Below are 288,358 nucleotides of genomic sequence, written 5' to 3'. Positions count from 1 at the left end.
TGCTACCCTGAGCGTCATCGTGGACATCAACATCAAGATGTCAGTCGTAATCTCAGCGCTCATTGCGATCTTCTACACCTTGGTTGGAGGACTGTATTCGGTGGCCTACACCGACGTTGTGCAGCTCTTCTGTATCTTTATTGGCCTGGTAGGTTCATGTTGAGCAGAAGTAAAAACCAGATAGCAGCAGCAAATATAATCACTTACCCCTCCTGAGTAGATTTATTGTATTTGGCACACCAGATGTACCTTGACCGTGACTTAAAATATGCCAAATCACTCTAAAAGTTCCGCTCTAAGTGGCTCTCCAAGATCACACAGTGACATGAAATGACATTGCAAAAGACTAATTGTCTAGAAATGATGAAAAAAATACACTGAGGTGGGATAAATGAAGAGTTAAAAGTTCAAATTACCTTTACGTCTGTACTTTTAGGCAACCAAAAGTAGTAATAACTGTGTCCTGCTGTACTTGTTTCTGGCTGTCTGCAGTGGATCAGTGTCCCCTTTGCTTTGACCAACTCTGCGGTGTCGGACATTACCGTTACCGCAGTGAAGCACGTGTACCAGTCGCCCTGGAGAGGCAGCATCCAAAAGAGCGAGACCTGGGTCTGGATCGACAACTTCTGCCTCCTGGTACAGAAACACATTCATCCCCGCACTTTACCACAGACGCACTTTACTTTAGTGAAAATGCTGAACCTTGCTGCCTTTCAGATGTGACAGATGTTGGCTCTGGGAATCTGTGATGAACATTTGTCTTTATTTTTTTTCATAGACAAATGAATATTCATGAATATTCTATAGATTAATCCTCCATGATGAGAATTTTCTGCAGCCATAATAACATGTTATAGTGTCCGTTGATGGCACGAAAGTCATCTACTCACTGACAGCTGCTTTTTGGAACCATACGGCAATAAGGAGATTTCATGCATTCTGTCATTTATGGATTTCATTGTTCTGCAAAAACTAAAAGTATGTCTGTCTGTGCTAAAGAGAATGATCCATCTAGTGCCCTTTCTGGAGTTTCTTCATCATTTTCCCAGTTAAATGGTTTTTCAGGGGGGGGTGTCATATCAGATTCAAAGTTCTAAGGACCTGTCCCGTACTCTCTACACTGCAGATGCTCGGAGGAATACCTTGGCAGGTGTATTTCCAGAGAGTCCTGTCTGCATCCTCGGCCACCTACGCCCAGGTCCTCTCCTTCCTGGCTGCTTTCGGGTGCCTTGTCATGGCCGTGCCCTCTGTTCTCATCGGGGCCATCGGGGCCTCCACAGGTTAGAGAGCTCGCACGTGAGCTTGCATATGCACAGTCTGTCTGTGTGTGTGTGTGTGTGTGTGTGTGTGTGTGTGTGTGTGTGTTTGGGGAGGGGGTGGCACTGTTGGGTCCATGTTGCCCTTAGATCTGAGAGAGCCTGGTAAATAGCAGCTGGTTCACCTCATCCATAATGAAGCAGCGATGCGTTTAATAACCACACTGGTTGTGTAAATATTACATTAGATGGAGGCAAGGGACCAAATTAGAGGTTTGATCTCCAGATTTTTAGGTGGGAAATTCCTCATTGATCACCTGAATACATAACTTTGTTTTGTCTTGTTTTAACATAGAAGTAATAAACATGACTCACAAAATTAAAAAAAGTAACTGCAAAACTGGTTTAATGAGCCTAAAACTGTAAAAAGAAAGAAACTAAATGGAGAAAAGAAACATTGCACTGTTGTCATATTTCATTTTCTTAATGATTGTACATGTTTGATGCAGTTTTGAAATTGTCGGCCTAATGCTTGACCTCTGTGCTGTATATTGAATAAGCTATGGCTTAAATTTTCATTATATTTGAGGAAAATGACATCATATCTGAGAGCTCTGGAAAAGCTGGGTATCTCTGGAGGTCATGTGGTTATTTGTCCATATATCTATGTTACAGTACGCTAATACTGGGCCTAATGGATGCGTCATTTCAAATGTTGCTTGAATCTTTCCCTCGCTCAGACTGGAACCAGACAAGTTATGGCTCCATTCCTCCTAAAGACAAGGAACAAGCGGACATGATTCTACCCATCGTGCTGCAACACCTTTGCCCGCCATTCGTCTCTTTTTTCGGCCTGGGCGCGGTGTCGGCAGCTGTCATGTCATCTGCAGACTCCTCCATCCTGTCGGCAAGCTCCATGTTTGCGAGGAACATCTACCAGCTCGCCTTCAGACAGTCGGTAAGTACACGTGCTTCTGTTCAGTCACCTGACAGAGTCATCTGACAGTTTAAACAAAATCCTTGTTTTTTTTTCTAGGTTTATTTGCTTGTTTTTGGTTGTTCTGAATACATTGCAATCTACTCTTCTCTGTCTCCTCAGGCGTCTGACCGTGAGATCGTGTGGGTGATGCGCATCACTATCTTTGTATTCGGAGGCCTTGCCACCTTGATGGCGCTGGTAACCGGGACAGTTTACGGCCTGTGGTACCTGAGCTCAGACCTGGTTTACGTCATCATCTTCCCCCAGCTGCTCAGTGTGCTCTTTGTCAAAGGCACCAACACGTATGGCTCGGTGGCCGCCTACCTGTTCGGCATGGTGCTGCGTATAGGTGGAGGTGAACCCTACCTGCAGCTGCCTCCTTTCATTTATTACCCTGGCTGGACCACTGAGCAGCGGATGAACCACATGACCGGAGAAATGGAGGAAGTCATCATCCAGAAGTTCCCCTTCAAGACTATCTCAATGCTGGCCTCCTTTCTGGGTAACGTTGCCATCTCCTACCTGGCGAAATACTTGTTTGAGAGTGGCAAGATTTCACACAAATACGACTTTCTCGACGCCGTGGTGTCCATGCACAGTGGGGAGATTATGGATAAGACGACGCTCGTAACCCGCGGCAACAACATCGGGCTGTCGGAGATGGCGCCCGTCAAACCGCGGCTGAGCGTGACCTTGGCGGCCGCCTTCACGCGCCGCGACACCCTGCCGACGGAAACGGTGGAGGAGGAGGAGGAGGAGTCCAGCCCTGATTCCTGTCACCATGATGAAGAATGACAAACTCAGGATGGGTTTAAAAAAACAAAAAAACAAAAGGCCGAACACGTGACTGAGATCCAGAGAAGTGGTTACTCTGTCAGATACTCCGAAAAGAAGCAACGACTCAGAGACAACAAGCAATGGCCGTCTCTTGGGAAAGTACCACGTCCCGCTTGTGGTGATTGGGTGACGGCCACATGTCAGGATATATAGTGTAGATTGTCTGGACATGAGGTTGTCTTTCTGTGAAGAACATCAAACACACACACACACACACGCACTCATATACCACTTATAGATAGTTAGCTGTACAGTACATTCACTGGTTTGGCGATATGCTTAAAGAAAACTGTGTTCAGAGACTCTTAATTGTATTCATTTTATTTTATTTTTCTATTTATTTACATCAGCGGTGAAATATTCGATCAGAAACACGACTTAAAACACATGACAGGTACTTTATGAGAAGGGAGTGACAGCACAACCATAGTCTGTAAGGAGGGTATTTACCAATGTATGAACTGATTAGACAAAAAAAAAGAAAAAGCAATAACACATGTACAGACGTCAGAGAGATTATTATAAAAATCTGACTGCAAGAGAATGGAAGTAAAATAGACACATCAAAGCTATTTTAAAGCTTTGAAATGTCATATCAAGCCAATAAACCGATGGTATGTGGAACCTAATTCACACATGTGAAATAACTGATTTACAGACTGTAACGTGACAAAGATCATCAGATGTTATGTAATAATACATCAGATATATTAGCCAACATCGAAAACTCATTTAGTTCGATACACTTTTAACAGGCGATCATGTCTCTCGTGTATATTATTAATTATTACCGACGAACACATTATGACTCATGAATCAAGAAAGAAGCAATCCATGTATCACGCTGAGTAGAAAATATACAAGCAGTAGCGATGGTAGTCGACTTGAAGCATTAGCTAATACTCTCTTCAATGTCAGGTGTAGAAGCAGTTTTAATCTTACGAATCAGTGTAAATTAGTGTTTTGAATTAACTTGTATTTTAACTGCCTTAATGAAGCTCATGAAAAGACTTTTATTTCCACAGTTCTGGCTGGAGTCTGGTCAGACTGCAGCGAACAAAGACTTGAATATGAATGTAACCTCTACAAAAGATCTAGTTATATCAAATAGTGTACTTCCGCTGCTGTTTGTGTACATTTTCGTTTGTGGTTTTTGCAAAGTCCAACAGTAACTGTGGCGGCAGGTTCTGAATTACAAAATCTGTTCTTTATTCGTCGTTAACAGCAGTGTACAGATTATTTTCTCTGTGATGTGTATGTTTGCATAAATATGGAGAAAAAGAAGATATATATATATATAGATGACAAATAACGCCGGTTTAAAATTTACTCATGGAAGATGGAAAGGATGCTATCTAAATGTTTATTTATTTTTGATGTCATAAAAGGTGAAACAATAAAAAAGAGGAAATTATTTCAGGAAAACATCCAAATTGTACTTTTGTAAGAAGATAAAATTGGTCTTGCTCGCCGACTCGACAAATCCACTTTGAAGATTTCAATAATGTGGTTTTACTTCATTTACTTTTCATTCTTCTGGATTAGATTTTAGTATGCATACTGTTTATTTAATTGGTCGTGATGCTAAAATATGAAGGGACAAGGTCCTGTCGCAGAGGTTTTATAGTCCTTGACCCTATGTCATGTGATTTCCTAAAACAAAGTTGACTTGGGACTCCCTGTCATGTTGGATGGGTTCAACCAAATAGTGATTCTTCACTGTTGGATTGTTTAATGTCGATCATTTTAAGGCCTGACGGGATAAAAGAAAGAGCAAACGTTAGGGGAAAAAAATGTTTTTGTATCGTGGCGATTTTTGTTTTCTGCTTTCTTATTCTTGTTCCTCAGAACTTGTTCCTCCGATTTAGCTTAAGACCTGTTTGGAGGATTTCTGTTATATATCAGAGCCCATTGGGATGATTTTGACGTTTTTTTTGTGTGTGTGTAATTTTAAGCTTAAAGAAAGTATCTCAGGCTCACTTTTCAAGACCTTCAGCATATATATATATATATTTTTTTTTAAAAAACATTTTTTTTCTTTAGAAAAGGGCTTACATTGAATTTGCAGCCGACCCGAGCTCTTTCTTGTCTGCAGGCCTTTCAGCTAGCTGGATGGCAGACAGAGAAAGAGAACATGTCCGAAAACGTGACTGAAATTACAATCGCTTGGCTTGCATCTTTGTCCCCCTCCATGGCCACAGTGAAAGACAGCATCTTAAAATAGCTCTCCCTCTCTGGTTATTTACATTACCTTAAGTGCTGCACGCTCTCTCGTCTGGGACTCGGGGAGGAGCCACCCGGGGGTGGGTGGGGTTGCTGGTGGTCGGGCAGGCAAGATGGACTCGGATGGGGGTTAGAGAGGGTGTAGCTTACTGGCGCAGGGAATGACGCAGGTGCCCCACCCACCCGCTGCACCTCCTCCCTCCGTCGCTGGCGTCCTTTGGGATGCCCTTGAGAACTAAGACCAATCCCATAAAAAGAGCAGGGTGGGGAAAAAGAGAGAGAGCGTCCCATCTTCATTCATAGAAAGTACCTCAGAGAGCACTCATGATAATTAACAATTATGAAGGAAAACTGTCGCTTGTCCAAAAGTCAATCCATTTATTTATGGCTTTACGTATGCGGAGGAGATTGTTGGGGGATGGTTTTTGCGTAGGACTAGAGAGCATTTGGATGTAAACCAAAACACATTCATTCATTCATAACTATGGGATATATTTAGAATGTCCTATGATGTCTTTCCAGAAGTCACTGATATTTGGCCAGTACAGATTTCTGTCTTGCATTAGTAATAGTCTGAATAGTGACACATTTTTGGCATTTGTTTTGGTAAAGGATTCTTCTTCTCTTCTCTTCTCTGAAAGCTCGTATTAACTTTATTTTTACCCGTAACTGCTCTGAATCATGATTCTTTTGCTTCGCCATTTATTAGGACTCGACGAACTGACCAACAAGCCTCCAAAACTATCTCCTACAGCTGCATTATTAATTTCCTTCCTGGTTCTGGAGGAAGATTGTTGAAGGCTCTTATTAGAGCCCAAAAGGAGAAGGAGCAGACTTTACGCTCAGGCTCTTGGACAAACACAAATACACAACTTTGTGAAAGTACATGTGAAATTGAAACATTTTTCCTTCTCTACGTTTTATCTGCTGCAGCTGTCCCAAACCAACCTTAAGAGATAAAAGGGAATTCTGGGAATCGAGGTCCCGCTAGTGCACTTCCCCTCAATGTGGACAAGAGGAGATGAGATTACAGAGAGCAGACGGTGCATTCAGATAGACATCTTGTGTGCGGGAGTCAGGCATAGCATTGGAGAGAGGACACAAAAGCAAGGTGACTGTCCAGGTATCACACAGCTCGATGGAAATATCATTTGTGATAAAGATGGTTGTTTTTTGTTGGATTTTTAAAAGCTTGGAATCAGACCCAGTCCACAATTACAAAAGTCTACAACTTTCTGTTGTAGTGTGTAATATTTAGGACTACACAATACAACTGGACACATTTTCAACCATATCATGGTAATGAAGGAGGGTAAATTGGAGCCAGTGTTGCATGTTTAGTTTAAAGGCATGAAGATCAAGCTTTTATATTAGCAAATAAAAATCTAGATCTCTCAATCGCTGCTGCTGCTTCAATTTTGACTATTCATTTTTAAATCTGTCTCTCTCAGGTCGCCCAACTTTTTTTTTTTGCCCCTTTAGCGGGAGCTGTATAAGTGATGGCGACTGTGAAGGTAATCTCAAAAACTCCCCGTGTAGATTTCACTTTAGCAACGATGTTCAGACTCGACAGGGGCAGTGGCTTCAACTCCGGAGCGCTTTCATCTGACTGAAGCTCCAAACACCCTCTGCCCCCTTACACCACCCTGTCAGCACTGTTTCAGTGTGAAAACCAGAGACATCCTGACAAGAGAGCGGCGTTAATATTTCTTTGCTCTGCTTTGAATAATAGTTTGTGGGGTTTGTTTTTGTTTTTTTTTTACTTCTCCTTCACCCTTGAAAAAAAATCCAGAATCTGTTACTTTCCAAATATTTTGAAGTTTAATAATTTCAAGTTGGACAAGTGCTGGACACAAATGTCTCCTGCTTCACAGTCCGCTCTCTGTGTCTTACACGCACTGGAGGCTTCAGGTCCACATCTCATATGTGCCATGTTGCCAGTGCGGGTAAAATAAACAAAATCTGCACTCATGTAAAAGCATTGTTGTTTTATAATTATGTTGACGAAAGTAAAAATAAAAGTACTCAAAATAAAATAAGAGTAAGAATAAAAAAGTAAAAGTAAAAAAGATGTTATTAAAGTTTCCAGAACCAGAGCACAATACATGTTTAATAGTAGTTTAAGTAGTTGTGTGACGCTTGGACACAGTCTGCATTGTGTGTGTGTGTGTGTGTGTGTGTGTGTGTACTGACAGTGTGGGGCCCACAGTGTCTTGTGGAGCCTCGCTAGGAGAACAACATTTGTTAGGTGATGGTTAAAGTAAGGGTCAGGTATAGGTTAATATTCTTTAGCTACAGTATATGTTGTGTCAGTGGGATAGAGACACATGGTGTGTGTGTGTGTGTGTGTGTGTGTGTGTGTGTGTGTGTGTGTGTGTGTGTGTGTGCGCATTCATTCAGCACAGGGGAGATGCTTGTTTTTCTCCAGAGCTGAAGTCGACTTCTACTTCAGGGCTAAAAAAAAAATAACACACTGTAGCTCTATGTTGTTGTTCTGGGAAGCTGCAGCCTTTATTCTTACCAAACTGTATATTTACTGTTAAACTTTTCCACAACTCTCTCTGACTTGCTCCACACTCTGCCATGCACACTTTTGCCTTAAACGCATCAGTAAAAGTGGCCCAAAGTGTCGGAGTAGAAGTAAATACGCTTTAACATAAATATATTCAAGTATGAGTAAAAAGGATTCTGCAAAACAATATCTCTTAGAAGCATAATTGATCCAAAAAATACTTAAGCAATGGTGTAAATGAAGCTTGAAGTTACATACTGAACCTCTAAAAGATTTGTGACGTCACAGAATCCTGTTAATATGTACACACCTTTCTTTAAAGTTAAAGATTTAAAGTGAGACGCCGCAGTAGATCTAAACGGCCGTCATTCTGCACAGCGAAGGTCAGACATCCAAAGAAAAGTAACACTTGGCAAAACAGATCTTTAAGTTGCAGGGTTCTTTAATATTTCTCATTTGAAGCCCAGTCAAAGTTAAATGCGTGATTTGAACACGATGCAGAGACATTTTCCCAAATCGGAACCGACTCTCTCTCCAGACTGCGTGACACAAAGCGGCTCATATCTCATCTTAGGCTGAGGCACCGCCATCACATCAGCAGGCCACTATTTATGTCCTCCTTAAGTAATGTCCCCCTGTAATTCAATTGCGAGGCAGCTAATTGAAACATTGGAAGAGGGCGAGGGACGGAGCAGGGAAGAAGGAAAAGAAGTGTGTTTAGGAGGCGTGCGAGAGTGTGTGTTGCCTGTGTTACATCAATGCTGATTTAAAATCATGTTTTGACTTATTGCACAAACATACAGCCTTGTTCATGCACAAACACGCACACACACCATGAGATAATGTCATGTCTAATCGTTTCCCATATATCTCTCCATCTCCTCCATTAGTCCCTCCGAGCAGCTGAGGAGCATCTTTAGCAAAATGAATGCAGCAGCTGCTCTAATCAAATCAGCCACAAGAACCCAATTATAGAACCAGCTTTGTTCCACTCGGGCTGGCTGCAGGTAGACCGTCTGGGGCTCACCACAGGAATGAGGCGACCGCTCTGCAATCAGAGCAAACCACCCCCCCCCACCCTGCTCTTAATGAGTCAGAGCCATGAATCAGCTTCACTCATATGAAATTAGAACTGTGAGTCAAAGAGCTACTCGGATCCTCCGGGACTCGATTTTACGAGCGGTGGAGGGACATCAGCTCCCGTGGATCAATGAGAATCAGATTGTTCTGCTGGACCTGCACGTGTGGACAATCAGTGATGCGGAGGGTGAAATTAAGAAAACAAATAAAACAACCTTTAGATATCAATCTAGCACAACTTTATTTCTCCGTATCTCAGCAACATTACCCTGGAGAGAAGCGTTGCATAATTGATAATAGCTCTACAGACACCTCAGATGCATGGCAGTACTGAAAAACAAAAGACATACAACTTCCGTTTGATTCCACTCAAATTACTGCTGTGGTGTAAAATTGTGGATCAATGTTACAGTATACAGAATGTGTTCCAGTCTGTGCTGTCGCTTACTGTTAGTTAGATGACTAAACTTATTTAAACTTAAACTCACTAAAACCGATGCAGTTAAAATAATCACAATCATCAAATATATATATTTATCATTATCATAAATTCAGACTCCAGACTGCTTTATCTGTATTTAAAATAATACAGCATATTCAATGAGTAATAATCAGTGTTTCTTTCTAATTGCTATTTTCTATCATCTGAAACTCAGCTTTGATGTGAACTGGCTGCTTATCGATAGAATTATTTGATAATGACCATTTTATGGCTAAAATCCAGTGATGCACATAAACAATACTGTGATCATTTGATAAATTTACAATATGACGTGTTTAAGTTTTTGCTTTATGTGAGATTTTAAGTTTTGAAATGTGAAATGCTAACGCAACAGTGGAGTCGTTCTATCTCTATATTCTGACTTGGGCGTCTTTATTCACATAAGGGCTGCCCTGCTATATAACATGTTCCCCTCAGTCCATCTCTTTTCTAAGAGCTGGATGGACAGACAGCTTTTTTTTTTTTTCCCATCCCATAGAAAGTCACTGGGGAGAATAATGTAGCGGCCGCACACATACACACACATACACACACATACAAAAGCACACGTTAGCCCCAGGGGACCCGTTCACTCTCCGAATGAAGATGCTGAGTGAGGGAGGGTGGATGATACCCATGTGAACCCTTCACATGCACAAACAAGGGCCCCGGTGGTGCTGGAGATGGGTGGGGGGTGGGTGGCATAAAGACACCAGTAGGAAAGACGTGACGTTTCTGATGAAAATTCTCTTTCTGTGTCATATAGTTTGATTTTTATAGCCATAATTTGTTATTTTTTAAAATTCAAGGCCACGACGCATTGGAGACTTTGTTGTATTTTGCATAATTTCACTCTAGATTTGGTTTGTTGCTACAGCGTCGCATTAAGTTCACTGCAGGAGGTGCAGCATGGAGGGACAGTCATGATGAAGCACAAGAGAAGAAACAAAGGACAAAGACAGGAGGAAAATGTTAGGAGGGTCGTCGTGCCTCTTAGCTCATCACGACGCGCATCATCCTCCAGCCCCACCCTGTCTTGTGCTTGTGTGTGTGTGTGTGTGTGTGAGTGTGTGTTTTACTATCACAATCAGTGCAAGGACTGAGTCCGAGCCAGAGGATCCATTAGAGCTGATTGAGGAGTACAAGGGTGCAGACGTAACCCTGAGAGAAGGTGACGAGAACACGCGCACGCCGCACACACACACACACACACACCAGTCACACAAAGCAGGAGTAAAACTAGAACCCCAAGCGGCTACTTCACAGCCATTTAAAGTCACACATGAGCACTGAGATGCCCACAGTAGCGACTATATCCATCATGAACACATACGCGCTTAAACGTGCACAAAGACACACACACACACACACACAGTCACGGTCACAAGTCAAGCCCCCCCCCCCCCCCCCCCCCCAGAGGGAGAGATGACGCTGCAGCTGAACCACAATAAGGACGTAAAATGTCTGAGCCTTAGTGGTCTGAGTTCATGTGTGTGTGTGTAATAAGAGGTAACAAAATGAAATGAAGCCTAATTAATAGTATCATTTTGGATGTTCAATCCAAAAATAACTCGGCTAACTAATAGCTGTTTTTCACAGCAGACATTTAGACTTACTCATAGTAGGAAAAACATAGGCGTTACTACCAACATTACGATGCACAGCACCAGCAACGTGAAACTGAAGCAGCTAAATGGAATTCAGCCATCACAGATTTTATCATTACATCTCCACTTTTCCCACTGTGACATGTCAACATGTGTTCAGTGAAGAAAGTCTGTTGGATCTTCTAGTATTTTTCTGTACACTTTGCTTGCCTGTATATTATTATTATTATTATTATTATTATTATTATTATTATTATTATTATAGGTGTTATTAACAATTTGGCAGCACTAACACTTATCTACACTTTAGTGAATTCAGTCTCCTTTATATAATGTATGAATTCATTTTTATAATACCTCTGGTTTTACTCTTCTTTATGGAATCTCATCTTTTTTTTAAATTTCTAATCGCCATCGCTGAATTGGTTGTCCAATATTGTTTTCACAGGCACTTTTACTAAAGAAAACTCAAAGGAAAAATGCTGTCTTCCACTTTTATTAGGTGTGTTTTGCTCCCAGCACAGCTGTAAAACTACATGCACAGCGAGGCAACAGTGTGAGCTGTTTTCTTTAACTTGGGCTGCGGTTGGTAGCAGGAAGTAGCACACCGATGGGAGGAAGTTGAATTAATTTTGTATGACTTGCTTTAGGTTCTTCACTAAAATACAGTAAAAACAGCGCTAAGATCTGGTAAATGTTACATTACCTGCTCAGCACCAAACTGCAGACACAATTAGTTAATAGCTGGTAAACATAGTGGAGCATTTAGCAGCTAAAGAGTCAGATATTTCCCTCAGGAGTTGCTGGAGACCAAAAATAGCGGTAAAAGAGAATGAGTATTGGACTTACATTCATTACGTTGTTTGCCAACAAGTCTGTCATATGAACTTTAGGCTGAACTTTATACAGTAGGGTGATAATGTCAGTGTTATGTGACCAAAAACAGGTTTTGAAGGTTCAAATAGCAACTTAACACCCTCTGAAATTTTTGTTTTTACTCACCTTCTTTTAACGGGTGCACTTCAGGATCCTGTGACATCACTTTTGGGTGAGTTTACGGGTACATCTGAGCACCTCTGGGCTCATCCAGCAAGGGTAGAAAATTTTAAACTTTGTATTTGACAGATTATATTGTATTGTTCTATAGTCTGGTTTGCAGATTTAAACAGTGGGAGGTAAACAGGCGCTTCAGCAGGTGGTCCTTCATATGATGATGGAGTGCAGTTTAAATAGTTCCTTGCAAACAAATGTATGGAGCCTGGTGAAAATTCAGGCACAGTAGTTATTTTATTGTTACATATTACTTTCTCTAATTGCATCTGTCTATGACCTTTCTGCACAGTAGGCAGTCCATTAGTTGTGCAAGAAATGTTTATTTTAATATGTTCATTGCTTGCTGTGTACCTCAGGGTCTGCCGTCTGAGGGTGCATAAAGTGTGTTTCGAAGTAAAAGAGAAAGAGTGAGGATGAGCGTTTCTGTGCTGACAGAGAGGAAGAAGAGGAGGTTTCTGCCTCTGGTCTCTGGTCTCTGTCAGACGGGAGCAGGGAGAGGATCACTGGAGAGGAGCTGAGTGAGGGTGAGAGGAGGGGGGAGACAACACGTGGATGATGGGCTTGTGGGGGTGTGGAGAACGCAGAGACAGTGCTGAGGGGGTCACACTCCAGTACGCTGCAGAGTGACAGTGTTTGGATGGGTGTCACATCAGATGGCCACCTTATGTCACAAGCAGAAGGTCACATGATTGACATGATGACGTAATACGGCACACACATACGCCCCCCCCCCTATGAAAACATGCACAAACATATAGAGTAAAACTACTGAAAAGCACAATCACAACAATCTATCTATCTATCTATCTATCTATCTATCTATCTATCTATCTATCTATCTATCTATCTATCTATCTATCTATCTATCTATCTATCTATCTAGCTACTATCTATTTTTGACCACTAGGTGGAGCTAGATGGACTGAGTAGTAGATTATTCTTCTGCTACTTAACATTTGAAGCGCCTCTCTGTTTACTCCACTTTATTTATTCTAGAGCTGTACTTACTAGTGACTTTGCAGATGAATATGTAACATAAAACACATATGATGAGCTCATTCATAGACATCTATGAGTTGCTGGTTGTCTAAGATGGTTTTAATCTAAATAATGAGTCCAATTATATAGTAATTTGAGTCCAAATTTTCAATATCTCACAAAAACATTTTATTCCTCTCCTATTTATCATCTATCTGGCCTGACTAACATAACATATAATAATATTACAGTCAAATCTGTAGAACCAGTACTTAAATATATACATTTTTCAGTACTTTTACTTAAGTAGAAATTTAAATGAGGGACTTATACTTGTAACAGTGTAATTTTATATTGTTATGTGAGGAAAATTACTTAAATAAACAGTCTGAATACTTCCACCACTGCAGAGGACACAGACTAAAACATATTTGCTGGTAAACTAAATCATTTCAGTACTCTGTAAGTGAAATCATAGCATAGTTCTCGTTCTTCTCTCTCTTCTCTATCTAAGCTCCTCTGATGTCTTCTTCTTCTGTGCGGCCCCACAAATAATCAAAAAACACAAGAGCTGATGGCTCTCACGGGGAAACTCATATGATGAATAAATGAGCTGCCACATCTCTTAACCTTCATTTTTCTCCAGGAAACTTTACAACTTCCTTCGTCCAATTATCAGACTGTGAGTAAAAATTGTAACCTTTGCGGCAATAACACAGACGGGAGGACAGAGGCTGACAATTTAAGTGTGGTGTGCAGGAAGAGAGCGAGATTTAATCATATGTTTTCCCTGTTTTCAATTGTTCTAAATATGGAAATAAATGACACATCTCCCTCTCCAGTACACTGCTTCTGTTTTATATGGTAGGCTAAAAAAAAATACTTTAAATATAAAAGATAAAGAAAACGCTGAGAGCCAAAGCACTGTCACATTTAAGAGCTGAACAATTCCCATTTGTTCAGCTGCTTTTCTATGAATAATCGTTTCATTCATAACTTAAGCAGTTGTCTAGAATGTGGCTCAGGGTTAGGGTTAGAGTTACAGTCTACATCTCCATGTAAGTGGCACAATAACAACCTGCGTGTTCATACACTGTCCACTTGATGTCACTCCAATCCAAAGCTTGAAATGTCTCCAGTAGGAAAGACTGGGGTGACACTTTTACGTTTGTGCGCTCTAACAAGAACTTCAAGTGTCAAGAAAGCAACAGGTTTATGTGCTTTCAGTTGCAAAAGATGGATGTGATGTGATAACTATCAAGAATCATTAGAACGTCCAATATGGCTGAGATGGTGGAGTGCTGGAGAAGGAAAACTCACATTGAGAGCAGCGTTCATGACTTTGACAGACAGATCAGAATTTGTCGACTATCTACCTCCACCTGCACGTGTTTGGTTTGGTGCAGCTTCTGCACCTGGATAGAAAAATTATGCCCCAAAAAAAAGTTTTTCTCAAAAAAGTTAATTCAAAAAGTCTGTTTTGTACCTTAAGTTTATTTAGACTCAGTATTCTGAGTGTTTATGCCAAATATCCAGATGTTTTAAATGCTTTTATTCTTTGCTTCTTAAAAATCTTAATCATAATTTTCATTGTTGCCCAGTGTCGTTTCACTCGCCTTAGTTTCGTATCAGTTTGGCAAAATCTCTGCAAGATGTAATTCATAATCATAATTACTGTATAACTGTTTCATAGGATTTGTCTTATTGTGGCACCGCTCTGATTAATCTGTACTTATCATCTGTGCAGGCTGCAGCTGTATCTCTAAATGTTTCAGATCTCTCAAAGTGACAAGTGTTGTTTTCCATAATACATACGGATCTTAATCAGCATCCTGATGCCTTTTAATGCGTCAGACGCAGCTCGACGTGTGAGATAAGCTCTCGCTCGGATAATGAGTGATAACGTCAGCGGTCCTCCTCAGCAGAAATACTAGAGAGTGGACTGAAAGATGAATACAGATGAACGCTGCACTTCAAGACTATGATCAAAGAGCTCTTTGGTGTTAAACTGAAATCGATTCTGGGTTAAGACTTATGTGGTTGAGGAAAAAGTGTGGCCTCTTTTCGAGGGATTTTGCAGACACCATTACAGATAAGCTGCACCAGCATTTTCCTACCTATAAAGTAGAGGTTTTTGGTGCATCTTGAGCACTGAGCTTTGCTTTTTCAGTGCAGTACACTACCTCCAAAAATAACCCTTCAAAACTGGGGGGTAAATTGGTGGGATTCCAGTTTCATCATGGATTCAAGGGATTGACTCCTTGCCGAAGGGATGCTTTCACCCTCCATTACATGAAAACAGAATTTGACCGTTCCACTCTGCAGTGTAGTTTTGGCTTCATGGGCAGTGGGAGGAGAAATCTGATCCCCGGGGGGCCCAGAGGAAAAAAAAGCTCCAAGGCAAAATATGTCAAATAATGTAACGCCCCCTCACCCCACTAGTGTTTGGCATGCAGCGTAACTACGTAGTCAATTCCACATTTTAGCAACACTTTGCAGCCCATAATGTACGAAAGAACAAGAATAATGCACAAAAAAAAAATGACATCACACATTTATAATGCATAACAGACAAAACAACCTCACCTCAAGGTCCATTTAGTAGTTGTACAGGAGATTTCAATCATACCACACAGTCTTCCTGCAGATGGAGTTTGCCCAGTTTTCATTAAATTGTAGATGTTTCGATTCTCATTCACCTTTAAGCCAACGGACCTTGACGGGCCGAGACAAAAAAGTAAAATTCAAACATCTATGATTCCGCAAAATCTACAACTTGGTAGAAACCTCCTGATGAAGGTCATGCAAAATGATGAAAAGCTCCAGAAAACTCACAGCACTAAATGGGCATCGGCGGTCCCACCGATCATAAGTATCACAACTGTGTATGATCACAGCTGTTTCCAGTTATACAATGTGTTATTAACATCATGCTGCTGTATGTAAACATCATGAATGGTGGGTTGTTATGTTCCATAGCTTCTCCATAATAACACCATGTCTGCTTCTAGCTTTTTAAGGGCCCATTAATGTAATCTTAACATATCACACTGTATCAAAGTAAATAACTGAATGCATATACTTGAAAAATATGTTGCACCTTGTCTTTTTTTACTGTACCGTGCTGCAGAAAGATGCAAACATCCTGCCACAATTATCAACACATCCTGACTTCAGTCTGCGAGCTCTCATAAAGGCACTACAGCAGGCAACAAATACATTCACCAACCATCATGGTTACAAAAAGCTGCACCATGATCCCTAATCTTCACTACTTGACCTGATTGAGGAGTAAAGTAACTATAAGTAATTGCAGTAGTTGATCTAAGCTGATCTGTTTATAACAAAGGCTTTTAGCCAGTTCATTAGAAAAGTAGGTTTCCTAGAAAGTGTCACCTCTACTTTTATTAAGCTCCTGCATTTATTATTTTACTTAAGTAGGAGTCGAAGCAGAAAAAAATACTTTCCGAGCAGTAGAATGGACACTAGAGGAGAGCTACATTTCAATAAAGAGCTATACTTTAATAGCCTGTCTGTAGTACTTAAGGTGGAGTTTAACTGCTTACTGCTGCACAGTAATAAAACATCATATTCTATACGCTGTGTTTATACATGTGTTCTTTATGTCAAATCTGTAAGGAGTCAAAAGACTTTGTGAGTGAAAAGTGCATCATTTCCCACTATAATGTATATAATAAAGAGCAAGAGCATCGTATTTGTGTCTGAAAGTGTAAAAATGACAAGATGTGATTAATTGGTGAGCATTAGATAGACTTTTAGGCAGGTTTTTGTTACTTTTGGACAAGTCTTTTACGCTAAACTAAGCTCATTATGTGGCTTTTATAGTACTTATGTGAGGTTTGCATCTATTAATCCAACTCTTGGCAAGAGGATGCTGTGTTTCCTGCTGTGGTGACTACAGGACCACACTTGTGTGTAAAAGTTGCCGTTTAAGGGTTTGATGGCGTGTGGAGATGTTCACATTAGAGAAGTTGGGGCTTACATGGGGCCACTGAAGGCATCATTATGTTTTTTCAGAGCTTTCCAGTGAACAGTTAATGTCTCTGGTGGCCGTCCGTCCTTTTTCCTTCTCCTTCTCCACCCACACAGCCAAAACCAACACTAACACTTCTGCGCTGCGAGGATTCTCTCTCCAACTATCCGTCCCTGTCAGGGCTTCTCACCGGGGTTAAACGGAAGGACGGCGATGGCTCAAATCGACAGCCAAACTTTCCCTGACATAGTGGAGCTGAACGTGGGCGGACAGGTGTACGTGACCCGGCTTGAAACTCTCACGGCGGCGCCCAACTCCCTCCTGTGGGCCAAGTTCAGCCAGGGCTCCCCGGGAGAGCTGCCAAAAGACGGCAAGGGCCGCTTCTTCTTCGACCGGGACGGCTTTCTGTTCCGCTACATTTTGGACTACCTGCGGGACTCGGAGCTTTTCCTGCCGGAGTTCTTCAAGGAGAGGAGGAGGCTGCAGAGAGAGGCGGACTTCTTCCAGCTGCCGGAGCTGTCGAGGCGCCTCGCCGCGGCCAGCAAGGACAGCTCGTACGCGGAGGACAGCGGCGGCGACCCGGAGGAGGCTGAGCTGCCCAGCCCGGTCACCTCCTCCTCGGACCGGACGCTGCGCTCTCCGGGGGCCGACGCCGGCTTCATCACCATCGGGTACAGGGGCAGCTACACCATCGGGAGAGACATCCAGGCGGACGCTAAATTCCGCAGGGTTGCCAGAATAACCGTCTGCAGCAAAATCTCTCTGGCTAAAGAGGTCTTTGGGGAAACCCTGAATGAGAGCCGAGACCCGGACCGCCCTCCGGACAGGTACACCGCCCGGTACTACCTCAAGTATAACTTTCTGGAGCAGGCGTTTGACCGGCTGGCCGATGCTGGCTTCCACATGGTGGCCTGCAACTCCACCGGGACCTGCTCGTACGCCAGTAACGACCCGGGGGAAGACAAACTGTGGACCAGTTACACCGAGTATGTTTTCTGCCGATGAAGACTGAGCTCACCCATCAGTCACAGTAGTTATTGTCACTATCAGCCCAAACCTGCAGTGTCAGCCTAGTGTCAGCTTCTTGTGCTTTTGAGTTTTATCTTTCCTGCCATTCTGCTCAACTACAAACTCAAATATAAAAAAAAAAAATAATAATAAAAAATTATCATTGGTTAGTGAGGAAAATAGACTAAATGACTTTATTGATATGTCACTTGGCTCCTGGCTGGGTTGGTTTTGTAATAACATGCATTTCTTGCACAAAAGACTGTGCTGTTGTGAAGTCAATGATAGCTCATGGTGGCAGAAATGATGGGAGTTGGTGTCTTTTTATCCTTACTGAGCCGTTCTCATTGCATCGGTCCTGTTAATGTAAGAGAGGCTGAGATGATCCGAACACATCAGCAAGGACGAATGTGCTCTAAATGACTGATGGTTTGGTCTGTTACTCCTTCTCTGACGGATAAGGACGACTTCTTTGGTGTTATAGTTTCATTTGTGTTGTTTTTTTTTTGTTCAGTTCAGTTTTATCGCCCACGCGCACACAGCATCACAGCTTTCAGAGTTCATTTTTCACAATTTTATGTTGTTGCGTGCCGTCCATGAGCTGTTGTCATTGCTTTTTTCTCTCTTTCTTTCTTTCTCTTTAGATATAAAGCTAAGGCAAATAAAGTGTGACACTGTAACACTAACCACCTCAGCGTCCCCTTGAGTTCACTGTGAAAATGAATCAGGATTTATTGTTGTTTTCGAGTACATCAGAGCCTCTTTTCACGCAATGAAGCGCAAACTAAGTTACTTGCCGATTTCTCTGTGAATCTGCCAAAAAGAGAGAAGGCGTTTGGAAAATGTACGTGGCCATCTTAACTGAGCTCTGTCAGAGAAATTTCAATTCAGACTTTTTCATTGAAATATTCATCTAGCTGGGGATTTCCTTTGTGCCATCAGCCACACTGACCTCACTCATGGATACTTCTACTAGCACCGCATGAACACATTAGAGATCAGATCCACCCACTCTGCTGAATGACCTCAGTGGACTACAAATAAGGTTTGATGAGAATTCGACCTGAATTAAGTCACATCATATTCTTTTTAACATTAAATGTGACATTTAACCAATCACGAGTTCAGAGGTCACTGGATCAAGCAGAGAGAGAGAGAGAGAGAGAGAGAGACTGTGTTACAAATAAGTTTATAACATTATGTCAGAAACAATCAGCCCTCAAGTCATGTGTTTTCTAGTAAAGGCAAACATTAGTCATGGTACGAAAGGCACTGCAATTGGTTATTTCTGCATATTAAACATAAATTGAACCAAATTAAGGAAGGACTTTTCATTCTCATCCTCTCTCTTTAAAGGGATTTATCATATCCAAGTAAGTTATGTAAATTACACCGACTTTTTTTACATTTTCACAACCGTCTCATCTGAAATACTTCTCCTTTTTATGAGATTTTATGTCCAGTTCAAGCTAAAAATAAAGCACACGCCAACAAATTGTAGGCAAAAACAGAATTTGGTTGCCGATCTGACAGAGTGTCCTTCTCTGCAGCTCAGAAGAGTTCTGCTATCTCCCCTTGGCAGGATGGGAGGGAGGGAGGAGGATGAGGAGGGGGTTTTTTCTCTTTGGCTGACAAGTACGGTAATCAAATGTCTGTTCCCCTGTTGGATCCTGGGGCACGAATCCAAGACATCCCAGGATCAAGTCTGATATTTAAAAAAAAAAAAGGCTTTGTTTGGGCGGTGTTTGAGTGTGCAAAAGGGTAAAAGAAAATCTGCAAAATGATTCATTTATTTGTCAGATGTCCAGAATCACTGCAGCTGTTCCTGTACAATGTATCAGAGGGGATTTGTTCCCTAACTCTATATGCAAACAAAGTCTTATGGCGACATATACACAAACAAAGATGCACACACACACACATGCACAAACCCCTCCAACAGCACAACCTCCCACACACACTTCTGCTACCAAGGAGCTTCGTGAGAGCTTCAAAAGATAGACATGTCTGCACAAGAGACCTCGTATCTGCTGTCAGCTGATTCTGCCATCTGGACAGGAAAAAGGAAGGATCGACCGCAACTCTTCCTCTCGTGTGATCTCCAGAAACAGGACGTAGTGCTCGCCATCCTCTACAAAACAAAAACACAGCAACTGGGGCTCAGCAAAATCTGTCCTCGTCGTGTTTCCTACTTTGCATGTATTATTATGATCAAACTAAATTGGCGAATGCTTTAAATTGCTCCGAGAGGCAGGGATACCTTCTGCCAGGACACCTCACGTCTTCCTCATTAGACTAAAGCCGCATGACAGGACAAATGTTGGTGAAAAGACTCATAAAACACTTCATTAAATTTAAATTCCCTTTTTTTTCCCTTCTTCCAAGGCGATGATGAGTGTCTCTGCCAGGCAGCTATTTCTAATACAGACTTTGGTGTGTGTGTGTGTGTGTGTGTGTGTGTTTGGTGTGTGTCCTTGGTGATAAAACACCTCCAAAACACATTTCACTTGATGTAGGCTATTTTTTTTTCTGGTGCAAACTCTACGCTGAAAATATACACACACACACACACGCACACACACACACACACACACACACACTAAATGAACACACAGAGCGCAGGAGGGAGATAAAGAGAGCCAAATTAGCCAATTTGCAGAGAAGGAGATAACACAGGCGTGCTGCTTTCTTCATATCATCCTCTATGTGTTAAATCATTCAGCCTCTAGCTCACTGTGACCTGCACATCTTTAATACCATTTAATTTTTTTAAGACTATCTCCAGCTCTCTCTGATGAAGACACATCGCACTGTTTACAGAGAGAGCGGCACATTAACAATTAATTCAAGCTGTGTGTCTCTTTGTTTAGATCTGGTGTGAGAGCAGAAATGCGATGGCCTTTAATTAAAAGCGAGAATGCTCTCCTTTCACTTCCATATTATCTGAAATGTCCCAGTTACAGAAGAGCTCCCTCACAGCCGATGACAGCAGTGGCTGTTCTGTTACATTGGCATCTATCAATACTCGGTTCTGCAGGATTTCACAAGCACTTTAGCTTAGATGTGAAGAATGAGCATGAAACATGAAGGAATCTCTTGTAGGACGTTTAGGTGGTTGAAAACCTTTTCCCTCTTCTGAGAAATAACTCATCGTTCTGAAACTATTTGGCTCGGCTCTCTCGTAATCATCTTATGGACATTAGCACCATGGCCGCCATGAGGCTTATACTGTAATAGAGGGCCAGCAATCCAATTGCGAAACATTTCACAATTCTTAAGTCACCTTCAATCTACTTAAAACCACAAGTTGTTGTTTTTTGACTCCAGTATTTGTACAGATTAAACAAATGAGATCTAAAGTGTTATTTAATCAATTAGCTAAGCTAACAAGCTGCTCTCTGTAGCTTCACGTTTAGCGTACAGACACAGGAGTGGTATTGATCTACTCATCTAGCTCTGGGCAAGTAGGCAAATAAGTGTATTTCTCAAAAAGATATTCCTTTAAAAGCACAATGAGTGATCCAAATGTGATTTAAAAGAATCTCAATACAAGACTGCAACCTATCACACCCACTGATAAATTCATTGGTATTTAATCTTTTATTAAAGTATTTTAGGTCAAAAATGACAGCTTGTCCCTTTAAATGTCTAAGGCTTCTGATGAAGTAGCAGAACAAGCTCTTTATTTGAGCCTTACAGTTTACACTTAACCTGGGAAACACATTTGACAAAACAATCCCCACTCAAGGTCCACTTACTCCCTTGTTCTGGATTTTATATCGCATGACCCTCATTAGCCCGCTGAGTTTGCTCACTTGCCGTAGAAATATGGAGACTTTCCACCAGTCTGAGCACCTTTAGGGCTTCTCATCCACGTTAATTTAGAAGTTGAACTTTATATTTTCATTTCATTCTTCACCTCAGAAAGAAGCGGCTGACATTTCAGCTCAAAGTCCACTTACTCACTTATTCTTCAGCGTTTTCATTAAGCTCTTTAAAGCTCCTCCGTTATCTTGGTATTATTAGAGCAAACACTTCACTGTTGAAATAAAACCTGAGAGGTTTTGCAGCCATTGAGTGCCAATGTAAAGTACACACATTGTAACAGACCATTCCCGGTTCACGTCACTGCAAGCCCAGACTGTGAGTGTTTGTTCACCATCTGAGCACATAATCAGCCCAGTAAACTAGCTGTGTTACCAAGCAGTGAAACCATCACGGTTGAATCATTAACAGCTCTCTGAATTATGTTCAACCAAGAAACTGAAATGTCCTCGCATGCATTTGTGATCTTTTGGCGAACTTTTTCTGGTTCTCGGAACTCCACAAGCACTTTCACAAAGAAACAAAAATCGCCTTTCACAAATCCCCCCCCCCCGCTCCCCCGAGCGGCAGTCTGGCAGAGTCACTAAAACACTGTGTAAGGCCACAATCCATCATTTGAAAGCCCAGCAATGCTCTTGAATCGTGACACTGTAATTCATAGTAACTTGATGTTGATATCTTTCATACATCATTCAGTTTCACAGTCTGACAGCTTTGTTATTGTTGATAGCAGCTTTATTTTACTTTATTTTCTCCTCAGTTACATGAAGTGACACATTAGCAGGGCACTATATTTTGGAGTTGATTTTTTTATTATTTTGTGTGTGCTTGTGTGTCTTCAAGTACAGCGTGTAATTCAATCGCTGCACTGGAGAGAAGGTAAGATGCAGGAAATGAAAGCAATAATACATTCTAGTCAGTACCTTGCCTCCCCTGCAAGACTCTGCTGGACTCAGGCTAAGCCTGCTTCATCTTATGACGTGAAATCCCAGCAATAAGACGAGACGTACAAACGTTCCTCCACTGTACAGCCTAGTTTTAGCTAAATAAACAGCCTCATATGAGACTACATGTGGAAGCATTACAGCCGCCTTCAACTGTCCCTTGAATGCGGGGTTACATATTCAAATTGCACTGGAACAAGAAAAAAGTGATGGAAGAATCAAGCTGTAGTCCTGAGCTGCTTTTTTTCTCTCTTTATTTGGAAAGTGCAACTGGCTGCTGTCAAGTAAAGCTTTCACAACCAGTTAAAAAAACAAAGGTCCTTCATAATGCGGAATAAATACACAATGCATGAAATTACAGTGAAGAATTAAGTTAGTTTTGGTGCTCAAAATCATGTAAAATTCTCTCTTTATTGATTTTTTTTCATTGTTTTTGGCTTTTGTATGCAGTTTTTTTGTTTTGCTTTTGAAACACTTCATCGCTGGATGCCATCAGCCTTAGCTGCTGGCAGAGAGATTAAAGTCTGCGATCCTCTAGCTGCCATGTCACTCGTTCCCTTCGAGGACTCAAGTTCAGCGTCTCTGACCATGAAGCTGTCTCTCCCTGTCTGCTGTGCATAGTTTTGCTGAGTAGCGGGAGGGTGTAAATGTCGCCAGTCTCAGCTGAGCTGCTCTCAGCTCCCAGCAGCAGACCGGAGATTGGTGCAGCTCCCAGTGACAAAGCTGAGCCTTGCACTGTGCCGGTAAACTAAAAGGCTGCCAGCATCAATCAGCTGCAGGGAACAGAGAGGAAGAGAGGGAGCATCCTCCTCCCCTGCTGGGACTGCAGAGGGCTTCCTTTCACAAGAAGTGCAGCTCCCTCCCTCTCAGCGCTGTCTGAAAGGGCAAGATGTAGAGGAAGCTGATTCAAAGTCTATCACTGAACCATCCGATCATCCCCTGCGTCTCTGAGACTCACTGCTATAGTTCTGTTTAGTCAATCGTAAGATGCATTATTTTTGTCCTTATTTTTTTAAGTCAAACTAGCAGCAACAGTCAGTCCACCACTTTCACACAGGACAGAAATATCTGAACAACTATCTGATGGTTGTTAAATTTTGTACACAGATTCAGGGTCCCCAGAGGATGAATCCTCAGCTGCTATTTGATGGATTCCCGCATTCCAAGTGTCCACATTCACGTAGGCTACCCCCTCAGGATGAAATGTGACAACGCTGATGATCCCCTGACTGTTCATCTAGTGCCATCAGTTTAGGATTTATTTTTGTCTACTGTTTGGTTCAAGACCAAAAAAAAAAAACTACAGACATTCCCATCAGCCTCAGCTGTAAATGTTAGCATGCTAACACGCTAAACCAAGATGGTTACATTATAAGAGTGCTATCAGCCTCCTGTATGAACAACTGCTTCAGGTGGCGCTTCTAAGCTTTAGTTCCTCTCATGTGTTCACCTTGTTTAGCTTCTGCATGAGAGTTATGGCCCCCAAACACCATATTTAGTCATGATTAGAGGGAGGACTGTAAAATCAGATTCCAGCTCGCTCTGTTGACCTGGACATCTCTGTCACTCTGCCTGGCTCTTTAGGCTCTGGACAATGTTACAGCGGTGATGTTACAGCGAGAGGACACTCACCAGATATCTGCGAGGCGCAGACAGACACAGGCCCTCAGTAGTTATGAAACACTCACGAAATCCCAAAAACAGCAGATTCTGTGCTGTAACTCAAAAATGCCGCCAGGCAAGATCTCCTATTTATACGAGCAATCAACAGAGGGGAAGTTACTTTCTGTAAAACCTTGGGTGGAACTAATAGTTGAAAAGTTAAATGAGATTGATGTCTTTAATAGAGGATGGATCAGGACAAAGCCAGCAGTCAGAGAACTTCTAACTAATGTATTTTGCATGAAAAACAGTTTTCTCTAAAGTTGAAAGTAGGGTTAGGGCTAGTTTTAAAATGACTCTATGATTCATAGCATTTGTCTCGTATGGTAGCCGGGTCATTTCGTGTTGAATTTAGAACCATACAGATCTCCAAACCATGGACAGGTGGAGATGGGTGGGAGGAATGGAGCGATGGCTGTTAAAGAAAAGAAAAATGGAAGGAAAAATGTTGCTTCATGTGTACACTGTAAGACTTGTATCTGTCCACTAAAATACAATTATTAAAAAAAAAAAAAAAAAATCACTGACCAAGACCAGGGTCATAATTTTCCACTTACTCTGCAATTATGTCTTGGGGGAAAAAAAAGAAAGAAGAAGAAGAGAAAAAAAAAAAAGATTTCCCATCATGTATCTCATAGTTCTTACTTATCCCCACTTACACTTGTCAGTTAGACAGATCTACAAAAGTACATCCGCCCGGCAGCCTCTTTGTAGATACGCAAACATATTAATCAGCGTTATTCAACAGCTGTCCACTTGTTTGTGGTCCAGATGTTTTTTCGTAGCACTTATTAAGATGACATTAATATCTGAGGGCAACCTTCCATTAAACTTCGCAGATTAGGTTCGGCTCATTCCAAAGACTGATGAAGTTTTCGGTGCACAAATAAAATACAAACAGAGTAAATCTCACTCTCACCACGAGAGGAGTGTTATCATCTCTGTTCTGTGAACATTGACCAGTCCACAGAGTCAGTCTGGTTAATCTTTCAGCCATCAAGCTAAATTAGAAGCAACTAATGTCTCTGCATGTGTAGCCGGCCTGTTCTGGTTGACCTTCTGCTGTTTCCGCCTTACAGTAGTTGTGGTATTTAAATGGGTCAGGCTGGAGTCACAAGAGTCATCCTAAACAGATGGAGTGTGTCACAAACTGATAAATGTCTCTACTTGTGCCTTCAGGGAGCTGAGCTCTCCCATCCAGGGAGAGCAGGTCACAACAAACCGTAAAAACATTTCCATCCATCAGGCCAAGGCCGCTGGATGACCGATGTTTAACATCTCAGTTTGACTCTCGGTCCACAGAGAACTCCGAGAAGCAATAAAATGATTTCTCTAAAGTAAAAACCACCATCTAGGCACAGCCACAATGACTTATCTAACATCTTTGAAACGCTTCTTGCAGCTTCCTTTTCTCACCTCAGATCTTTGTAACTCATCTGAGCTGAAAGGTGGCAGAAAGACAAAAGTGACTGTTCATAACTGTCAGACGGAAGAGCGACAGTGAGCTGTTGAAAATGTGACTTGCGTTGCTACACAACTTCCTCATATGGATGAAATACTGCTGCCTTTGTGCTGCTCCACCAGTGTGTTTACCCACAAACAGGCTACATTATTATTCAGCGTAGCGTAGGTCACCTATAACTCACAACCAGTCTGTCTACATTTCACTTTTTTTTTATCTCCTTTTCTCACCACAGTGAACAGACAGACTATTCTTTAATTTGGGACATCGCAGCCTGAAATCTACAATTTTTAGAACATGGCACTTCCCCGTTTAAAGGCCCGAGGACTGAACACTGAGGACTTTCTCTTCCTTTTTGCTGGCTTGACCTTATTTAACTAACTTCCCATGAAAAGGTCAGTTTTCTCTCAACCCAACACAGTGGAGGAGAATGGAGGTTTATTTTTGCTCCACAAAACATTTAAATAAAAATGTAAGTTTGAAAAACTCCAACAGATTTCAGTGGAATCGGATGTCTGTAAATGGAGAGTTTTCTGCAGTGGTAATTTGTTTTTAAGTGATTTTAATGGATATTTTGAAAAGCAGAAAGAGTTCCTTAATACTAATGTGGAAAAAAATCACTGGCTTGGAGCGCACTACTTTATACAGTTTATAAAAATAGATCACAAGAAACGCCATTCAAGAATTACGAGACACATATATGGAAGATGGGAGTATGTCATGATAAAATGCTCTTTGTTTAACTAAACACTATCACTACTGTGGAGTTAGATAAAAAAAAAGGGGGAAGGAGAATCCTCTTAAATAAATATTTATCAGAAGAGCTCCACTATTTGAACAAAGAAATGCATTGGTGCTGTGGTTCACTGGCACAGTTAGGAGTCTAATTGAAATATAGTGGCACTTTCATTAAACCAACCAGATTAATACAAGAAAATGTATGTACTGATTAACTTTAAAAGCTCTGTTTGCAGCTCGTTGCTCATGTACTGTGTATGAACAGATTGAGAGATTAACTAAAGGTCACGATTCAGACACTATTGATTTGATGAACAAAACGCCTCATGTATAGTTTACTGCATCTTTGTAGCGGCCGTTAATTTTTGTTTCGTAAATGGACCCCTATTACTAGATGCCACTGTTGTCAGCTAAAGTTAGATAGATTAGTGCACACTGGAAAGTACTTAATTTTCTGTGTGTAGTGTAGAATAGAACTTCTATTTTTAGATATTATGACACTGAAACTAAAGTTAAGAATGGTCACTGCTCAAATAGTGCAACCCACAGTAATTTGGCTATATTCAAACATTGGCATTTCTTCCTTCAGTATGACGCTGGCCTTTGTTTTATAATGAGAACAATGATGCCACCATGTGGTACACAAATGAACAAAATTCATAGATTATGTTCAGTGCACTTTATTTACAAAAACATTTCAGTTAAGATACCAATTTTCAGGTGAAAAATACTTGCTTTAATGTATACACCACTGATTTAAACCCAAAGTGCACTTAGTGAGATTACAACAGAACAGAAAGTGCTTCGGTACAAGTTAAAATGTGCCACCATACATGGGTTAAATTAACAAGACATAATGCACTATTGGAAAAATATCAAATGGATCATGAAGATATGACAAAATAGCAACGCTAACATCACAATAAAAACAAATCAAAAGCTAATAACGCCATCATTACTTTATTTCATATATTAAATCTACATTTTCTCGGACACAAATTAGCAGAAAAGAGGCTGGACAAACTATTTATACCATATTTGATTTAAAAAAACAAAAAAAACACAGCCGTTAAGAGATTACTTTGCTACTAAAACTGTAAAGTCTCTGATCTCCAGACAATCACTGTCGGACACAGAGGTCACAGCTTGGCTGTGTTGATGATGTTTCCATGTTTATCCAACAGGACTTCCCTGTAACTCAGCTGCTTACTCTGTAATCTGGAGTGTGGCATGTTGGTCACATGGAGGGGCCACTAGCGGCTGAAACAATAAAACATTAATCAGTTTGATTTTTTACTTTACAAGCAAATAAACAGTTTCAGACAGTGATTATAGCCAGTGCAAGTACATTTGGTTTTATTGTTTTTCACTGCAGGGAAATTGGCCACAAAAGAGCAATTGTACTGATTCAGAAAGAGTCTGAGCAGAAAACAAACTGGGTAATGTACAGAATCTGTGAGGTGTGATGTATTTTTGAGATGATCAGCTGAGGTCATTGTCTCGCAAAAGGCCGACACTCACACTTGAGTTGGAAATAGCAGGGCTCACAGTGTGGCTTCCCGTTTCGGATTCGAACCTGGACTCCAGCCTCAGTTCCTCTGAGATGTCGGTAGCAGCCCACGCACTGAAAGGAGGGGGGAGGGGAGTGAGAAGAGAATTAAAAAAAAGGGACGTTTAAGAGAAAACAAAACAAACAGCCGACCTGTAATGTGGGCTGTTTGCGTCCAAATCATTTCACCAGTTTTGTCTGCCACCCAAGCTTCGTTTTTGCAAAAAAAACACAACATATATATAAATATTCTAGTGCTATGTGCGTCTGTAACTCATATTAGGCAGAGAGTTTTAGAAGTGAATCGCCTTTTACATTTACATGCTGATGAACCTGGGTCAACTAAATATGGGGGTCTTCTGCCAGTGAGATTTTCACAATAAGCATCTAAAAAGCGCAGCAGGACAGCAGGCTGGCGTCTTCCACTCTACTAATCATCAGCAGAAAACTAGAGGCAGAGAGAGAAATAGCACACGGGAGCACCAGGCCACGCACCCTTTACAGACGAGGACACAGACTGCTCAGGCGAGATGGAAGCATAGAAAGGTGGCAGAAACGCTCCTGCTAGCAGGTGCCTACGAAGCCAATGTGATTGAAAGACAGAATACATGATATGACCTTATCAAAAAGGTACGGTCACATTAGTCTGCAGTCTAATCAAATCCTCCCACAGCGAGACATTACTGGGCGGAATGATTGTAGGCGTCTGTGGTCGAGTTTCCAAACGTAGTGCAAATTTGAAAGGAAATTTTGTGAGAGAGGTGCAACCTCGTGCGCATTTCCTTTCAATACTATATCAGGAGGAATATCAGGACGACGTGTCGCTGGCGGCGCCAGTTCTCCAGTTGAAAGCCAATAATGTGGCCAATTTGTTTTATATATTTATCAATTTTAGTGCATTTGCATTTTTTCTGATAAACACTTTGGTCTGCGCTAGTCATTTTCATTTTATGACTAAATTTGAGTTACTTAACTATTTGTCCAGTCTCCCAACACAATATAAAAAAGAAAACAAAATGAACAAATGCACTGTATGAGAGAGATGCTGTGACAGCACACTACAAGACGACGCATCAGTGTTTCTATCTGAACGCGTGCATCAAAGTTGAACACCGGTGACCTCTGACCCGCCAGACTGACGGAGTAGCGCATGGAAACACGAACCACTTCGAGTGACTGACAGATGGTGTAATTGCTTGCAGCTCACGGAGCTACTGTGACCGCACCTTAACCCGGTCATGACCTCTCACCTGGAAACAGGCGAGGTGGAAGCAGAGACTAAGGGCCTCTATGACCATGGCTGCCCCACTACCCAGGACACGCTCACACACACAGCAAGTCCTCCTGCCACTGACCATCCTGAGGCAGCACATGGTGACAGTGTGAGGCCAAAATGTACAATAAGGGGGAAAAAAAAAATAGAAAGAAAAATACACCACAACATGCACAAGAGACACAGACTCGCTATTTGCACAAATGACTGACCTGCCATGATGAGCGGAATCCATGGATGCATTTCTCTGGGATAATATTGATCCGGTGCTGTAGCGGGAGGAGGAGTTCCTGCTCGGAGCACAGAAACCTGCAGCCGAGTGTGGCCGAGGGTAATTGAATGTAGCCGTCGAGAGCGAGGACTGACGCAGAGCATCCAGGTTGTCCAGAGACTCATACCTGCAGAGAAGTTCAGAGGACAGTAAGAGGGCGAAATGAAAGACGGGGAGGGGCCGCCATAATCGAAGGTTGTGAAACAAAGCGGCCAGAGGTGCAGCGTTAGTCCTACTTGGTAAAAATGCGCCCACCTCTTCAGAGGAACCCCAATATAGATTGGCTCCTTGTAAAAGCTGCTGCTGCGCTGACGTATCCAGCTGTTGTCGGTCAGAAGCTGAGTCCTTTTCTTCATCTCCTCCAAAATCTGCTGCCTTTCGTGCTCAACTTTAGACTGTCCTGTTTTTTTTCTCGGATCACCTGGACCAATCAAAGTTTGGGGAGTTAGGACAGAATCACCAGAACAGTGGGGAATAATACGACAGAGAGTGTAAAACTAACCTTTTGTCTGTTTGTGGGGGCCAGCTAATGCTGGGGTAGATAAGGACTTTGCCCTGTAGGGGGAGAGAACAGAGTCCACATTATTATACAAAAAAATGTGTTTGTCTTTAGGGTCTTCCCCATACTGACTGCAAGATGATGTTGGCTTCAAGGTCGACTGTTCTTCTACAAAAAGTTAATACTCGAACAAAAACAGACAGACAATCATCGTGCTTTATATTACTTATTTTACAGCAAACAATACTTGGCTACTTTTGCAGACAGGCATACTGCACCAAAACCTTTATGCCCAAAGCTGAAAATTCTGAACCATCATACCGAAGTGCAGTATAACTAGGCCCAAGACGTACGGGAGTGCGTGTGTGAAAATAAGGGGGGGGACGGAGCTAGTTCTGACCTGTGTGCAGGAGACAGCTGTGCAAAGCTGCAGGAGTCCTCAGCCCTGAGGTAGAGCATCAGTAACATGAAGGCCAAACAAAAGCAGCAGGAAGCAGAGCAGATTCAGCAACAGTGTAAAAGATCATGACAAATTAAAAAATAAATAAAATATGTTTAAAAAAAGCCAAATAAAATTTCTCAAGCCTTTCTTTCAAAAGTAAGCACAGTGACTGCACTACACACAACATGGCTTCACTCTGCAAAGATGGAAAAGAGTTGGTGCTATAAAACAAGGGGAGGAAAAAAAAAAATAAAATAAAAAATTACCAGGCTTGATCGGTAATCTTGTCACTTTGCGCTCCTTGAGCTTTACTCTGAATTCTCGATCCCGCTTCCATCGGCTCATCTCTGTCAGGGCTCTGCTCTTCTTCTATGCTTTCTTTCGTCAGTCCGTTCACATGGAGCTGGCCGCTGGCAGGGCTCTCGCCACCGTTTGTCATCTCAGAGGTGGACTGCTTCGAATACACGGACAAAAGGGGAAAAAAAAAAAAAAGACATTCTATAGAAACAATGTAAAGCACTTAAATTCCTGTCAGCTCGGTAATGACAGACGTGTGAGAGCTGCTGATTAAAAATACCAACCCGTACTTTAACAGCCTTATGTTACATTCTGTGGGTTAGGAAAATGTTACGTACGTTAATGAAATACGACAAAGAACTGTCAATCAGGGGCCTTAATGCGCATATTTGGGGTAAATCTTTGAATAGCTCTTTCTCTATGGTGACTTTATCAACATTTGGTTTAATCTTTTTTTTTTTATATATATATGATTAAAACTGCTTAGAAAAGGCTCCAAGGATCACACAGTACCCCCAACTTCCTGTCCCCAACTGCATCTTGCTGTGCCCTTCGCCACTCCGCCTCCAGCCTCTCCTGATCCCGCTGGTACTGCTCCTGAATGAAAGACACAAACATTAAGGATGTTTTCAACTTGAACTATATGAAGATTGAGACGGTCAAGGAGTGTCGACCTCCTTGGTGCTGTGTGGTCCCTGTGTTGTGTCTTCACCTGTAGGAGGCGCTCCTGCTCTTCCTGCCACTTCTCCTGACGCCTGCGATCCTCCTCGTGGTCCCACGACCAGCTGGATGAGGAGGGACTGAGGGATGGCACCTGGAGCTGGTGATGCCCACAGACAAGACTCAAACACAATCACAGTGCAGTGCAAACCTTTTCCACACACACACACACAAAATGTATGTTTGAAGATGCAGACAAATATCCTTTGATCAAGCGATGTGGCAACTTACATCAGATATTGCAGATTCTGAACCCCCTGTTTGGGAAAAAAAGACAAAACAAAGACAGGTTGGCAAAGAGAACACCAGTATGTAGCTCCTAAAGATGATATGGGTGTGTGTGATAATATATAGGTCAGAATACACCACACAAAACCTGGGCACACATTAGAAGAATTTAGAGCATTTTCCCCACACAATGGAGGAGCTTTTTATACATGCATGTTGTCTTTTTGTGCATCTTTGCCTGGTTTCTAACTAGATAAGACAAAATAGTCAACATTTTACTTAGTTCATTCCCTCGACCTCTGACAAGTCTTATGCAGCCTTATGCATCCCACTATGCGACTAAAATACAAAACATGTTGGAGAAAACAAATGCGGTGATAATGATTTGCTATTGGAGTGGTTAATATTCAATCTGTGGCCCTCTCACGCCACAAGACCTGACCGAGGATCAGGATCTGGAGCATGGAGTATGTAAATAGATTAATGTGTTAATGTATCCCCAGGCTAAAGTCACTGCACACAAATACTGAAGAAAACAGAGGAAAAAAAAAAAAGCAAAGAGTTAAACAAGCCAGAGGGAATGAAAAAGGCGTATTCGCATGCAGTTTAATATGACAAATCTGCTTCCCTCTTGCTTGATTTTAGATGCTAGCATGTTGCTCAGAGTACAGTTAAAAACCAAAACACACACACACACACACACAGACGGTGCCAACATTTACCACACAAGTAAACCCATGAGCTGTATCCTGTAGAGCCTGAACAGAGAAGCCATTGTAGTGGGACACACATCAGATTAATTAACAACAACAAAAGATGGTTTTTCCAGTCATTGTGCAAGAGAATGAGAAATTTAACAATTAAAAATTACACTAATTAACATTGAGAACATGGACTAATGCAGTGAAGGACACATCTGTTGCACACACCTAAACACTCCATATAACAGACATGATCAGTGCTGTCAGCTCTGTGGTAAAGTTGTGCCACGACGAGCACCGTTTGGTTTGCCCCAGTTTATGAAAAATGAAATGAGAAATATGGTTAACTAAAACAGCATGTAGCATTTCTTTAAATTACTGTTCATTTGTGGTTAGACTAACTTTGATTGCAATATTGTTAAAGTGCCCAACAAATGTTATTGCGGCGGTAAAAGTTCTCATATCATCACTGCACATCCGCAGATTCATTTTAGCCCCATCTTAAAAAAAGGCAGCCTCGTCTTAAAACCCAGAAAAACTGATTTAAAAAAAGGAATTGCCAAACAACAAAAGCAAGCACCGGCCACCAAAGCTGCTACAAAAAAAAAAGGAGCCGACATCCAAATTGGATTTTTACCTCTCCTGAAAAATTCTGCCCTCCTCGTCTGATTTTTTCTAATAATATTATAATCTACATGAGGAGGAAGTACAAGGTGAGACATCAGATACTGTAGCAGATGCATTCTGTATCTGAGGAGGAAGATGTTTGTCACTTAGTATTATCGCTATTAGACTTCATGTCTGTTATTACCTTTATTTCTGGCTGTCCTGTGGATGTCAGCAAGCTCTCCATGCATGACTTTACCTTGTAAAACCTGGGCAGGTGAGAGAACACCGAGATTCACCTGATGAGCACCACTAATGCGGCTGCACTATCAGAAGAAAAGCTTGTGCATCTACTTTTGGATTGTTTTTAAGTGACATCTGTCTGTAATGCTGCTCACATTGTCTGTCTGCCCACTGAATTTGGACACTTTCGTGACCGAGCTTTCTGTAGAGGCGCCACTGTTGGCATGGTGGTCGGGGCAACCTATCAGAACGGGCGCTGCTGCAGTCAGATTGAGGGTCATCCTGCTCTGGCCTGGCGGGTTGGGATGACTCCCCTCACACGTGCTCCAATCTAATGAAAACAACCAGCCATCAACACTGAGGCCACACTGTGAACCAACGTTTGTGACCACTGGTTGGAGGTTAGATAATCACAAATCTTCTCAGGAGGTGGCCAAAGACCCTTTTTCAGATCATTATCTTACCCTTATTGCCATAGCGCCGAATGCCCATTGTCAGGCTGCCGGTTTGCAGGGAAGATGTCATTTTATCCTTCCACTGGGTGTAGTTTATGCTTGCCACAGGAACTCCATTAACGGCCATAATCTCATCGTCCACGCACAGCTGGCAAAGCTCCGCTGGACTGCCTGAGGAGGGAGGGACAGGTGTCAGGAAAATTATGAAAGATGAGAAGGAGGACAGCAGAACATTAGCAAAAAAACAAAAACGCACACAAACTAAGAAACGAGCCGCAGTATTGAGGACAAGGTTGCTGTTCCAAGTTAAAAAAAAAGTAGGCCAGTAAGACAAAACGACAGCAGTGCGTAAGTGACACCTTCTCTCACATCTAATCAAATATTCATGGTTGAGTTTTAAATCACTGGCTACATTTTGTAGGTTGCCTTGTAGTTTTATGAGCGTACAGTAAGTGTGCACAAAGGAAACCGTGAAAAAGAATACACCACCGATCGTGTAACTGTTCATGTACAGTATACGGTTATCTGTACAATTCATCTGGCATAAAAGTAACTTTTATTTTCTTATTTCCAGCCACATGAGAAGTTTTGTTATAGCTCTAAATAAAATTCCAGTAACATTCTTTTGTGTTTCGGTAGTGACAATTTGTCTACGCTCCGTATGTGCTGTGACCCATCAGTGACTTCAATTGCTGCAGTTTCTAAGTGCAGGATGTTGGAACAAATTTCCTCTTGAAGCAAAAATGAATAAATAAATAAAAAAAAAGAAAAAAAATTTAGCACTGCTGTTTCATCACTAAAATGTTTCACAATGCAAGCTTCAAAGTGAGGACTTAATTCTCAATACTATGTCAGTCGAACCATTACTGTGATGCCAGTGAGCCAAAATTACAGCAATCCAGAGTTAAATATAGCTGAAATCTTACCAGGTTGGATGAATTTGATTCTCGCCCCTGTGGAGTCCCAGTGCGTCTGGAAACCAAAGTCTGGTCTGCTGTTGGGTTTAAGAGTAAGGCTCACTCTCATGTCACTGTGATCCACCTGAAACACACACACACACACACGTAAAAGGTGACACCCTGTGATCCAATGTCCTGTGCTTCCTGGTGGAAACTAGACACTTCAGGGGCGTGCTACACAAATATAGTGAGGGACAGGTTTATTAAGCACAATGTAGTGCGATCATCACAGCAGCCCTGCAACAAAGGCCACCATTGTGAAGTTTATAGTGTTCTGTTGTCAGAGGCGATTTAATGCTACATTCATGTTGGTAGTGGGGCAGAATTATATTGAAAGGCGTTTCTGCAACCCCTTAAATTACGAGGGCAGAATATTAAGAACCACCTCATGAATGGCATCAAAAACTGAACATTAGCCCAGTGCTAATACACATATTGGGCATTTTGGGGCTAATAGTGTTTTGAAGGCACTAAGCACCCACAGGTCTTTCCATTTACTCTGCTGATGAGATTGATTAGGTTGGTGCAATGCTGGAAGTTACGCAAGGTCGCCAAAGTACATGCACCAAAAAAATAATACCATAAATAGGAGCAGAGTCATCTCACCCGAGCAGGTGCTACTAAACAGAACAGTATGGGGAATGTCGATAGACCTTTGTGACAGCAGACACTTTGACTGGTAATACTTGGAAAGCAAAAGTAAAATGTGATAGTGAAACAGCGCGCCCAGTAACAGCACCATTGAATTGGCTCACCTGAATGGAGCACAATTTGGTATAATTGACACCATTAAAAACTTCCAGTGTTTTTACTGCTATGAAAAGCCAACATGGCTGCTGTGAGAAAGGCTGATCAAACTGTCCTGAGAGATGAACCTATTAGTCAAAATACGAAAAAACACCCTGCAAGTATATAAAGTTCTGCTTTATGTCTGTTACACCACATTATTTTCCAAGTTTGACTTGCTGTTCCAACATATTAAGGATTTTGTATACACATGAATTGTAATTACCACTTATGTTGCCACGAGTGGCGTTCATTTGTTTGCTCAAACTTATTTTGATCAGTCACAATAACTATCAACTGATCAGTCCCTGATCACTGCTCCAAGTACAATCATTTATAACTAAATAGAAGAGGGATTTTTCCATCCATTTGCCTGTGTTCTTCTAAGCTACCTTTGACTCATTTAGCTCTTCTATTGATGAACAGGCACTGACCTATAAATTACATTGATTTGATAATCCCTGATTAAATACAGTTTGATCCAGGATTCAAATATTATATGTTTGAAAGATGTTTTTACGGTTTTAAAAAGTGCGTCAATGTATAAACATTGCGGTGCACTGAAAACTAATACAGCATACCCCTGGGCGCTCAGTGCTTTGATTAGACGGGAGAGTAGAGCTTTTGCTGTGGGCCTGCAGGCTTGAATAAGGTTGCGGCAGCAGCTGAGTTGGGGCGTAGAGCTGGTGGTGATAGCCATTGATCTGGAAGGAGGTCTGGCTGGGAAGAGTGGCACCTTTCACCTCCTCCCTCTGCTCTGTACCACTCCGCTCTGCCACATCTCCCTCTTCCGTCTCTCTGATTGAAGCCTGGTGTTGACCCTTCAGATGGACGGTCGCAGTCTGTCTTTTGAGCGAAGATTCTCTGGGCGGACAGAGAGATTCTTCTTTCTCACTTTTCAACAGCAGACCCTGGTTGTTGTCTACCTGGAGATGAAAAAGAAAAAAAACAGGATGTGCCTGAGAGGACAGCACAGATTCATTTGACTGCACCATTTTATTCTGCAGCATTGAAATGTGACTGTGCTGACATTTGGTGCTGAATGTCTCCGACCCACAGAAAGTAAAAAATGTGTAATCTTGTAGTCAGGTGACAGTGTTCACAATGGTGCAGCAGCATTTCTATAATTAATGAGGAGGGCGATCTGTGAGAGAGGAAAGGTAACACAAGCTCGCTCACAGAAAGTTCTCATTACATTAACTAGTTTGAGCCCATTTGGCAGACTAAACAAGTCCCTATGCATCCCCCTGAGCACTAAACTTCCATTAAGCCAGAATTACAACCATCCAGGCTGAGTAAAATAAAATTGGCAGGTTCAGGTCAGCTCTTATGCTTTTGGAACACTGCAGAATATTTTCAATTTTCGCTGTGGAGACAGACTGTTTATCTCTGTCCTACCACCATATCCATCACTGTAATTACCAGCATTTTTAGAGTGTCTTGATTTCAAAATTGAACACATTTCAAGTTGAAACAGGATGTAAAGCCTGAATGAACCACAGGGAAGGGCTGTTGAAAAGTGACAGTGGTGGTAATATAAAATCCATCAGACTATCAGTCTAGTGTTATCTGAGGGGGTCTGGGGAGGGAGGATGGTAAAAAAAAACACCACCACCACAATACTGGTTAAATGTTTTCTGTATGCCAAGATGTGAACACTAAAATATTTTACAAATCAGAAAGGTAATGTTGACATTTTATATTTTTCATCTTAGAAAAGACCAATATAGACCACCGTTGCCGTCCAAAAACTATTAAAAACACATCAGTTAGCTGCACCACTCAGTGGGTGATGTGTTCCTTGTTATGACAACCATGGGCACTTTAGTTTATTTTGAGTAGATCGTGCTTACACTGCACACCTAAATCCTTGTTAGCGTATCAATGTGCATGTACAAATCCACAGCTGAAAAAGGCACTACTTACTCCCATTTGAATAAAGCCGAATAAAACTAAAGTGGGTGGTTAATATATGAAAAACATTGACTTCTTAAGTCAGTACCATGACAGGAAACAACATGGAGGTAAAACAAAAAAGGTTTTCCACTTAATGGTGGCTTACTGTGTGATGACAATTTGGTTAAACTGATGCATTCAAAGACAAACAGTGCTACAGGTGCGATAACCAGTGAACTCACGGTGCAGAGTCTCGGCAGTGACGACACCCTGGCCTGCTTTGTCCCAAAGGGTCTGGCTGTGATTGCAGAGGAGAGACGGGATGAGCTCTCGGACCGCCGGTAACCTCGAGGAAGGCTGGCAGAGCCGGACCACGACCCGGTCCTGGGCAAGTACTTGTAGATGCCTGAAGCCTGCTGGCCTCTGCCTTGCTCAACTTCTGGTTCCCAACTGGTCCTCTGGCTCTCTACCTGGGACTTGTGGTTCAGGTGGGACAAACCATCCAGAGCATCACCTCTTGCATCAGGGCAAGAAGCTGGAACTTTTGGATCGACACAGAACGGTAGTTCCTTGTTGTGACTCGACATCGATGCAGCAGGATCCCTGGTGCTGCTCGACTTTGTGGTCTCGTTTGGCTGTATAGTTGTGCTCAGGGTGGAGATTTGGTTTGTGAAAGTGTTCTCTGGCTTGGCCAGTTCAGATGCGGGCTTGAAAGGAGCTGGGCTGCCCTGCGCTTTGACTTGGGTCTGGGAGCTGAAGGGGAAGTCCAGAGAAGGTGTGGTAACTCCCGCTCCATCTGAGGCCAGGGAGGCAAAGTGGGTCCCGTCTCCTAAGATGTTCACATCAGAGGCAGGCATGGCTCCAACTGATGATCCCTGAGAAGAAATAAGTCAACACTGGCTAGAGATTTGCCATGCAACACTGTGAAATAAAACAAAAATGTTATACATGTTATACTCTGCCTTGTGCAAATGCACCTGTATTTGAGTAATCTTTTCTGTCATCATCCATGTAGACAGTTTCACCACAAGTGCACTGAAGTAAATGCAGCCAAGGGGTGTTCATTAAGGTCAGGGTGGTGAAACAGACCATAACTGTAAACTTACCTGAGTGTGGGCTGACTTATGGGGGCTAATTGGAGCCGTGGGGCTGAAAGGTGCCTCGATGGCGTAGCTGCGGGCCAGCAGAGCTCGAGTGCGTGGCCGGAGATCAGAGCTCAACGATTTTGATGGCGGGGAGGTAGAGTAAGGACGGGGGGCAGGGTTCTGCCTGCGTGGTAACGGCTTGTCTCTGGGAACAGCCATGTAAGGGAAGAGGAGCCAATGTAATAAAAGGAAGCAGAAGAGATGTGAGGAGGATGTGTGTCATATTACGTGAGGTCACTGTGGCATACCGAACAGGTCAGCAGCTTTTCATGCACCATTTTAAATAAACTCTTGGTAGCAACACGGTGTGGAAGCTTAAGCTTCTCCTTTACAGTTGTTGTACCTCTTTAACAGTCCGCCTTGTGCCTCATTCGTCTCAGAGTCAGCCGCAGCCCCATTGGTCATCTGGTTGATGACATGCTCTCTGTCTTGTGACTTCCTGCGGTGATCAGACTTGGTGCTCCTGCGACGATTCTTCCACTTTGTTAAGTCCTGAAGCAAATGCATGCACACAAGCAACTGTGTTATTGGGTTACGCAAGTACAACGTAATATCATTACCAGTATTTTAAGCCTCAAAAGACAGATTGTATTCTAGAAAACTGCTTTTTGTTCAAGTAGAAAGTTAATTCTTACAAAGTGAAATCTCAAAACAACGCCCATTCAATCACCATTTTGGAGCTGTCAAAAACATATCGCACAATCTGCAGTACATGGAGTTTGTCCAGTTTGTCAAATTTACTTTAAAAATTTGAGGCCTTAAACTTCTTTGAGAATTTGAACACATACAATTTGGCACAAGCTGAGCAAACTTCATCTGCTGAAGCACGTATGGAGCTTTTGAACTATCACATAACAGCTGAATGGACTTTGTAGTGAGACTGTTTTGTGAACATGTTTTTGTTGTAGGAATTTCCTAGACTTACATCATGCCACTGAGCTTCACTATCCTTGGCAGCAATGCTACACTTGCGCTTGTTTTCTTGTTTCCATCCGCCTTCAGTGGCAGTGTCCTGGCTCACATCATAAATTGTGTTCCCATCGGGTACTTTACGCATGGGGTATACCATTGGGATGTCACTGAGTGATTTGCTCCTGGTTCAGACAGACAGAGACAGGACGTGGAAGGTTATACAAAGCAAAAAAAAAAAAATGTGGCATTAAAAACACTGCAGCTTTAAGTTGCATGAACGCAGAACAAACATGATAAATGATGTTTTGAAATGCAGAGCAAACATACATGCTATTTTACACTTTTCTCGATGCCAGATCTCTCACACACACACACACACACAGAGAACATGACAGGCCAGTATGCTGCAATACGACACATTCTGCATCCAAACAAAAAAAGAATCCTTAGCCTGGTGCAAGCAGGAGTGTAGCATGCAAGTCAAGTAGCAGCAGTACAAATGGCAACAGATGTTGCTGTCTGGATAACAACAGCCATGACTTGTAACAAGTAATAGCACTGCTGTGGGCAACAGAGGATGTCAAATGTGACATTCAAATAACTTACAGCAGCATTTAGCAGGTGGTGCATCAAAACTGACATAATTTGATGGGAGGAACCAAGACTGTGATTACAAACAATCCTGTAGTTTGTCATAAATCCAACTGTCAAGTCTCTGCCCAGACAATTAATGGCAGGAGTTAGAACAAGCGCTCCATTTTATGAGAATTCAAATGATGTTTGCTGCACAGTTTCCATTGCGGGTAAGCTGAATGCAAACAGAAAGCACAACCTGATGAAGCAGCAACGAAGCAATTACGGACAGAGCGGCTTCAGACACGTTTGCTCCAGTTTTAAGCCCAAAACTTTAGGACTTACCAAATCCAGCCAGGGTTGACCTGAACTGGTCTCTCAGGTCTGACCTGGATTTGATATACTCTACAGAACCAAAGAAACAGACATGAAGACAGATGAAGTCCATTATGCAACTAAATATATCAACAACAAAAAAAGAAAAAAAAAGGGGGCATTCTGACAAAACAGTGACAAATGATGAAGTAAAAGAAACATTACTTGTTGTACAATGTTATTGGACAGATACAACACATACCCAATATGGCTTCAGTGCCAGAGCTGTAACACAAACCTAACACACAGACACAGGAGATTTTGGCAGAGTGTGTTTAATGCACAAAATCACATGCGGCACAATATTGTAGTCAGTTTATTGACCCACTATGACATTGTATTTTTCCACATGGCAGCCATACTCAAACAGAGAGTAAACTGGAAAACGTTAGATGCTGGCACCAATGGTGTTATAAATAACATGATTCTGTTATGCCTATCAAGGCGTGACACAACACATGAGTCATCCGTTTGAACATTATGAGCTAATGAGTCACTCAGCATGGTGCTGCTGAGTCCTCACATCACCAGCACTATTAAAAACAGGTGCCTGAGTAAATGCCAGATAATGTGACATATAGCAGTTAGGAAAACATTAGTAACGGTACAAAGCACATTCAATTTTCCTCACAACTCCATAAAACATCGATTTGGTAAACTGAGCAAAATTTGCATATTTTACCAAAAGTCGTGTCCTGTACTGATGGATTAGAGATTTGCAAATGAACAAGATAATGAGTTGGATACCTTATTAGTGTTTGTGTCAACAATCCGTACAGAGTGCGTGGGTGTGTGTGTGTGTGTGTGTGTGTGTGTGTGCACGCGTTAGCTATGGATCTTCCAGACGGGAGTAAGTGTTCCAGGTTGGCGAGTGTTTCTTAGAGATGCTTTTGAGGCTCTCCAGATGTGGCAGAGATGCTTTGTACAGTGGAGGATGTCACAAGCCAGGAAATTAAGTCAAAGTCAAAGTCTTCCTCAGGAGAACGCAACGCTCTATGGCTACAGCCAAAGAAAAGGAACAGAAGATGCGTCAAATGAGTACAATAAGATTCACAGTAAACACTCTTAAGAAGAAATAGGATACGCATTTGTAAGGGGTTTAGTTCAGCAGTTTTAGCTTGTCATCTTTCTTGCAAACTAGCACTAGCTATTTCACTGTGCCGAGCAAGCTAGGATTAAGTTTGCTGGCGTAGTTAAAATGGATTTATGAACTACTATATAACACTGTAGCCAAACAGTAAATCAACAGAAACCATTTAGCAGCATGCCGCTATGTCACAGCAGGTTATTTGACACACACAAAAGGTCTCGCATTAGATTATGCCAAAAGCTGTGCGGTAAGTCATACTCCAGCCTGCAAATCCAGCCCTTTAATATTTTGCTTCTTTAAAGTTAGCAAGATTACTTGCTGTTCAAGCAATGCATCAACAACTTTGCACATTAAGCATACAGCAAAGTACAAAACTGCAGCTTCAGCTATGCTTTCATTTTAGTTTTGGGTAAGTCTTAAGGCTTTCACCGCCTTGCATCATAGAGCAGTAAAAAACAGCCAACAGACCTCAAGCCTTGCATTTTACGATACCAGGGTCTTCTCTGGGAGCCGAGGTAGATCGTGCGCACACGGATCTCCTCTTCGGGTGTCCAATATTGGGGTAAGAAGCGGTCAAAGTTGGGGTTGGCAGACGTCTGATGAAGGGTCTGTTGGACTCGCCGTGAATACAAGTCATCTAAGACAGGGTCCGCCTCAGTGAACTCGTCATCCGAGTCTTCCTCGCACAGAGCTCGCGCGAAAAGCTCCTCGTCAATGGCAATCTCGGGAGAAGACGGCGTGAGGTGGGGTTGAGGAGAGAAAGGGGCATCTTCAATGCTGCAGCAAAGAGTGGTAGACCCACGTCTAGGTTTATTCACAGCTGTGATCACCACACAGACACACTCGGTGTAGCCATTTCATCCAAAGTGATCTCAGAAATGACCTGAGAGCACAAAGCTGCTCTTGGCGTTAAAAGGCCGAAGTGTGACTGATGATTAATGCATGGAGACACCGATTGTGATAGTGCTTCGGTTAAGGTTGTGGTTAAGCTTTTCATTTCCCAAGCAGTAGAGCAGTAGGTGGTATGGTTGAGAAGTAACAGAGCCAAGCAGGAGCAAAGACATCCACAGATCTTCACACAACAGCTCCAAGCTGAACAGACTAGTGGGATGAGAACAGACCTTACCGTCTGGCCTGCCAAGTCAAATACTGTATATCATCATCATCATCATCAACTTCTCAGTGCTGCTGCCATGTGGTTGCAGGAGGCTGCTGGCCAAACGGACCCCCATGCTAGTGCTCACCTGGGCAGCCGTGTTACCGTGGTGACCACAGGCTAATTGCATATGAAAGGAATCTGCTCTGAAGAAACTAGTCGGTTCAATCCGCTGGATCATCGAAGACAAACGGCTTACGTTTGTAAACACTAATCTGAAAAAAAGGGTTTTTTTTTGCATAACTACTGACACCGACTCATTTCATAATAACTTCCTTTCCCAACTCTTCACTACAAAAAAAAAAGAATAAAAGAAAAGACTGACATCAACTCTACAAAATAAATGAATAAATAAAACATACAACCCTGAAAATACTAAAAATATGAAACCAATTATCACCTTGTGTGTGTTGTGTGAAAGTAACCGTCCATGCATGCCTATCCAATCTTGTCATCACAGCATTTTTTGCCACATACAATATTGGCAAGACAGAAGTTTCCCTAATACTGTATGCTGCTGTTACTGTTGTCAGTAGGACACTGAATGGTCATTCTCATAGATGTGCAAATACAAGTAAAATCTGAAAGGAAGATGTTACAAAAAAATAAAATAAATAAAATCAACCGCAGTCGTCTAACATCTATGGATAAGTGAGTGAGTTAGCAGCAGTGAGTTAACTCTGTGTGTGTATAGTAGCCGACGCATTCACAGTACCTGGCGAGCGGGCTGGGGCAGCCATTCTCCTCCCGTCCTTGTTTTCTCCGCAGGAGAGGCGGAGGGATGTAACCTTTGCTTTGCTGGGTGGAGGGCTGCGTGGTCTCCATCTTGAACACCTGCTCAGCTTCCGCGTCACTTCCACAACCTTAAGACCGCACAAATGTAGAAAATGAGCAACAGAGGAAAAAAAAAAAAAAAAAAGTTTGGAGAACAAGGAGGGGAAACATAAGCTGAAACATCAACTAAAGAGAAAAATGACTCAGCCGAGAAGCCTTCATGGTTTAAACAAACGAGAAGAGTCTAAATAACAGCAGATCACTGAGAAGAACCTTTAGTCTGTCGAGTCTTCACAGAGCCAAGCCTCTAGTGAGCACTGGGCCAAGTATGTGACCCTCTCCCATCACATACACTTTTTCATCACCACAGTGTGGAACTTGTCACAATCCATCACTGACGTGCACTGAGACCAAGCACGGCAGAGTGCAGACACATGACTAATTGAGGATCAGCAGGTTACACAATGAGGTTCACTCAACAAAATTAGGCTGATGGCGTAATTCATGATGAATATGAAATAAATATTTGGTAAGTTTCTGTTCTGGCATGCCATTTTGCAGATTTAAAGCAGGAGCTAGATCTTTTAGAGGAAAAAAAAGATTTTTGTGGATAGCAGGTTATGTCCTCCACTCTGGGAAGTATTACAACAACAGTTTTTTTGAGATCGATGTGAAATGTTAGCTTGCATAAAGAAAATAACCTTGACAACAGAAACTCACATAGAGTGTAAAAAAAAAAGAGTGTTAGTATTGGCCACAGTGTTGGAAACACTACCAAGTAATTCAAGCAAACTGCAAGATTGCAGGGCACAAACTTTACAGTCAGTGTTGTTTCCCCCCCCCCCAATAGAAAGGGATTCACCCTGTAGGTTCTGTGGTTGGCACAGAGGACTGTAAGCGTACCTTCACTGTTTGGGCGGACGGCTCTGGAGTCCACAGAGTCTATGCTGTATCCAATGTTCTCCATCTTATAGCTCGATCTCATGCGCCGACATTCCTCCTTCTCTGGGTACCAGCACTCTTTGTACCCGCAGTCTTTCACGAACGCATTACTGCCCTCGTCTAGAGCCTGGATTTAGAGGAGAGGGTCAATGTAGATAAATCAGAAAAGGACTGCAACTGTGTTAAAGCCCAGAAGAGAAGCTTACCTTGGACAAGGCCAACCCTAACAGCCCCTCAAAGGCCTTGAAGTTGAGCTGAGGACCGCTGTAGAATGGGTCCAACTGAGCCTTGCGACCCAACCAGTAGATTGTAATCAGAACCTGGGTAAGAGTGGACAAAGACATGCAAGTAGTACACAGATCCAACCACGCACAACTTCCTCTTCCTTCTCTAGCAGACTCATCTGCTCCAAATCAAAAGTTCAAACCACAGAAAGTGATTTCTAAATGTTCAACAACTTACTTGAATGTTTACAGTGTTGCACATTAGGATCTAGGATCGGTACCAGGGTGGACACAAAGGCCAACATAAACAACTAATGCGGTAAAAAGAAGCTTAACAGATCAACGAACAGTTGCAATGACTTCTGCAACTAAAAATACACAGGAGAAAACGAGGCTAAACCCAACAGCCAGTCCCTACGACCCCAACAACAATGGCCATCAGCATTGTGGAAAACACTATGACTTTGTTTGGCAGAATTTTACCCCGACTTGCCAACAGTCAAAAGTGAAATGCTGCTTAGTGTTGCGCCGTCATTCTGCAGCCCCTCTCCTTTCATAGCAGGTTTGACAGAAGCACGTGTCAATCTGTGCCTGGCAATGCTATATTTTCAGCTGAATCAGAGGGGAGGATAAACTCTGGGGGAAAAAAAAAAAAAAGTGCTGAGGGGTACTGCATTCAGAAAACCTTTAGAAACTTGTTCCCAGGAAAACACAAATGTAGTTAAAAAGGATAGTGTGCATACTGTAATAGATTCCAGCCTCAACATGGCTCTGCGAGGCTTTACTTGGTCACAGCAGTGCTAAAAACCAAAGGCATCCACATGCTAACAAAGACACAGCTAACACAATGATGTTAAGCAGGTATATAATGGCCACCTTCTTAGTTAAGCATGTTGACACAAAGTATGGCTGAGGGTGATGGGAATGTTTTACAGGTGTTGGATCATTTGGGATTGGACAAATTACAATTTTTACCCGCTGATGGTGCTAGATGAAAAGCCAAGATATTGCAATTCATCCTGAATCTGCGTCCAAATTTGCATTGAGAAATATCACTCAAAGCCCCAAATATCAACCTCGTAGTGTAGGGAAGAGGAGGAAGAGTGACGGAATCACAGACCATGAATATCTGCGCCAAATTTCATGGCAATCCATCCAACACTTTCTGAGATGATCAGTCTGGACCAAAAGTGGAACTACTTACAGACATTGTACTCTACTATCCTTAAAGCCTGGCTTGAAAACAAACACACACATACACGCGCCACTAGGGAATTTGCTTCTTTTTTTACCACAGCATCAGGCAGAAGAAATACTGAAGGTGAAGTATACGGCCTTCACAAGACCGCTTTAAGAAAAAAAAAAACATCCATCGTACCGAAAATTGTTGACAGACACACACACAAACCCGACAACCATTAGTAACAATGCCGAGTAAAGGCCTGTGAAATATGACACTCTTCCTAGCATTTAGCTTTTTATCATTTCAGCAAGTGAAGCGTTTTGGATTTGTAGAGGAATATCCACAACACTACGTGTCAGAATTTCTCCATCTGCATCGTAACAGAGCCATCTCAGAGCAGTCAGCTGGTGGAAAGAAATCCATGTAGGGCCTTAAGAGATGATTGAATAGACTCAATATTTAACAGCATTATGCTATTTAGATGTAAAAGATGAGAACTGTCAGTGGTCATAAATGAGTCTGAATTCCCCATTATGCTCCATCGGTGTCTGAAGCGGTAACTCACCGGTCAATAGAAAGCGTTCACTGAATACAGAGTTCTAGCCATCAGTGTCATCGTAGAGTAGAAATATAACCGGACTAAAGGTTACCTTTTGATTCTTTACAAATGATGTATAGATTCAATGTTTTCTTAAAATGGGCAGTTCTGTGGGCTATTTAAGCCATTAAAGCTCAAACTGGTTTCTCTTTTCCCCTCATTTGTACAATCAGAGAGTGAACAGGGTCTTACATCAGGCTTAAGCACAGGGACACGATGTGTTCATTATTCTTTAATAGCCTGCCACCTACTTCATGCCAAGGAGATCTTTACACTGCACGCAACAGGTCGTCATAGGTTAATCCCATTTAATGGGATCATTTACCAGGTATGATTTTATTTATAGTCAACTATTTAGGAACCTACTAGTAGCTGTCAGTGATAATCCACATCTGTGTAGTGCAAAGAGGCTTATGCTTTATGTTTTAGGAATTACGTTACATTTGCTTGGTGATACTTAAAATCACTGAAAGAACTGTGATCAACTGCCTTATTATTTTCCTCAAATCAACGCAGCTGGGTTTAAAGTAATAATTGTATTTATAGTAGACTTTTTTTCATGGTTGGAATCATTCTCCATCCAACTGGTTGTGTTGAATCAAACAAAATTAACATTTTAAGATATGGAAAACACACTGCAAAATTTCTTGGTGTACTTAAAAGGAGATTTTTAGAGCCAGACATTAAAAAGGCAACACAGTATTCTTAACACGTGATATCGTGACCATCTTGTGAGACAGATTACACGTACACAACATGTGCGTGAATTTCTAGAGTTAGAAATTTCTTTAGATCCAATCTAGACAACACCATTTAATCAATTTCCTCCTTTTCATATTAGTAAGATCAAATACCAATTCAGATTACATTGTGGCATTAGACACTTCTATAGGCCGTGACATAACTTGATTACCTTAATTGTTGCAGTTAGAGTTCTCTTCATTTTTCAGTTAAGCTAAACATGCTTATAAAACCTCCAAATAATCATTTAGTCTCAATGTAATCCTCTTTTGTTTGGGGCGCAACAGTACATGTCAACATTATTTCACATTGTGTCACTCCTGTATGTAAAAAAAACAATGTTCTGTAACTTTAAGAGTTTACTGTATGAATAGCTTGTCTTCCAATATTTGCATATCGGTTTTGAGACCTGCATTTCAATGGACACAAATTGACCCTAATTGGTTAATTCAAAGAAAAACGCTACACCCATTTTTGAAGAAAGAGCGCTCTGACGAACGGCCTCATTACTGGGTCCAAGTTGTCGGCTATTGTGTGATTCAAATGAGGCTTCCCAGATAACCAAAACAACCTCATGAGCTTTGAAACATGTAAAATACCAGCAGTGCACACAAGCGTGTACACATACAGTAATCACATGTTCCACACACACACTAAAGCTGGGAGAGACAACATACAGATACAGTTTAGGGCATAACCATAAAACATACGACTCAGTTGGGGTTTATTCCAGATCATGGGAATGAGCCTCAAACTCAAAACAGCAAAAAACAGCAACCCTCCTTGACCATCACTGATTCTTGATGCTGGTGACATGTTGGCATCAGCAGCTGGAATCTGTGCACTACAGATACTGAGGTGATAGATGGGTAGTTCAGGTGAAGTGGAGCAGAACAGAGTTGCCTTTAAGGTTTTTAAACTTACTGACCAACAGAGGGAACCCGGAAAATATATGAATGATAGGAAAAAAAACAAAAACATTTAGGGCAGTTTAGGAGGAGAATAACTGAATAAATGGACGAGGCATCCTGGTCAAACTTACATTTTTGAGTCTTCTGTTGCTTTCATCTCGCCTAAATTAAAAAAAAAAGGAAAGAGAGATAAATATCTATATAGAAGACTGATGCTCTATGCTGCAATTTACATTATGACTGCACACGCTCACACACTAAAATACAATTTGCACTGTAAACAAGACAGAGCCATTAGGAGAAAAGAAAAAAGAAAGACATCAAGTCATCACACATTTGCAACACTCTACTAATCAGCCACTTATCTGAATTTATGGGCAACAGGCCATCAACCTGTATAAAGCTGCAACTTCTCAGGAAAAGCGCATACCTTTATAAATGCAAAGCAGCAGTGACACTCATGCAAACTATCCGACTATCAGTACAGTTATTCCAGTAAAAAAAAAAAAAAAGACATGTTGTACATATGCACTTGACATGCCTATTAAAGTACCTGAGTGTTGCGCGAGTGGACAGGTCCTGTAGGTCTCCTGGATGAAACAGCTGTGACACATTCAGTCCCAGTTTCCCACAGGCTTTCAGGAACACACTCACATTATCCTGGAGATTAAAAAGCGTCAGAGAAGGCGAAATGAGACCATTAGAAAAATAAAACAAAGAATCTTTTTCAGGATCAACTGATGTCAGATGAGCTCGCAAAACCTTACGGCAAGCGTCAAGTGATCTTTTCATTGAATCTTAACTTTCATCAGCATTTTGTTCAAATGATTTTAAACACAACACTCTTTTTTTAACTGCATTTAAATACGACCCAAAAAAAAAAGTAATGAGTTGCCTCATTTTTAGGCGGTGACCCTTAGGTGAAATAACATGTTGGCAGCAGATTTTATCAGCTGTGGCCAATAAACATTAATTGTGGGAGTTAATTAAACTGTTGGCTGGAACCATTAAACATTACGACCACTTTAAGACAGACAGTTTCCTAAAAAAAAAAAAAAAAAAGAGTTGCCCCATTTGAGACACATCCGTTGCATCGGATCCCAAACGACAACACTACTAATGCACTAGTGCTATAAATCTTAGCTAATCTAAGCATTTTAGCACTGAAAACTGAGGCAAAAACAGGACAATTTATCTTAAAATATCTACTTATTGTTTATCATAAATGTACAGCTGTACTTGGAGGGTGGGGACAGGGAGGGCAGGGAGGAGCCTCTAGTGGCAAGTGAACAAACTGCAGGATGTGAGTCTGAGCTGATACAGAATGTTTAGTGAGAATGTTTAGTTTTATAATATCAATAAAGATCAATTATTTATTTTCCTGACATGTATTTTTTATTACATATGACCAGATTTCTATTACCATGCAAAGATAACAAATTTACCAAAAATAAAAATTAGACCATGTGTTCAGTTCAGGATGTTTTTTCTGAATTTAAATGACTGAAGAGTAGAAAATGACTATAGACACCTATGTAATGCTCTGTAGGAATATAAAAAGTATAACCAATTTCTTCATAATGGGTTAAAACATGCCAAAACCTCCAGTATGGCCCCCAAGGCTGCCATAGTAAGTGCTGATTCTCTACTGCATCTGCATCTCATGCCATCGCTCCAGCGCCCACAATTGGGCTCTGTCTATTTACTGGCCCCCGATGGGAGGTTACAATTGATCTTTCCCTGCTCTTGCTTTGGGCAGTTTCGGCAATTATACTTGTATGAAGCCATCAAAACACAGCCTGAAGCCAAAATATAAATCTGCATTTGCATTTATGGCCAACTGAAAAAAATTTACATATTCAGCAACTGGGCTGTTGCACTGAGAAGCAGTTTCAAGATCATTCGAATTGTGGTAACGGTGTCTCTCGGTGCCTTAGACAGGAAACCACACGTGTCAAAACTTCCTGGCGAGAAGTAAGTACTTGTGATATACTCAATCAAAAAAAAAAAAACTCCACACATTTTAAGTGCTTTATTTGAGTTCATTCATTTAAAATGTCTATAGAACTCAAATATTTATAAGAGTCTTCTATATTGTTTCACACTCAAGGGTGAAAGAAAACACAGATGCTACACAGCCAGACTACCCATCTCCACACACACACACACAGTAAAATGTACCACTCACCAGGCCAGCAATAGGAGTAGAAAGCCTGTTTACTCTCTTAATGATGCCAGGTTTCAACTGGTTGATCAAGCTGCAAGTGAAAAGAAGGGGAAAATATTCTATGTTAAACCCCTGACTTTAACATCTAATAAGAAAGTGACATTGAAAAAAAAAAAAAGGAATAAATGTACTTGCTTATAAACCTGTTTGGAGCTTGAGTCTAGTTATAGTCAGCTTAAAGCTCTTGATTCTTTCACTAAAGATTCAGCTTTAAGCTCCATAACTAGACTTCTGAGCCAATAGCTTATATTTGTTGGCCTCATTGTTCTTTTGTAGCCACAAGCTGATGTTTAGAGTCCTCATTCCACTGAAACAGGAAGTTGATGTAGACAGAAAATAATATCTGATGGTCTGCATTAGGTGTAATTGAATTCTTGGGATATTCCTTTAGTTTGTTCACCCTAAGTTACGATACAAGCACGTTTAAAGACACTGAGAAACCTCCAGAGAGCAGCTTTGGATATTTCTATTGTTCCAAGTTGGGTCACGGCTGCAGCTGACGCTAAGCTGGCAAATTAACCTGACTGCGCTCTATAGCCTCGGGCATGTTGCATGGTAATTTAGCTTGGATCCAATTCTCTGAAATTAAAGTGAGACTTCGTAAAAAAGTCACAAAGCACGTTTGTTACAAGATTGAGCATTATTACTCACTCGCAAAGCAGGACTCCATTTTCCAAGGCAGCACGGAAGTCTTTGCAGCCAAACGATTTCCCAGTCACTTCCTGACAAAACAAAATAAAACAAACTTGTAATTCAATTTGTAATTCATCCATTGACTGGTGCATTTTATTTGGCCACCGTTAACATAGGTGTGTTTTTTTTGCCTCATGTATTTGACTGTTTTTGCAGTTTTCCCCCATCTGGTGAAAAATGAGCTGGCCCTCCATTCACTCCCACTAAAAGAGACATAAAACTGTTCAGCGAAAATGAAAAGGAAAACAAGTTCCTGGTTGAAGATAATAAAAACAGTTCTGTGGTCCACAATGCAGACGTTTCCCTTTTTTTTAAAGTTGTAAACAAAGTGAAATGAATTTAGTGAGCTGGGTACCATTAAGATTTAGCCTGAACAGCTGAAAAGTCCAACTACTGCACAAAAGCAAGGCTTAAATCACCCCCCATACAAATTAATACAATATATCTACAAAGCTAAACAATGAGCCTTTTTTAAAAAAAGTGGGAAAGCATAGCCACCAAAAAAATGTTTCAAATCAAACAATACAACATAACCCAAATAATTTTGCATGGCGGAAGCAAGCACAAGGCGAGGGGGGCTTTGTAATGAGGACATAAAAATGCCGCTATTAGGTTTCGGCTCCATAACTAACAGTGGGCCCCAAAAGGCTATTCTTCTCACTAATTAGTCCCCCCAGGAATCCACAGTTAGCGCGTTTTTTGGTGGAACTGGGCGCCGGCCATCGAGCGGATGCTTCTCAGTGGAATCAGACAAAACAATGCAGCACCAGGTTGACAATAAAATCACAATCACACGTTCAAGGTGCGGTCTGTTCGACAGCAGGGCCAATGGATTTCAACCACATGCTCTTAAAGTACGACTTGAATATTTCTCTAGACAGCTTGGCTTGTTAAAAAGTGAGTTCCCCCCCCCCCAATACAAGGTGATCAAACAAGGAATTTCACTCGCCGGGATGAAAATATGGGCATCATCAATGAATCTATGGGATCCAGTTTGAGCCTGTGGCCTTATAAAATGATGTCAAATATAGAGCTCAAGTAATTAGTCGATTAAGCAAGTTAGAAGAAAATCGGATAAAACAAGACATGAACACATCACTTAAGTTTCACTAGCATATGATATTATGTATACAAAATGATTATTTGAGGAAATTGACAAATTAAAATCAATAATGCAAATAATAGTTAGCTGCAGTCCGAGTTAAATCAAAAAAGGGAAATTGCACTTCATTTAAGAGATCATTACCTCTTGTTAGGGAGATGGACACTGCTCTAAAAAAAAACAGCAAAACCCCAGCTTATAAATTGGACTGTGGTGCTCCTGTTTCACCAGAAACTAAATGGCCTGTTTACATAATATAGAGGAGGCCAATCTATTCTTATTTCTTCATCACTTCAGCAGGCGAGCAAACACATACGTGTAATTGCTGCTGGTGCTGTGCTAATGATAAACAAGCAACCATTTCTGGACACTTGCGTGGAAACTTATTATTATGCAACGTTGAAAATTAGTGCACATTCCCAGTGCTGTCTGGCGCGAGGAGGAGTTTATGACACCATTTAGCATTTCCTTAAAAAAAAAAAAAGCAGCATGCCTTGCATTGCCTCCCCTCTCCTGTCCTGTCAGCGCACTCAAACACACAGACCTCATCACTGTTCATCCATCCTTTCATTTGTCAGTGCAGGAAAATGGACGGGCAAAATTGGCACGGGCTCACTGCCAAGAGAGCTCTGGACTGAATTCTCATAATGATCCACTCAGCCACAATTAACATTAATGGTCCTATTTACAGTTGGTCAACAGTCAGCACCCACAGTCTACAAGTTGTATTCATTGGTTATGATTTAAGGGATTAGGCTCCTACAGTGCCTGGACAGGAGCAGCCAGCGACAACCTCAGAAACGCACTGCGATAAAACCACATTATACCACCTGCCTACACCGTGTGCCCAACACATTAAGCACACAAAATGTGGTTAAAAATGAGGGTTTGTACCGACTTATCAAAGCCAGCCACATGTGCAAATCTAACCCATCTAGCACATCACAACTCAGTGGATGGACTAAAAAAAAAAAAACAACAACAACAAACAAACAAACCTTGCAGCGTAAGGCACGCTGCTGCTGCTGCTGCATATTTTCCTTTTAAACTTTACCTAATTATCTGCCTTCCCTCCACGTGAATTTTCATCAGAAGCTGTCGAGGCAAGTCTGCCAGTCAAATCAATTTTTATCTGGAGATGCTCACAGAGGGTTTCACTGTGTCAGGAGCCGAGACTCTTATCAAGGGGAGTTTTGCATTTGAACTCAAAGATAAGTCTACAAAAAGGTGCTTCAGTTTAGGTTTAAGAGTGCCCTGAGTGTCACCTGGTTTTAGTGAGTCCTAATGATAGTGATAGCCATTAACTAGTATGAAACGTTCTCTGCCTCCACATGGGGTTAGATGACTGACTGGCCAAATTATAGCAGTTTGTGAGGGGAAAAAAAAAAAAAAAAGAGCACTGATAGCTGCGCGTCTCTGGAGCAAACGAGGAGGAGAGAATAAAGAGATGAAAGTGAAGCACCTCGATCCAGCGTTGAGCCTCGTCGAAAGCGTCTGCACAGCTGACGCTGCTCTGCTGGCGCCACTCCATCTTTTATCTTCTCAGCTGTAATTGGAGGCAAAACAGGTAACACTTGGTTCAGCTGATTCATTGTGGGTGCAGGAGGCCGCCGCCGCCATGCACCCCCCCCCCCAACTAAGCTTATCAAAGAGGTTAATAAGTTCAATGAATGGCAGCAAACATGAGGAAAAATCTGATCTGATTTAACAAAACCAAAAAAAAGAAAGACACTTTGAGTCACCTTGTGCTGTGCGTCGCTGCTCACCGGTGAGTGCTCTCTGCTGATTGACGTCCAGTTTATCTCCGGACGCTGCTCACCTCAGGCTCTCCATCCCGGAGCAGTTCCGCTTTTTGGGTAAAGTAGAGAGGAAGGTCTCCGCCCACTTCAAAACTACCAGCAAACTTTTTTTTTTTTTTTCTGTGAAATGAAAGTGAATGGACCTGAGGGCTGATATGCAGAGAGTCACCGACCCTCTGGTGGCCTGCTGTAGTATCACATGGCCGGAAGTGAACCGGTGCACAGGGCCCCAGAGGCTTCCAAAAACACCAATATTTTAATATTTTTAACTAAATTATCTGTATTGATTTAATTAATCTTTATTATTATTGTTAGAATAATAAGTAGAATGATTATTCTTATCACCAACAACAACTATAATAATATTTTGTATTTGTTTTATAGTTATTTAGTTAATTCATTAACATTTCTACAGAGGTCATTTCCCAGTGTGGTCTGGGTGGTGTTTCAAAGACTTCCATCAATATAATTCTGGTAGAGAGATGCTGAATCCTTATTTAGTTAATTTGGTTACTTACAAATTCTTCTTAAAGTAGTAACTTAAAGTAAATAAAAGTGCATTTCAAGCGTGCACTACTGAAGTCATCCCATGAAATTGACACGTTGCCTCCCTCCCATAAAAAGGGAGGGCACGGCCCTTGGTCCTGAGTTCGAGGCTGCGGCCCTTGTCTGTGCATGACAACTTAAAGCCTAAGTAGCCTACTTGAGTTTATGGGACTTCTAGAAATGACAAACTTGGCTGAGCTCGGCTCCTCTGCTCTGTTTGATTCAGGCGTCTGCTCTGATCTCACAGCTACCAGAATGGCATGTGAAATGCAAAAAAATGCCTCATGTAAACCATTAACTTCAGAGGACGACAAGCGTTTACGTGGCAGCGTAAAGTATAATGTTCGTACGGGGCCACGGACACAGATATGTAAAACACGTCTTTTATTCTCACACTCTGTGTCCGTCCATGTAAAGATGGCAAACAGTGTGCCAGCCTGATACAGTATGCAAAATACGACTTCTATTCACTCTCTTGCCTTTTATATTGAAGTGATGAAGGATGCCGTGTGACAATTTCATTTTCACACATGAACTGAGTGTGTCTATGAATAGAAAATTGTTTTTTTTTTCTTTTTCCTTACACATTTGAAAGGAAAGCATAATAGGAATCTGGTGGGTAGGTCTCAGCTTGTATTACAGCACATGCTTACTCCAATCCAATTTCCTGCCGAATGCCCAAGGAGGTGCACTATATGGGGAACAAGGGCGGTGATGGAATCGCAGAATTTTAAAGTAAAATGAGGTGCAGAGGTGTAGGACACAGTAGCAAATTTAATGAGATGCCCATTAAGATCACCAAGAACATTACACGAATCAATAATCTTCACAGACTTTCCATTTATTAGCTTAACTAGGGATATTAAAAGATAATTTCCTGCACCATCTGGTAGTATTATTTCTCCTACAGAACAATAGGGATTATCTATTTTTGCTTCAACCCCAATCCCCTGGCTCACTTTTGTAAGTATTAAATAAGAGTGAGTGTTGTCAGTAATGATTTTTTTTTTTTTTTTTTGAAGCACTTCACCACATTGTGTACAAAACATCTTTAAAAATGACCAAGGACACTTTCACAGGCAGTCTTTATACTTTTCCCATTCAGTCCTGCAAACGACAGGAAGGCATGCAGGCTGTGACAGGAGGAACATTTATAGAATATTTCTTCTGTTTTTGCGTGCTTATGTGCTGCTTGATATTTGCTTGAATTATCTCAGCTTGTTAGATCCCTGTCACGTTCATGTCAGCGCCTGTACGTGAGATTGTTGCCGCGGTCTCCTTAGTCAGAAACATGCTGTTTCCAAACTGAGGGAAGTAGTGCTCTGCCACGCCTGCACATGTGATGCTAATTGATCTTGAAAGTGAAGAGTGGTGCACTTGAGAAAACAGATTGATGCTCGGCGTCTTTATTACAGGAATGAGGGTTTGTTGCACATGCTGATCTGCTGCTGATTAGATGAGGAATACGATTCGTCGGTATCAGCCTGAGAATAAACAGCTCATAAACTGCAATGATGCAAACGGTATCACCGGTCCTGTGAGGATTCATCCAAATTCTGTACATAATATAATCTGACAAGTGTTTATTATGTTTGTTCACCCAAGAGGACCAGATAGATAGAAAATACAGAGGATTATGGATAAAATAAAAACTAAGAATAGAGTCTGAAAAGTTGGATGTAGTCTTTAACTCTAACATGTACTTTAAACACTGTACAAGACAGTTTTATATGATGTACAGTAGGGTGCAGGATTGTCCTTTGATGTTGATTTATATGAATTAATATTAAACTGTGAACTGTTGACTAGAGTTCAGATATCAGATACATATGTAGCCTGCATACACAGCTGGTTTTGAACTGTTATTTGGCATAAAAACAAGATTTATCAATTGTCTTTTGTGTAACACCCCACCCTCCCAGTGTCAGCTGGGATCGCCTCCAGTTCACTCCCCCCCATCCCACATGACCCTTAAGGATAAGCAGATGATGAATGAATGAACGCATTTCCAATGCAATGCCTCTACCAACCCACCAACTGCACACCGTGTCTGTCATTCTTGTTCTTGCAGCCGTCAAAGCATTTTCATCATCTTATCTCAGAGATGAAACAAGTCTAACAATGAGCAGGAACAGCTGAAAAAAAAAGGGGAATATAACAGAAAAAAATAACACAGCACAGAGATTAAATGCATTTCATTTTATTTGTGGCAAGTTTTCCCATGAATACATCACCTTATCAAAGCTGAGGAAATTATCTATTGCATTTATTTATGACCACCAGTAGGTGTTGCTGTAACTCTGCATGTGCGTGCGTCATTTGGTGGGGTGGGTGAGGGAGGAGGGGCGCCTGATGGCTTGGTATTGGGCTAGGACACTGAGGATGGTAGACTGAGTGAAATGGACAGTGACGACAATCTGATTTGCCTCCACATGAAGCAGTTGTTTCCCATATTTCCCATTTGTCTGTCCCCCCGGGTCTAGTCCAGCGCGAGAAGAGTGATGTGATGCTGCTCAGAATACTCAGTTTTCAATTACATCCACTATCATTACTGTTATCAACAGCAGCAACATCGGCAGCTAATCTCCTTTCCATTATTTTCCAGATAGAATTTGAATTGAAAGCCAAGAGCTTCTGACTTAAACTCTTAACACTATACAAGATAAATTTCAAATATTCTCCACACGGAGAGGTCTATTTACATATCTGAACTGTAATGACAGCCAAACTCTTTCTGTGACCACTTGGGCCTAAATGTGACTGTGCTGTTAATGTAAAGGTACAAAAGCGGCCCTGCAGTGTCAGATTTACTGAAGCTATTACTGTTCCTGACGTGGCTGCTGCATAATGCGTTCATACATACAGTCTCTGTGATCAAAAATGATGAGGTGAAATCAAGCAATAATCTAAGTTATCTCTTATGGGGCTACTTTGATGCTGTATTTTCATAAATGAAAATATTAAAATATAGTGCACTTTTTCAACATTCACCCAGTGTATAAATTATGCTGTTAAAAAGGAATAATCATTGTTTAAATGTTCAAAACTGTATGTGTGCTCCTGAAATTTTGGAAAGTACACTATGCAAGACGAATAAGAGCTCCAGTAGTCCTCTCTCTTTGCTGCTTGAATGCGTTTCAGCTGCTTCTTATTCAAACATGTGTGTGTTAAATACTACTATACTGTATATCGCACCATTAGCTTGAGTCTCACTCCAGCCCACTTCACTGTGGCATCAACCTGATATGTCTGTCTGCATAGCCAAAGCACTCTCTGTACAGTATTGTATGAGCTATTTTACACAATGAGTGAGAGCTGCTGTAGTAATGCTATACTTAGTGCAGACTGCATTAGTGAATCATTGGGGTCATGGTACTCAAACCTGAGATCATTAGCTGGAGGGTCTACCTACGGCGCTCCTATGTGAACTGCATAAATGGCGGACGGAGAGGCAACTCCCCTTACTCTATAGAAAAAGCTTTGTTAGTTACATATCTTATCCAGATAATTGTGCATACTAAAACTAAAATTAGCATATTCATCCATCCATCCATCCATCCGGCGTCTATCCTTAAGGGGAGCTGGAGCCAATGAAGTGGGGTACACCCTGGAGTGGTCGCCGGTCAATCTCTTTCTTTTCTATAAAGAAAAAAAAAACCATTGGAAAATAAAATGACTATTTATACAACATGATTATCATTGTGCCATGCACAGACGAGTGAGTCCAAGGCTAGAATTTCTCTGATTGAAGGATGGAGCTCCAAATAGCTGGACTACTTTCATCTTGCCATTAGGATAGCGTGTGAATATGACAATAGTAATTAGTAAATATCTACATGTATGGCATGAAGTGGACTAAAGACGGTGAAAATGAAGTCATACACCGTAGGAAAAGTGTAGCGTATTAATAGAAATTGACATCCTGCTGTTAGTCTGTCACACATAATAATTCCACATCAACACAACAGCTTTAAGGCTGCAAATTTCACCTCTCAGGGTGTTTGAGCCGGCATGCCACCAGAACATTTCTGCTGTTCTCAATAATGCGATCTACACCATGAACGAGGTGTACAGAATAAAGCAAAGGATGCAGTGTGTCGCAGACGGATCATCAACCGCTCATTTTCCTTGTTTATCTAATAGTTCCTTCAGCCTTAAAGCTCAGGCTCATCGTTTAGCTTTTTCACCTCCGCTGCCCTCTCCTCCCCAGTGCCTGGTGTGTGTTGTCCCTGCCAAGGTCTGAAACATTATCACAACAGGATGTGGGCTGGGATAACACCGAGAGTGCTTCCTCTGCAGTGCCAGTCACCTGGGACATTCTTCAATTATCATTGCATTTTAATGTAACTTCTGAGTCTGAGCTGTGCTGCAACTCAAAGGATCCAAAGAGAGGGGGCAACATGGGCATTCCACTTGTGGAATAAAAAAAAAGCTGAATTGATCTTGTTTTGCCTTTTGGACTGCCTTTAAAGTGGGTTTGTAGTAGTTTCTTTTGATATGTAAGGGAAAAAAAATACTCTCAGCCAATGCACGAAAACTGCATTTTGCTGTCCAAGAGCCAGCTAGAGTTTCTGATTACAATTCATGGCATCACGGTTATTACAGAGTAGTTTGAATACATCGCTTTTCAGGCAGGTTTAACAGTTAACAAAATAGAAACCAGAAGCTGACCACAGCCGGCATCGACTCAAATTACACATTTTAAGTTGTCAGCTGGCCGTGTGGGAACGTACACTATTAGCCTCAAAATTGTCCCGTCTGAAGCCGAACCGAACGTACGACTCTATTTGTGGATGTCCAGATCATTTATTTTCATAGTTTTATAGCAAATTAAACTTTATATTGCTTTTAAGTCTGCCCAGAACAAGGAAATGTAGGTCTACTGCTGTCTCTAGAACAGCCAAACCTCTGATGCCTGACTAATATTATGAATATGAATTTGTTTAGGGAGGTGTTAACCATGAGAGACCCCAAGAAAAGAAATGCATGACGGTACTTTGAGGAAGCCAAATGCTGTGATCTATCTATCTATCTATCTATCTATCTATCTATCTATCTATCTATCTATCTATCTATCTTTACCTTTAGTCACTTTTTGTGCTGTCATATAGATCTATGTGCCAACAAGGCTAAACTAAAGCTAGCATTGCATTTCAGACTTTTACCAAGACACGTTCACTGTATGCAAAAAATACTCACATAAACACTGGCCTGTGTAGGAAATAGTGAATATGCTCAAATGTGGCAGAGATTAAAATATGCTGGGTGCCAATTTAAAGTTTGGAAATCTGAATACAGCCCATAACAACAGGCTGGTGTAGGAGCGCGTCTTGTTGCAGTGTGGCTTCCGGCCATTAGTGGAATCAACGAGCAGCAGCGACGTCTATGAATCCGCGCCATATTGGATTTACCTGTTTGTTGACATCCAGCTACGTGAATCCTCCATCTGTGCGCATACAGCAGGTAACTTTCTGTCCCATTCAAAGCTTGAAATGGTGAGTTTGAAGTTAAAAGGGTCTCAGTTTGAGAAGTTTAGCGCTCAGTTTCCGGAAACTGAGACGCAACTTAAAGTAGTAATCAAGGCAACAGTGGCAGCGACTCCTGCTGGTGACGTCGTTAGCCTGCTGCTAGCACAGAAAGCTAAGCTAATAAAACCAGTGCTAAAGGCTAAAAACACAACAAGGAAGAAAAAGGGAACGGATCTGTCGGTGATGCCGAGTAAAAGGAGGATTATCTTCACTCTGGCTGGCTGAAGACATAAAGTGGGAAAGTGCTCCCGAGGGATTTATCGTAGTTCTATCACACGGATTTCTGCTGTCAGATGAAAGGTGTGTTTTTACAGTCAGACGAAGCAGAAGTTGTGGGATAATCCTGGATCCCCTCTGACCTCCTGTGCTCCTGACAGGAAGTGACAGCAAACAGTGAGTGACACGTTAATGTGACTTCATGCGTTGTTGAGCTGATTGTTGACCAGCGTTTTAGTTGTGATCATTGATTTCTGCACATGGCCACAGCTGTGGTTGGTTTGTGTGGTTAGAGAGGGTTGGTTAGAGTTGTTCATAGTGTATGTTTTTATAGTTTGCTTACAGTGCTGGTAATTGATCTGCTTTCTCTGTTGAGGATTGATCATACTTTTTTTATTTCTTGGTGTATTTGTACTGTGCTTCAGGTGGGTGAACCTACCTGCACTTGATTTGAAATGAATCAGGCTCCATGGCTGTGATTTTGGCATTTGGATCTTTTTTTTGTTTTGTGAATTTCTGCTGTTCTTTCTTAAAGCTGGTGTAAAAGCAGGGACTGGTTATTTATAAACAGCTGATGCATTACAAATAAGCTTTCTTGGTTTATTCCAAGCTATTTAAATACCAGCATTTTTAAAGCCCCCATCAAACCATCTGAATGGACGGGTGCAAACATCCTGCTCCACAACGCTACAATCGTTTGGTTATACCCCTATCAGTTCCTCTGTAGACTTATCTATGATGTTTTCCTGCTGTGTGTTAGATCAAGTGTTTGTTGCACAGAACTCACATTTTTATTCTGTGGTAGATACATTATAGTTTCCAATGTTGGAATAGTTAGTTTGTAATCTTCATGATCATATGGCACATGGCTGGACTTGGTAGAGACTGAAAAAAAGCTTTAGAGACTATTCTCCTGTTTCTTCATTTTTAATAAGAACTACAGTGAACTAATTTACCACCCAAACTATATTATACCAGTATGTAATACAGTTTGTTGTTTTAGAGATGTATATGAGATATTGACTAATCCGTAGCTGTCAGCACTTAAAATTTATTGAAATCCAGGATTGACTAAACTATGTTGAAATCCCTCAGTTAAATTGAAATGTCATGTCTTATTTTTGGATAAATAACACAAGACATTTAGACTAAAATTCAATAATCAATATAATTTTTCATTTCCTTGCACACTAATGCACCATTAGTCAAAATCAAAATGAAAATGCTTTTGATACATAAATTAAAATGCGCTTTTTGTTTGCATTTTCAAACTGTCAGATGTGAAAATTATGTCATCATCTCAAAGGCCATGTGATGCATCTTGTGATGCATGCTGGTGTGGCTGCAGTGCTGTATAATTTTTTGCTGTCAGCCTTCATCACTGGCAAGCAACTGAAAATGACATAAAGGAATCAAATGATCTTTGCCAGAACACAACCTCAAGTCCCGTGTAGTGCCTCTATGAGGCGACACATTGTGAAAAGTTGTAATTTAGGCACCAGGCGTGAGGTGGAGGGACCATGAGTGCAGCTCACTATCATCAGATCTTGAAAAGTGATGGCCATACTGGACACCAAATACTGTATTTTCCTCCAGAACCACTACGCTGGACATACTGATGGACTGATGGATTACACACTACTTAAGATAAACCTTTGACAATTTTAACAAGCCCTCAACTTTGGTTCCTATTGTGACAAATACACAGTATGCACAGTTACAAAATAGACTTCATTATTAAAGGTGAATGTAATATTACAGTAAAATTGACAACCACTTTTGAACGGTAAAGTCATTATAAATCATAATGATTACATCATTATGAGGCTAGTTGTCAAAACTACATTACAATGCAGCCATTGAAACTTTTGGGCACTGCATTAACAAACTGTCTGTCTGCCCACATACTGCACATGCCAGTTCCAGTGTATTTGTGATGACCCAGTATTGGTCTGCCAGTACATCAGTCTGCAAACAAGATAGGTGGGATATACGGTGAACAAGACATGCACTGAAAGAGAGCAGTTAAACAAGTGTTAAACAAAGCAGTAAACATTGACTAGATTACTCTGGATGTAAATCTAGGCAATGCAAAGACAGGGGAGGATGGTACAAGTGATGGGAGATTATGGTCAAGGTAAGGGGCTTTGATAGACTGATGCTGTAGTCCCTGCTCAGACAAAATTGAGACTACTGCAGCTCCAACTTGAGCCCTGTTTTCTTTTTTTCAGCCTCTTAAAATTGTACCTTTACAAGTGTGCCGAATTGGCTATTAGCCGTCCCTGTTTGTATTGCACCCATGGATGCACAGACCTCTACCACTGTATTACGTTGGCATTAAAGAAGACTTAAAAGCATGATAATTCTCAGGGAAATTTTGGATTTAAGAGGAGGGCCTTTTTTTCCCTATGGTTTATAAGCGGATTTATTCTCGATAGACATTGGAGGTAATGATATCCTCAGGAAGTGTACGTTACGCTGAATCAAAAAAAATTTTTGGTTGTGTCCCAATTGCATATATATATACTGCATACTGTAGTAATTGTTTTTCAAATAGCTATTATTACAGATAAAAAGCGAAACACATTCATTTTAGGATTGTAATTCCTTAATTCTATCATCAATGTTATAAATGTCATCATTCATGAATGCTGTTTTACATGTACAGTAAAGATTCACGGGGACGGAATGACTTCCACCTACAAAGGCAGAGAGGAACGGCATCTCTGAGTTAGTGGGCAGAGATTAATGCAAGGATTTACTTGTGAGAGAACATGCGGTGAATGGTAAGAAAGGTGCTGCTCCTGCTCTGGGACAGTGAGGATTTGATGCAAATTCGATATGATAATGACTGACCTGAAAAGAAGAGCAGAGGAGGCATTAAGATGCGTCAGCACCTTTGTGTCTATCCTACAGATGGAGGGGAAGGCAGAGTTTCGTTATGGTACATCTTTAAGGTTTTTTTCTTTTTCGCTCCACTACATGATTTAGTTCAAAAAACATTTAAAAAAACGACAGCTGCATCTCAGTTTAGAAGACAAACAATATAGAAAGTACAATTTATCTGCAGTTCATAAATCGTCATCTGCATTGTTGTGCATTATACTGTATATTACAGTGTTGCGTTCACTTGACATCTGAGGCTCAGACATCTAAAATAATCACAAAATCTTGATGTGACTGGGTACAGCTCAGAATAGAATAATGACTTATAGTAAGTCTATGTGTTTCATAGTCTGCAGAGCTCTTTCCAACTGACGGTCCAATAGCTGTCCACAAATATCTTTCAAATGTGTTTTAAACTATTTTTCACATCATACAGCCCTGATATTTGACTGTAGCTCGTATAGACCATCTATAAAGGTGGGCGACATGTCTTCCTCCCACTGTCAAAATAAGGTGCTGCCATGTTGCGCTGGCAATGTCATTTGGAGCCAGAATCAGCACAGTAGTGATTAGGAGCCGTGGTATGGAGGTCCCGCCCATACACCCACCCAACTCAGTCGTGGGTTATGATTAGCTGTCAATCATGACATCACGTGCCCCTTTTTGTAGTATCGAAAAGCTAATTAAAACCAAACTCATCAAAAAATGGACACTTGAACATACTTCCGAGTGAGAAGTAACTACCAGAACTACCTGAAATGACAGAAAAACAGTTTGATGTGTACACCAGGGGGGCGATAGAGGCGTTTTGGCTTCATTTGTGGGGCGCCGTCACATCGTCCATCTTTATATACAGTCTATGGTAGCTGGTAGTGTAGCAGTGCACTTTCACACTGAAATATCTATTTATCTTCTATTGTGTAAAAGTACAATGATGATATTTAAGGGGCGTTCACGCAGACAACGGCACTGTGTGAAGAAACGCAGCCTCCTGCCCTTCACTTCAACGGGACCGCTATGTTGCAGAGGTTGTCGAAAAAAGTCCAGCAAGGTGCTACATTGATCACCTGACTGCTGTTTGTTGCGCTCAAAGATAAAATGATTGCCGCCAGGATAACTTTCCGTTAAAATTATGTCTCTTGGTATTAAACTGGATCTATTACTCCAGCTGGCCTTTCAGGATTGCGTTTCATCTTCTAAACGGGACCTGAAACAACACATCTTCAAAACCACACGTCCTTGCTTTTTATGATGGGGGGGCTGTTTCTCGGTGCGACCGGACCAGTATCGCTGCACAACAGGTGTGTTGCCCATAGGCCAACTAGAGCAGACTACACATACAGAATAACAACAAACAGCTAACAGACATGTTACAGTCACTCTGTACACTTTGTTTCTGCAAAATAATGAATCATAATTGTGCCTTTGTTGAACTGCACACGACTCACACGCACCAGTTTCTTTCAGTCGTGTTTGTTGTCAGTATCGGTCAATCTTGTGATGAGCTGCTCTCTATTACACAAAGCCTTATCATGGGAATGGATTTTACATGCTTGCATGGTTGCTTAGATATGGTAGGTTTGGGCACCGTTGCTCATTAGTCTGTTAATTAACCAACAAATTACACTTATTGCTGTCTGTGAGATAGATGAGAACCTGTCCTTCTTTCCTCTGTATGACTGTGACCTACAGATCTACACGTCGGGCGTTACATCTCGTCCTAAAAGAGGATTTATGAATTAGCCGCATTCTGGCGAAATACATTTGATGTCATAAGTGTGAGCGAGGATATTTTCATTTGCTGGTCATATACTGAATGTCAGGGCTCAAGTAGTATTGGTAAAAACTCATTTGTTGTTGTTGTTCTAGGGGATTTAATTACCACTAAGCCTAAGTCCAATTGCCATAGCAGCTACTAACAGGCCATATGTACTAAATGGCTTCGGCCGGCAATCAAAAATGACAAACTGTAAAAACGACACAGAAACAGAAATTAAGATGATTTGCTATTTGCAAAGGAAACAAAAAATATTTTTATGACTAAATTAAAATGCATCAGCCGCTTTTGATACAAAAAAGGTTTTGTCTGAAATCAGCACAGAACTTAATATGTGTAAATGAAATAGTTTACATGGCCTGTTGCTGGCTTCAACGCAGAGAAGGTTTTGTTTTTATCTCCACCTAACATGAGTGGGCGGCTGCTCTGTGTCCACAGAGAATACCGTGATCCAGTGGAAAAAAAATAAAAACAACCAATCCGACAGTTTATACAAGAAAGGGTGCAAGAGACGTTACTAACCTTTGTAAAATATGCATAACTGCTCTAGGGGTTGATGTGTGTAAGTAAGTGCTGTTTGAGAGGTGGGTAAACAGTGTTCACTAGCATTTACCCTCAAGTAAAGCCTCGGCTGTAGTGGTTTCTTTACAGTTATCTTCTGCTGTCATTTCTCTCTCTTTGTACTTTCCTGCCTCACTATATTGTAAGGAAATATGCATCAGTGTGGAATCATTATAAATTGGAAAATTTCTTTCACTGCCTACAAGAGGAACTCAAGCCCATATTTCATTAAAGCCAATGATGCCTATGAGCTTGCACAGCAAATCCAAAAATGAGGCAGAAATAAATCCGTGCGCGTCATCAAGTAACAGAAATTCTACAGTGCGACCAGAATATTGAATGTGTGCTTAAAAATAGTAAAAAAAAAAAAAAAAAAAATAGAGCATTCAAAAACTTGCCAAATACATTATGAAAAAAGGGACGAGGCCGCTGCTTCACAAGCAATACATCCTGGAATTAGGAATGGGTTGTTTAGTGCATATGTCCAGAGATGTGATATTTGTACAAGTAAAACATAAAGCACAAAATAATAGTAATAAGTTGAGTTAAGCTAATGCCAATGAATAACAATATGTTTTAATATCATCTTGGGACATAAAACTAACATCAGCATGCAGACAAGCTTGCAATCACAATGCTAGCAGATATAATGTTCACCATCTTAGTTTAGTGAGTCAGCATGCTAACATTTGCTAATTAGCACTAAATACAAAGTACAGCTGAGGCTGATGTGAATGTCATCAGCAGAGGTGGAAGTGTGGCACACATGCATGAGTCACCATCAAGTCTCAAGTCTAAACCTTCAATACTAAAGCAAGCAATACCTTCAATACCTATAAGAGTCCCTGCTGCAGGTCACCCAAGACAAGTCAAGTCATTGCTCAGGTCAAGCACGTCACACGTAAAGTGATACTCACAAACTCATGAAGAGAAAACGGCACAAGCTGCGCCCCAGTGGTGTAATGTAACTAGATACATTTGCTCAAGCACTGTGCATAAAAAAAGAAATCTTAGCTTCTTGTGCTTCATTTAAAACTTTTCTTCTTGTGCCGCTTTGTACTCCACTGCAATTATTTAACAGCTTTAGTTAGTACTTACTTTACAAATTTTGATTTATGAAACGTACAAAATTAATTAGCAAGCTTGATAATTTAAGTCATTTTTCATGCCTCCAGGTTCACAAATATGAGGATTTTGCTGCCTTTGCTTTTGATTATTTTAATCCTTTTAACGTATTTTTAATAAATCTCTGATGTGGACTGAAGGTTGGATAAAACAAACATTGTGTAGGTATCACTTTGGGCTTGTGACAGTATTATTTACTATTTTCTGAATTTTTACAAGCCAAATAGTCCATTGATTAATGGAAAAAATAATTAAGATTAAGATAAGATTAATCAATCAGTTAAATTCAAAATAGATCAAAATAAACTCCACATCAACCACATAGGATATAACAGTAAAATCCTGTTTTTGTATGTAAATATGAGTAACAATATTTTGATATAATACAATATATTATATAATTATGATATAATACATAATGATAATATTACTAGTCACAGGGACTATTTTTTTGACTACTTACTTTCAATACTTAAAGGTATGTAGGTGTGTAACCTAAATAAGAGTTTCATACCTTGCTTTGAAAAAAGGCAAGTTATCTACTTTTCCAGTGTTGTTAACAACTCAGATCTTTCATCTTTCATAAACCAGCAAACTCATGGTTTAAGAGAGAAAAGGAAGGTCTTGATTTCCCCCAACAACATTATTCAAAAAGCCATATGTCTGAAATCAATGAGCTACAAAACCCTATAATTCAGTTTAGACACATGCCAGTAATGTCTGTTTACCTGATAGTGTCTATTGATTGTCTGGGAAAGAGAGAAAACAGCAGTAGAATAAATCAAGGCCTTTCAAATGGCTTTGGGATATAAAACACCATGATCCGACTTCATTACAGTAAGTGAAGTTGAAACTAAAGCATAATGGTTGATATTGGCTTCAGCTGAGGCTATATTTGAAAATTTCTTCTACTGTATTTGTTTTAGTCCAGACTGCATTGAGACATCCAGGGACGCAGTAAAAAGCAAAAGTGAAAAACACCTGTGGCCGTGCTGGCTGTCGGCGTTATGGATATCAATCAAGGTAAATATTCACTGAAAGTTCATCATGCAGTAAAAATTCAGAAAAGTTAACAATAGTAATAACCATCAATACGGTGAATAGAAGGGCACTCAGACAGCGCAAACCTCCTCCAAGGCCGGTAGTCCAGTCTTTTATGATGTGCAGATCTACAAATCTGCTCAGCAGGATTATATAGCATTTTAGCATTTTATACTTCCCATAGATTTTGAAACACCACAGTCACGACTTTGTCTCATCTTTGAAATGTTTTTTTATTTATATATATATGTATATATGTGTGTATATATGTATGTATGTGTGTGTGTGTATATATGTGTGTGTGTGTGTGTGTGTGTGTGTGTATATATGTATGTGTGTGTGTGTGTGTGTGTGTGTGTGTGTGTGTATATATATGTATGTATATATGTGTGTGTGTATATATGTGTGTGTGTATATATGTATGTGTATGTATGTATGTATGTATGTATATGTATGTATGTGTGTATATATATGTGTGTGTGTGTGTGTGTGTGTGTACATATATATATATATATATGACACAGTTTGGCCCTCAAAGTGTGGATGGTTTTGTGGCATAAAAAGAAATCATCAATTATCTTTCAGGGATAAATAAAGTAATACAGTAGTTTAGCTGTTGAACTGCAATTGAGAAACAATGAGAAAAAGCATCACTCCTTCAGTTTTGAGCAAACATAAATTAAAGGCCCGCTTGAGAATGCATTAAGCACTATTCAATCACCTCTGAATGATAACAAGTAAATCAGGAATTCATCCTGCAGCACCATCCCATTGCTTACTGTACTTCAAAGTCTTCAAAACTTTGAAAACAGCTTACTGTGGTTTGGAAGTTAGGCTGAGCTCTTGCCGGTCGTAGATTCACATACTTTTTTTTTTTTTTTTTTTTTTATCCCGTTCAGTGGGGTCATGTTTTGCTTTCTCATGTTCTAGTTTTACATGTTATGTGCTCAATTAGCCTTGTGGCCAACAATGGCACATTTACAGTGATTTTTATCAATATGCATCGTCCCTGAAAATCAGTTCATTAAATAGCAATTCATAGGGAGCATAGCAAGGATGACATTTATGAAAGTCTTTCTTTAAAGAGCAATAAATTATAGGTGATTTAAGTGAGTCATCTTTTTTTATGCTCACATCCCTTTTAGTTGCAAATTTGCATCACGCATAACACAAATAGCTATTTTTTTCATCCGCCACATTAACCTGTGTGTAATTTACTTTTGTGTTGCAGCATAGTGTCGCAGCTTTTAGAGCTCTGTGATGATTCGCAACAAAAAATAATGTTCAAATGGACAAGTTAGATGACTTAAAGGACAAAATAAATACTGTAATACTTTCAGTCATAGTTGTTGATGTCATGTTCATTATCATCGTAGGGCTGCATTCCTGTATACTGTTCCAAATATTGTACGGCCTTTGTTGTATGTGAGCGTTTCAAGTGCTCAAGATCCATCATTTTGAACTGTTCATGAGCACTAAGTGTATCATTTATACAGTGGGTACAGAAAGTATTCAGACCCCTTCACTTTTTCCACATTTTGTTATGTTACAGCCTTATTCCAAAATGGATTAAATTCTTTTTTTTCCCTCATCAATCTACACACAATATCCCATAATGACAAAGTGAAAAAAGATTTTTAGAAATTTTTGCAAATGTATTAAAAATAAAAAACTGAAACATCACATGTACATAAGTATTCACACCCTTTGCTATGACACTCAAAACTGAGCTCCTGTTTCCACTGATCGTCCTTGACATGTTTCTACAACTTGACTGGAGTCCACCTGTGGTAAATTCAATTGATTGGACTTGATTTGGAAAGGCACACACCTGTCTATATAAGGTCCCACAGCTGACATGCATGTCAGAAACCAAGCCATGAAGTCAAAGGAATTGTCTGTAGACCTCCGAGACAGGATTGTATCGAGGCACAGATCTGGGGAAGGGTACAGAAAAATTTCTGCAGCATTGAAGGTCCCGAAGAGCACAGTGGCCTCCATCATTTGTAAATGGAAGAAGTTCAGAACCACCAGGACTCTTCCTAGAGCTGGCCGGCCTGTCAAAACTGAGCAATCGGGGGAGAAGGGCCTTGGTCAGGGAGGTGACCAAGAACCCGATGGTCACTCTGACAGAGCTCCAGCGTTACTCTGAGGAAATGGGAGAACCTTCCAGAAGGACAACCATCTCTGCAGCACTCCACCAATCGGGCCTTTATGGTAGAGTGGCCAGACGGTAGCCTCTCCTCAGTAAAAGGCACATGACACCCCGCTTGGAGTTTGCCAAAAGGCACCTAAACGACTCTCAGACCATGAGAAACAAGAGTCTCAGGTCTGATGAAACCAAGATAGAACTATTTGGCCTGAATGCCAAGCGTCACGTCTGGAGGACACCAGGCACCGCTCATCACCTGGCAAATACCATCCCTACGGTGAAGCATGGTCGTGGCAGCATCATGCTGTGGGGATGTTTTTCAGCGGCAGGAACTGGGAGACCAGTCAGGATAGAGGGAAAGATGAATGCAGCAAAGTACAGAGACATCCTGGATGAAAACCTGCTCTAGAGCACTCAGGATCTCAGACTGGGGCGACGGTTCACCTTCCAATAGGACAATGACCCGAAGCACACAGCCAAGTGAATGTCCTTGAGTGGCCCAGCCAGAGCCCAGACTTGAACCCCATTGAACATCTCTGGAAAGACCTGAAAATAGCTGTGCAGCGACACTCCCCATCTAACCTGACAGAGCTTGAGAGGATCTGCAGAGAAGAATGGGAAAAACACCCCAAATGCAGGTGTGCCAAGCTTGTAGCATCATACCCAAGAAGACTTGAGGCTGTAATCGCTGCCAAAGGTGCCTCAACAAAGTACTGAATAAAGGGTGTGAATACTTATGTACATATGATATTTCAGTTTTTTTTTTTTTAATACATTTGCAAAAATTTCTAAAAAACTTTTTTCACTTTGTCATTATGGGGTATTGTGTGCAGATTGATGAGGGGAAAAAAGAATTTAATCCATTTTGGAATAAGGCTGTAACATAACAAAATGTGGAAAAAGTGAAGGGGTCTGAATACTTTCCGTACCCACTGTATGTACCTTATATATTTCATGGAACACAGCAATAATCACTTGACTGAACATAGATTATTTACGTCAGATAAGGTGATCTGGGGGTCAGTGGCTCACCAGTGTGGGCTGATGAGGGGATAAGGGAGGTTGGAGGTAGACCTCTGCAGTCACATTAATACATGGGTGGGTGTGTAAAATGAAAAGAGTCAAAGATAAAATTAATATCAATTAATCTCTAAATGTAAGCTCACTCTCTGCGAGGTTACTTTTGCAGAATGAAAACTGGAGACTAGAGATTGTAATACTATTGCAACCAATGACTCTATGAATATTCAGACAGGTCTTGCCAGCCTTGCATAGAGTACTGGTTCTTTTTTTTTAATGGGGCTACAAAAGGTTTAATGTTAGTAGAAAAGGTTCATTGTTATTGATAGGCTAACAGTAGTTTTGAGTCACGTGGTCCTCTGCGCCATGAAGCATTCAGAGAAATGGGCAGGGAGATCACAGCAGAGGCAAAGAGCCATTATAAAGCCATTTACCTGACAGGTCCCTGCACAGTAACAGGGTAATGAACAGGGCTCAGCTGAAGCACTCACTCTCGGAGGAGTGCTACATTTACTATTTCCATTGAGACAGAACTGGATTACCTAAGATTCTCCTGGGACAGGCTTCATCTTATTATTTGACAAAAAGTGGAGCTACATCACCTTCTATGACAGCAAGTCATCCTACATATAACACAAAATAGATTGTTGTCAGTGTTTGTTAAAACAACCCATGTAGCCCCCATGGTGAAAGTATGCTGCAGATAGTTTAGATATGTATGTAAAGATTTAAATGAAGGTAGGATACGACTGTCATGATAAACTACCTTTTTTGGACGATATATTATTCCAGAAATAATTGCAATAAACAATATTATTGCTACTTTAAGACCATAATAGTATAATAATGCTAGCAGAGTACACCCTTTCAAAAACATGATGAACTTTTAATTAGCAATAATATTTAGATATTGCAATTGTAATGTGAAAAAAATATTAAAATATCTTCAATCAATAAAACACACGCAAAAAAAAAAAAACAGAACCAAAACAAAATTAAAGTGGACTCTTGTTCACTGTTAACAAAAACTGCATTTACAACAATGTAAATGTGAAACATTTGGCACAGGGGCATAAAGACTCATTCATTCCTTAACAGACAATACACTGCCAATCTAGTTTTTCAGTGGTTAGGACTGTTGTTAATAGAAATTGCAAAGTCTCAACACATTTACCATAATTACATGTAAATAACAACAGCAGCCAGGAAAGCCCCTCCCAGTTTGGAAAGCTGTATGGGATGGTAATCTTTTAGATGAGCTTTTAGGTAAGTTGTGTTGTCACTTTTAGTTTCCGAGGCAACATATCAGCTCGTTTGCGTTAATGGGCTCTCGTCTCTCATTCGGCTAAAACCTTACCCACACCAGAGCTGCGGCGTGCAGCTTTGAAACTGAATCCATTTGGACCTGTTCTGACTGGAATTGTGCAGTTGTCAGGAAAAACACCTATTAGCCTGCAGTAACACGTTATCTTCACTATACCTGGTTCACCATCGCTGAGTGTGGACAGCACATGAGAGGACAGAAGCAGCATAGTTTTTTGGTTTTTTTTCATGATCATTCAGCTGAGGAGTCTATGAAAAAATGGTTTAGGCACTTTACCCAAGTCTTAAAATGGTAGCAAAAGCCTGCCGTGTTATTGTGGTATCAAATTGCCTAAAATGTTGAAATTCTTTTGCAAACACAACAGGCAATATCGAGATCAGCAAAAATGACTGAGGTCATTGTCTGTGTAGCGCACCGTAAGGTGATGACGTGATTATTTTGACGGGCCAAAAGCAAGAGATGGGATGTGAGCCTTTGTCGAATTCTTCATGTGGTCGTCCTTCCAGCCAGACCTCCTTTCTGTAACTTTAATTTTGTGCTTTAGGAAGATCACAATATTACTTACTTTGGTGATTAATATCAGAATTGGTGATTTTAAGCTGTTTTTTCAAATAACCTATGCTGTAGTGTTTCTACAGAGGATAGTATGTCTACTACACCATGGGGTTAAACTGGTTTGTCCTTGATCTCTAGTAACCAGGCTATGAGCCTTGGGGTGATTGTAGATGCAGAACTGAGCTTCCAAGCTTATTTTTAACAAAATCAACAAACAGCCCTTACTGTCGAGGGACTGTATGTTAAATGTCAAACCTTTTTTCTCAGACTTACAAACTCTAAATGTACACAGTAGAAAGTTATTCCTTTTCCTGAGTATTAGTGCCCATGCAACACTTCCATTGTTAGCACATTGCTCACAGGTATATCAGAACTGATTCCAGTGTTTAATGCCACAATTTCACCCTGACTAAGGTGAGATCTTTCGAATATGAGACTGCAGACTGAATTATAAACAATACTTTGCATTCTGGTCGGATAAGGTTCAAGCCAGGTTCAATTTCAGTTGCATTCTGTTCCCAAAGAGTATACTGTATATTATACAGGCATGAAATTTGAGTTAATTTAGATTAGAGACTGAGACTGAAGGCAGGAACCAGACAACACTATTTGATGTGGCACAATATTTGTTTGTTGAAGGATGTCTGAAGCATCTTAGACCTTTTACATTGTCTGTATGCTGGTCTCACTGGGCACTCAAGACTCCCGCACTCCACAGACTTGACAGTGATGTTTTGGGTCATTTTACAAAGTAGCTATGCACTGTTTCCGTCCTCTTACCGTCCTCTTTAAAAAAAAAAAAAAAAAAGTATGATATTCTTGCAAGCACAATCCACGTAATACTCTTGCCTACCTCCTGGCAGGGGGAGTGCATCTGTCTTAGTAATAAAGCCATACATTTATAAACACATCAATTTTCTCATCCGTATTTGACTTTTACCTGTTTCCATATATTCCCCCAGCTCTGCTGGAGGAGATGTCATCTGTGAAAGATCTGGGGTTGTCTCCCTTCTCATCCCACTGCCAGATGTTTCAAGGCCTACAGCAACCATAAAAGTTAATTTCCCTCATTTACATTTCGATCTCTCACCCATCCTTAGTTTTACTTTTGTCTAATGTAGCATGTAGACATGGCAGCTCGATGCTCACTCCAGGGTGTTTCCTGGCTTAAAATGAGACAAAGGCGGTGTATCAACTACGACCTACTGAACTGTGATTTATTATTTGTTATTATAGAAAAAATAAAGTCAAGCATGTGCCAGGTCTTGCGCATGAATCCTGATTAGCCAATCAAGCGCCAACTATCGCTGTGGATGACCTTATAACTCAAGTGCCTTGGCATGACGTCAATAATAAAGAGAGTTTGGTCGTCAGACGATATCTAAGTAGAAGAATTAAAATGCCACCTCATGTCCTACACAAAGCAGATTTGTTTTCCCAGCGTGTTGCTTAAAAGGTTCATTGAAATAGCACAAAAATAAGAACACCTGTGTTCATTCAACACCTTGGAGGCTTTACTTTGTGGTGTTAGACGGATGATTCAACTGTTGCAATTAAATGTGTTCCTTAAGTCTGACACTCTTAAACTAAGGCTACCTTCTAACCTTGGCATTATATGACAAAAGGCAGCTCTCCTGTTCATTTCATCTGAACAAATGAACTGCCTGATGGCTTGTTTTTTTCCCAGGTGAATATTAAGAATGTTATGCTGACCTCCAGAATCATAAGGCTTGCAAACTCGAACCACAAGTGTCAAAGTTATATGCTTTGATTGCTCACATCCATCATCCTGACCTCCAAATCCTTTACATTTTGTTGCATAATCAACAACTTTCATTGGCTCTAAATGGTAATAGTTTGCATATATGCAGGAGAGATTTGTGTTATCATTTGACAAAAATGAGCATGAACAACACTAGAAGCATTAAGTCTCTGGTTCAGCTGGGAATGCACTGTTGGATCTGTAGCATTGATCGTAGGGTGGTTCATATTACATTTGTGGGTGCAGGGCAGGGTATGGATAGGCTGCTTTGTGTTTGTGTCTGCGTGTATGTGGGCTTTTATTCACACACACACGTAAGAAAAAGTAACCTGTTAAGGCCTAAATGCATTTTATCATGTTTAAAACCATCTCAGTGTATATGAAAAAAACAATGTTAAAGCCCTATGAACTGGGTGATTGTGGGGAGGTCCACTTACACTGGGACACAATCCATGCAATTAAAAAGAAATGAGAAAATAAAATCAATGCAGATCACTTACACTGTGGTGACAAAAGACTCAACAGGGGACAACACAGACCTAAATCTTAATTAGCGAGAATATTGATGCTGCAGCACAAAGGGCAATCCAATGTAAGTCCAAATGAAAGTACTAAATGTGTATCAAAAGTTTAAATTCTGAATTAATGAGGAAAAAAACAACACAAACTTAACAGTTTATAGCATAATGTTCTTTCTACTAAGTTATAATTGAAGATAAAATGATTACTGAAGCCGAGCAGCTCCTCTCAGAGCTCATTTTTTTTCATATACCCCCGAGTGCTTGACTTCTCAGAGAGAAATCCAGAGTTAGGACCTGTCTGAGCTATCTGGACTGCCGTGATCCATCACAGCATGGATTAATTTGCTGGTTGAGACATGAATCCTTGGTGGCAGTTTAGGTTTAAAGTGTTAGCTCGGTATTGTGTTATGTCTTGTCAGCAGGGAAGGTACGAGGAGGATAGTGAGCCTGATTGGGGTGAATCTCTCAAACTGGGTTTCTTTCAGGTTCTATCTAATGCAGCATGTTTACAGTGAGAGAACCTGTGAAATAAAACCTTTCTGATAAGCGAAGAGCTGAATTAATCAGTGTTTTTTTTAAATTTCCAGAAATTTGTAATTACCGTATTTACCAGACTATAAACCGCTACTTTTTTCCCAAGCTTTGAACCCTGCGGCTTATACAACGATGCGGCTAATCTATAGATTTTTCTTCGCTAACCGTTTGGAAACAATTAAGGTATGTAAATAAACATTTACAAAATCTTTCTGTGTAAATATCTCATTTCACAACGTATATACACTCCTGTAGACTGAAAGATGAATATGAGACAAGAGATCAACATTTCATCTTTTATTTCCAGGTATTTACATCTGGATCTGATACACAACTTAGAAGTTTGCACCTTTTGTTTGAACCCACCCATTTTTCATGTGAGCAAAAGTATTGGAACATGTGACTAACAGGTGTGTTTTGTTGCCCTGATGTGTCCTGTTACACTGATTATTCAAACAATAAATCGCGCTGAATGTCTACGTTCAGTTTCACATTTAGGTTTTTCCTGTGCAGACTGCATTTATAGTTAGAGGTGTAACCAACAAGAAAACCAGAGAGCTGTCCATGGGTGAAAAACAAGCAATTGTGAAGCTGAGAGAAGATGGAAAATCAATCAGAGTCATTGCACAAACATTGGCCATAGCCAGTACAACCATTTGGAATGTCCTGAAGAAGAAAGAAACCACTGGTGTACTAAGTAACAGACGTTGAACGGGTAGACCAAGGAAAACAGCAGCAGTTGATGACAGAAACATTGTGAGAGCTGTAAAGAAAGACCCTAAAACAACTGTTGACATCAGCATCAACCTCCAGAGAGCAGGAGAGTAGGTGTCACAGTCTACTGATCGCAGAAGACTTCATGAACAGAAGTACAGAGGCCACACCAGAAGATGCAAACCACTCATTAGCAAGAAGAATAGGAAGGCCAGGCTGGAATTTTCCAAAAAGTCCAGAGACAAGCCTAAAAATTCTGGGACAAAGTTTTATGGACTGATGAGACAAAGATGAACCTTTACCAAAGTGATGGAAAGGCTAAAGTTTGGAGAAAGAGAGGATCTGCTCATGATCCCAAACATACAAGCTCATCTGTGTACCACAGTGGAGGTAATGTCATGGCTTGGGCTTGCATGGCTTCTTCTGGGATGGGCCCATTCATCTTCATTGATGATGTAACACATGATGGCAGCAGCAAAATGAACTCAGAAGTCTGCAGAGACAGTTTGTCTGCCAATTTAAAGAAAGATGCAACCAAACTGATTGGGAGATCCTTCATGGTGCAGCAAGATAATGATTCAAAACACACTGCCAAAACAACACAGGAGTTCATCAGGGGCAAGAAGTGGGAGGTTTTTAGACTGGCCAAGTCAATCTCCAGACTTCAACCCTATAGAGCTGCATTTTACCTGCTAAAGAGCAGACTGAAGGGAGAAACCCCCCAAAACAAGCCACAACTGAAAGAGGCTGCGGTGAAAGCCTGTAAAAGCATCACAAAAGCAGAATGCAAAAGTTTGGTGATGTCAATGGGTCACAGGCTTGATGCAGTTATTGCAAGCAAAGGATTTGCACCTAAATATTAAGTCTTTTCACGTTAATCTATTTTAAGTCTATCTGTTCCAATACTTTTGCTCGCCTAAAAATGTGGTGTTCCGTTACAAATAATGCTATCTTTTGATGTCAAACCCAAATGTTTTCAGTCTACAGCAAAAATAAAGGAACTGGCCTCACTGCTCCAATACTTTTGGAGGGAAGTGTATCTGCGGCTTATAGTCTGGTGCAGCTAATATATGTAAAAATATTTTTTTCTTTTAAAATTTAGTGGGTGAATCTTATATTCCGATGCGCTCTATAGTCCGGTAAATACGGTAGATAAATCTACTCTGTGCCTAAAACCAGTTTTGAAACAGGTTGCAGCAAATTGCAATAATGGGGTTTATAAAAGAATCAATCCATCCATCAATTTTTCTTTTTTGTAGCACATTCTATGCATAACAGCAATGAAAGGACTTTTTAAGTGCATCAATTTTTCAAGGGGAAAATGCTCCCTACTGAGTATCCATAGGAGATCCCCAGGCACTCCCAGACTCACAAAGAGGTTTGTCCTATAGGGGTGATTTAGCCACTCTTGACTCCAGAGGATCGCTCAGGTGTCTGAATCACCAGCTGGTTGCTCTCAAAGAGGAGCAGAAGCAGCAGCAGCAGCTTCACTTAAAGGACTTTCTGGACTATTGAGATTATGTGTTGAGGAGACCACCCTCTGTGCAGAAATTCTGACTGCTGAATAGCAGCGGAAACCCCCCCCGCCCATGTAGGAATTGGTCGAGCCTTGATTAGATAGTTTTGTGGAGGTGAGAAAGGACCTGGGGTTTGAACTTCTCTCTGTAGCCCTCTTTTTTTTCCATTACACACTATCAATGCCTTCCAGGAGAGACTGTCTTGAAAAATGTGCACCGTCATGCCCATATTTAAAAGATATTGTGTCTCCCCCCTCCCTATGACGGCTAGATCCTCACTTCGCCTTCCAGTGTGACTGTTCAGAACAGGTATGGAAACTTTTGGTTTCCAGATTCATACTATAAAGTAACCTACTGCTGATTGAGCATAAAGCACATCGAGTCTTGATAGTTTCTTCACCGCACACAAAGACGAAGGTGCCCATTAAGTAGTCGTGTGTGCAATGGTATCATTATAAAGTCCCTTTATAACGTGGTTTCAAAATTATAGACCAGAACGAAATTCTAAATTATGAAGCACTGTGACATAAAGTACTCGAACGGACTTGTTACACAAATTAATTTTCCATGGAAGGCAACCTTTTAAATATATGAAAAGTTACAAGGTAACGAAGTGCGGACAGACAGAATATTATTATCCTCAACATCCACAAAGTATTAACACGCTGTGGTTGGATTTAATTTTTCAACACCAACACCTCTGCTCGTAATACTTCCATTCATCTCCTTTCCAATTCTTCTTGCTAAGAGAACATCTAAATTACTCTATATATTAGCATGACACTTCATGTTTCTATTTTTAAGCATCTGCTCTGTTACTAAATGGATAAATTCTACTGTTTGATGACAACACGGTGAACAGAAAAGAGAAAAAAAAAAACGAGTGAGAACAGGCTAAAGTGAAGAGGGCTTAAGATGGTTTAAAAGGGGCTTCCTTTGATGTGAAAGGTGCATACTGTGATGCAGGTTACTCTCAGAATAAATACTGCCTTGATACCGCATGCTTAACACAAACAACAGTAGAATTCCCTTAAATCCTTGTCTGCGAGCATAATAGGGCTGTAGCAAATGGATTTAGCCAGTAGGATTAGACCACCCAGACTGCCCTATCCGTAGCTCTTGTTGGTTGGAAGAAGCCTGTGTGCCCCAAAACATCACATTTGTTTGATAGAAAATGCAGCACTATGTATAAATTTGTTTTCTATATATGAATAACTATCAGTAAAGATGGCGCACCAACTGATTGACAGTGATTCGATACAGAAATGATAGAAATAGTTGCTGTTGCACTCTTGGCTGTTGCTTGTACAAGGATTAGGGACAGGGCACCGATAATCTGTGGTGCTTTTTGTGACATCAAAGAGAACACACACTAGCATGAGACGGTTGAGAAGAAGAAGATACTTACTCTGAACTTCTGTTTGGATTTAGACAAGGTGAAGGTAAACAAAGGCTCAAGATTCAGGAATAGACGATCAATAGATTAATAATAATAATAATAATCAATAGATTTCTCTACCCTCCATTACATATTGAATCTTTATTTGGAGTGATCCCGCCGTGTCTGCATGACATGTGATAATAACTTGGCATTTTTATGGCCTGAGACCATAAAATTGGATTATCTTTCAAGTTCTCTTGAAGCATTGACATCCTAGTGGGAATGATTTATTATTTCATATAATTCCGCATTTGCCGACCATGAAATAATTTTAAATCTTCCCTTGGGAGGAAGGGTGAATGAAGCCATTATTGTCGAAAAACGTGAGGACATTTGGTATTTCAGAAAATATGCATATGTCTTTGACGTGCGTTCTATTGTACAGGAAATTCAAAGGAAGAATGTAACAGGCAGAGGTTCGTAGCTGTAGCAACCTAGTTTTACTGCCACCATCCATTGATGTATTGACATGGCAGCGAATGGTGTAAGAACCAAGAGTGAATTTAACTGAAGAGAGCTTTGTTTTCTTCTCCATTCCTGGGGGCATATTCAGCTCAGCCTGCCACTGTATCTCAGTTAATAACCACATTTTGGTCAGTGCCCATGCAGAGTACGTCATGCTTTGCAGCTCAAGAGATAAAACACACTTTTATGTGCACAATGCTGAGGAAATACTGCAAGTAGAAGCAGAGGTTTAGGTTGCCGCTGATTGTGGTGCTGCCCAGCTAATGATCAACCAGTCTGAGTAAAAAGCAGCTTAACTAGTGACCAGCCCATCCGGCCGGCAACTAGCCCAACTGGCCAGCCAAAAAGTGGCTTACATCAGTGGAAGGACTGCTAGTCTGTATTTGCTATAGCGGAAAGAGGAAACCCTTTAAAACCTGTTTAATTTTAGATTGATGCTGTATGCAGTGTGGATCTCTGCTGAAAACCATTTGCAAGTATTTGAAATGCAGTACAACACTGAATTGCATTAAAGAACTTATATGTAAAATTGTGTACAGGTTCATTTCCCATTGAGATATATCTGTCATCCATCAAGTCATGTGTAAAATTGTGTTCAAGATACCAAAGGCTGAACGATCAGGGGAAATAATCTATATATGATAATTTAGACCAATATTGCATTTGTGATTCGGTATACAATTTTAAAGTTCCTTGGTTTCTGTATTATTCATTATACACAAGCAATAAATCATTCTATAGTATGACAAATACAACACTGGATACAGTCGACATATAAGCTTATCTTTCCTGTTGGCCAGGCCTGTGTGTTATGATGAAATGACAAGAATAACATATCTGTATTTTTATTTAGTGCTAGTTGCCAATATTGTAATTTTTTATCTTTACACTTATTGAGTATGTTTTGTCCCCAAACTAAGAGTATATTAGTAATTTACCTCTAGTATACAGTCAGGATTAGTGAATGAAACTTAAAACATAAAAACATTAAACTTAAAACAAAAAACATGTAATAGTATTTCAAGCACCCAGGCAATACTGTATGAATTTCATTATTGAGGACATGTAAAAGGCTAAACAGGTTGATTACCTGTTGAAATGTCATTAATATCTGTAATCTGTAATAGTGTCCAAAACTTCACTGCTAAGAGCATCTCTGGAAAAAGAGAGCTCCATCACAGATTTTCTAGAAATGCACTGATTTATCGCCCAAACATCGGTACTGGGTGATATTTGCATTGTTGATTGCCATCGGTTGATTGTCTTTGATTGTTGTGCTGGTTATTTCCAGTCAGGCTTGCTGGCAGCTAGCATCCAGCTGTTGATTCAGAGAAGAAGCCACTACCTGGACACAACTGTGGCATGACATAAGATGGCGAATGGTACCATGTGCAAGTGTGGTTTGTTTCCAAATAAAAGCTAAAGAAAATATCGGCCACGCGGGAGTATAACACTGTATCAGACAAAAGATATGCAGCAACATGCTGTTCCAGTGATATTTAAAACAAACCGCTACTAACAAGAATTTTAACACATCCATCTTTTTATAATAAATATTTTTTTGTCTCCCGGCACAAGAGGAAGTACAAAACAACAAAAACAGAATAAACAACGACAGCAAAATATTGATATTGGCAATGAGTATTGGTATTGTTATTTTAAACAACCGTATCAGTATGGGTCCAGAATTTCACAGTCGGCGCGTCCCTAAAATTTTCCTTTCTCCCTCCATTTTAAAATCATTACTTCTGCCACTAAGTCTGATGTGGAAGGCAGCACTATGTTGAAAAAAATATGCTCAATAATTAGAAACAATATGAGATTTGAGATTGACAAAATGACATGCTTTATAGTCGTTTAGCTGCCTAGAAGAGTCATCCTATATAAATTACAATGGAGATAATATCCCACCCTGACTAACCCCATTACTGACATCAATAGAGTCAGACAGCTCAATCCTGTCTAATATGCACGGTCCGATGATTTTATTGCACCTAATCTTGAGCTGAGTTCTGAGTCCGATCTGATACTTTTGTAAACAATTTTTGCCAATTTTTCCCCTAAAATACAGCTACACAGTGTACACTTGACATGACATGAAACAGTCGCAGATTAAAGTTAGTGAACCAGTATAACTGTATTTGACAACTGAATAGCTCTGAAACAAGAAATATACTGTGAATCACAGAAACATGGTTTCCTATAATATTCTGTGAAGTATCCTATACAGATAAAGTATTTACAGAGTATTTACACTTGGGTACTTGGCTGATAAGTATAAGTATGTAATAATACTGTTACAGTATACTATTTCTATTAACTTTACATTACATTACCATTACACTTATGTCAGTGTCAGTTGTCACTCTGTTGCTACGGAGGGTCGCAATGCCTCTAGATGTCACAAGAGGAATTGTTCTAATTGACTATAAAAGTAATTATTAGTAGAGAGTGTATTTTTGTTTGTTTTTATTTCAAAATAGGTGAAATCATAACCTGCTTGGCTGAAGTAATTGCACAAAATAAATAAAAAGTAGATTGCACTTACTCACTGTGATGCATTAGTCAGCCACCCGAATCATTGTGAGAGCCAATCAGCAACAAATGTGTTAATCAACCATCCGAACCCGACCCGTTAACTGTCAGATGTATGCATTATAGTAGCACAGTTGTCGAGACTGAAACAAGGACGGAGACAACACTCCTGAGCGCTGCAACGCTTTCCTGTGTGCGAGAGAGAGTGACAGAGGGAGGGGGAGAGGAGGTGGACTACTGCATGCAATGTTTTTTTACAAGTTGCTAAACTTAGAATGCTGCTTTGCCATTTTTTTGACCCACCTGTCTGAATTCACCCAATCCATGAGAAGGTCGACCCACAAATCAACTGCTGACCTGTAACAACAACAAACCGTCCACACTTGTCAGCTGGTTGACAGCGAGTCAAGGAAGGCGTCTCTCAACTGCTGGAACTGCCGCTCAGCTCTGCAGCTGACAGGCGCTGCTCGTTGGCCTCTAGATGGGGTTTTTACGAGTTCGAGCATGAGAACATGAGCACAGAATCGGACCCAATACCCAATACTGGTATCGTGATGCATCTCGACTATACGGTCTTCTATAATAACCATGGAGAGCCGTGTCAATATCTGTCTTTAGCTAATAAGCATAGGTCGCAGAGGTCACTCATATTCTTGTGTTGAAACAACCTTTTATTTTTTTTTTTACAGTGTAACACAGAGCACTGTCCAGGATGACAGTGAAAAATCACAGCTTTTATTTAAAATTTCAGAGGATTAATAGGAGAACTGAAGGTAATATCAGGCTCTTAAGTTGGTGTTACCAAGATAAGTTTAGATTCAGACATACTGTACAGGCTTGTGTCATGATACACTAAAGCAAAGCCCTAATCATAATTAGTTGAGTACACAGGGAGACATATTGCCTGTTCATCTTAATTAACAAGTATGTAGATAACGGGTATGTTGCAGCTTATTTTAGCAGCGGAGTATTTACACAAAAATATTTTTATCATAAATTCCTCAGCAGGTGGCTACCCCTTTTGATGTCTTGTTTAAAACAGGAGATGACATAAAAAAAAGGTTATTTCTAATAATTAATACAATAGACAAATGAAAACACATTAAAAGTAATTAGCACTAATTTTACAGCAATTGAAAAGGAGCTATATTTATAACTAAAAGCAGGAACCAGCAGATTAGATGAATGATTTGTGCATCAGAATCAATTTTGCAGCTGCATTGTCAAAAATAGGCGACGTGCTGCAGAGGAGTTGAAACAATTGAGCTTCTGTCATAGAGGCAATTCATTTTACAACTGCAGATGTCCGCCACGTGATCTCTGCCACACCTAAAGCTATAACTACTGTAAGATATTTGCCTTTCTCTTAAAAAATCTATGTCATTACAACCTTTGGTCCTGCTGGTGTGTTTGTAATTGTAGACTCAAGCTGTATACACTGTAACTGTTGCAATAAAGTTAACCTTACAGCTAAGACGGCTTCAAACATCAGAAGAAGAACAGAAACAGGGATTCATGAATGTTGTATCATGTGTAACTTTGATGGATCACAACATGTTGGGTATAGAATTTATCTGCAGATGCTACGGTTAAAAATGAGGCCAAACTCTTCAATCGATGTCAGTTTTTGAGCCACAGTAAAGGCCAAAATGTTGCCTGAACAGACTAGTTAAGGCTTGTTTTTAGCCCAGCCAATTACCCTTTGCTCTGTGATTTCCAAATTAAGCAGCTGTTGATGACTTGCAGCCCCTACTGGCCAGCCCATAATGATGGTATGAGACGTGCACAAAAAATATAAGGCTGATCGGTCGAGTAGTTTGAGAGATTAGCTGCACACACACACACACAATCCCAAGCAGCAGCAATTCAGGAGCTAAGTGAAACTGCTTTCTGTTTTGGTTGACTTGTACTTCACTCTGTCAAGTTCTACTGTTTCAGAGGTCTGTGAATTGGCACTTTTGACAGCCAGTGTGCTCAGAGTAAACAAACAGAAGTACAACTAATTATGGCTTGTCGGAAATAAAGACCTGAATCTCAGCTGAGTTAAGTACAAACCACAGCATGACAGCTGACATCATTCACTACAAATATAGCCAAACAGTGGCAGAATTCATAGTAAGAACAAAAATGTCAAGGTAAAAAAGTATAAGAAACTTGTTTATGGTAAAATACATAGCATTCAATGTGTAGACAATGCCGTGACACAAATTGAACTTGAAATTGAATGGCACAACAGCTGTGAACACCGGCAAGATGGCGGCGAAGATAACAGAAAATGGAATTTATTCATGTTGCATCATGCGTAACTTTAGTGGATCAAAACACATCAGGTATGGAATTGATCTGCTGATGCTTACGCCTGGTGGAGATAATGAACACATCCCGGTATTAATTGTATGAATTTGAACACAAGCATTCAAATGCAGTATAAAAGTAATAAAAACGATTATTTTTGACTTGACAAGAGCATTCATTTTAATGGGCACAGTGTCACCACTCATAAAGAGAAGACATGCTTCTCAGGCAGTAAAAAATAAATCTAGTCTCACAATGACAGAGAGGCTTACATTGAAACATTAATGACAGCGCCACACTGGAGAAAACTAAACAAGCCTTCAGTCAACACGTCCCCATATAAGTAATCCCTGTGAGGCAGTCACTGGCAACATTCTTTCACCAAGTTTAAATCCAGGCCTGTCTAATGAGACAAATTGCTCCAAGTTTCCACAAAATAATGAAAATATTCTCACATTTTCTGACACGTTCTCTCTCTCTCTCTTTCAGTCATTCGCACAGTTTCATGTTTGAGATTAATGCAAGCTAAATTTTCTTTTTATATCTTCTGCTTTACTCTCTTCGTTGACTGGTGTTTTTATTGATAATTCAGTTGAATTTGCATCTTTACGGCGTGACTTCTCTTCAAGGTGTGTCACATTTTCATTTTAAAGACGGCGGGATTGCGCGTATAGTAAGTGCAAAGATGTGAGTGCTCGCAAACAGCCCCACATTTGCATAAACACAGACTGCAAAACAATGCCAGGGGTCGAATTTGTGTAGAATAGATTTGTACAGAATGCAGCGAGGCAGACAGTTGCTTCACATTAAGTCTGAGCGTACCTTTTAGTTTCACCTGCGTAGTCACTCACTCTCCACCTTCCACAGTGACTCAAATGTTGTCACTAGACTGCTGTTGCTCATGGAAATGTAATCATTTATCTTTAGAATTTAAAGGTTTATTATATGTTTCTCCAAAAATGGGCCAGCAAGTGTTATTGTATAAGATGGCCCTAATTTTTCAGTTCTAACAGTCCAAAATGTTTTCCAGGAGCATCAAAGAGATTTTGTGAGCTCACTTTGTTTTTTGTAGTTTAAAGCCTATGCTAATGCCGACTCTCCTGGTTTAAAAAAAAAAAAAAAAGAAAAAGTCCTCTCTTTGTTATTTGTTGTGCAGGTTTCTGATAACCTGACAGGTCAATGTATTTTGTTGTGACAGCATAAATAAAATCTACTCAGACTATTGTAATAACAAAGTAGCCCACAGAGCTTTTATTTTGATGTATTGGTTATTATATTGCTGTGGAAGATGTACACTATGAAGTTGGAGCTGCAACTCCTGTGACAGTTATGAAACTGAGGCAGAGACATTTAACTATCCTGGGAAACCATTTTTCATGGATGTATCAGTTAAGAAAGACTTCATAAATAATTTCTGTTCAAGTCTCAAAGTCTCAACAGTAATGGTTCACATTACTGTAAGGAAACATCATCTGGAGAGAAAATAGTCACTGACTTAATCCTATCTGCACTTTTAAACTGAGGAAGGATGACACTGCCATGAAATGGTAATGACCCGTTCTCTCCTTCAAAGAGACACAGTAACTGTTGCGACCGAGATAAGACATTAATGGGGCAGTGAAGGCAAACCCCGATGGGCATGAGCCCAAGACGCCATACGCAGTCATTGCTCATGTGCATTCATCATGTGCATGGGTGTTCATGATGGTGACATAAACTGTGCATGTTCAAGTGTCTTTTGGGAGGAGAACAGCTGTGTGCGCACATAAAGGAAGCTTGACTGTCGTTTCTCCAGCAGTGATGAGACCACAGATACATTGGAGGGACAGTGGGGCAGATAGCTGGAAGGCTAGCTAGATAGGCAGGACACTACTGAGGTCAGAGCTCCCACAAGCCTGGTGGTGCATTAATTATTGACACCTCATTTTTATTAACTACCCTTGTACTCTTCGTGCTCTTGTACTTAAAGAGAGAAGAGCAATCTTACACAGTTGGCCATGGTAATTACAGATCAGTATAATTAGAAATTGCTTAAATTAAGTACAGATTAAACCTTAAGCAATAGGTTATACAGTGTCTCGTTATTAAATACTACTCTCTGTGACCCCCCCAATCTCCTAAAATAATTAATTAAATGATTCCATCTTACAAACAGTAGTATCTGTATAGAATTAAACCACAATTTTACGAGTAGTAATGTTATCGCTGTACAGCGTTGCAAAGTACAATAAAGTACTCTTTTGAGCAACACTGGAGCCATGAATTACTGCAAGCTGTCAATAATCAGTGCTCATCAATAACACTGATGTTGGTCTTTCAGAAAGTTTCTTTGAACGTTTCCTCAACTCAGAAACTCAGAACACATTCATATTAACTATTTCTACTGGGTTGACTGACATGCTTTTTTCTGACACGGTGTTGGCAGAGCAATAAATCAAGAAGACCTTATCCCCTCTCCCTCTCTTTCTGTCCTCCCCCACCCCGCCCTATCTCTCTCTCTCTCTCTCTCTGTCTGTCTCTCCTTCACCTTAACACACAAATGGAAGATTCGCAGCAACACCTGGTTTGTCCAACAGAAACAAACCTGCGAGGTTTGCTCATCTGAGTCAGATTTATCTCTTTTCATCTCAAACTCTCTTAATTTGGAAGATTTGTTGTAAATTGCTCGTGTCAGCCAGATCGAGCCGCATTTGTGAGATTTCATCATCAGCATTGCCTCCCCCGTCCTAAAATTGACAAATCAGGCTGCCTTTTCTGCTCCGTGTGTGGGCAAATTTCATTTCAGAGGATGATACTGGACAGCAACCTGTATGACCCTGAGGCAGCTGTCGGACTGAATGAATTTTCCAATACAGAACTGTAGAAGTGGCTTTGCAGAAATATGCCAATAAAAATGATGCAACCTAAAAAGAACTTTTAGTATATTGGCAAACCATGATGATACGGAACGATGAACAGAATATTAACTTTGCATTAGGTTTCTTTTATTTATATATTTGAATTTCGTTGATTTTGGCATCATATATAAACCCCCAGTGCATTCAGACTGTATTTCAGCATTATTATTCTCAAGTCAAAGAAATGATTCTCATAGAAGAAAGGCAGACTGTCTGTATGCTACGTGGGTCATATGACAGGTCTGGAACAGCTGAAAATTTTGTTTGTACTCATACATGCTGCTTAAGAACAAATCTGGTTGTATGAGCGGTTCTATGTACAGTAGTGTTATTGTGTATGAAAGCAGGAGTGGCCGAACTACATGATTTCCAATATGCGGCTGCAGCGAGAGACTTTCCATTAATCATAGTGATGATCGACTCTAATCTACCAAAGTAAGAACATCAGCAACACGCCTGTGTGCCCTCAGATGGATTTGGCATGTTTGTTGTTGGCTGTATGAGGAGAAAATGTCAATAGCAGTCTGAATGTCTGCACTATTTACCAAGAGGACTTTTTTTTTTTTCCTGTGCAGCAAGGCTTGGAGCTATGGGTCTGGCAGTGCTGCATCTTTAAAATGCCTCATTGTGAAACTTTGATAACAGCGACGCTCCATCTGTCAAATGCGCATTGTTGTTCAGACGGTGAGGTTTGTTGTCTGTCTAGAGACAAACTAATGAGGCTAGAGGTTTCTCTAATATATCAACAAATTAAGAACATGTCTTTCTTACCCTTTTGCCAAATATACCGCACCAAAAAATGAGTAAGACAGTGAGGCAAGCAGTTGGTAAGGTGTTTTCTTTTTGAAGCTTTGGTGTCAGAAGCTAGACACAAGACAGAGGAAAAGGTTAGTGTATGATCAATATTCCTCCATCAGCCTAATTGATCATTATTCTCTGTATTTTGTGCTGCTACAAAAATCAATACATTTATACACGGGAAACATGAGGAGTGTAAGTACTGGCTATCCAATCTTTATGTAAAATAAAAGATAGACAAGATAAAGACATGTATCAGGTTAGATTTTCTGGAGAAATCGATGTTGTGCTTGAAATCATTGTCCTTAAAGGGACATTGAAATTGGGAAGCCCAGCAATGACTGGACTATGTTGTACACATAAAATATGAGAGCTGGTCTCAAGAGTCTAAATGCATCAGTATCGTGTGACTATCCTATCGACATCCTCATTGTTCCTCTTCATAGAGCAGAAGTTTCCTGGATCCAAGATCAACTTTGTTTTGGAGAAATAACCATTTTTCACCAGTTTGGTATGTCTGACAGCTCCAAATACCTCCTGAACCCCGTCACTATGCGGAGGAAGCCAGGGAGAGGTGTGAATCAGAGCTGCAGCAAACTGCACGTCTGTTGGAGTTGGCAACAGAACTCTAAATGTGTTTTTGAATTCTTAGTTAAGCTTTTGCTCATTGTTAGTACTGAATTCAACAGAACCGTAAGGCCTCTGAATATACATATATATATATTTTTAACAGGGTTGTTCATCCTATTTACCAAATATGTTTTAAAGGAAACAAGGTGCTACCTGGACTGTATTTTTTCATCAATATAATGAGGAAAATCTTTTAATTTCTGCATGAGTAGCAAATTGTTCATTGTGCGTGTTTTTGCAGATACAGTGAGAGTGAACAATATTTCATAAATTTTCCCTCTCTGCTTGAAGCAAATGATAAATGTTTTCATGGTTATGCTAAGGCAGCCCAGTGCACTTTGTTAACATTAGGAACAGCTGAGCATCTTGCTTAAATGCTAGGAAAAAAAAGGCCATATTTACTTTCTCAATGTTTAACCAAAGCCGCAATCTTTTGTGTTTTTGTAGCCTAAACCTCAACACATGTGGGATTGCATGACCAGGTGAATCCAGGTTTCTAGTGTCAAAGACACTATGGGCAGTGTCAGACAAGAACGTAGCACAGCATGGTCTTAAAAGCTGGTGTCTGTAAATATAATGCAAGCAGCAGTTTAATCCAAAAGGTATTTAGAAAAGAACAGTAGCAAACGGTATTGGAAATGCTTAAACTAAGCAAGTCACCAAGCGTTTTCTATGGAAAGGAGGATTGTGGGTTATGTTTATGGAAAGTTTGCAATAACTCATCTCATCATATGTCAGCATGGCTCAAAAAGCTTGAGACATAATCATTCCTATTCGAACGCTGTTCAGTTAATTCACTTATAGCAGTCAAGTAGTAATTCCATTTATTTTTTTCACTCAGCTCCCATGATATTCATAATATTTTACCTCGTAACCAGTCTGCTTCTGATTGGCTACCTGAAACCATGACTGGAAAAAGAAAGTAATTTTCTTCTCATAGTCTTCTTAAAGCTTATGACAAACTGCCAAAAATGAGCCGACGAGGTGCAGCAGTGAAACTTGGTGTTCCTCAGCCTGACTTGTGTAGACTACTCAAACAATGAGAAACAGTCGCAGCTGCCAGTGATGGAGACAGAAATCGAAAGTGCTCGGGGAAAGCAGCTGTGGCTGAAGGCGTCCCCGTCAAGTGATAATTCCTGTTCATGTAATGTGTAGCATAATGACTGCCTTTCATGACTTCATGATTCACGACTTTATATACGTGCACTAAGACTAGAAATGTCTGTTGGGTGGTAATATGTGACAAAAAAAGACAAAGGAAAAGAAATTAGGTTATGATAATCATAGGCTAATACTATAGTGATTGACCCAGATGGATTTTAAACTGTATGTGTCAAAGGCATTTGTTGGGGATGTGTTCCAGCTACAGTACAAAAAAAAAAAAAAAAAATCTCACACAGATGGAACAATGATGAACAACACAGATTCACACTGTACCATCCTATATTTGTCTTAGTGTTTTTTTCCCCTTCCCTCCTCGTAGCACACAGACTGTGAACCTCATTAAAATAACCATGATTAATAGATCAGAGATTGCTTTGGAAAATGTACAATCCCATGGAAGACCACCAGTCTCGCTTGTGTAATGGGAAGGTTTCCATATGTCATCCTTATTAAGAAAAATGAATATATTTAAGTAGTTAATAATTCCCACCAAACCTGAGGCAAAATGCATCAGTTGTCAAGGTTACTGAGAGCTTGTTCCTCATGAGAATATGAGTCTGATTGTTGAAGCCTTGAGAATTTTACAGCGATTCACAATGGGCTGTTTGTCTAAGACAACATACTACGCACATATATGGAAATGCTTCCCACTGCTTAAAATGAACTCATCTTTTTTCAATATGTGTAACTAGATGACAGCAAACAAGCTATTTCAACAGTCTTTTAAATAGATTTTTCTATTGTTGTGTAACAGAAGAGATAATATTTCATCAAAACATTGCTTATTCTCTGATTAAATGATAAAACTCTGCTAATTTAGTCTGTTACAGCTGTGTATCTGTTTTTCATAATTAATTATGGGATTTAAATTTATCTGTAAGGTGCTTTGGTCGTCATCTGTTGTCTGTTCTATAAATAAGTTTGACTGTGTTGATTTGCAATTTACACTGAAATTTCTAGATGTTCACACATGGCTAACCTAAACATTGTACGCTATATTTCTGTGGCACGTTAGAGAATGTGACGTTGGCTGAAATGGCAGAATTGTTATTTTTGAATTATTCATATTTTTGAACAGATGGTTCCTCTGCTATGACGCAAATATCAGAAGCCAAGAAATAACCTGACATGACTGATGAATGAATATTCATGACTGCCTTGTATCTCTTCAGAAGGTCTTGTTAAGGTATTTCAGTTGTACAACAAAACACAAGAATACAAGTGCATTTCCAGCTCTTCTTTTTAGGGAGCGATTAACCCGCAGCAAAGTCAAACCGCACAGATGCAGTTTTTGATTTCGTCTTCGTCACGGTGTAGTATTCGTGCATTTCTGTGAGCATGTGATGAAAGATAATCGGACACCACAGCATGTAAAGTGCCCAAACTCTATGGAAACACTTCATCAGTTCCATCTGTTATACTTCTGATGGCTGCCGACCAAAGGGCAGGCAATGATACATTGTCACACCTTCACCCCTCTACACGGCCATAATGAGTGAGTATTCCTCTGAGCTCTCCCTCACACTTGCTCTCACATTCTCTCCCTCTTTCTACCTCTTATCTCACACACACACACACACACACACACACTCTGATACAGATGCACACTCAAATAAAGCTCGGCTCTCCATCATGTCTGCCACCATACAGTCCCATGTTCCTGCTGCTGGCACGGTGTCCACCCCCAGAGTCCAGTAAGAGGCCCTCTCAGAGTCAACAATGTCAACAGAATCCCACATAGAGCTTACACACTTTCAGAACGATTACTGCGGCAGAAAACCTCGCATCTTACCTTACTTTAACTGGAGTGATGCTTATCTTACGCTGTGGGTAACATGTCACGGAGAGCCATGCGTTGCATTTGCGAGGGCGTCTGATCGAATAAAGCATCCATATAGTTGTCGGGCAAGATGAAGAGTTACGAGTTCACTTTTTAGGCGTAAAATGTTGTTTTCTAAATAAATATGTAGTTGTCTGACAAGGAAAAGAAAAACATTTTAAATGGATCACAGACTTTTAATTGAAACATCCAGTAGCTACTCATTGTTTCCCCTAGGACAGTTTGATTAAACACAGACATCTGTGTTGTCGCATGTGATGCATTGCGTAGCCTTAAATGTAATTAATTGTCTAAAATGACTGACAGCGCTAAGTGGTTATTCTATGTATTAGCGTATATTTTATGGCTTGTTATTTATAATGCTGCTTATGAGCTCATTTCGACAATAAACTTAAGAGAAAACATCACTGGATGTCCATAAAGTTTATGGAGTGGAGCTCCTGGCAGTTTCTTTGTAAAATAAATCTTGTAGAATAAATGTAAAAAATTATTTTAAAGCATTGCACACAGCTCGGCCTCCCAGTCTGCCCTCCAAACTATCCTATTCCACTATCTGTTACACAGTTAGAATAGAAGGGCAGACTAAACTGTATAAATAAAAACACACCACATGAATTGAAGCGTTTCTTTGTTTTTGGGGGGGGCACAGGTTCAAGTCCAATCGTACAATTTTCTTTGTAGGGACATTTTCTAACAATGTGCATTTCAAGCAAAAATACTGCTCAACAGTTACTGTGAACTATTAGAAGATTATTCAAATTACCTCCTAAATAAATAATTGCTCTTGCGGTCTGGACATTGAACCAACCTTGTATATCACAACACACACACACACACACACACACACACACACACACTCTAGCTTCTGCCACGGACACTCTTTCACCGAGCCTTTCCCCTTGTGTGCTGTTTATACCCTGACCTGATCTTAAATTAGTTTCTATTCAGCTCTCTCTTATTGTTACTCTGCAGTGTGAAGGTTGCTACTTTTCTGCTGTTTCAAATCCCTTCATATTATGTTTCGATTGCTCTGATCTCAAACTATTAATGGGCTTCCCTATTACTATAAATATTTAGTGTTCACTGGTACCTAGTGTTTACTCTCATTTCCTTGATTCAGTGCTAGTGCATTTGCACAGTTCATGGAATTAAACCGACATGTTGCACACATGACATGGAGCTATACACACTTAGAGACATCCTTTGATTGTGTTTGCGCTGGGAGTGTGAGCTGTTATTCATGGAAATGTATGTAGGCTGGATATGCGTGGATTGAATGTATGCAGTGTAATTCCACCAATATAAAGCTGGGTTAGGCAGTTTATTTTTGCTGTCATTGGGCAAAAACAATACAATGAAAGCAATAAAAGGAATCAAAAATCAACCAAGTGTTTCAGAGATGGAGAGAACCTTGTGATGAAGCTACTAATTTCATTTTTCTGAGACATCTAAATGTGTTGCAGTGGTTTGTGTGTGGAGTTACCATACGAGCAGGCAAGGCGTTGCTATGTTGAATGTCGCTAATAGTTTAGTTTTCAAGTTATAGGCTATAATTCCAATTTATGTAGCTAGCTGACGTTAGAGCCTTGAATCACAGACGTCTCATAGGACTTTACAGGCCCACAGGTTTGCAAAACACGCAGGACGATAATTCTCACAACAACAAACATTGTAATACAGACACATTGGCGCTGTACTTGCACGTGCAGGCTCTAAATGCTGATGGCTTAGGATGAAAGAGGCACTTCAGACATTATTAGCAGCAGCAGTTTTTTTTTTTTTTTTAACCATAGATGCCAGAAACAAGAAACCAAGAAAGTTATTGTTGTAAAGAATCCATTTGCATTTAATTACTTAATAATTTGTAAACAGGGCTGTAGCCAAGACCGCCGGTGTCAAGCTAAAACTGCAATGAGCTGCAGAATTGGGTATTGAATCTCAGTGGGGTGTGTTGAACGACCCATTTAGTTTTACAGGAAGTCATTTGAGTCTATTGATATCATAGACATTGCTTTAAGTTGTTTTGAAATATAAGCAATACTGTGGTGTTTTGAAAAGTTTCTCAATATTTGGGAATCAGAGAACAACCTTGACTAAATAGGAAATAAATGAAAGGAATATTCAAAAATAAGGGGCCAAGAAGTGGCTAACAGTGGCCCATTTTTCTAATTTCTTTTTGATAGATAGATAGTTAGATACATCAATACTTTATTAATCCCGGAGGAAATTGTGTAGTTTTGGAGTGGTCATCATTGGTCGTATAAATGGTACCGGCCTTTTCCTGCAAACAAATACCATACAGTCTAATGAAAGATCAACCCACTCCTGCACCAATATCTGAATATCTGCACCTTGAGAGCTCTCTCTTTCTCTCTTACTATGTGTTTGTATGGAAATTAACAATATGTTCTGTGCATGCTTGAGAAGAGCAAGATACAAGTGTACATTGGCACACGAGGGATGAGATTTAGATTTATCTATATCACAAAAATATGAAAAAAGTCTACATGACATATAATTTAATACATTGTGTTTTGTTTCATTTCATTAAGAGCAAAAGCATCAGCCAAATGAAGCTTTAAAGCTTGCCATTTACATCGTGGGGGGGGGGGAGGGGGGTTATACAAAACTCATCAGAGCTCATATTACGCTGTATGTAGCGTTGCAGTGTGGCAGCCATTTAAAAACCATTACTTCATTCACATTCTTTAACACATTCTTTCTTTAAAAGTTCCATGAATAAATCTCCTGAAAACTAATTGGAAGTCACACTCCATGTCCCTGGTAAAAGCCCTTTGGCTAAATGACATGCAAAGGTGTGTCAGTGGTGGAACACCTCGGCAGGCTGTGGTTGGCAATGATGCATGCACTCCCTTATAATGGATCCACACTATGTAGATTGTATTTTTGCTGTAAAGACATTAGACAATGTTTTATGTGCTAGATCTATGAAAGAATCTTTGTGAATATGCATGAGACAATCTGTCATACAGTCCTATGAAAATGTTATGTGCTGCATGTCTTGAAGAATGAGGGGAGTAGGTGCAGCTGATTGTGTTTAAACTTTAGCATGTGGCTGTTTTCTGTAATGCCAGTCATGCTTGTACAGACGTCACTTCTTTTGTTATTATGACTTTTTTTTTTGTTGTTATTATAGAAATGAGGGTGGTACAAGTTTGCTAGTGTAATTAATTTCTGTTCATCCACCTACACAATTCAGCATTTGGTGGAGCTCCTTCCTTGAGCTTACCGCAGTGCAAGATTATTTTCTGCTTCAATGGGGTCCATCAGCTAAGTCATTATTTCCTATTAGCATCACAAGTTTTGATTGATTTCTTGAGTTAATGTGAAAATGAAGCTTTGCTACGTCATGCTTGTGTACCAGGTTTTTATCGTGGTTTTTATCACAATACCTTAAGGCATTAGACAAATGATGGTTTTTTTTCCATAAAAGCTTTTCTTTTTTTATATAACATCTGTTATTCTCTAATTACTGCAGTTTTTGAGTGTTGCTTTTTGGGCCTATTATGATATATTATCAAAACAAAACTGACAGTTAAAATGTTACAGCAAGTGAAATTTATTCTGTACCTTCTGTGAAAAATTGAGCTATGACAATACTATAGCATGCCAAAAACCTTTAAAAAAAAAAAAAAAAAAAGCCCCACACATCACACTTCAAAAACAGCTGTTATTGCCAAGAGGTAAGAAACAATCATATTTGTTTAGATGTCCATATTCTACACATACAAGGCGATGGAAAACCCACAACAGAGACTTGTTGTCTCTTTTACACACACCCCAACAAGCATAAACACATTAAGTATAGAGGCACAAACGCAATACATCTTAAAAATGGTGAAGAAGCAGCAAAGTATGAAGGCTAGATGAGTAGTATTTCACAGCCTAAAACAGAAAGTTTGCTTTATACAATATAAACTCGAATATTGGCCACCTTCTTTCTGCCTGTGCTTTTAATGTGACTCATTTATGAAAAGAATTCACACGGGTCAGGAAAAAAAAGTAGCAACGATGCAGTTGTGTGGCTGGATATTTTCTGCCACACTCAAGTAAAAACAAAATCAAGATTGCTGAATTTTATTACTTCCATTAGCAGCTTTTGCATCTGCAATGTCACTTATTGGAAAAAAACTTTAAAGTTTTTTCCAAAGTTTACTGTGCAGGTAATCAGGTTGCAGTGGGTTGCCATTTATCTTTGTATTACTCTTTCAGAATAGATCTAAGAAGCTTTAGTCGCACGTAAAGGAAGACTTACCTGCTCCTAATGACTGGAAAACACTTTGGTAATGCAAATTACCTGTCCATCATTGTTATTTTGCTTGAAAAGTTGCTATATAAAGGTTGAAAGCAGTCTGCAAGCAATGACATACATTATGCTAATAAATAAGCTACAGCCAAGCATAGAATAGTATAGGAATATTCTCATGATCAAAACATTTTAACAAATAACAACGTGCAATAGTGTGCCAAATTCTAAACACAGGACACAGGAGACCACCTTCAGCCTTCAGCGAAGAACCTAACTTCTCTAGTTCACACCAGTTTTTCCTCTTCAGTGTCTCCTTGACCTCCATGTACCAGTTTTTCCAAGGATACATAGGTGAGTGAAAAAAGTTACACAACCACTAAAAGTCTAAAATAAGCATTTTATATACACTGTACAATAGTGCTTTTCTAAAAGTGTTGACAGGTGGGCTGCAACCTGGGCTTTAAAAAAAATCCTACATGCAGCAAATTTATCAAAATATTGCTGTTTTACAAAAAAATCGCTAGGGTGGTGAGATTACTTACATCTATGCGATACATCTATGCGTAACCAAGATAAAGCAGCATAGTAGTGATGCAGTACAGTGGTCCCTCGTTTATTGCGGGGGTTACGTTCTAAAAATAACCCGCAATAGGCGAAATCCGCAAAGTAGTCAGCTTTATTTTTTACAATTATTATATATATATTAAGGCTGTAAAACCCCTCACCATACAGTTTATACACTTTTCTCAGACAGGCATTAACATTTTCTCACATTTATCTCTTGTTTGTTTGTCTTGCAAACAGGCAGCACTTAAAAGTCACACTGCTAGCGATTGAACATTTATGTAAATTTGGCAAGCCGAACGCATTCTGTACGGTACAGAGACACGTCACGGAGGAGATTGATTGACATTGGTCTACAGTCCCTTAGCCAATCAGGACGCAGAACACAATGCGCGTTCATACTCTGTAAAAAAAAAAAAGCATGCAAAATTGCCCAAAACAAATCTGCGAAACAGCGAGGCCGCGAAAGGTGAACCGCGTTATAGCGAGGGACTACTGTACATGTTACCAACCATTTCAATCAATTAGCTACATTGCATGTGAGCGGTCACGAGGCTGTTCACTATTTTGACAAAAATAACATGCATCTATAGGTGCTCGTTGAAATTTGAGTTGACAGTGAATCAAGCCCAACAAGTGGACCTGAATTGTATCACAACAACTGAATGAAAAACCCCAAGTATGTAAAACAAAGAGTGCATGTCCTTAGAAGTGACCTGATGACAACCCCACACCCATCTCTGCGCACCAGACACGCTGGAGGTTCCTCCTTGTCCTGAGCCGCTTGGGAAATCCCATCATAAGTCTGATGGTGTCTGTCTTGCCACAACTATCTCCTGCTCAGACACACTTGGACACACAGCATGGAAGCAGATCACACACTGTCCTGGCACCGAATCCCATATCACTGTCTCCTCAACCCATCTTCTTCCCAACCGCATAAATAGTTGGAGTTCTCATAAACGGGACTCTCTCTTGTCAACAAAGCCACTCACAGCTTCCCTGGAGCCGTGTGGTCCAGGCATCCTGGATATGCTACCAGAGCTCTATCAGTCACATCATTGTGCATGTAGGGACGACTGACACAAAAGCATTTAAGGACCTTTTTAACTTTTTAAGTAGCTGTGATAAGTCTGTTTTTATTTCCAGTTTAATTCCCATGGTGTCCGCGTGCCTAAGCCAAATGCTCAGCCTCCACACTTGGCTGCAGTATGCCTGCATAGCTCTAGACAACGTCTGTCCAGAGGAGGGAGACTGAATCCCAAAACAAATTAAAATTATTGATAAAACCAGAATCCATCCCAACAGGCTGGGTAGCTGAATGTTTGTGACTAACTCGCAGGACGATGTGCGGTACTCTCCGTGCGACCGACTCTTTACGTTCCATGTCCATGTTATCCCATAACCTCCTTCTCTGTCTATAGTGGCACATCAGAGTACTGTACCCCATGCTAGATCCCCCACCTGGCCTGATCTAGCACCAGTCAGGCCTGCTCAAACAAGCAGCCTTTTTAAATCTGTGTTTTCACTATAGTGGTTCTCACAAGTGCAATGCCCTCTGTTGAAAATTTCTCAGCTTTCAGCCCACCATTGGTCAATGGGTGGCACATGACTCCGACCCCTTCAGGTCAATTTCAAACTTTTCTGGCCTGAGCTCTGCTTCAGCCCCAGTTCAGCTCTCTTCTCTCCTGGCCTCTGCTGGGGGTCCAGTTCCAGCTCCTGGCCTGCAGCACTCTTTTTCTGAATGTGGTCTGTACAAAGCAGACCACCCTGTTCATGGCAGCAACACAAAGTCCCGCCTGAACCAAGTTTATTCAGTGCCAGCAGGTATGATTCAAAGTCTGCCAGCTGATCTTCCAAGCCAACGGGACCACAGCGGGACCAAGTTAACACAGAGCGGGTACCTAGCAAGGAACAAAGGAGTGACCGGTTTCCTCCAACCTGCGACCAGGACACAACAAGGACAAAGACCAGCTTTGACTGCAGAACCACAACCCTTCTTCCAGCCTGACTCATCAACAGATTTTCCAACTAAAAAAGCAGCACACCGAAGGACCTCTCTCCTTTCTCTCCAGCCTGGTAACAAACTCTAACTGGGCATATATAGCATGGTTTAACCGTATACATAACTAAGCAATACTTTTATGTTAGTCTTTGAGTTTGATTGTCATGATGTGTTGTTAGTTTACTGTGTAGCCGTAAAGTTAAGTTGATGTTAGCTTGGTCTTGCATGCAACTAACCATCCGTTCCTAACTTAGCGCCTTTATCCTACACCCTTACTTATACAGATACACAAAGTGGCCTCAAACTCTACCAAGAGACGAAGCTAACTGCCGCACATGTGCCTCAATCTGCACTCCTTCTTCATTTGCATATTCAGGCATACACACTCCCTATTGTTCAATCACATATACTTTGATTGATTTGTATGTTGACTTTGCTATATTTTAATAAATGTTTTACTACACATGCTGTCCCTTCTAATGCTGTGTGAGAGGGAATACTCCCAGCCTCCACTCTACTCCAAAATCCTTCAACTAGCTATTAATATGGTAAGTTTTAACAGTATTAAGTTCATTATTAACCACGATATTAAATTGATTTTATGAGATTGAATGAGTTAAATCAGGTTCATCTGAATCAGTGTTTTTCTTCATTTAATGAAGTGGTTCCCTGAGTTGGACTTTCTCTGATTTCATTTCCTCTGTTGTTCTTGGCAATGACAAAGATTCTGATATTCATGTAGACGACCCCACTAATAGCTTTCTTTAGACATGACCAAGGCCATACTCTTGATTCAGTTTATAATGGGTGGGTTTATCTGTTAACTTTCTTACCTTGAAAGATTTTGTCTCTAATCACAAAACTGTCCTTCAAGTAGCTGCTCCTTCCCCAAAACGTATAGTTCACATTGCATCCTTAAACAGAAACCTGCTGATTTTTTTTTTTCTGTTTTCTCTGCTCAGTGTAGCAGTTTTTCTCAGTTTCATGAAGTAAATCAATTGGTTGATCACTTTTACATTTCAACGTCTATTAGGGCAACAACAAGATGCCAGTCAAATCTATTACATCATAGTTAAGTCAGGATACTTACCATTGCCAACCTACTACTGGATCAACTGCTGGAAATAGTGGAAACTAATGACCTCCTCCACCGATTCCTGTCTCTGTTTTATAAATAGTTTTTTTGTGTATTATTATGTATTTTATTATTAACTTTGTAGTACTATGTAACTGTTGTTATGATAAGTTCTATATAAGTAAAATTGTATTATTATTAAAGCTAACTTATTAACTTAACTAAAATAAATAACATTTTTAGTGTAGGGGCAGCATGGTGGTGCGGTGGTTAGCACTGTTGCCTCACAGCAAGAAGGTTCCAGGTTCGAGCATAAAGCTACCAATTTATCTTACCTTGCCAAAATTGCTTGGGCTGTTTCCTCTTTGTCCAGTGTTGTATTCTCACCAAGGTTTCTGCTTCTGAAACTTCTCCATGCCCCGCTTAAAGTACAAACTGGCTTCTTCTAAACCACAACTATGGTATATGTTTCACACACATCATGTCTTATGCAGTGTGCGTACGCAAGGTGCCTGTAACGTGTGCGCATAGCCACACCGGTAATTTAAGCACAACACGCTCCCTTAACCTTGTTGTTTGTCATAATTAATCCAACCCTCCGTATGAATATGTATGACTGACTTGATTTAAGGTCACTCGCTGCCACAACCAGAAAATACATGTTAATGTTTCAATTTTAGTTCTTCTCGTGTGTAGAAATATAAATAATAAGATGACCAAACTATGCGTTCACATGCATTTTAAAGTCATACCAAATTTTAAAGACATTATTTGCTGAGATGATGTTTGATACTCTTACATGGCAGAGGGCTCACTTGACTTTTTTTAAAATCGTGATGAAACTGAAACATTTATTCGTCAACTCTAAATTTGAACTTGCACACTCCCTCTGCGATCTTGACTGGCTTTATAAAATGGCCCACTTGGCAGATATTTTCAGCCACGTGAATGGACTCAACTTTTCGCTTCAGGGGACTGCTGTCTCAATCTTCCATGCACGCAACGAAATAGAGGCGACTGTGAATAAAATTGATCCGTCAGAAGAAAAAAATGGCCCAAGCAAATTATGACTCCTTCGAAAACAGTTTGAGTTTGTGTTTGTGACTAAAGAGGAGAAGTGAGTTCCTGACACTGCAGCAGCTGCTGTGACAGCGCACCTGCAGGCTTTAAAATTACAGATGTGGGGCTACTTCCTCGGCCTCAGCAAACAGCTCAGCTGGATACAGAATCTCTGTGTCAACCACCACGAAGGTATAAATGTGGGTCTCGCCTCCAAGGAGCAGGACAACTTGTCGATCTATCCTCTGATAGCTCTTTGAAACTGATCTTTACAGGGAGGCTTTTGACTTTTGGTTTCATGTGGCAACCGAAAACCTAGAGCTCTCAAACAAGGCAATTATATTTCTGAAGTTGTTTGCCACTACATATTAAAGACCAAGTACAGGAATATACTGTGAGTTGAGTCTGATCTCCGCAGTCTTTTTAGCCAGACATCAAAGCCTTGACAGCATCAATGCAGCAGCAACACCCATCTCATTACTCTCTGATGGCAAGCCTGTTGCATCACAATTGACTAAGTTGCTATTCACTGTAAAAATAGCTGTCGAAATGCCATTTTAAATTACGGAGGATTGTGTGGATTTTGATGCAGTGTCTTTGTCAACAGTGGATCTGGATTTCATATATTTTTCAAACATATGTAATGATATTTGGGCACAATTTATTTCTGAAGAGAAAGTAGAGAAAGTAGCTTATCATCTTTACCTTCTCTCTCTCTCTTCCTCCTCACCCCTCTATCTAAGTGATTTGTAGATATTCATTGTAGTGTCCATAGTTTCATTGGAACCTTTGTTACTGTTAAATTTATAATGTTATTTTGTACAGTGAGCCACCTCCTTGTCAGTGTTTATTATGTATATATGCATCTATGACTAAATGAAATGGGAGGTGGGCCTCAAGGTTTTGCTGAATTTTTAGGGGCCTCCAAAGTTTGGGAAGCTCTGCTGTACAACATTATTCTGTTCATTCACTCTATTCATGATGGGAAGAGGAGGCACATCTGTCAAAGCAGAATTTGCTCATTAGTAGGTATACCAGCAGATAAAAGGGTTTCATTTAAATGTAAATCAGAAGGGTAACAAATCCATTATTGTCATTTGGAAAAGGGCTGCTCTCTTTGCCTTCTGTGCCATATCTTTGACTCTCATTCCCAGTCAGTGTGTTTTTACTACTTCTCATTCTGGCCAAGGAGATAGCACTGTCTAAAAGCTTCAGTGACAACAAATTACAGCTGGACGCTGGACAATGCTCTGAAGACTGATTCATTTGAAATTCATATTTTAATAAGCATCTCCGTGGAAGGAGGCAAGCCTGTTATTAATCAGTTGTGGCCCAACAGCTCTGTTCCTTTAAAGTGTCAGTCTGTGTGGAATCCATTAGTCTGCCCTGCTGCACATCTCAATAACATTTTCTTTCAACTGATTTCAGCAAGCATCCTGTTTGGGATATTTGCATTGTACACAGACATTATCCCCAAGCTGTCTTGCTGAACAGTATAGCCGCAACCTTTGGTTTTCCATTACTGATTATCCGTTACTTTTTCATTTAATTAATTAAATCCCTGAAAGATATTGGAAAAATTGTTTATAATAAAAAGAAACTGAAGTACAGACAAAGTTTAGAAACTGCTATTTTAAGGAGCAGTGACACGTTTATGTGTAATTTTGTACTACAATTCTTAGAAATTGTCTGTCTGCCTGTATGTTGGTCAGAGAGTCTGTCCACCACTTAGTCCAGACTGAAATTTCCTAACAGCTTTTGGATGGATTGCCATTGAAAATTGCACAGACATGGTCTCCACAGGATGAATCACAATGACTCTGGTGATCCCCATCTCTTCCTCTTGTGCCACCATGTAGTTAACATTTCATAGATTGCTGTTTTATTTTGTGTGTAGTGCTAATTAGCACCTACTAGCATACTATTATAACAGGCTAAACTAAGATGGTTGACCTGTTAAATATGTAATGGATCATTTCAGATGAGATGTCTATTATCAGCAATTAATGGATAATGGGAAGGCCAAGAACCAGCCCATTTATTCTTGATAATGGACACCTTGAAGGGCATTATGCTGCTTATACCATGGTCACTTGCCAAAGAAAAAACAACAACAACCATTTATTTATATTTTAGAGCATTGTGGAATCAAAATCTAAAGTTTTTCACAAGCCAATGGCCCTAATCTGTTTTCCTGGTAACAACAACAGACCTTTTTTTTTACTACCAGTAGTTACGCTAGCATGTAGACTTGTCCTGTTGTTAAAAGATTGATCTATCAAAATTGTTGCTGATTAATTGTATGTCAATTATTATCTATTAATCGACTGTCATTTTAGCACTGCTGAACTTTACTGATGCATTTGAAAAATACTACATCATCATAAGTATTAGCTAAAGTATTTAAAACTAAGAGTTGATGTGTGGAAAACTGGAATCCAACAACATCATTGCAAGTGTTGGTGTAGAAGTAAACTTTTAGTGTAATGGTGTGATATTATTGCCTGATATGATGTAAGTTCGTGTGTGGAAAATTAGAATCTAACATGATAATTGCAGGTGTTTTTTTATGCTCTATGACTTCTTGAGACATCTCCATGGACCTGGACATGCTGTTGTGAAAAATAACACAGGAGCAATACCAGACTATAATGTATGCTAATGAATTAATGATATGTTTGAAAACTTTACAAGGACAAATTGTCTTGCCAAAGACTGCTGCTGTGGGACTGTACCGGTGAGCTGCTCTGTGAAATTCTAAAAGAAATGTTGGGACAAATGGTAATCTGCCTGCAACTGTAATAATATGCAACATACAGTTGAACTGTTTCAATTAGCTGCTACTTTTACACACAATGCCATACATGCTCACATAACACAGGCACACGCATGTTAAAGTAGGTACATTTATCCATTTAAGTTCCCAGACTAGCCCTTTTAAAAGAGCCCCCTAAAGGTAGATTGAGAGTGTGTTTTCCTTTGGTTGTGTTAATGGGGTTATTGATCATTCTGGCAACTGCAACATTTCTATAAACCAAATGAAGGCCCTGCTCAAAGTGTGCTGTGCCAGAACAGAAATGCATTTAGATTACTTCATTCCACTGAACCTCCTCAGAGATGGCTATCTCCTATATTCTCTTTGACCCTTATAGGATATCTGATATCTGAATGTCCAAGATGAAATGTTTTGGAGAAAGAGTCTTTTCTTAAAGACTTTTATTTGATTTCTTTTGGTGCCCTTGAAGCTGTGCTGTATATCACAGTGCTATTAAAGAATAAAAGATTCTTAATGGGATATCTAACATGAAAATGGTGTAATTATTCACCGAGGAGATGCTATGGACTTCGACTGTATGATAATACAAAAAAAAGTTTGTCAGCATACCCATGAGGTTCATTAAGGTTTCATCTAATGTAGCTTGAATGCACATATTCATTAGTGTAATGATGTTTAAGAAGTACAGATATTTAGAAAGGTCCATATTTCATATGTACTACAGTAGAAAAGCAGATGTGATACCAGTACTTTGCGGCTGTAATTTGACATTGCAGCATATTGTGTATACTCTATCATGTTGACGAAGGGGCTGTACAAGACATAATTTAAGCTTTAAATCTTTCACACAGACGCGACTGAAGCAATAAGGAAAAACTTAAAATTGGATCAGTGGTGTCTAGGATATCACCTGAGAATTTATCATGACCAACAAACAGACACCTGCTGAAGTTCAACAAATAGACGAGATTCATCAGGGTTTCCCCCAGAAAAGCCATTAGGCTGCTGCCCAGCATGTCCTTTGAGGGGGTTTCCAGCGTAGGCCAGCGGCAGAACAATGGCAGGACTAAGTTAAGGCCCCATAACCGAACAAACAAAAGCTATAAAACAGATTCATTAACATTAACCTAACATGTCCAACTTCGCAAAGCATCTCACCGACAGACGTGACGAAATCAAAATTAATATGCTGTTAATTGGTTTCAACTAGAGCACTGAGTTATTAATTGTGGAAAACAATTTTGAACTGTTGCTGAACTCCAAAGGAAACCTGTTGATTGAACTAAATGTATTGAATCGTCACGCTGTTTGATAATTAAGTGATATGTGGTTGCAAATACAACGTTAACTATCAAAGAAATGCATTGGACATCAGAATACAGCATGCCATAAGAGAGCTTTGTACACCAACACTGTGAGCTTGATCATTGATTAATGTTATGAATGTGCTAAAAAAAACAATAAAACACTTAACAACAAATAAACTACTACTACAAATCGATTAGTATGAAAATAATAAACATGAATGACATTAACTGTAAATCTGGCAATTAATGATGATGAAGCTCAAACCCAGGATTATTAGTCTGGTGCTTTGCAAAACAAAGAATTGTAAGTTCCATGTTTTGTGATCTGTTATGTTTCAATTACCTTTACTGATGTTTGAGGTTTTTGCTTGTGGTATCGCACCAAAGTCATCATTTTGGTATTGTGATAAAACGATAAACAATAAAGAACACTGATTTCAGCCCTGCTGTTTTCCTATAATGTGTTCATGTTTTCATGGTTTCAAACAACAGATGTCACTGTCACTAGTGAGTCCCACTCTAGCTGTATTTTTGAAAATATCATCTATATACATACTGATATACTACTTCTGACGTGTAGACCCAGCGGGCTGCCGGTGGCCACTGGCAGAATCCCTGAAGCCTTCACCCTTCAAATTGTGCAAATTGTTCAGCTGTCACATAGTACTGCTAACTCTTCTGCTGTATCTCTACATTACAATTCAATCAATTTAATCCTTTAAATGTTAGCAGCGTGAGTTGTGGTGTCAGTGATAAACTGGAAGCTGATGCAGCTCCCAACTACAAAACATTGACTGGCAATGACTGGTTGTAATTGCCACATTTGGAAATGATTCATCACATAACATTTCCTGTGAAGACGCAGTAAGCCTCCCACCTAATGTTAGGCTATGCTTCCATCTTTTGTTGTGTTGAAATATGGAATAATACACAACAAAAGTGACACCGATAGCACATTAAATGGCCTCCACTTGTCATGTTTTTGGTAATTATGCAAAAATGTGCACTTTCACAGAGACTAAACATGTGCAACAGGGGGCCATAATGTAAGAAAGCATAGTCTAAACTACCCCCTTTTAAAATGTGGACATGAACCATGCTGTTAAAATGGTATAACTACCAATATAGCAATAAACCAATGCAATGTATTTCATTTACAGTTAAGCATTAACTGCATGATAGCAAATCCATCTCTTTAATGGACAGACCTAAGATGGTGCGTCTTTCCTAACAGCTTAGGTCTAAATTAGCTTGAAGCAAGAGAACTTGAAAGTGCAGTAAGAGATCAGTATCTTAAAGATCAGTCCATCCAGCCACGGTTTAAAATAATCAATTTAACTATCAGCTGAAGTCAATATCAAGATCCATTAAAAACTGTCCCCGGGACAGACTCCGGCCACTTCAAAATCCAGATCCGCTGCTGTTTCCTGGCTTAATGTGCTCTTTTTCACTGTTGGTTTCTTAATATTTTAATATTTAGAGGCACCATGTTGACAGGAATCAATATTCAACAGATACACAGAAAATAACACCTTATAAACACATTTGAATCCCTCGTGCACTGCATATAATACTGATGTTTTCTGTTGGTAAAACAATAAGTAACATATTAATTCCATCAAATATTATCAAAATACCAAACGTTATATTTAGCAGAGGTGGAGTTGGATGTACTTTTGACGGATGCACTGATGCAATTGAAGATGGAAGATGGAATCAGCAGATTTGTATGTATTTCAAGGAGGATAGAATATGGTGAACATTTAAACTTTGTAACTGTTAAAGCTTCAACTGGTGTTTTATGCGTCAAGCTGAGACTAATTTTCCATGCCAGTAAATAAAAGCACCACTTCATCCCATGCTTCTGCAAATGCCCTTTGTGGCATATCTCAATACAGCATTCTTTGAACCCACCCAGCTAATTAACCAGCTTTGAACCACATTATTAAGTTGTTTGTAGAGCCTTTTAAGTTCTCAGATCCTCCTTTATTATCCTGCCATAGGGGCTCACTGTAGACCTAAAGGCAGAGCAGAACTTCATGTCACACTTTGTATGTTCTTAAATGTCTTGCTGTAAGATATTTGTTCCGACAAACACTCACTGCTGCCTATTAAAAGAAGAAATGAGAGCGGAGCCCGCTATGTCACTCTTTAGTTACTCTCCAGTGAAATCCAATTCAATAGATTGAAACGGTGAAACACAATGTGCGCAATTCTCTATTGATACATCTCTCTGCAGGGTGTTCTCTTTGTAGTCAGTGAGCCAGTGGCTTAGAGCAAAAGTAACACAGATTAGTCAAACTCAGTCTGGTGGTGAAATACATTTGTTGCTCTTCGGTATTTTGCTGTAAAAAATTAAACTGATATTCCTGTGCAGTCCTTGAGTGTGCCATCTAGAGCAGTAATGCTTCATCCATTGCATTAGTAAATCAATTACTAATAGTGCAGCTTCACCTCCATTGATTTGCTGGAAAAAAAAACTATTTGCAACCATTTAGAAATAATTCCTGATTAGGCTCTCGTTTTCAGCTTTTCTTGTTTGGTTAACCGTTTTTTATTACCAACAGGGGCTGAATTTTCTGGTAGTGACTAGATTTTGTTGATTAAGTGGAATGTTCGATCCTGGTAGAAACTGCCGCTGTCTGACAGGGAGGGGTTTATCATGCAGGCGTCAGACTCAAGAGAAAATTGGTTTTCTTGAAGGGAGTTTGAGTTATTGCTGTTGTGGGAAACACTGCAGGAAACCCAGGTCATGTGTAACCTTCTGCTCCTTCACGTCCAACGCTTTCGAGCCTGGATGACCTCTTGATCAGCTGTCCTCGCCATGGCGTGCTTTATTCTGTGGGAAAAGAACAAAAAAAAAACCCTGTAATATGCATCTAAAACATCTTGTACTTTAATACTCTTTACACTGTCAAAGTTTTAAATCAAGACGCCAATATTCCAACCAGCATCCAATGCAATTTTTTCCAAGTCCAGCAGGAAACAGAGACCATACAGGAAATGTGATCCCGGGCTCTGAAGGTGTCATCTGGTCCTGCATGGTTCAGCAGCAGACACAAAGACTGCTCATGGCGTTAGGGGTTGTACTGTAAAAGATGTCCGCCAGACACATTGGCAGCAGGAGAGACACAAATCGATTCCCTGCGAGAAAGCTCAGAGAGTCTAAGTGGAGGAGGGCCTCTTTAGCAAAGCTCTTATTAATTAATAGTGTCTCAGGAGGGGATTACATGATCTGATTCCTGCTTCTTCATCACAGCACAGCAGCTAATGATATCTGAGGGAGCTCTTCTGCGCGACACACCTCCACCCGGCATTGTATATGATCATTACAATGGAGTGTGCAACATTAGAAGAGCTTCCTATCTGCCTTATCATGAGTGTCATATGATGAGCCCTGTGTCATGTGTTTCTATTCATACTGAGGACCGAGAGACTGAATATAGCTGTGAGGCAGCTTTGAAGTCCATCTAATGTCATCAGTTTCCAACAATGATTAAGAGCGCACCCACAACATGTAATTTATGAAACCTGGACACTCAGACGTCCTGTGCACAATCGTTAAAATGCTGCAGTGAATATATACATTATTTCCTTTATAAGCAGCCTGTGATTCACGCATTAAAATGATTTATTAGCTGCAAGAGAACAGGAAACGTTACTCGACAACATGCTTTGTTCATATCAGGGACTCGCTTACTCCCATGAGTCCAACAGTGGAGTCTGAAGCCTGACAGACTGTAGTCACCACTTACTGATCAGTAAACCGTAGATCTTAAAGCCTGACAAATTGTTACATGATTCATTAAACTGCAGATGAAGATTAGCACATAGTAATAGTATGATCTTTGGTATATAAAATCAGATGGGTTTTTTTCATGGAGTTGCTTAAGAAAAGAAAAAAACATCTAATAATGTTACTGTATCCCATTTTGTTGCCCTCAGTGATGAGGACCCAATACGCATTTCAGTCATTTTGGTGCTTTTCTTAATATGGTAGTAAAACTCACTGGATTAGAAAACAGTAACAAATTTGGATACTTTAATTAAACATACAGTAATTAGTACATTCCGGATAATTTCTCTTTTGTGATTAGGAGTTGGTTTCTCTGCAGGTGTCTTCCATGCTGGGTACGATGGACACGGCTCAATTCATCCCAGTTCAATACTCGTGCTTGAGAGGCGTCTGTGTGATGTCTTTCCCATGGCATTTTTACAACATAAAGACAATTTCCCAGCAGACATTTTGATTCATCACAGCAGTGAAAGCACGTGTAACTAATGAAATTCACATTAATTGTCCCTGCAAGTCACATGAATGAGCAACCTGCGCAACATTAGGCCCCATAAACTGGTAAAACTGTGCTGAATGCAAATTCTGCTTTTCATGCGGTGTTGTAACTCCAGTAAGAAAGGTGTGTGTGTGTGTGTATGTAAACGTACACGCATATGTGTGTGTGTGTGTGTGTGTGTATATAGTTTTCAAACAGTAAAATGTAATTTTAAATCCTTCAGTGTGTCCAGCAGAAAGACAGATTTATAATGGTGTGTTATGTTTAATCACACAAGGTCACCACAATTGTTCAATAAAAGCCCATGAGAGACTGGTAATGACTGTGCTCCTTAATCCTCTATTGTACTGAAAAAAGACACTAACCGCTGTCTGAACCTCTGCTAGACACTTTGTAAACTTGTCAGGGATGTTATGACAAATTGAAGAAAGGACGTGTTGTCTCTAACCACATTTCACCAAATTAAATGAACTGTTGCACAGAGTAAAAGTTCACGCTAGTATTGTTGTGATGTATATTATGTTTTTTTTATTTCCCTTGCTTATGTACTTTCCTCCATCCATATTTCACAGGCAGGCTAAATGAGCTGTAGCCTGCGCACAGCAGAACACGTCGGCATTAATAAACCATGAAAAGGTCAATTACACGTCATTCTCTGAATTGTTTGACCATTTATAATCAGCCCTGTGTCAGATACACTTAAATCCTCCTACCCAGAGAATCCTTACATCATCAGCAGATGAACAAAGCCTGTACTTTGTGGTTTCCAGCACCCTTATTCTGCCAATGTCAGTGACTTTTCTCTCAAAAGTTAAAAGGCACTAAGTAGCAGCTAGACTTAGCCCTCCCATTTGAAATTTTGCGGACATCATGTGTTCTTCATGAAGGGTTCATGCAGCTCAGCTGAAAGCTCTTGTTTAAGTGGTGCATCTGTGACATCATCAGGGTTCGTGTTATAATTTGAGCTCTATGGGGGTCACTAAAATAACTAACGTCGGGGAAGAGATGCATGAATAAATAATAGCCTGAAGGATGTGCTTTCCATGAGTGAGTGAGTGAGAGAGAGAGAGAGAGAGACATCACTGGTCATTATGTGTTCCAACACTCTCACACACGTACGCAGCTGCCCACCACTTGCAGCAACTGGTGGTGAAGTCCGTTGCCATGTCGTCCTTCAGGAGAGAAAATGGTGCATAGTTCTTTTGGAAGACGTGTTTCTTTTAGCCTATTAATCTTGTTAATGAAAATAACGCTCGTTACATTTAAAAATGCATTATTTCTGATTAAAATAATGGTTCTTGGTAATTATTAATGACCGGCACAGATGTATGATTTTAATTATTCCATGGGACCTCTCACGCCTCTTTATTGGAGCTCAGCTCCCACTGGCTCCCACACAACTTACATCATCATCAACATTACATCATCGTCAGCAGCTGCATAACTCAATCACTCTATAAAGGCCCTGTAAACTCCGCACAAGTGTTTCCACTCAGTCTGGCAGATCAGACCCCTGCTCTGGTTCAAGCTGGGTGGGGACATGCAGGAATTACATGCTATCACTGAACAAATAAGAATGATAAGGGTACAACAACAACAACAAGAAGATAAACTCTCTCCTTTTGACCTCAGCTTTCACACACACAACACGTTCTTCTAGATGAGAAGCATACCGTTTCTGGACAGTGATATACTGTTCTACTCTTAGACTTTAAGGTAAATATTTTCACATCCAGCAGACATGGAGCAACATTAGCATTCATTCAGAGTCGTATTTCTGGCCTCGCAACAAATCTGATTCCCTCTCCATTTAGCGCTGTTTCGTAGCTGTTAAATGCTCCACTATCCTCAGCCTCTAGTTACTGTCTCTGTCTGCGGTTTGGTGCTGGGCAGGTACAGAAGCATCCGTGGAAGTCCAGTATTCATATTCATTCATATGGTCCATAAATAGTCTCTATCTGTCTGCTGTCATTTTTTTTTTGTGTGCTACAAGCATTATAGTACACTGAAACCATTTGTTCAGGTTGCACACTTGCCTGTTTTGGTGTCTTGGGAATTGCTACATGGAATGATGAGATATCAGAGAGCATTAATACCAAACATGAAAAATGGTTTCTAGTGACATAAAGTAGAGCTGACAAATTGAAGTACAGAATCATTTTCTTGTCCTCTACAGAATGCTAATATAAAGCATGAAGTAGGATGGCAGTATTTTGTGATGAACCGTTGATCTGTTTTAGAATGTGATTTGCTGATCTCACCAAGAAACTAAAAATTTAAATCAAATCATTTGATTTATGTTTGGAGGTGGGTGTAGTTGCACTGCTGCTTCAGTTAAAAACCCTTGACTCCAAACTTTTAGCTTCTAAAATCCCTTCCTCTAACTTAATGAAATATGCATCTCAGATAATGGCATCCAAATACAATAAAAGCGGGATAGCATATGTTGGTAATCTGATCTTCCACCTCTGGGAGTCAGACACCTCCTTACTACATCACATCACACCACACCAGACCCTGACCGCCATAACCTCATATGAAAGCTTAACAGCCAGGTCAGGAGGATTTGATGTTACAACAGTGTCAGCTGGCCTCAAAAACATCCGGGCCATAGAGGTGACAAACACACTCACGCACGCACACACACACACACACACACACACACACACGCACACAAACGAGCACATGTGTGTGCTTGTGTCAGTCAGACCGTAAGCCTGTCGTGGGGTTCCTTTAGGTTACCAATACACTGATTCACTCCAGATGAAAGAACAGATTGAGTGTGGACTTTAATCACATTTGTTGGGTTGACAAAATAGCTTTAAGCTGAAGAGGGCTTTCAAATAGAGGAGATGCCCCAGAGAGCACTTCATTACATCTGTGTGTTTTTCCACAGGGCTTTGATAGGATGTTTGGCTTCTCTGGTCACTGCAGCATCATGCCGCCTGATCACCTCTGCTTAATGTCAGCTCATTTGTGTTCAACACTGTTGCCACTGAGCGACAAGAATGACGCACTGAATTCTAAACCGGTGGCGTTGTGCTGCCGCATTTTCTTGCAGGTTCTTGTTTGTGGAACTTTTGAATTTAAAGCTGTGTTCATCAACACACTGTGTGTGTGTAGATGGGGTCATTCATTGTGATGAACCCACTTACAAAAAAGTCACCTGACTGCATTCCCTCCTCAATGCTATGGAGCTTTCTAGCATTTTTCAACTCATTGTTTTGGTTTTATCGCCTCCAATGTCACTGTTTTGGTCTCACCACTCTCATTAGTCTTATTTCCAGCTATAAGCAGCTGTTTTTAGTAAAAAAAGAAACAAAACTCAACTAGCTGGTGAAAAAGGAGGAGCATTTACTAGTTAGACCTTTTTCTCGAGAGTCAGTAGAACTCGGAGCAGAGCTAAAAGGCAAATGAATATTGGATTTACATTTGCTGGGTGTCCACAAACAGCACTTCAAATTGAGAGAGTGTATCAACTTTATAGAGTTATAATGTGTGAACGTTGTGAATGCAGCTTGTTTCCACTGCACCCAAGTAGCCAAAAAAAAATCAGTTATAGGCTTTAGGTCAATTAGAGGACTCCCTCCTGATCACTGTGTGAGTGCTCAAGATTTCTATAGCTTTGATTAAAAAAAAGTGCGTCTCTTTCTTGATGCCCCATGAACATGAATAAAATCATAGCACAAGCTTAAGTGAGGCATCACTCACAGACTTTGTGAACTTCAGTGAGGGGAAGGAGCTGTCACAAAGATCCACTTCCCTTCTCACCAGCGTGACTATATACCATAAATTAGCTGCATGAAGAGTTCTGTGAAAATATTTGGATGTGGACCGACATGCCGATAATCCACCCACCAAATTGATTAATACCATCTTTTATGTGCATATTGATATCACTGTTTTTTTAAATAGGCTGCACGAGTTCAGAGAGGGATTCAATACGATATGAAAAGACTGAAATCCGCAGAGAAATTTCTAGTTTACCCACTAAACACTCTCCACTTGTCAATAGCCATGATTGAGAACAGCAATTATAAATAGCTCAATATGTCCTGTATGGCTGTCCATCAACATTTTTCATTGCGTATCCCCCAGGTTAACTATAGTTTAAACTATGGCAGCAACATATCAATTCATTCATTCTGACTGATCTATTCATTCACCATGTGTCTTGTCAGGTTTGTATGTTGCAGGGGTCCGGGAAGAATTATTGACTGCATGATGTGATACACCTTTACACCTTGATATTTAACTTCACAAATCAATCATATGAAGGATGTCTTCATTTGCAACTACAGGGACCCGTAGTCTCAGATGGAAACAGGTAATTGCAAACAATCAAGTGTCTCATTCAGGAAATGTGAGTTGCTGAAGATTAATCATCATTGATTAGAGACCCTGTGATTTGAATCCGTCCCTTCTCCAGATTAGTTAACCATTGATCTGTGACAGCAATTTCACGCTTGCGATCTGCCAATCGACCTGGTCATAATGTGTGGCCTCTGCTGAGCTTTTTGGTGACCTCCTCATTCATCAGGGCGCTACCTGCAGTCACATCTCCCCTCTCTGTGGTCATGCAGCATTGGCTGCATCTTGCTCTGCATTAGAAATGTGATTCTTTGTTTATAGTGACTTTTAAAACTCTAGCAGAAAAGATTTCTGCAGTTTCACCTGTTGTTGCAACTCCTATCAGTATTGTTTTTTTTTAAATGTGGCACAAACCTCCAGACTCAGTCCTGATAGAGTGAAACATCTGTTGATTTAAAGCCACTGAATTCTGCATCTTTTCATTGCAGACGCCTCAAATATTTACCTTTTGTTATGCTAGAATAGCCTAAATGGGCTGGTCGTTCTCTAGTATTATGCTGCAAATTATGCAGCACAACAAGATCAATTCATTAGCCTGTTTCCAGTCTTCCACTTCAACACTTATTTTATATTGTAGGTCTGGTACTGTGCTTGTTGTAAGCAGTTTTTTGCAAAGACATTTGAGCCAATCAGAGGTTTGTGGATGGAACCATGAATGGGGATATCATCTTCCCCAAAAATATTGACAGAAAAATTGCTGGAAAAGTGCATCACTTACATGGACACAGACGTACGGACTGTTTCAAGTGAACTTACAAAAATAACAACTCTTAAATTGACATCTTTCACACATGAACAGAGTTAAAAATGAAAATGAAATTCAGTGTGATTATCAGGTAGTATCTCACTTTGCTAATGATAAAGAAAAAAATGGAAAAATAAACTTGAATGTAATCCAGGAATCAGTTACTGCACTCGTCTTAAAGTAATTGGCAACACTAATTAGTTGTATATGAACATAATTTCTGGGGTGTATGGGTTGTGATGTTGCAGTCATAGTATTGTCCTGTAACCCTTAGCTTCTGCAGTGTGTATATTACTGTATCTCTACAGCGGGAGGATGACATACTGGTGGCACAAAAAGCTTGCATGCTAGTTAAGGAAAAGAGATCGTAAAGCCTGATGTGCGAACTTGGATTAGCTTGTAAATTTTGCAAAACATAGATCAAGGGAAAACTAACTGCTCCCCAAAACCATGTTTTCCACATAAAAGCACAGATAATTGCCGGGGAGACTCGATACATAAATGTATAATGCTCAATTTCTGTGTAAAGCAATGCTCTGTGCTACTTTGAAATGAAGATGGACATGCATCAGCAGAGAAAAACTACCTTTGTAGTGCACACTTTATGAATTCACTGTTAAAATGAATGCATTTGTTCATCAAATTTCCATTTTCACTGTTAAGTAAAGCAGAAAGCTGTCGTGGGTAACGCCTCATTTTCCCAGTCACTGTATTCTCCCCCCTTCTCTCCACTGACAATGAGTGGAATCCTGTTACTTGGTGGCTGGAAAAGTCTCTTAATATGGAAGAATGGAAATGTTATTTGAAATTCTTATGTGTGGAGTGTATGCCATTCTCGCTCTCGCAGGTTTTGATGGAATAGTACAATGGTTGTAGAAAATGTAGCAGTGAAAACTAGTTTACTCAGTGTGTGTAAAAGTCTAGCTCATCACGGTCTCCACCACCAGGCATCACCTTAAAACCATTATGTTGCTGCCTTCATCCCGCATTGTCGGGACTGTGTTAGGGTTGAACTGTTGATGTTCGTCTTATGAATTACACATTCATGTGGTCTGAAAACTGAAAGTCTGACTTTGTCTTCTTTTTTTTTTGCAAAACGTCTCACACATCTTTGATAGAGGTTTCTTCTGAGCAACAGCTAGGATAAAAAACTCAACAGGCCAATATATTGGCCAATATTATCTTATTTAGATGTATCAGCATTGGCATTCATGTCAGGGTCTTCAAAAAGTAACTGGGGGACAGTTTCTCTTGACATAGTTTGTCCAGCAGAGTTCATTTTTTGTGTCAGTTCATATCGTGGTCACAATTCTGTAATAACCACATGCAATGAATCCTTATCCCAGATGTTTAATTATGTTATGTGTTTAAGAACATTAAAAATGACTGATATATTATTACTTTTTTTTTAAGAATATTGATATTAGTATGAATGTCAAAAAACTCTACCACTACTGATTGGGGTTACTCCTGGGAACTGTTCTGGGGCCTGCCCAGGTTGGGTAGATGGCCTTGGAAAAGTTCAAATATTTTTCTATTCTCTCAGTTTTCTTTTCCCTTTTTAGTAATGCTTTGCTTTTGTAAGCCCAGTGCACATCACAAATTATTTTGAAACCTACCTTATATTTCCTCCCTGTGCTCTCTAAACCCTTTAGGCAGTTCATTAATTTCATGAGAATGTTTGGGTCGATACAATGCAAGTCATTTTTATTTACTTTAGAAGATTTAAGGTATATTTAAATTATTTTATGGGTCAAGCTCAGCCAGAGACACTAATGTGCATGCTTTATTAAGTTGATGATCATATCGCACTTTATCTTGCTGTTCTGTTTGCATATTGTGTCAAAATGTAAGTTCTTGCACCTCCATAAACAAATGTTTAAAGAAGCAGCAGCGTGCTCCAGTTTTCTCTCTGACTCAACCTTTCTGGGACTGAGAGCTGCTAATGCGAACATGTTACAGCCACACATGGTGGGACGTATTTCTTCGCATGTGCGCTGACTGCGTAACTTTCATGGAATAAATTGGCCACCATGTTTGTATTCCCCATTCCTTTTTTTAATACATTTGTGGCTAAAGCTCCATTAGCAGCCAGACACTGAGAAGTGTTCTGCTTGTTGGTGCTGGATAACATCTGCCACTGACAGCGCTGGTGAGCTGTCCATGAATGTTAAGAGATATGGTCATACCCTCCAGGGGCGCCGTCAAGGGGGGGCCAGGGGGCGCCGTGGCCACCCCTGAAAAATGCTTGGCCCCCCCAGTGGCCCCCCCAGTTCTGATAGGTCAAATTCACATTTGAAAATTTCGGAAATTGTAACTATGTTGTCCGAGTGCAAGTGAAGGCAGCACTGCAGCAGCTGCTGCCCAAACTCAGAGACGGACAGTGGAAGTCATTTTCAACGGCAGCTGTTGGGACAACCAGACTACCAACAGGTAAGTCAGTCAAACAGTACTTACTTTTAGAACAAATACTATGTGTTTGGTAAACTGTGTCTGTGCTGAACCACATGCTGGCTGCTCTACGTTACTGAGCATCTCATTAGCTTGTGTTAAGGGCCGCTTAACACAAGCGTCGGATCACCAGTACCTGTGCCGTGATGCTACGGCAATTTTCAGACAATGAAGAGAAAGTCTATGGACATCTCTTCCATATGTGTGATGATGCAGGCCAAGATAACACCGCCGAGCAAACCCATGAACAGACAGGGACAGAGACGGAGCAGGGCAGTGCAGAGGAGCAGGGTCAGGCAGTGACAGGTCCAGAGAACAGGGAAGAAGTAAGGCAGCAGGCCAGACAGGACACAGCTGTTCATCCTACTGCTGGACCAACAGGTGAGCTTAGAACAGGGTCCCTCATGAGGAAATGAATGCAAGAGAGTAACTTCACCTGGATAAACGTGTGGTAATAAGGTGTCAACACTGAGTTATGAATCCTGGTGCAACAACAGAAAGCTTTTTATTCATGTTTACTGGTAGATGAGTTTGAATAGTCAGGACATTCAATTCAATTCAATTTTATTTGTATAGCCCAATATCACAACAGAGTGTCTCATAGTGCTTTACAAAGTTCACTGAAATAAACAAGTGTAAGCGAACAAACAATCTAATAAAGAGTCCAGCAGTCGTTGAGGCCAATGGATCAGTCCGGTGGATCAGTCCGAGGCATCACCTGCCCTTTATGACCCTCCTTCTTCGGGAAGGAAAAACTCAAAAAACCCAGTGGGAAAAGAGAAACATCCGGGAGCACCACAGTGAAGGAGAGATCCAGCTCCCAAGGACGGACAGGCTGGAGCCTTGGACAGACGCACATCCATTGGCTGATGGAGAACCACATCAGTGGGACCAGGACCAGGATCCATAGGAACCAGAGAACCACATCAGCAGAACCAGGACCAGGATCCACAGGAACCAGAGAACCACATCAGCAGGGCCAGGACCAGGATCCACAGGATCAACAGGAACCTGAGAGATGAGAACATGAACTGACTATGGGTCCATAATACAACTGTAATCTGGGATTACTATGGACAGCTACTCATGTTATTATTGTTGTTTTTGCTGCTGCTATTTTAAATTCAGAATAACTTATTTTCCTCATGTTTCATCACAGATATTTCCCAGTCAGGATCAGAGGGCCCAAACAGCAGCATCTCAAGTTTTTCCCTCGTACTCTTCAAGGGGACAGAAGACGAGGCTTCAAGAAAGACTGGTGCAGTGCGCACGCATGGCTAGAATCCTCTCAGAGCTGTGGTCAGATGTCTACTGTCAAAGACAATGCTTTTGTGGACATAGTCTGTTACATGTTTACAGCAGAATAAAGCTGTATTGAAAACAATCAAAGGCCTCTGTGTGGTGCTTTTAAACTTGAGTAGACTTGGTCCCTGTTACTGTTTAGTTCATTACATGAATGTACTCCCTAATAGTAAAGCTGTATAATACAAATACCCTATTAGAACAATGAATTTCCTAACTCATAAATAAACCAATACTTAATAAAACAGGCTTGTACTGTATTAGTCCATGTACATCTAAGTAACGTTAACTGTAAAATTAGAAAGTATATGAGTACGTGATTCCTTAACTCTCATACTGACGTCGATTTTGACTAGCCTCAATACTTACAACAGCTTTTCTTCTTGAAATTCCATTATTGTTTTTGGTTTTGGGTGATTTTCACTGGCCCTATCTGGCCCCCCCCTGTGAAAAATTTCTGGGGGCGCCCCTGATACCCTCGGTGCACAAGGGGAAAATATCTATGATGACCATGATTCTTCTGCTCAGTATTGTGATTGTAATTAATCTGTAATTATTTTTCGGTAAAATTCAACTCCATGCCTTTAACAAAAGGCCAGTGTAGAGTTTTTGTCTTAAACAAAAGTTACATTTAAGTGTTACTCAAAAGAACAACAAGCAGCAACCTTTGGGGTTGGAAAATGAAGCCAATGCAGAAGTAGAAAGACAGTGAGGCCTTCTGCACAATTTAAGGAACCATCAGATGCATATACCCATATCAGGTTGTTTAGTATGCTTCTCCTCCTGGAAAGAATCCACTTCAGTGTCGTTCTTGAAAAACTCTAGAAATGAGCTTTGGCATCCTGCTTGCTTTGCATTAAATTAAACATCACCAAGCTCAGAAACTCATTTCATGGCACATTCCCACTTCTACTGGGTCAATATGGAACATTTCTCAGTACTGCTTCTCTCAGTCCTCCTGCTTACCCACCATTCATCATTCATACTTGACCTCTCATTTTGCTCAAGAGGCCCAAAGCACACTGCACATTGGCCTCATCTATCTATCTATCTATCTATCTATCTATCTATCTATCTATCTATCTATCTATCTATCTATCTATCTATCTATCTATCTATCTATCTATCTCAATTTGTCAATCAGCTTTTATATATATTTAGTAGTCCCCTTTGAAAAAGGTGCAACAGATATTATTTCTACTTTTTGTGTAACTAACTTTACATCAGGGGTGCCCACACTTTTCCCGCTCGTGAGCTACTTTTAAAATGACCAGGTCAAAATGATCTACCTACATTAAAAATGCTAAATTCATTTCTATATATACCGAGTATACTTTAAATATACAATATATGTTGGCATACACTGCAACTAATGTAACCCTTGGTGGTATTACACAGCAGTAATGCACATGGGTGCCAAACAGTGATGGAACCATCAATATTGCACACAAGTAACAAGAGTAATTGGAACATTCAATACATTTGTGGTCACTACCTTACTCTGATCACAGAGTTTTGCGGTAGCTAGCGCGTTTGACAGCGTGCAGGTCCCTGCCCGCGACCCGTAGCAGAGAAGAGATCTCAGACTGGCGTCAATCAAGTCGCAAACTCGACTTTTTTTTTTTTTTTTTTTTTTTTTTTGATGTCACGCGATCTACCCGCACTACCTCCGCGATCGACCGGTAGATCGCGATCGACGTATTGGGCACCCCTGCTTTACATTAATTGAAGGGAATTCATCTAAACATTGCACTGAATAAAGTGTCACTTGCTTTTTTTCCTACAGATTTGTTGGAATAAGGTGTTATTTGTCTATGAAAGTTAATGGTATTTGTTTTGATGACAAAAGGAAAAAAAAAAAAGTTGGTGGCACTACTATCAGACAGCACGCTTTATGCAGGACCTCAGATTCGGTGAGACATCAAAGCAACTCTGGAGAAAGACAAGAGGTGTGGTACAGACTCAGTCTCAGGAATGAGTGAAAATCTTCTGAACCTGCATTTTATATTCAAACAGCTACAAACAGACTTTGTTAAAATGTGTCTATTTGGTTAAAACTTGTACTGTTTGTACTTGTACTGTGTACTTGTCTAATCAATATCTTAAAGTAACATTTGGCCTGTGGATTAAATATCTATGTGCAAAGGGAAGCTTGGAGTGACACACCCACATAACTCCTAACTATATGGTGCTGTAAAGTCTTTTTTAGCCCATTGTTTTGTTCTTATTATCAGCATCCACTTTCCAGCTGCGACAACAATCTTTTCATAGCGATAAATTGTACACTACCTGCTCAGCACCAAAGGGGGTAAAACAGAGCTGAAATTTGGATTTACATTCAGTGGACAGACACATGACTCCAGATTAATGCTAATGTTTCTCCGTGTCTCCAACTATTTATGTATTTTATAAAGCATATTTATGTCTGTAGGATGTGCAAATTATTGTCATTATTATAGGCCATAACGCCTGTAACTGTGATATATTAACACTTATGGTGACAATTTATCACAGGTCTGAGTCTCTCAGCTTGATTCTGGGTTTGTAGAAAATGCAGCTTTAAAATCAGGGAAAAATAAGTATATTTAAATGTGCTTACTGAACCCTGTATATTATCCCTCACAATCTCAATTCCTCACATGTAAAACCCACACTGTCAGACCAGGAAACTCCTAAACATTTTATATTTTTGCACATTTACTGATATCTTATACGTGCTGTATATGTTTACACTATACAACAACTCCCCTATCCTCTATCTTATCTTGTATTGTCTTTGACAGGTTTGAATGTTAGACTTTTTTTTCCCCCTGTCAATTTAAGACCTGTCTGTCAACACCGTCAGTGCTTTACAGAAGCAAAGAGCAGAACATGGTGTGTAAGATTATTCTCTTAGATCTTACATGATGTCCAATTGCATTCCTGGGGAGAAAGATGTGCTCTAAATATCTTATTATTGTGACACATCAGCACTTCCAATGTTTGTACGTAGGTGTTGAAACACTGAGCCCTCGGTGAGCTCTTTCAATAAGTGGCCTGGAAGTCGTCACTGGATGAAAGGTTTTTTTCACGAGTGCATTAACAGCCTTTGTTTTACTCCCTCAACCAATTCCCTGTCAACACGAGTAGAGCCACAAAACATGCATATGAGAATTTGTTTTTTGCCATAGTAGATTGATCCCTCACACAGACAAGGACCCTTAGTAATGTTACTGCGGAAAAAGGAACACATTAAATTGTTATAGCTCATCGCACTTCTGACAGCAATTTATGAGTTAAATTGATTGAGTTCAGTCTTGGTTTCCATTGTGAGATTACACAAAGGGCATTACAGAAAGGCTGTTTTCCATCACAGAGAAGACACAGAGTCTCCTAAGCAGATGGAATTTTTAATTAACACAATGCCACTGACTCTGTTAAAACAGTGGGAAGCCTTATGGGAACAATCGCAGAAGAGAACTCTAATATGCTGCTGATACTCCATTATATAATGTATATGTTAAATAATCTAGAAATATTTTCAATGTGTTTTGTTAATGCTTTAAGGTTTATGGCAAATAATGATAAGGGTAAAGGATTCTGTCAGCTGTACAGACTGAGGAGACAAGTCAAGGTTTGGTATAGGATGTGCAGAAATGGGAAGTAATGTTAAAAAAAAATAAATTGCTGCTTTCTGCAGTAGTGATGCTTGTTGACGTTTTTGGAAATTGTGTATTGTGACGAGTTGATGCGTATCAGCCCACGATGGTGCGTTCCATAAGAGTTAGTGGGCTGCTTTGAAAGCAAAATGTTTGGGGGTTTGAAACACTACATGTGCAGCTGCAGGGAGGATTTGCCTTCGCATAGAAACAGAAAATCAAACCAGAGGCACAAACTGATTTTTGAATTGTCCTCATACTCTAGCACTTTTTTTTGTACAATTACTCCCTGAAATAAGACACTCAAGGACCATCTGGACACTCAAATGTTGTGTTAAGACAAAGTCAAATTTTAGAGGCTGCTCTTTTGCACACAGAGTGAGTGGAAAGATGCGATTACCCGTGTATTTAGCTGGGTTAGCGCATGTTGAAGCAAAGACATGTCCGCCTGAGTTGAAAATGTTTCAAGTTGATGGACAAATTTGTGCCTTTTCTAGAATTGAAGCTACAGAGGAGAAAAAATTTAGAGAGAATTGAGGTAAACAAGTGAAAGGACCTGATTTCCTGTTGAGTTCTGATATCAGACCACACACACAACTACACTTTTTCAGTGTGTACATTGCCAGCTAGCTCACAGCTAATGTCAGTACAGTTGGTACATTGTGCTGTTTGGGGTGAGTAAACACAAACTGCACAAACGGTCCAATAGTCAATTTCTTGCTAAATAAAAAGAATCCAACAGTCACTTTGCACTCTGTCTGATTCACCTTGAGAGAGAGGTTAATCTGGCACATGTTATTAGTGAAGATATGTACTTTGAGCCAGCATTAACAGGTTTATCCTTCTTAAAAGGGTTACAAAAAGAGCCCTCCAGTGTTTTTCCAGATTCTAACAGGGGCCAATTCTATGTAGAGATTTTATAATGGGGGTATACAACGTTAATAATGAGAGGTCATTCCTCATTGAAGTTCAAACTCTGAAAGATAAATCTAAGGACACTTGCCCCTCAATGCCAGCCAGTTCTTGAATTACAGAATAATTCTTGTGCACCAATTAAATTCACATGCATAAGTGCTGTTTTCCCTGAGGCTCTTCTCCCTCCTCAAAGCTGTCAGAGAAGGAAATTGTTGCTGTAAAAGACCCTTTTAAGTAGGTGTTTTGTCCTAAAAAAGGCCCTTCAAGTGTAAATACTCCTGAAATGCAGCAGCCCCTTTAAACAACCATTAAGGAACTTTTTTTTCACCCAGTAAGAGTTCCTCAGAGACGAGTGGTTCTAAATTGATCCGTGCTTTGACATAGATTACACACGCTCACTTGTTTTCAGCATTTCTGTTTCATAGTTAAAGGAAATGTTGTTTTTAAGAACACTAAAAGTCTTGTTTAAGCACCATAACTCTTCCTGTGTGGAGTGTTCTTTGACAGTTTGGCAGCATAATCATAATCTGCACAAGTTTTTGTCAGCCTGATTTACCCCTTACCAAGTGGTAATGAAAGTCGTTTTATATAGTCATTTTCTCTTCTTGAACATTGGCCATCAGAAGTTGAACACTGGCTATATTTGGAGGTGTTTACATATGTTTATGCCAATGCTTTCCTGTGTACCAAGGTCTCAAAATACAAAGCCTACAAATGATGAAAAAAAACACATTTGAGGAGCAGCATAACAAAAAGCCAAACATGTCGTGCTGTGTGCAGGTGTGTGGGGAGTATTCAAAAACAGCATGCATGCTCAATAAACGCTCAATGGGGCAATAAAGCTTAAAACCCTTTACTGTTTATTTTCATGAGATAATACATAGTCGTCTGAATGTAGGGTTTCTTCTCCTTCTGCAACAGAGCGCTTCCTGGACGTGAGCCCAAACCCCCTCATTTGCAGATGCTCGGCATGTGAGAGCTGAACAGAGAGCTCCCAACACAGAGGCAAACCGAGGGCAATTGCTCAGTTAGAACACCATAAAGTAACTCATCAGCAAAACAGCAGCCTGCCACCCCAGGACAGCAACCTGGCGTGCTCAGGTCACGCTTTTCAAGAAAATTACAATGGAGGAGTGCGCAATCTGTGAGGAATCTATGGAGCTTAATTATGTTCATCAACTTGAGTATCCCTGAGAGCAAACTGGATCTGCCCTTGGGAAGGCATGCTGTCAGCTGATAGCTAGACGTCGCTAACTCTGAGTTATGTTAGGAACACGTACAATATCTATATCTACATCATATCTATTTCAAACCAGTTATCGCCCCAGTCGGTGTATTTTCTAAGTGTCTGAATGCAGCGCATAATCAGTTTCTATACCAGGATAGTGCATCTTTTTCTGTCACAATACTGGTAGTATCTTCTTTCTTCTGCTACACTTTCTCCTTTCAGATTGCTCCAAATGAGAAACATTTAGGATATTGGCTAGGCTGACAGAAAGTGATTATCTCACCCTTTGTTGTTTTGTCTTGTTGTACAGAGCTTGATGGGAGAGATGCACATGACACCCTAATGGGCCGTGTCAGCTTCAGTAGGAACAGTGTTTTTTTGTCTTCAAGGCTCACAGGCTTATGAAATTACGGACATACCAATGTAGACACACATATCTACAAGATCTGGAACCAGAGAACGCTTCTAGCTGACCCCTGACACATGGAAACTATTTTCAAACTCTGAAACAATTGCTTGCTGATCTCATACTCAGAGGGAGGCTGCCTCATGGCCTAAGAGCCACTACATCATTTGCATGGTAAACAAATTGGAAAACTTTTGAAACTGATGTGACTTGAACTCTTGACAAGTTTTTGTGTCACCAAAGCAGCTTGCCAGCTTTTAGCAAGGGAGCGCAGCCTATGGTGCTGTAATGAGAGGCTCACTGGGCTCTCAGGGTTTGTGCTTCTTGCACAGAGAACACATTTCTCTTAACAGCTTGGCTGAAATTGGACCACCAGATGGCATCTCTGCATCTCTCCCGACACTTGATTAAGATCCGATGCCTGTGGTCTATCCTCTCCAGAATCACGGCTCTCATGTGCAGTGGAATCAATATTTGATTTCCTCTTTTAAGTTGTGCTCATTTAAATAGATTTTTCTGTATAAAGACCTCTAAGGCAGGTACACACAGATAAGATAACGGCAAAAGATTTGCAAGCATCAAAGGCACGGCTTGAGTGACAGTACATAGTATATCCATCCTTTAAACGCGTCTGAAGTCAAAATGATGACACTGTGAATGCTGTATGAATCATTTCACACATTCCTTGGGAAATTCCTTGTGAAATGTGTTCGTCTTCCATGTGATGTATGGGGCCATCTCAGACAACAGAGGGAGAATTTGAATGCTGTGAAAAGATGCTTTTTTGTATCTTGAAAAGATTTATATATTTATTTTATTTGGTTTTATATTCAGAAAAATATAAATTTCAGTCATACTTGATGATAGTAACCCTCTGCTAGATATATAGTTTTGATAAATAAGAAGGAATTGGGTGTAATAAAAGCTTAAAACCAGAATGAAAATATGTTTTTCTCCATACCAAAATGTTAGAATGCACAAAATATTGTTGTTGACTGTCGTGTTTCAACAGAAGACGAGGCGTTAGCTATCAATGACCAAACAGTGTTTTGCAGTTAAAAATAATCAAAACAGCACAAACCTGATATGATATTATAATTATGAATTATTTATAATATATATATATATCTATATATATATATGAATGTGCATTCAAAGCCTAAGCTGCAGGTCTTTGTATGCCACATTATACTGAATGCTAAAGAATTCAATCACAGCATTTTGTTAGAAGTCGTTCGAAGTTTCTTTTTATCGCTTTTGCAAAGACCTTTAGTTATTGAACCCAACATTACAGGGGTCGAATAATTATTTTCACCTTTTCAGCAGCCAGCTTTATGGATGTGTGGGAGACAAGAAAATAATTTATGATGATATGTGTCAAGGCCGAGGATCAGAATCGCAGGTCTGAGACTAAGAGCTAAATTTGTTGTGTTGAAAGCTAAAAGGGCTGAAGGAACCAATTCTTATCAACCACTCTCATGTAAATGTTTGACCTCTAGTGACAAACACAGCATTACTAATTAAACATTATAGCTAAGTAAGTATGTAAAGACAGCTTGAGAAGTTGAAATAGCAGGTGTTAACTGCCCATTAGCTCATGTTGCAATCAGAGAATTCCTGCATTTACTTTTCCTTTACCCTAAACCTACACTAATTAGTATTTTTTTGTATTAACAATCAATTAAACTAACTTATGTAATGTACAAGGGGTTGCTCTCAATCGTGACCCCAGAAAAACGTTATCCAACTTCTTATCTTCTTTTAAATCATTGTGTTGATTGAAAGTCCTGTAAATCCACCCTGCCTCCAGCAGCAGCAGAAACGGAGAGTAAGTTCAGATAAACCCACTGTGGGCTGTCTGTCCATGCAACAAACAGCAGACAGACAAGTTGGCAAGTAACTGATGTAGAAAGTAGAACAGCTAACGACTCGGATGTTTGTCTCAGGGGTTGGTGGAGACCAAAGAGTCTAAGGAGAGCGAATAATGCTCTTAAATAACAAAAAGTAACTTTGTAAGGCAATAAAATGTCCAAGTTTGGCCGCTTGTTCTGAAGTTCTTCTGTCTCTAAGAGACAAAACAAACAAACAAACAAGCAAACGAAAAGTACGATCAATTCTGTCTGTACACAAAACACTGTTAGATACAAGACCCGCGCAGGCAGATAAATTTGGAATGAGGTAAGTGTGTGTTGCTGTGTGCTTTGTGCATTTACATACTGACTTCATATTAAAGGAACAATGAAACAGACAGCAGCTTTCCATCAATATCAGTGAGATATTGTTCAGGTCCCCCCCTGCTAATCTGACTGTGTGCTTGAGAGTGACTGCAGGTCAAAGTACATTAGATCTCTTAAGATGTAATAGTGGAAACAGTGATGGTATCTAGGAAATGAACACTTGCCCCCAGAAGAGCTGCAGAAAACAGAAGATGTTGAGAAATTCCAATTTTCCTTTCCTTCCTTTTTATGTCATTTCTTGAAAGCCAAATATTTGTGATGGCTTGTATCAAAGACAGAGGTCAACAGATTTTGTAGGTTGATAAGTGGATACTGATGTGCAGTCAACTCCTCTGTAAAAGCAATGTTTTAAAGGGTAGATAACCTAGAACAGGGCAGCTGCTACTATATTTGGTGATTTTACTACTTAAACATGGGAAGTAATAATTGTGACAAGTCATGGCACCAAATATAAAGCTAATCAATGGAGAAGGTCATTAGCAGGAAAGCTTATGTGAAAAGGACATCGCGTATGAAAGTACAACCAAAATGACCTGTGTAGGCCCCTTCAACAGGGGGAACTAGAGTTTAAATCTATTTTTAGAATTAGCATCATTAACATTTCTGAAACATTTTTAATTCAGCAGCAACTAATTCTCAACTCCAGTCAAATGCCTTATCCAACAGAAAGTGGATAGTTTGAGCTACGTGGAATGTATGTACTGAATATGTATTGAGCAAAATGCAATGAAACTCTCTAGTTAGCTCACCAATTGCAAGTCCAACACCAAGAAACGGCTCTAAAGGAAACTCGCACGCACACAGGAGACCATGCAAACTCCACACAGAAAGTACCAAATCTGAGATTCAAATTTAGAGCCGTCTTGTTCTCTATTGTTAATGCTTTTACTCCAACTTAGTAGACTGTTCCCACAAGAAGAACAAGTGACAAAGTCCACATAATGAGGAGGTTGTGTTGGATGGTCAGGATAACAAATCATCTTATCTTAACTCAACAAACAATCGACAGTCATCATTGTGTTTTTAAGCATGATCACCATCGCTCCGTAATCTTAACCACATGTTTATTATTGTAACCATAATGACTTAAGCTCCCCTAACTTTAACAAAGTAGTCATTTTAACCCAAACCACCATGTATCTCTAACCTTATTTAAGTATTTAACCAAAAACATGATATTTCCCTAAACCTAACCCAGTAATTTTTGTGCCCGACCAACAATTCGACCATAGACCCATTTCATCATAAAACGGATTTATCTTTCAACAGTGACAAGGTTTTGGAAGGAACAGACAAGTTATGTCCATCTGCCGATGAGAGCGTCAGATTGGTAATCCTCTGTCTCTGTGGGAGCCATTTATGATTTTTGTTGCCATGTTCATTGTTTTGTTTAGATATTGCTTGCATTATTTTTTGGACGCTCAGTGGTGGTCATTAGAGGCATAGAGTAGTAGTAGTATATGTCAGGACAAGGGTGACAGGAAGAGGAGGGCATAGGTAGATGGAGAGCACACAGGTTTCACCTAACAGACAGACAGAAAGGCAGACAGAAAAACAACATGCTGCAACTTAAGTATTAGAAAACCAGGCATTTTCATCACTGTCCAGTAGTGATTGGAAACTCTGTTCTGAGGCTACCTAAGATCACTCTCACCTCACCTGTGTAGTAATGGCAAGAGGATGGTCTGGAAATGTAATCTGAGGACATGTTTCCTGTAGATATTTGGGCTATTTTGTTATCCTAAAATAATACATTATCAGTAAATTCTGTAAATACTGAATACTGTGTGATCTGATCTGGAAATTACTCCACGTAGCCACTGTGATGTCAGCCTCGAGTTTGAAGCCTCGTGCTTGGATTTATAGGCGTCACCATCGTAACTTTTTGGAGCCAGAATTGACGTTCGTTCCGCCTCAGATTGGTTAGTCACAATGCAGTCCCGCCCTAAAGCACATCCTGCTTTATAGTCTATTTTCCTCTAAATGGCACCAAAATTTACTAAATGTACATCATGTTGTGTTGAAGAAGACTTGAAACTAGCGAATGAGACCATAAACTCATTAGGAAAGTGTTTACTGAGGTAATAAATCAAGTGAGAAGTAGGGCCATTTTCTCGTAGACTTCCATTCATTCAAAGTCCTTTTTGCAACAAGCAGAGTTTCCCTCTGCTGGCCATTAGAAACAATGCCGATTTAAGGCACTTCACATTGGCTTCACTTTTCAGACCCGGAGGCTACATCCACTTCTCTTATAGAGTCTATGCCACCATTGAGGTTGGAGTGGTGGTGAATATGGTGCGTCTTACTTTCATAAGAGAGACCAAAGGTGTGCTCAGTACACTTAATCCATGGCTTAATATCCTCTGTCTGTTGGAGACAGGGTTCAAACAGTAGTCCTATGTTGCTTCATGAGATTACCTTCAAGCACACACAAGAGAAATAATAGCCTGATAATTAGTTTAATTGTTATTTTGTTTTCACTTCATTATCTGGTCTGACATCGCGTTAACCCTAAGCAATCAGTATTTATCCACGTCATTTTCAGCTGACACAAGAGCTGTGATATCAGTCGCTATGATCGCTAACCTTTTTTCAGGTTTATGGAGGAAATATATCGATTTAAGTGATACAATTGTTGTAAGGTGTTACAACAACCCATACAGCTGGGTCAGTCTTATCCAGGTTAGTTGCCATTTCTGTTTGCAATGGAGTCTGAGTTAGGCATAAGAAGATGACGTCTGTACTCTTAATCCTCATGCCACAGAACTCTGACTGGCTCAGTTGTTTTTCCAACCAGAGAGACAACTTGATCAAAACAACACCAGACCCTTTTGACCTGAAAATATTGGAGATGTGGGTGGCATTTGAAAGTCGGGAACCAAGCTAGAGTCAAAAGCTATGTGTCCCCACAAAAACAGTTCTATTGAAAACTGGGTACTCTAGAGACACGTACTGTGTGATTTTGGCTGTTGACCTGTATCACACGTGAGCCCCCCTCCCTCCATGTTTCCTGTTAATTGCCACAGCAATTAAACGAAGGCAAAATTGCCGGAAATACAGGCAAATAGCTGATCTTCTATGTTTTACTTTTATTTTTCGATGTGGAACAAGATTATTCAAGATATATGCGGAAATTCAACACATACAACACGTGGTGCAGTGGTAGGATGGAGAGACAGGATTTCATTTACTCATTCAAAAGGGGTTTACCATATTTTATACAATTCATTGTGATTTACGCATATTTTCTCGCAGTGCAGCTCATGTTGGGGGCAGATTACATGTCAAACGAATTCATGTCTTAAAAGGGTTATTGCATTTATATATATGCTCAGCATTATTAGCGCTAACCTGTTGAAATATCATAAGCACCAGCAATGATATGTTACACCTAATACATGATATGAGTGCATCTCCAATAAATGAAAGCATTTTGAGAAATATTTCAGGCAAATCATTCGGGTTCTTATTAGGTCATAACCTGTTCAGTAGAAGTTCGCATTCAGGTAATTTGCACATTTCTGAGATGCTTCAAAATGATTAAACATGTTTGATGCCATGCAATTGGAAGAAGACTGGCTCTGATGTCTCCAGATGAAAAAGCTTGAGGAAAGGCTTATTTAGGCACCATGACATAGAGAGTGAAGTAGGAGGCAGAGGATAAAGAAGCTAATCTTGTCAGCCTAAAGCCTGCTCCTCTCTCTGAATAACACTGCAGTTTGGTATTCTTTGTCCTGGCATTTAAATGGAAATATTATGAGACTTGGGCCTGTTGAGGAACATTTCACAGCTGTCTCTGCCCTGGGAGAAAGCAGACAATTCAGCATTAAGGATTCTGCAAATGTGCTGCATGTGTTTATCTGTTCTAATGACCTTAAGAGTATGGATATTACCAGCATACTAATCACCTGCGTGTGCTGCTGTTTTGCATTCAAATAGCTAGTCAGGCAACATACATGAAGGCAATGTCATGTGTTTTATCATTCTTTTTCTAGCTTTCCATCTTTGTCTGTTTAAGTTAAATAGAATATGGTATACTGGCAGTGTGCAAGGAAATGCCACATTGAACAAGGTTATACAAATCTCAGATGAGTTGAATGTCCTGGCAGCAGAAGAGAGAGGGTACAATTGGGTTGATTTGCAGCGATTAAAACGTCATGTGAGTGTGTTCTAGTCACATCTTGTGGGTGACAAAAATATGACTCATACACAGTATGAGGCAATTTAAAAACCTACAGACTAGATATCTGCCACTCGGTGTGTGTATTTAATTTGAAAAACTGTAGCTGCATTTACAGTAGACCATAATTTCCAACTCTATAGGGGTACTGCTTCAGTCTTTTTTCTAAATTCCCAATTTTGTTCCCTAAAACACTAAGCTCTGTTTTTTGTACCTCATAAATGTTATTCCACGTTCACAATTGTTTAATAACAGTTTTATTCATAAATTAAAATTGAAAAAAAATAATTGTGCCTTTAAACAGTACACAGTAAATGGAATTAGTTATTTGCTCAAACTTTTGCTATTATGGTTATGGTTATTGAATTCAGCAATTGAGAAAGAGCCACTGCCTTTTGTTTAATTTATTTGGTCCAATATATTGTTCCTTTCCTCAGCATTTTGAACCATCACTTTGGTACAAGTGTAGCTGCTCTAACTGCCACTTTATTACAAAAGCCACAAACAAAAGTGGCCAAGCACACAAAGACAAACCACAGATCCATAAAAAAAATCACTATAAAAGCAGCACCAACAGAATATTTATTAACCTCAAAGGTGTATACAGTAGCTATTGATACATGGGTTCATTTTAAGACACTGGAACATACCCTTTGCTGGGCATGTATTATTCATACATTTTAGCAGCACAATAAGCAGTTAGTAGATTTCAGCCTGCCAATCATTGGCATTCTTAAAGTGGTCTGGCTGCTTATTGAGTGGGAGATACATGAGGGTGGGGTGCTCCATCACTCTTCTCCTCTTCCACTAAAAGGCTCTGACATATCTCCCTGGAGGCCTACAGCCAGCCCGGTGCTCTCTGTACACAACTTAATGGCTGCTGTCACTGCACAACTCATCCATGATAGCCCGCTCAGCAGCAACCCAATTACCAGTTTTTGAAGACAATTTTGATATACATGTAACATTGTGTAGCACTATTACAGAATACTATCTACAGACACTCTGGGTATATTTATTTGTTTTCCCAAATGCTTGTTGACTGAAATGTTTAGCTACTGGGATTATGTTAATCAGCATCTCGGTACGCACTCCAACAAGTGAATGCATCACTGTTCATGTCGCCTGATTTTCAGCGCTGACTATTTTCAGTTCAGAAGTTCTTCTGTCTCCTCTGGGTATCGCCACATTGTGGAAGAGAGGCTTGTATATGTCCAGAAAATTCAAGAGTGGTGCCATTAGGAACTACTGGTCCTGGTAGAACCACCCATGGCGGTAAAGTCAAGGGTGAGGATACAGACAAAGAGCGATCTGAAGTCCTCAACAGTGGCACGAGTGAAAGATGGTCACTGGTCAGATAATCTGGGCGAAGCAGTGCATAGGCCTAGAGGCCCTCAGTTGTATTGGCCTTGCCATTGGACCTTGGACTTCTTACTGTCAAGGACGGTATGATGATTGACTGTGCACCAGTTTCTCTGCGTATAAAGATCCCATGCACAGGCCTCTTCTGAAGATCTTTTTCTACTACTTACAATCTCCTCAGTCCTATGGAAATCAGGAAATGAAAAACCACACACTGGCACAGAGGCGATAGGTGTTTTGAGTTAATCATTTTGCTCTCAGATCTGAGGCAGAGAGAACAATACTGCAGCTGCATCTATGACTGAGCAGCCTTATTAAGGATCCACTCTGATCATCTCAAGCAAGCTGAAAAGGTTCAAAGATTGACCTTGACCAAGAAATCCCAAAAGAACACAAGGTCTTCTTACTCAGGGATTTCAGTGCCAGGATAGGCAAACATTACAAGTTCTAGAAAGGTATGATGGGTAAAGAGGGTGTAGGTTGACATCAACTCCAGTAGATTCCTCTTGCCTCCAAAATGAGTTTAACACGACTTGTCATTCCCAACATTCTTTTCCAGCAGAAAAATAAGATCAAAAGATCATGAATGTATCCATTACCCAAATGCTGACATCTCATATATTATGTGATTTTCCAAGCTAAGTATCATAAAGGTGTCAAAATCACTAGGGCCATGACCAGCGCTGATGACTGCTGAAGTGACTACCACCTGATCCCTGATTAATGACAATCCCATTAAAATCCAAAAGAAGAACTCAAAAGAAACTGAGCTGCTTAAAATTTCAAAGGAAAAGCCTTCTGCACATAGTAGAATTACATCAACTGCAAGGCCAAAAGACATGCTCACTCTAACACCTCTACCTTTTTCTTCCATGCTACCAAGGTTGTGTATGAACCCAGTTTATGAGACCTCAATCCCCTCCCCTCCAAAGAGGGACAGTGTCTCCTGAATGATGAAGTGGCCATCAACTCTAGATGAAGGGAACACTTCCCAGAGCAACTGAACCAAAACCCCACTGCTGAAATGGGAACTATCAACCAAATCCAACACTGGTCCATTGTGGAGCACTTGGGCAACCTCTCTAGATGTGATTGAGGTCTAGGATGTCACCAGAAAGCTGTGAAACAACAAGGCCTCTGGAACTGATGGGATCCAAGTGGAAGCTCTCAAAAGAGGCAGCTCTGAACTCTTGCACCACATCTAAGACTTGCTGCTTAAAACAATTAATGTCAGATTAATCACGAGTGGATATTATAGGAGAAAATACATTGTCAGTGAAACTTTTGTTATATTGATAAAACAAACCTTGTTGAGCAGCATTATCTTTATTTAGAAACAGATTTGTTGGGTTGCTCTGGTGGTCTAGCGATTAAAGTGCTAACCACCAGCAACATCCCCAGTTCATACCCAGCTGTACACCAGTGCTTCATGTAACTCCAGATTTCTTTCTCCCCTCATTTGCAGTCAACTCTTTACTTTCAGCTATCAAATAAAGGTATGACATGTACATCTCTTGGCACAGTAGTTGTATATAAGCATAATTCCTAGGAGACAGGGCTGACAGCACAGTGTCTGTGGCCTCCCTGTAATTGTTGTGTTGTAGGTGGCCTCTTAACTGGACAGAAATCCCAGGCTCTATGACCAAATGAAGACACTCTAAGTCACTGACTGGTCTGAATTCAAAGCAGTTTGCAGCCAAACTATCTATATGCTGTACCTTCAAAGAGCTGTCTTGGGGACTACTCTGCACTGAATCAATATCCAGTTAATTTCAGGCTACACTCTGATCCTTCAACAGAGGCTCATATATACAGGCCCCGTCTCTGGAGGAAAACCGTCGATGAGCAGGACACCTGCTGAAACCCTGTAAACAGATCAGGACATTGGACAGACCTGATGATACCTTGTACATCACTGACCAGGGTTTAGTCTATTTTCTTTTAGTAGCTATTTCTTTGCTGAACAAATTTGTCAGAAGTGGAATGTTATCCTGTGAAGTGAGATGTAAACTACATTTAGTCTGAAATTAAATCCTAACCTAATATTATAGAAGTTATGTAGTTACCTGCAGTAAAGTACAATCAAATAGAATGAAATAAGGCATTTCTGATTTCTCAAAATGCAGATAAAAAACTTACATTATAACAAAAACCTGTATTTGCTAGTTTCAACCCTTAAGTATGTGTCAAGCATCTATTATGGATGCTGTCATTTCTCTGTAGTTCTGTTGCAAAAATGATTTGCTTTTAAATTCTCCTTTCACCTTTTTTTTCAAAGCAGTTAAAAGTGCATTAGTCTAAAATTGCACTGCAACAAATTTCAAGTGTTTTGTCTCAACAAGACAGTAGGGCACATTATTAGAGTGAAATGGGATTTAAAACTGATTTTCAGTCAAATGTGATGTTTAAATTAATAACAGCTTATCTAATAGATAACATGCAATACATCATAGCTGCTAGTTTTTATTGTGTTCATCATTTACTATTAATTAAAAGTATTATTATACCTACAAAAACATTTATAAATACACATTCAAAAAAAATGCCAAAAAAAAAAAGAGAAGAAAAGTTACTGGCGTTTAACCACTGCTGTTATGATCTTGAGTTTAGTTATTGTCTCGTCTTGTGTCACTTCCGGTTTTATTTTGAAATTCCCTGTCCTCCTCTTGTTTCAGTTTACTTCCTGTCCTCCTATGTCTCGTCCTCTGTGATTGTGTGGCCCCGCCTTGATTGTTTCCACCTGTTCCCCATTACCTTGTGTATTTAAGTCTCCGTCTCCCCTTGTCCTGTGCCAGTTCGGCATGTACCTTTGTCTTGTCAACCAGCATTCCTGTTTCCTTGGGCCTTGTCTTGAATCCGTTCTGTTCGCCTCCTGGCATAACAGTGGATATGGCCCAGAGGAGAGGTCCTGGATTCCTTCTTCATTTATTGTGGACAAGACCCTCATTACAGAGTTTCATAGAAACCATTCTGGAGTTCCTGGGCCATCAGGAGCCGTCCCTTGAGGGGGGGGGGGATACTGTTATGCCAGGAGGCGAACAGAACCAGAACCCACACGCACGACTCAAAAGTATCAAAATAAAGACAAAACTCACAGACATGGATTCAAGACAAGGCCCAAGGAAACAGGAATGCTGGTTGACAAGACAAAGGTACATGACGAACTGGCACAGGACAAGGGGAGACGGAGACTTAAATACACGAGGTAATGGGGAACAGGTGGAAACAATCAAGGCGGGGCCACACAATCACAGAGGACAAGACACAGGAGGACAGGGAATTTCAAAATAAAACCGGAAGTGACAAGAGACGAGACAATAACTAAACTCAAGATCATAACAACTGCCAGCATATCTTGATAGTCAAAAAGTTTGATTTGGCATATCAAATTACCAGATTCAAACATTTAGGCTTTTGCATTATTGTTTACCTTGACGTTGATGAGTTTTACACTTTACAAGAATGGTTCTTTTTGCCTGTGCTAAATGTTAATAAGTCATTAGTAAAATGAATGACTGGTAAGCAGCAACTACATCTTTCCAAATAGTGAGCCCACATGAATTTATGAAAACTGTGTTATAACTTGTTCATAATGTTAATTAATGATTAATAAAGCTTACAACCTAATAATAACCTAATTATAAACATTAATATGTCTTTGCAAGGGTACCCTTATTGTAAAGTGGTGCCCAAAATAATTATTGCATTGTTTTAATGTTTGGTAATACATCATCTATAGGTAATGCTAATTAGACGGACAGTGTTGTAATTTTTAATTCTCCACTACTCCAAAAAAACAGTGCTTGTAAAAATTCTTCAAATGTCATGATAACAGATGATATTTGCAGATATTAGTTATCATTCAATATTTGTGGATTTCCATCAACTTACAAGAAAATACTAAAGCATGACTCTCTGTTGGAGGAAGATGTTTTTTGATTGATAATCCTTGAACTAAATGCATGGTGCGACAGGGGCTAATGGGGTGACGCAGGAGGAAAGCAGGATGGGGAGAATGAGCAATAGAAAATGATGAATCTAGCCCAGCTGTTTGGCAAAGCGGGAGGTTACTGGAACTATTGCTGATATGAAGTTGGCTTGGATGTCATCCAGGAGAGCTGAGTGTTATTTATGACAACAGCAGGAATCACTCGCTCATCATCAGGTGGAGAAGAGTCTTCATGAGGCAACAGCAGAATTAAGTGAAGGCAAAGAGTTGAGGGAATTTAGGTGGTTGGAGGCACCTCCATTAATTACTTCTGCTGTCAAACACCATATCCATTTTAGCAGTGTGTGTCTGCTGTGGTCATGTCAAAGTCACTGTCTTGGTATGTGAATGTTTATGTGCACATATACAGGTACACACCTAGAATACAGTTCCCATTCCCATTTAGAGTCACCAATTAACCTAACCTGCATGTCTTTGGACTGTGGGACGAAGTCGGAATACGCGGAGAGAACCCATGCAAGTGCAAACAGTTGCAACACCGTGCTGCCCTGTTTCATTGCAGTTAGGCAAAGCTTTTTTTTATATATATACTTTATTGTTATTCATTAAATTCATTCAGTATGTCCATACTGGTTGTGTAACCTCTAAGTCACCATGTTTTAACTGTTATAGGTGCAATATGGAGATCTCAAAGACAGACAATTATTTTGTCATTATGCTAATTCATTCTGGTGGTGAATCGGCATATCGGCACAATAAATAATCAACAAAAGTAATCCTCTAAGAATGTATTTCTCTTTATCAAAGTAACACCAGAATGAGAATTTGGTCCGATGAGAGCATATTGACCAACTAATGGACCAGTCCTAACCATACTAACAGTGTCAGCCCTAAGAATGACAGGAATACACACCACCCCTTTTCATATACCTGTAAGGCAACGCTTGGTGAAGTTTATTAGTATGAGTCTACAACACTCATGACATGATCCATAAATGAATATCTAAGAAACCTAACAGCTATGTGTCACATACAGTATAACATTCAAAACAACTGTGCTTTGTACAAATACAACGCCCCAAAGATTGACTAACAACTGCATAGGGGCTAATTCTGGCACAGTCAGCCTGTCAGGTGGTTTAAATGTGGCTGGTCATTGTGTGTCTTTATGAGAACAACTTTTGTTTCATGAATTAGTTCATGCACACATTTTTAAAAAAATCTGTCACTCTCTCTCCATGTCAGTGAAAAGACAGCAGTTGTTGCAGCTTCATCACAGTTTTCTGCCAGCACCGCCGTATTTCCTCTTGGATTTCCTCTTGGAAATGCGTATTAACTGATCCACAGGCATAACACTATTTCCCATTGAGAGCACATTAATATCAGCAGAATAATAAGTCTGTTATACTCCAAGAGAAACTGTGTTCCTAGTAACTATACAAAGATCCAGCAAAAGAAGCCAATTTTTTGATTGCTGCTGTTGTGCGTTTTTATGAATTCACTTTGTCACGCTGTCTCTGAGGAGTAAAGAAGGGTTCTTAAAATATTAGGTTTGCTCTCTGCCGCCTCGCCAACTAAAATAACTGCCTTAATTTATACCCGGTTATGGTGTCAGATAGTAGGGAAGACGGTGCGGTGCATGTTTTCCAATAAATACTTGTCTCTGTTATTTTTCTTATTTGCTGCTGTGTGGGTTTCTTTACAGATTTATTTGTAGTGATGTACATGCTGAATTTATTTCAGTGAAACATTCAGCAGCTGATTGCAAAGATTAGCACCTCTAATTACAGACGATAACTACCCATAGGCGCCTGAGCAATGGAGCGGGTGGAGCAGCTGCACCCCCACTATTAGACTTTGGGGAGCAAACATGTTTTTGCATTTCCACTTTTTGATCAGACAGCTTTGCTATTTTTAAGCACTTTAGCAACTTTGGATAAAAATTGTTTTTATATATATATATATATATGAAATGTATGTATTATATACACTTTGAGGCAACATTTAATTGGTCGCTAAAAACTACTACAGAACATAATGTAAAACTAATATTTCATGGTACTCGATGGTATTCCATGGTAAGATACAGTAGTCTATGGCACTCTATGGTATGGCACGGTAATCTATGGTATTGTATGCTATGGTATGCTATTTATGTGTATAGTGTAGTAATGGTGGTGGTATGGAAATATATGATATTATATTGGTAACGTATGGTAATGTACGGTGACATATGGTATTCTGTTGTCACGTATGCTACTTTATAGTTATGTACATTAATGTACGGTTTTATTTGGTAGTGTATGTTATTCTACGGTAATGTATGGTATTTTATGGTAATGTATGGTTGTCACAGTCTTTCTGGTTAACCCTCCTCTCAGTAGTTTTCCACTCACCTGCCACCACATGTTCCACTCTCCTGCCTCGTCTCTGTCCTGGTAATCACCTCAGCCTTCTGTCTCTGACCACTCCTGGACCTGCTGCTTCACCACGCTGTGCCCCTGCTGCAGTCTTCACGGCAGGGGCGTAGCACCAAATTCTGGGCCCTGTACACTCTCAATGTTAGTGGGCCCCATCCCAATGGAGCCTATTACTATGACGACTAAAGATAAAGAGAAAAAAATAATATAAAAATAAAAAAATCAGATATTGATTTATAATGTGTCAAGTGTTGTGATGGTTTCTCTCTCTCTCTCTCTCTCTCTGTCTCTCCCTCGCGAACCAACATACCAAGGTAAGGGGGCGTCGGAGGGGGGAGCTCGCCCTTGAATACTTGAACAACGATCTCACCTTGTCTTTGCTCATCTCTAATCTCAGGCTGAGCCTCATCTTCAGAAGAGCCGCCAGGACTGGCCACTGCTGCTCCTGCTGCTCCAGCTGCTGCGGCTGTGCCAGCGCCACTGTTTGTTTCTGCAACTGGTTAATGTTGACAGCTAACGTTAGCTGGCCCATAATTGTCTTCCGCATCCTCAAGCAGCCTGGTTGGCAACTAGGTAAGATAAAGACTTCACGTGAGCATACAAACATCGTTAACTTTAATTGGACTTTGCATAACAAGCAAACTCGGTTCACCTTTGGGAAAGAAAGCAGTCAACAGCTGCCACTGCCTCCCCTCATTCTGCCTTCTTTCTATTTCTTTCCTCTTCTGTTACCCCGACTTTTGCTTCTTGGGCAGCATCATGTCTAGCCCCCAGGTCATTCAATCTGGGCTCACTGACGTTACACTTGTCGCCGGACGCTGTCGGGCAGACTAAACCATTTTGCGCCTCCAAGAAGGGGCCCCCAGAATGTCCAATATGTTGGGAGGACTTTGACATAAAGTTCATTCTCTCAGTTGATGTTATCAATATATCTTAAATAAATTATGACACAAATTAATTGGAGGGCCCAATTCATTTGAAATGAAAACATCACCAAAAAAAAAAAAAAAAAATCAGGATTTTCATGGGCCCCTCTCCCTACTCGGGCCCTGGGTAGTCAGGTCCACTTTTCCCCCCACTACCACACCTGTGCTTCACGGTACCGCCAGCTCCCGTTGAACTGTCCTCTGTGAGTGTGAGTTATCCTTCCTTTCTCCACTCCACCTATCCGGCTTCACCAGCTGGAGTCCTGGGGCGTCCCCTAAAGACAAAGTGTTCTGAACTGCATTCACCTGCTCACCAAGTATAATAAAGGTGACTTTTATGTGACATACTGTGTGCTGCATTTGGGTCCGAAACACTCCTGTTATAATGGTATTCTGTGGTAATGTACAGTATTCTATGGTATGGTACGATATTCTATGGCAATCAATATATGGTTCTATAACCCATGGTATCTATGGTATGATACGGATTTCCATGGTAATCTATGGTATGTTATGGTAACCTATGGTATTCTATGGTATGCTATTTTTTTTTCTGTAGACACAGAATTCACTGTGACATGACTTTCCTCCAATTAAGACCAAAGACAAATTACTATAAATGTAAATGTAGTTATGAAATGTCATGACCGGAGTTAAAAAAGAGTAACAGAGTTTAGCAGATTTTTAAATGAGCTTGTGTCACATTAGCAGACATTGTCTGACTGTAGTACTAACAGAAAACCAAATTTGCAACATATTTAACAACAAACATGAGATAATTTCTTCATTTTGGCATGTTTCAAATGCCATGCTTGTGACCTGTGCATGAGCATGTATTATGTATGACCCGCTAATTTATTTGCAATTTGCGATTTGCAATTTTGTGAAACACGATGCTGCCACCGGTTGCGATCTTTGTGTAAGTTTCTAGATCGCTTTCATGAAGCCAGCCAAACGCTCGACCCTCCTCCCCCCGTTTACCACGTAAATAAAGGCAGTAGAATGACTTATTTCTACAGTATTTGCAGGGCTGTTTGTTTATGCGTGTCTTCACCCAAAGTAGACTAGATGGTGTCCACTGATAATTGTGGTGACACACAAAACATTAAGCACCAGAGAAATTGGATTAGCTGGCTGGTGAATGATGCTTCCTGTTGATGGCTTCTGAAGATTTATGAGTCTGTTGTCCTCTGTTAAGCTCCTGTAACACAATCCTGAGCAATATAAATACACTTGGGACTTTTTCCCAGCAAGCTTTGTCTTATTTTGTACCATTAGTTTTTTTGGAAAGTAGTCACTGTCTTGTGATATCTTTAGTGGTGAGGGAGATAATTGTCTTGGCAGAGACAGGACACATTTAATCCACCTCCTCAGTTTTCCAGCATCTTTACATTTCTCTCTGGACCACAGGGATGTTTTGCAGCTGTGGTCTGGCTTTGATGTAATTTTTGTATTTTTGCAGCATTTTTAGCTTAGAAATAAAAAATATATATACTGTACAGTGCTTTTGTAAATCTCTGAAGTGATATTAAATAGATCTGCTTTTTGGAATATTAGTTACTTCTAATACCTCTACGGGTTTTTCTTGCAATGCTGTAAAACTTTAATCTGTCCTTTTTAGGTTATTTTAATTGCTTACAGCAGCAACCTCGGCATTAACAGCAACAGCATAATCTTGTCCTTAAGCTTAGCTTCTTCAGCAGAAGTAGCCTTATATTATCCAATGCAGATTCCCTGAAAGCTAAACTTCACTGTGCAACTTCAGCCGTAATAATAGTGCTTTAACGAGAATTCCCTGAGAGCAGGCAATTTATTATGCTCCTCGTTATACTTTTGCTATTACACCTCCAAAGTAGACAATCACGCCCTCGCTTATGTAGCTGCAAACAAGGACAACTCAATTACCTCACGTGAATGCTTCTCTGTGAAAGGTCACAGCATAGCACAGCAGGCTGTGTGTGCCCGATAGTTGTTTTTGGATGCATTCTTCTCTTTTTATGTCTAATTTGGATACTTTTGCCACATATGTGGTATTGCTTTTACTGTTTTGTAATTGTTGTGAAATGATTTATATGCCCGAACAGACTTAACAACTAACTAAGTGAAAGAGACTGAAGAGACGGCCTTTGTCGCTATTGTACAGATAGATTAGCATTTAGATGTTATTTCTGCCTTGTAAGGAAGGATCTAGCATTAAAAATATTTTCACTAAGCATTTGCTATGCTTGTTGTTACCATGTGAGGCTACAGTATTTTTCCATTACATGTTACCGAACCAATTCTGCTGACAACCAAGCTTTAACTGCCCAAGGATGTTTAAGAGCTCAATATGATGCATTTGAAGTTGAAGGCAGAATTCTTGCTTCCCCTGTTGCATTTCTAAAGGTCAGTGAAATCTCTAGAGTTCTGGAGCTGATCTGATTTTTTTTCATTCTAAGCTTCACAGAGTAAGAAAGGCCAACCTTGTCATTGGAAAGGAGATACAAGAATGAACCCTTTCAGGTGATACTCAATAAAAAAAACTGGAGATGAAGGAGGGGTTGAAACTTGGTCGTCTGCCAGTTCTGTCCTCAATGATGATGGTGGTGACAGTGGTTTCATGGTTAGTTTTCATTTGTTAGTAATGTTTAGCTTTCTCTCATTTTGCTGTCACGGTAATTTCTTCTTCTGGTGGTGTAGCATTTTACGTTATAAATCTGTGGGCACATGTGACTCATTCAGAAAATGACAACACTGGCTACTTGTTAAAACCGTTGGCTCGTTAGAGCATGACTAGGGCTTAATTGATATTAATAATAGCACACTGAATATCTTTGAGGTTATAAATGTACTTTTGATTTGTGATACTTGATTCTAATTACTGTTATAGTTCCGTGTTACCTGCACTTTTCAGTCAATCACTGTTATTAGTGCATATTTTAAGTTTCAAAGAGTCCATCCTGGATACAAAAAGGTAAAATGCATAAAATTACTCTACACCAAACCAGGACTCAATGAAATGAGAAATATATAATATCAAAAGTGAGAATGATCATTAGATGCAGCCTTATGGCTATGTTTTCCCGACAAGCGACATCATGTAATATGATGTTCTCTCAGGCCCAAAGTCAGACGTAGCATGATAGTCTTATCAGAAGTTTGGATTGGATGTTTTTTTTCTAAATCAAAATTTTGAAGAAAAAAAAGCACATTTTGACATCAAAATCAAATTAAGACTATCAGCCCATTTTTTAAAGGAAAAACATACATGAAAGGGAAGAATTATGTGGCATATGTTCAGCAAAAAAAACTTTGATGTTTTAAATATTTGTGTGTTGAAATTTCAGGTGAGGGCCAAGACAAAGTTAAAACGGAGGAATCAAGTTATTTCAAGGAATAGAACCTAAGAGACAGCAGAGCCTTAAAGTAGAGATGGACAGGGAGGAGAAGTGGAAGAAATTCTTAGGAGTATTCTCCAAAGACTTTCTCCTGGAATGGTAAGGAACAGGGTGACGGTGCTTAAAAGACTTAAAGGAAAGGGCTATGAAGTCTGACTGGAGGAATAAAAGATGAGGTGAAGTTAAAAAAAGCCCTACTTGTCATGACAATGACAGCTGTAACATGTCACCACAGCTGTCATCATCAGTACATGAAAGAAAAAAGAAATTTAGCAAGTATAGTAAAATAAAATCCACTGCACTACACTTGCAATAACCCTAAATGATATACATTTAACATTTTTAGAGGGGAATTCACCCAGATGCTGTAAGAAACTTGGCAGCCGAGACCCAAGATTGAAACGAATCCAGCACTGAAATCTTGGCAACCCATTCGACTCTAATTCAAACCAAGATGGTCTCATTGGCTGTAGATTCATTAAATATGCCAGCCACAAATAGAGAACGAAGGAGGAGGGCCTAGGTTGTGGCCTACAGAAAGAGTGGGGAGCAAAACAGCACAGATTTATTTTAATCCATACCTTTCACTTTTTTCGTCCAAAGTTAGCCTTGTTTCAATCCTGACGTCTCAACATCTTTTTACCCTTTGTACCGGCTTGGGTTGGAGAGAGGGGTTGGATGTGCATATATAACCAAAGTTGTGACTTTAGGTCTTGATTGGAGGCAAGAATCTCAGTGACAAATTTCAGAGACCGTCCATTCAAAAACAAGCTTGTCAACCTGGTTTCATGGTTACTGGTGGAAAAGTTAGGTGTTCACCTAAGTTATCAGGATTCATCCCTGGGGCACCGTCTTCATCTGTACCAAATTTTAAGGCAATCCATCTACTAATTGCATACGATACTGGCTGAGCAGAATACACAAAGTTCACAGGTCACACAAATGGTGTATTTGTCTTCCTCACAGTCTGAGACGCAGAGACAAGATACAAAACAAAGACTGGCACCAGTTTTGGAACAATCAAAATCCTCTGAAAGGATTAGAGAAAATGTAACTCAATGGCTCAACCCCAGGAGAACCTGCCCCAGCGATCTCCTAGGACCGTAACAGCAGGATGATGGCATGTTTCTTTTTAAGTTTCTCCTTCTTAGCTGTTCTGTTGGTTTCTCCAGCACCACAGCCTTACATACAGCAAAACGCTGTTAACTGATCATTTTTCTATTTTGTTTGAATTAATGTGTGTATTTCTAAGTAGATTAAAAGTTCACAACAGTACTACAAGCTGCATGTTAAAATTCATAACTGTATTAATATCAAAAGAACTGCCTTAAAACGTTTAATCCTTTGGATCCTAGGAATGAAGACATTTGTGTTGTAGTATGGTTATTTAAGAAGTTCTCTTAAGTTTAACATCCATATCATGTGGCCTCTGACCAATATCGGAGAAGTGACCAAGTGAGAACAAACACTGGCACTCCCTCAGGGGATGAGCACTGCTTCCCCCGATGGGTCAGATGCTGCTTCTCTGAATTTTACCCATGTAAGGACCATCGATGGCAAGCAACAGCGGATTTCTTTGATCACATTGGACTTTTCTTTGCAACAGAGGATTTCTCTTTTTCTTGGTCACCAATGTGAAGTTTCCATTCATTTCTCTTTGTTACATCACCAATTTTGGCCGACTGATTTTCAATTCCACACCTCTACAGCCCCAATGCTTGAAGAAGACCTTCAAACTCCTGATGTCACCTAGTCGACTCACCGCCATTCAAGGACAAGCGAGAACACTTCCTTTCCGCTAACCAGGTTAATTCAGAAATTTCATTGGTCTCCCTCAGTTGTTATCCCTGGGGTTACCACTCTTGACTGATCACCAAAAGAAATACTAAGCCAGTTCCGGAGACTATATTGCTAAATGAATAATTGAGGCTGCTTCAGTTGGCAGCTTATAGTTATTGAGACAGTTAAACACCAGTGTAATCAAAAAACATATTGAGGTAGGGTTGCAACTTAAATAAATATTTAGTAAATTTTTAACAAATATTTAGTAAATGTTTGGGTGTGTCATTACTTCATTAATCAGTATTTCTACATACCATTGCCGTGTTTTAATATCTGAGTGAATCCCAACCATAAACTTGGTCAGTACACCCACTAAGAGATGACAGTGAAAGATACTGTGTATAGTACCAAGTCAAATCGAGTGACACCTAGAAAAGATAGATAGAAAATAAATAGAAAAACCAGGTAAGGTGGCAAGCACAGACACTGATGTGTTGTCATGGGCAAACGGGTAAAGTGAAATGGAGAGCTGAGTGATATGAAGGTCTGAATTCGGTTCAGTCTAAAATTCCCCCGGAGATTTGACCAAGGTGGGGGGAGATGTGGCAACCTGGGAGAATTATCAAATGCCAGTGCATCAACTGAACCTGACAAAGTCTTCTTGTCTGACATAGAAACTTGCACAGACCAACTGCCTGCATGTTCTGAGATGCATTGAAAGGACAGGATTTCCCATGCAAGATATTACCGGAGGTTGCCTCACACATTTCCAAACTGTATCCTCACACCAGAGCTCTATTTGAAGGTATACAGAATCTAACAGGCTCTGCTTTTGCCCACCCTGTTGCCTCCTCTAAGAGAGGTGTTACCACCCTCAGGCACCTTCAAACCTGGTTATTACAAAGTGTCCCAAAAGATACTTTCACACATGAGACATTTATTTCCATGGAGATTTAGTTTATCAAGGGATCGCTTCATTTTGAGATTTTAACTTTGATCAGAGTTACCCCCAAGTGTTCCATTAATGAGTGAGGGATGAGTATGAGTCTTGTGAACGTAAATCAGAGTGATCATATTCATCACCTCAAGTGTTGACGTGATGAATATGAACTGCATCTTGCAGGAGCCTGTGCATCTTCTGCAACTCAACAAACAGAGTGGGTTGTGCACAAAAAATGTTGCTTCAGTAGTCTTACCTGACTTGACTCAGGATCTCAATGAAGCCCAAAGTGTATAAATTGCAGCTTAAAGATCTGGCACCTACGACCATATCTCAGCCTGACACATTTCCCCTCATCCATTATTAAAACACAAAAATAAATGTACAGACAGAAAATCATTTTATGATGAATAACTGCAGTTAAGCTATATTGCAGTTATGTACATTTACGGTGTATAAGAACACACCCTATAGGGTGTTATAACTGAGTCAATAAATCCTGTCGTTTTAGTGTAGATTCATCTGTCTGTGTGACAAGTTAGCACAAACAAATAGCTTTATTCATGATAATGTGTTGTTTGTACCCACAAACTGCTATAGCTAGACTACTTATTATACAAAATGATGCTAGAGGGACGAATATAGTGATGTCACAAAAGAGACTTTAGTTTGAAAGGTCAAACAACCCTTTGCATTAATCACTTAAAAAAATAGACCGAAATAAGTTTAATATCGGCTTAAATTTATTTAAACTTACATTAACAGATTTTTGACCATGAGCTTAAAAGAATTCATATGGCAAACTCAGTTATCAAATAGATGTAGACAATCTCTGGCAGTATTTTCTTTTTCTGCTGAGTATGGGTCCAATGTTTAATTTTCTTTTAGTTCTGCTTTTGGACCCCACAAAATATTTGGGACTATTTGATCCAGTGTGTTCACCAGCTAATTGCAAACTGTGTCTGTCTGCAGTTTGGTGCCAAGCAGCTAGTGCAGAATAGTCCTGAAGAGCCTTTTCACTGAAAATGGTTGCTTTCTGAGGCTGATAATGAGGTTGATGAGATCAGGTAAAAGCAATCAAAACAGTAAAATTGTGGGCCATAAACCCTAATGGAGCTGATCAATAATAGTTGTTATTAACTGATAATGATAATTCTCTGGGGTTCTCTGTGGGCTTGAGTGCAACACCATTCACATTACACACAGTCATGTTAGAGTTATTGTTGATAAAAAAAAAAAAAAAAAGATTATAGCCACATAAAATTTGTGTGCAGTTTAGTATGGACTTAATAGTTTGTTTTCAGGAATACTATGTTTATGACTAGTAATCAGTAATGAAACAAGGGGTCTCAACTGTGAAACAAATACTGCCCTTCTGTCACAAAGACAAACAGTAGAGACTCTGTTCCTTGGCCTATGAATTTTAATGCCGTACTTTAGAGGTAAAGGTCACAGGCTTATGCAGGGGTCCAGTTAAGTGGTGGTGTGTGTGTGTGTGTGTGTGTGTGTGTGGTCATGTTTGAAATGATTCTCTTAACTGATCTCCTTGATAAATCTAATCTACTGAGTTAACAGGTTTTGAGAAAAAGAAGTAAGTAGATAAAAAATCTTGTTATTTGTATATATTATTTATCCCACAATCCCAAACTTGTGGATCAGACAAAAAAAATCACAGCAGTCTCAGATTTAAACCTACAAAATGCAACATTTAGCATTAAGGCAGTAAGTGTGACTTAAGTTTTGCACGCCTCCACCTCAGTTGGTCAAATTCCTACTCCAACACTTGTCACTCGTCCTGATGAGCTGTCGTCTTTGAAACGGCTCCTATCTGGAGGTGGCTGGCATCATCTGGCGTCGGAGAAGCGAGTAAATTGACTGTGTTCACCTTCTCACGGGCAGTGCTAGTGTTCACCTTTGCTTTAGCGCAGCTTGTCTACGGCACGTTTTGTTCATAGTTAGCTTTTTAATAGTGTTGGTATTGCTTTGACTTTAATGCACTTGACTGCACTAAAAGCCAGCTCACTGCTTTGCGTTCACACCCCAAGGTACACGTTTAAAAACCACAGCGTGGAGAAGCGTCTGTGAAGACAGAACTTCTACCATCCATCTTTTAATAATATAGGAATTTGATACAAAAGGATATATGTATAACATTTAAATTACTGCTATGTACCAGGCCAGTACCAACTGTATGTGGTATAAAAGCAATTTATAAATGTAATCCAGTTTGTATTTCCTAAAGCAGAACAAAACAGAAGAATATGTTTCTTCTTCTAATAATGTACTATTAATTACTGGATTATCCTGTGTTATCCATGTACTACAGCACAGTGGTATTTCTAAACATCTTTGCTTCTTGCTATAGTACTGTACCTGGCCACCAAACTAGAGTTTGTCCTATTGTTTTGGTTGAGACTTTTTTTTTTTTTTTTTTGCCTGAAGGGGTAGGTTCAGATCTTTTCACGTCTATCTTAATACTAACATTCCATATGTTCGGTGCGGCATAGGTTGCAGCAATAATCCCTCCTGTCCATACTGGGTGTCAAGCAGTGGAGAGATTTCAAGTGGGCATTCAAGTCGCTAAATTTTCAGTCTTCTTAGTTTAAAATTCCCTTTTTGTGTTTCCCTGTAAAACTGTAGCAGAAGGATACTTGGGTGCATGTAGGTGTGTTCTCAAGACTAAGCCTGCACACATCTGCCAGGGTGCCCATCTGAGACTGCTGAAGCCTCTTATACAGTAAACCTCGGATGAACTCCTGAATTCATTTTTGCACAAAGCAATGGCTCTGGATTTGACCCCAATTTCTTCTATTTCTTACAGCGTAGTTGCTCTACAACGGTAATGCCTCACAGCCAGCAAGGACAAGAGGAATGATCACAGCAACCAACAACTCTTTCATTGTGCCCATGGCACGTGAGTGCTGTTTTAAGATACACATCCAAACCCATCTGTCTTATCTCATTTTGGTATCCCAGTGTTAAGGCTACATGCTTAGTAAAATTGCAACAGAATCTACTCACATCAAAGAATGTTTTTGCTTTTTATGCTCTCCTTTTCCTACTTAAAACATTTACTAGTTAGATTTGCAACACTTGCACTGTATGTCAGATAAATGGCCTGTGGCTGATGGAGTGCTGTCATCTACTCAGTGGTTACCATGGTAATTGTGCTACTGCATTAGCTTTGCACTGAAGATCTCCCAGAGGTAAACATTGGTTTTACATTACTGATGTAAGAGCAGACATAACCTGTATCTTGGCTTCATTTTCTACAGCATTGGACAGAGACGGTGAAGGTAGACAGGAAATAGGGGAGAGAGGAGGCTTAAACCTGCAGCAAAGCGGGACTGAAACTGGACACGGCTGTGACCATGCGGTCATGTGGTGTGTGCTGTAACCACTCGGCTACCAATGCGCTCTGGGCATATCGTATTTACATAGATAAGAATGAACTTATCAGTGTAAATATGACTAAAATGGAACTTATCATTTCTTCTGCTACTGTAAATACAGTTTGTCATGATGTAATTGTTTCAGATGGATCGCAGATTTACTTTAACGTTGTAGTTTCGTATCTGTTGTGCTGAATTCCACTGACTTAGCATTGTGCTCCTGTAACTGTGTCAAACTCAAGAGGGTTAGAAAAAAGTACCAAAATCATTGCAGTAGAACCAAAGATATTGTCTTTTTAATTCCACACATTCTGCTTCTGTACCAAAACCTGGTGCTGACATTATCAATTCAAATCAACAATTAAATGCTTCCTTATTTGGCAATGCAACACTGAATCACGTTATGAAAAAAGAAACATCATTTAGTGAAAATAAGATGTACTTGACTTTTGATCAACAAGTTCTGTGTAATACTTACATCGTGGGCTACAGAACGCTCATATATTAAGCCACTCATTTTTGATGTTATGATGCTTACTTTTCATCCTCAGTCATGCTCCTTGTAAGTCATCACACTCTTTACAATAAGATCCAGATCTCTAATTACTAAGCCTCAGGACACCATTAATTAGTTCAAAACAATTTTAATACCAGGAAAACAACCACCTGAAACTACTACTTGAATAATGTATGAAACATAAAAATGCTTCACACTGCAACAATTTGAATACATTACCGGGGCTTAAATGGATATCAGAGAAAATGAAGCGCTCTGTTAAGTATCAGAGGAAACAAACTTGCACTAACATCACGGCATGTTAACCTGGCACATTTGATCTGAACAACAGCGTAAATACAAAGCATATGCAAGGAAAAACAGCATTTGTGTTAGATGCACCCCAATCTTCGAGAACATTCTCATTAGGTATTCTTATGAGAATACATAAAGTTTCTCGTTTTCTTTATTTCAATGCTGGTTGTGAAATCCTTATGTGATACTATTAAACAAAGCCTAGTAAGTAAGGAACTTGTTGAAATAATAGGTGATCCTGGTCTGCTTGTTTATTCTAAATAATGCCTGTCAACAATGGATTGATGCTACTCTGACATGACCTTTTCCATGTTGTGTGAAAATGATTAAGGAATGGGCATACTGTGATTTAACATTTGAGTCAGCATGCAGCTTATTGATCGTGTCTTCACATCTGAAATCATTAGACGCTGCAGACTTCTTGGAATATATTCTCATTCTCATTAGATCACTTTTCATTCTTTAGTGTACACTGATGCACTTAGGGTTATTGCTAAGATGTATGAAATTCATCAGAATTATTTAATTATACATTCCAATATGTAAATGTAATACGGTTTACGCTGTGGTGAGAATTTGTCAAAACTCTGACAGTGTCACGAATGTGACGGTTGCTACAAACGGCATCTAATCAAAATCAGCCACCCAGGACATGAACTGGTGTACAAACACTCACTGATAACATTTGAAGTGTAGAATAACAAAAAGTTGTTTCATTGCTACGGCCATAGATATATTATTAAGAACTCTCTTTTACCATTACTAATTTGTCTGCTGATGTATGATGTGAATTTAAACATTTCTCTTTCTTGACACACGTTTCTCCCTAGGTTGAATTAGGATTCCACTTTTAAGTTCTACTGTTGAAAATAGTTTACTTCTTAAAAGTTCTGCTGCTAAACTCCAGAGTGTGTCCCCTCAACAAGAGAAGAATGGCACCAAATCAATTAGAAGATTAAAAATTGTATGATATCTGATGAGTGTTTACAAATAGATTTAGAGATTTTAGAATAGAATAGAAAAAAATAGAGTAGAAAATAGAACTTTTTTTTTTTTTTTTCTGTCTCATGTTGCTTTTCAAATGTTTCTATTCAAATTTGGGTTGTGCCTGATGAGATAAGATTCTCCTGCTGGGGTGTCTTGATTCAACTGTATAGATAGGATGAGGAGCCTGAATGGCTGCTCCATCAGTCTGATGAGATGATTTGGGGAATATAATTAGGATGTCTCAATGACTCCTCCATGTGGAGGTACTCCAGGCATATTGAACAGGAAGGAGGCCCTGGGACATGCCAGAGGTAGATTACAGGGTCTGGAAATGCAGATATTACCTAGGAGAAGCTGGAGGACATCGGCGGGGAAAAAAGGACGTGGCCTGGGCTACTATGTTTAGTCTGCTGCTACGTGCAAAAATGCAAACACTTACCCAAACATTAAAATACAATAAGTGGCACTACATATTTTCAGCACCTTTTTGATTAGTATAGTGTTGCTCTCAAAAGGTACCAACTGTGTTTTAAATGTGTTTGATTGCCTAATGAATGGATATTTTGTTTTCATTACAGGCATCAAAAAACCAAGGTCTTCTATCTGAAAAAACAGCTTTACCTCTTTGCAGTAATTGCACATATCTGTCTTAAACATCCATGAATTATAAGTATATGATTAATTATTCATCTTCTTGCTGGCTGTGCTAATGTGAACAAAGTGACCTTATTCCTCATCTGCTTACAGTGTGCCTCGCGTACAAGCTGTGACATTGCTTGCCACGCTGTTGAAGCCATGCAATAATGCACCACTATAGCAAATACTGGTAAAGTATACAATTTTGTCACTTGTTTCCTTTAATACAATGAGCTATGCCTATAATTCTAATGTAGCCTGGGCTTTTTTTTTAAACTTAACCCCTTGAAGGTCCTCAGAAATAATCACGTTAAAGATCCTTACACACATAAATGTGTATGCATAAAAACAAGCCATAAAAATGTTAAAAATCTTTCTTTTTTTTAAATTTTTTTTAAATAGTTTTTTAGACCAGCATCAGCCCTAATCATACATATCAAATTTTAATTAGTTTTTTAAAAAATTAACCCTTAAATTGCCATGTTTTTGTCATGATGCGCATCATTTTATGGTCTAAAATACACAAAAAATACATGAAAAAAATTGAGAACTCTGAAAAATTCACCATCTTGCAAAATTATAAGCAATATGCATGAAAAACTGATAAAATATGCTAAAAATAAAAATCATAACACACTAGAAAGTGCTGAAGACCCTCAAAGGGTTAAGTGAACAGTTAAGTAAGAATTGAACCTTTAAAGAGGGAGAACAAGAACAGCAGTTGTGGGTGTGTTTGCCCTAACTCTACCCCCTTTTAATCTCTGGCTTTTAATTGTTTCAAGGCCATGGTTAAAATGTTTCTTTTCCTGTGAGATCAATGAAGATCCATCAATGAGATGTCTGTATCAATCCATTCATTCATCCATCCACCCACAGCGTAAGGTAATGGCGTCAGTCAGCTGTTTGTCTTCTTGGTGGCCTGTGTGTATATCTCTACTCATTGATTTTGATCGATTGGTCGATCTATCTTTAGATCCGTCTATCTTGCTGTGGATTCCAAAGTTGAAATAAAACTTGGGAACGGCATCCCATGAAAAGGTGAAACCTAATTTCTGACAACACTGTTATGTGAAGTAGGAGGCCTGGATAGGGAAAGCTCAGTTTTCCCTGTGGTGCGCTGAGTGTGAGTCATGATGAACCCTGTGCTGACTCCTCGTGGTGAGCTATCGATCCACCACCGGGATCACCTTCTGGCCATCATCTCTCGGCCTCATTAGCAGGGCTTATTAGCTGAGTAGGGCTATTACAGTGCTGTGCAGATGAAACCAATAGTGAATGAGGAAAACACATTTGATCTTGGGCTTTCCTAAATAGAATACAATAAATGAACTAATATCGCCCAAAAACAGAAGTAAGACCCCTTTTATGTCATCAAACAAAAGCAGAGCGAGCTACTGATTGTTTAAACAAAAACATATAAATTAAATAATTGACATAGTTCTTTTGACATTGTCTATTTGTCTAGCTACGGTTGGGGAGTAACTGTGTTATTTGAAAGGAACAGGGGCTAAAAGGTAATTATTGAAGTCTGGCCCACTGATTGTGGCAGTGGCTCAGTGAGGCAATTAAGGTACTTTGGAACCCTCCGTGCCCTGGCATAGACCATCTATTGCTTTTTGTAAAAAAGTTTGGCAGTTTTGAATCTGCACATTGTGCAGATTTTATTTTTACCCTCTTCTTGAATTTTTTGTCTTCCTAAATTTATATATTTATTTAACATGGCATGCACTGTGTTAATCTTTGGTAATCTTTATTTTTCTAAATTCATTCTATTGTATTTAATTTCATTTAATATATACTAATTAATTAATTAATAGTAAAGTCCTGTCACAATCCCTGGGGAAAAATAATTAACACAGAACAAAGTTAATCAATATACACTAACTTCCCAAATAGAGAAAACAGTGAAATTAAATCAGTCAAAACTGTTCAAAAGAGAAAAGTAAGTTCCTGAGCCATCTCTAAATAATCACCCAATGTTTCATTTTCAGTCACTGCTGGTCTTCACAGTCCTCCATAGGCAAGAACTGATTTCCCTCTTAATCTTATTAAACAAAAGGCTTGTATAAAATGAATAATATGAAGCAAAATTAATTTCATTTTCCCTTTCATTAAGATCGCACAAATGACTGTGTCTGTCTTTCTCAGCGGCACCACGATAATGTCCAGATCTGACACAGAGGAGAAATATCCTCTGTCTGATTAGGGCCCACAGAAATCTTTTGTTCTTATAGTATATCATACCATTTAGCAAACGTAGGTCATTTTTACATTTCATGATTTAAGTTTGTGTTTGCTCTGTATTTATGTTTATCTATTCGTGTATTTTACAATAATTTACAATAAAGTGATAGATAAAGTACATAAAAGATACATTTTCTCAATATTATACTACATATTCTTAAATATATTACAAATAATGAGAGCTGGAGTACAGTCAATAGTCCATTTATTTATTTATTTTTTTATTTTTGTAAAATCAGGACCTTCTATAAATTTGAATTGATCAGCTAACTTTATATTTCATGTAGGTCAAATTTAATGGCCATTAAATAATTACAAGGGCATCACTGATTGGGGCAATATTCCCGCTAGGCTTCTTAATTTTAACTTGTTTAATTGAATAGTGTTGCAAAGTATTTAATACATATACTGAAAAAAAAGTAGTAGAACCACAAAAATGCTGACACTACCATCAACAGCATCACATGAAGACGTGCAAAGACGTGAAAGGATGCAAAATTGAGAGATGTGACGGGGAAATCATTCAACTTAAACAAGAAATTTGCATTACTCGTGTGAGTATGCAAGTAAACCCATGGTCAAAGTTGTGCAAGTAATATAAGACAAAAATTACTTTTGCTTTTGGTGTGAACACACAGTCACACCATCAAATGACATGCTGGGTATAGCTCGCTCTCCATTGTTCGCTGCAGTACATTAAAGAACAAATGAAGAAAGAGGGACAGGAGAGACAGCAGATGTCATGCAGTTGCGAAATCAAACATTTCGACTATCTGAATCAACGCTTTTGTTCCTGGAAATAGCCCTGTCCCAAATAGCTAGCTGTTAGCAATGACTAGGCTAGGCATAAAAGGTTATGAAAAAGTTTTTTATTTTGATGAGCTTCTTGATGTTCTTGAGAAAGATCCAAGCAGCAATAATGAATGCCAGGCAATCAGTCCATTCTGAACAGACAAATGTTTTGAATGGGCATTGTACTAGTTTAACCCCTTGAAGGTCCTCAGAAATAATCACGTTAAAGATCCTTACACACATAAACGTGTATGCATAAAAACAAGCCATAAAAATGTTAAAAATCTTTCTTTTTTTAAAATTTTTTTAAAATAGTTTTTTAGACCAGCATCAGCCCTAATCATACATATCAAATTTTAATTAGTTTTTTAAAAAATTAACCCTTAAATTGCCATGTTTTTGTCATGATGTGCATCATTTTATGGTCTAAAATACACAAAAAATACATGAAAAAAATTGAGAACTCTGAAAAATTCACCATCTTGCAAAATTATAAGCAATATGCATGAAAAACTGATAAAATATGCTAAAAATAAAAATCATAACACACTAGAAAGTGCTGAAGACCCTCAAAGGGTTAATACAAATCTGAAAACATGTGACACTGTGAAAGTGGAGACTGCTAGTCGCCTTATGTACTCTGTCGTACGGTACTGTCCCTGTCAATTTATAACCTTCATCTCAGTGGCATTTGATGACAATAACATGTAAGAGGTTCTGTAGGAGTGCTCTGGACAAATCAGCATTACGTCATATTACTCAACCACCATGAACCCACCAAGAAACGGCTGAAAATGCTTAAAGACTTTATCTTTTAATTAACAGATGGTTGCCAGGTTATCTTACAGGTACATTCTCTCTGCTAAACCTGTTCTCTTCACTAGTTTAGTGAAAAAGAAAAGTGTTCTTGACCCTGGAAATAGTGCTTTCAAAATGAAATTTAAAATGTGAACTTTTAATCTTCAAGGTTTTTACGTAAATTGGTTCCATTTTCTACAATGCCCCAAAATAATTACGTTTTATCAGTTTTGGGCTTGCTCTGGATTATTGTGTAAAGATACAAACATTGAAAAGCTGAGCAAATTATGTGAATTATTTTGGTAAATGTTTTTGTTCAGCTCTTGACAAATTTTTAACTGCTGGGAAAGAACAAAGTGCTCAGTGGCAGCGTGTATGAAGTAACTGTAGGGAGCTGAACTCACATTACTTGAATAATGTGCTTGCTGTTGACTATTCATGTGTTTTCTTATGGATTGGCTATAACTACTTCAAAATTGTTTGAACTAACTCCGACTGCAGACTCAAGTATTTATGACACCATACATTTTGTAGTGACAGGGAAAAAACTTTCTAATATAGTGAGATACCGAGATGCTCCATTGGCTCCCGGGGTCTAAGACGCTTCTCGGATTACGCCCAGACCAACACCTCTGTTAGATACCACTCCTCTCTCTCTCTGTACGGTGTACTATGAAGGCAAAAGTATCAAAATATCTAAACATAGATACTAAAAAGTGCTTTTTTCACTGGGGAAGCTGTAGCTCAGTGTTTCCAGAGATTCTAAAGGACTAATCACACATTTTGAATCACTTTGTCCCTGCATCCTCCACAGTGTCCAAAACTGCACCGATGAGAATCTTAAATTGCCCAACAAGAGTGAAATTTCATCAGCCCTTAAGGAATTAAGATGTGATAATTTCCGCAGTGTGTGGTTATCTATTCCTGCAGTCTAGCACCACCAACACTGCTTTCCTGATTTTCCCCTTTACATTTTACGAGCCTGAATTATGGCTAATTGCACTTCTACAGTGCATTTTAAAGTAAGTTTTAACAAGCCAGCTGTAGCTCCCAAAAACACACTGCAGAAGTGTTTGTACAGGATATTATGAGAGTGCAGTCTTCTTTTGTACTCTCAAGAGAAAATCTTTCACTCTATAACGAGATACTTTTCTTGTTAGATTTTCTTCATTATAACAAGACAACTTTTTCTTCTTCTTCCAACAAAGGTGTCTCATTGTTAAAAGAACCGCGCTTTAATAATGACACGCTTTGAAGTCACAGTGTGATAAGTCAGTTCTGTGCCGCCATAGGTAATGCATTACTTGTGGCTGGTGAGGTTACGTTAGGTAAATTTGCAAAATCGTAAATATAAGACCCACAAACAGCCGTGGTGGGACAGCTGCAGTGGATGCAGAAAGTTCAGCTCAGCTCAAGTGAGCCCTATCTATCAGTCAGGGTTCGGACCTAAACAGTATGAAATTAAGTAAGAGACCAAATAAGCAGCACATAGTTGGTAGAGATATGGTTTTGTGTGTGTGTGTGGTCTTGTATTCCTTACTCGGGGTCTGAAAGTTATAACGTAGAGCCCACTAGTGGGGACATTTTGCTGGATCCTACTTGGAGAACATCTTTGCTGAACCCTACAGTTGTTATTGATGAACCAAAAAGTGTTGGAACACTTGTTTGGTGATGGTTAAGGTTAATAGTTTTTAGTTACAGTTTACATTGTGTCAATGTTAAGTCCCCACTCAGATAGAGACGCATGATTTATATGTGCGTCATGACACGTGAAGATAATGCATGTCCTGTTCTTGGTCAATTTGCCATTCTTTACCATACTGCTCCCACGTGCTATTATCATCAAAAGACACTGAAACACATCACACGGTCACGAGAGGTTCCGTGGGAGAATAAAAGAAGAGAATCTGGTCGATGTGTAGGTCTTCTCCGCCTACACAACCTCCAGATAACGCGCGCCTCCTCCAACATGTGTCTCCACACACACACACACACACACACACTCACACACTGATGTGCCGCGGTGCGCATTACCAAGGGTGCATTAAGGCAGAGGACAGTACGCGCCCCTGAATGCGAGATGCTGAAGTCGCAGCCACTCCACTCCATGTTTTGCCCTGCCCTTGTGCGCTCTGCTCGCCGTGCAGCGTGTGTCTCCGTTGCATTTCGCTTTCCTCACACTGACACGAACACAGGGGCTGCTGTGTGTGCGGGAGAAGTTGTTGGCACAGAGAGCACCAGGTAGCAACTGTCTTCTCCAAACGGATCCGTGCGAGCTGCGAGCGATCGGACCCGCCGGGTTCCTTTTTTCTTTTCGAGGGGGGGAAGACACGAAGCTTTTTTTTTTTTTTTTTTTTTTTTTCTCTTCTTCCCTCAATGAGGCGGACGTATCAGAATTTAAAGTGAGGAGTGATTTTTTTTCCCCATTTTTTTTGTTTTGTTTTTGATTTAACGAACAGCTGACATCCTGCTCACTTTCAAGCAGCCCATTTGGATTTCTTTCTTTCCCCCACGCGACGGAGCTCATATTTCCCTGTGAAACATTACCAAGGATTTCACTGATGTATGCGATGTGGAGACTGCAAGTCGCCTTATGTACTCTGTCGATGCTGTCCCTGTCATCTGCTGGCGAAAGCAAAGCGCGAAGCTGTAGCGAGGTTAGGCAAGCTTATAACGTTAAAGGATTCAGCCTCGTCAATGTGCCTCATCAGGAAATATCAGGTAGGCGAAATTGGCAAATCATCCGCTGCTGTTTGCCCCTCTTCCACCACGTGTCATGAACTACCTCTGTGCATTTAATTCGCCCCCTTACCCCCGTTTTATTGGAAGGTCCACATAAGAGTGGGCATTATCAAAAGTGTGTCTCTATCTGCAGCATGAGTCTGAGTTTGGCAATAGACTTTAATCTGCATTTAATCTATGTGCAGTTGGTGTGCTTGTTGGGCTGAAATCAAAGACATGCCACTGCGGTAAAGTGGTACTATATATATATATATATATATATATATTTATGTTTTTTTTTTGTGTGTTGCCATGTAAAGGTCAGTTTGATCCCCTCCATTTCCACACTGCGTAATGATGAATCACAACAAGCTGCGTTTCATTCATTATCTCCAACCAAAAAACTGAATTGGAAATCCAGAATACAGCTGAAGTTATTCACCTGTGCAAAAGCAACAGCCGTGTTGCACTGCAAGTGTCTGGAAAAAAAAATAAAAATAAAAAAAAAATAAAACCTACACATCCTCTCTCTAGTTAAATCATTCATTATAGGTGGTTTTAGATTTTAAAATTTTACAGGCCAAAATCGACAGCCCACCTTTTTTTGCCTTTCAGTTCAGCTGAAGAGAAGCGTTCCTCTCCTCAAAGACTGTGACTTCACCCACAGGTTATAAAACTGATGGGTGACACCAGAATTAAGAGCCCAATGAACATATGTGAGACCTCCGGATGTAATCTACCTGCGGTCACCCACACTTGAGATCCTTTATAAATAGAGCTGCTTAAATGGAGACAACAAAAGACTGACTTTGCAGCTGTGGCACCAGAAGATGTGTTCTGAAAGTGGCTGCATACCTGTTGCTCGCATTCAACAGAAGATCATGGAGCTTGTTGTGTTGTATTTGGCTAAATAGTGAATGGTGTTTACCAGTAGGGGGCTGTATGCACTCAGCACGAAATGCTCCTTTTGGTGTGGGTTTCTTTCTTTTTCTTTTTTTTTTTTTCCTTTTAGATATTCCTCAAGGCTACAGCTTAGGTTTTAATTCATGCTCTTTGGTACAGCAGAGATATGGGGTTTTATTATCTCTTGTGTGGTGGTAATCACATTTATGGTCAAAGCAGGAAAGGAGATTAGTCAGTAAACATAGTCTGCTTCAAGAGGGGAAGCAGAGAGGCCTGCAGTTAATCCCTCTATTGCCTTTTATAGACAAAATAGAGATACTGTATTGGTAATTGGCAGTGTCAGGCAGTAATGATCATAGAGCCACCTTATTTGCTTTCAACAGGGTTTTGGCTGGATGGGAATTTGATAGTTTTGTTTCTGATTGAATGTGCGTGTAAGTCTGTGTCGGCATCTGTGTGTGTGTGTGTGTGTGAGAGAGATCGTTGCATTATGAATACATCTTATGCCACTTTCATCTAAGACTTGTTATTCTATGGGGTAAATTCTCAAGTTAGTGGCTTTGTTTACTTGTCAGACCTTCCTCAGAATATACCAAATAATGACTATGGCTGTAATACAGGACAGTTTGTATGTTCAGAAAATACAGAAGAATGGACATTCACTCGGGAAATTCTGCAACGGGAGCTGTAGTTAAATATTTAAAAGCAAAAAGGAAAACTTTTCTGCAAACTTATTCTGCAGCACTTGTAACATGCAGTATGTTCAGTTTATCAACAGCTCAATAGGAGACATTTCGAACAGACTATTCAAATAAAAAGACCAGACACTGTGGTTGAAGTAATTAATGTGCTGAGTCCTTTTTCCTTAAGTGTTACATGATACGCTTTTAAAAGCAGTAATACCGTGCTTTTTTTTTTTTTTATTTCATTATTTACTTCTGATGTGACAGAGAACAGGAAGCTAGACAGACACCGTGGCTTTTATGTTTATTATAAGTTGGAAAGTGTTTTCCCACAGCTTTCTGCAGTGGATTCCAAGTAATTTAACTAAGATATATTTTAGCGTTTCAGGAATTTTTACGTGCAAAGAATGGCAACTAAGATTCCTGCTAATTCATTCGGACATTTGCACAGCGTATCAAGTGTTTAAACATGACAAATGTGTTTTTTAATGGTATTTTAATGTATTCTGAGACAGAATCTTGGACTTCACCTGTGCAGCTGTTTTTAATTCATACAACAGTTGTTGTAGGAGTGAAAATCATGTCGTTTTCCAGTATTTGACCATAGAGCTTTTATTGGCCTCCACCTCCGTGGAGCGCTGGACGGCTTCCATTTACCACAACAGGAATTCCGATCGTGTCAGATAACGTTTTTATAAAGGATTTTGAAATACTTGGACATGCTTTTATATGATTATGTAAAGTTTTCGGTATTTATTCGTCTATCTCATGTAACATTCCTCGTCTGCCTCAAACTTCATCAAGTTACCGGCAAAGACAGAGGTCCGTTGGTCACTTTCTGGATGTTTTTTTGGGAGATTTGATCAAACCCTGATCACAAGCCATGCACTGCCTGTACACTATGTGTAATTGAATTTTGTTGTCTCCAAATAACTTTTGCATAAATACAACAGAAGTTAGATATAAGCCTCAGGAGATGTGATAGTAGAAAGCACTCAATTATGCCTAATTAGCTATGCTAATACAAACGTGTGGTAAGCTGCATGAGCAGTGTTAGCGCTCATCCCTCTATCATTTGCTATGTCATGCTACTGCTATGCCTCTAGATGCAGAACACACAGGTTTAATACTTCTGCAGAGGTGGCTACCTCAGGTTGTGAGCTCCCATTTGCATAAGCTAATTATTTTGACAGCTCTCTGCCACTGACAAGCTGAGCTACAATATTTAAAAGGTGACAAACACAGATATGTTTATACAGGAGGTAGTAATTGCATATGGAAATACAATAGGCCAATAATACAATTATTGAATGCACACTTTAGCTCTAATTAAGCCAAAATCTCATACATTTTTAATTAGATATGTTTAAGTATTTTTCTGAAGATAAAAAAAAAAAAAAAACACACATTTTTATTTACATGTGTTTGTTGATGGAATTACGAATAGAAGTTTCCTTCCTTGCATTGTTGTCGCACTCTTTTTGAATAAGCCCATTTTCACAGCTACTATCTAAGTTCTTTTGGCCATCTATTATTGAAATATTGCAACAGCATTTGAATGGGTCTCATGGGCCCCAGAGTCATAAAACTTATCCAGAACATAAAGAACCTGGTAAACCATCAGAGCAGAAACCCCGAATTGATGTTTCAAGGATTACACCAGGAGGCTAGTTCATTTCTTTGTGGCTTTTACCATCTGTTTATCCAAATCTGTGAAGGTTTTGTGGGAAGTGTTTGCCTCTCAACGTATAACTACCCAATGTGTTGTGTTTTTTTGTGAGTGGCTGAGCTAATAATAACCCCTCACAATTACAAATGTTCTGCCGGTACAAAGCAGAGACATTTGGTGCACAGCCTCCCGCTGCCTCCTAGACGGTCAGATTTGCGTGTGTTGTTTCGCCATGAAGAGATGTAATGCACAATCAGCAGTATAACGCTTCTGTCATGTTCACTGCTGTGCTTGACAAATTGTCATCATAAATAGATTTCTGGATTTGAAATAAGTGTTTAGCACTGATGCAGACACAATGTAATTGACAGAGTTAGCTGACTCGGATAAAGGTCAGCCATACTACCCACTTTATTGATTAAACAGTGCTACTTTCTCTTTTTGCCTAAGGACTCTTGAGTGCCTCCTCTGGCTTACAGTATGGGGGTGGTGGGAGGCAGAGGCCAGAAAGAAAAATCTTACTAGCTTTATATTAGTTTTCATACAGTAAGAGGTCTCTCGGAGGAGTGCCAGTATTCTTTGCAAAGAGCAGGTGGGTAGGATAGAGTGGTGGAGCTGAAACACATTACTGTATGTGAATCTGAAAAATGCCTGGTAGACAGCTTCATTAAACTCCACCAGATTTAGCTTGTGATTCCTCCGCTCTTGTGTCCGTGTTGTCAAGGTACCATCGCCTGCGTGGTGTGCGACTGCCTGTGAGGATCACCCTTGTGTACGCGTGTCAGACGTTAGCTGTAGTGTCACACACACACAATGCTGCTTGATTGTCAGCCCTTTGTTCATAAACACAACGGATCCTGAATTCTTCAGTCAGGCCCTGCCAGAGAGCTCTTACTCCGAGGCTTTGCTGTTAATATCAACATCTACTTAGACAGAGCGGTTGGGATTCTCATGGGTGGACTCTTTGCTCTTTGCTACGTCTTTGAAACAAAATCACTTGATATGCTGCAGTTCCTATGAATGCAGTGCCCGAGCCTTATATTTCCTTTCTGAAGAATAACAATTACCTTTGGGGTTCATCCGTAGAAACTTTAAAGAACATTATTTGATTTCTCTCAGCAGAGCAGTTATTAGCTGTTACACAATGCAGCATAATTTCTCCTCATGTGGATTCTTGATGCTGTAACTCTGTCTGTTTTTCACTGTGATCTGTACTTAGCTGTTTTGCAGGTTTTGAGATGCATGCAGATCCCCAGTTTCCCCCAAACTCAGCCCAGACATCAGAGCTCTTTTGAATGTTTGTTCTTAAATGAATGTTAGGACTCCTCTGAAGCTTCTGTACACACTGCTGTTAACATTGTCAACATTTAAGTTTTTTCAATGATGACATCACTGTAGCTCTTAAAGTAAACCGTTTTACAACATCTAAGTGTGAACATGTACTTTATCAAGCAACAAAATCTTGTATCTTTTTAGGCATGTGTTCTTTTAAAGCAGGTCTAAAGCGCATGTTGTCCCACACCAGATGAACGATTTAGGACCTCAGATTTAATTGCTTGAAATTGCAAATGATTCAAGGAGATGATGCAGTTTATTCATAATTAAAGGCGTAAGTACAATTCATTATTGTTGTGTTCCCTTAAGATCCCATATCAAGTCTGGGCATTTCAGGTTTGAAGCCATTTAGCAATATTCTGTACAAATGCACATTGTCTGTCTCATGATTTTTGTCAGGACTGTTAAAAGACACAATAAAGCACAGAAAATGTGGCGTCACTCTATGGTTCATCTTCCAATGTCATATTTATGCATAATATCACAAAAACATGTAATCAAAAGTGTGTTTGTTGCCTTGATCTATTTTTAATTTGCTTTACATGTAGGGCAGGTATGCAAAATGTATTTGGGGGTGAGTTTAGATGTGTTTGCAGCCAGATGTGTAATCACTAAATAATGGAATGACATGAGACCTTTAGTGAAAGTGTGGGAATACCACTCCAAAAGCCCAAGCCTAGCAAATATCCATATAAAAATTCTGCAGGGCATTTTTTTTCCAAAGCCCATTAAGATGCTCTTGGCTCTTCCAAATTGGAAATAAGTCTCTTGCCAGCCTGTATACATCTTCAGAGAGAACAGTTAATGAGATGTGAGGGAGATTAGGCTGTGTGTGTGTGTGTGTTTGTGCATGTCTGTGTGTAGCAATTTAGCCTCACTTTCTCAGTCTTTCTTCAGCTTCACATCTCTATTGTGGTAGAAAATGACAAAAGTGTTTTGTTTTTCATTGGACGAAAGATAATGTGTGCATGGAACATCCAAATGAGCTTGATTGTGAATCCTCCAGCTGCACTTTTTTTTTTCTCAACCTTTGTCAGATTTAGTGAATGAGAATGTCTGACAGTTGTTCTGACCTGAACAATGTGTCAACCCTCTGCAGGCATTCATGCCTGAAATACATATGGTCCACAAGCTTCCTGGAAGCCTTCCTTAGCACCATGTATGGGTATTTTCTCAGCAGTGTGAAAAGCCTCTGGCTAACATACAAGACTGCTATAGCACTTTTTCCAGTTTTCAATCAACTGTTGGCCTAAATCAGTAATGGAGGGTGGGATTAAGGATCTCTACCCTCTCAAGCCTTGAGAGGAACTAGAAAATAACAGCAAGAAGTTAAAGGATGGATGTGATTGTGTGCACAGGGATTAGAAGAGACAGCGCAGAAAATAAGCAAGAAAATAAACAAATATACTCAGTAAAAGACAGCATATGGGCATGGAGAGCATCCTTGACTAACCATGTGTTGAAATAATGACTTGAGCGGTAACTACGCAAGGTTAGAGGAGCTCTGGGATACAAGGAGCAACTCGGGTAGGATGTTATCCATCTGAATTTGAGGGATTAGTCGTTTGACTCTGTGTTTGTGTTGTACAGGAGTATCACAACATGGTGCCTTTTTAAAATTGTTAAAGTTGTTCTACAAAAAAGAGGAGAAGCATTCAACTTTGCTTCTGTTGTTGATACATTAATAAAAGAAAAACTGCCACAGGAGCTAACAGAAGGAAAAGTCGCATGTGGTATTCCTCCGCTGGGAAAAGTGTTTCCCCTTGGATTTCTCTGTCAGTGGGTGAGGGTGGTGCAGGAATGCTGTTGAGGATGGTGGGGGTCACATCGTCACATAACTGTTGACATGCAGAAATAGTGGGTGGGTATTAACGATTCCAGGGCAGCCTTTTTGCTAATGCCTATGTAGAGGAGACCCTTAGGATTGACCTAAAGCCATATAAAACATACTGTTTACTACACAGACAACACTAATCATTTCACCCTCTAGCCAAAAGGGTGTTTGTGGTTTTCCTACTATTATTCATTATGTATGTCAGAGAATCAAGGCGTTCTGTTGTGTTTATTGCTATGGTCTTTCATTTTGCCCACAGAGCCTTTTTGCCTCTGGAGGGTTGTCTCTGAATAGAAGTCCCAAGCTTGACACCAATGATAAGGCTCAGAGAGATGCGAGCCACACAGTGCTTTGGGAAAACCCATGTCACATCGAGGTGTCAAGGATGCAAATACATTTCACACTGGGGACTTTTTATTTTTGTTTTTCAGACACAGACAAGTACACATGGCTGAGGTGATTTGCGAAATAACCCACCCCACAGAGACTCGGAAGTAAACAAGCATTAAGCACAGATAAACATGGTGTGCCAAAATTGTCATGGAAACATCAGATGCTGTCAACAAATTCAAATGGTGGTGGTGGCTTTGGCGTTACAGACTTGACAAGGACACTGTTGTTTTGTTGGAAAAAAAACTAGACAGTTTCTACCCCTGAAAGACCTCCATGGTGGTTTCACTGAAGTGAAACCACGGGGCACTTTTGATGTATCAAAATCAATAGTGCAGATGTTCCAACATGCAGACATTTTTTAGTACAAAGAAAACCACAGCAGTACATCAATGGCTAACTTTAAGGCCTATGAACGTCATTGAGGACTCTAAATATAGTGATACTTCTGTCACTGAGTTGTCGAAGCAAGAAATTCATTATTTGGATACTGCAACACTTTAAACACTCTTTCATTAGTTGGAATACCAAAGCAAGGATTGAAAAACAAGGTGAACATTTGTAAGGCCATGTAGACGAGCAGTAAGGCTGGTAATATTCTATAATTTTGTGCAGAGACCAAAACCGACAGTGTGTTAGTCCATCTCTCAATACTTTATGAATCCCCCAGCATGTCTGTAGCACTCAGCCACAAGCCCATTAATTCCTACTGAAAACATAAATCATTAAAATCAGGTCACAAATACGTAGCTTATTTTCAAGAATATAATTCCATACAGAAGCTAGGCACTGTAGTTTTTTTTAGCAAGCAGAGATAAATATTACATTTGTTGTGAACTACCCTATTGAGTATTCACATCATCAATACTGTACATGTGGAATTGACTCAGTGCCAGTGTTCATAGGAATGACAGAACATGCCACCCAATGCAAAAGTTGGGCTTATTGCGGTATTTTTAAAGGTTTTTGGGGAATAATTAGATCTATGGCAGAGAGGAATAAGCTAAATCAGGCTTTGGCTACAGAGACAATACTTAATGTCATCAATTATTTGTTGGTAGGGGTCTTTTCATGGGATTTGTTGTTAAAAGATATACTGTAGTATGTCACCAGAGAGTCTGTAAATTAGTCACTTAATTATAGTCTCAATTGATTCTGGTCCCAGTCAATAATTTTCACTGCAACCACAGTTCTTTTCCTTTTTCCAGAGAAACTCAATTAATTCTGTCCTCTAGACCAAATAAAAAAATGTGACATTACCTTCTTCTCCAGGACCTGAAGGGTAAAAGCAATGGCATGTTCTCTCCAATCTATGCAATGCCTTACCTAGGAAGTTAAATCAACTTTTATGGCTGAGTGGATATTTTTGTTAAATTCTTCTTGACTGCCAGAGAAGGTAGAAATCTTGTTACTATGTGCCATTTCTGGTGATTATTTACACAAAAATGCACAGTATGTGGCTTAATCAGACTATTTTCATAGACGGGAATAATGATCTTAATTGGATTACAGTGTGCCTGTTATATATTCAGTGTCTCTAGATTGAGACATTTTTGGTTCTGATGCTGTGTGGGTGCCTTTGTGCTATCTTTTGCCCTGTAATAGTGGAGGTTCTGTTCTGGAGATGCAGTGATAAAAGAAAGAAGGGTTTTGTGTTTCAATAAGCTGCCTGTGCAAAGACTCCTACTTCTCCCATTTCTAATATATGAGCTTTAACTAATATGCACTTGATGACCATTTTATTACAAGAGAAAGCTATTTTCCATGGCAGAACACTGCAGCATTTACCTAAGATGTGCAATCACTAAACTATTATTCAAGTTGGAAAATTCCATGTTGCAGAAGAGAGTTCCAACTGTATGACTGCATCTCTCAAGTGAATAGATGATAACGACTCACCAAGCATCAAAACTATAGAGAGCCAGCTTTGCAACGCTACTAAAAGTATACAGATTTGTAGTAAATTGTTTTCAAAGAGCAATAGTTGTTATCCAGGACAAGACATGCAAGGAAAGCATGTTGTTCCAGTTACAAACTAGGAAATTTATCCCAATTACATAAGTTCATGACCCAGTTTAGTTTGATCTCGTTTGCGGCTTTGAGGTGGAGAGACTAATTGGAGATCTTTATTATTTTCATGTTAATGCAAAAATGCGGAGGGCTGATCTGAACCCCGGGTCATATTTCTGGGCTTTAATTATAACATTAAATAATAGGTTTTGCAATGAGATGCCTTGTGGGATGTAATGACACTCCCGCGTGTGTCAAGGGTTTGCCATGTGTTCCCTCACCCTGTGTTGCCTGATTGCCTTTTTAGTCTGGTTAAGGCCCTGTGTTCCGTTCACCCAGTGATCTGTGGGAGCCAAAGTTATAGTGATGTTAATAGATTGATTCCTGCCAAAATGAAAAAAATATTAATTAAAACTTTCTAGATATTAAAATGAAATTGAAAATGCTTCTTTAGTTACAATGAAAAATTCCGTTTGCTTGAAAAACGTGCGCATGTGCACTTTGTGGCAGCTGCTCATAAAACTTTAGCTGTTTCGCATGGATGTATTTTGCATTTATCATTGTGCCACATATTGTATTTTTTTCATGCAATTGGCTTGTAATGAAGCATGTTGGATGTGCAGCTTGCGAAGTGCTACGGAATGACATCAGAATTCATCTGGAACTAAAGAAGTACAGCGGAGGTGAACCAACAGTTCATTTAAATCACCTATGCTTGTAGCTGATGAGAGCGTAGAGCACTCTTGCAGGAAAAGATATCTGGGCTCACTAGGCTCACACCACTCAATTGAATAGGGCCACATAGTGCATCTCCAGGGAGCCTTACCGTCATGACAAATGTGATGAGCTCATATAACCCTAGTGTCTGGAGAGGGCCAGTGTGAAGTCTTGTCTCTCTGAGAACGCAGATGAGGCTTGAGAAAGAATATCTACACCCTCATGGTTTCAGTTTCATTAATTCCAGGACTGTTGGAAAAGAGGTGCAGGTATTTTGGGTTAGATCGATGGGTTTGATGAGCTCATTTCCAGTGTTTACATCTTTTGGATCCTTGCGCTTCTTCGTGTGTCAAATGAAACAGCTGCCATTGTGATGTTTCTTGGCACATCCTTGTTCTTTGGCTCCTTGAGGGTGCTAGAATCTGAAAAGAAGCCAGCCTCATCCCCTGCTCCCAGAACCCCGCTGTTTCCTGTCCCCTGTGTAAGCTGCCGCTAAATGAGTGGGCTGGTCATCTCACACCCTGGGGCTCTTCCTCGGGCTCTTCTGACCACCAGCTGTTGTGTTTAGGACTGAGTCATGCACCAGTTAGCATGATGATTCCAGAGCACGAGGGCAAGGCTTTAACCTCACCGTATGTCTCCTCCTGTTCCCGCCTAGCCTCTAATATTAGCAAGTGTGATGAACTGTGCTGAGAAATTTAACACAGCTTGAAAGAAAAAAATTATATTTTTGAACTCATTTTATGAATGTCAATAATTAATCACCATCAAGAATTTGGTTGAACATGAATATGTTTGCAAAATTAGCTTTACAGAAATTGTGAATGCTGGGAGATTGGTTCCCACCTGGCTTTTCACTTTTTTGCTGCAATAACTTTGTTAATTCTACTATTCTAATTGTGTAATTTTTTTTTTTTTTTGCAGTAGCTAAACAAAACAGAAATTGGAAATAATTTGGAGCTGATTTCAGTAGTTTAAAGAAAACCAAACCCTATATTTGCGTTGTACATGCTTCAATTTAAATGTTTGTCAGTAAATCTGTCAATATACGGTATAAGAACTAAGTAGGTAGAAAAAGGGGAAGGCTTTTGTTGATGTTGCAGTCAGAGTGTCAGGCTGTGGCTGTTTTCTTGGAATCTAAAGTCCCAGTGTGGACCCAGTATACTGATCTTGGAAAAAAACATCAGTTGAAAAGATTTCAAATGTTTTCAAATGACAGGTGCATCAGGGTTAAGGGTGCCACTTACTTTGATAACATGACTTTGATAACATTGAGTTCTCTTTATTCGTTCACTGTGACCACTTCCTCTTTTCCCATTCCTCCATGCCACTTTAATACCACAGTTGAACTATTAATTCAATAACGGTCAGCAATTTTGCATTATTTAATTGTAGTTATTACATGATTCAGATATCTTGTATTTCTTTGTATGTTTCTAGTGCCTCATTTACCTCATGTTTGAATGAAGCTTTAATCAATCAAAAACCATGTTAACTTAATCATTGAACACTTCAGGAAGGAAATAGCAGAATTCCTTGTACAGTGAAATAATCATGAGGCAAAACTCCTGCATAAGATATATGCTTCAGTCAAGCTCCTCGAGTATTCACAAATTTAGATTTTAGAATTTGACAGTTTGATATGACTGTGATGCACATGATCCCTTATCTCTATGAACTTTTTTGACATAAGGGTAAAAAGAGGGTAAAAATAAGGTCTAACCAACCAGGGTGTGAGACTGTGTCTAACACCTCCTTCCATGGATGTGATCTGGAAATTCATATGCCATTATGTTCTTATTTCCACATGCAGGGTTCACCCCAGACTCTGGTGTAAATTCTGTTTGGAAAATTGGTCACAGGCATTACCCATGACAGACGCGTGAAGCTATACAGTATAATGTACGTCTGCTTTAATAGACTGCATGCATGACTGCTGCTAGTGGCCATAAGCTCCACTGAAGTGCTTGACTTGTACGAAGGCTTACCTCTGACATTTACCACAAGAGTCTCCAACCTGGTGGCATGCATATAGGTTTCAGATACTAAGTGCATTGTAAAGGAACTGCGGAAATGTTCACAAAAGCATTAATGCATATGATGGGGAGTTAAAATTAGTCAATGTGCAGAATTAAGGTGTCAGATGGGATGAAAATGGTGGTTTATAAAAAGCTCAACATGAGTGTTCCTACCTGTAAATCAGAGGCAGGGAGTGCAGCAGGTCTTATGCTCATCTGTTTTCAAAGGGTATTTGAAGTTGCCTGACTACAGTTAATGGAAAACTTGATATCAACAGCTTGGGAGCTGATTTAGACTTGAGATGCGGCTCAAAGACACTTCTGTCTGTGTACTGAGGATACACTCTGTACTCATGGTAGGTTCTATCTGTATTAAAAAGCCAATGTTTGTTCACAATCATAAAATGTTATTTTGGTTTACAACATGGTTTGCAGCTATCAGCTTTTCGTTTGACTCAAAAACAGATTTTTTTTCAATCTTCAATATGCACGACTTGGCAGTTGGTAAAAGAGAATTATCAGAAAATCAGAGAAACTGATGCCGCACATCAGTTTAAGTTTGACATTCAATGTAATTAAACCCAAATTCAATGGATGTAATGTTATGTTGTCAGTGCATATTATTTGTAACCCTCACATCAACACGAAGACTGCAATCATAAAACCCTGTCTCATTGTTGGATGACATGAATGCTTGCAAGTCGTAAACATATGAAACTTTTCCCGTTTCTCCCATTCATGCGGCATGACGTGACCGCAGCAGAAGACTCGCCTTACTTATGATTCACTTTTGTGTCTCCCACTTCTACTGAATTCCCTCTAATGCTGATTTCCATGCCACTAGGATTCAGTTATTTATTACATTGAAAAAATATTATAAAATGAGCTTTTCTCCCCATACATCTCTGAATCATGGTCTGAGGTTCATGCCCGTTGCCTACAATGTCAGATATTGCCTTTTCTTATTTCCAACTCAGTAATAGTGTCTCATTTAGCACAACTGGTTTTCAGTACAGAACCTGGCTGCTGCAGTTCTGTCATTGTGCAAAATGGAATGCCTCCAGCACTTATCATCTTTGGGGAAATTCAGCAAAAGATGTTTGGAGGAAAAAAGAGAAAGAAAATGGAAAAACAAGTATTTTTGCCCTTTGGGATTTCAACCCAAACAAAACACCTGTATTGTGTATTCTCTGTAATAATATGCAGGCGCACATTGTCTCATACATGCAAAGTGTGTTTGTTTACACCTATACAGCTGTCATGTCTCCGGCACGCAGGCTGTTCATCAGACTGAAAGGAGGGCAATGTTGGCATCAGATTGGCAAGTGTGCCATTAAATTTTGAACTTGAAGAAAAACTTGATTTTATTCAGGGCATTAAACCTCACCTCGTTGCTTCACGCCACACTGTGAACCATACATTTATCTATCCATTACTGTCACTCAATCTTTTCCAACTCTGGAAGTTATTTGAAAGTTAGAAAATCTTTAGCTGTCTCCAAATATGGTAACATATGGTAGGAGCGATTGTGGGAATTATCTGTGTCATCTTGTTTGGACATATTCAATTTGGGTCTCAGGCCCCAGTGGAAATAGTTGAAAGTGGGTGATTTGGGTGATGGAGAGGAGATCCAGATGGCAGAGCAGCGGTAAGATCAATCGAGCTTGATGCATTTTTCCCACTTCAACATGCAGACAGATGTGATTTAACACAGTAATTGGGTTTACTTCCAGTTTGTGGATTTCTGTTGACAAGTGATAACACCTTAGAAGGCATGTGCAAACTTGCTTGTAAAAACTCTAAAGCATTCATTATTTCACGTGTTATTTCATCATGACAATTTATAATCATTAATTATCTTTTCAGGTTTTGACTGAATATTACACGGACAGAAGTACTGATGGTGGTTTTATTAAGTGTACAACCAATGTTGTCTAGAATCCCCAAATTAAAGTGATGAATACTGGGGCAGCAACTATACTAATTATGTTCTTTATCAATTAATCTGGCAGTTATTTAATCTTTTTATCGGTTTTGTTACAAATTGGCGCAAAATAGTGAAAAATGCCTGTTTTATAACATGTCATGATTTCTTGTTTTATGCAGTCAACAGTCCAAAACCCACAGCTATTCAGTTTACAATCATACATGACAATGAAAAGAAGCTAATCTTCATACTTGAGATGCTGGAATCAACAAATATTTGCTGTTTTTGCGTTAAAATGACTGAAACAATGAATAAATTTTCAAAACAGTTATTTTCAGTCGATTGTCCAATAGATAAATCATTTAATTGGAAGTTTATATTTTAATCCCCGCACGTTTTTCAAAAGAAACATAGTTCTTGAGGTTAATTTCTAACTAGCTCTGTAATAGTTATATTCATTTTGTGAGGTTAAAAGTCACTTTCTAATGGCCAGTGTTTTTTATATTTTAACTAAACATTTTTTGACAACAATGGATTGCAAGAAGAGACATCGCGTATATATCATACAAAGGACAAAGCACCCAGAGAATCACCTGACAGTTGGTAGCCTACTTTTGCTTCGCATTTTAAATACGGCTTAGATGTGTTTAGAGGAAGAAAATGTCCCTATGCATCCAGAATGCCTTTAATTGCAGGAATCCTTCATTATGTTGATTTTAAAAGTTGACATTTAAACAGAACATATCATGTGGAGTACTAAGCTGACAATAGTACTCACTGGTTTAACCTTATTTTTCTCAAAGCTGTTTTTTTTCCCTCTTTCATGTAACATTATAGAGTATTCATACACTCTTCCGTCATTCAACAACCTTTAATTCTATTTGCAAGTGTGATTGAGCTGCCTTTTGCCCTCTAATCTAGGTCATGTCAGCTGAATAAAGGCCTCTTTAAATGTGCCGCCACCCGAATAAAGAAAGGACGGTCGTGGCCCAGATGTGTGAGGGGCCTAAGCTGTACCTGAGTCAATAGATCTCAAAGATAGACGTGTCAACCTTTCACAGGGAGCTGAGGCTCAGCCAGCCTTTTAGCTTTTACTGTCCAGTGGGCTGAACTTGGCTGAACCATTTAGTCCAAAGAGAGTAGTGAGAGGGAAAGTGAAAAGACAAAGACCAGCACTATCAGGGACTGTCATTCAGAGAAATTCTCGACTTTGCTCCTCCTCTCCTCCAGTTATCCTCAACTTTGTTGTAATGCCTACTGACTCACATGTCAGCCCTTCTCGGTGGCTTAAATGACTGTAGTTCACAGCAACACTGACAAAAGCTGTAAAACCACAAACAATGAGACAATATAATAATTATGAATCACATTTCATTGGAATTAATTGTCATCCAGGAATTTACATAAATACTGAGTGTGATAATATGATTTGTACTGTATATTCTATATGAAAGCATTATTTCCTTTAGCCAGTAAGTGATTCTAAGAAAAACAGTGGCATGAAATTTAACAAAAAAAAAAAAATCACTCTAACAATTATGCAAGCAAAAAGGAATTACAACTTAAAATCCTTCATCAAAGTATATCTAAACGTGTTTTGCAGTATAGATTTACACTCACCGACCACTTCATTAGGTGTACTTAAGTATGCTAGTCGGCTGCTCATAATGCAAATATTTAATTGGCTATCATCACGAGACAGCAACTCAGTGCATGTAGGCATGCAGACATGGTCAAGAATATCTGCTGATGTTCAAGCTCAGCATCAGTGGGGGGAAGAAAGGTGATTTCAGTCACTTAGAACGTGTTATGGTTGTTGGTGCCAGATGGGCTGGATTGAGTATTTCAGAAACTGCTGATCTACTGAGATTTTTTACTCACAACGATCTCGAGGGTTTACATAAGAATGCACTGAAAAAGAGAAAATATACAGTGGGCAGCAGTTCTCTTCTCTATGGGCAAAAATATGTTGTTTGTGGCAGAGGTCAGAGAGGAAAGAGTAAGAGCAACTCAAGTATCCACTCGTCACAGCCAAAGAATGCAGAAGAGCATCTCTGAACACACCACCAGCATCAGAAGACCACACAGGCCACATATTTAGGTTACCTTGCTACTTAATGAAGTGGCCTGTGAGTGTTCACATTTTTCTGGAAAATCAGTTCTGGTCATCATATCCAGACGTTTCTGTTTTCAGCTAATGCAGAGAGTTAAGTACCTGTCAGATCAAAAGTGCTACTTCATATTGATTGAAAAATAATATAAAAATGCACTATTTCCATAGAAAAATGCACATTGACCTAATTTATAAGGTATAGTTTTCATAGTGATTCATAGTATGAAAGGTACCTCTGATAACTGACAAATTCATATCTCATGTGTGTCTTATGTATCACGTATGTATAAGGTTATAAACCCTCACCTCCCCCACGCAGCTATAATACTTCTGTTCTGTGTTGTGTGTACCGGACGGCAGTACACCCCTAGGTATGTAAATCTGTATAGTAAACCATGTGATAAATTTCAGAAAGAATCAATGCTAAAAACCCGGAAACTGAATTACAAATAAACCAAATTATGGATATCATAGGAGACTGGCTCAAGTGAATGCAATTGTTGAATTGAAATGTCAAGAGTACAGACCTGTTTCCACAGGCCTCTGCCCTCATTTTAAGGCAATGAGTCTCTGTGCACATCGGTACCCTGTGGCAGCCGGACTATAAGAGAAGAGAGGAGGCAATATTCGAGAGGCACTCCTGAATGAGACTGGAGCTAGACTCTAGTGTTAGATCAATGATAATAAATGTGATGTATTCAAGATGCTGCTTCCCTGTTATTGAGCCTGGCTCTGCTGTGGTGTGAAAGCCCACAAACAGGCAGCAGTCTAAGATATCCTGGAACCAGATAAAAACAAATCCTGCTTTCAATGAAAATGTGGGTTACTTGCATAAAACCTAATGTATACGCTACACTTCGCTCATTTAGACTCTTTTCAGTAAACTGTTTTCAAGGGAACAAACTCCCTAGCACAATAGATGCTGCCCCACTCTGCAGAAATTAATTATATTTTCTGCATCACTACACCTTTTTATGAATTTTCAGCTTGGGTGAATTTTTCTCTCTTGACTTCATGATCTGTTGACTTTTTTTGGCACGAAGCTCTGGTGAGAATGTCCACACTTTATAAATGCTGGCAAGAGTGGTCAAGGGATGTACCAGATGGCATGGTCCATATGCAGTTTGCCCTTTGGCCAGGTAGACTAATGAATCCTTTTGGGAGTTAATCACACTGTCTGGCATGAGGTTTTCTGTGGGCATGGAACCCACTCTTTTCCCCACAGCTGCCCTGAAATATTCTGGAGCCTTCCCTGCAACATATGTTTGTAGTTTAAGGGGGTTAAAATGAAAAAAAAAAGTAGCATTTTAAACCTCCCAAGTAGAAGATTATGAAGAAGTCATACTACTGTATCTTTCGATATGTGCCCTTTTAAATCAGGTCCTGACTTAAGCCATAGTGCCATTTTTGGACTGGAACTTTACCCTTATGGGCAACTTTTTAGGAAAGCTGTCTCCTTAAAGAGATTTAGAATAGATGTCTGGCCGTCTGTTAAAACCTGACAAAAACGTTTGTAGATTATAACCTTTATTTTAAAGGAATTTGATGACTTTCAGGATATTCATGGATAGATTTATTGGATAGCTGTCCTTGTATTATGTTTCCTTAATGCCACATAGATTTTTATGGTTTTAGGAAATCAGACCGTCATGCAATCTTGTGAATCGTTAATGGCATTTTCTGTCTAATTTCATCTAATTTAGTGCAGTTTTCATCTTCTCTGCTATTTTGTTCACAACCTTATGGTGGTTGTTTTTCTGGTTATTTTGCTAAAAGGAAATTATACATATTGGTATTCAGATAATGAAAAATTATCCCAATTTCTTGCTTTTTTTGGGGGATAAATTAGTATGTAATCAGCCAACAGGACAATTCCTAACTTTCACAGAAAAGCTTTAGCTGAGCTGTGACAAAGAAGAAAAGTGCAGCAGTATGTGAGATGGGTTTACACCCGTTTTTGCTTTTAGTTTGGTTATTGCCTCAAATCTTCACTTAACTGGATCTACCATGTTGAAGAGGAAGCCTTAGGACCTCCTTAAATTCAGTTTTGAAGCCTTATCCTCCACTTTTCCTTTGAAGCCTTATCGTGACTTGGCAAAGTGACCGAGGCCAATCGCAGTTCAGCTCAGCGCTCTGTGACTATTGAGGTCTCACCTTGTAGCACAACAACACATACAATATACAGACCCACCTGCTGGCACAACAACTATTGACATGCAATAATCCTAACACAAGTTAGGATTGCCTCTCCATTTGTAGTGTCCACTACAACTAACTTTCCGTTTACTTTACTTTACTTGCCTCTGCTTTTCCTTTCTCTGTATAATAGAAGTGGAGAAACATTTTAGCATTATGGCCAAAGTTTGATAAACATGCCAGTATGCCATTCAATCCTCCAGACCCCTGCTTTTTTGCAGAATATAATAATACATGAGATTTTTTTAATTCCTTTTTTTTTTTTTTGGCAGAACATTTTTTTCTCAGTAAAGCAAAATATTTCAGAGGAGCCTGCTTCAAGTACTTCTCTGAATTTTAAATTCTCCATGGAATCGCTATTTCTATTGTGCGAGCGTTTCCCTTTGTTACTGTATGAAAAGAAGAGAAAAAAAAAATCTCTACTTTATTATCCCTCTGTAATAGTTGAGACCTGATGTAAGAATAATAAATCCTGAGATAATTTATGTAGTGCACTAGTCCAACAGGCCATCAGATTTAGTCTCATGGATATAGACCAGTGATCCTGAAAGTGTGGCCCGCAGCTCAATGATAGCCCACAGGAACATGTGGTCCCTGAATGTGACTGCATGCATTATATTTTTATCATCCGTGGGCCATTTCAATACTGTCGCTTTTAACAGCCACCATCATAACACACCACTCAGCTACTGCATCAGATTGCGCCCTCCTAACAAGCATCATGAATTACACTCTACCACCTATGCTCGTGCTATTAGCTAAAGTAAGCAATGGAGATGGGGATGAAGCCAGACAGCAAGACAGTTGTGACCAGAGGGAATCAATGCAATCAATCTCACAAGTGGAAGAATTTATGTTGATGTAGTAACAAATTGGAGCCAATCCCAGCTGACTTTGGGAGAGAGGCAGGGTACACACTGGACTGGTCGCCAGTCAATCACAGGACTGACATATAAAGACAGACAGCCACTCACACTCACACCTATGGGCAATTCAGAGTGACCAAAACCCTAACCTACATGTCTCTGGACTGTGCAAACTCCACACAGAAAGACAGCAATAATAATAAATGATAATGTGTTATTGTGATATATTGCAAGATCCTAGTTTCTGGCATCTTAATGTTTTGGAATTATTTTGATTAATGCATGCATTTTTTTCCTGCGTGGCCCTCTATCATATGCTGGCTACTTAAATTGGCAATCATCGAAACTTTGGGAACTCCTGACAGTGCGGGTCCAGATCCCACTGTAAGCACGCCCAGTCATTCAAAGTTAGGTTGCCACCATAAGAATATTTTAGAGAGGTGTCATATTCACAACTTCTGTCACAACAAACCAATATAAACTTACTTAAATCAAAGACTGATATATTTTTAGAAGATTTCAAATAGCAATTATTACATTGACAGGACAGTTAAGCTTTTACAAAATAAGCTTTGTTAGGAGTTTATTTTGATTACACATATCGGCATGGGAATGCCTGGGCCTATGTAGTCCCTGCAGCAAATTCTCGCCATAGCTTGGAGCTAGTTGGGGGTTTCTGGCACAGCTTCACCTGCTTCCAAGCTGCATGGATGAGGAATAAAAGGCTTGAGGTACTTCTGTTTAGGTTTAGGTTATAAATGTTGGGTTAATGCCATTGCTTATCTATCTATGGAAGATCAATAAGTCCAAAATAGAACATATTACAGTTAAGTATGCAAGATTGACTTACTTTTCTAGAAATAACTACAATCCTAAAGTTAAGGGTAAATGAATCCCTCCACTTCTTCTCCTGAACCTGACCTGGAGCTATTTAAAATATGATATTTTCCATAGTGGTCCTATTATTTTGAAAATTTTCAATAATTCTCCGACCTCTGGTTCTTGTCCAGGTTTAAATATGCCATTGTTCAATCACTGCTAAAGACACTCTCTCTTTATGTGTCTACAGGCCTATCTCAAAGATGTCTTTTTTTATGAAACATTCTGAAGAAATTAACGTCATCTCAACTGACATCTTTTATGAATAATGATTTAGTGAGATTTAGTTTCCAGTCTGGTCTTAGAGCATGTCATGGTACTGAGACAGAGCTCGTTAAGGTCAGTAATGACCTATTGCTAACTGCAGATGGAGGTGACTGCTCGATTTTAGTTCTTTTAGTGCCGTATTTAACACAATTGTAACCTCTTGCATTGCTTTGAGACTGGCAGGCATCAAGGGGTTTTGCTCTTGGATTCTTGTGCACATAACTCTCCAACAGAACTTGTTCAGTCTCTCTTGGAAACTCTGCTTCCTCAACGGCTACATGCTGCTACTTGCCCAGGTTATTCAAAATCATGACACGTTTTATGCCGATGACACTTGGTTGTATGTGATGCTACAGATTCTAGCAGCATAGCTAATCTCAAAACTTTCCCCTCTGATATAAATCCTGGATGTCTCAAAATTTCCTTAACTTTAATCATGTTAAGTCTGAGGTAATTCAGCTCGGTTCCAGTAATTCCATCAGCTCCTTTGGTGCTAATTTTGGTTCTCTGTCAAATAATATAGAGCTAATATTTAATGCTAACCTCTGTTTTGATGATCACGTCAAAACTGTTTAGTTGTTTCAGATAATTTTATAAATTGCTGATTATCTTCCTACATTGGTTCCCTGTTTGGTATTTTTTAAAATGTTATTGTTTACATTTAAGCCTACAGTTTTGCTCCTTAATATATTTTTTAACCTGGTATGTGCCCTCTCTGCCACATAGATCTACAGATGGAGCCCTGCTGATTATTCTCAGGTCACGGTTAGTGACTTTTGCTATTAGAGCCCCCACATTATGAAACTCAGACACACAAAGCATCTAGCTTCTTTTAAATCTCTTCTTAAAACTTTTCTGTGTGTGAATGCTTCTGGAAATGTTTGAATACATGTTTTATTTATTTGTTGTTTATTCAATCCTATTCATTGTATTGTTGTTACCTCCTCTGTTCTGATGTCCTTTGGCTTATTCTCAGTTTAGCCACCATGTCTGGTTTTTCCTTTGTCTTTTTCATTTACAAGTACTTTGTAATCTTGCTTGCTATAGTGCTTTGTAAATAAAATGCATTCTTCTTTTTCTTCTTCTTGATAATAATAATAATGATGTTAATATTAATATTATTTAATCTTGGTATTGAAGAATCTTGGAGAAATTGTTCCTTTGTTTTGTTAGTTCAGAATCAAGAAAGCAAAAGAGTATACAAGGAAACTACATGCAGAGAAAACCTCTGTAGCATGCATCTGAGGCAACTTAGATCCATTTGATGTCACCAAAGCATCTGCCTCAGTTGTTGAGTTTTAACGTCACATGACTGCCTAACACTGAAGGCACTGCTACCAATTTTAATGAATTGCTATTAGAACGGAAGGATAAGAAATGTGCCATCCTTTACGCCTGCCCATTAGACATGATTGCAGTGTATGCCTGCACATGAAACCTCAAACAAGCAGAGTACATGCCTCTTTAACATCAAGGGATATGAAGCCAAAGGGAACTGGGGCCAAATACAAGGCAACTGTGGAATAAAGCAAATCATATGGCGTTAGTTTGTCTTTAATCTCTGCATGATCATACCTCCAGGTCCATCCATTTCCTCCCAATGACCTATATATTCCTGACTTTGTTGTTTAGCAGATCAGAATGTCTGGTTAAACAAACGTGTCACCCATAATAATCTTAAAGTAACATTTTTAATGTTTTTTAGAACTCTTAATTTTGTGAAGGGAACTGTGTCTGTTTGGCTGATTACAAACGGGCATTGTTGTGCCATATTTTCTTCAGCCATTCATCAGCATTAAGCCGGCCTGTGCGAGCATTCTCTGAAACTGTAGTCAGCAATTTCACCTAATTACAATGCTACGCTTCAATCATCATTCCGGATCGTCTATCATGAAGATAGTGATCCAGAGGAGCCAAACACATTTGCGCATCAAAGAAACTGAACAAAACAACTAATGTGTGATTGCATTTGTAAGTAGAACAATATTTCTTATGCCTCACTTCCTTTTGATTAGGAAACATTTGAGCTAATGCCAGAACATTTCACTGTAAAATTCCCAAAGAAGATTAACATTAGTCCTTAATTATTTTGCCTTCTGTAATTACATACATTTATATCTCAGATCAGCTCGTTCTGAAAGGGAAAGATGTGCAGCGGTACCTTCTGACGTCTGCGCTCGAGGCAGCTGTAAGGACAGAGTGGCGTATTAGTGAGCTGGACAGCGTTAAACTACGGGTGAAGGCCTTTATCCACACTTTTTCACAGTGATTGCATAGCTATTTGCTCATAAGTCCTAGATAAACCTGTGAGTAAATATTGCATTATGTATGTGTGTATACTGGTGTGTCTTTGCGTGTGCTGATCCATGAATTTGTGATCAAGTTAGGAGTATAATGAATCATGAATGTGGGTGGATGTGCTAGACCTAATGCTTAAGCTAGTGCTGTGTTTTACATCTAAATGGAAGCAGGCTTTGCTCTACATGATGAACCTGATGTGACTCGTGTGTATTCCTTGATATATTAGCACTCATGTCAGTATTGTCACCTCGAGCTTACATGCAGCGTGTGTTTCTCTTCTGCTCACTCGGTAAACTTTACACTCTGCCTTTCATCCTTCGCCTGAACTTACTACCAAAATGGGTAAAACTCACTGTGGGTTTTTAATAAATGTGCACAAGTTTCAGCAGCAGTGAATGCTTTGGTTGCAGTGCTGATTTGGCAAGCCCTTTTAACAGATGCCATGGATGTGCTCTGGGACTGTTCCCAACTTCGCACTTGCCCCTCTTCACCTGCAAACCATGGGTAATGTTAGTGACAAAAACATTGTTCTTTTTTAGGTGTTCCACTTACTAAATGCTCTGATTTGTTAAAATCCCTTACTGAGCCTATTGTTTATGTAAGCGTACGGTAACAGCAAGCCTTAGTTAATTAATTAACAAAGGTGTGTTCAAACAGATTGTTTGCAGTCAACTGATTGTGATTTTGTATTCTCAGCAAATTAGTTTCCAAATTGAATATTTTGCATAAACAATCTTTTTGTGTTATACTTATCACAATAGGTAAGGGGGCATTTTAGTTAACATCCTAAATCCATATCTGTTTAGAGATATCTTATATTTATTTTGCTGTTTTGAAAAAAATGGCCAAGCCACTTTATAAAGCAACCATAAAATGGAACTGAACAATATAAAACACACTATCATACTACTTTGAAGAGCTGCATGTTAAATAGGTACATTTATACCTCTTATTTCACATTTAATTTACACACTTTTATTGTTTAAAAGGCTGTTGACCAATCATGCACTCACAATTGATTTGTTTGTTATTCTTTGTAAATGTATTTTTATGGCGACGCCACTCGTGTTTTCTTCCCAAGCAGACAGCCATGGCTTTCTATTGTGTCAACCTCTATGTCTCCATTTTCGTTGGTACTGTTGGTATTGAGTCTTACAACTTAAACTCAGCCTGACAGAGTCTGAGCACATCTGTGATCTCGCAAGCGTACAGTATATTGACAGCTTGGTTTCAAATTCCATCTTGGGTGCAAAGCAACCAACTAGAACAGGACAGATATGCTCTAGTGAGCCAAAATCCCATCTAGATTTGGGGACGATTATTCCCTAAGTTCACTAAGGTAGGCATTTGTCTTCGTTTTATTCTTTTGAAACAGAGCTTACAATGTATTAACATGCAAGAAAGTTTTATGTAAAAATGTTGAATACTTTTGTCCTGTATTGTTTCTGCATTACTGGTATTTATGTTCTGCTGCGTATTTCGGTGCCTGTGCAATGGATAGCAGTCAAAAAAGAGATGAGATGAAAGAAAAGATGAAATAACATTTCACAAACTCCCAACGTCATAAACACGGCGCAGCCTGCTCCTCACAAAGTCCTGTTTTATGTTGGCTTATGTAACAGCAGCATCACTGTTGGTGGTGAAAGTAGCTCGATATGTCAAATTATGTTTTTTTTACCAAAACAAGACTGAAAGATGAAGGAGTGGTGCGCAACCTGTGAAATCTAAAAACACTGGTGTTTCCTTTTGCTCATCATTTTTTTACTTAAGGACAGTTCTACCTTCTTATTGATTTTTATTTTTTGTTTGCCAAACCGTAGCAGCCAACAGTGGTGTTCCACCCGCTCCGACAAGTAAAGTCAATTTTTTGCATCAATAGAGACTTCAAATCAAAATGGACTTTCTTCAGAGTTGTGGGGCTTAGTAATGCAGCGAGAAAATGTCAGTGTCAAGTTATCCATCATTATGACAATAAACCTTTTAGTCTTGTGCCAAGCATATGCTTGTGTCAAACACAGCAATTTTAGGTCCTGGGAAACATGGTCCACAGGGCCGAAATTAGGTGTTTTCTTTGACATTTGCCAACCAGCCCATGCATGCCAAGTAAAACTGACCCCAAGTCACCCCTCAACTTCTCAGTGTAAACATCTTCCTCCAAAAACAAAATGTGATGGATCATGTTGCGTTACACTGATACTGTAATGATTCTGTGTTTCAGTGAATGAGAGCTCAAGTGTAAGCAAAGCTGATACAACACAAACAGCTACATGAACATTGCCTGAAAACATAAACCACAGAGATTCATGCAAAGAAAACATGAAATAAACAGATAAAAAAAACAAGTAAAGACATAATCCTGCTTTACAGCACTTACCACAAGCTCTGTACCCTGCACAATATTGTTTTTCTTTGCAGGCATGTGTTGAACTGATCACTGCTTGGAATGAAGGTTATCACACAGTGTTGCTTGTGCACATTGTGGAAATAATTTGTGACAGCTGAGGAATGCTGTTGCATTGCTAAAAGATTACAACATTGTCGTTTAATAGAGAAACAAAAGAGTCTTAAAGAATCACCAAAGAGAAATCGACTATTGCATTTTAGCTTATTGTGTTCTTTTAGATAGTTTGGTCTCTGTGGCCAGAAGGCTTGTGCATTACTCTAGAGACAATGGGTTTGTGTTGAACTGTTGATGGTATACCTCATTACTGCAGCTTGGTGCCTCTCTAAGGACTGATTAAGGATTAAGCACATTTGAGAGTGCCAGCACGTACATACTGCACCCTCCTTGTTTCATTAGCCATGCACAGCTTCTTCATCTATAGCTTACTGTATATGCATGCAGAACATCAGTGTGCCAGCCAGTGCCTGCATTGTATAGCAGAATCCATCAAAAAAAGTCACAATCTGAGTCTATTCTGCACCAATCCACCAGTGACAGCCATTTCATCTTTCTTTCTCTCAAATGTTGATAGGTTGAACTGGGAAAAAAAAAAAAAAAAAAACTAAACTAAAATCTTCATGCGACTGCTAGCCAGGCTCTCTTTTTTTAAACCTCTGATAATGATGTCTGATGCTCTCAGAGGTTCAGCAGCAGAGGAGAGATGATAAAGCAAGTACGCAGAAAATGTGGCACCTCTAAAATGGCTATGTTTGTACATATTAGTAATGAGTCGAAGACTGGTAATTATTTCCCCAGATGTTGTTGTCCGGGAAGACAGTTGACCAGCATACTGTTTTCATGTGACTCACTTTGGAAGTTCGCTCACTTTTCTTTTCTCACATCTCTGGCAGTTGTTATTGGTCAGTTAGTGTGATTTCTGCTGCAGTTTGTATACCGGATAATTTCATGAGCTTTAAAAGTACATTTATTGGTGAATTTACATGTTTTTGTGCAATAAAATCACTGAGAGCCACTAAAGACGGCAACAAACCAAACGGACTGTGAGGTTGTTTGCTGCTTTGTTGTATTTACTATCTGACACTAACATTTTAAAATCAAAACAGAATTTTTCAGGGTAAGCAATACTCAGAACATATTTTTTATATTAGTTGATGTATTATTTTAATATTATTGATCTTGTCATGAAATGATAAATAAGCACAATCCATTTGTGCTTTGTTTGCTTACTTAATTTAAGAATGAATTTAAGGTATGACACTTTGTTTCAGGACTAATTTAGTAAGTTTGGTTCTAACAGAACAGCTTATGTTAACACTCATTTGGAAAAAATCAAATATGTTTGATGGAAGCCCACATTTGACCCATGGGCCACTATTCGCACAAAGCATTACATAAAATATAAACTATTTTGAGCCAGTATTCATTTGAGTCTTTTTGTACACTATAAAATTGATTCCTCTGGGTTTAAGCATTTTATTGCATGTATCCTTTCAGGTTTAGTCAAGCTTGGTCGAGTTGGGTGCGTATTGTCTGTGAGGTTACTCAGTGTAAGTCCTTACATAAGTTGGGGTCACTCACAGACTTTTTTTGCTCTTGTCCTAAAACCGTCCTGCTGCTTGGACGTCTCAATCAAAGGTCTTGTTCACTCCTGACTAGGTTTGCTTCAGGAATCCATTTGTATCTGTCTCAAATCATTCTTCTCTCCAATCTCACATGTCTGCCAGTCCCTGATACTAAAAGGCCCACCTGCCTGTTGGTGCTGCCTGTCGCCATGCTCTGAGATAGAGATTGTGTTAAATACATGATGAGTAAGCCTGGTTTCTGTCAGATAGTGCTGTGCATTATCACTGTAGAGCTGAATTTTTTATTTCATCAGACTTCAGAACCTTTTCCCCTCATTCCTTAATGTAAGTCAGGTCTTCTTACATACACCCTTTACACTCAATGATGAATAATACACAGATGTGAGAGTAACCCCTGCTTTTTTTAATGAGAGGGTTTTTACATGCGTGAGGTTATTTGGTAATTGTGACAATTGGTAGTTGTCTTTCCAAACGCAAGGTTGTAGCCAAAGACATATCATTTACATTTTGCCTTGCTCCAGCTCTTATACTTCTGTTTCTGAATCTTACAGCAGTACTTTGCTCAAGTTTACACTCTGATACACACACTTTTTTGTTGACAAATAAATATTCAAATCTTCTGTAACCCAGTCGATTTTAATTGCCCCCATGTGCAACCACTCAACTTCTAGAGGGGTCTCAAAAACACTCACAGGGGACTTTGAAACACTTACACCGCCGTGGATGAATCCTGTCTCCAAACATGCAAACACTTATTCACCAGAAACATTTCTTACTGTTTTTTATGCATTTAAACTGATGCTTCAACACCACAAAATGTCAAGAGTTCAAGGCTGTGGAATAAAAAAAACTTTATCAAGATAACACAGTTCGCAATTTTCAGTTTTCTAAAAGGACTGTTTCTCTGAATAACGAATATTTCACCACTCACCCCCAATGGTACCTGGCCATTCAGATAATATTGGTTTTATATCGTGAGGTTTTTAGATCTCCACCACGGATCCCTCTGCCTCTACCCCAGTACAATAGACTGAATTTTATATGGAGTCTTTAAAACAATGGAAAAAAAAACATTTAAAAAATCATCAGGCTTTTCCAGAAACTGTATCCAGGTTAGTGGAGATAATCCACAGAGTTCACAATGGGCATTTTTCATTGGAAACTACTTCTCTATTGAAGTAGGCAAGGCGAGGTCTGTGGAAAAAAGAGATGCTGCTGCTGTTGCGTTTGTTTAACTGAGTCTCAATAGTGGAGAACTCATAACCTCAGCAAATAAAATCAAAACTATCTGGTCAGATTCTACTAAGAATGTGGCGAAAACTACATTTTTTTTTAATAAATTCTGAGTGAACTAAATCTTTAAATTAAGATTGGTGTCATTATGCAAACAACTGTGCACTGGACTGAACAGGATGTGATGTCAGAAAACGATTAAAGAATTTGAATATTCCTGCTTAAAGCTGCACAAATCATTGTTTTTACATTAACTGTGTATCAAATGACAGATCTAACGGGAGAGTGGAAATTAGCCTACTATTCCTAAGGTGGCCACAAACACAACTCCAAATGCTGACGTTGCTTGCTGTCTAGTGGATGTATAGACAAATAATTGTTTGCTTACACGCTTTTGTATACGGTGATAGTATATTGATTTGTTCACAGCTAGCTGTTCTGGCGTGAGTGACCAAAATCAGTGCAGGTCTAAATTAATTTTGACGGGTGTCTAATACTTGGCATAGCCTTACACTTACTAGAAACTGAAATGAAGTTCCTGAATGTAGTGCTTTCCATTCGATGTATGTAGTACTGATGTACAAGCGCTCAGTTATTCTTATTGCAGTGCTTCGGAGTGGGATAAAAACTAAAATCCTGCATGAGGTGTATGTTCTGCAGTATCAAAGTTACTCTCTGTTTCACATGATAGCAGGTTACCGACAAATATTATCCCTCCACATTTGTTACGCTGTGGCCCTCTTTGATAGCTTCAATGATGAGAGTTCCAAAATCACAGGAGAGTTTTGATCAAAGACTCAGCTCAGCCTTTTGAAAAAAGTCCTGTGGCAGTGATGTGTGTAAAAACGCCGCTCTATGTCTCTGTTTCCCTTAGGTGAGCACCTGCGTGTCTGTCCTCAGGGATACACCTGCTGCACGTCTGAGATGGAGGACAAACTCAACCAGCAGAGCAAACTGGAGTTCGAGAACTTGGTTGAGGAGAGCAGCCACAATATAAGGACAACATTTGTGTCGAGGCATAAAAAGTTTGACGGTAAGCTACATTGCTTTGTTGGATCTGTTTGACATGCGGATGATGAGAGACAGAAGTGGGATACCAATTTATATTGGTGTCCCAGACACTTCCCAGATATTTCCACTTGTAATAAATGTATTCCAGCAAAGAATAGATTGGTTTTGGTAGTCTAAAACACATCACATACATTTTGGCCCTGTTCTTCTTTTTCAGTTTTGGGGTTTTTCTGTCTCTTGGCTGATACACCAGCGACTGAGTCGAGTCGTCTAACTATTGTTCCATACTCACACATAGACTTTTCTGATTGACTGATGGAGCTATGCTCAGTGTGTTGGTGCTTTGTGATAGTTGTCCCGAAGGAGCCACGGTGAATTCACAGAATAAGACAAAGCTAACGTGGCTATGTGTTGAGAAAATGGCATTCTGTATGCTTGAATACATACCTGTCTGCAAGAGTCTGTGCACTGCATTACTTATAGGACACCACATGGTGCACAGTATGAGATCAAGGAGCTACAGCGTCTCCATGCCACTTATACGGTTACTCTGTCACTCAGTTCCCTCATAACGAATCAGTTGGCCAATTTAAAATGTTATTTTTCCTATGTTAACCAAACATCTGCCAGATTCTTCTGATCAGCTTCAGTAGTTAGAATCAATGTGTCTGGTTTTGATCAGCAAAAACCTTTGCGTTAGTCGTGAACACCAGATTTGTTGTACACGCGGTTTAAAAAAAGATCAGTGAATTGCAGCCGTGACCCTGTATAACTGAAAAATCTATGAGCTTTTTCACACAGATATCTACGATTCTGCACAAGTAATATCTATGTGCAGTTGGGGGAGAGAGAATGCAGGGCATTCAGTATGAAAAAAAGATGCTAACAAATCGCAAACCGCATATCTAAAGTCTTATTTTTCTCTTTATGTGACATCAAGTGTGATTCAAACTGTGCACCAACACTAGAAAGGATATACTGTAGGTGGAATAAGAGCGATAGATGTTCAACCAGGCTAAAAACCATCAAATGTGTCACTACAAAGTGTTAGATAGAATCAGATAGAATCTGACATATAGATAATTTATCTGTTGTCAGAGGACAATACCTGCATGTCCCTTGAACTACAGTAAAGCAGGAATTCACTTGTTTTAATTGGCAAGTGAGTTAATCAGTAGAAGTTTGAAATATGGGCTGATTACAGTGTGTCCTATCTCAGCATAGCTGCCTGCATTTACAGGATTAGAAAAGTGACCAATTTGAATCCCAAATAGCTGTTGCATTCTTTATGTTGCAGTTCTTCACATTTTTCATGTCTCATATGTAAAGATGTAGTCATTTATACAGTACACTGTGAACTGCATACAAGCATTGCTTTGTTTTTTTCTGAAGTAACTTTCTACTGTCCCCTGAATGAAATTAGAGATATGTAGATGGACGTGATTATTCAGTGGCCTCACTGTTACTGATGCAATGTTGGTAGAGATGTCCTGAAACATTTCCTACGTATGCAAGTGAGAATTAGAGTGTGTGAATGTAAAAAATTATTTGGGAGCAGAGGTGCAACTGACAGCGTACCACTGCACAATTGTGAGTGGCCTGAGTGTTTAAGTAGTTCCCACCACTCCAACAGAGTGACACGTATTCTCTCTGGCTAATCGTGTCGTGTCATATTCAGGGGTCCCATTCTCCAGTTCATTCATATTATATCAATTATTTAAGCTTACAAATGTAAGATCACTGAACCAGACCCCTACAGTATTTGGATCAGGAGTCCCACTGAAAAAATAAGGTGTGTCACATTAAGTAGGCTACAGTTGTTTTTTTCAATATGCCAAATACGTATTCAACCTACATTTAGGTAAATAGCAGAATTTAAACAGATGTGTTATCAGCAGATACTCAATATTAAAGGACTTGGATCAGGATCAAAGCAAAAAGACTTGATTATGGCTTCCCTAAAGGTAACTATAACAAACTCTGTGTTATTAGTTGTTCTTTACTACTGTGTGACCTATTATTGTATCATTTGTTTTTTTTCCTTACTGTTTTCCATCAAATTATGACAATATGATGTTGTCTGTACCCCTAAGCTATCATCATTTATCATCACCATCATCACCCTAATCATTTTTTTATCCACACAGTAGAAGATCACAAGATTTAGTCTATTTGGAGTAGAGGAAGTAAGTTACTTTACATGTTGTGCTTTGCGAGGCCTCATTATACTCAAAACACTGGTCGCAGACTGAAAAAGTATTTGATAGTGATAGGTGCACTTGAGATCTCAGGATCATTGAGAAAATGCAAAGAAGCTCAAGCACACAGTTCTGAAAGAATGTGTGTGACTTTGTTTTTCGCTACCCATTTTAACTCATATTCTTCAAGCAATAATAGTCACTCTTCTGTATGTTCTTTCTCAATTAAACTAAGTTGGAATGAACAGAAAAAAAAACAACTTCATATACAAATGTGCACAGCTTGCAACTAAAGATAGATAAATAAAATGGAGTCACACGTAAAAATATATCTTTGCAGATACTGTAGCATTCTTGAAAAGATATGGGGTATATTGACCTTACATCTTGGTATCGATTCCATGAAATAATAATAAAGATGTGACCTTCAGTACAAGAAAGTCAAGAAGTGCCAAGTTTTAAAGCTTTACTGAGGAAGAGCTGTAATGCACAGGAGTAGAAAGAATTACAACGTAAAAAAAAAAGTTCATCCCTTCTTCTGTAAAACTTTTAATTGGTAGCCACAGGTTATGCAAGTGTTGCCGGAGCGTTTGAAATTAACAGTAAAACACTTTAAAGACTGGGGTGTACTTCCACATTAATTACACTGTTCCAAAAAGATGACGAACTGTGGAACGATGTCCATATATCACCACAGTTATATAGTAACACTGGTGACACAACTCACTTGTGCAATTCCATCTTCTACACAAATCGGCAGGCCACTCAACATCACGCTCCCTCTCCTTTGCGTTAAGCTCCCACCACCTCGTGGGGTTTGAATCATCCCTCATCAATTTTACATGCCCTCATTTCTGTCCCCAGTTATTTATAGGACCCTATTATGAAAACCTTAACTTACTTTTTGATTACTGACTGCTTCCCCCGGAGGCCTGTGGGTTTTGATGCATTATTGAGCAATACTGAAGCCATAAATGACTGTTGCATACAAAAATTAAGGTTTGGGTATTCTGAAAGTCCAATCAGAAGGAATCATTCCCCCCTTTCCCCTCAGTCTGCCTCATATTCTCCCAGAGAGACTTTGAGTCCAGTCATATTCCAGTCCAATTGATGTGTAGTGTGGAGTAGGAAACTCCAACTTCGCACTGTTTCAACTCTGCATTTTTTTTTTTTGCTCACTATAGTTACATTCCCAACAGGCCTGTTTTATTAGTCTCTGAAAGCATTAGCGTTCTGCGGTGGCCCAGCAGGTGCCCTAAGGTGACTTGAATTAAGGACAAGAAACGAGATGAATACTTGCAATATGTTTGCACTTGAGACAAAAAGCCTGAGAGACAGGGACAGAGATAAAGAGATTTAGTAACACTGGATGCATAAAAGAGGCGCAGGGGGATGTGAGTGGGGGAGGGGGGATGCATCACATCTGTTAAAGACTAATTGCAGTGGATGAACCATAATAAAAGGTGCCTCGTGCTCAGTCAAGTGACTTGGGTTTGAAACCGCTGTACAGAGCGAGTGGTTTGTGGCCACTGAAGATGTCATTTTTTTTTAATGTCTGATTTCTAGTCATACGTTATTTATTTAGAATGTCACTATTTAAGGGGAAACTAACATTTTAGACATGATTTACATCAATCCAAGTCTCATCCATGTCAAACACTGACATGTTTGTTAGAGCCTTGAGTCCGTTATCCCCACAAATCCAGTGATTTATATACTAGATTATAACACTAACAGGTATTACAGTGCAGAAAGGGGTTTCAAATGAATATAACCTTAAGTATTTGTGATTTTCCCATATTTATTTGTGGTCAGTGGTGATCACAGGAAACGAAAACATTTGAGTGGAATGGTCAAACCAGAAAGTGGCACAAGAAAAACTTATATAATTGGTGGTGCTAAACCAGGCACGTCTCACAATGTTGGCTGGCAAGCTAGTGTAGCTGACGAGCTAACGGCTAACACACAAGCCAACAGACCATGTGCTAACACAGTCGGTGCTCTCCAAGACGGCCGACTTGTTATGTCAGTCATTAACTGGACACTGAATTAAGACAGTTGACTCGAGAGATGTGTTTGTGTCATTGATTCCTGCCTCGTAAACAATGCTCGTTTTGTGGAGTAGTTTTTACTCTGGCAGAGGAGAATTCTATAAAAGTGGATGCTTTAACAGAGCTTATAAACTATGATACATTCCTTTGTTTTACTCTTCAGCTCCCCACGGCCTCAAAGGTGCTATTGGCAAGAATTTGTGTCTCAAATTTCACCAAAATTGAACTCATTGTATGAGACTTGCACAGGATTACTTGGCTCATGACACCAAATCTGCTTATTGTGACACTAACACAGAAATTCATTCATTTTGTACCAAACTGTATATATTTCAACTTAATGTCACAAATTCACAAATCAATTCATTTGAATGATCTGAAATACCCTCTGAAATAAGACTTTCACCTTAAATTTCCATTTGCATTGCTTTAAGGTAAAGAGAATACATTCCCCACTATGACTATTTAATAACTATATCACTTTGTCCCTATACTTTGCTTGAAGCTAAAAAATTTCAACTTTTGAATGATATAATGAAATATGCCACTGCTTTATGGCTGCACTATTACATAAATTAGAATGTCTCGCTCAGCATTTTATACATCCATGTAATCCGGCAGTATATTTAATGTCTTTAATAACAGCCGGTAGGTCCTGTTGCAGTTTAAGAGGTTAATAGACAGGATTGGAGAGGTGTTTGACTCATGTATCTCCAGTGTTAAGCTTTCTATTTTCCATTTCTTCTTGTTGTATGGTAGATGCTCATTAGATTCAGTTTGGTTGATGCCTTTCTGTCGAGACCTCGGCAAGAGATTAGTGCGTGTGGTTGGTTGACTGAAGTGTGGGTTGAGCAGCAGCCTTGGTTGACTGAGTTCTTTGATCCTGCCCCAGTAGAGCTTCTCTTCTCATCGTGGAGAGCTGCAATGCCCCTTATTCACACCCGACTTAAACCAGGACTGACTCAAACACAACACCCCATTCTCCCTAATCGGTGCTCTCTACAAATTCGCAAGCTCCTAGTGGACTGTGTGAGCCAGTAAAACACACAGGGCAAAAACACAACTCCAGATATTGCATTTTATAGATACAGTCTTTATCTGTAGCATTTTATTTCAAGGTGAAATGCCTTAGAAACAGGACATTCTGTGTTATTAGGTTTTAATGGAAAATAAAGGAATCCATCTATCTTATGTTAGAGACGAGCACAACAACTAAGACAGCTTTCCCTCGGCTCATTATTAAATTATTTAATTTTTAACTTGATTGTTTAGTACATTAAAGATGTTTGTTCACCGCCGAATACTAAGTGAAGGATTTGAAGAGTAAACGCCAGGCCAATGTGTTTTTATGCATGAAAGAGCAGTAAATAGAACCTGAAATATTTTTGCGCCTCGCAGCCAAAGCAGTGGTCGTGCGTATGATGCTGCAGCCCCTTTTAAAAAAAGACAGGAAAAAAACAAATGGTTGATGGAAAATTAGAGTGATGAGTCACATTCAACAGTGCACTTCAAAATCGACCTTATTAAAAACAAGAGAGGGAAAATGAGGATCTGTGAACCGCCATGTTATAACTCACCAATAATGTCTCATAGACTAAAGGATGATAGTTTTCCTTTCAATTTCAGCTCATTTCTCCTCATAAAGCAGAAACTCCAATAATTGTAACCTACCTTTGTTTGTGTAGTTGGTGAATCGTCAGATGCTTTTGATCTTTCATATCCGAACACTTTTGAGCACTTGTCAGCACTGCTGATTGGGGCATTGGGTGAAACAATATTATCATGTTTACTTTAAGCCAAGAGCCCTTCAAATAAGGATTAATGAAGCATTCAAATTGACCAAATAACTTTTATTAAATGTAAATAAGCATGCAATACAGTCAAATAATGGAATGAAGCTTTCAAATATGAGGCGCGGAAATACCTGAAATAGGGCATCTGTACGAGATGAATGACATAATTGTGGGTCTATTCTTAGAATTAAACCATTTTATTCAAAATACTTTAGATCTGTAGAACGCAGTCCATACCCCACTCTATGATGTAGTTTAGACAGCAACAAATAGAACCACAGCTGAAACTCTCATAGCCTTCAAGAATGATATTTTAGACAATGTGAAATAAGTATAAGTGTGGAGGCTTAAAGGCAAAAAAGACTGAGTCACACCACAGACTGATGGATAGTCCTTTCTTTATAGCATCTCTTTATGCATCTCTCCTAAATAAGACCTTTCACTGCTTCAAGGTGAGAAACTAGGGTGTTAGGGTGTGTTACTGCAGTTTGTTTAGGGAATGCGACTTTCAGAATTCATATTTATTTAATGCTGGATCTTAACAGAAAGTGAGTTTTTTTTTTTCTTGATGTTCATCAAATTCAAGCCTATCCAAGCCCACATAAATGAATGGCCTGACTCCAAAAATATTAAATTAAAAGCCAATGCATCCAAAGTCAATTCTGTTTTTATATACCCGTACATAAAACCTCTGGTGATCTATTTACTTCCTCTGACATCACACACTCTTCACAAAGTCTCTACATTTATTATTCATGTTTGACATTCATTGAAGTACTTACCAAGTAACATTTTGAAAATGCTCACATTTCATAGCTGACATCAAGTGGTTACATCAAAACAGGATCTCAAAGGTCCTCATTATGCTATCCTTGCCCCAGTTCAACTCTGAAGTAATGAATCCGAGTTATAATTACCCGTTTTGTCATAAGAACCATTATAATCATTTAAAAAAAGTAAGTGGCTATTTCACTTAAAATTTTAGATCTTCCTTAAAATCCTAACAAGTTACATCTGTTTTGCTTCTGCAAACTTGAATGATAACTTGAACACGTTTAATTACGTAGTGCAGAAGCCAAGAAGACAGCACTTGAGTACTTGAGTTTGTGGACTGATTTGTAATTCCCATTATCCTTTGTGCATAATATAATAGCCAACATTATTAATTTATACTATGAATAAATTGAATAAAGAGGTTACACTTGATACACAGTGCAAGAATCTGATGAGATTTGGCCCCATTTAGACGCTACACTCTAGTCTGGCTGCTATGGCCAGACGGGCTCTAATTTGGCAGAGGTAAACTTGCTAAATTCATTGGGTGCAGTGGGGGCCTGGTACTTATTAGCCAACACTGTGGAGAGTATCTCCGTATGTAATAATACTCCTCAAATAATTCATAAGATAAACAACACTGAAATGATTACGCTGATATTCATCATGGTTGCCATATTTGTCAGGCCTGTCATGCTAATAAAACAGCATGATACAAAAATAATGCTAAATAATGAACAAAGTGTATTCTGAGGATTCCACTGTAAAAGAAAAACCAATGGATTTATGAAGTCGAAAATCCTTTTGGGTACATCAATACACTTTTGTGACAATGTGCCTATTAGGTCAAAGATATTCTTTGTGCACCATCTTGGTGTGAGGATGATCCTGGAGGAAAAGCTAAAAGCTCAAGTGTCCAAAATGGAAAATATTTATTCTCTGGTGATGTTGTTCACAAAAACTTCTTGGCATGCTTCCCATAACATTTTGAAATTCCTTGTTTAAATTGTGGATATTTTGCACTTACTGGTGCTCCGAGATTAAATGTCTGGTCATCACCAAAATAATGGGAACAGTTTTATGTATCTATTTATGTAGCCCAAAGTCACTATCTAAGGGTATGATAGTGAATGTATAGCAATAGGGGTTCATTTTGCAATAATGACAGAATTAGACATTATCCAGCTTATTACATGTTTACTTACTCACTTACTAAGAAATCATTAATTTGACACAAAACATTTATTTGAAAATGATTTTATGGCTTCCACTCTCAGAACAGTGTGCATGACATCCGTCTGTTATCGAGAAAAAAACTGTAGAATGATTTTATTGACCAGTCGGAATCAAGCCATGTCATGATTTGCCTTTAAGGGATTAACTGTATAGCATGCAGCACTCGGTATCCTTAGACAATAAATGCGCATGAAAGAAGAAAAATAAGAAATGCAGGGTAGAAATATCACTAGTGAAATTACCGCATTATAGACATGTATATTTCTATAAAAGAGCAACTGGTTCTCACTATATGTTTTCTGCCTTTTAAAATTTTATTTAACTGGTACAGTAGTTTTTCTTTTCTCTAAAACACGGCTCACTGTGAAGGTATGCATCTGTTGTAATATTGTTGGCATGGCCAAGGTATCGTGTTGCTTCTGTCTTGCGGGTTCCCTTATGATCCTCCTCCCAAGGTGATGCAGTTTTCAACCCGTCTCTATGCAAAATATTAAATTAGTTGCTATAGGAATACATTTCAGCTAAAAACTCAGCCGGAAGGAGACCTGTGAAGGTTTCTTCTGAAGAAATAAGGCTTTGTTTACATTTGATGTTACTCACCAAAAAATATGATGACTGTATTTCCTTCTTCATAAAACATTTTACGAAGCCTATTTTTCTTAAAAATGTTGAAAATCTGCATTGTTTACATCCATGATTATTAGCAGGAAGTCTTCTTTCCTGCCTTTGTCAGTGCACTGCTGCATATCTTGACGCATTACAGGATTGTGGAAATCCATGTGTGCACAGACATGCATGCATAGGACAAACAGAACAAGGACTCCTCATAGAAAAAAACTGCTCCATATTGGAACAACAGCTCAAAAGTCCAAAAGACAACCTTTAAAGTGTCCAGGTGAAATGTTTGTGTCACATTAGATTGCAAATATATATTACAATATAAGCAGCTCCACAGACTTGGCTAGAATGTTATCCAATTATACAAACCTGCTTTCTTGTATAGAATCTGTAAATATCTGAGTCAATCTGAGGCAGTTTTATCCCCTGAAACAACATGTCATGTTAATTTTATTTATATATCTCAATATTATAAATCACAAATGTGCCTGAGGGGCCTTTACTTGTACAGCATAAGATACTCACTGTCCTTAGATCCTTGATTCGAATAAGGAAAAACTAAGAAAAAAAAAATGCTGTAATGGGGAAAAATGGAAGAAACCATGACACTGACACCATGACACTGAACCATACACCTCCTAGCACAAGACACATTGCACAGGACACAAAGGACACCACAGGACTTGGTAAGCATGTGACGGTACAAGACCCTCATTACACAGGAGATGACACTAAATTACACACAGGGCAGGATGCTGGTGAGGACGGGGCATGCATTGATTTAACCCCTACAGTCCAGTGATGAAGCTGAACCCTCCATGACAGTTGCATGTCCATTTCTAATGAAATCTAAAACCATGTGGACATGCAGTTCCTGGAAGTGTTCATAAATAAATAACCTCTGTTTTGGTGTCCCTACGTCATCCTAAGTGAATGTCAGGAAGACTGTAACTCTCTGAGGACGGAGAGAATGGGGTCTGTCCAGCAGTGCCTTAGCTGAGAGTTGGTGGCAGCCTCCATCATCTGGCACAGGCTGCAGCCCGGTGTCACTTTTGTACTTCAGGATGGATGGCTCTGTGTGGCCAGGACACTGTTAACTCTGTCCCTCTGGTGAGCTTCAAGGAGAGGCTATAAGAGGCACGCTTTTCCGCCAGCCTCTGTAGCAAATATGAGGTGGAAATACGTGGGCCTGGTGCAATGTGATTCTTCTTTTCTATATATTTATTAAATTAAACTTTGTGTCACATATTGAAACACGTATACTGAAAACTCACCCAAATCCTATCCTTGGGATATTGAGTTTGCTCAGGCCACAGCTGAGATCATGCTGTCTATTGAGACAGATGAAAAATGTTTCCCTCCTCCTGCAAAGGTGGTGATATGCTCCTCTTATAGATCCCCACTGTTCTGTCTCCTTTTGATTTCCATGCCTCATTTAAAATTGACTGAATGTGGTGACTGAGGTTGGAATAATTTTTAGTTTGGCATTTACTTGTGATGAATTTTTTGAAACCAGATTATGAGACATGTGAGAAAAGCTTTCTCTATATATAGTTACCTGTCTATTGGAGGCTTAATAGGCATTCGGAATTTTTTGTGAAACAATGGGGAACTAATTTGGTCGTGTGACATTGTGGGGGATGGTGGATGTGTGATCTCACAGATAACGAACTGAACCATGTAGGCGCATCTAAGTTTTGAAATACGTGCATGTCCCAAATGAACACATTATGGTTGGTTTGTCTGTTTTTTGTGGACCCACAGCAGGTAAACAATTTGCAGTTCAATTGTGGATATTGTCAGAAAAGGCTAATACCTCCTCATGTCTGTGGCACAGAGAGTAGTGAAAATATTGCAGTTTATGTTAAAAAGAAACACACTAAACTGAAATTGAAGAGCGGTTGAAATTAGACCGCAGGTTTTTGTAAGTGCTTAAGGGTTAAAATGTAGAGTGTAGGGTGAATTGTGGTTTGGTAATAAGACATTATATTAAAATAGTTATTATAGAACAAGGTAGTTATTGTGGAGAAAAGTAAATTACCTAGTGTTAGGTAATTATGCAGTAATAGATTTAGTAATTTTCCTGGGGCATATAGTAACTTTCAATAATTGTTGCTACACTGTTACAAGCATAAAATTTGTCCATGCCCATGGCTCATTTTCAGCTCAATGCAGCAAGATTCTGTAAATATAGATTCTGAAATAAAGCTGAAAATATCTATATATAATGAAATGTCTATACAAAAAATGTTTTTAGACTACGGTGCCTTAAATAAATGTCATTAGATATGTCAAGATGAGATTCTTTTGTTTTTTTTCTATCAAAAGAGAATTAAACTACAAAACTACAGTAAAACAGTAAGTAACATAAGGTTCTAATAGCAAAATACTGTACATCAGAATAATTTTGACCAACAATTGAAGTTTTCAAACAAAGTTGTAACTATTCAGATCCATGCGTTGTGTTAACTTGGTGTTGTGTTCCTGCTTCGCCAGAAAGAATTGTATCAAAACACAAAACACAGTTTCCCAACATGCCTTGGAAGAATTGCAGCAATCATATCAATCAAAATCAGGGAATCACAGTCAGCTGGTCCAAATGAAAACAATGGAAACAGAGAAAAAATCTGCATTGACAGAAAAAAACCCCTTTATTTTCCTTGTAAAATGTAAGGCAACCTCAAAGCTAAGCTGCAATATTCTCAGCTAACATCCTTGAGTTTGAGTGAGTGAATAAGTGAACACCCTGGTCATGTGTCATTCAGAAATGACACAGTAACAAGGACAAAATTAACAATACACAGACTTTTTTTTTTTTTTTTTTTTTTTGGAGCCTCAGTGTCCTCACTCACGCACAGGAAACACTCTGCAGGATGGATTAGTCTGACAAAGCTCTGCATGGAAGCTTTCATGGCGAGAGGCACTCCAACAGCCAGGTTGAGACAAAGCTGCTTATCCACGGGGTCACAGTAATGTAATGTAATGGTGTGTGCAGCCAATTTTCTCCTTGCTATTCAATGGGTGTGAATATCATCCATGGGAGGAAATCACTTTGATTTTGTGAGCCTTGCTAATTGACTTCTCCAGTGCCACTCAAAACTGGACTCTGTAGCAGATCTTGGAAGACAGAGATGCCCTCAGCAAAGGTGGCTTTTATAATATAATATATATAATATAATTAACTGAACAGACAAGAGGACCTGCCTTGGTGCAGAGCCACTTCTGAAAGTGGTTAAGATAATTACTACATCACTTCTTCCATAGTATAATAGTTCATGTTGTGTCATTAGATAGCATATCTATCTATCTATCTATCTATCTATCTATCTATCTATCTATCTATCTATCTATCTATCTATCTATCTATCTATCTATGTCACAGTTGTGTATTTAACTATTCTATTATAGTAATTATATTTTTTGTATTTATCATTAGAACATAATAATAACAGTAATGTTAAATATGATGCGAAGAAGATGAAGTAGAAGAATGCTCAAAACAAGATCATGGAAGCAAAGCATTATGATACAGACAACCAGGGTTTCTTGCAGCGTTTTATAGTGAAGGTGCCACAGATCACTTAGAATAAAGAGTGGCTCTTCTAACCTCAGGAGAAGTTCTTACATTTTTATGAAATATAACGTCAATATGATTTGGCTTATTAAGATTAAAAGAGTACTCCTGTTGCTGGACTCACAAGGGAGGGCTTTTCAAAATCCATGCAGCAGAACCGTCATATTTTTTATTCCACATAGACTTCTTCCTTGTCAAAATCTGGCACCTACATTACCCACAGTGTGCAATCCAACCGGGCTATAGAGGTCTGGTCTCACTTCTTTCTTTTTTTCATTTTCAGACTTGTAGTCTTCAGCCGCAACCGTCGTTGACGCAAGTGACATCGCTTGAGGCAGCTTATTAGATTTCGTGCAGCTAGCCCTGGAACCACAAAACGCTCTATACAACATTTTTCACATAAGCAATACTACTGTAAAGAGACTTTGATATGCAAAATGATTCCTCCTTCAGTGAAAACAAGCAGCGGTGTTACATCACACAGGAAAGGCCACGCAGTTAACTAGCGAGGTAATTATTTAAATCATTAACATTGTCACTCGTAACAAGATTCATCAGGGTCTGTCTGATTCAGATCAGCAGGTGATTGATTGATTGATTGATTGATTGATTAAACACTACGGCCACAAACAAATTTCCTGGAGGAAGCCCTGAATATTTTTGTCCCAACCATTTTTTTTTATATAATTCAGTGGTTTTTAAATACACTTAACAGTTCTGCGGATGTTCTCATTTCAATAGTTAATATGCACGATAGATTCACCTGTCATGAGCAAAAAAATAAGCTTTATTGACTCATTATCCAGATTTTTGAGTAAAGGGATTACCAGGAATCTTGAAACATCAATATGCCCTCTGTGTTGTACTGTGAGGCCATCAAAGAGCATCAAAGCATCATTAGAAATTTCTTATGCACAAACATAACACTGTACTGTACATGGAATTTTGCATTTGGCACCACTCAACATTAATTTTTATCTTGTGAAAGGATTTGCTAACATGAAGCACTGAGCAATTTGACCAAAGAGCAATAATTATATTGCAAGCTCTACATATTTAATGTTCTGATTCTGAACGCAGCAGATTCAGTACTTGGATTTTTCCACACATCATTTTTTTTCCGCTTCTTCTTCTAGTGTCATTAAAGAACCATAACTTGCCCCTCATTTGACAGTAGTTCAATTTAGTACACATGCATTACAATTCTATACATACAGTGTTAAGCCAACACTTTTTTGTCATGAATTAAGAGTAATGTCTTGTATTGTTCTGAGTATTGTTAAAAAGTGTCAACATGTACATAGTCAAATAAATTATGGGTTCTGTCTTAAAATCAACACTAAAGGTTAGAAGAAAGAGGTGCGATCATTACAGATGGGTAAAATAAAGAAACTGAACAATTAAATTTTACCATTAGTTCTTACAGATATTTCTCATATTTAATTGGCAAAAGATCATAACCATCGCTGCAATCACATTTTTATGTAGTATATAATTGCTGTTCAGTAAGTGATTTAGTGATTTAAGGAATTGTCCACTTGATGAAGCCAATGGGTGATTTTCTTATTATAGCAACTGCACAATAATATAATTGCTTGCAATGCTAACACAAACTAAAGCCCAACAAGCCAATAAGATTAGACTCTTCAAGCATTGATAGTCAATGCGCTCTGGATATTGGGTGGGGGACACTGGCAGAGCCTTGTTGTCTTGACATTTCATGCTCAGTGTTGTTGCTGCAGTTTTGTAACGCCCTCGGTATTTCAGTGCTTATTTTAGGAGTTGACTTTGTTATTCTTTTGAGGGACCAGTATTTGTATGTCTCTGTGGATCTTTATTAGGCTTCTGCAGAGCTTGGTGATGAGCTGGTTGTTTGAATCAGGGGTGTTGGAGCAGGGAAACGTCTAAAACATGCGGGGCAGTGGGACCCCAGGAGCAGGATTGGGTATAATGGTATGGTAAAATAATACCAGCAACCAAAAAACATAATTTAACATTTGTACTAAGTTTAGCAACTCATTAACACATGCATTTGCTACACATTTGTAATTACAACATTTTTGCAAGTTGTTGTATCTGCTGACTTGTAGGGAAACTATATATTTGTTCTTCTTGATGAAGTAACAGTAATTGGATTCTGGTCTTTCAGTTGCAAATTAACAACTAGTTTTTCATTATCTCTTGGTGTTGACAGCTTATCCTTAGGTCTGGGACTTCATTGTGTAGAGGGATACAGATAATTATTCACCAGAGAAAAAAAGTAAAGTCACGAGCCCGTAACAATGCAGGTGTGTCAGTCAGTCAACCACAAAACGTTTATCTTTTCAAATTCTGTCTAAACTCAGACCTCTCACTGGGATTCTAGAAACACACACATCACGTTGGTATTTTAACTGCTATCTTATAGGCTTTAACAAACCCACTCTCAATCCTGTCCTTTGCACCTCTTAGTATCTGGGCTTTGTCATACAGTAAGCCAGTTTTCTGTTTTGCTTTTTTTTCAATCTGTGTGTCACGATAAACTAAAAACACTACAAAATGAACCAAAAAAGTAAAATAACAGCAAGAAGCAGAGGTTGGTCATGAGCCCTGGTTTTGGTAGGTGGTGTTACGGAGGACTTGGGGTCAGGAGGTGAGGTGCAGTTGAAAGAGATGGGTTTTCACCCTGTGTCAGGAAATGGACACAGAATCTGTCAAGCTGACTGAGAGAGAGAAGAAACAGACCTGGAGTGAAAGCCTGAATAATGGTCTGGAGGTAGTAGAGTGCTGTGTTGGGTTACTGGGGTCATTGTTCACTGTTTTGTCCACCATGAACAAGATGATAGTAATAACATCCCCCATACAATGCAGTCAAAAAACACTACCACAATTCAATAACAAGACAAAACACGGCTCCAAAAACTATCCGAGATTTGAGTCAGCACCTGTTTGATGTGGCAGTTTATTCAACAATAATTCAATATTGCAAAATTCACCAAATAAATATAAAATCTGGGCTGTTGTATTGAATTGAATTATATTTCATGTGTGTTATTATTTCTACCTTCTTCTATTGGGCTATAGTACAGTACAAGTTGTGAATGCTACAGATAGCTTTCAGTGGGGTTACACACCTAAGAACTGTAAAACAATTACTAAAAACTGTATTATTTTACTTTGTGATCCATCCCTGTTAATTGTCTAAATCCGCATATTCTGTTGAGGGCTGTGCAGACTGGAGGCTATTTCAGCATGAATTAAGCAAGAGGTGGGGAACACCCTTTATTAATATTAAATGTAGATCTTAAATTTCTCTTGGCTTCATGTTTCTGCCTTACAGCATTTATTTTAATACCCAAATATGCACAGTGTGTCTCATTAAATTTGAAGTAAAGTGCGACCTTGTGCAGAAACAGAACAGTGTCCATCTCTCACAGCAAAAGTGAGGTGTGAGAATGTGCTCTACTTTACTCATTCCTAAAACTCTTCAAGCCTCATTAACTACGAAAACAAGCCAACTAGCAGCTGTGAATGGTTTGTCTCCCTCTGCGAGATGCAGAGCCTTTTCTTGGCTCAAGCAAATGTTACAGAGTCCCTGCTGGAGCAGGCAATCACCAAGGCAGATGATAATGGGAAAAGTTAAATGGTTATGTCATCTTGTGCTGAGTGGTAATGTTTATATACAGTAATTCAGGACAATGTGGGCTGCATGTATTTATAGGATATGAAAGTAAATGATGTGTTTTGATAGATCTGAGCCAAAGATTTTCACATTTTTAAAAATATAAAATGTCATTTTATTCTTAATTCTTAACCAAGTCTACAGTCATAATACCAGCACTGTGTGGCATCACTGAGGCACGGTGATGCTTCAAGGTAAATGCTAATGTCAGCATGCAAACATGCACCCAGTCATTGAGTTTGGTGGGGGTGAATATCAGTACTGAATTGCATGGCTGTCTATTCAACAGTTGTTGAGACATGCACTAAATTGCATAAACAACAGCCTGGTGGCAATGGAAGAAAAGTTAGGGGAGTTTGTCAATCCATCAAGTAGATGCTGAGATCAGTGGGAACTTTGACTGGTGGGTGGCACAAGAGGAAAAGCTGTAGCTCACCAAAGTCTTAACAATCTTATTTTCAGGGCACCATTCATATTTGTACTAAATGTCATGGTAATCCATCCAATAGTTCTCAAGAAATCAGTCTGAACCAAAGTTGTGGGCCAACAGAGTGACAGAATGACCTTGCCATTCCAAGAGCCACTGCGTTATTGTAACCAATAACTGCTCTCAGAGTACAATGTAGGCCATTACAATTGTTGTTGACCTTATCTCTTGGGTTCAGCACTTTTACTTGGCTGCTGACAATGGCTTAACTTCTCAGAATTGATAAACAACTGCTGCTGTCTAGCTATCTCGTGCACACATACACAGACCACTCTCATAAAACAGATTTCTTGCCAGACATCACAACATTTGTCTTTTGGTACTTTTTAGGTGCTAAAAATATTTCTCCTTACCCCAAAACAAAATCAATACTTAAGTGTCCAAAACAGACAATCTCTGTGATGCGCCTTAGAGAGCAGGCTAACAACTCTCGGTCTGAGCCAACCCAACAGTGCCAGAATGCTTATCCCCCTCTTTCCTCCACGGAGTTAGCAGGCTTACATCATGTTTACAGCCTGTAGCCTTGTATAAGCAGAATAAATGAAGATTCATTGGTTACTTCCATTGTGTGATACTAACATGCATAAAAACAGTCCGAGCTCATGCATTTTATTTCTGTCACTAAACTGCTTAAATCCAGTTCAAGTGAATTCACATTCTAGTTTTCTCTGCTTTGCGCTTGTATTGATGCATTTGGGATTCCTGGTGCAGTAATCCAGGGGGTTCTGTTGAGAGATTGGTGAAAAGTCATAAAAATAGTGTTTGGTGGTATAGGGAATGAGAAATGGGCCTGCATGGATAAGATGTAATGCACAAGAAAAATGAAACTCACCAAAGGTTGAACAGGCCAAAGAAATGTCATCAAAATGCCACTTAAACATGATTTGGCCTTTTGGATTCTTTCATCACATCAAACTTTGTGCCAGTCATGTGGCTTGAATATGAGTGAAAATGCAGCACGGCCCTCTGAAAAGGTCGATCATGATCTGTTTTGAAATCAAACCTGGACTTAAAGATAAATCCCAGAAGAATTTATTTTATGCATCAGAAAGCATGCTAATGTAACCAGTGACATATATTTTAGGATTTAATCTGTCGTTGAAATTTAAATGATGGGATTTGAAATAAATTGTATAACACAGTGAAGAAAAACAAAGTCATATCACTTTACTCTATGAATTCTGCAAGAGGGTACGTCTTATTATCAACCTATTAATTAATGACTAATGCAGAACATCAGAGGTGAGACATCAGGAAGCTGGGACCTTGCAGCTAGGCAACTGACTGAGAGGCACTGAAATGACTGCTTAATTAAAGTTCATACTGGGGATTATGCTGCCCACTCTCACTCAGCTGGGCTTCTGCTTCAGTTTCACCTCTGAATTTCATGACCTGCTCAGGAAAGTGATGTTCTAAACACAATGATTTATGTTTGGCATCATCACCACAATGATGTCAGGTCAGTGTGGGGTTTGAAAGTCTGAGACCACCATTGAAAATGTTTTTACATTAACCTGGAAATAATCCGAAAGTTTTAGGATTCAGGAACATTTGAAAACATCGGACGGTAGGAGTTTAAAATGAAGAAGAAATATTTAAGATTCTGCAGTATTTCTAGGTATCAAATTTAAGCATATTTGTGGCACTGATCAACTTAGCGTCTTTGCACAAAAGGTCATGTTTCCTTGAGGTGTATCCCTTCCATTGAAGCGCATGTTCAGATGACTCTCAGATGGATTTGATCTGCTTCCCCCTTATGTTCAAAGGAGTGAAGCTGGCTGAGACTTTCTTGATTTTTTTAAAATGTCAAATCTATTGTGATATCTTATAACATATAATATATCTGTATGTATGTTATCTATAAATTGGGGTGACATTTAGTGCCAAACACAACTGGTTATAGAAACTCGTAACCTACGAGCTACGAACTTGCTACTGTAGCTGTTACCAACTTCAACTCCACTAATGTTCTCCTGTTCAACACAGTCCACGCTAATTAGTTTATGCCTGGCAGTCATCCTGAGCCTGCGGCCACCTTGACTATACCTCACCTTCATTTCCCCTCAGATACTAGACACAACAGTCACTGAAAGTGGGGGATTTCACTCCTCCATTCTTGAGCCTCAGGCTGATAGGCCCTATTCACAACAAATAAGAGGATCAAACTGCAATATGTGTGGGTGCAGTGCAGTCACTCAGTACATTAGCAGGGGAAAAGGACAGTGTCTGTAAGCCAGTTTTCTCCCAAGTTGGGTAAAATTTCTTAAAGCAGTTCAATTTGGTTGAACAAATTAGAGTGCTGTTAAAAATAGCAACCCATTCTTTGCTGAAATATCCTGATGTGCTTGATTCTTTCAGTGATGGACATCCATGATTGTGTGTGGGTACATTCTTTATTGTCTTAATCCTTTCATGCATAGAGGTCACTACAGTGTACAGCTATCAAAAAACTGTTTTCTTGAATATGCATGAGTTTTGATGGCGTAGTTGCACATCAGCCAATAAGTGGATGCTAATGCATCATCTCATACACTGCTACTCAGTGGGAAGCCATTGCAAGTGAAAAAAACACCAAGTTGCTCGTTTTTTTCTGTTCAAACCTTCTATAAAAAGAGACCCTTGCAGGTAAGAAAAATATGGGGACATCAAGTAACATCTGAGGAGTCATGCAACTGCAAAATTTTCCAAGTATTGATTTTATATTGGGAGGAAATTACAATTAATCACATGTCCACTGAATTGTACAGCATGCATCATTAGCTATATTTCAACTACTGGACATGTAAAAATGTCTTCAAATCTTGTTTTTCATGCCTAAAGATGAATAAAAACACTCCTGACTGAGGTTATATTAATTCATGCATGAAAGGGTTAATGGAAGATGGTGCAGTTATGTAGCAATTTGTAGGGACTGAAGCTTATCAGCCAATAAACACCTCAGACTAATTTCAGCATCAAACTGGCCTCAACTTTCCTCAGTCTGTTCATATGCTGACTGACATTGAATTTCAGAGTTCAACAAATGCTTTGGGATACAATAATGATGGATTATTTTAAATTGGTTTGACAGTTACCTCTGATAACACAATGAATTGTCACATCCCTCATAATCTTATCTAAATCTTTGAAGTGTAATGCAATTAGCTGTCACTGATTAATCTCCTCACATTACTAATTTTCACCGTGGTGGAAACTGCTGCTTGTGTTGCAAATACAAGGCAAAGTAAGTGCTTGACTGAGATGATTTTACACTCCAATTTCACAGGATTGCTGGAGCAGAGTCAACTTTAGGGTCCCTTTTGTTATTTTATTTTTCATTTTGGCAAGAAAAAGACAAAACAAAGTGTCCATTAAATTCTCATGTGCACAATCACGGTGTGCTCTGGGCAACTTGGAGTGACCCACCAATTCAGCTGACTTTATTAGTCTGAAAAATGAGGGACAGTGGAAGAGATGACAGTGCTTCAGCTTTCATTAACTCTAAATCACTTTCCACACAGAGTGCAACAGTGCACAAAGGTAATTAATTTCCTCAAGGACAATTATTTTAGTGCTTTGAGATAATGACAAGAACTCCTCAATGTTCAATCTTGGTAGATATTGTAGGTGGGATTGAAAGAAAATGATCCCCAAAGGCTTAATTTGGAGTCAGTTTGCGCCATCTCTGGTGTGAAAGTTAATTCACCATGCAGCATATATTTATTTGAGAGAACTCTTTTCATAGTGTGAAATAACTTTAGGAAAATATTAGACTGTGGCAAGAGCAGTTAATGTTGTTACTGCATACTGACACACGTAGTTAAGGAATACAGTGCAGCACCTCAAAAGATATGTGTTGTGCTTAATGCTTGGTTAGTATTTGTATGCCCCATTGTTGACCCTTGTTTTTCAAATTCCTTTTTTACTCTTATTTTAATATTATTCTTTATTGCATATTATCCTTTTTAGCACAGCCTCAAGGGAATACCACCCTGCATTTCATCGTATGTTATATGAGCATATGACAAATACATTTTTATATATTTTTAAATATTTCTCATAGGCTTTAAGAACCTTTAAGCAAACCTAAATGTTAAAACTGTAGCACACCAAATATGAGAACGCAAACAGTAATGCTTTAATGTGCACACTGTAAGATTTTTGAAAATCAGATATTATTGTATATAGATTTTAGAGAAATTCATAGAGTGAATGTTGCCAAACAATTGGTAGGGCTGTGTCTTGTTATAATAATTTAATAAATTATTATTTCTTTTTTTTAGGACAAAGGCATGCAGCTCTCCTGCAGTGCAGGTGGGAGTGGGTTGGGATTAGGAGGAATACATTATCAGTGGGTGTGTTGGGCTCTTGCATCAATGATGGTCTATCAGATCTGTTTCTCTATTTCCCATTAAAAAGCAGAGCTCTCCCCCTACATGATGTGCTACCACAATGGAGAGCAGAGTTAAGACTGGTTTCTCCCAAGAGAAAACAGATGTCCTTGTCTGGGAGTTTGCAATGCGCAAATATATGGCACTCAAATTTTCCGCCATGGGCACTCAATGTCCTATTTTAACTTGAATTCATTTCAATTTCTGAATATATTGAAATCCCTGTCACCATGTTTGCCATGTGTGAAGATGTGCAACAACAGTTTTAGTTTGAACGGCACTGGATTACCCATAAAGAGACTGTCCTCGCCAGTAGACAGCACTGATCTTTTTTTCAAATGCTTGAAATCAAATTTACATTTTCCTGACAGGCAGGGTGGATGGATGGTCTGACAGTCAACAGTGGTTTCTTTTTCCCATTAAGGTGCAATTTCTGCAATCTGAGCCGAGTAGTTCTTGTTGCCTAAAACTTCACCGAACCCCTAACGATATGGATGGCAGATCAGGAAATGTTCGATAAGGAACCGCCATTGTCATCCTTCACTCATGAAGGCACTGACAAAGACAAAGATCACATTTTAAGTGTAGTACATTACATTAATTTGGTTACTACCAGAAAATGTAAACCTTCCATTAATCTCATTATGGCAAATCATGTCTTAATTAAATTTCAACAATATTATGAAAGGTGTTAATAAAGCGCTTAATTAAAAACCAGAATTTGAAAGCAATGCGCTAATGATGCCTCATGTTATTATTTGACCCCCTGAACGTAAGAGCAGACAGACACCTATGACACTACCAGCTGACCGTCACATCTAGGGGTCCACAGGCTCCAAATCCCCTGTGGTTCACAATGAAAGGCCCATGTAGCATGCACTCTTCTGCATCCACCCCTGTCACACAGACCGCTGATGGGTGACAGGAATGATGGATGTGGAAACGGATTGCCTCTCTCTTTAAAGAACTTGCATGCTGGAGGAGCTGAGACTTGTTGGTTTTGACACAGATCAGAGAAAGATCCAAACTAGCAGACTATAGAGCCTAGCATGGTCACAGCCATCCAAACCACTTACTTTCTCCATTTTGTGTGTCGTCTTGTCTGTGCGTGCTTGTTAATAAAGCCCATTTTCTGGGCAGTATTTTTTCTGCTTTGTTGGTTTACTGGTCTCCTCCTCTTTTTGATGAGGTTGTCAGAAAATGTTGATGTTCTGGCACTTGGATTAGATTAGACTATTTGTTAGCAGAGCTTCAGTGATGCTGCAGTTGCACAGTGCCAAGGAGGAAACACAAAATGCGACTGAAATATGATGACTGCATCAGAAGGTACAAAGTTTAATGTATCTGCCAGGCATTCATCTTTAAAATCTTGTTAAGGGTAACATTTAATGTCAAGTTAATTGGCTATGTAAGGGGTATGATGTCAACCTTCCTCACAAACAAATAACAATGAATATTGGTTAAGTCATATTTGCTGGTACTGGAGAACTGCTGTATGTGAAAGTGGTAATAAGTAAAAGGGAGGAAGGTCTCCATTCATTGGATCTTATTGAAAGATCAGTCACAAAGACTACCCCCTTCTTCCTCCACTCCTTCTTATTTCATTATAATGCCTAAGTCATGCCTTTTGGCTCAGGTGCTCTCACATGATTTACCGCCATCCTTTATTTAAAAGGCAACTCCCTCCTGGTTCACGACATTATTCAGCAAGTCTTAAACTATCATTGCCCTGTCTTATTCTCACCGGAGGCAATCACAAATCAGTGTTCTCTCTCTGATTTATTTGTTCTTTTGTCATGCTGCCTCCTGCTTCCTATGCTAGTGCCAACAGGCGTCATAGGTTTAAGGACAGAAGACCAGTTCTGAATAAGAAGTAGTTCCAAATTTATGAGAGCCGAAAAGTGAGAACTATTCTTTTTTTTTTTTTTGGATTCTACATATTAATTCTTGAAAGTGAAGTAGAGACAGCTGGAGAGAAGTACAACCCCATTTCCAAAAAAGTTGGGACACTGTGTAAAATGTAAATAAAAACAGGATGCAATGATTTGCAATTCTCATAAATCCATATTTTATTCAAAATAGAACATAGAAACTAAGAAAATGTACCATTTAAGAAATTGTAATTTTGGATTTCTTGGCAGCAGCGCTCTGCAAAAAAGTTGGGACTGGGCCATGTTCACCATTGTGTAACATTCCCTCTTCTTTTAACAACAGTCTGTAAAGGTCTGGGAAGTGAGGAGACCATTTGCTGAAGGTTTGGGAGAGGAATGGAGGCCCCATTCTTGTCTGATGAAGGATTCTAGCCACGTCCTTGGTCTCCTTTTCTGTTTTTTTGTTTTATGGTGCACCAAATGTTTTCTATTGGTGAAAGGTCTGGACTGCAGGCAGACCAGTTCAGCAGCCGGACTTTTCAACTGCAAAGTCATGCTGTTGTGATGGATGCAGTGTGTGGTTTGGCATTGTCTTGCTGAAATATGCAAGGCCTTCCCTGAAAGAGATGCTGTCTGGATGGGAGCATATCTTGTTCCAAAACTTCTATATACTTTTCAGCAGTGATAGTGCCTTTCCAGATGTGTAAGCTGCCCACACCATAATGCAACCCCATACTGTCAGAGATGCAGGCTTTTGAACTGTGTTCTGATAACAAGCCGGATGGTCCCTCTCCTCTTTAGTCCGCAGGACACGGCGTCCGTGGTTTCCAAAAAGAATTTCAAATTTTGATTCATCTGACCACAGAACAGTTTTCCATTTTGCCTCAGTCTATTTTAAACGAGCTTTTTGCCCAGAGAGGACAGCAGCATTTCTGGATCGTGTTTACATATGGCTTCTTCTTTGCATGATACAGCTTTAACTTTAACACAGACAATGATTTCTGGAAGTGTTCCTGAGAATCATGCCTGTTTTCAATGCAGTGCCGCTAGAGGGCCTGAAGATTACGAGCAGGGAATATTTACCTCGCTCCTTGAGCACAGAGATTTCTCCAGATTCTCTGAATCTTTTGATGATATTATGTACTGTAGATGGTGGACTATTCAAAGTCTTCGCAATTTTACGTTGAGGAACATTTTTCTCACAATTTTCGCAGATTGGTGAACCTCTGCCCTTCTTTTCTTCTGAGAGACTCTGCCTCTCTAAAATGCTCTTTTTATATCCAGCCATGTTTCTGACCTGTTCCCAATTAACCTAATTAGTTGCAAAATGCTTCTCCAGCTGTTTTTTTTTTTTTTTTGTATCAGTACCACTTACTTTTCCAGCCTTTTGTTGCCCCTGTCCCAGCTTTTTTGAGATGTGTTCCTGCCATCCAATTCAAAATGACCTAATATTTTTCATGAAATGGTAAAATGTCTCACTTTCAACATCTGATATGTTGGAATTTGGGTTATATTTAGATCCTTTGCTCAATTAAAAATATCAGTCTGACTCAGACACGCAGAATCACAATTGATAAAATCTAAACCATACCATCTAGATGGCCACCACCTTCACCCACCACCAGTATCTTGACTATATCCACATTTACAGCAATCATGACGAAGCTAGGTGATTATGCTGCAGACTAACTATATTATTCATTCCCATAATTAGTCATTAACCTCCATTGAGTCTACAGGGCAATCAAATTTACTTTTTCATCAAAGTGCTACACATATAGCTAGTCTTGTACATAGATGTCAAGTTCAGTTGACCAGTATATATTGTGTATTATGAAAGAAGGCAGCAACACAGAAAGGAACAGAATATAATGGAGCAGGTTAGCAGCATCACTGGAATTACCAATCTCTTCATGCCGTCTGGGAGCCTGTTGAATATACAGTACCAATTATTTCTGTCATGTAGCTTCTATGCATCTCCAGCAACAACATACAGATACAATAAAGCATTTCAGTGATAGGTGTTGTCACTGAAACATACTGTATTTCTTCCTCTGCTATGTGGGTGTTATGCTTGCATGGTGGAATATAAATTCAGGTTACATGGCATCAGGTTTTAATGACCGCAGTCCTTCATGTGAGAAATGACAACGGGCTAGAGCCAAGCAAACGTATAAAAACTGTATACCGTTTGCTGTGAGCAGTTTGTAGTGTGAATCTTTATGTATACTGCTTTTGTGGATATATTAACCAATTTAATGTTTAAAGAACTTTTTCAAAAAGAATGAATAGTTTATCCCTGAAATTTTCAGGAAGACAAGAGTAGTTACTTCAGGTCATCTAATTTATTATGCTTTGAATGCACCATTTAGAAGCCTGTCATAGCACGATGCCTTTGTTTACAGCAGGGGTGTCCAAACTTTTTGCAAAGAGGGCCATATTTGGGAGGTGAAAATGCGTGGGGGGCCGACCATTCAGCCTGACATTTTTTTAACCATTAACATTAAATGCGAACAAAATATTTCATGAAATTTTTTTAATTGCAAATGGCATACTTTTCATGTCTTAACACAGTAAACAAATCTAAAGTTTTACCAAAATCACTCTGCCTTTCATATTTGAAGACCACATAAAAAAGATAAAAGTCTGTCTGGAAAAAAACATCTTTTTTGAAATACATTTGAAACATTACATATTATTCACTATGAAATGCTCACTATGAACTTCTAAATTCAAACATGTGAACAGGAAAGTAACACTAACAGTTACAATTGGATAATGTTCATTTGATAACGTTACTTTAAAACCGACAATTAAGTAAGAAAGCATGGCTTTACTTTGTGTTTCGACTGCATCTGCAGTCTTCCTCTGAGCATCATCACACGCCGGATGACGCTCTGAAGAAGACTGTTTTCTTACTGAATTGTCGGTTTAAAAATTACTCGTGATCAAAAAGGAGAAAGGCAGTGTTTTTCATTATTTCAATTTTAGACTCAGATCAAATGTCAGATTTAATGTCAGATGAAACATCTTCAATTCTCCGTACCACAGTGTTACGGGCCAGGCAAACATTACCAAACGAATTCACCCTCAGTAAAGGGTTTGCAGCACTTGGCAATCAGCGTTGCCACCTCATAACTTGCCTTTGTGGCATTTTCATTCGATTCACGGGCTCTTGTAAAAAAGCACTACTGTGCCGTCGAAGCAGCTTCCGGTTGCTTCAATTTTGCGCCACGTTCGTTCCCGGTTAGCTTGTCGTAGTTAGCGTGTTTCGTCTGGTAGTGCCTCTTGATGTTGAACTCCTTGAAAACAGCCACAGTCTCCTGGCAAATTAGGCAGACACAGTTGTTTCGTATTTCGGTGAAAAAATACTCCAATTTCCATTTGTCTTGAAAGCGGCGGCCCTTTTATTTACAGTCGCCATTTTAACAATGCCCTTTGACCCTTGTGACGAGGGTCAAAGTTTCCCGCGGCGAGAGTGTGGCCACAGGTCTGCTGCCATCTTCTGGTAAAATAAATAGTTTTTGTACACTGTATTTTATACTGTGGTCAACAGTGCTGGCGGCCGCATATTATTGATTTTATGACAGAAGCTGCGGGCCGCAGGAAATTTGAACACGGGCCGCATTTGGCCCGCGGGACGGACTTTGGACACCCCTGGTTTACATCTACTAATACTATTTTTTTCCCTCTTTTTTCATGTACTGTATTGGCATGTGATAACATTCCTGCATTACAATTCATTGGATACAAATTATCTTTCAACTAACTTACAAATCTGCATAAGAAACTGGCATGGATATCCACTCATCCTTTATTCACAGAGCCAGATGGTATGTTTGGCCACCATCAAGCATCTTATAATACAACAGATGCTGAATTGTGAAATTTCTCTATTTTGGCTAGCTGGCTGTGTGCCATTATGTCTAAAAAGGCATTATACAAGGCAAATATGTGACCCCTCCCCCCTCCCCTCAACCTCTTATCAGAGAGCATCAAGAACAGCCAAAGTTATTTCTTTGAGAACACAAAATGTGCCTCTCTTCAATTCAGTCTGTCAGCTCTCTGCATAAAAGTCTTCTACACTCAACCTTTCTCCCAGGGATTTCAGCTGAGATTCACTAGGCTGTCAGAAAACAATTGCTCTTTGTAAAAGGCAGTGGCTGGTGCAACTTTAATTTTAAAGATGTTTTAAATGAGCTGCCACTGTGTGATTGATGGGCTGTGAGAAACTTGCCTCCTGTTCCTCTATATCCTACAACAGAGGCCTTTAATTATGAGCCCCTTGTATTGATGCTGTCAGCTGCAGTGTGATATGTATCATGTGTGGGGGCAGAATGGATTTTACCACCTGGTCGTCCGCTTCGTACAGTATCATTGCGCGCAATGTCATCAGTTGAAAATGCAATGTCATCAAAGCAGAGTGGTATTGCCTGGGGACCAAGGCCTTTGGTATTCATGTATTCACTCATCTGTTCACTCTCACTCATAGTTTAAAGTGAATTTGATTTTGATTGATGAACAATCATCCACGAACTGACCTACCATTGAGTCAGTACTTACTCTATATATGTCTATGTTTCATGCTAACTCTCTGTGCATCCTTAGAAAATAATTAAGCACTTGAACACACTTGAAACACCTTTAAATGTCAAAGTTGAGTATCTTTTTATCCATTCACTTTGACAGCTTTGGTCATACCCTGCCAGAAAAATTTAGTTTGCCAAATGTGAATATCATCTAATTAATTCTCTCTGTATTTTGGGATAAAAGAAAAAAAACACCATTGTTTATTCTATTGATGTTGACAAAACTGATGCTCTTTGAAAATCAGGTAAGCTTTGCAGCCTATTATATATGTATGGCTGATGTATACTGCACATAAGTTCTTCTGTAACTGTGAATGTACTTGATGTCACAATATCTGTTAAATAACAATTTAAATCAGTTAGGATGAGTTAAAACATGGCACTTTGATTGAAACATTCATGCTTAATCATATTCATGTAAAACCCACTGGATCTCAAGTAGAGATGAGTGATCTATCAGCACCATGAGCAATCTTAACATAATTAAATGGAAATAACTCAGAAATTTAAGAAATATCATAGTAAATTTTCTGGAAATTAAATTCAGAAACTGTTTAGAAATCAAATAACTAGAGGGGAATGTCTATTTGTGGCTAATCCAGGAAATGTACTATCTTTTTAAAGGCTGCTTTAAAAATGGTATGTAACCACATTGATGCAAAAATAGATTCATTTTAACATAAAGCATTTCGTATGGATTTGTAAAACATACCATGATCGCCTAATACAACCAGATTTACTGAAGAGATACCCATCATGTTATGAATTATTTAGAAAAGTCTCTTTTTATGCAATGCTCCTGTCACACAAACAAGATAACACCTTGTCCATTCAGAAGATACCCTTGATTTAAAAAAACAAAAAGTAAAAGTGAAAAATGTCTTGTAGTCACCAACTTTTACAGTCTGTCATCAGAATAAATGTAACCACAGTCATTTACACCTAGCGTGTGTGCAAAATTATGAGGTGATGTAGACTTTTATTTGCACAAAGTGTTTAAATATAGTGTTATAGTGTGAAAACAGAAATCCCTAAAGAAGTGTATCTTTTTCTCTCCTCTCAGCCCAAAGTCTAACCTGTTTTTCCTCCCCTGAGCCCATCGGCTGGTGAAAAGTTTCATTGCTGGGTGTGATGTCACTGTTCCCACCTGGAAAAATGCCAGAGACTGAAATGTGCCCAGTATCAATGTGGGAGAACAGACTGGTTTCTTCTCTCGTGGCTTTTAACTTACCTCTGCATTGTTGCTTTGCACTTAAATGGAAAGTCAAGAGAACTTTTTTCTCGGTTCTCTGAAAGGATATAATGTGAGTTCACCACCTTTTGTGGTGAGGCTGTCAGAGGTTGGTCTTTTGTGAAGCTGAAGTTCCTCTGCTGCTGCTTGGTAGTTGGATTTTGGGTGCCTATTATTGCCTTATAATCTGCATTGCTGAAACTTATTTGGTCTTTCATCAACGCGTCACTGGTCGTCTTGATTATAAACAGGGATGCTCTCCTTTGACTGATATTATGTTTTCCATCCAGTGTCATTAGGATATGTTAACGCATGATAATTAAGGTCCTGTTATCAAGCTTCTCCTTAATGAACGATTGGGATTCATCAACATCAACACGTAAATGATTGAAAGCAGATGTTTCTGAATGTTTAATGAATCTGGCTTGTGCATACTGACAGGGTGTTATCATGTGCAGAAAATTGTCATTTGTCTCTGTGTATGAGTGTAAACTGAAATACTGACACTGTAGTTTATGTTTAGATACATAGAAAAAACATAGAAGTGTGCAGTTAGGAATAATGTGTAGTAAAATATTTATAATCACGATACTGCTGTTGTTTTTTCTTGTGTTTTAAAATGTTAACAGTTTTTAGTTCCCAAAGTGAACCAGAGAATGTTACCCTAGAGAAATGAGTGATTGTACTTTGTTTCAGAAATACCCCCAAAACATATTATTCAATGCAATCCTTCCTAGACAGGTTGACCAAATATTAAATATTAAGAAAACATTGTTCTTACAGCTTAAATGTGCATCCAAGGGGAGAGAAAGAAGTCATGCAGCCAGTAACAAGGAAACTCACAGTGTCTGCCAGTGACCATTCCCATTTGCCATTTTCTTTAATGAATACTCCTTATGCAATGTTGAACCCAATCAAATGAGGAATCTTGGGAGCAGAGATTTCAAATATTGTCCAAATATTTTGGATTAATTAGTATCGTCTTAGACAGGAGACCTGACTGCATCAAATTAAAAAAAAAAAAAAAAATATATATATATATATATATATATACAGAATATTCATTGCTTACATGAATACCAACAAACACTGCAAACAAAATTATTTTTTTGCGGATAAAATTAAAGCAGAGCCTTAAGGTTTCACATACAGTATTGATTATGTTAATCATTGTTTGGTTTGCTTTAACACTCAAATAATTATCCACAAATAGAGTTGAAAGTCAGAGCCAAAGCTTTGTTTGTCACCAGTAGCAGTCTGTTCAAGGTAACAAACCGGACAGAAAACAATATCAACATAATTGGCTGAAGACGCGCGCACACAGACACACACACACAAGCACACACAGACACACACACACACACACAGACACACAAATTTTGTTGTATCTTGTGCAGTAAATGCAAATTGGAGCAAACTAAACAAAACAAACCATGAAGTTATTTCAAATATCTGATGTTAATAATAGAGAAGAGTCGGCTTTAAATTGTGAATAACAAGATGATATAAAACTGTTTTGCTAGTCCACCATAAGCATTAAGTGCACATACTGCTTGCATAGATGGTGAGTCACTGATGATGACTGCTTTAATGTTTTCTATATGGAGGCAATAATTGGAGTCACCGCTATCAAACATTTTTATTGACTTTTTCTGTATTATCAAAAAATGGAATATTAGTATGAATAGTTAATAAATGTGCTGCAAATGCCTGCAAATGTCATCACTTATATGTTATTAAGTGCTAATATAATGTATAAGTCTGATCAATGATCAAGAAATTGCAGTGTTTCACAGGCCTACAACTAAAAATGATTGTTTCATTGTTACCAGTATAAAAAAAGTTACAAGTGGAAGGAGACAGATAGATGTGCTGTGTATGTAAAGTTGTCTCAAACATTAAAGGTAAACAGCAGGCGTTGGTGTCTGTCCCTTACAATCAGAGTGAACGTGTCCACCAGCAGCAGCCTTAATAGGAAATGATGTCACATGACATGTTGTGTTATCTCTGACAGGCACCACCACCATGAGAGCGCTCTCCCCACCTACACATATATGCTAACTTGAAAAGCAAATACTCTATGAGAGAGACAAAACATCCTCGTGATTATAGTCATGATTACTGTGTATGATGTGTTTGAGAAGATGTCTTCACATTAAGCAATATCAAAATAACTTCACTCTGTTTAGCAGTCCAGGAACACATAACAGTGGATGAAATGTGACACTAACCGTGTGTGTAAGAGGATCTAGATCAGAGGATCTGACAAGGTCAGAGATGTGGTTAGGTGCTAGTCCAGCACAATTTACCGGTTAGCGTCGAAGGTGACCAAGAAATTCTCAGTATCAATGTTATTAACAAATCTGATTAGATTTTGATCAAACAGAGAGTGAAGCATAATGTATTTGTCCACAGTAAATTATATCAATGTTACAATTATCCGATTAAACAATAGTGTGTGTTTCTTCAGAAGTGTCTGTTGAATAGCGTTGGAAACATCTTCCCTCAGATTAGAGGGGAAGCTTTTTCCTACATTTCTGTAATTTTCTGAAACTCACAATCTGACAGTCACACCCCCTGCACACAGTGATGGGCCACCTGTGTGGAGGTGAGAATAGAGCCATGGTCTGAACTTCCTTGTCGAGTTCTCTTTTTCATTGTTGACACATCCTATTTCTGTCACTTTCCATGTGAACAGACAAATGAAACACCATGTATGCCTTCCAGGAGAGACTGTCTGAATATGACAGACTATCTGAAAATTATCCTCATATTTAAATTAAATTGTGTATCCACCTGCTCTGTGAAGGTCATCTTTTCAGTCAGCCTACAAGTGTGGCCATTCAGAACCACTAAAAACACTTTGAAAGGAAGTTGTGTGAACTAGTTCTGCGCATGCATAACCCAACAGAGTCTACAGACATGCTAGTGGCTCTGTGATGCTGTACGTAGGCACCGTAGCGCTTTGAGCTAAATGGTTCTGTGCAATAGACATTCTGTGTGCAATTATTACTTCAATTGTTTATATTACTTGAATTTGTATATAGTTTTTCTTCTTGAACATATTCTTTAATCTTGTGTGTGTGTACTGTATAGCTACTGTTTATTTACCTCGTTTCTTTTTCTATTTAACTATATATCTTTTTCTTTTTTTCTAAACCTGAAGCAGCATTGAAGGCAAAAGGGCAAAGCAAGAATTTCACTGGGTGGTGAAATTTGTTTTTATCTGTACATATAACAATAAAACGATAATACAACAATAAAAGGAGGGGCAGGGTAAACCCTGGACTGGTCGCCAGTCAATCACAGGGCGGACACATAGAGACATTCTCACATTAAAACCTACAGATAATTTAGAGTCACCAGTAAACCTAATCTGCATGCCTTTGGATGGTGGGAGTAAGATGGAGTAGCCAAGCAAGAATATTTTTTCAAGGTAACTGTTAGTTATTTTGTATATAGAGAAACGGTCAAAACATTGAACATCTCGTGGCCGCTGGACAGACGGTGTCTCTCTGACTCTTTTCAAAATGCATTACATAACCAGGCCAAAAGATATAAAATGTAATGATACGCTAAGCTTTGTACAATAAGTGCCCTCTGGTTATTCAAGACTGTTGGACCATTAATTGAAATTTAGTCCTAATTAACTATACTAAGAATTACAGATTCCATTGTTTGAGCCAGTTAAAAATGAGCTACTGAGTTTTAAAATGGTGTGAAATAAAATTAATGGCTGAATGCTTTTTTTCCTGTGGATAAAGTGTTATTATCAGAGCAACAGAAAGGTCACCTTTATTAATCATAATAATTATTTACAGTAATTAGGCCAGATATTGAAGGACCACTTTGTACTGGTCTCAGACAAAATTGATTCTTCACACTCAGAATTACTTCAAGGGTACTAACACGCTGTATATTTTCTATGCAATATGAAAATTACAAAGTCCAGCCTCAATTATGACTGGCTCTAATGTGGTGGTTCAATTCATTGCAGCTTTTTTATTGTTATGTATAGGCTTTTTATTTATTTTGCTTTATCCTTGGATAAAACCTAAAGGTGACATGATGATGAATAATCGATCATAAGTGATATTTATACAGCAGCTCTATGTAAAAGGTCCCTTTTGTGAACTTTACAGAACATTTACTGTATGTTACATAACCACGGTATCATAATATGGATCAATACAGTAAAAAGAATTATTATTAGATTCAATTTAAAAAAAAAAACCCTGTAAAAGATGGAACACATTTTTATTGCCCGAAGACCTTGAGAAGGTTGTTCTATACTTTTCTAAGCTCTGTTAGAAATACTGAACAGTACATTAATTGGGTTTTTTCTTTTTTTATTAAAATAAAACTCTGGAGGAGATCATAATTTGATTTTACACCAACACACTCCACAGTGAAGAGCCAATTACTGATATCATGATATATATCTACAGTAGCAGTCAAAAGTTTGGACACAACTTCTCATTCAATGGTTTTTTTTCTTTTTTTCTATTATTTTCTGCATGGTAGATTGATATTGAAGATAATGAACACTATGAAGGAACACATCTGGAATTCTGTAGGAAACGGAATATGTTTTATATTTTAGATTCTTCAATGCAGCCTCCTTTGGTGACAGCTTTGCACACTCTTGGTAACTCTCTCAGTCAGGTTCATGTATGAATGGTGTGTAATCAACACGTGTGCCTTGTTAATTTGTGGAATTTCTTGCCTTCTTAATGTGTTTGAGACCACCAGTTGTGTTGTGCACAGGTAGTGTTGGTACGCAGTTCTATAGAGTGAATAGCCCCGTCTGACTACTGTTGAAATCCATATTATGGCAAGAATCACTCAACTAAGTAAAGAGAAACGACAGTCCATCTCTACTTTAAGACATGAAGGCCAGTCAATCTGGAAAATTTCAAACACTTTTAATGTATCCTCGAGTGCAGTCATGAAAACTATCAAATGCTATGATGAAACTGGCTCTCATGAGGACCGCCCGAGGAAAGGAAGACCAAGAGTTACTTCTGCTGCAGAGGATAAGTTCATTAGAGTTGCCAGCCTCAGAGACAGCAAATTAACAGCACCTCAGATTAGAGCCACATAAATGCTTCACAGAGTTACAAGTAGCAGACACATCTCAACATCAACTGTTCAGAGGAGCGTGAATCATGGTCAAACTGCTGCCAGTACTGAGGAAGAATGTAGAAGAAGAAGAAGAGAATTGCTTCGGCAAGAAACACAAGGAATGAACATTAGACCAGTGGAAATCTGGACTGTGGTCTGATGAGTCCAAATTTGAGAGTTTTGGTTCCACTCTCCATGTCACAAGTGCTCAGCACATCTGGGAACTCCTTCAAGACTCTTGGAAAACCATTTCAAGCGACGACATATATATATATATATAGATTTTATAGCTGATTTTGTTTGTACAAGAAAAGATTCATTCAAATACAATTCATTTAGTGTGATATTCAATAAACCGACAATGAAATGTCTGAGAAACCTTTTGATATATGTGCCTGTCTGTTTCCCAGATGTCTGTTTCCCATTTTCTTGCTACACCCATAAAGCTTTTTCTGATTTTATTTTGTTTGATTACTTGATTACTTGAGAGACTTGGATGTGGGATGATTCCTTAATGCATTGTGTCAGGAAACATACACCCATGTATCGATATGTTTCCAAGTATTAAGACCCTAAAGGCCGGATAGCTGAATGTTATCCAAGGTCATAAACTCTCAGTGATAATTCCTCGGCCAAATATGTATTTTGGTCAGTAGAGAGCAATTCACTCTTCATGAATTGGCAGACTGTAGCTGTTTTCTGAAACTCTCAGTACAGTCTGTTTTCCAGGTAAAAGGCCTTGGAATCACATAAAAATTTAACAGTTGTGCAAGAGAAAGATGGTGATTATTTCAGTGGACTTGTTCATTAGTTCAAGTACTCTTAGGCTCAGATTATATAACTTTAAACTCTGGTCAATTGTGATTATCTGAACATATGTCACAAGAGCCTTTCTAAAGGTAGGCAGCTGTTTTCTGTAAATTGTATTAGAAAGTAGAAAGTCTAATTTCTCTTTTTACATCACACAGGACTGTTTTTAAGCACACACACAAAGAACACTTTATAACATTGTGCTGGGGAAAGGGAGTGTAGTGTCTTAATGAGTTGGTTTGGTTTGATTTGGGTTGTTTCTGTTTGTTTTTATTCTGATTGTCTTTCTCGTTTTTAATGTTTTATTTCTGTTGACTTGATTGATTTGATTGAGCTGTGCTCTGTGAACAACGGGGCATCGAGCTCGGATGTTTATGTTTAGAACTAAGTTTAATCAAAAAATATAAAAAAGGGGCAGGACTTGATAAGTGTTTACTTCCTCCGACTCCATTTCAGTTTGTGAATTTGCTGTATGCTTGCTGTTAAAGTGATTGGTATCATATTTTATTTTATTTAAAAGGAAAATCTAATCTAATTTAAGCCCTTCAAGTGGGCTTTAAAGGAGGTGCTGCTCCTTACACCCAACACAATCAGCAGTAGAGCTCAGCAATCTGGCTACTGGGGCTAAAAAAGGCATTCTGAAATGAAAAGTGTGAACTCATACTTGGTTTATGCTTGAATACTTGATTTATCAAAATGCTGTATGGATGCAAAATTCTTGCAATAAATTTGTGGACAAAAAAAAACAGAAATACATCCACTGAGGCCTGAAAATAACAGGGAACCACTGAAGTCAGTAATTTTCCGTCATTTTGATTGGACAATATATAATCACATCCAGCAGTCCAACAACATAACCAGGGCTGCTCTTGATCAGCTACCAAATAGCTACTTATAATCACCTGATGCCTGAAATTAATACATCACCATTTATATAGCCCAGATCCACAGGGTATTTTATCAGGTTAAGTTATCAAATTATTATCCATCAGCAGTCTTTCACATTAACTTCACTTTACTTCATACTACTGCACAGAATACAGCGTGATGTGTTCATAATGTCTGCTAATGTCGTTGCCTGGGACTCAATTAGCCTGCATAGAAATTAATTTTGTGAGTTCAGAATTCTCGTTCCAGCAGAATTCATCTTAGCTCAGTATTTCAAGTTTTAGTAGTTCTTTTCTTTCATGGAAATAATTGTAATGAACTTGTGTGAACTATCCAGACATGAAAACTCTCCCAATTCTCTTTTCCAACCTACTCCACAGACATATGGAGGGACAACTTTTATACAAGGACTAAGTATAAGGGGGAGATTGCAGGTCCTTTATGGGAGTATATACTGTATGTTGTTAACAGTATATATTGTCTATTTTCAGTAATCCTCAGAGGTTCATGTTTTAGGTTTGATGAAATTTCAAAATGTGAAAGCTTATCACGTGATAATTAAGATGGATTTCTGAACAGTTGGACTATATCACTATTCGCTGAGTGGTCACAGCCCTCGTAGGACCCTGCAATATCAGTTAGACCTGACAGTGCAGGGTCTACCTGCCATTTTCTGCCAGCAACTCGGCAGAAAAAAAGGTCACGATTTACATTCTGAGATAATGCATGCAGTGTCAAGTGTAGGAGAAAATATATCCATCTCAGCTCTTGCCAAATATTCAGGAATGTTTTTAAACTTTAAATACATGTATGAGTCTTTTTCATAACTACAGCATATAATATGAATAATATTGTTTTGCATTTGTTTTATGATATTTTCACCCATGCTGAGAGCCATTTAAATGGTAACACAGATACGATACTGCATGCACAATACTCAGGGGCTTACGTGTCCTTGATTCGAGTCTAATTGGAAAAATGGAATGAAAAAGACCCTGCAGGCTTCTAATATTTAAACAAATGTAGGTGTAATGGCAGGTCACTTGGTTGAAAAGAAAAACTAGAATGAGTGACTAGGGATTGGTCTCCTGTTTGAGGTGTGGACATGGTGGATTTAGAAAGACAAGAGGATTGACTAAACAAGCTGCAGAATACAAAGCTGGTCAAATGGATTCCAGAGCAGTTTAACATGGAACTGCCAGTGATCTGGGAAGTTTTGGGCAAGCGAACCCCAGGTTACATTAGCATGGCGAGCCAGAGGATATGCAGATATAATGTATTACAGTAAGTTTGTCAGGCACTCACGCTGGTGGTTTAGCACATTTGGCAGAACAGTGGATTATCAGGCAGGGTTGAGGATTTTAGTCTCAGCAATGTCAAACTGTTCAGGGTTTGACTCTTCAGCTGAGCTGCAGTTTGAGTGTTTGTATTATTCTACTTACCGTAGTCAGCAGTTAATTTAGACATTGCCTTTTCCCTTTAGGATCTGAAACAGTTTACACTTCGCCAAAATATGCTTTGATAACACTGAATGGTGCACACAGTCAAGAATGAATGTAATGAGCTGTATTTTGTTGTTTTTATTCATGTAAATGAATTAACTGGCATTTTGCACAGTGAATATATTCCAAATGAAATTTCAATAGAATTGAAATAAGATATGAAGTGCAATAGTCTTAAAACGTTAATTTTCTAAGATTCTGTTGCGTTTTTTATATTTTACATCAAATATTTTAGACTTTGCTTTTCCTCTTACATTCAACACATCCCTGCTTCTCTATAAAGAAAACAGACTAAATGTGATCTGAGTAATGTCTTATGGTTGAGGCATATTATCACAGGAGGGAGATGTATTATTAGGCGTGCACATGACCACTGTGTAGGGGTGTGACTGCTATCATTAACAATGAGAAGAAATATCAGCCAGCAAGAATCCCCGACCAATAGAAGAGCTCCCGTATGGCTTATTAGCAAGCATGACACGTGAAATGTCTGCAGCATGTTTGTTTACAAAGAAGGGAGGAGAAACATTTGACATTTGTGCATGGAGAGATGCGTTATGATCTTCTCAACATTCACGCTTGTGCATTCAGGGACATGGGATCCTATTAGTGAGGCTTCAATGACAATCTACTGCTAATGCTGAGTTTTTTTCAATCTATTTTTCTCTTTGTTGTTTCAGTTAATGCTCAAGAGATCAGGTGCTCACATAGAAGAAAGCCACTTAGGCAGATGACAAAGACACAATGATATAATTGCTGTGAATGTTAAATTTGAATTATATTTAGTTGCACTTGCACATTTTGATGTCTACATTTGAAGTAATTTACAATGTAAAGAAATGTAAAACAGCACATTGTTAAAGTTAAACTGGAGTTAAAATTAATTTCAGCTAAGAGCTATCCTTTGGTCAACATTTTGGCTGGCCTACTTTACTTTATTAAAAACTTTAAATTTAAAACTGCAATCACCCCCTGCATTAATTTTTGGTTCCAACTTACTGTGCCGACATTGTAAATGATTTCTTCGCCACATCTGTGATTCTAATCCTCCTACTTTACTCCTACTCAGTCCATGTTATGACTCATATCAAAGTGTAATGTACTGAATGCTGAGGTCACAGGACTACTCATTGCTGTGAGTTTTCACATTCTCATTATTAGAAACCATTCAAAATACTATGTTACTTATTATTTGTTATAAGGTTTTTGCATCACAATGTCACAGTGTCAGGTGTGTGCACTGAATCAATGGCAAATGTAATAATAGAAGTAAAACAGATGTGCTTGTCTCAGGGTGAAATTTTGTATCTTATGTTTAACATACTCTTCAGATAAAACGACGCGAATGAAGCTTCTTTCAATATACTGTAACCTTATATTCAATTCTGGGCTCATAGGCCAGCTGCCTCAGTGGACAAATAAATTGTTTCAGTGAGAAACTAATGCGTCTGGGAATAATGGTGGGTGCTCAGGATGATAATGTATACTGTACTAGTGTCTGTGTCTAAAACTTATGAATATTTTGTTACAGTATGCAATCAGAACCTTTACATTAATCATTCATAGTCCTTGTGGCCCATTATTTCTGCTTTTCAATTATTAATGCTTTGGACTGACTTTCTTCACATAATCAAGTACCTATTGTTGGCTGCTATACATTGCTCTTGTATATGCAGACAGAGCCATAAAACGAGACATTAAAGTACAACAACACTACGCTGACTTGATTACACCTTACTCTTATGCTTTCGAAGCCTTTTGTCTGGTTTATATTTGTGGGAAAAGACATCAGATACGGTAAATATCTGCATAATGACCCAGCTGTTTGTCTTTCCCATCCCTCCCTCCACTCCCCAAACCATCCATCCATCTAGAGTTTTTCTTGGAGCTGCTGGACAATTCTGAGAAGTCTCTCAACAGCATGTTCACACGGACGTACGGGAAGCTGTATATGCAGAATTCAGAGGTGTTCCAGGACCTGTTCACCGAGCTAAAGCGCTACTACACGGGGGGCAACGTCAACCTTGAGGAGATGCTGAATGACTTCTGGTCCAGGCTGCTGGAGCGCATGTTCCAGTTACTCAACTCCCAGTACCACTTCACGGACGACTACCTGGAATGCATCAGTAAATACGCAGATCAGCTGAAACCCTTTGGAGATGTGCCCAGAAAACTGAAGGCCCAGGTCACCAGGGCCTTTATCGCAGCACGAACGTTTGTCCAGGGGCTAATGGTGGGTCGGGAGGTCGCTAACAGGGTCGCCAAGGTGAGTTTAATTCTCTTCTCATAGCTGTTTTGACTCTTGTTGTGTTGCTCAGCTGTCAAGTGATTCTGCGGTGTTAAAAAGTGTTGAATTTTGCTTTAAGATGAAGTAATAAGCATTGCAACTATCCTGTAAGATTTTAACTACTTGCAGTGGACTATTTGTCTTAAATAACACTGGGTTGTTTTCATGAGACCATGAATTATTGTTGTCCATATTATGTGATCATTCTAAGTGATGTTAACTCACATCCAAGAAAAAATGTTGGAATATTTGCTGATTCAAATCGATGCTATTTTGCTGTTCGACCCAAAGTGCACAGTAACAACGATCTGTCCACCTACATCTCTTGGATTTACCTGCACTATTCATACTCGTATATATCTTTGAAAACTCTTCCGTCTTTATGTCAAACTCCTTTAGATTGCATCGGATTTTTTTTATTGAAAGCTCAGAAATCAAGAACAAGAATTTTCATTCCATAAGAGGTTTCTTTTTTTCTTTTTTTTGAATGCACTTGATCTCTGGCTGTGAGGCCAGTGTGAGACTTTTTTCATCTTTCAGCCGGTAAAATACACATTACACAGTACACTGTACGCTCCACATTTCAGTAGAATCACCCGCAGACAGCAAAGCTCTGCAGAAGAGGAAAGATTAAAGCCCAATTCCCCTGAGATTTCTCATGTGGTTTTTGTTTGCAGTTTTTTGTTTATCTCATTTTGTGCCTTTTTCGATAATGTGTGTCAGGGAAATTAGTGACATTTTCCATACCATAGTTAAGTTGATGATATAAATATTGACTGTCTTTGCTGATGTTGTTTTTGCTTGGTTTGAGAAAATGGTTTATTAGATCCCAAGAAATAACTATGTTTTTACAGCGCAATCAAACACTGGAGATTAGAGATGTGTTTTTAAAGGCTTGGTGGATATGTTTTCTAATTCCATGTTAAATACAGTTATGCAACTGTATTTTCATTGACATGTAAACTGTAAAAATTACATAACCAAAACAGTTTGCTATTGGTGGTATATTACATAGCTCCACTCAGTGAAACAGATGCAAAAACTGCCCGGAAATCTAAAACTGTTAGCCACTGCTCTTCACATTGAATTTGACCATTTTAAACTTATGATGTTAAAATTTAATATAATGTGGGTTTCAGTTGGTTCCAGTGGTTTACAGCTAAGAGTTTATAGAGCACAATTTAAAGCCTGCTGGGACATTTATGTACATGGAATAAATGCGCAATAATTGAAGAAGGTACTCACTATATACTCTCTTGAACACTCGTAAAATTGTGAAATGTACAGACCCTTTATGCCAAGATTTGTCTTTAAAATAGAGTCTATAATCAGGTATTTTGCAACACCTCTACTCATTTGATTAAATTGCTGGTGATGGCAGTTGGAAAGTTCCTCAACCCTCTAAAATCAGAATTCGTCACCTGCAATTAGACACAAATTAAATAAAACTGTAGTTTTTGACAAGTTCAAACGTCAGTGTTAGAAATGTCTTGGGAGTTCAGCGGTGATATCATTCCTTTTTATCTGCTTTTTAGCTTGAAGCTCTCAGTCCCTGTCTGTCGAGCAGGCGAGACAAATTGTCAGAAGAGGAACGAAAGGAGGAGCAAGAGTGAGAGGGCAAAAAATAAATGAGATGTGGTCCGTTTGAGAAAGGACTTGAATCATTCTTATGTTGGAGGCTAAACCAACTGCCTGTGTTAAGCATGGTCTTTAAAGAGACAAATCATGGAAGTGGGAAGGTTGTGAGCATGACTGTATGCATTGTATTATATGGCAGCAGTAAACTACGGCAACAATTATTTTCATTGTTGATTCGTTGTTTTTTTTTTTGTCAAAAAGTGTTTTTTCAGGCTCCAAAGACTGTCCTCACATGTCTTGTTTTGTTTCACATTTTCTTTCAAACAATTAATCATTGCAACATAACAGACTATAATGATATAACACTTCACTGTGTATTGTGAAATCTAAATATTAATCAAGTGTTGGTGAGTGATACAGTTTTTCACTCTACATTTACTCTAAAAAAAATGAGCTATAGTCCCTTTCATTAATGAATAGGATAGATAATGTTTCTTGAAAGGTAAAATTGGCTACCAAACATGGCTTGGAATAATTTTAAAAAGCCATTTTATCCTCACGCACAAGAAAAGGCTACACTCAAATTCACAGTCTTACTCTGATGATTTCTCTTCATTAAACCAGATTATTAAACCAGACTAAACCACTGCCAACTTTTATTACTATTGTGTCTGAAACTGAACCATCAGCCTGATATATTACCACCTTCCTCCTGTACCCACTGTGCACACATGATTATGGGGATCTGTGGGAATTTGCATCATGTTAGTATGTACATATTAAAGTGTTATGTCCTCCCTGCTGTACCCTGCTGCCATATATTATTTCTGAAGAGTCAGTCATCTTAAATTGTTTATAATTGTCTTTTAGCATGCCACTAAGCTAGCTATTCACCAGTCTTAAGCAGCATAGACATTTCAGTTGAAGACTTAAAATGAGCACCTCTATACATCTATCCTAGGCCTAAAAGGAGCTCTGGATCAAATCCCATACTCCCTGCTTTCTCATCAATTATGAAGAGGAGCCAGGAAACAGTGTGGCATTGCTGAGGGCTGTCAGGCTGGTGAACAACCATAGAACTAGAGGTGAAAAGTTGCTTGACATGACAAATCACCTTGACCTAAGAACCACCCGCCGTACTTGCTGCTTTCGGTGACAAAAAGCCACTTGCATCTTCTTACAACACAGTCTTAGAGTGTGTACCTGTTTTACACTTCTTAGTTGTATGCACAGCACTATGTATACAAGGCATGTTGTGTTCAATGCCATATCCGTAAGCGATGATGATTTATGTGCTTTATGGTAGAATGCTACATTTGTGCGGTTGTTACTGCTGCAATTACTACATCTTCAGAAATCAGAGCTTTGCTGTGGTTGGTAATTCAGCGTTATTTTAGCGGATCACTCATAGGCAAACAGTGATTGAACGCACCTCAAAGCAAGACTGCTGTGACAAGCAGACCTTCCTGCAAAATGTCTTTCCATAAATCATCTGTCATGGAGGTAGAATACTGTGTACTTATTCTCCAGTAGAATGAGCAGTGGTGGGAGAGATTTATTTAGATATTTAGAGTACTAATACAAAATGTTAAAATACTGAATTTCAAGTAGTAGTCCAGCCATTAAAATTCAATCAAATAAAAGTGTTAGCTGCAAAATGTACCCATGTATAAAAAATAACTCTGCATGTGTTCAATGTGGAGTCGCAATGATTAGTCAAACAGATTTTTCACAACTCTCTGACGAAAAATGACTCAATTAATTGAGAAATGTATGACCATTGCCTCTGATAGTATAGTATATTATTAAAGTAGCATAAAATGTCAATACTAAAGTAAGGCACAATGACCTGAAAACGTAAAGTACAAAAGTGCATGTAGTTTTTCAGAATTAGGGTCTAAAATGAATGGCAGTCATGCAGTCATTGTGAGTCCTGTATAATTCCTGTTTTAGCACTCTCAGCACACCAGTTTGGCAATTCTGCAATGTAATGATATTTTATCTTATTAGTGATGCATAAGGAGCATTTGGAGTCTGCATCAATCAAATGCTTCTCAGTTCCTCTTCTTAATCCTTTGCCAATACTTTGAAAAAGTAAATCAATGCACAAAGACCTCAATCATTCTTTTTTAGCTAATCTTAGGAGTTGGAGAAGTTAAAATGAAAAAATGCCCCATGGTCTATGAGAAGCATTATAAAAATGTGCACAAAAAGTTGCCTTGTCTCGAGAGTCCGAGTTATATGTGAAGTGTTGGACACTCCACATGGCCCCTAGTAAGTGGCTCTATCTAGCCACTGTTATAATTCAAATAACCAAGTCAGGCATGAAATTCATAAACCCAAGGTTTTAACATGATACAACGTGCCTTTTTATATGAAATGGCTGCTTTCAGCCATCTGTCTGTTCAATTTCCCATGTTGTATTAACACAGGATGATGCACCGATGATGATGAGCCATACATAATTACTGCTAACAGACCGCTCTGTCTGCAGTGAAGTCAGAACAGGCAAGATATCACTCCATAAAATGGGATTGCACTCGACTTGCACTGAACAGTTTCCGGGACCTCGATCCTGGATTAAGAGCAGAATCTCTCTGGATTACAGTTTATGATGACCATTAAGAGTTTTATCCTGGGAGTACTTAAAACACAGTCCAACCACATTAAGACCTGCTCAGAGAAGATTGCAGGGATTTGGGCCTTTTGAAAGGTTTAAAGTTCAGGCATTTACAGCACTTATCACTCACTCTACATGTGCATGGGAAGCTAGCCTAGGCCGTGGTGCTTATTTAGTTGTGATGATGGAAAGAAGTAAGGTATTTTGTACTGAGGGATTTGTTTTTCCTGATGGCTTATACTGTCATGTTGATCTCATTACACACTCATTTTCTACCATGAACTGTCAGATAATTCAACATTAAGCTTCATGGCAGTTTCTGATCTTTACACATTTACCTTAGATTCATGCTCTGCCAGATTACAGCCTTTGCTGACACGTGAGAAATGTCAGGATCAGTTCCGTGTGGTTTCCATAGTTTTTCTTTGATGACTTATTTCTTTTCCACTTAAAGCCGTATATCAGTTTAGCCCACTTGCTGTCGAGGCTAAACAGTAAAGTGCATTCTAACACTCAATAGTATAAGCTCAGACAACAGTGTATTTTTGAGTCTGTAAAGACAAAATGGGGCTAAACTGACATAGTACTAGTGTATAATTGAATGAAACCTCAATATTCACTTTAGTAGGATAATGTAATCATTTTCTATAAATTTTAACTTTATTGTACAATTATTCTGCCGAATACCAAGTTACTGCAAATATGATTATTGCTTAATGTTTCCTTTGACTACTTTTTTGTAGATGCCCATCCACCACCTTCAATTAAATTCAGTTTTGTTTTTGCTTTTTTTAATTTCTTTAGTGCAATGTATTGTGGGTGAAAGTACCCATCAAAAGCAATTAAAAAGATCAAGCAATCAAGCATTTTTTACTAAGCACACAGACTCTGTCAGTACTCTGAAGAGTTGACTAGTTGTTGCCCTCAATAATAGGTACAAAATGAAATAAAGATAATTATCAAACACGCAATATTGAATGCAGAACTTTTATTTGTAACAGTGTTGCTACTCTGTGGTATTGCTACTTTTACTTTGAAAGGGATTCTTTATCGATTTTTCAATCAGTTTTCTATTATTGCAATGTCGTATGTGCAAATTAACAATATTTAACTTTCCTCAATGTCACCTGCATTGAGAGAGCTCCTCGCTCAAGATTCAAGATTCAAGATTCAAGATTCAAGATGTTTATTTGTCATATGCACAGTAAGAACACGATGGTGACACTGAGCAATGAAATTCTTACTTTGTTCGTTTCCCTCCACATAGACACAAGAATATAAAAATAGAAAAACAATTATAGATATAAAAAAGAGGGCAATGTACAGAAGAATAATTTAAAAGATAGTGCAAATACAGTGTGCAAAAAGTAGTGTGCAATCATCATCATCCAGCTTGCTGTCCTTTACCAACACATTTATTTTACCAGCTCCAGAGCTGTTGTTAGGTTGAATAACTGGCTTATCAATGAAATCACTTCTGTTATTTAACTGTTAAGTCAGTCATTTAGTTGTACAACAGACATGGTTTTGCGTCGTCTGGCAGACAGCATGCTGCATGACTAGCAGGGGGCTCTGGGTGCAGGTGGCACAGAGGGAAGTTAAACATTTTTCATTTGCATATGCTACCCACATTGTAATGATACAAAGCAGGTGGGGAAAAAAAGCAACGTATCCCTTTTAAGTGCAAGGTTCATATAACTAAATCACGTCCAATGAGGTGCCCATAAGTTAAACTCTTTTGTAGAGCAGAGCAGTGCCAGGGGAATCATTTATAGTTATTTTGTATGCACAGATGCTGCCACTAATTAAAGAGACAAAATGACAAAATGCCCTCAATTAATAATAATAATTACTTGGTTTTATATAGCGCCTTTCAAGAAACCCAAGGACACTTTACATAGAGAGCTACAAGAGTTTGGGAAGTTAGAATGTTTTACAGTGTCCTTTATGTGATCTAGTCTAATGAAGTTCAGTATCTGTATTTGCGATGAATATACTGATAGCAGACCAGAACAGTTTGACGGCAGATTCTGCTCTGGGCAGATTAAGTGACCTCGTCCAAGAGAGTGTATGGCCCATCCATGTTTCTCAGCCGAGGCCCACTTCCACAGATGCACAGGACAAACTTGTCTCTCACTCCGTAGCTCAGTTTCTTGCTCCTCTCTCTCCCTCTTGTCTGTCTCCTACTCTCTCGCTGGCTCACGGCTCACACAGCTTGCTGGGGATAAGGCCTCAGCCACAGTGCTGTGACGGCAGATGGCAACTGGCTCAAAAAGGTTGGCACGTCATCGGGAAATGTGCTGCACCAAAGATGTCCTTTTTAATTAAAAGATTTTGATCTGTGGTGAACTGCAGAATGTTGGAATAAATGAGAGACAGCATGTGGTCTGAAATACAAGGACATGATATGAAAGGATAATAAAGAACTATACTGTATATTCCTTTCTACAGTATATGCTCTTCCATTTTATACTGAAAACTCAGATACAGGCTCAGTACGCTTGATATTGAGTGGGAGGACATTTAGAACAAAATACAAAAGGACAGAAAATTGACAGAAAATGATGAAAGTGTCCATCAAATCTTAACATGTTCACAGAAATCCCCCTTATGCATCTGTCTTATAGCAGCGAGTGAAAATATGTCACATCAGTTGACTGTGCCAACCCAGATCACATCTTATGACTTCTTTTTTGCACCTTGACTTAAAGTGTATGGTACCACATCTTTATTTAACAAGCACTTAGAGAAGGTTGTCAGCACCGATGTTGTGACATTTGTCCAGAGGTTTCTTGGCAGCCACGAGAGACCTGTTTGCCTCTGACATTCAGGCTGTACTGCAGACCTTCAGAGTCAGATGGACACAAGGTGAGGGCTGTGCTTTAATCTAGGAGACGCCATGGCAGATGGATAACAATGAAGTGTATGCCGGTCGTGTACTCACTAGAGATGGTGAATGGCTCACGGTACGCGGTGCCTAGTCATCGAACAGCATGGGCTTGGCTTTTAACATGTTTGCACTTGTCGTGGCAAATTAAAGAAACAGTCCTAACTGCAGCTCCAGACATGCCACATAACATGGTACACGTCAGGGTAGATCAACGGGTGATCCCATGCCGCACCAAAGACAGACACTTGAGCTGACTCGTGTGGGTCGCAGGGGCCTGCCAAGTACCACTGTGTTGTTTCATGGAGGCACAGCTGCTCACATGTGGATTATTCTGTCACTCTCAGACATTCATTGATTTGACAGCAACTGATTTTAGTGCAGTCTCTCTGGAATTGTCCTTGGCTCCATCTTACATTTAACATGCTGAGTGGAGGAAGACTCTAAAGTTCACAGTGAAGCGCAGCAAGGAGACATGATTAGTGAAAGTACAAAGTGCTGCAGACCGTGTTTTATTATCGATGACAACTTTAGTGCATGCACTGTCGTGTTGTACGCAGTCTGTGACTGTATGTCCGAAAGGATTAATATTTATCTGAAGTTTACCCATTTGCTTATCAAAACTACCCCCTCAGTCTCTGAATAGAATAGATTCTTGCAAATCTATTTGTGTGGATCTTCGTGACGCTGTTCTAGCAAACCATTTTGCCAAGAAATACGCAAACACAATTCAGCTGGACTGAAACATAGAGCCACCTACCAATTATCTGAAGAACCATCTATTGTTGTAGTTTTTTTTTTTTATATAACTTGGTATACACCACTGCTCTATAAACAATTTGTAATTTAACTGTAACCAGAGGATACTGTACACACAAGACAGTAAAAGACATAAGAATAATATGCATGTACACTTGGAATTGAACAGTGATGTCAGAGTCAACAAATCTACTTACTTAAAAACACAAAATAGGGCATTTCTCAGCACCTTCCACAAGGACCCATATGAGCATTTTCTGCTCCGGCACCCTTGTGATTAAGATGTGGCTATGTTTAGGTAACTAAAACTATTCGGTTAAGGTCAGATCACCTTCATGGTTAAAGGAAAACGATACTTTTCTGCCGAGGACAGTTTTAATGCAAGGCATTATAATAGAGCTCGTTCATCACAAAGATTGGTCCCATGTTCCCCCTTTTTTTGCCTCCTTGACCAGCATGTTTTTACAAGGACTCAATGTGCCCAAGGATAATGAATATGATGATGATGATGATTATTGCTATTGTTATTTAGTGTTATGAGTGTTATGAGTGTTTGATTGCTTAAGATTTGTGAAAAATCGAAGTGAACATGACTCAGAAGTCAATAGAAGTCAACAATACAAAATAGTTTTTACCACGCCATAGAAATAACAGCAAAAACTGTGTTAAAAAAAGATTTGAATAGTAAGGCTGTACTAAAAATGTACCGAGGTGTTTCAGAAAATTTGTTACATTTTTTGACTTTTCGTTTAATTTTCACTTCAGGCGGTTCACTTTTAAACTTTGGATTATACATGTACCGGACAAACATATATAGCCATTTATTAGCCGTCTTTGAAACCTTTTCTTCATTAAAGAGCAGTTACATATTGTTGCATTTTGTTAAAGCCGTGAGAAGTACCTGGTCTAACAACTGCACTTCCAATTCCAACAATGCATCAAATTTTATGAGCTCATTGCCAGTGCAACTAAAACCTTATTCTGTCTATGAAATGCAGCTTCCATCTAAATGTAATGGAGAACAAATACAACATTACTCTCTGAAAAGCACTATTAAGTTATACCATAGGAATTATAAACTTTTATTTAAATACGATATTTAAAGAAGTGCAAAACAGAACCACAGGGAGCTCTGCTGTGCGTCATTTGCATATGATAAGCACTTTTCTTTTTTCTTTTCCATGTGATAGCATGATTAAAAAAACATTAGCTCACTTGTCAGTGCATCAGAGGGTTTGAGGTATGAGGGTTTACTGTTGCCCTCTGTGAGCATATTCCAGCTGATTCTCTCTAACTGAAGGAATTAATTTCAGATTTTCATTGCAACAACCCTCACTGTTATTCCTCGGTTTGGAAGAAACAAGTAGAGTTTTTACATACGTCTGGTGGCGACCAGGCGCATGTTTCTCTAGGTAGCAGATGGTAGTCTGATTTGCACAGTGACAGATCACTCATATCGCTATTGACACTAATGGCTGTGGAATTGAGTGGGGACACTGGGGCAGCAATGCAGTCTTACATCCATGTCCAATCAGTGTGAAGCAACGCACCCTGTCACAATAATTATGACAGAACTATTGAGACAATTTTTTGGCGACAGTCTCGCTGTCCCACTAGTGTTCCCCTTGATTGGCCTTGGTAGCTTGCAAAGTCATTGTCATTTCTCACAACTTCATTACTTTGTGGCACAAAGCAATTTCTATCGTCTGTGCTCTTCCCACTCTTACCCCTAAAGGGAGTTCACGCCATATGTGCATGACAACACCCTGTCACACAGACAAGGTGATGTTTCTAAGAGCGTCTTTTGGAATTAGCTCACATTGTAACATTGAGGCTTGTCTTTTCATTACAATGATGTCATCATCTAAGATGTCTAACTGCTGATGCTGAATTCAGGTGAGTGTAATGTCCACTGACTGTGGCCTTTATGGGATGAACTTAGAAACTGCTCGCTTTATTATTGCTCGTGCTGGTCGATTTATAATCTTGCATTTTTAATCCTCAGTAAAGTTCACATCAGGAGTGTGGCTGAATAGCTGGCCATATCTTCAAGTTGCTCTTTTGAAGCAGTGGGCTAATGAGTAGCCTGCTGTTTATGTCTCACCCACTCTCCTTTTGTAAGTGCTCTATTTTTAAATATAACCACCATATAACAATGTCAAAACACTCCATTACAAGTTAAAGTCTGACATTTAATATTTACATAGGTATTTACAGCAAAATGTTCTTATCCGTCAAAAGTGCTTATGGCTCCTTAGCCGTACTTACTTACTGTGCTTCAACGCATCACCTTTTACTCCACTGCCTTTATTTGACAGCTTTAGCTACTTTACAGATTTATATTTTACATGCAAAACATATGGCTTTAATTTCATGTTTGTGTCCTATGTCTTCATTGCGTGAATGTATTGTAGTTCTATGCTTGACACCATCCTTAGATATTATCTCATACATCAAGATATCAGCATATATGTATGTTAACAAGAGATTGTAAGCAAAACATCATGGTGGAAAGAATGAAATTAAATAAAGATAATTATATAAAATAAATGAATGAAACTGATTTTACATACGTGTGACTTTAAAAGGTCATGCATACCCTCAGTTTCTTGTAGACAGATGTGTAGGAGGAAATGTCCATAGGCAAGAGAAGAGAAATCTCCCACATACTGTCCTTTTAGTTGCAATAAACTTTATAAATACAAAATATATGAAAAGGTTATAAATGATGATGCTTTAGCATAGAATAAACTAGCCAACAGTATATGAAAAAGACTTAAGAATTAGCTCAGCCAACTGTATAAGTAAAAAGCTAATTACACATTAGTGTATCTGCGATAAGTCAAGTTTTCTGCTTTACAAGTACTTTTACTCTTGATACTGTTAGTAAATTTTGCTAACAATACTTTTATGCATGGGACATTTTTTCAATACAGGACTTTCATTGTATTTTTATATTGTGGTTTCACTACTTTTAGTTCTTTTAGTCAACGCTGCAAAACTCCCACACTGGCTCACACACAAACACATTCTCTCCATGCAGTGTTATCATAGCACTTAAACATCAGATGAGTAGATTAGTGCTTTAATCTCACTCTGGATCTGAGGCATTTCGCTCCTCAGTCCTACCCTCAGCCTGCTGTGAAATATTCCATCCACTCAACTGTAAATAAGTGCTAACAAGATTATTAGATTACCCTTCATCCAGGGCACCCAGTGACTGCTGGGCACAGTAACTGCAATGATGTAAAAATCCCTGTAAGATAATTGCGTCAGGAGGCACCATTTTAATGCAAATTTTCCAAATGCTCCCAAAGCTCAAGGGCAGCTTAAAACACTTTCCCTATTTGCAGCATGAAATATATTTCTTTGGTTGCTACTAACAAGCCACAGTGAATGTAAAGAAGTACTGTTGGAGCGAGTCTATAGTTAAGAAAATTCTCCCAATGTTTTCTCCACATCTCTTAAATAGGCTGTCGAGAAACTGGGCCAAGTTTAATTGAATTGACAGAAACAGATTAATCCTACGACTTTTTTAAATTATTTAATATTTTCATGAATAAAAACTAAACTCTCTTGTACAAGTTGGAAGAAAACGTATGATAGTATTAAATTGTACAAAATGACATTTGCAATGGTTTGCTGACTGTGAGCAGATGATACAGTGTACTATATTTTCATTAAAGGCTCAGCAGCCCAGAGGAAAGTAAGACTCAAAATAAGATCACTTCTTTGTCCAGCCCATTTCTTCTAGACGTAACTAAGCTCGATTTAACATCAATATGAGATTCTGACCATTTTCTCATACTATAGATCTTAAATTCAACTCCTGAGAAATAGCTTTGCTTTTGTCTCAGCCCAATCCTAATTTAATCTATCTCTTATTTGTATTCTCTCACTATTTTGATCTTTGTTTGTCTGAAATAATCAGCTCTTTAGATAACAGATCCAAAACAAAACTTGATTGGCTTTTAAATGAGCACAGTATCAGAAATTTGTCTCAGTGATAAAATTCAAGTCTAGACTCAATGTATTTTATCTCTCCTTAGAGTTGTCTCACTTCTTTCAGCCTATGAGCAGTATGTGAGCCCCTGCTTTTCTTATATTTCTACTGATATTCTCAAGACAGGACAGGATCATTTGTCTTTAATTGATTTATTCTCCCTTTAGGAGAAATAAGCGTGAGAGAGGGGGTGGAGAAACAGGTCAGAATTCAGTCATTTCATCAAGATGATTTCCCTCTGATGAGAAAAAAAAGACTGTTGTGAGCAGCAAAATTTTCCTCTGGGAGTGGAGCAGCGAATTTATTATGCGAAAGTATTCCAAAGTCATCTTGTCAACTAGTTTTTGTTTCATGATTGTGGTTTGAACCGGATTTAATGTCCCTGCCCAGGTACAGTGACTTGGTGGGGCTGAGGCAGCAGGGAAAACAAAAGCTCTACCTCTCTCTTCCGTCTGTCACTGTAGCAAATATATTTATATGCAAACTAGCCTGTGAAATAAAATGATTCAAATAGCTTGATAGGAAAATGTTATATTTAATCTGTGGGGTTTGAGTCATTGACTAGGCAGAGAGGGGACAGATATTGCTGGAGATGCATGGTGATACTGGTGGAAGTGGAAGTGCAATCTAAAAACTGTCTCATCGCTGTCTTGGTTACACTGGACTGGTGAATTGCATATAGCAGTCAGGTTTGGCTCATGGAATTATATGTGCGGTACTGTTTTTGTCGGTACCGAAAGTATAGTGGCGGCATAGAATGACCATATTGAGATATAAAGGTCATAGCTGCATGTGGGCTGTCTCTGGAGACAGCTGAGAGTATTTCAGAAATCATAAAGTGTGTATTCACAATTCAAAATTCTTTGGGAAATAAGAGGCAGTTCTCTCCAAAGCAAACACTATGATTGGCATGTACTTGGTTGTGTCTCTCTGTCCAAATGTGGCGATAGCACCTGCCTGTTCCTTCTGTTTGTCTGCTAGTGTCTCATCCGGTTTTCTCTCCGTCTGTTTCATCTGTATCTGTCTCTCTGTTTTCTTGGTGTTTGTTTCTCTGTGTCTTTGGCAGCGTCTTTGGCTTTCTCCATTGCCGGTTCCTTTTCTGTTTGCTCCTCTGTTTCTTTTGTCCTCCCACCAGTGTTGCCTGTGAATTATAAAATGTAAAAAAGAAAATCATCACTAGTTAATGCGGTACATAAAGTCTGATGACGGTGATGGGTCCATGCAGGCTGATAGCAAGCACCTGTAGCAGTATTATAAATACATAAATCATTTATACATATTTAGATTGGCACTTATTTACTTTTAGTGTGACTATTCAGCATTATTAACAGTATAGGAGCAGAAAACGAAAGACAATGTAGTTGTAATAATATAAACCATATGTCTTAGAGAACCAATTGTTTAAAAAAAAACTGAAAAATGTCCTTATTACTGCGTACAACTACATTATAGTATGTTATAAACCATTTATTACATGTTTGTATACTGCTGATAAATGGTTAAAATAAAAGGTCTCCTATAAATTTACTTTTTCCCACAAAGTGTTTGGTAACTAGCATCGTGAAATAATGTTACTATTTTGTTGCCCATTAACTCTTTAACAAGAAACAGAAATACTGTTGGTGCAGGCACACACACACACACACACACACACACATTGTTATGAACAAATAATTTGGTCTTATTTAATCCTAAATAAAAACCAGCAAAAAATTGTCCATACTGAAACATTAATGGTTTCCATACATGTCAGCCGTGAAATGTTCTCAATTGAATTACCCTTGTTTGTGAAAAATCCCCATATGTTAACCACACACTCAGAGTGATAAACAATTTCCGGGAACACGCACCAGCAGATGACATGCAGTGGTGGAAATGACAGCTAGCAACCTAGTTTAATGGCCTTCTTACAAGACATCGCGTGATGTCAGTGGCAGATTGCAAATGTCAGAGATGGTTCATTTGATCCTTGTTGCTGGCTGCCAAACAGAAGTGGAAGCAAATACACTAATCGCATGCATCTCCATCTCCCCCATCTCTGTCTCTCTTCTTATTCGTATCTTTCATTTCTTTCTCGTCACTCACACATGTGTGCTCACAGGTGGTCTGGTCATTGTACCAGTGAAATCAAAGACAAGCTAAAGTGTTCAAAAGGAGATCTGAAGCTGGTGTCATAGCATCATATGGAGCCACTGAGCTATTAAAGTGCACTGATGTTGTTTTTCTTTTTCAGGTCCATCTCACTTTTATCTTCAGCTGTATTTGTATCACCGGGCTTCATGTTGTCCGTCTCTACATGTTTGCTCTTTTGTTTCTACCAACAGAATTCATATTTACAAAAGCCAAGTTAACAATAATAATTATGACAAAGAAAATGCTAACATGAAAATGAATAAATCTCACAAAAAAAAAAAACTAAAAGTAAATGAATGTTGGTTTCTTCTTTTTTTTCCCTAGAGGATAGAAGGTGTTTGAAGCTGTACAGACTGTAAGTTTCTAAAAGGCAAATCCGTGATTTTGGGCTGTATAAATAAAACTGACTTGGCTTGACTTTTAAAAATGGCAAATTAATCATTGTTTGGCTCAGATGAATGGACATGGCTTTACTCTATAATTAAGCTTAATTCATTTTCATTTTTTAACTGTCTTCAGATATTTTTTCTTTGATGTGTAGATTGGTTCCTCTGCCACAGATCAACCCTTTAACTATAGTGGGTGTCTCCAGCCGAATGGCCCTTCTTATGACTACCACTGACTGATATGCCATCCCTCTCTGCACACACACACACACACACACACACACACCGGCAGTCTCCAGAGTGTGTGCTGGACAAAATCTAAAGTCAAGCATGAATACAGAGGCTGACAGGCCAATTATCAGATGTACTCTTCGTTCTGCATCCCCACCTCTAAAGGGAAGCAGATGTGAGAATCCTGTCGCTTTCACTCAAGCTGGTACAATGACATGGCCCAACAACAAAAGGCACAGCCTTCACAAGGAATCGAGATGGACAGAGTTGTAAACCTTGTCTTGTCATACAGTTTTATCTGGTGGGTTTTCACATTTCAAGCTCCAGAAGATGGAATGTAGTGTGGGGATGTTTGTCAAAAGTTGACTTTTCCTCCTTGAAGTTTCAATAGGGAATTGAATTCCTTACCATTATTGTATGCAGTGGTTTCGGTGGAAACCTCACAATATTTTCTAAAAATGTTAAAATGTCATTTGTGGTGTACAACATAACTCTATGTGAGTCATACCGCATGTCACAAAATAATTACTAATGTTTTATGAACTTAAAAAGACTAAACTGAAGAATGTCTCTTTGCTTCGTAGGTGAATGTAGTCCCAGCATGTGTCAGAGCCTTGACCAAGATGCTGTACTGTCCATACTGTCGAGGCATGCCGGGGCTGAAACCCTGTCATAACTACTGTCACAACGTCATGAGGGGCTGTCTAGCAAACCAGGCAGACCTAGATGCTGAATGGAACCTCTTCATCGGTAAGAAAAAAAAAAGATTGTGAATCAAATCGAGTGCCCTTCACCTGTTTCTCTTTTTTTGCTTTGTGATCTTTTTATGTTTGAATGTGTGTGTGTGTGTGTGTGTGTGTGCATGAAGTGTGTACTTCTAAGTCTGCGTGTTACTTTTCCAAGGCAGTGTCTTTGAATAGTCTCTGTGGGAATTCAGTAGGATGTGCCGTGTTAGATTCAGCTTTAAAGGATTTACAGAGACAAAACTGAAATCTTATTTGTGCAACCATTCCGTCTTTTTTCTGTCTGAAATGTTGTTTGCTATTGCTGGAACCCTGGCATAGTGCTTAAAGCTCTGGTCCCTGCTGTTTGGGATTGATAAAGGAGAGCAGATCCTAGGCAAACACATTTTCTATAGTGTTTCCAGCTGAGCTCGGTGAGTAATATAGCACTTCAGTTAGGCTGTAAGTAGCTGGATGCTGTAAGTCCTCCTGTTAAATGGATACCAAGGAGGCACATAGAGTGTTCCCTCTGGATCTTTTGTAGGCCAACACTTTATTTGTTATGTACCCCAGTCCCATCCTCCCACCCAAACTAACAGATTTTTAAGGGGTGATGTTTTTTTTTTGTTTTTTTTCTATAATAGTCGTCCCCGAAGACTGTGTGTCAAATGAACTACACTTCTAAGTGTTTGGCTGCTCTGTGACAGGCCTGTCGTTCGAGAACCATCAGATAACATACCGCCTGTTCTCTCCGACGGCATGTCTGAAGTCTCAGATCAACACAGGCCCCCATGCACTGAATGAGATGTCTTGCAGCTTTATGACATGTGTTAAAAAGTTAGTGTCTTGTTCAGTTGTGAAGAGGCAAATCTATTGTCGCAAAGGGATGCTGTACTTGACAGTAATGGGAAAAGCTGTTGTTGCAACAGAATGATGAGTCTGGTTAGACAAAAACACCCTTGAGGTGTGGAAAAAGTGGATTTTTAATTTTGGACCAGTTTTTGTGTAGATGTTGTTTTTTGCTTTGGAAAGACGGCATTATTGAGGGTTAGGGTTATAATTAGAAAGGGGTGTTTATTTTCACCATTAAAGACTCATTTTTTGATGCCTGCTGACATTTTGTATTCATTATCTGTTGCTAAAGAACTTCGATTTGCTTACTATGCAGCTTGCAAGAAATATTGATTTGCCTTTCAGAGACAACTTCTAAATGTATCACAGGTCAGTTCTCACCACTGGAGCACATCTTTGCATTATAGAAATTTATGGATTGAGCTCGTACACAGTCTGTCATTGTCACCCCTTCAAATCATCACCTATTAGAGAAGGTTAGATTAGAGGTAAAGCCTTCAATTTTTAAGAACCCTCAATGGCATTTACCTGTGGACTTTGTTCATGCTTAAATGTCACTATTGATACAATGGATTAGTAAGACAAAAGGAGAAAGGAGACTCGAGGCTTTTTATTTAGTTTAAACTTCCACAGTAAGAGAGAAAAGAAAGTTGAGTTCTGAAAATGGGTGTATAATCTTTGTAAATCCAGATGAATTATTGACATTTATGTAAGAAATCATAATTTTTTTTGTTCCCTGCTTTTATTACAAACAGACAAAAAACAACAGAAGAATGCCAGATTCATGGGCGCTGCTCAGGAACAAGAGGAAACTAAAACCAGATAACAATGTTTTTTTCTCTAATGCACAAAGAGCTTACCTCATTCTTACATAAGTGGGACATATCAAAATTGAAAAAAATATTGCAACATCTGTTTTTTTGATAGACATTTCTGAAGATAATAAAATGGACCAATTCATATCATATTTAACATTGTACTGTGGTATTCAAATATTGGTTTGAACCATTTCTGCAAAATCAGGAGCTACTTTTCACTTGTTTTATTATTAGCTGTGGAAGCACAGTTAATAATAAATTCAACAATATACTTAAGCCAGCAGAAAACTCCTTCAAGGTTAAAATGAACTCTTAAGTGTAGGAACTCGGTTGCCTTCCAACATTAGTGCTGCTTACAATCAATAATACAACAATCTCAAGCTATTTTGTAACATTATGATGCTGGACATCATAAATGTCATAGAAGAAAAATGTGCAGGCGCTCGCCGCATTCAGTTTAGGTGAGCTGGCTCATGGCTAAAGAAGATATCATTAATGTCATTAATTACACCTACTGTTTTTGCTGCCATGATGATTCAAAATGGTTGCTATGGAATAAAAAGCAGAAAGAAGCTAACTAAGTAACTAAATAACTAGATAAATAAATAAAATAAATAAATAAATAGAAATATATGTACATATATATATATATACATATACACTACTCACAAAAAGTTAGGGATATTCAGCTTTCAGGTGAAATTTCAGGATGAACCTAAAATGCATTCTAACCTTTCCAGGTGAACTTAATGTGACCTTCTCTAAACCTTTGAATGCACATGTCCAACTGTTCAGTGTTTCAGTACTTTTTGCATAAGTTGCTGTTCTCTAACAAGAAGCTTAACAGCAAAATTCACAACAGGTTTGATCAATGAATCGACCAATACATTTCCTGCTTCAGTTAGAATTGGTATTTAAACAGTCCTCCTCATCGTGCTGTTCACATTCTGACATCATGAGACCAAGACGACACCTAACAATTGATCAGCAGCACCTCGCCACTGGAGGCTTCAAACAGGAAGTCCTCAGACGGAGGTGTTCACTGAGCTTAGAGGGTCACAGAGTGTCATCAGGAGGTTGTAACAGTGATACAGAGAGACTGGAAGAGTCACAGAAAGGAGAGGAGTGGACGTCCTTTGGCCACATCCCAATTTATTGAGACATTGAAATTTTTTGTTGTGGTATAACTTCCACTGTTGTTAGATTTTCTTTCAATAAATTGTTTAAGATGAAGAAATTACCATTGCATGCTTCTACTTAAATGCCCTACTTTCATGATATAATATCACTGTAGCATTTACTTTTTACATTTTCCATAAGTTTCACCTGAAAGTCGAATATCCCTAACTTTTTGTGAGTAGTGTATATATACACACATACATACAGTGAGGGAAACTGAAAATGGACACAGCCAATCATTTTCTTCTGAAACACAGTAAATATAACAAGCTGGCTTCCAAGCATGTTTGTTCACTTTGTGTTGAAATGCTTCATAATGATTGGCAGTGGCACAATGTGTCACTGTAGTGAAGCTCTCTAATGGAACAAGCGTGAAGCCCATCCAGGCCGACGGCGTGTATGTGTTATATTAAGTCCTTGACTCATTTCCAGCTCTTGCAGTATCATTAAAACAGCAATTATATTAGCATTTGTAAGCCTTGAAGGGTTTTTTCTTAACAGTCAAAGTAGTTTGGGCTTACCTGGCTTTAATTAATGCCATTAGATTTGGACAGACCAGTGAAAACATATTGTCATTAGCATTATTAAGCATTTTATGTCAAAAGTATAGACAAAATAGAATTATAATATAAATACATAGTCTAAATAATCAGCTTCTGGCTAAATGGCAGTATAGCACATCAGTATGCTGCAAATGACTGTTGAGACTTTTTCAATAATCACAACACGGAGCACGACTACAGCACTGAATGAACTTAGTGTTGTTTTCCTGCTTCATCTTTAACATTTATAGAAATGGTATTTGTATGTTTCCTCACCCCCACAACACAAAACACATCAACATCTGCTGACACGTCTGTGGAAAACAAGTTTTGGCAAGCACAGAACAAAAAAAAAAAAATGGAGCACAGTATATTCTCTCTCTCTCTCTGTTAAAACACAAAAAACAGATTCACTGCAACACATGACAGTCACATCACATGGCGGAATTTCTGTTGTCGGAAAACTGAGGATCAGAATTTATCTGTCATCAGTGCTGAGAAAATATGTTTTTCATCTGGTGAAATTAAGCACACACTGTGCTTCTTACCTCTGCTGAAAATGTGAAACAGGGAACTCTTGCAACAGTTGAGTAACAGTTGCGCTCTTCCAAAATAAAACAACATATTTAATCATTGCTGTACTATACTGGACATATTCAGAGAAACTTTTAAGAAGAAAAAAATTACTGTATGTTTTATTCATCTTATTGTGCTCACTCACAAATATTTTTCTTGTTAATGCTAACTTCAAATATTCTATTTGCATTCCTTATATAGGGGGAATCAGTGACTTTGGCTTTTGGATTTTATTGTAGAAAATAAATTCATAGGAATGAAAGGATAAAGAAAAAAAAATGAATAAAAACAATAACAGCACAACATGATTTTAGTTGTCAGCATGTCAAGCCAATGAAGTCAACTTTCTCTCAAGTGCTCTAAATGCCACACCAAGTCATTAAAATGTCGCTTAACATAGAGCACCAACAATACAGAACCAGAGGAATTTATGGGACACACTGTAACACCAAACGAATCAAGAAGACTTACAAGCTTTAAGTTCTAGGCAGTGAAACAAATTGATAGACGCTCAGGATTTAATACACACATATAAACACAAACAGTTTGGATTTAGATGTCAGTATCTCACTGCTGGTTTTACAAGCATTTCAGTGGAACAAATGTGCCACTGCTGTATTTAATCTTGAAATCTGTGTAACAGTGGAACAATAATGACCTTGGTGAATACTTTGATGTACCCTACATATCACCATGCAGAAGAAGAGGGATGATCACAGCATCCATGTCATTCATTTCAAAGTTACAGTCACAGTACAGTAGTTGACAGTTTGTAAAGGTTACCGTAATGACTTCACGGCTTCCACGCTGCAAATGGAAGGCAGGTTGTCAGTGAACAATGAACATAAACCTGAGGAAGGATGTGATTTACCTGCTTGTACCTGTGCTGAGTGATTTTAGGCATCCTGACTTATAAGTGTGTGTGAGTGTGTGTGTGTGTGTTTGTGTGTGCGTGTGTTCGAGTGTTCGAATGTTCAGGGAAAGAATTCATGGTTTGCCCAATGGAGGATACCAGACCATCAGTCACCTGCCATCATGACAAATTTACCGAGCTCTGCATCATGACAGACACATCATTATCATTTTTCTTGTCAGCACCTTGTTAAAATACCCTCAGAGAGAGAGAGAGAGAGAGAGAGAGAGAGAGAGACGGACAGACAGAAAGACTACTACTACTACTGTAGTTTTTCTCGCTTACACCACAATCAATGCCATTTCTGACAGGCATCAGGTGACATCAGTGTTACATGATAATTAAAGCTACACGTGGCCAAAATCAATGGCAGATTTTAACTGACTGTTTGATAAACCCCCTCCAAACTGTCCAATCATAGCTTTGCAGCCATAACTAGGCAGGGCAGACCTGTCAGGCTGTGGATTTCTCCACGTTGACGCTGTAGCAAGAATAGCACCTATCTTAAGAGTTTACGGGGTGGTGGCTTTTTTTTTTTTTTTTTTTTTTTTTTGGTTTTTCCAAAAGCAAAAACACAAGTTTATCTACTCCAATAAAAGTTATGCGTGTTAGCATATCATTTATTAACTTGCTTTTATTGATTTGTAGGATTACAGATTCTGTTTTAAAAAAAAAAAAAGACCCAATTAGTAAATCCACTGTGGATTATTTCCACACGGTTTGAAAGCTAGTTGTGGATGCTATCAGAGTTTAGGCTGACATTAGCAGTTTTTCTGCCCTTTATTAGATTTGGGGAAGTTTACTCTCCAGCAACCCCAGCTAATGTTACCAGAGACAGCATTACACTCACCATCCTGAAAGCTTTTTTATCTTGTAATGTTGAAAATGAAAACGTACTGTTAGAAAATATGATTTGAAGTATGTAAGCAAAGCAGCCAAACAGTGTCATGATGTTAGAACACAACAGTCTGATTTGTCATTGTCCTCCATCGTATTTGCAGTAGAATAGCTCCACGCTGCAATACAAGAATAATGCTTCCACAGTCTTTTAGCATGATATCAGCAGTCATCAAGTGCCTTTAAAGACCTTGTCTACAACATTTGATTGTAAAACGAAGCTTAGCCAACTGTCAATTCCATTTTAATGGATTTACAGTGAAAATAATGAACTCCTTCTAGCTTTAAACAAGAAGTGATTTGCAAACACCATTTGTGTTCCTTTATTGCATTACTCTGCTGTGCACATTATTTCTCTTAATTAAGATATAGTCCTCTGTTGTCCTCTGTTGAGTCCTTTGACACCACGGTGTAAGCGATCCTCATTGATTTTATTTGCTCATTTCTTTTTAATTGCATGGATCTGTCCCAGTGTAACTTAACCTCCTCACAACCCCCCAGTTCACGAGAATTCAAGGCCGTATTTTTTTCTGTCCTCCAGGAACAACTCTCTATGATGTCTGTGTGATTATGAAGATGAACATCCTGCCAGATCTTTGCTTTAAATGATATAGATAGCTTGACAGAGACTGAGCTTGCACTCCGCTTTACTGCACAGTGTCGTCTTAAAGATGTTCAAAGAGTTCTTTACTATTCTCGCTGTGAAAACACCACAGTGCCATTCAACGTCCACATGCTTTAACTGAAGAGTTATTCAGCGGTCCGCAAGATTTCTCAAGTATGACTATAGAAATACTGTATCTTTAAGTTAAACCTGAGACATTTACCATGCACCAACATACCCACACACACACACACACACACACACACACACACACACACACAGAAAGAAAGAAATACAGGCCCTCAAACTGGCTGAGTATCAAGTGTGATGGTCTCAGTAACAGACATGACAGGAACAAACAAGCTAGCTGGTGGGTTTCTGCCTGTCAGACAGCTGAAGTCTGGATGACTCACTTAGCCTAGTGGAGGTGATCTCCATATCCTCAGCATAATCAAGAATCAGTATCTTTTCTTTCTAATTGCCACTGGCTGTGCAGAATCTGCAAGATGCTGCGTTTCTCCATATGTGGCAGGAATGCTTACGCAGCTACACTTTATATACAAGCAACATATAATTTTCATAATAATATGAGTTACCACAGCTGATGGCCAGCTATGTTTTATCTAATGATTTTATTGTCTCCACACACATGCACACTGTGTGTTAGTATATATATATATATATATATATATATATATTGTTTATCCTCATTTTCATTTTTGTCTGGAGAGTACGTTGCGAGGCACTGCTGAGCGTGTTGTTTCACACACTTACACATTTTAATGTTATTGCATGTTTTTCCTATTCAAATCAGATATACAATACCTAAAGAAATAGTCTGCATTTTGGAAAGTTTACTTCACTTTCTTTGCGAGTTATAATGAGAAGATCGATACCTGTACAGTAAACACGAAGCTGCAGCCAGTAGCTGGTTAGCTTAGCATGAAGACTGGAGGCAGAAGGAAAGAACGAGCGTGACTTTGTCTAAAAATATCTGCCCACCACTATCTTGAAATCTCAGTTATATCATCCCCATGTTATGTCTTGTTTTTTTAATCTATACTGAAATTACAGTTTGTGGTTTTATGGACAGAGCTGTGTTAGCTGCTCCTGTTTCCAGTTGTTATGCTAAGCTAAGCTAATCACCTGCTGTCTGCAGCTTCAAATTTAAAGGCCAGAAATGAGAGTGATATGAATCTTCCTGTTTCTTTATTATTCATTCAATAACGGACAATCACATTGATTAATATCATGTAAACATCAGTGTGATGCCAAACAGGCTACTTTTCATCAGCAGTTCCTGGCAGGTTGATGATATAAAAAAAAAAAATGTATTGCTCATCTAACTCTCAGTGAGAAATAGTCGGACTTTTCCTTTAACCTTACTGGTAACCATTTTCCAAAGCATTAATTTCATATTTTGCTGCATGATTCCCTTTTTCTACCTTCTGGGCAACCACAGGTTTGCATTAATTTCATTACCGTGTGAGATTCAGTTTGTTGAATTGACACATTTGAAACTCGCTTGAGTTCAATTCGTAATCCATCACAGTGAACATCCCATCTGTTTTTAATGTTCCCTCCACTGTAATACAGTTGTTCCCCTACCAAAACATGATTGAACACTTTGCTATAAGAGTAAACAAAACAGATAGCTGAAAAGCAGCATGGGAAAATAAACAGAGAGCAGAAGCAGTAGTGTCTTCAGCTGTAGAAGCGATGGGAAATTATTAATGTAAAAAGACAGAGCTCATACGGGAGAAACAACAGACATGGCATTTAAGTCTTCAGATGAGATAAAGTAATCCAGACATAGCTGAAAGCCAATAACACGGGTCAAAAAGGCCCTATCAAGAAATATTTGTTAATGCTGTTATTGAGCTACAATCCAGCTGTAAGTAAATGAGTGAATGCCTGTGGAGACTCCCCAAAGACAAACAAATATGTTGGCAAGTTAGTGAGTGTTTTGCAATTGATTCACCTCTTGAAGCTGCAAAACTGGAAAAAAAAAGTTTGACAGGAAACTAAATCTTTTAGCAGATTGCTTTTGGCAGAGTGTATGTTAAGACAGGAGTGAAAGGGTGAGGTTTGTTTCACTCTTGTTACATAAACAATGCACTTTTTCAGCATGAACATTAACTTTAAAAAGTTAGTTTAACAAAGGGGAACAATGCTGGCTGTGTCTTGTGGATATTATATGACAGCTATGAAACACCTGCAAGCCATTTTTGTACTGCGGTACTTAAAGGGAAATTTTGCTATGTTTTATGTGGATGTCCAATCAGTGCAAATAGTAAATGTAGTCAGTTGAAGCAATAAATACCTAAGTGCATGCTACATTGACCAAGAAAAATGAGTTCTTGCCCCCGTGGAGTTGTGTCGGCAGTGCCTTCATTTATCAGGATGCATTGCGCGCAAGCGTCTGATGCCAACACCCAAATCCCTCAAGCCACAGTCTACAGCATTTCTGCAGCCAAGGCTGCCTTAGATAATAGCCAGTAGCTAGTTTGCCATACAAGAAAAGATAACAAGTAAGCTTTGTTTTTGAGTTGCATCTAGAGCATGTCCACTGGCCACCTAGATGTAGAAACTGCAAACACAAGCTGAAATAGCCTTTTGTTCTTACTTGCCACCAACTATGTCACTGGACACTTTGAATGAAGGCGTTGGTGCCGCAAGAACAGCAGATTTTGCAGCTGCACTTAGAGACACAGAGAACATCTGCAACAACTGCAGGCGTTTTTTAACACCATATTTCTGACTTGGATAGATAAAGATAGGGATGAAAATCAGTCCTTCAAGGTAAAACACCAATGTGTCGCTGTACTTTAGAACACATTGGCAGAGACGTAATGTGTATTGCATGTCTGTGTGTTTTCATCCACTGAGACTGAGCACCTCAAACAAAGGTCACAGCGCTCTGTGGTCTGTTGGGACAAAAATTAATCCATGGCTTTACCCCAGTTATTCTCTGTAGGGCAGTTTTAGGACACTGGCTGCTTCAAAATAATCTGCAGGTCTGTTTAAAGATTGTTAAGCTTTACACATCTCTGGACTAGAAATTGGGAGTCCTAGTGATGAGTCCAAAACGTTGAACATTTTATGAAATCTACACTTTTAGAAAGACTACAGTCTTTTCAACATAAATATGTGTCCCAGGTGTTGTCTAGAGGCCCTCAAACTATGAGAAAAGACCATCCTCTCTCTTTGTCTCTTGCTCCAGCTCTGTTCATCTAGTGACAGCGTGCTTACTCTGATAACAAATGATACAAATACAAAAAATGTTTTTCTAAACGATAAGCATGCAAAATGCACTGTTTTTGAATTATTGGCATTGGTCCTTTTATGCTTTAAGACATTTTATGTTGTTGTCTTCTGCAACATAAGTAAAGGAGAGACAGGGTGAGTCCCTAGACATGTCACCAGGTCATTGTAAAGCTGACCCTGATTAACTTTCATATTCACCAGTCACCAATCAATATTTAGTCTCCAATCCATTAGTTGCTCCTTTTTGGAATGCAGGAGGAAACCCACATTCAGGAGGTGGGGTCAGAAATCAAAACCAGATTTTGACAGTGCTAAATAAAAAATTAAGAAGCGGAAGTATTACATTTTAAATAAAAAATGTATTTTCTTCATGTTTCTAATTTGCTGTTATTATTTGGATTCTTTCCAGTTTCAGTCTTCATACTGTATTTTGAACTGGCAAAATCTACAAGATGCACTTGAAGAATTCTTTACAGGTGCCGACTAGCAATTATATGCTGTGATAGATGGGAAAAAAAAAAAAATATGGAATCAAGACAGCAGCAGCAGAGCCATAGAGCCATACTGTTGTATTTAGATGACATATTCCCTCAATGAACAAAGCAAGTGTAGTTTTCCTCTGAGCTTGTCAAACAAGCAAAGCATGTAAACAAGGAACTGTGTTGCTGAGCGTGCTCAATCACTCAATGAAGTCTCTCTGACATGGAGCCACTATCCAGATCGAAGATGCAGTTACAGAGTTGCTTTTGCTATTTGAGAATAGACTACTGTACATGTTCGTTATGTCTCTTAGAACAGTGGTAGGATGTTCACACAAAAACTCTAAGAAAAGGAGGAAAATGTAACTTCTCAGATTTGTCGATTGATGAAATTGAATATCAAATGTGTTGTTCTTTGAACTTTCTGTAATTTTTTGTCTCATCATTCTTGCAAGCAAAACATAAAGTAATGAAGTAGAATTAAATGTAAAGTTTGTCCTCTTTAGTGCACAGACTCCAGCGTCTTCACGACATGCAAGTGCAGATTGTCATAGCCAGCTGCAGGAAGAGTTTAGAGAGATCAATCTAATTCATGCATGTCATGATGAGTGCAATTTCCAGCATGTGGAGAAATACCACCACTGGCAATGTGTCAGGAAATTTATGCAATGTGTCATCAAGCTCTATTGTCGGGTGTATAGTGTTTGTTAGTTTTCACTGGCAGATGGTGGAAGTTCTCTCCATTTTCATCACTGCAACACTGAATCATTAGACAGACTTTTATTTGCGGGTATTGGATGGCAATTCTGTTTGCTTTATGTTTATAATTTCCAATACAACAGAATTATCCCCCAATTTATTCATGTCAGCATCAATTGCTGCAATAACAAACTGTTGCTGAAGCTAATTGGAAACAATTATTCAAGGAACTTGACAAAGTTTGAGTGATTTCAAAATGTATGTGATAATAAGTATTTATATTCCTGTCTCCAGCAATTCAATACCTTAGTCAGTGTTTTGCACTTTTTCTCTAGCCTCTTTGTCATGGAAGAGAAAAACCATATGTGATGGTTTACATAACTGGGACAGTGATAAGCCTTTAAATCCTAAAGACAAGGTCACTCAAGAGGATTTTGAACTCAGTCTAAGCCTGACTGGACCATTTCTACACTCTGCGTTTGCACAAGACTTGACACTCCAGAGCAGTAAGGTTTGTAAAGCCCAGTAAGGTTTTTTTTCCCCATGTGGTTCATTTCACTTGGGCTAGTCTGGTGTATGTGGTGAGAAATAGACCAAGATTTTCCAATTTGAGAAGATGATTGAGAAGAGAACTTATTATTAACTCCCATTCTGAAAGTTTTTTTTTGGACAAAAATTTAGTAAATATCAGTAGAGATTTCTTGTACTCCACCTTTCAAAAATGTTATTTACAAAATCAGTAAAATTATAAATAAAGTCAATGAGTGAACAGACTTTTTGTCATTCTTGTCAATAAGTTAAACCATGTTGTTTTTCTGCAACGGGCAAGAAAACAAAGAGAACCCATAATAGAACTGATTTTATAGCTTCCTGCTCAGGGTGAGTCCAGTAGTGTGTGGCAGAAATTGATCTTATAGTGGGTATATTTATTGAACATTCAGCCCATCAAAATGGTATTTACTATGCAGTGACCAAAACTAAAAGTAGTCAGTTTGATCTATCACAGGGATCCTGAACACATGGCAGAAATGAAAGTTAATAAAACAGTCATGCAATCAAACCCCTTACAAATCAGTGGGTTAAAAATGTCCCTAATAGGCTTTATTTGTTTCTCTACATGTTCACATAAAAGTTTGTCAGAGATTCACACATGAATGACTGCTGTGCCCCCTAAGGGACTGTGCAGGTATGATTGTTGAAGTCTCTCCAAATCCTTCTGGGTGAGAAAAAAGGATACTTTTTCATTAGAAAATAACCAAGCATGCAGCCTGAAGCAAAAAAAAAAAAAGAAAAGAAAAGAAAAAGAAATGGCAGTATGCAGCCAGCAATAAACCACCATGCTAATATAACCCACTGTGTCATTTAAAGGCTAGAGGAATGAATGGTGATACGAATCAACTGTTCATTTGTTTAATACACAAGGCAAATTCATTGTTTCATCACCACATGAAATTGATAGAAAAACGTCTGAAAAAGTGGAAATATAAATATACACTATTATGAATATTTCTTTCAGTGTGTATACACCATCAGCAGCCCTGCATTCAAACCCATTTTGAAGTCAGCCAGTGTGCAGTGCCACAAGCACCAAACACATTTTTATGTAAATGACATATTTCTTAAAATCTATTGAAATGTTTGTTGATAATCCAGATCTGGTGGTCAGTAAGTAGTACAAACTGAATAAAATGAAAGTCAGAGTACTCACTAGTGGACTTTTAAAACCCTTAACAAGCACAGCTGTTATTGTCTGTAAGCTAGTAAATGGCATAAAATGGTTATTTGAACACTTCTGAACAAACAAACCCCTGATCCTGGTCTCTTCTGACACTTAACTATAAAAATAGTCTCTATAAGTCTGCATGTCTCAAGTGTCAAACATGGCATTTTTGTTTCTTGCCTATTCAGAAAAAGAGTCTATTTACTATGTTGACTTTGTAGTAGAGGCTAATAGTATAGATGGTATGATTTGCTAGAAAGTTTCAACAGTGCGCTAAATTGAAACAGCACTATTATATATGCTTTTCCCTCCTGATGCTTTATGATTTGAACAGATAAATCTTTTCATCAACAGCCAGTCGTTCTAAAAAGTGCTCCCATATGTGGCATAATTTCAGAAGTTATTTAAGCATGTAGAAGTATAGTAACCCATCCTCATCGCAATTCATATGGCTGACTCATACTCACAATCTATCAAATATTCATTAGGCTATATGAAAAATAGGTTGTCAGAACTCAGTTGAGGATATCATTTAGGTCTTTGAGTCTTTTATGGAATGAGTAACAGAATTGCTGCCAATTTCCTCTCTCGCAGAATTCCACAGAGGCTTTTTCTGCGGTAGCATTAGAGCAGTACTCTGCTAAACATAGGCAGCTGAAGACTTCACAGGCCTCGGGTCAGTCCCATGCAGTGACCTTCAGCCATCTCCTGATGGAAATCTAACCAAGCATCACGCCCAATTTGAGACTCCAGAGTAAACAAACAGGAGTGCTCTTCAGAAGTACAGACAGACAGGAGAGAGGGGAGTGTATCTGTAGCTTTATCCACTCAAAACCACAGACCTGGCTTAGTACAAATGAGCATGTTTATTTGGAAGAGGTAAAAATATGTTCATAAAATATATATTTTTTTCATCCAAGATGTTCAAATGCTTACCAGACTGCCAGATTGTGTAGCTGGGTTATGGGCAGGACATGGGGTTGGGTTTGGTTCAGGGAGAGTCGTTTAAAATGCTGGTTGCTGTTTGGGAATGGCTGTGCGAGAGCGTTTATATCTGCTTGTGTTTTATGCTTTTAATGTACCTGTGGGAAAAGTGAAATAAACTGAATTATATAAGACACAAGGACACGTTTTACCCTACATGAGATACATGTCTGTCTTTGGCTAAGCATTTACAAGATACATCATCTATTCAAATATTGGATGAATGTTGCAGTTGTAGCCATGAAAAATGTCTAACTTAAATTAAGGCACCTTAATATGGCCAATAATAATAATTGCAATTTGTAACTCCAATGCTAATGTGCATTATTCGTCCAATTTCTCTTCAAATACGTCTCAGATGACTGGCAAGTAAGATTATTGTGTGTTGGTGGATAATTTGACGTGTCTAATTTCTGTTCTTGAAGCACACTTGAAAACAAATCAGTGTTCATGAATTGAGTTAGTCAGCTGTCCCACTGTACTGCAATAAATCTCACTTTGGCAACCCCAAATAATTGCTTACTTGTTCCAAATGCTGGTTCTAATTTGGCCCTGTTAACCTTGGGTTTTTCAATTATGATTATCAGACCATTGGGACAGACAAGGTGGGGTTAAAAAATAGCCAACCACACATAAAATCAGATTAGGAAAAGACTATGAGATAAAAAAAAAAAAAGAAACAGTTGAACCCAAAAGGAAATTGCATTACTGTAGGTCAATGCTAAGGCAAAAACAAAGCATTATTCAGCCAGATAAAACATGCATGTTTAGTAAATCAGCACACAGCTGGAATATAAATGAAATGGAAGTAATGCAAAATGCTAATACTAATAATGATGAAGTACAATAATAATATCTTACATAGGCTCAATATAGTTTTGATATTTACAGTCCAAGGACTCTACTATAAGTACAATAATGCATAAACTCTTTCAGTTTTGTCTGTTTGATTATCCTCATCATTCCTTTGGGTTTGAGCCACTGGATAAACAGCATGTTAATGCTATGATGATATATCTTAACATGTAAGAGTCTCAGACTTTACCACCATCATCAATACTTCTGTCTGAAAACACAACAATTGTTTAATCTAGTTTAATCCAGATGTAAATCACCACCAAATCCCACCAACTGATTATGGCCAAGAGTCTGTCCATCCGTTTTCAGCCAAATCTGTTGTAAACTTTCTTCTAATAACTTGTCAGCAGACAAAAAAGTAAAAAATGTGCCCAGTTTTGTTGGCAAAGCTATTTGTGTTTACCTTATGTACAATTAAATACTACATATACATATTCTAACACACTGTATATACCTTGTTTTTGTTGAGATTGGGTTGCAGTGAATGGGTGAGACAGGGCCCCTGGATATTATGATAGGTTAATTCAATGTTAATTGGTAATACCAGATTTGAGTATTAATCTTCATGCTTTTAATTCACCTCTCTTTAAACAGACTAGTGCTCTCGCTTCTGTACTCACCTGTCCTCTAAATCACTCCCCTCAGTAACGGGGGTGAGCTTAATATCCTGCCTGTCAATAGCCTCTTAGAGGAGGGAGACTTTATGTTCCTTAGGTCTCATGACAGGCACTCTGAAATGCTGGCCTGGGGGCAGGAGCTCAAACTCATTCTGCAAGTGCTGGCCAGGACAGTCTTGAATGGTATTGGCTTTCCTCAGTGATGGCCTGTTACACTGTAATTGTGAGCGCTATACCTGACTTACCCCAATGATCTTATTTGTCAATTTTACAAGGCTCCTACACTTTTCTCACTGAATAAGTTAAAGTTTCCTCACTCAGCTAGAATACACAATGTTAAAACAGCCTTTGTTAAAGTTCCTCTCAATAGTCTCTGCAGTACAAAGTGTGCAGATTTGAGATAAGGGTTCATGTTCCATCACCTACCAACAGTGAGTCAGTATTGGTTTCTTTTAAGCACAATATCAATCTTTCAACCATAGCCAAGTAGTTTCACTTGGCTAAACATAATCATACCTGAACCACAGGGTGAGTCATCCCATTTTTGGAAGACACCGACAAATGACCTGTTTTGCCATTTATGGATGAGGACTTCTTGCCCTAATTTTGTTAAAGTGCTCAGTGGTGCTCCCAAAGTCCCCAATTTTCTCACAGCTCAGTGGTGATGTTTGAGGCTGAAATATAAACTGCGCTGAAACAATAAAACATCAACTGTTATAAGACAGTAACAGATAACTTAGCTGGTGATATTTTGTACAGTTTTCTAGTTCAACAAATTCCACAAAAGGACTAAACCCACTATGACTTGATCCCATTAACAAGTATTGTCTGTCGCCTATGGGCCATAGACTTCCATTGTTGTTGTTACACTGGCTGGTATGATCCTTTATCATGACAAACCTGGGCACTGTACTTTGTTATGAGTTTATCCTATAGACACCATCCTGCTGCTATATATACTCAGTAGTGCATCAAATCCGCAGCTGAAAATAGTCCCTAACAAAAACACAATTTACTCATGTTTGAATCATTTTTTTGCAGAAAATGTGCTTAAATTTTTTCCAAAATGAAATTATACACCATTTTTGTACTTTTAAAGATTTTCATCTCCAGTAGAAACCAACTGGCTTGTGGGAGAGCACAGGCAGTTTATATAAAATGCAATCATTTTTCCAGAGGTTTGAGCCACTGCTTAAGCCAGCAAGTAACATGGAATTTCTGCTTTTGGCCAGTGTGGCAGCAGGGTGTGTAGTTATCAGGATATGACCCTTAAGCCTACACTAGAGGTCAGCGGTATGTTCTGTGTGTCCTACAGTGGCTATGGTCACTTATGATCACTAAAGACTTAGTCGATTAGGAACAGTGTTTCTGCTGCCCTTCTGCAAGGAGCAGCTCCCACAGGGGTAAATAGGCTTTTCATGATTGGTCCACATCCCTGCAAATGTCAGTGCGCCGAGATGGAAGTCCTTTTTGATATCACTGCCCTTACCACTTAACCAGTGCTAACCTCTCAAACAAAGCTTGGTGGACTTTTAATTACTTTTTTGAGAGACAAGATAGGACTCTAATGAAAATATCAAGCACATTAATTTCACCGCTGACATCTCCCAGTCTGACACGATCAATAGTACCATCCCTCCGTATGAACATATTAATATCACATTGTTTTAATGAAAATGAAAAGTGGCAGTTTGGTGGGTAATCTGTTTTAGGTATTGATTCACGCCAAGAGTCGTCCAGAGTAATAAGGTCATGGTCCTCGTGTTTTTTTGTCTTCTTTTTTTTTTGTCATTATTATTGTACCTGTTTATTTAGAACAGAGGCATTTTTTGACGTTTTCCAAAGACAAGTGAATTTATTGATTTATTTTTTACAGTTTAGAAATGCTAATGCAAATAGATGAATAAATCAGAAGTCTTGTCTTTCTCTGTCTAACTGCAGAGATTAGCATGTGTGCTGCTCACTGATTTGTTTTATGTATAAGCTATTTGTAAGCTCTGCTCGCTGAAATTTGATTTGCACTTGATGTCGCGCATCTTCTTAAAAACACCATGGTTCCTCCGTTTCTCAATCTCTTCCTCCTCTTCCACTCTGTGTGTGTGTGTGTTTTAGATGAAGGTACTGGCAGGTTCCTTTTGTGTTTGTAATTATTGGCAGGCAACACATTTGGAGAAGGCACCATTCTTTGTACTCTTAGTTGGACCCATGTTATAGACACATGATAGAGCACAGCACCCTGAGGGTTTTTTTATTGAGTATTGTTAATCCCCAAAGATGATGTGAACATATTGACGTGTGTGTGTAAACAGACGTCGTAAAGTATCTGCGCGAGTGTTTAATATCTCTGAGCTGACATGTGTCCTCTGTGTTATGACAGATGCTATGTTGCTGGTGGCAGACAGACTGGAGGGACCCTTCAACATTGAAACAGTTATAGAGCCTGTTGACATCAAGATCTCGGACGCTATCATGACCATGCAGGATAACAGCATGCAAGTGTCAGCCAAGGTATTGTATTCTGAATGAGCTTTGTTCACCATGAAACCACGTACATTGAAAACATTCAATACATAAACTAAATCAGACCTAATTATTTCAATTTAACCCTTTAATGCCTGAACCATGAAAAACTTGCCAGAAAATTCTAATTTCTTTGAAACTGGAGTGTTTATTGAACCTTCTGACAAATTACAAAAGTTTAAAAAGTCTTAATTTGTATTGTTTTTGCTACATCCTGCATTTTTGTGCAATTTATTGCTCACAGTTTGGTCATCTTAAACAAACAAAAACATATAAAACACAGATAAGATACAAAAAAACAAAAAATATCACACTGATGATGTAGAGGTCTCAAAAACTCATGTATCAAATATGATACATTTGGCGTTAAAGGGTTAAGTATTTATATGTAAGGTATAGATCTAACTGAGTAAATAATGGGCATAATAAAGGGATTATGGGATATGAATCAACGTCAACTTGCAACAGATTTTTTTTTTTATCCATCTGACAATATTTTCATGTGAGTGAAAAATATTATCATACTAAATGTTAAAATGTTAACACCGTATATGCTCAGAAGCCTTGGATGAATACAGTGACAGACTTCAATACACAACCCTGTCTCCTAATTGTAAGCAAGATTAAACCTAATACCACACATCACAGTAAGCTTTTTATCAATATAATAAGGAAGAACATATCAAAATGATCATGCTGAAGATAATGTAAAACGCTGACTGTTTCTTATGTTTCCCTACGATATCCACATGTAGCAACACTGTCTTGAAGCCTTAAAGCAGCTGTTTTTACTTTTTCAATATTTAACCAAAGCCTGCCTAAACCTAACCACACACGGGATGTAGGGATGTAGTCTGTACATTTCCTCAGAAATGTAATTGGCAAGCCATTTAGTGGTATAAGCCTACAAGAGAAGCAACTAATTTCCTGTTTGGAGTTCAAATTCAGTCTTTGGAAGAGTTTTAAATCTGAGGCAGCACAGTCAGGATATTATCACATGCAGGGTCGTTTTTTTTTGTTTTTGTGAAAAGGCAGGTTTATCAGTTCAACCTTTTTTCTTTACTCCTTTCTTATATTCTTGCCCATCTATATGCCAGAGTTACAAAGGTCAGTGTGTGTTACATGTCACATTCTTTTTCCATATCAAGAGGGCTACAATTTACAACTTTGCCCACTGTCTATGCACTTGATGCTCCATCCCTGCAAGGTTTTGCTTTGGCTGAGAGATTGCTCTGAGATTACAATCTTTCCCCACATTCACATTTTAACCATATGTAGTCCTTCCACAATCACCAACCTTCAGGCCACATTGCACCGTGCCATCATTCCCGCTACACTGACCTATTGAAATCAGGTTTGCTTGTGTGATGCGCAGGACAGTGGAATTGTAATCATCGTGAAGAATTGATAAATATTAGAGGGAAGACAGCCTCTTGTCTTGACAGCCATGTAGTGCATTAGAGTGCTCCATCACATACTGAGCCAGGGGCCAGCAGACAGGCCAGAGAGGAATGCTAATGAGCTGTGTTGTTCGGAGGTGTGTAGTTTGGACCCTAAGAGCCTGTAGAGACCCTGCCCTCTGAAAACAATCTATTCTCACAATGAACTTCTATGAACTACACATTGATTAATGTAAGGTTCAGCCAATAATAGATCTGCATTTCTATTTTAGTCTCACTATGAACAATAAAACTTTAGTTTGTATTTCAGAAAAGTTTAATAACTTTCTCTTTATATATTTCAGTGTTTGTACCTCTATTTACAGTATTTGAGCACAGTGTTCCCTAACATACAATTATATCAATATATAATTTTTGTGTATCACTTACCAGTTAAATTCCAAACATTCTAAACAAGTATAGAAATTTGTTATTTTCCCAAGCCAAAATTGTATTTGTTGCAATTCAAGAATGACATGGGTCTATTAAACATAAGAAATTTTTTTATTGGCTACATGAAAAACAAATTCTATCATTTGTGTTATATAAGATCAGTTTTATACACTAACTAAAAGCTCTTTTATATTGTATTTATGATAAATTACCTACACCCTTTGCCCAAAAGGAGTTTGACCTAGAAATCCTGGTCAAAAGACTTTCTTTCTTTCATTTTGAAGGCACTGTGTCAGACTGTAACAATGGCTTTCGATTACACAAGAGTAACAACATATCAAGGGTTAATTCTTTTTTTTGGCACCAATATGACACTTCCTGTGAAAGGACACTCAGGCACTGATAGACAGCATTGGTTCCAGGCTAGCTCTATATGGTTTTCTATCTCAAATCACAGAACAGAAATGGTGCTGTGAGTAAATTGACACAGGGTTTTCAAGGGAAAAATGTTAGTGGTGTAGCCAAACTACAAGTTTTATGGGATCAAAATGAATGTGTATTCTACAAAGAAATAGACCTCCATGTTGCCCTGGCTCAGCGCAGAGCTCATGCAGCTTCAGACTGATGATAACCTTGTTTGTATCTATTCAGCACTGCTATAAGAAACTCATGTCTCATAATAATGAAGAAATGTTGTGATAATGTTGCAAAACCAGAAAATTTGCTCAAAATACTATAAATGCTGAACACTTTGTAGACACTGACCAGTTTGTATCCTCTTTCACTTCTCTATCTGTTCTCTGTGGTAATAGTATCTCCCCCTGTTCATTTCAGGTCTTTCAAGGGTGTGGCCAGCCAAAGCCATCAGGAATAGGCAGGTCTGCACGTGGCATCTCAGATGTGTTCAATGCTCGCTTTAGACCGTACACCCCTGAAGAGAGGCCAACCACAGCAGCTGGAACAAGCCTTGATCGACTGGTATGTGCAGAGACAAGATAAGAGGAGCGGTATAGTGAACTGCAATTGCAAGATACATAAATAAATGAATGAATGGCAAAATAAAAAAAAAAGTAACTTTTAGTGTTAAATTGAAGAAAGAATGCTAAAAAAAATACCAGAAGTAATAGTAGGATAAAAAAAAAAAAAAGCATTTAAAGACTCTTAGAGCGAGATAATTATAAAGCAGAAATTAATCTTTGGTCAGATCATTTGTATGAGGAATCCAATACTTACCTAAAAATAAATCTCTAAAATAGATCTCTAAATGTTGGGCTTTCACTTTGAAGCCTAATTAAGGCTGAAGCAGCCAATTCATGACTCTTTACTAAGAAAAGTCCATATTTTACCAGCAAATGATGCTGTACTCTGTTCCTTTCTCTGTCTGTATTTTAACTGATTTTCAAGGCTGCGCGCAACTACATGCTGAGAATTTTTTTTAAATATTATTGGTGGAGGCAGACTTGGTGGGAGCATGCTGAGCTTAAAGCCAACTTAACAGTGCTCAAGTCCAAAGGCCAGAGAAAAATAGAAGCCCTCAAGTTTCCAAGAAAAATCACTGTAGATCCATGTTCATGTAGTCCACATAGACCCCAGGTTCTTTGCGTATTCCACTATGCTGAACTGTGAGATGAAATGTTTCAGTTCGTTACACCCCCGGTGCCAGAGGTTGCAGAGATGTCACAAAAGTGCACCTTTTTCCACATAACTTTCTTGGTCATATTGTTTGGGATATATTCCTCACAGTGTGTATTGCTGCAGGAACAGAGCAGAAATCATCAGAACAGATTATGAAATGTACCTAATCACAAAAATGACCTATGCCTTATCCCCGAATTTGTACTGCTCTGAGAATCTGTCTTGAAGACGCCAAAATTGATTCAACATCCACCCACCAAACTTCAGGATGATGACAAATCCCATGGCATTAATTGAGGCTATAAAAAGATGCAGTGCACCACCTCGTGCCACTGAAACACTATATGTAGGCGGCTGTATGTGCCAAGCTACATTATACAGTGACACAGAAGCCCTCAGGTTGACAAAATATTAAACCAGGCCCACACCCAACGACTCTGGTTTCTGTAGCCTAGAAGCAGTCTCCAACTGTGCATCCCATCCCCATTTGCTACAAAACGTATGCTGCTGGGATGTCTCTAGGAGCTAATCAGTATCAAATTTTAAATATGAACTCAAAATATGATCCATCCAAAAGCAGTTAATTCCATCCAAAAGCAGTTAATTATTATCTAACTTGTGTTTTTCCATGTCAAGTTGCATTGTTGTTATACATGTGTATGTGTATGTTAAAGCAAATATAAACAGAGATAATAAGTGAAATACAGTGTGACAAACTGTCAGATTTGACGCTGTTATTCCCTCTAATAATTACGCAACATAGTGTCTTGAAAGACCTTTACAGATTTTTTCCCCTTTAATAAATGTGTCACTAATACTGAAAGGCATTTCAGTGGAGTAACAACTGCAACATGTCATTCCATGGATTGGATATTATTAAACCATATTTTTGTGTCATCAATTTGTCCTTTGACCAATCCATTTAACAAATGCGTCTGTAATCCTCTGTCCAATTGGCAAATCCATTTATTGAATATGTTATTGTCCTTTTAAATAAAAGGCACGGTTAATAATCTTCTGCTGTATAAGTTGTTTGACAGGATTAAAATGGAAAATATGCAGGAGCAGAGAAGCAGATTAAAGGCTGCAGAGTGTATTGTGGCTCTTTTTCATAAGTAGTCTATATTCCCAAAATTCTAGCTATAATTGTAAGGAATAAGCTTGGTAAGTGAGCCACAGTGGTTTGTGTGAAACGTGGCCAGATTCTTTAAACTGTTATTCTTGAATTCGGCACATCTTTACAGACGGGCCTAGTTTGAAAAATCTGACCCAACCCACTTACTTGGCTTCATAACATGCACATAAAAACAAGTGTGAAAGGAAAAAGTTACTAGAATGCAAAACCACATGTAGAGAAAATCCACAGGTTTCTTTTATATCTTTTATAATTCATTGTACAGTCTCGTAAGAAGAAAAGCGGTTCACTCAGCTTACTCAGTATCTGCATTTTCTTGTGTAAATGGAGGTACTACACTGAAATATATTTGAGCCACAAACTAAATTATTGACATATGGGGTATGTTTTGCCAAACTGAGTTGATTACATTGAACGTAATAAGTACTGTTGTTAGACCACTTAGACAACTTATTCTCTACATAACGCTGCTGTTTGCATGCAGCTCCCAATTTTTTTGCATTGATCAGATTTGATGGTGGGAGATTTTTAATTGATCTCACAGTGGGAAATCCATTGTGAATAATATGGTTTGAGGTACTAAATCTCATAGTGAGATGAGGCTGGTGGATGGAATATCTCAACAGCACCATTTATCATTTAACTTTTTGCTTCACTAACTAATAGACTTTCGTATGCTCCTGTTCTCTCTCTCTGTCTCTCTATTTCTCCGATGTCCAATTAAATCTCTTTCTTCTTCATTTCTCTGCTGCTCCCAGAGGGTTGTGTGGAGGACAATGCAACACAGTGTAAGCCTTTCATTCCCCCTCTTACTTTCACCAAGTCATCTGTCTTGTGGTGTTTTAATCAACCTGCCCATAGAGCTCCACTTCTTTACATTATTCAAAGTTGATATTGATTACTGTTTCTGACATGGCTGTTTATTTACTTTGGTTGAATTATTTTCATTTTTTTTTCTACTCTGAAACTGAACTAAGCTGCTGAGGTCAATATTTATAACTGACTCTCTCCATTTCTTATTTCATATAAAATAATTAAGACTGGCAGCATGTTGGCTGAGTGGTTAGGACTGTTCTTGTATTGCAGAAGGTTGAATTTAGCATTTTCTCTCTCGGTTTCCTTCAGATTTTTCCCACCATTCAAAGACATGAAGCTCAGGTCGATTGGAGACTTTAAAAAAATTTGCCCAAAGGTGTGATCGGCATATGTTAGCGTGTTAGCCTTTTGATGACCTGACAAAGAATCCAGGGTGTTGCCTTGCCTTTTTCCCAGTGCATGCTGGGATAAACTCCTGCCCCAGCTGTGGCCTTGTGTAGGGATAGAAACAGAATATGCTCTCTGGTTTGTGCTTGATGTTGTGCATGAAGGTTTTGGACTCCATGCAGAGTTGCCAACCGGCTGAAGCAAATTCTCTGAACGTATCAACTGATTATCATTGACAAGGAGAGTCTGAAGGATTTTGTTGAGCAGGGTATATTTCCACAAATTGTACCATTGTTTACATCTCGCCAGAATAAGTCACAAGATGCTTGCCACTGCCTGTTAAATATATTCAAGGTGTTCAAGGTCAACATGTTATATGTTACATGCACATGACAGTAATAGGTCCATGCATATGGTGAGAATATTTGTTTGCTTAGTCTTTAAATCTCTGACACAGAAAGTGAGATTTATGTACATCAAACCACACTCTGTGTTTTTTTTTTAGTTCAGTTTACACTCATAATATGCACGTAATGTGGGTCTGATATGCAAAGGCAGCAGCTTCATTACATAATCAGTGACTGGGGACAGCTCTGCACACATTCTGTGAGTGAAGGAAAGGTCAGAAGGTACAGTTCAGTGATGGGATTTGTGTGATATTAGCTAGTTTGATATAGGCATTGAATGACTTCAGGCACAAAAACAAGGAGCAAAAGGTTCAGTAAATATAAATATATCTGCGATAACCATTGAGCTTTGAGGTTTATTAATGACTTTAAAGCTCTCAGCCTTCATTACTCCTTATATATTTAGTCAAGGATGTTTTCCTCTTCCATCCATTTGTAGGATGGTTCAGTCTTAGTGTGTTTTCAGGTAATTCGTGCTAATGTATCTCCAACATCCCAGTCTGTCATCTGCATCTCAGATCAGAACTGCATTAGATACAAGTGCTTACATGCTCACTAATCCTCTTCCTTTTCCAGCTCACTGCTAAATGATTTAAAGCTGAAAGAGGTCTGTTTTGGTGTGTTGATTATAAAGAATCCTTTAGCTTCTTGGCTTCATGTAGACAAAATGTATTGTAAATACAAATAGTAGCACTGGTTTAAACACTATTTTTGAGCATATAAAAAAAACAATTACACTTCATCTGTGCTTTGATTTATGATTGTCTTGGTGTATTTTGCTTCGTCTGTGATTCATACTTTAAGTGAGACTACTGGACTATTCCTCCATACAACTGAATACTAATTTAGTGTGTGATACTGTATAATGTATATTAATGGCACGGCCCTACAGTGCTCACAATGAAATCTCTCTGTCTGTGGTGCTGATTCATCACTGGGACTGAATGACCTTCTTCTCTGTTCCTTTATATAACACTGACCACAGGAGGAATCCATGATATTTTTTAGGTATACCACCATGTTTAAAGATAAAATGAATGACAGCCCCAGAGAGGCTGTGATGTTTAATTTAAAGAGATGGCATTTTTAATTTCAGCTACAAATCTACTGCCTAATCTGACCATTTAAATTGTACCAGGAACTGCCTGTGGTTATGTTGCTGTGACTCAGGACTCCATAAAAACTTGGCTTTAATGACCCAGGGGCGGTGCCTCACATCTTGTGTCACATTGACTCTCGTCGAGTCACTTTGTCATTTAAGATGGCAAAACCATAACCTAAAAGGTTGTTTATTAACCTAATCTTTACTTTAATTCCAAGATTAAACCTACAGAATACCTCACTTCTAAATACAAACACCATGTTTTTATGCATCTACACTTCCCTGCAGATTTTCACGTGACTTAAACCCGACTGTTGATCAACTTACATCAAATTGACCATCATAATGTTATACTGAAAAATCTGTACGACTAAATAGTGCTCAAATATTACTAATTTCTGTCCAAAAACACTACTCTGATGGGTCTTGCATTAACAGACACCCAACCTTAACAGGTCTACATGTACGTAGGTGTGAGACCAACTATACAAATTGTGGGAAAACATAAAAAGTAGACTCTGTATGCTTTCATACTTGAAGCGTATGAAAGAAGCTGATCTCATATTGTAGCTCTAGCAATAAAGCTAGACTATAGTTTTATTTGCCACTCAGTGCAATTTCTCATTTTCCGCAAACTGAATTATTTCAGTTTTCAGGATTCTTTCTTTTGCACTCTTACAAAGAGGGCTTTCAGAAGAAGTCCATACCCTGGTTGTACAAAAACATTAATATTCTTGGTTTATTTTGCCAATGATAAGCAGATGTCTGGTGCCACAATTCTGCCAGAAATGACTTCATTCTCTGTAAGCTGAAACAAACATTGCTGAGAGGACATCACTGTCAGTTTGTCCATTACACAAAGGCTTGCAGAAAAGATGTGATGGATGTCCTGAGGGGATGCTATTATTGATTTATTTGACCAATTTCTAAATATTTTGAGCTTCTGTAATGGGTTGTTTGTTGTTGAGCACTGCTGAAATGGGGATGCAGTTGGAAAGAAAGTAAATCAGTCATTAGCAATGGCCAGGCCTTTCTCCACGCTCCATTTGACGTTTCAGCAGAGTGCCAGGGCCAGGAAACGATCTGGCAACGACCATTTTTCTCTGGAAGGAAAAAGTGTAAAATAAATGATGGCTGTTTTATTTCTTCAATCAATCACAGTAATTCATTGTTGATAGGCACCACCTATCTATACTTAAGTGTGTGTTTGTTTTTGTAACCACAGTATACCACGCTGACGAAAGGGTTTTATGGAGATTTAAGGAAACACACTGCGAATTTGAATGCATGGAAAGAAAGCCAAAGAACATCCTTCACTTTCTAAATGGGAGTAGAAATATCTATTCCCACATAAAAGTTTCTTCCTGCCAGAGTAATCAGTCACTGAAAAATCAGTCCACCCAATGCAAATGCAGACACAACCACCAATTATGACCAATGACAACATGGCCAAATCGGTGAAATTCATGAGTCATGCCATAATATGGATCGAGTTACAACTCTCAGGAAATTCTGGCATGCACTGCAGATCCGTTCCCTACCGTTTCTCTATTTAATAGCCACGATTTCTGTGCAGATCAGCAGGCGAAAGAAAAGAACAAATGTTAAGACGAGTTAATCGCTCTGGCTTGCTAATTCAGTATACTTGGCATGCTGAGCTAATGTTTTAGCAGCAGTAGCAGCCACGGGGTGTGATGTGAGTGCTGTTGGGGTTTCTGAAATTCCACATTACATTGTGCTGATAAAGATCTGGTGGAAAAACAGTATCGTATACTCTGTGATGTCAGAACTCGAAGGTTCATGTTTGAATAGACTGACTGAGTGGCCTTTGGAGTACAGGCTATGCTATCTGAGAGCTTAGTACTTATGATACCTGCGATTAAACCAGGTTATGTGCTACAGTTTGTAACAGAAAACGTTTCTATTAAATCAATCAATTCCAAAATGATTCATGCTCTTTCTTTGCTCTACATGGTGGTTTTGTCTCCATAGTAACCCTGCTATTATTACAGATTAAGATTAAATTCACAACTTTTTCAGATAGAGATTATTTACGGGTTTTGGCAAGAAAGACGTTAGAGCCAGAAATCAGTGTCGTGCCCCAATTCACCGCAATTGCTGTAGTATTGTGTGCCGAAGAAGAGCAATCACACTGTCGAATAGGACATACGTTCGGCCATAGGAGGAAGCAAACATGCTGTCAAGACTTTGCTCATACAATGTTCCAATAACGAAATGACTGTTAAGTATAAATTCAATTTACAATTGAGCTGGAGAACCTGTAATCATTCTGGGCTATTTTAAATCTCCATTTGATGCCTGTTCAGGATGAATTTAAATAATGGGATGGTTTGAGCTGGGTTATTTCAGTGTTCACCTCAGTAGTTTAAAAGAGGTGATTCTGTCTGTCAAAAGAGATGGAAATCTGACAGAGACTGATGTGTAATCAGCCTTGCTCGCTCAACAGAGACCTGTCTCTGAAAATGAATTAAGATTAATGTACGTGGACAGACACAACAGATCAATGTGGCCACCTTCTAACACCCCATTGTTTAAAGGCAGCTTCATCACTTTACTTATCATTACATCTATGCCTTCCCCCCACCAGCTTTACTTCCTCACAGTTTATTTTGAGTAGTTTGCTCTTTTGAATCTTTTGCGTCAATACCCTTCACGCTAAAAAGTGTTCTTGCCAGTTCTTTCATGCTTCGCTAAGTTAGCAGTGCACACACCAACTGATGCTTCACAGGCAATGCATTAAGCATTAAAATATTCTTCATGGATGTGGTTGTTGGGGATTTCAATGCTCTAGTCTCTCACAAAAACACATAATGGAGAAAAAATGTAGCTTGAATAGGAGGCCAACTTTCATTACTTTGTGTTTGTGTGCCTGTTTGTGCTGAAAAAGTAAAAAGAGGGCTAGACGCCTATATTGTGGTGGACAACTGTTTGGTGTGCACAGTATGTTTAGTGCTGTAGAGAGATGTGCCGGTACATTACAAAACCATGGTGATGTTTTGTTGTTTGGTATTTTCCTGTACCTCAACCTGGTTTCCTTTGCACACTCTTTTAGGCGTTTGCTGCTCACTCTTTTTGGAACTTGTCTTTACAAATCTTACACTTCAATAAGGCTGCATGACTTTATACTGACAAAATCAACAGTGTTCGAAAACATCTGATTGAGATGGCACAAAGGCTTACTATCAGATTTCCAGTCTCACCCGCTCAAGCTTAATGAGCGTCAGTGACAGCCTCTCTCACCTAGAAATCTCAAACATGTGGACTTTGTTTTTTCACGTTTCAAAAAAACAAAAAAAATGGCTGAGGCAGCCAAGCATGAAGTTAAGAAGTCTATATCTCCCTGTGCAGCAATGTTTACTAAAATCCTCTTTACATCGACACGATAGAAAAACAGACAATAACAGAGGTTATTTTACTTATTGATTGTTAGCAGGTTACTACAGTTTGCACTTGGAATTAAAAGTAGAGGAGAGTGCTGATTTTGTGTTTCCACATAAATTTAATGACAGACTATAATCCTGGCAACCAAGGGAGAGGAGCTGGAGACATGCCATTATAGATATTCTGTTGGGCCACTAAAGTACAGAATTGAGTACAGAATGCATTTCATAACACATCTTTCCTTGTGTCCCACATAAATGTATATGATATGCAGGAAAAAAGTTAATTAAAATACTGCTGCATATGGCCAGTATGCATTGTGATGCTGTATACAGACTATACTGGAGCATTTTTACTGTGCTGGCCTGATTCATTAACCAGTCATTAGACTCTCTTGATAATTTTAGGAAACGGGATCTAATCATACAGTGTCTGTTGCCATCATTCATAGCCAGTGCCTCAGAAGAGAACCTGAACCCACAGGTATTTCTAGGAAGTAAACAAGGAGACATCTTCTATCGCAGATAATTCATTCACAGGATTATGATTCAGCACTACCTAACTGCATGGTAGGAGTGGAGGGATTCGAGTGGAGTGCCGCTACTCAGAAGGTCAGCGGATCAATCCCCGGCTTCTCCACATGTCAAAATGTCCTTAGGCAAGATACTGAACCCCAAATTGTGTGTGCTTTTGACTGGTTAGTCTGCCATTATGAGCCCCTGCCGTGATGAATATGTGAATGTAGCTGAAAGTGTATGTGAATGAAGTGTTAAAGCAAGTGCTTATGTGATTGAAAAGACTGGAAAGTAGTAAATACACAAGTGCAGTCCATTCATGTCCATTTATAATAACGCACACCAGACTATACACAGTCAGGGCACAGCATTATCATCAGTTTCAGTGTAAATGAGAATAATTTCCCTTCTCAAGCTAAATTTGGATCCAAGCTGGTCCACCAAACCTGGCTGCTGTACATTCTGAGCAGCTTGTCAGTAGATGCTGCCAGAAAGCCACAACATGTACTGGAATCTGCCTCAGCTCCTGTCTCAGTTCCTGCTTCAATGCTCATCACCAGGCTGTTTAGCCCACTGCTGTTTCCCTTGACATAGTGTGGTTAGCACAGCTGCCTAAAGGTAGAAGGTGTTTACCTTGCTTTAACACAGCAGAGCCTTGTGAGCTAATCTATGTGGGTAGGCAGGCAAGCTTGAATAAACCACAGTGTGTCTAAGGAAATCCTATTTAGTGCATTATTTAAAGCACTGAATCACAAAATGCAGGACCATTGTGTCTGAAGTAAGCTAACCCAATTGCTGTGAGCACAACAAGAAACTGACCATTTTGTGCTTGCCTCCCTTTGGAGATTTTCCTACTTTTTAAAATACGCCTTAACCACGCTTTATGTAATTTAAACTCCCCAGTGCAGAGGGAATGGTTCAGTCCACGACACCATTAAGTGGTTCCTGTTGGTGTCAATGTGACCTAGAAAGTGGAGGAATTGTAGTGATCCAGCACTATATCCCTATATATTTACCAAGGTTAGATAACTTTCTTTCTTTTTGGGTTGGTCAATTCAGCCATTCTTTGTAGCATTGCTACAATACATGGTTCATTTATATGACGTTTCTGCTTTGGTCCATAACATTTGTGCCAAGATGACTGAGGCTTGCTCTTCTGAATGCTGATGTGCTTTCAATACCGATGCTAGAACAGTGTATGGGTCTATTCTGTGTCACTGTTATGCATTTTTCATCCTGTTTGGTGGAAGTTACAGAGGATTTTCTGCTTATGCAATGTTACTATGTGATTGAGCTGGACACAGGAGTAAAGAAGAAAATCCAAAGGAACAAATTACAATCAGTTCTGTTGTTTTTGCGCCTATAACTAGCCCAAGGTCAATCAATACTGATGCCATCCCAATTGTAAATTATTCATTAATTTTCATCCCTGCTTATTACAGTTGAACTGATTATGGGGTTTGAGCCTGTTCCAGTATGCACTGGACATTTCGCCAGTCAATTTATGGCCTAACACATAAACACATTTCCATTTTAGACATTTAAAGTCTCTTGACTCAAGAGTTCAATGAAAAATCAAATTAACACAAACATACATGGGATGGAAACTCATTTATTCCATGAATGAATTATAATGATTTTTTCCCTCACCTGTAAGTCCAGATGTTAGTGCGTGCTTTCATTTCGACACTTTGCTGTATTTATCAAAACTGTAACCAACTTATTTATAAAGTTGCTTCAGTAACTTTACCTTACAGAGAAGCATCTGTTTATAAATCCTTTTTTTCCCCAAACGGTATGTTTACCCTTGGGATGAGGCACAAAACCAGCTGTGTATGAAACCTCCATCTGTGCTTACATTACTCAGGTCATGGTTTGTTTAGCATGAATGTGCTGTACTAAAGCTGCTCAGTACCCTTATCATTAAAAGTGCAATTTTACTGCTTTATAGTAAAATTTTTGCCCAATAGGAAGTAAACATACAGTATAAAAAACATAAACAATGTATTATTTAGCTTTAACTGGTATCTTATGCACATGTTATGAAGACTGAACAACTTTATTTTGCAGATGCCTCATATATATAGAGAGAAAACTCACAGTTTAGCACTATCGTACAGTTTTCTCATATTCTTCTCATATTTAAGGTTGGCTCCAAGTTCAGTTTTCAAATTCATACTGCATCTCGCTTTGTGTAATTTAAATGAAATGTCCTCTAAATCAATATCTTTTTGTCCCAACAGTGGAGTTACCAACTTGTTTTCTAAGGTGTTAAGCAGGCAATCCACCTTGCACCTTCAGCTTGAGCAGGCCAGAGTACATCTGCTGCATGAGAAATTATTACAAGACTGGCAGATGCAGTTTGTTATGTAAAAAGGGCACTTTTCCCCTTAAAAGGTCCACCCGGCAGGTGCCCAGGCTTTTGATGGCTTCAGTAAATGGATGCTGGAGTTCTTCCATGGCTGCTTGAGAGTTTTATGCTTCTAATCAATTAGCGTGCTCAAGTCTGATTACAGCTGATAACAGCCGACCTTCTACATGTTGGTTCAGACACAGGTCAGCACCATAATGCAAATTTTAAAGAAACTATCCCCTAAACTGTGTTGTAAAATATTGTGGCAAATATTTTTGTATTTGCAGTTTATAGAAACAGACAGATAAAATGAATGAGTGAGTGACAATAAGATTCCTGGTTTTTCGCATTTATGTAAGATCTATAAGATCTTACAGTAATATGTGTAATGTGAGCATATCTTTTCATGACTATATTGCAAATATAATTACAGGGATAATAAATGCATTCAAACACACACACACATGCAAACACATTCTGCTGTAACAATCATGAAGGTTATTGGGTAATGCAATCATCGTGGGTACAGGTTGTGAATGGCATGCTAACAATACCTCCTGCCTGTTGTTGGTATTAACAGATGTGTGGGACATATTATGGTTACAGAACCTCCACTAATTACATAATTAGCTGTAGACATGATCAGGAAAAAGGGAAAAAATGTTGCATTAACCAGTTCACCTGTTTTGTGTGTGCGTCTGTGTGTGTGTGTGTGTGTATGAGAGAGAGAAGTAATAAAATGTTTTTTTTGCTGTGCATATGACCACTGTCTTCACAGCCCCTAAAATATATTTATACATTTAATGAAGACAGATTTGCATCTAAATCCTAAATCCTTAGGTCTGCATCATTAAAAAAATAATCTTGTGTTATGCCATCTATAATGCCGCGTCTTTGGATAGATGCTGCATTAAAAGTTGAGTTGGCCACAGAAACAGACCTCATGTGTAAGTTCCTCAGATACCTTCTTATCTTGCTAGAAACCCTGTCACCTTAAACTCATACGAACCAGAGCTTTTTATTTCCCATGTCAGCCATTGCTCCAAACAACTTAAATTCTGGTTGTGACAACTTATCTTGTCTTTATGAAACAAAAAGGACCAGAACTGGAGCTCCTGTTTTCCCTTGGTCCTGCCACAACACTACAGCATTAGAGATGGACTCTCCTCTCCATCCCTTTCACCTCTGAAAATCTAACCGCTAAACATATTTAATATGCTTGATGTAATGGCCAGAGAGTTGGAGGCTCCTGAGCTCTTAGATATCTCTCTGTGCAGATATTACCGTGGCCCTAGCTGCTACTTTGTTCTTGTCATAGCATGAGCCAGTTAGAAAATTCTGCCTCTGAGCGGAGAGCGTCTGAGCATCTCTCATCCCAGCCATCAGCTCTGATTATTAGTGATTCCACAGTTAGAAACATTATATCCCGCCAGGAAAAACCCATATTCCTTCTCAGAGACAAACATCCAGGAGGAGAATTACAGACTAATAATAGATTCTTAACCTTTTAAATGTTCTACAGAGCAGCTATGCACTGCTCCTGCAGACCAGGTTTTATTTATCCCACGCTCAGTGTGCTATTGAATCTGCACAATGCTGTTTCACGTGCAGTGTCCTCACTGAAAATTATATTCTATCAGGGGTCACAGACATTGTTTTTCAAAAAGGATCACCTTCACCCTAATCCACAAGGTATATGAATGCTACAATATTTTGCATACTCTTCACCTTCAGCGTTTTCCTTTAGCCATTGATGCCCATAAAATCCAAGCATCAGTGGCATTTTTTCTACAGCTATGATATGTAATTGTCAGAAGAAATCATTAATGCACATGAACATGTTCTAACTAGCGATATCACTATCAGTTAGAAAATAATCCCTACACTTTAAATCGTATTGCTACATTCAATTTGGCATGCCTTGTTTATTTAATTAAATGCATTTTTAATTAGGTATAATAAATATATGTGGGTGGTGGTTGCACTAATGATTTGAAATGGCACATAACCTGAGCCCATAAGCTTGAAGTGTCTTGGGAATTTCTCTGAAGACTTAAAATTGTTCTGTATGCATGAATAACGTTAAATATTCATGACTATTATTGATGAAGAGATTAACCCTAAAAAACTGACGTTATCTGCTTCATAGAACTGTGTGGCTGTGGTTTGATGATATTTGATTAACAGCAGCAGGGCAACATAATCAAACAAACCACGAGTGCCATCAGATTTTAATTCAAATTTTGTTTCTGATTGGTGCACAGAAATAAACGACAACATGTTTTTCCAACTGAGCCGACCTCAACCCGGCGAGACGAAAACACAAATACAGGAAATCGCTCATGTAAAATAATTATGCACGACTTAAAGAATATGGTTTAAGGGCCTTTTTAAAATTTTATTATTATAAATTATTGTTTTTAATTTATTGTTTTTAGATTCAGACATTGATGAAACCATTAAATGTGACTTAATTTCACCCTGTCATGATTACTGTTACTTAGCTGATATTTTAAAGTGGTGGAGTATTTACAGCTATCGTAGAAAAAGCTGCGGCCAGGCATCTCACTGGATCTAGAACGAGGAAACACATTATCTTCCTTTTGGCCTTCCGACACTGGCTTCCTCTGAAAACCTGTATTGATTTTAATTCTATTGTTAGTATTTAAACCACGTTCTGGGCTTTTAAATCAACATGAGCCTGAACACACCTTGAGATCATTTTGCAAAGCCCATATGGCTGTTCCACTGTCTAAACTCAGATCAGTGGGCACTGGGCCTGATCTGTTAGGGGCCATAGACTGTGGAGTGAAGGTAATGTAGCGCCCCCTTATCCTCTTTTATTTAAAAAAAAAAATCATCTTTTCTTAAACAACCTTTTTGTAAATGCCAGGTGCTGTTGTTATTGCTGTTTGGTTTACATGGTGTCCTTGTTTTATTTTCAATTATTATATGACATTATATAATATAAATCAGGAGTTGTATGAGTCATGTGACAGGACTGACAAGAGCTGATGGTGCGTGCTTTGGTTGTGATTAATGCTTTCTTCTCAAGCACACTGAGTCACAGTGGATCCCATTGTTTTCGTGAAATCGATTATGATAGGCTTTGTTAATGGCCCATGTGTGTTCTTGGGCAAGAGATCCACTGTTGTTAATAGAGATGCAAGCAGGGGCCAATCACCATGTTTAATCTCCGCCTCAGTGAGCTATAGTTCCACTCCTACTCTATTTAACTATCTTATAGTGACAACCGGCAGTTTGAAGAGTGACAGAAAAGTATGTGTACATTTGTAAGCACCCATACAAGAAAGGACATGTGATATACCAAAACAAAAGCTACAAAATAAACAGTCAAAGGACGATTAAAATGAGAAACTGGAATAAGTCAGTTTTTTCCCAATTTGCCTAAAGGAGAACTTCCAGCTTTTAAACGTGGGCCCAATTTCTTTATATTTTGGAATTGGTCCATTAGCTCACCTCAGCCAGCTGCCCCAAACAGGCTGAGGACGGGTGAGAATGACTGTCGTGTAATTCTTTGGTGCAACCACATCCATTAAAGTATGCCCACTGGAAGTGGATATTTTTGATAGTGACAGGCTCAGATTGTTATTCAAAGTGTTTGACAACATCACAGAAATCATCCCTACAGACGTAGACCTGTAAGAACCGTTTTGTTTAATGAGAAACATTCTTTATACGCTTCTCCTCAAACCCACTCCATTGACATAAACATTCATTTTACCTTGTAGACCACGGGAGTTGCTGGTCCACCGTTGCCTAGATTGGTTAGCTTGTTTGTGTTATTGTGTGGTTTTGGTGTTTTAAAGGGTTAGTCCAGATCCTACACAGTATTTATGTAACATACAATAACTAAACGAACTAACCAATAAGCGCAGCGGTAGACCAGCTACTCCCGTGTTATGCGGGATAAAATGACTGTTTTTCTCAGTGGAGTCTGGTGGCTTTGAAGAGAGCAAATATAGCGCCGGTTTCTGGTTAAACAAAAACGATCTTACACTTCCATCTCTACAGGGATCCTTTCCGTAATGATGTCAGACATTGTTAATAAGAATCTGAGCCTGTCAGTTGCAAAAACAAGCACTTTTAGTGGAAGTATTTTGACGGGCGCAGTTAACCCAAAGGATTACATTACAGCCATTTTAGTCCGTAGCTTGTTGAGGCAATCTACTCAAGTTCTCCTGTAACTGTCTCCATGTTTAAGAAGGTTAGATCACTGCTGGAGTCAACTGTATGACTGTTACTTGAAAATGAATCAAGTGAATCTGACCTGTGAAAGTGCTAATTAAAGTTACTGGACCCACATTAATATGCATTGCTGGAGGGTGCCCTACATGCTCCGATAGATCAACAACCACTTGACACTACTACTAAAACTCAGCAAACCCCGAGGCAATGCACAAGGAAAAAGAGGGAATAGATTAGAATGGCAAAACTGCACAGACAGTTTTTTTGTGATATTGGCTTTTGAAACTGCAGGGTTTGAGGATTGCTGGTCCATTGTGCAGATGTTTGTTGCACATCCGTTTTGAATGAGTATAGTTTTATTTCAATATGTATCTTCAACAGAAAACAGTTACCAGTGAAAACTGGGTTGGTTCTGATTTTTTCCAATACAGCACTCATGTGCCAGACGTACACTGATTGAGTTAGCTTCCTTTTCGTTATCTTTCCTGCTTGTCTGTTTATTGCTTTCAACTCTTTCCCTGATTTTGTGGATACATATCCAAATACATATAGTAGTGATATCAATGCAAAAAAGAATCATCCTTATTGATGAGCTCCCCTCCTGCTCCTACACACTGAAGCCACCTCTCGCCTAAACCAAATGAAACATTGGGTGAGACGCATCTGCACATGTGTGAAAGGGCAGCTCTGGACAATGTCTGGACTGAACTGCTGTTCTCAACACCTTTTACCAGTAGTTGGTATTATCAGTTATTTAGAGGTTTCTGTAAAGCAGTGCAGCAGTGAATTCTGGTCTATGAGTGAGATGAGGAGAGACACTGAAGGTTCAGCAGAATGTAATCCTACGGTTGCAGCAGCAGCAGCAGCAGCAGCAGCAGCACAGATGCAGTGAAAGCTGTAACTGTTCTAGTTTGAGTCAGACTCACTGCTCTGGGCGCTCATGCAAAGACTATTGGTTAGATTTTTGTCTTCACAGTTCACCATTAGTACAGTGTGTGTGTGTGTGTGTGTGTGTGTGTGCTTGTGTGTGTTTGTGCATATGTCTTTTGCATTTATTTATTCATGAACAAGTGTGTTTACTTCTGAAGTTGTGTTGCAGAAAAGCTGTGTTGATAGAGAACTTCTGGCACTGTTCCGTGGACTGTACATTATGTCATACACATGGAACACACCGAAGATACTTTCATAGGCTTTTAAATTCCCAAATGAATCATAAATGGATTTATTTACTTAAATGTTTACATATGAGTTATCCATCCTTCCTGCCTCCAGTTCACCTGAAATATTCCTGTTTGCAGGCACTCGGTTGTCAGAATGGACCATGTCAATGTCACATTACCGTGTTTAAATTTCGAAGCAAAAGTAAAATAGTCAAGCACGTCCTGATCTGATCCATATTTGTTGTCAGTGCCAGGATGCTGTGGGCCATCATGAATCAGAGCCACACCAGCATGTGTTAAACCTAACCAGCTTTGGTGTCTCCATGGCAGGATTACCACATCAAATGTGAGGGCAGTCTCCTGCGGTGGCATCCTGTTGGTACAGGCCCTTTCATGTTCTCTTAAGACCCAAGGCTTCACTGTATGCACTCTCCCAAATCCCCAATGTAACTAGGACATGATGAGGGTCGTGTGTGTGTGTGTCTGTGTACATGAGTGTATATGTGTCCACTTGTCCACTTATAAATATGTGTGCTTCTGCTTTTTTGGCTATTGCTGGTGTTCACATGCACTTAAAATGAGTAACAAGGGTTTCAGCTTTAACTGGAGGGTCAAGGATGAATAAACACAATGTTTTCCATGGCTGTCAGAATCACAATTTTGTAGAAGCCAACGAATATAAGCTGGATTTGGAAAAACAAATACTGTGAATGTATGAATTAGCTGTGGAGCATTCATTTTATTCCTGAATAAAAAGAACAAAGGATCAAAGAGCAGCCACCCTCAGGTCTACCTATGTAAGTAAGAATGTACAAAAAGGCATCCCACTACAATAAAACAGCTCTATAAACAACCCCAATATAACAAGGTTGAGCCACAGAATACCATTCACTGTAACTTCCTCATGGCATTTCCTTCTTCATGTATATTCATTTTCTCTGTGTTTGTTCGGTGATTCAAGGTCTGGTCTTGTGCCCGTTGATGCCCGTTTCCTCTAGTTAGAGAGACAATTAACCAAACAGAGTTCAGTAAGCAGGATTAAGAAAGTTGACATAATTTTCCTACCTTCCTGTAGCCACAAAGCTACATGGAAAATAACAACAGAAAAATGGTGTTCAAGTTATTTAAAGCCAACTTAAAAAAAAAAAAAAAGCTCTTTATTGACTTTTTTTTTTGAAAACATTCACTGTTTGTAGCAACTGCTGCAGCAGCGTCTCCATCGACCGATGGACCAATACATCACTTCCTACTGATTGGTTAGCACAAAATGAAATAAAATAACCGCCATCCGAACAAGAAATGTGTTAATATGAACATAATGTCTGGCTGCAATAATTAAATGTGACAAAAGGGCAATTCAGTCTAATTATGAGGCTATGCTAGTGGTTAAACTATTACCAGGAACTGTATTTGAGGTAAGATATATGTTTAAATAGATGCTGTACCTGCTAAGTAATCAAAAGCAAGTGTTTTCAGTGGCCATTGCTTTGCATTTACAATAGACATATCCACTGGAGCTAAAGACGTCTGTATTCTTACCCATGAGAACTGTGGAGCAACATACTGTATGGCTTAGTCTGATATCACAAACATTGTCCCAATAGAATTTCCAGGCCCAGAGCAGCAACAGTTTCTGACCCAGCATAAGGTCTCTGTTAAAAAAAAAAAATCCCCCAAAAGCTACATTTGAGGACAGGGAGTAAAGTAGGAGATGTATGTGGGAAATTTGTAAAACATAAAGAGAAAGTTGTAACAGTGTGTAGAAATAGAAAATGAGGCAATGGGATTATAATTCTACAATAGGATTATAATGGATCCAGTGTAGCAAATCCACTATAGGAATCCAATAACATAGGTCCAAAAAATGGGTACAGAGAGATCCATTAAAATATGTAAATCCAATGAAACAATTCTAAAATCAGTTTGTCACACGATTCAGGGTTCAGGATGCCAGATAGATGGGATTGGGATTAGGAGAAGGGGTCCTTTATGAAGGTGCAACTGTTTTAATCAGATAACTACAGGGTTGACCTCCCCATTCCCCACCTTTCCTAAATTGATTTTTAAATCTCAAAGAGGAATAATTTTCAAGAAAAACAGCTGGCACATGCAGATGTGTAACACTGTTAAAAAATTAGCATAATGAGAAGTGGTTATATAAATTGTCAAATTCTCTGCACCCTGAAGAAGTAGAGTTAATATATACTGTACGATGGGTTTATTCAGTTATTGAGTGAACCACAGGCTACTGTAGCCTGTAGCCAAAGCCAAGATAAAGAAATGTTGCCGCTCACTGGGTTAATACCTCAGGCCTGAAAGAGCTAATCTGATAGTTCCAGCTCTCTCTCAACTGTCTCTCCACCAGCCTCAAACAGCAAAGCATCCTAAACTGACCGCTAACCACAAAGCAAAGTGCCTCAACATAATAGAGCGCTCAGGATTAAAAGCTGACATGACTGACAGATTTTAACTCCTTCATAGACACATGCTGACTCTCTAACAGTGAAGTACTGTGCATTTAAGTTTTTTCTATAACCATTAGCATGCCAGGCTAAGTAATTTACAACCTGCTGTAGTTACCTCGTCACTGCCAAAGCTGACAAGCAATTTATGAGCTAACTGCATTATTTTGTTTGTTACCAGGCCTCAAAACTCACAGGCTACAACAGTATATAAGAGTTCAGGGTATTGTTAGCAGCTCTGTCCTGCTCTTTTTCTTGGTTTGGGGAAGTTTACACTCCAACACCTCCAAACTTGTTACCAGAGATAGTGTCATGCTTCCCACTGGTGTTGCCCTCATCCTCCAACCCCCTCTCTCTCTGTTTATGTAAAGACTATATGGTGTAAAACAGAAACAGTACAGATACAATCTAAACACTTTGTTGTATGTCCAAGGGGTTATTTTTTCTGAAGTAAACAACCAAACGTGCTTATGCTGGAAGAAAATAAAATTTTATTTACATTTGTATTCATATCACTGTAACAGTAGGGCAGACTATCTTGTGGTAACAGAGCAATGCTGCTATTTATTTTCATGTCTTCTTACTTGGATCATTGACTGGAGAGGATGTTCACTCTTTGCCTGGTACCATACAAGGAACCACACATACAGTTCATAGTATTATTGAGATGTTTAGAATTTAACTATTATTGTTATTTTTTTTTAATGTGTAACTGATTTTTATTTAAACATCAAAGTTCATTCCTGACCTCAGAAATAGGAGTTTAACATTAAATATAACACACAATTTATATTTAATCACTACTGAACTTGTTGAAAAATCAAGAAAAATCTAGGAGAGTGGACCCTGAGTTACAGTTGTTTTGTAGATTTTCATACCAGAATCACAGTACAATGCGAGGGCAGGTAACTTCTACACAGAGCAATAATTATTGGTATCACAGGGTTTCATCTCTGAAGTTTAGGGAAAATATATCCACGTTTGTATTCTTTGGCAACCAAGATATGACTAACATTAAGATGGTGGTATTGGGCTTTACATTAAATCAACTGTTGTTTTTGAAATATATGAGTATAAATTGTATGAGACAGATATTCTGGAGTCAGTTCTTCTCAGAGCCTTGAAGAATTCAGCAGCTGAAATTGGTTCAAGTCCAAAACAATTTACAGAAAAAATTGCAACACTGTTGAAAGCAATAGAATTTCACAGAGAAGGTCGTGACCCATCAACAGTGCTCTTTCTTGCCAAAATATATTTTGTCTCACACGCACACACATATGCATGTGGCTCCACTTTTTTGATGGGTGAGAGATATAATATCTGGATTTTTTTGTTTGTTGGTTATATTAGTAATCCAAAAAGAGCATACTATTTTACCATTAACAAAAATATATTCTAGTTTATTCTGCACTGTCACTGGTAGTAGGCGATAGTAGTGAGAGTGAGGAGATTCATAACCCTCTCTTGTCTGTACAGTAAATATACAGCCAGCAGCTGGTTAGCCTTAGCTCGGCATAAAGACTGGAAACAGGCTAGTGTGGCCATTACAGCTCACTAATTAACCATTCACCAGTTGCCATTTCTTGGCTGGGAGCACTGACCTCCTGGAGTCCTGTTGCTAGGCAGGAAGCAATCAGGCAAATAACCCCCTGTAAAATAACAACTTCAGCTTTGTCTGGATTAAACAAATAAAATATAACATGAGAGCGAATGAGCTTTAAAGCTCATTGTCTACTTCATACTTTTATTTGGGCCTACTAGAATATTTTTACATGCTGTAATGTTCAAATACTTTTTTCTCAAACTGTGCGTAATGCATGTTGCTCTTTTCACCCTCTGTCTGAATGCTCCATTTAAGCTCCTGTCTCTTTAAGGCCCCCCCCCCCACCAGAAAAAGCCTGTTCTGATTGGTCAACTCCCACAAGCCTGAGCAGGCACCGCCCACCAACTCCTGCACCAGCTGCCATACCCGAGGGGAAAACACATTAGCCGAGCAACAAAGCTAATGCCAAGTTTAACAGAGTAAAACATGGCAAACATATAGCCTCCAAGTCTGATGTCGGGTCACAGACAGCTGGTATCGATCCTCCCCGTTAAGAAAACAACCGAAGTTAACTAGCACAACACACACTCCAGTTCTGTAGTCATCATGGGGACATTTCTATCATTCAAGTCAATCCAAAATAAAGTAAATCCACTGGCTGTTCACTTCGCAGATGGTGGGAGGACAGACTGTGTAGTATTTTGCAGCCAACAGCTGAACAATTTGCACGCTTTTAATCACACCTTCAACATCTTATTACCAGAGTGAGCATTTCAACAATGTTATAGTGGTTCTACCTGAAGAAATAGCTCAGCTGATTAAGTTGGGTTAACAGCCCGTGAGTAGGAGTGCGTTTTAAAATGACCCCTAAAGATCTCAAAAGTGGGGGGAAATTGGATAAAGGGAGGAGAAGAGAGAAATCCATAACTTTTGCACAGCGATGGAGACGGACCTGTCGCCATAACACTTAGTCCTGGATCTTGGGACAGGCAGAAGTGTTGTGGAGAGCGGAGGACTGAGATTCTGTGTGGATGAGTTACTACATGTTTGAACGATTGAGGAACATGGCTGCTTTCCAGGGAGTTATTAATAATTGGAAGAATGCTGGGGCCAACGTTGCCAATAACTTCTTTGAGGGGTTTAGTTGGAATAATGTGAAAAGAACAGGTGGAGGTCCTCATAGGGGAGATATTATGATGAAATTCATGTGAAGTGTTTGGATTAAGGGAGGGACTCATTGTAGCTCTGATGGCAACTATTTTTCTCTAAAAAGTTCAGGAAATCCTCACATTTGGAGACAGTCTCTTCTTATCACGGGGTGTGGAGGAGGTGACAGAGTTTCATATTAAAAACTACCCTGTGCTTATGACCATTTTTGTCCATTTTGACAGTCAGCCTGTATTTATCCAAGAGATCTTGCAGAGAGAGCTTAATACATAAGAAACAAATAAGAATGGTATCAACCCCCACATCCAACTCCAAGCAAGAGAGTAAATGAGCATATTTTCCAAAATGTTGAACTACTCCTTTAACATTTTTGAATAAGATCTCACAAATTTCTGGGTGAATTAGTGTTCATGCTGTTTACTGTATGGGATCCTCCTGTGACTGAATCTAGGAAAAGGGAGTTTGATTATAATATGAACAAAGTAAAAAAATGCAGACATACTTAAAATTCTAAATGATAGTATAAACCTTAATAAACATCTTACCCCTTATATTCAGAGTAATTATGCTTTGTGTTCTCTATCTTCATTATTGTTACCAAAAATATCAAAGCCAACACACTGTGCTCCTGCACATGACGAGTCCTCGTGTTTTTTGGGTTTTTTTTCTTTCTTTTATGACTGTTTGCTGGTCACTCCCCCAAACTTCTTGCTGAGTCCAGATGGAATCAGTCGGGGGTGACCGCTCATGCCAGATATCAAATTCAAAACCCAGAGTCTGTCTTGTATGAATCAGAGATGAACGCAATATGGATAGAAGTGGACAAGAAGCTAAATGGAAAAGAGAAAGAACCGTGGGCAGTCCCTCTCAGTAACAGTATTCTCTCCCGATGGAATAAATGAACGGGTTGTGCAACAACACAAACTTTTTGCTGTCACATGAATGTTTAAACTGTGTCACATATACAAATACAAAAATGAAACTGTTGGAGTCTGTGTTTGTTTTATCTTCTTTTTAGTTTCTAGAGCATGTATCACAGCTTTTTTTTTTTTTTTTTCCTTTTTGTATCAGCGCTGAAAGCTTTATTTTCTCTCACAGCTGAAATCAATTGAGTATGCATCCTGAGAACTACATATGATGTGTGTGCTTTGGTGTCACTGTTCAGCACAACGACTTGACAGTCGTTTCACTTCTCGCCCTCACTTCTCAGCCTTTAACATAAAAAATGATCAACCTTAATATATTTCTCTGCTCTGTTTTGGCCCATGGCAGGTGATTGACATCAAAGAGAAGTTAAAGGAGTCCAAGAGATTCTGGTCCAACCTACCAGATGACATCTGTGCTAAGGGCAAGCTCACAGAGTCTGATGAGGAGCAGTGCTGGAACAGCCACACGAAGGGAAGGTGAGTATTTCTGCTGCTCGTTATAACCACAGCAAAGTTATCCCACTCTACGGTTATCACATTTTGCCTGCCAGGGATTAAAATAACCACACTGTGTTCCCAGATTAACGCTCTCTCTCTTAGTACAATGGTTAGTGCGTACATTGGAGAACTTCTGTATAAGCTCTGGGGTTTAATTCCCAGAGGACCGTGGAGTTTCCAACACCTCTTATCACCACTGCAGCGTGTAGAGTATGGCTGAGCTGTACAGTAGATTGGACAGTGAGTTGTTTTCTCTGACACTGAACCAGAGACGCTGGCAGACAAAATATATCACCCCATTGCTTTCGCCCTCTCCAAGTAACAAAATCAGCAGATGGTGCAATAAAAGACATGTTAATTCTCTTGTTTGTGCCAGTATCTTTTTTAAACATCGCTCTAAATCTGGTAGGTAATTTAATTACCCAGAGATAATATAACGTCAGACATTGTTAGGAGTGTGTTGTGAAATCATCGGATTCTCCTCACTTAAACACAAACTGTGCACATTTTACTTTGAATAAAACTTGTTAATTAGAATTAATGGCTAAATGGTGACACTTAAACACACATGGACAACAAGTGTAAAAAATAAACAAGACTGCAATTAAATTAAACACTCTTTCCTTGTGAGCACGTTGTCTTTCTCATGTAGTCCAGCACAGTTTACACTGCACAGCAGTTGCATTATTATGTTACAAAAAGTAGTCGTTTGTGGGTATCAGGCGTGTCGGGCTGTCTTTAGCAAAGTACCACCACTTCCAACATGAAATAGACTATTAAGCCTGATTACACACTTTGTTTTGTCTAATTTATGCAGCCATCAGAGTAGCTATATATTATAATTATAATTCTGTCTCATTTCAGTTGGTCTACTTTGTGAGATATTTTACTTAATTTTCATTTTATTCTTACTTTTTAATGATTTTCAGAAGTCTTTAATTTTCACTGATTGTTGCTGGTCTTAATTATTTTACTTGTTATTCCTAATTTGACTCACAAGTATTATGAATGCGTCTCTTTTAATTGTGCTTACTCATGTCTGATGTTTTATCTTACATTGAAGATCGTGAGATATTCTCGCATGTTCCACCATTTCTAGAGATTATCTATGTGTAGAGAGCAAAGACGCAAAACAGACGGAAACAGTGGCTCCACAAGAGGTTCACGCTACGGACACACTGACAAACGACAACAGCCAAATCAGCCTTGTGACCTCTGTAATTTGACTGGATCGGTGGCGGAGAGAGCTCAACGCACAGCAATTTAAGAAGACATAAACGAAGAAAGCGTCATCAATTTGACATCACATGCTGCAATTAAACAAAACACCTCGAATAAATAAAACACAAACAAACAGAGACACGTTCATCAATTTCACCACAGATATGTGGCATAAATTGGCAGCAATTTTCATTTTAAATGTGAGGTGTGTGCTGTCAATGTTGTAAAGACGTGTCCTTATTTATTTATGCTTCATCTGCTTGCTTGAGTTTTGTGAAGCCCCAATGCAGCCGATTCAGTGTCAGTGATGATACGTTCACTGATTTATAGATACTGTACTGCTTTTATTTCTATAGTTTCTATAGTATAGGATTATAGTTTCAAGCAGATGTAAACAAAATTGTTTTCTGTAAATTTCAATTTTCTCAGTTGAATATTTTGGTGTTGTTATGTGTGTTTCAACCAGACGTTTTGTAATAGATCTGAATAGTATTGCCAGAGAGGCTCATTTTACTATTACTTGGAGATATTAGGCAAATTCAAGTGTTTGGTGTGTCATTGTGCCCAGATATTTCCCTGAGGTGGTGAAAGAGGGTCTAACCAACCAAGTGAACAACCCAGAGGTGGATGTGGATATCACCAGGCCTGATACACTGATCCGACAGCAGATCATGGCTCTCCGTGTCATGACCAACAAGCTAAAGAACGCCTACAATGGAAATGACATCTATTTCCAGGACTCTAGTAAGTTCTGCAATATCTCGGCTGTTTGGAGGTGCAGGCGGAGACACGATGATAATAATAATTTTTTTAAGTAAAATAACAGAGAGAAAAGTTTCTCTATTGATTTCTGTCACAACATGTTGATTTTGATTCGCACAGACACCCTTGCAGAAATATAGTGTTATTACTGAAATAAGATCTCACTTGTCATTCATGTGGCAACTCATCATACAGCTCCACAGGATGCATCAGCGTTGCACTGCGGCAAGACTGACATTATTAGGAGAATAAATAGGTGACACAGACAATGACAACCATCCAAGCCTATGTTTAGGACCATGTACATGCTGCCATGACAGAAGCCGTCCTTTGTTTCTGATTCTGCGGATCGCATTCAGCTGACAACATGGAAGATTCTCTGAGCTCACCACTGCTACTATCTATTGAACAACTACATTTTTGTTGCTGTCATTGTTTAAATATCAGCCTTTTGCGCTCACTGCTATTCATAGCCATCCCTTTTTGCTCTGTCACCTGTAAAGACCCTCACAATAAGAAGAAACTTTGCAGTGAAATCAATTAATTGAAATGAAATTGCTGTGAAAAACCGATTAGTTCATGAGGGCTAAGTAAATCCCTTCAATTCTTTGCCACTGAGGTCTGTTGTGAAATTTGACATGATTAAATTGGCCAGTAGCAAACTATCTTGAAGGAATGGAGAATCCAAAAGAGAGGAAGCTATCATAATGTATTCAACCTTCCCCTGCCGAATTATATACTCCTCCAAGAAAGAGGAATGGTTGTGAGACAGTTGATAAAAAACTGTATTTCAACTGAATCACTTGACTCTTGTGTTATTTGCAGGTTTAAGGTGAATTAGTTTCCAAAAAGTTCTACATAGAAGTAGCTAAATTTAGAAACTTAAAGGTACATTCACAGTCTATTGTATTACCTGTATCAGTAGGATGCATTGATTAGCTTTGCTGTTCTATTTTCTGTGTGAACAGGGCTTGACTCTATATCCTTATTTGATTGAATTGCCAAACTAACTGCTGCTTGTTACAATAATATTTTCATGTGAATTTTAATTTGTGCCATTTTCTTGCTGCAGGTGACGAGGGCAGTAGCTCTGGCAGTGGCAGCGGCTGCTCTGACGGCTGCACAACAGAGTTTGTATTTGTTGGAACAGAGGCTCCTGTGATCGGAGCTGACAGAAGTGATGAACGCGCAGCAGCCGCAGCCGCAGGGAAGTCACTTTCCTGCGGACCCTCCCTACTGCTTGTGATGGTCGCCCTCACACTCCCGCTCTGGGCAATGCAGACTCAATGGAGATAATACATCAGTGTGGCCTGATTGCTGACTTTTATACTGTCGCATACAGTATGTTTAACAGCAAGTTCTACTGCTGTTCCCTCACTGGACATGTAGAACCTCTTGGAAACCTGTCGAGAAAGGTGTGGTGTGGTAGGACTGGAAGTGAGTGCAGTGCTGCATCCTGCTCGTCCCCCAAAGAATGCTCGGTGCCATCACTGAACCAGCTTTCACATCTCTGAAAAAAAGAAAATGTGGTGTTTTCTTATTATCCTAAAGTGGATTTCTCTTTTAGACGGTGAAAACCATCTGATCTGATTTTTCAGATAAAGGGGAATCTACTTTTCTTTTCCTTTGTATGAAGAAGTTGTGAAAACACCCATTTTATCCTATTAGTCTTGTCCCCCCTCAGACAAAAGGAGAAAGTCTTACTGTGTGCATGCGTGGAAATGATGTTAACTGACAAAAACATTTTGTAGGTTTTTCTTTTTTTTTTTAAGAAGGCTTCAGAGTTTTGGATTGGTTGGTACAGGATTGTACAGTGCTAGCAGTTCGCCTCGTTTCCCGTTTTGTCATATCAGTGTGGCTTCAGGGAGCAGCAGTTCTTTACAGCCACTTTATAGTTGCACATTTGATTATCTCTACGAAAGTGCTAATGTACTGCACTAAAGAGAACTACTTTGCACAGATTATTTTTGTTGGCTTCATAAGTTTATAAAGCTACAGCAAACATCCACCCCATAGAGAAAGAAGATCTATATTTTCAGATCATTTAACTGATTGTATTGTACTTATAAACAGTTGCAGTATGTATTTCACTGGAAGGCACTGTAATGTAATCTTACTGGTTTAGTTAATGGCTACATTTTTTTTAATAAGTGTACTATTTGTTTTACAAGTTATTTGATCACCTGTAAACTGAAAAAAAGAAAAAAAAAAAAACAAGCGGGTTTCTGCAGCAACACAAAGCCATTATACTACAGTTGAATTACTCTCTTCTGTTTAGGTACTTAACATGCACTTAAACAGTTCGGATTTCCTTTTTATTTCTCAGAGGACTCAGAGTATATTATGATGATATTAGATATGTTAATGACATTTTCATTTATTTTTTCGTAGCTCCCATGTTTCAGTTATTCATTAGGATTTATTTTGTACGCGTGTAGGTTATTTGTTTGTATTACATATATGGAAAATTACACATTGCTACCCCAGTCCCACAAGCTCTTACACAGCCCTCTGACAGGCTCTGCAGGTTTACACACTCACATCTTATCTTATGGAGCACCGCACTGAAATTTGCACATTGTTCGGCCAATCAGAAAAGACCGACCCGCCTCTACGGGCTACAGGTTGTAGAAGTGGTCATGTTTCATGTACTAAGTCAGCAACTCAAAAACAAACACGGTGCCAAGGTTAGAGGGCCCTGACTGTACTCTTTTAACTAGGGTTACTATTCATAACTCTCATTCTATCTCCTGCAGGCTTCGACCTCT

The 288,358-nt window shown here is 39.1% G+C and overlaps 4 protein-coding genes across 4 annotated transcripts in view; 3 read left to right on the top strand and 1 right to left on the bottom strand.

Moving 5' to 3' along the window:
• The window catches only part of LOC139203179 (high-affinity choline transporter 1-like), a 4,266-nt gene extending 1,236 nt beyond the window's left edge, over window positions 1-3,030 (top strand). Inside the window, exons 4-8 of the mRNA XM_070832857.1 lie at window positions 1-148; window positions 493-636; window positions 1,127-1,280; window positions 1,997-2,214; window positions 2,356-3,030. The exon at window positions 1-148 is cut by the window's left edge and continues 1 nt beyond it. Of these exons, the coding sequence (XP_070688958.1) occupies window positions 1-148; window positions 493-636; window positions 1,127-1,280; window positions 1,997-2,214; window positions 2,356-3,030 (1,339 nt within the window). The remainder of the gene's footprint in view (window positions 149-492; window positions 637-1,126; window positions 1,281-1,996; window positions 2,215-2,355) is intronic.
• Window positions 3,031-17,128: 14,098 nt separating this feature from the next.
• On the top strand, window positions 17,129-19,288 carry kctd12.2 (potassium channel tetramerisation domain containing 12.2). Its single transcript, XM_070828334.1, has one exon. It carries the CDS (start codon window positions 17,214-17,216, stop codon window positions 18,003-18,005), a length of 792 nt encoding a protein of 263 aa, XP_070684435.1. The 5' UTR covers window positions 17,129-17,213; the 3' UTR covers window positions 18,006-19,288.
• An 8,034-nt stretch (window positions 19,289-27,322) lies between these two features.
• Window positions 27,323-54,005, bottom strand: lmo7b (LIM domain 7b). The gene is made up of 30 exons (XM_070836160.1): window positions 53,953-54,005; window positions 53,673-53,756; window positions 51,067-51,137; window positions 50,377-50,446; window positions 48,742-48,848; window positions 48,320-48,350; window positions 44,738-44,851; window positions 44,493-44,658; window positions 43,531-43,678; window positions 40,540-40,599; window positions 39,635-39,803; window positions 39,053-39,201; window positions 38,671-38,854; window positions 37,807-38,439; window positions 36,250-36,594; window positions 34,850-34,964; window positions 33,933-34,094; window positions 33,624-33,799; window positions 33,431-33,494; window positions 32,641-32,676; window positions 31,922-31,947; window positions 31,683-31,790; window positions 31,484-31,567; window positions 30,940-31,127; window positions 30,235-30,287; window positions 29,988-30,153; window positions 29,674-29,859; window positions 29,439-29,547; window positions 28,161-28,263; window positions 27,323-27,899 (listed from the first exon to the last, which is right to left on the bottom strand). Exons 2-30 carry the CDS (start codon window positions 53,739-53,741, stop codon window positions 27,877-27,879), a joined length of 3,915 nt encoding a protein of 1,304 aa, XP_070692261.1. The 5' UTR covers window positions 53,742-53,756; window positions 53,953-54,005; the 3' UTR covers window positions 27,323-27,876.
• A 103,605-nt stretch (window positions 54,006-157,610) lies between these two features.
• Window positions 157,611-288,034, top strand: gpc6a (glypican 6a). The gene is made up of 9 exons (XM_070829005.1): window positions 157,611-157,811; window positions 186,014-186,172; window positions 224,802-225,193; window positions 240,396-240,561; window positions 257,916-258,046; window positions 260,725-260,868; window positions 283,456-283,586; window positions 285,397-285,572; window positions 286,663-288,034. Exons 1-9 carry the CDS (start codon window positions 157,652-157,654, stop codon window positions 286,884-286,886), a joined length of 1,683 nt encoding a protein of 560 aa, XP_070685106.1. The 5' UTR covers window positions 157,611-157,651; the 3' UTR covers window positions 286,887-288,034.
• The last annotated feature ends 324 nt before the right edge of the window (window positions 288,035-288,358 follow it).

Source organism: Pempheris klunzingeri, chromosome 1, assembly GCF_042242105.1.
Source record: "Pempheris klunzingeri isolate RE-2024b chromosome 1, fPemKlu1.hap1, whole genome shotgun sequence".
NCBI lineage: Eukaryota > Metazoa > Chordata > Actinopteri > Acropomatiformes > Pempheridae > Pempheris > Pempheris klunzingeri.
This window is presented reverse-complemented; position numbering and strand designations above follow the sequence as displayed.

Excerpts from the sequence above, each read along its gene's own strand:
- gpc6a (XM_070829005.1), top strand. The coding sequence starts at position 157,652 with ATGTATGCGATGTGGAGACTGCAAGTCGCCTTATGTACTCTGTCGATG. Across the intron at positions 186,173-224,801 it reads GAGGCATAAAAAGTTTGACG|AGTTTTTCTTGGAGCTGCTG; the intron begins GTAAGCTACATT and ends CCATCCATCTAG. Across the intron at positions 258,047-260,724 it reads GCATGCAAGTGTCAGCCAAG|GTCTTTCAAGGGTGTGGCCA; the intron begins GTATTGTATTCT and ends TGTTCATTTCAG.
- lmo7b (XM_070836160.1), bottom strand. The coding sequence starts at position 53,741 with ATGGAGTGGCGCCAGCAGAGCAGCGTCAGCTGTGCAGACGCTTTCGAC. Across the intron at positions 44,852-48,319 it reads GCAACAGAAGACTCAAAAAT|GTTCTGATTACAATCTACTG; the intron begins GTAAGTTTGACC and ends ACTCTTACCCAG. Across the intron at positions 31,568-31,682 it reads AGCAGGAGCGCCTCCTACAG|GAGCAGTACCAGCGGGATCA; the intron begins GTGAAGACACAA and ends TCTTTCATTCAG.
- kctd12.2 (XM_070828334.1), top strand. The coding sequence starts at position 17,214 with ATGGCTCAAATCGACAGCCAAACTTTCCCTGACATAGTGGAGCTGAAC.